The sequence below is a fragment of the Somniosus microcephalus genome, chromosome 4 (assembly GCF_052327205.1).
Source record: "Somniosus microcephalus isolate GS21.2 chromosome 4, FLI_Smic_1.0, whole genome shotgun sequence".
Lineage (NCBI taxonomy): Eukaryota > Metazoa > Chordata > Chondrichthyes > Squaliformes > Somniosidae > Somniosus > Somniosus microcephalus.
Genome location: NC_140990.1, coordinates 97,769,470 through 98,015,165, shown reverse-complemented (window position 1 = coordinate 98,015,165; position 245,696 = coordinate 97,769,470). Strand labels below are relative to the sequence as shown.

General features: G+C 54.2%; 2 protein-coding genes across 2 annotated transcripts; both read left to right on the top strand.

The window, feature by feature from the left end:
• Positions 1-5,239: 5,239 nt before the first annotated feature.
• LOC147119553 (meiotic recombination protein REC8 homolog) lies at positions 5,240-184,877 on the top strand. Its single transcript, XM_085983756.1, has 17 exons — positions 5,240-5,376; positions 5,560-5,635; positions 17,361-17,481; positions 30,739-30,802; positions 133,750-133,829; positions 136,984-137,110; positions 151,449-151,521; positions 155,304-155,386; positions 156,525-156,628; positions 160,133-160,279; positions 162,199-162,265; positions 164,071-164,174; positions 168,017-168,065; positions 170,111-170,174; positions 176,970-177,095; positions 180,507-180,613; positions 183,715-184,877. The coding sequence occupies exons 3-17, from the start codon at positions 17,377-17,379 to the stop codon at positions 183,807-183,809; spliced, it is 1,395 nt and encodes a 464-aa protein (XP_085839882.1). The 5' UTR covers positions 5,240-5,376; positions 5,560-5,635; positions 17,361-17,376; the 3' UTR covers positions 183,810-184,877.
• Positions 184,878-199,900: 15,023 nt separating this feature from the next.
• On the top strand, positions 199,901-207,514 carry LOC147119552 (uncharacterized). The gene is made up of 3 exons (XM_085983754.1): positions 199,901-200,355; positions 201,617-201,813; positions 206,622-207,514. The coding sequence occupies exons 1-3, from the start codon at positions 200,183-200,185 to the stop codon at positions 206,729-206,731; spliced, it is 480 nt and encodes a 159-aa protein (XP_085839880.1). The 5' UTR covers positions 199,901-200,182; the 3' UTR covers positions 206,732-207,514.
• The last annotated feature ends 38,182 nt before the right edge of the window (positions 207,515-245,696 follow it).

The window sequence follows — 245,696 nt, the reverse complement described above, 5'->3', positions numbered from 1 at the left end:
CCGCACCAGCCTTTACCAAGATGGCGGCGGGTAGCGGTGCTTGGCTGAGGCCCGCCCCTCCAGCCTTCACAAAGATGGCGGCGATCGGGGGCCGCTTGTTGACTGGGGCCGGGAGGTGCCTAGCTCGGGCGTGGGTGCGGAGGAGAGGCCGAGGCTTCGAGGCCTACCTGGAAAAACGGGGATAGGTAGGAAAATTAATGAGATTAGATAAAAGATTTAGAAAGTAATTAACTTTTTTAAAAAACAATATGTGTTTTAAAAGCAACGTTTTTTTGAAAGATGCAGAAAGTGGGAAAAAGAAAGGAAAAGTTTGGAATCAAGATGGCGGCGACTCACCTCGGTTCAGAACGATAAGGCCCGCCCACACACGCACTGATTGGTCGACCGTCAGGTCACCAAAGCGTAGGATTGGTCAATCGTCCCGTCACTCGACCGTAGGAGGGCCCGGCCGCACGCGCCAAGAACCCGGCGTACGATTGGTCGACCTCGAGGTCACTCTGTCGCTAATGAGCAGATAATGAGATGCTAATGAGCGGAATTTTGAACGTTTTTCGGATACCGGCGGGCGCGATTTTTTGTCCGGCTGAAACGTAAATACGCTTACCACCGTTTCGGAAAGGTAAGCTTTCTTTCGACGTAACGCACGCGTAGGTATGCTCTATAACTTTCGAGCGCATAGCCAGACAGATAGACAGACAGACAGACAGACAGATAGACAGACAGATAGACAGACAGAAAGAAGTATCCGTTTATATATATAGATACACACATATAATATGCATATAATCTTTTCTTAGATTTACTGGTCACTGGTTGTCCCGCTGCTTATGGCAAGCTGTGACATAGTTTGCCGCTAACGTTACGCATTTTCTCTGTTCCCCTAATAGATATGGGAGTTTTTGGTGGTCATTCAAATTTTTGAATTCAGGGCATATTTTTATGAATTTTGGGTAGAAATTCCCCCTTATGTCCTGATAGTCTGTCTCTCTCTGTCTCTCTCTCTGTCTCTCTCTGCCTCTCTCTTTGTCTCTCTGTCTCTCTCTCTGTCTCTCTCTCTGCCTCTCTCTCTGTCTCTCTCTCTGCCTCTCTCTCTGTCAATTCAATTCAATTCAATTCAAATTGCTTTATTGGCATGACAAGGTACATCTTATGTTGCCAAAGCATCGAAAAACATTCATGGTTGAACACATAAATACAGATCTATCCATACAGTGTATAAACAGATATATCCCTGAGTGTATAAATATACATTCATATAATTTGTATATACTCTTTTCTTATATTTAGTGGTTGTCCCTCTGTTTATGGCAAGCTGTAACATAGTGTGCCGCTAAGGTTACACAATTTCTCTCTTCCCCTAGTAGGTATGGAGTTTTTGGTCATCATTCAAATTTCTGAATTCCGGCATATTTTTGTGAATTTTGGGTAGAAATTCTCCCTTATGCCCTGATATTTTCTACAAGCTGTGAGGAAGTGCATCTCTGTCTCCACCACTCCCTGGCTGCAGTGAGAGCATATCCTGTCCTCTCTTGGTAGCCGGGTCTGCCTGTGTCTACCTTTTTCGTTTCCGGTTACTTCCCTGATATCTGGAACAAAGGACGCATAACGCCCATATACAAAAGTGGGGACAAAGTTGACCCAAATAACTATCGAGGCATCTGTGTAAACAGTAACCTGGGAAGGTTTTCTGTAGTATCATAAACAAAAGACTTATAAACTTCCTTGAGGAGCACAATGTCTTGAGTAAAAGCCAATTGGATTCCTACCAAACTATAGAACATCAGATCATATCTTCACCCTACAGACCCTAATTGACAAACATGTTCATCAAAACAAAAGCAAAATTTTTGCCTGCTTTATAGATTTCCAGAAGGCTTTCGATTCCATCTGGCACGACGGTCTATTCTTGAAACTTATTGAAAGTGGTGTAGGGGGAAAAACATATGATGTAATTAAATAAATGTATACAAACAATAAATGTGCAGTTAAAATTGGAGACAAACAAACAAAATACTTCCCACAGGGGCGTGGTGTGACGCAGGGCTCGCCCATCTCACCGACACTCTTTAATATTTACATAAATGAATTGGCAAAACTACTTGAACAATCTACAGCACCCGGCCTCACCCTATATGAATCCAAGGTTAAATTCCTCCTCTATGCAGATGACCTGGTTCTGCTGTCACCAACTAAGGAGGGTCTACAGCAGAACCTGGATCTGCTGGAGTCATTCTGTCAGACCTGGGCCCTGACAATAAACCCCCAAAAAACCAAAGTCCTTGTGTTCCAGCAAAGATCCAGACATCAGGGACCCAGAATAAATTTCACACTAGGAACAACTAAAATTGAACAAACCACTAACTACACATACTTGGGCTTAAAAATCAGCTCTACGGGAAATTTTCATCTGGCTGTGAATGAACTGAAAGAGAAAGCTAGAAGGGCTTTCTATGCCATTAAAAGATCAATCCAAATAGAAATCCCAATTAGCATTTGGCTCAAAATGTTTAAATCAGTAATTGAACCAATGCACTCTATGGCAGTGAGGTGTGGGGACCGCTAACACAACAAGGAATTTGCAAAATGGGTCAAACACCCAATTGAGATCCTACATGCAGAATTCTGTAAAAGTATCCTCCGGACTCAAAGGAAAACCGTAAACAATGCATGCAGGGCAGAACTAGGCCAATATCCATTAATAATTACTATCCAAAAAAGAGCCACCAAATTTTGGAAACACCTAAAAATGAGCAACCACCCACTGCTATCATTACGAAGCCCTGAATGCCAAGAGAGGACCATAAAGAAGAATACCCTCAGTCAACTAGTCCTGGGGACTCAGTGAAGCAACCACTAACACTACTAACAATAACCAGCCCCAGGACAGTGACATCGTAGCACAGAGAATTCGACCCAACACAATTGTCACTAAGCAAAAGGAAAAATACCTGTCATATTGGGCAGAAACAACAAAAACCCAAAACAAATTCAATTGCTACTTGGCCCTAAACAGACAATACAACATGGCTGAATACCTGACCATGGTAAAGGATAGCAAACTGAGAAAAACCTTGACAAGGTACAGACTTAGTGAACATAGCCTGGCCATCGAAAAAGACAGACACAGACAGACCCGGCTGCCAAGAGAAGACAGGATATGCTCTCACTGCAGTCAGGAGTGGTGAGACAGAGATACACTTCCTCACAGCTTGTGGAAATATCAGGGCATCAGGGAGAATTTCTACCAAAATTCACACAAATATGCCCTGAATTCAGAAATTTGAATGACGACCAAAAACTCCCATACCTACTAGGGGAACAGAGAAACTGTGTAACCCTAGCGGCAAACTATGTTACAGCTTGCCATAAACAGAGGGACAACCAGTAAACCTAAGAAAAGAGTATATACAAATTATACGAATGTATATTTATACACTCAGGGATATATCTGTTTATACACTGTATGAATAGATCTGCGTTTATGTGTTCAACCATAAATGTTTTTCGATGCTTGGCAACATAAGATGTACCTTAATATGCCAATAAAGCAATTGAATTGAATTGAATTGAAAGTATAGACAGATATATCCCTGTATATATAAATATACACACACATAATATGCATATAATCTTTTCTTAGAATTAATGGTTGTCCCGCTGCTTATGGCAAGCTGTAACATAGTTTGCCGCTAAAGTTACGCAATTTCTCTGTTCCCCTAATAGATATGGGAGTTTTTGTGGTGGTCATTCAAATTTTTGAATTCAGGGCATATTTTTATGAATTTTGGGTAGAAATTCCCCTTATATCCTGATAGTTTCCACAAGTTGTGAGCAAGTGCATCTCTGTCTCCATCACTCCCTGACTGCAGTGAGAGCATATCCTGTCCTCTCTTGGCAGCCAGGTCTGCCTGTGTCTGCCTTTTTCGATGGTCAGGCTATGCTCACTAAGTCTGTACATTGTCAAGGTTTTTCTCATTTGCTATCTTTTACCATGGTCAGGTATTCAGCCGTGGTGTATTGTCTGTTTAGGGCCAAATAGCAATCGAGTTTGTTTTGGGTTTTTGTTGTGTTTCTGTCCAATAGGTCAAGTATTTTTCCTTTTGTTTAGTGACAATTGTGTTGGGTCGAATTCTCTGTGCTAGGATGTCACTGTCCTGGAGCTGATTATTATTATTATTAGTAGTGTTAGTAGTTACTTCACTGAGTCCCAGGACTAGTTGACTGAGGGGACTCTTCTCTATGATCATCTCTTGGCATTTCAGGGCTCTCTCTCTCTCTCTCTTCTCTCTCTCTCTCTGTCTCTGTCTCTGGCTATCTCTCTCTGTCTCTCTCTCTCTCTCTGCCTCTCTCTCCGTCTCTCTCTCTGTCTCTCTCTCTCGTGTCTCTCTTTCTCTGCCTCTCTGTCTCTCTCTCTGTCTCTCTCTCTGACTCTCGCTCTCTCTCTGCCCCTCTCTCCAATTCCAATTCGAATTCCAATTCAAATGCTTTATTGGCATGAAAGTTTACAGAGAACCATATTGCCAAAGCTTACATAGCAAAAAGGTACATTTTCAAACATCTGTAGGTGTCAATCGATTTGACATTTGTTGGGTACATACAATATTACTTTTAAACAATATTAATTTTAAACAGTCTTTGTACTTCATTTGGTACGTTCAATATTAATTTTAAACAGTCTTAATTTTAAACAGTCCTCAGGTTGTGACATGTTGTTACATATTTGGCCCCAAGGTATGTCTGTCTCCTTCTCCTAGGACTAATCTCAATTTTGACAGGTCACCAATTCCTTGAAATCTGGGTTGTTTGGCTTAGCTTGTTGAATAATATGTTTCTTGATGTGTTGAATTTTTCGCATTTTAGGAGGAAATGCATTTCTGTTTCAACCTCGCCGGCCAGACATTGATCGCATATTCTATTCCCTCTAGGCTGCCAGGATTTCTTGTACTCTCTCTGTCTCTCTCTATCTTTTTCTCTGCCTGTCTCTCTGCCTCTCTCTCTGCCTCTCGCTGTGTCTCTCGCTGTGTCTCTCTCTCTGTCTCTCTCTGTGTCTCTCTCTTTCTCTGACTCTGTCTGTCTGATTATCTCTGCCACTGTCTCTGTGTGTGTCTCTGTCTGTCTGTCTGTGTCTCTATCTCTCTCTGTGTCTCTGTCTCTCTCTCTCTCTTTTTTTGTCTCTCACTCTCTTTCTTTCCCAGTACCCATGATTTTTCTCTTTGTCCCTTCTTCCCTCCAGTGAAGAGATCATTCGGTACATTTTGGTACAGGTGCGCCCACCCTACCCTGGCACTTCCAGACCACGATTCTCCCTGTACCTCTCAGCCCAGTTGGAAATCGGAGTCGTGCGAGTCTTTCACAGGCAATGCAGTTACCTGATTGGTGAGTGTGCAATGGGCAGGTGTGATGAGAGGCGACCGGAATGCCTGTAGCTGTGTCTGCAGCCCTGCTCGGAAGACGTGGGTGGGACGCCTGTAGCCGTGCTCGGGGGGGGGAATGCCTGTAGCCTGTTACCTTGTTGTTCTCTCCCGCTGCTTCCATCCTTCTCTTCCCATCTCTCTGCAGGAGAGATCCAGCACATTCTGGACCGGCTGTACCGTGTGCAATCTCAGACCCGGATCAACCTGGTGGAGGTGGAGCAGTGAGTATCTGTGCATTCCCATAGCAGCAGGCAAGGCAGCACGGTCTCTGCAACAAGGCCCAGGGGAGGGGAGAGCGAGGACGTGGGGCTGGATAGGAGCTATCTGTGGATGGGGGAGGGGGAGAGACAGGGAGAGGAAGAAGTGGGGTATGGGGAAAGGGAGAGTGAGGGGGTGGGGTATGGGGAGAGTGAGGGGGTGGGGTATGGGGGGAGAGGGAGGAGGGTGGGGTGTAGAAACATAGAAACATAGAAGATAGGAGCAGGAGTAGGCCATTCTGCCCCTTGAGCCCGCTCCGCCATTTAATGAGATCATGGCTGATCATCCAAATTCAGTACCCTGTTCCTGCTTTCTCCCCATATCCCTTGATCCCTTGAGATCCCTCAAGAAATATATCCAACTCATTCTTGAATATCTTTAATGAATTGGCCTCAACTGCCCTGTCTGGCAGAGAATTCCACAGGTTCACCACTTTCTGGGTAAAGAAATTCCTTCTCATCTCTGTCCTAAATGGCCTACCCCTTATCCTTAGACTGTGACCCCTGGTTCTGGATTCCCCGACCATCTGGAACATCCTTCCTGCATCTAGTCTGTCTAGTCCTGTTAGAATTTTATAAGTTTCAATGAGATCCCCTCTCATTCTTCTAAACTCGAGCGAATATAAGTCTAATCGACCCAATCTCTCCTCATACGTCATTCCTGCTATCCCAGGTATCAGTCTGGTGAATCTTCGCTGCACTCTCTCCATGGCAAGAGCATCCTTCCTCAGATAAGGCGACCAAAACTGCACACAATCCTCAAGGTGTGGTCTCACCAAGGCCCTGTACAACTGCAGCAAGACATCCTTGTTCCTGTACTCGAATTCTCTCGCTACGAAGGCCAACATACCATTTGCCTTCTTAACCACCTGCTGCACCTGCATGCTTACCTTCAGCGACTGGTGCACAAGGACACCCAGGTCTCGTTGTACTTCCCCTTTTTTCCCAACCTATTGCCTTTCAGATTTTGCCACCGAAGTGGATAACCTCGCATTTATCCACATTATACTGCATTTGCCATGCATCTGCCCAATCACCCAACCTGTCCAAATCGTACTGGAGTTTCTCTGCATCCTCCTCACAACACACACGCCCACCCAGCTTTGTGTCGTCTGCAAACTTGGAGATATCACATCTAGTTCCCTCGTCTAGATCATTAATATATATTGTGAACAGCTGGGGTCCTAGCACCGATCCCTGCGGTACCCCACTAGTCACTGCCTTCCACAAGGAAAAAGAGCCGTTTATTCCAACTCTTTGCTTCCTGTCTGCCAACCAGTTCTCTATCCAAGTCAGTACCTTGCCCCCAATCCCATGTGCTTTAACTTTGCACGCTAATCTCTTATGCGGGACCTTATCGAAAGCCTTCTGAAAGTCCAAATACACCACATCCACTGGTTCTCCCTTATCTATTCTACCAGTTACATCCTCAAAAAAGTCCAGTAGATTAGTCAAGCACGATTTACCTTTTGTAAATCCATGTTGACTTTGTCTGATCCTGTCACTGTTTTCCAAGTGCTCTGCTATTACATCTTTTATAATAGACTCTAGCATTTTCCCCACTACCGATGTCAGGCTTACCGGTCTATAATTCCCCGTTTTCTCTCTACCACCCTTCTTAAATAGTGGGTTTACATTAGCTATCCTCCAATCCAAGGGAACTGTTCCAGAGTCTATAGAATTTTGGAAGATGACCAGCAATGCATCTACTATTTCTAGGGCCACTTCCTTAAGTACCCTAGGATGTAGATTATCAGGCCCTGGGGATTTATCGGCCTTCAATCCCGTCAATTTCCCAAACACCATTTCCCTACAAATACTGATTTCATCAATTCCTCCCTCTCATTAGACCCTATGGCCTAGAAATTCAGTTAGGGTCGCCCAGCTCGCCTGGTCGCCGGAATTACCGCTGCGCGCGGAGCCACTTGCGCCAGCGGGATATTCAGTTTCAGTGCCCCAAGTGGAAGCCGGCCGCTAAACAAGGGTTTCGGCGCCCCGCTTGGGGCGCTGAAACTGAATATCGGCGTGCAAAGTGCCGCAGCGCCACCCGCTGTGGCATGGCAGCCTGCGGTACTGCAGGCCTTCCTCTCACTCTTAAGGGGGAGGTGCCTGCAACAGCGCGATCCCCGCTCGCGAGTGCCGGCAAATGAGCCCGGCACCAAGGAGAAGTGCCGGGCTCTCTGGAAACAGCCGGCAATGCCGCGGGGGGGGGGGGGGTGTAGGAGGCCGGGGACGGAGGTGCGGGCAGGCGGCTGCCGAAAAAGCAGCCGGCCGCACCTCCACCTTAACTCGCCCCACTACCGGCACAGGTAGGTCCCGTGTACCGGTCGCTGTTTGCGGCCGGCGCGGGGGAGGCGGCAGCAACCAAATATGGCCAGCGGGGCGATAGCGGGGCGCTGCGCACACCGATGATGTCATCGGTGGCGGCGCAGCGCTACTGGCTAACGCCGCCATTAGCGCCCCGCTAAATATCGCGGTAGGTTTGCACAGTGGCGCAAAAGCCCTCTTTGGGTGCAAACTGGTGGCGCAGGCCACTGAATTTCTAGGCCTATGTTCCCTGACATCTCTGGGAGGTTATTTGTGTCCTCCTTTGTGAAGACAGAACCAAAGCATGTAGTTAATTGGTTTGCCATTTCTTTGTTCCCCATTATAAATTCACCTGATTCTGACTGCAAGGGACCTATGCTTGACTTCACCAATCTTTTTCTCTTCACATATCTATAGAAGCTTTTACAGTCAATTTTTATGTTCCCTGCAAGCTTACTCTCATACGCTATTTCCCCCCTCTTAATTAATCCTTTTGTCCTCCTTTGCTGAATCCTAAACTGCTCCCAATCCTCAGGTTTGCTGCTTTATCTGGCCAAATTATATGTCCTCGCCTTGGATCTTATGCTATCCCTAATTTCCCTTGTTAGCCATGGTTGAGTCACCTTTTTTGTTTTATTTTTATGCCAAACAGGGATGAATAAATTCTGCAGTTCATCCATGAGATCTTTAAATGTTTGCCATTGCCTATCCACTGTCAACCCTTTAAGTAATGTTCCCCAATCCATCCTAGCCAACTCGCGCCTCATACCATCGTAGTTTCCATTATTTAAATTCAGTAACCTAGCCTCTGAGTCAACTACTTCACTCTCCATTTTAATGAAGAATTCCATCATATTATGATCGCTCCTCCCCAAGGGGCCTCGCACAACAAGATTGCTAATTAATCCTTTCTCATTACATAATACCCAGTCTAAGATGGCCTGATATCTAGTTCGTTCCTCGACATATTGGTCCAGGAAACCATCCCGTACACACTCTAGGAATTCCTCCTCCACAGTATTGTTACTAATTTGGTTCGACCAATCTATATGTAGATTAAAGTCACCCATGATAACTGCTGTGCCCTTATTGCACGCATCTCTAATTTCCCATTTAATGCCATCCCCAACCTCAGCATTACTGTTTGGGGGTCTGTATACAACTCCCACTAATGTTTTCTGCCCCTCGGTATTTCTCAGCTCTGCCCATACAGATTCCACATCATCAGAGCTAATATCCTTCCTTATTGTTGTGTTAATCTCCTCTTTAACCAGCAATGCTACCCCACCTCCTTTTCCTTTTTTCCTGTCCTTCCTGAACATTGAATACCCCTGGATGTTGAATTCCCAGTCTTGGTCACCCTGGAGTTATGTCTCCATAATCCCAATTATATCATATCCGTTTACATCTATTTGCACAGCTAATTCATCCACCTTATTACGAATGCTCCTCGCATTAAGACACAAAGGGGGAGAAATTCGGTATTGCCCGGCGCAAATTATCGCCACCTACTGGTAAATTGGCCTCCTTCGCCCCAGGAGGTGCTTGGAGCGCTACAACAGGTGCTGCACGACTGTCTTAAGGCACTAAGCTGGAGGAGTGAGGCGCTACCTCCGAGGGCGGGCGCAGCGCAGGTGCGGCCAGTTAGCGATTGCACACAGATACGCTGGCACCGGTCAGCTCTTAAAGGGGAGGGTCGATCTTGAATTGCAGCCACACCCTGCGCATCGGAGCCCAGAATCTCGGCCTGGACAGACCTGTTGCCACATTCTTAAGCCTAGGACCATGGAGAGGGCCAGGGAGCGAGCGCAGCGGTTCAGCGAGGGGGCCTTGGAGGTTCTGGTTGGCGCGGTGGAGCGCAGGCGATCTCTCCTGTACCCGGACAGTGGCAGGAGGCCGCTGCCCAGCGACTATCGCAAAGCTTGGAGGGAGGTGGCTCACAGAGTGACCTCCAGCAGCATGGTGCCTAGGACCCCTGTGCAATGCAGGAAGAAGTTCAACGACCTCACTCGGGTCGTCAGGGTGAGTGCCCTTTTCAGAATCCTCTTCATCCCTGCATGTCGACCTCACTTTATGGCCAAAGGGTCCTGAAAGCCCCAATGCCCAGCACTCATCCAACACCTATGGCTCTTTCAGGAAACTCACACGCACATTCAGCACTTTACACACTGTAAGGGCTCTTCGCCCATGGGAGGCAGTGCAGCCAAGATCAGGGCTTCACACTGTAAGGGCTATTTGACCATGGGAGGCAGTGCAGCCAAGATCAGGGCTTCACACTGTAAGGGCTATTTGACCACGGGAGGCAGTGCAGCCAAGATCAGGGCTTCACACTGTACTCAGAGCCCGTCCTTTCTCTTGCAGGGCAAGCTGGCCCATAACAGGAGGCAGCAGCAACGGACCGGGGGAGGCCGGCCTCACCTTCAAGACCTCAGCGATCTGGAGCAGCGAGTCCAGCGGATTATGGCAGGCCGGATGATTGGCCCCGTCGCCACTGGAGATGCCGACCCCGTTATGGACAGCAATGGTAAGGTCATCACCTTTTTGACCTCTCTCCTTCCACTTGTTCCTCACACCATCATCCTTTGCCACTTTCGAGCCAAATCAGTACATTGCAGCACTCATGTCTCCCTCGCTGCCACCCTGTCCTCACGCTAAAGCCACTCTTGTACCTCCCTGCTTTCAGATGCTGATTCGCCAGGTGAGGAGGCGGGCCCTCAAGCTGCCACTGTGAGTGATTCTGAAGGCGATGACGAGGAGGAAGCCGGACCATCAGTGCCACCCTCAGCCGAGGCAGCCCATGGCCATGATGGGGACACGTCTTCCCTGGAGGGGAGCAGGGGGGGGAATGGTCTGAGGAGGGTGAAGCTCTGGGGCCCAGCGGGCTGCAGCAACGCGAGGGGGGTAGGGAAGCTCGGCAGCAAGCTTCTCCCCGGAGGGAGAGCCTGGCCTCGAGTCCTGTTACAGTGAGCGCAGAAGAGGTACGGCTCCTCGCTGAAATGAGCGCCCAGGTGGAACACAGGCATGGCTGCAGTGGCAAGGATGCCAGATTCCATTGAGTCACTGGCAAGGAGTGTCCAGGACTTCGGCGCAGCATAGGCAAGGAGTCTCCAGGACTTCGGCGCAGCACAGGCAAGGATTGTCCAGGACGTCGGCGCAGCACAGGCGGCTGCCACGCAATTGCTTAGTGCTGCAATGCAGTCAGTGGCTGGTCTCATGCAGACGCAGATTGAGGCCACACGAGCACTGACTGCTGCCACCCTCGCTGGATCGGGCAGGATTCGCCGGGGCCCTCACCGCGCTGCAGCAGGCCAGCAATCTGTGCTTCAGCAGATTGCTCTGCATGCTGCAGTGCTGCCCCATGGGAGTGCCAATGTGTCGGCCGAACAGGGAGTTGCTGTCCTCTCTCAGGATGACAGCATTCCTGCTGCCAGCACTGTCACTTCTCCACTGCACCTGCCACCACCTGTAGGACAGACTGGTGCCGCCCATGCAGAGTTGGAGCAGTCAGCAGCCGGGCCCTCCAGTCCCAGAGCTGGTCCAGGCCGTCCCTCAAGGGCATCTGCAGTCTCAGTTTCTGACACTCAGCAGCCTTCCCCCAGCCTTGCTGCAGCCACTGGGGTCCCATTGCGGAGGAGCTGCAGGGTGGGAAGGAGCAAATCTCGCAAGCGAAGCAGTTCACCCTCCAAGGGGAAAAAGTAGGAGGTGTGGCAAAATGTTGTTAATTGTTTTATTGAAGGCCGAGGATCGTGGTCATATTTTTGTTACTGTTTTGGTCATTGGCCTAGAAATTCAGTATAGCCACGTTTGGGGCACTACAGCCGGGCGGCCGCTAAAGTTTGCACCCGGCGCAACTTTGTGCCACCTTCGCCGATATTCAGTGGCATCGCCCCAAGAGGTTGCTGCTGCGCTAAAACAGGCGATGCACGACTATCATTAGGCGCTAAGCCGGCGGCCCGGGGCGAAACCCCCGAGGGCGGGCGCAGCGCAGGTGCGGCGAGCTGCTGATTGACGGCAGACACTCTGGCGCCGGTGAGCTCTTAAAGGGGGAGGGTGGATTTGTTTTTTTGAAAGGCCGAGACTGGTCGATTTGTGTTTTTTGAAAGGCCGAGACTGGTCGATTTGTGTTTTTTGAAAGGCCGAGACTGGTCGATTTGTGTTTTTTGAAAGGCCGAGACTGGTCGATTTGTGTTTTTTGAAAGGCCGAGACTGGTCGATTTGTGTTTTTTGAAAGGCCGAGACTGGTCGATTTGTGTTTTTTGAAAGGCCGAGACTGGTCGATTTGTGTTTTTTGAAAGGCCGAGACTGGTCGATTTGTGTTTTTTGCGGGGGCTTCTCTCCATTAGTTTGTAATGTGGGAAAGGCAGAGGTTTCAAAGAAATAAATGTTCTTAAATCGCACTGTCCATGCTTTCTTTTGGAAGTCCTGGTTGCCCTGCTCGGCTGAGGGCTTGTGGAGCGGCTACATTCATCTTCTGCCATTGGCACAAGCCATTCCCTGAGAGGGGGCCTAGAACCGACGTTCAATAAGCCGCCGACGGGCGGCCCTTGCACTTTCTGCCTCCCTCCTGTGCTGGTCCTCCTCCTCCTCCTCCTCCTCTGGTGGTCCTCCAATGTCTGGTGGCAGTGGCTGAGTCCTGCGGATAGCCAGGTTGTGCAGCATGCAGCACACGACCACGAAATGGGAGACTCGCTCAGGCGAATACTGTAGGGCTCCTCCGGAACGATCCAGACAGCGGAACCGTTGCTTCAGGACGCCGATTGTTTGCTCATTGATGTTCCTGGTTGCTTGATGGCTGTCATTGTATCCCTCTTCAGCAGGGGTGCTGGGCGCACGGAGCGGGGTCATCAGCCATGTGCACAAAGGATAGCCTTTGTCCCCGAGAAGCCATCCTCGTGGGTGAGGCTGGGCCTGGAACATGTCTGCCACAGAAGTCTGGCGCAGGATGAAGGCATCGTGGCTGCTGCCTGGAAAGCGGGCATTGACAGCTAGGATGAGCTGCCTGTGGTCACACACCAACTGCACGTTGAGCGAATGGTAGCCCTTCCGGTTGCGGTAATCCTCGGCATTCTCCAGAGGTGCCCGCAAAGCCACATGCGTGCAGTCAATGGCGCCCTGCACCATGGGGAAGCCCGCTAATGCTGCAAAGCCCATTGCACGCTGTTGCTGCTTGACAAGGGCCATGGAGAAGGAGATGAACTGACGTCTCCTTCTGAAAAGGGCATTGGTCACCTGGCGGATGCAGCAATGCACGGCAAACTGGGAGATGTTGGAAATGTCCCCAGTAGCGGATTGGAAGGAGCCGGTGGCATAGAAGTTGAGAGACACCGTCACCTTCACTTCCACCGACAGAGACGTCCTGCTCCTCAGATGTGGCTGCAGATCTCCGCGAAGCAGGTGGCAGATCTCAGTGACCACCGCCCTTCGGAATCGCAGCCTCCGAACACACTGCTCGTCAGACATGTTCAGATATGAGAACTGCTGGCGGTATACCCTGGGTGGGTAAGGCCACCTTTGCCGACGCCTGTTGCCCCCTCTCCATCTGGCCATGACTGGCACTCTCTCACGGCGTCTGTGAGCCCTTTGAATGCAATGGAGAAGGCCAACGTTTGCACCCATTGCAGCCCCCATTATATGTTTCCAATCAATGATATGGCTCTGAAGTTAAAGACAAGTGGAAAGCTGTGGCCTGAAGCCACAAGTACCTGTGCGAGTGTTGAGCCAAACCAGAAAGCTCTCTACCTTTGTCTCTCTGCAAAGATCCATCTCTCACAAAGAAGGAGTGTTGCAAAATGGCTGCCTTTTCTACTGCAGGAGGAGTGCCCTTTAATTTGCGCCCCCCGCGCCCCGCAGCGACTGAGAACCATTCCCCTCTACCAGTCGCTAGGGGCGCCAGGCGCACAATAGGCCAGCGCCACTGAATTTCCGGTTTGGGGCGAACAAAGGGCGTTGCACGATGAAATGACGTCAGGATCTGCGCGCGCAGCTGAGCGCGCGCAAAGGCTTTGTGCCGCCGCTAAATCTTTACTGAAGTTGGGGAGAGGCGCAGATCGCACTGCGCCCGGCCGCTAGCCGCCTAGCGCCCCACATCTCCTCCTCCTAAGGCGCTAGCGGCTGGCGCAAACAACTGAATTTCTAGGCCATTGTCTCCAGGTTGTGAGAGCCAGTTATGTGACTGACTGCTTTTTTGGGGGTTTCTCTCTATTACTTTGCCATGCGGGAAGGGCACACAGTTTGTTAAATAAAGAAGTGTCTTTATTCAGAATGTGCATGTTTGCTCTTTGAACTAATTGTTGCCTTGACCGGCTTAGGGGTTGCGGCACGGTTCCATTCATGTTCTTTGAATGGCAGAAGCCATTCCCTCAGAGGGGGCCTAGAAGCGACTTGCTATAAGCCGCTGATGGACGGCCCTTGCACTTTGTGCCTCCCTCCCGTCCTGGTGCTGCTGCTCCTCCTCCTCCTCCGCCTCCTCCTCTGCTGGTGCTCCAATGTCTGGTGGCATTGGCTGGGTCCTGAGGATTGCCAGGTTATGCAGCATGCAGCGCACAACAACGAAGTGGGAGACTCGCTCAGGTGAGTACTGAAGGGCTCCTCCAGAATGGTCCAGACAGTGGAACCGTTGCTTGAGCACGCCGATTGTGTGCTCAACGATGTTCTTGGTAGCTTGATGGCTCTCATTGTATCGTTCTTCAGCAGGGGTGCTGGGCGAACGGAGCGGGGTCATCAGCCAGGTGCACAGAGGATAGCCCTTGTCCCCGAGAAGCCAGCCTCCTGGGTGAGCCGGGGCCTCGAAAAGGTCTGCAACAGAAGTCTGGCGGAGGATGAAGGCGCCGTGGCTGCTGCCTGGAAAGTGGGCATTGACAGCGACTATCAGCTGTCTGTGGTCACAGACCAACTGGACGTTCAACGAATGGAACCCCTTTCGGTTGCGGAAATCCTCGGCATTCTCTTGCGGCGCCCACAAAGCCACATGCGTGCAGTCAGTGGCACCCTGGACCATGGGGAAGCCCGCTATTCTTGCAAATCCCATTGCGCGCTCTTGCTGCTTGTCCGGGGTCATGGGGAAGGAGATGTACTCTCGTCTCCTTTTAAAGAGGGCATTCGTGACTTGGCGGATGCAGCAATGCACCGCCAACTGGGAGATATTGGCAATGTCCCCAGTAGCGGATTGAAAGGAGCCGGTGGCATAGAAGTTGAGAGCCACTGTCACCTTCACTGCCACCGACAGAGACGTCCTGCTCCTCAGTTGAGGCTGCAGATCTGGCTGAAGCAGGTGGCAGAGCTCAGTGACCACCTTCCTGCTGAATCGCAGCCTCCGAAAACACTGCTCCTCAGACATGTTGAGGTATGAGAACTGTTGGCGGAATGCCCTGGGAGGGTAAGGCCTCCTGTGCCGACGCCTGTTGGCCCTCCTCCATCTGGCCATGATTGGCACTCTCTCTCGGCGTCTCTGAGCCCTCTCAATGTAATGGAGAAGCCCAACGTTTCCACCCATTGCAGCCCCCATAGTATGTGGCCATTCAAGGTTATGCCGGTGAAAAAGCAAACCAACTACAAAGATCTGGGCCGAAGCCAGAAGTACCTCAGCGAGCGCTGACTCAATGCAGAAAGCTCTCTCCCTTTGTCTCTCTGCAAATCTCTCTCTCTCACAGAAGGAGTGGTCCAAAAATGGCTACCACAAAGAAGCCAGGAAGAGCCCCCTTTAAATATCGCCCCCCCCCCCCCCCACAGCGACTGGGAACCATTCCAGTCAACCAGTCGCTGGGAGCGACAGGCGGAAAGGAGGGGGGCGCCACTGAAGTTCCGGTTCGGGGCGCCCCAAGGGCGTTGCACCATGAAATGATGTCAGGATCTGCGCGCGCAGCTGAGCGGGTGTTGCGGTTTTGCGCCGCCGCTAAATGTCCGCTCAATTTCGCGAGAGGTGCAGGTCTCGCCGCGCCCGGGCGCTAGCCACATCGCGCCCCACTTATCGCCCTCTTAAGGCACTAACGGGTGGGGCAACCAACTGAATTTCTCCCCCAAAGCCTTCAGGCTTGATTTTTTTAACACTCAGTCCCTTTAGAATTATTATTTACTGTGGCACTGTTTGATTTACACATGGGGGGAGAGGGAGGACGGTGGGGTATGGGGAGAGGGAGGAGGGTGGGGTATGTGGGAGAGGGAGGAGGGTGGGGTATGGGGGGAGAGGGAGGACGGTGGGGTATGGGGAGAGGGAGGAGGGTGGGGTATGTGGGAGAGGGAGGAGGGTGGGGTATGGGGGGAGGGGGAGGAGGGTGGGGTATGGGGGGGAGGGGGAGGAGGGTGGGGTATGGGGGGAGGGGGAGGAGGGTGGGGTATGGGGGAGAGGGAGGAGGGTGGGGTATGGGGGGAGGGGGAGGAGGGTGGGGTGTGGGGTATGGGGGGAGGGGAGGAGGGTGGGGTATGGGGAGGGGGAGGAGGGTGGGGTATGGGGGAGGGGGAGGAGGGTGGGGTATGGGGGGAGGGGGAGGAGGGTGGGGTATGGGGGGAGAGGGAGGAGGGTGGGGTATGGGGGGAGGGGGAGGAGAGTGGGGTATGGGGGGAGTGGGAGGAGGGTGGGGTATGGGGGGAGAGGGAGGAGGGTGGGGTATAGGGGGGGGGAGGAGGGTGGGGTATGGGGGGAGAGGAAGGAGGGTGGGGTATAGGGGGAGGGGGAGGAGGGTGGGGTATGGGGGTAGGGGGAGGAGGGTGGGGTATGGGGGGAGAGGGAGGCGGGTGGGGTATGGGCGGAGGGGGAGGAGGGTGGGGTATGGGGGGAGGAGGGTGGGGTATGGGGGGAGGAGGAGGAGGGTGGGGTATGGGGGGAGAGGGAGGAGGGTGGGGTATGGGGGGAGAGGGAGGAGGGTGGGGTATGGGGGAGGGAGGAGGGTGGGGTATGGGGGAGAGGGAGGAGGGTGGGGTATGGGGGGAGAGGGAGGAGGGTGGGGTATGGGGGGAGAGGGAGGAGGGTGGGGTATGGGGGAGAGGGAGGAGGGTGGGGTATGGGGGGAGGGAGGAGGGTGGGGTGTGGGGGGAGGGAGGAGGGTGGGGTATGGGGGGAGAGGGAGGAGGGTGGGGTATGGGTGGAGAGGGAGGAGGGTGGGGTATGGGGGGAGGGAGGAGGGTGGGGTATGGGGGGGAGGGAGGAGAGTGGGGTATGGGGGGAGGGGGAGGAGGGTGGGGTATGGGGGAGAGGGAGGAGAGTGGGGTATGGGGGGAGAGGGAGGAGGGTGGGGTATGGGGGGAGGGGGAGGAGGGTGGGGTATGGGGGGAGGAGGGTGGGGTATGGGGAAGAGAGAGAGGTCGATTCCCAGGTGGAGGGAGAGTCAATTTCCGGGAGGGAGAGCGATTCACGTCCCCTGCTGACACTGTTGACGCTCTATTACAGACCGAATCTGCTGCTAATGCCGGACATGGCGGCCCTGATGGACACCTACGAAGGGGCCTTTGATCCGTTCTTCGGAGTGATGGCCAGTCCCGCGCTGCCCATTCCCAGCCTCATCCCGTGGGTAAGTGTGGGATGTGAATACTGCCTCCCCCTCGACTCCACCCACCCCCATCTTCCCATGCCTCCCCTCCCCCCGCCTCCTCCGTTTCCTTCCGTTCCTCCCCCTGCTCCCTCCTGTGTCCCCATATATCCCCATCTCCACCCCCAATCTCCCCCTGTCATCCCTGCGAGTGTTTGATGGGGCAGTGTAGAGGGAGCTTTACTCTGTATCTAACCCGTGCTGTACCTGCTCTGGGAGTGTTTGATGGGACAGTGTAGAGGGTCCTTTACTCTGTATCTAACCCATGCTGTACCTGCCCTGGGAGTGTTTGATGGGGCAGTGTAGAGGGACCTTTACTCGGTATCTAACCTGTGCTGTACCTGCCCTGGGAGTGTTTGATGGGACAGTGTAGAGGGACCTTTACTCGGTACCTAACCCATGCTGTACCAGCTCTGGGAGTGTTTGATGGGACAGTGTAGAGGGAGCTTTACTTTGTATCTAACCCATGCTGTACCTGTCCTGGGAGTGTTCGATGGGACAGTGTAGAGGGAGCTTTACTCTGTATCTAACCCGTGCTGCACCTGCCCTGGGAGTGTTTGATGGGACAGTGTAGAGGGAGCTTTACTCTGTATCTAACCCGTGCTGTAGCTGCCCTGGGAATGTTTGATGGGAAAGTGTGGAGGGAGCTTTACTCTGTATCTAACCCGTGCTGTACCTGCCCTGGGAGTGTTTGATAGGAAAGTGTAGAGGGAGCTTTACTCTGTATCTAACCCATGCTGTACCTGCCCTAAGAGTGTTTGATGGGGCATTGTAGAGGGAGCTTTTGTAACATTTGCATATTGAACTATCATTGGCCCGCAGGCATCTGTAAGGACTACCTATTATATTCACATATGATCACATGCTGAGTTGTCATTGGCCTGTAGGCATCTGTAAGGGGTCCTAACTCCATCTTGTCCCCAGTGTGCTGATGTGAGTAAGATCAGACCTAATCTTCTATATATATAAAAGAGTTTGTGTGGTGTATGTGCCTTTAAGAGCCCCCTGTGTACTGTAATGCCGGTAATGGCCACTCGGGCTATATAAGCCTGTATAGTGTCTTGTATCTGTTAGTTCACCTCCAGACTTTGTTCAGCAAACACCTGTGAAACCAACTCCTGCATTCCGTGTCTCCATTAACACACGGACACAACAGTGGCGACGAATTGGAAACGGACTTACCTGCAATTCGGCAGCACCTCAAGGAGATCGATTCCTCAGACGAAAGTCGAAGAAAAACAAGAAAGGAAAAAAAAGCTGTGGTTTCACCAGCTAGCCGAGCTGGTGGCAGGTACTGCAATAATCCTTCCTGGGCGGCGGGCTGGGGCTCCATTGGCTGGCTCTGCAGCGGGGCTGAGCAGCGAAGGCGGAGGCAAACAGAGACAGAGGGTGGAGCACTCGGGAGACGGCCGGCGCTGCAAAGCGGGTCGGCGTTCGGACCAAGCAGAGGGAGGGAAAAGTCCCAGAGAGTCCGGCGGGAACGAGTCTCCACCTATTAAAAAAAAAAAAAAACCTGTGTAAATAAAATCCGCGGAGAACAGCGTTGGCGGCAGCGGCGGGAAAGCGCGGGAGGTGCCATTTTTTTTCTGCGGGGAAGAAAGGAAAGTGCGGGAGGCGCCATTTTTTTTTCAGGATGCCTAAGACTGGCAATATTACTGATTTCGATAGCGATATAGAGGATTGGACCACCTATGTGGAAAGAGTGGAGGTATATTGCACAGCAAATGAAACAGAGGATGATAAAAAGGCATCAGTACTTCTAAATCTAATGGGCGCAAGGACATACAGGCTGTTACGAAACTTAATCACTCCAGCCAAACCGAGGGACAAGAATTTTAAGGAGATTGTTGATACCCTACAGGAGCACTTAAACCCAACACCGCTGCTGATAGCGGAACGATTCAAATTCTTCAGGAGGAATCAGCACAAGAATGAAAGTAACGCTGATTACCTCACCGAATTAAGGAAGCTGTCAAAGCACTGCCAATTCGGGGCAGGACTGGCAGATTCTCTTCGAGACAAATTCGTCTGCGGTCTCCTAAGTGAAGGAACACAGAAAAGGCTACTTTCTGAGAAAGATTTGACACTGGACAAGGCTTTCAGTGTGGCTGTATCATACGAAGCAGCCGCAAGAGGAGCTGCAGAGATACAGCAAAAGCCACAGGACTTCGGCACCCATGAAATGACACGGGGTTTCGAGAGATGTTATCGCTGCGGCAGATCCACCCATGACCAGAGGGACTGCTGGTTCAAGGACAAAGCATGCAGGCAATGCGGAAAGATTGGACACATTGCACATGTATGCCGATCTGGAAACAAAAAATCCACGGACAGGAAAAAAATCAATAAGGAAAAGTACAGAAAGGTATAAATGATGACGGACAGTAGCTCCGAAGACCAGAAGAGCGATAGCAACTCCGGAAACAAGAGACTAAGCTGTCTCAAATTACATAATGTAATTGCCAAAGAAGATTACCAGACGATTTGGGTTACCCTCACAATAGCGGGGTCCCCAGTTAAAATGGAGCTAGATACAGGATCAGCTCTGACCGTCATAAGTCGACGGGATTACGAGCGGCTATTTCCGCATATACCTTTGAAAGACACATCCATTATCTTGAAAACATATACAGGGCAGAAAGTATACCCCAAAGGGAAAATAAGGGTGCCTGTTGTATACAACGGCAAGGAAATACAGAAGTTGTATTTATACATTCTGCAAGATGGTGGTCCACCGCTGTTGGGACGTGAATGGATCAGGAAGATACGTTTAGACTGGCACTCCATTCAGGCACTGACGGTGACCAGTAAGAAAAAAAATGATGATGACGTCATACCTGAACGATTAAAAGACATCTTGGCCAACGCCAAGGAAGTGTTTCAACAGGAACTAGGAACCCTGAAAGGCGTCACCGCCTCAATAAAAGTGGAAGATGCGGCAATTCCCAAGATTTTTAAGGCAAGGCCGGTGCCATACGCAATTGATCCAGCAGTCGAGGCAGAGCTGGAGAATTTGGAAAAGGCAGGCGTATTATCCAAGATAGATTGGAGCGAGTGGGCAACACCCATCGTCCCGGTCATGAAGAAAATGTTGAATAATGATAAATCTGAAGAACAGAGAAAAATTCGCATCTGTGGGGACTTCAAGGTGACTGTAAACCCGGTCCTTCACATGGTACAGTATCCTCTTCCGAGGATAGAAGATATTTTCGCCTCACTATCCGGAGGGAAACGTTTCACCAAAATTGACTTGGCACAAGCATATCTACAGATGGAGGTTGAAGAGGCCTCTAAAAAGTATCTCACGATTAATACACACAAAGGCCTGTACCAGTACAATCGACTGGTTTTCGGAGTAGCATCAGCTCCAGCTATCTGGCAAAGAGCTATGGAGCAAGTCCTCCAAGGGATTCCGGGGACTCAATGCTACCTAGATGACATCCTTGTAACAGGAGAAAACGACAACGAGCACCTTGCCAATTTGGAGCAGGTGCTCACGAGGCTGAGAGAACGGGGCCTACGAGCAAATCGCCCCAATTGCGAATTTTTCCAGAAACAAATACCATATTGTGGCCACATAATTAACGAGGAAGGGTTGCATAAGTCACCTGAAAAAATTGAAGCGGTCATAAAAGCCCCAGCACCTGAAAATGTCTCACAATTAAGGTCGTTCCTGGGATTGATAAATTACTATCATAAATTTTTACCGAACTTGTCAACTGTTCTGCACCCTCTTAATGAACTGCTACAAACGGGAGTAAATTGGAAATGGAGCGAAGACTGTAAACGTGCCTTCCATAAATGCAAAGGCTTGATCACGTCCAAGGAAGTTTTGGCTCATTACAACCCATCACTGCCAATCAGACTGGCGTGCGATGCATCCCCTTACGGCGTAGGAGCGGTATTATCGCATAGATTCCCTGATGGCTCGGAGCGGCCGATAGCTTTTGCGTCACGCTCATTGAACTCAGCTGAGCGTAACTATGCCCAGATCGACAGGGAAGCACTCAGCCTGGTATGGGGAGTGAAGAAATTCAACCATTACCTACACGGACAAACATTTACCTTGTTGACTGACCATCAACCCCTCGTCTCCATATTTAACCCTAAAAAGGGTGTTCCCATTATGACAGCGCAAAGGCTACAGAGGTGGTCCCTTTTCCTAGGGGCACACCAATATAACATAGAATACAAAGGATCAAAACAGCATGGGAATGCTGACGGTTTATCGCGCCTACCGTTGCCAACGGTAGAAGAGGCACCTACAGTGGACCCAGTGGAGATGTTCCACTCAACCATAGTGGAATGTCTACCAGTAACAAATTCTGCCATTGAAAAGGAAACGAGAAATGACCCGACTCTCTCAGGAGTCTACAATTTAACGGTGAAGGGATGGCCAGCACATGGTGAACCACTGTTGCCAGCATTCTCGCAAAGAAGAGAACAGCTGTCAGTGTGCCGAGGAACCTTGATGTGTGGATCCAGAGTGGTGATTCCACCCAAACTCCAGGATAAAGTACTAAAAGAACTTCACGAGGGGCATCTGGGTGGAGTGAAAATGAAGAACCTAGCCAGAGCGATTGTGTGGTGGCCAGGCATCGATGGAGACATCGAAGAAATGACCAAGAGCTGCCTAGGATGCCAGAAGGTCCAAAACGCCCCACCACAAGCCCCTCTACATCCATGGGAGTGGCCCTCATCTCCATGGCAAAGGGTACACATCGACTTTGCTGGTCCATTTATGGACTCAATGTTCTTAATCGCGGTTGATGCACACTCCAAGTGGCCGGAGGTAATAAGATGTCCTCCACCACCACGGAAAAAACCATCACAGTATTAAGGACCATATTTGCCAGGAATGGGCTGCCTGAACAGATCTGTTCTGATAATGGACCGCAATTTGTGTCCGAAGAATTCAGGAAGTTCTTAAAAAACAATGGGGTTAAGCACTACACGTCCGCCCCATACCATCCTGCCACCAATGGATTAGCTGAAAGGTTTGTCCAGACCTTCAAGAAGGCCATAAAGGCCATGGGTAATGAAGATATAAATCTACAGCATAAGGTAGATAACTTCTTGTTTGCATACAGGAATGCAACACATGTGGTTACAAACCAAACTCCCGCCATGATGTTTTTCAATAGAAGACTAAGATGCCGGCTGGATTTGATCAAGCCAAACATCAGAAGGGACGTAGAGAACCGGCAATTTCAAGGCATGAATGAAAGGCCAACTAGAACCTTCCAGATAGGTCAACAAGTTTTGGCCCGGGACTACCGTACCGAGAAATGGCAGCCTGGAACTATTTGCACACGACTAGGACCGCTGATGTATACCGTGGACATTGGAGAAAGCATAATAAGGCGCCATGCTGACCAGATCATAGAGTCATCCGAAAAGGGACAACCTACACCACAACTCTATACGCCTAATGATGAAGCAGAGATACCCATAGTATCTACCTCCGATCCGGTGATACTGGAACCAGATGGACCCGACACTGGCATTCAAGCCGAATCGACCTTGCCAAAAGAACCTACTGCACCACCAGAAACTACTACACCACCGAGGCGTTATCCGGACCGAGTCAGGAAGCCACCAGGGAGACTGACTTATAATTGATTAACTGCAGCAAATGTGTAGATTATTGTTCTTGTAACATGTTAATTAATGATTACTTAAAATGTTATGTACTGGTTGTCTAAAAGGGGAGGAATTGTGGTGTATGTGCCTTTAAGAGCCCCCTGTGTACTGTAATGTCGGTTACTCGGGCTATATAAGCCTGTATAGTGTCTTGTATCTGTTAGTTCACCTCCAGACTTTGTTCAGTAAACACCTGTGAAACCAACTCCTGCATTCCGTGTCTCCATTAACACACGGACACAACAGTTTGTCTGTCTGTCTGTCTGTCTGTCTGTCTGTCCGGCTATACAATCAAAAGTTATAGAGCGTACCTACACATATGTTATATCAAAAGAAAGCTTATCATTAGGGGAGTCTAATGGGCATATTTACTTTTTGGTTCAGACAGTATACAAAAAAGGTTCAAAAAACGGCAACATTCCGCTCATTAGCGTTGAGTGACGTGATGGTTGACCAATCGTACAGGGGATTAACCTGATGGTTGACCAATCAGTGCGTCACGGGGGGCGTTTCATTGCGTGTGTGGGCGGGCCTAATCCTTCTGAGCTGAGGTGAGTGGCCGCCATCTTGATTCCTAACTATTGATTTATTTTTACCATTTTCTGTGTGTTTATTTTTCCCACTTTCTGTGTGTACCCCGTTAGGTTCTTTTGTGCAGTTGTCTTCCTAGCTATGGGGTGCTTAAAAACCTGAACTTTAACATTTAGGAATCTCTCTTTATTGTAGTGGATGCGCGGAGCCGCGGCCTAGCAGCGCGGGAAGCCTGGGCCTTGAGTTCAGCAGATTGCCGGCGCGCCCAGAACTGGTCGAACCTGCTGAAGGCCGTTCATTTCCGCGATCACGTCACCGTCTTCGCCTCGGCCAATGGCATCGGGGTGACGGCCGAGGCCGCCAAAAGCGTCCAGGGGAACGCGTTCATCCAGGTACCGAGGCCCGGGCCCCGGGGCGGAAAGCCGACCAGGTCACCGTCTTCACCTCGGCCAACGGCATCAGGGTGATGCCCGAGCCCACCAAAAACGTCCAGGGGAACGCGTTCATCCAGGTGTCGAGGTTCGGGCCCTGGGGTGGAAAGCCAACCAGGTCACCGTCTTCGCCTCGGCCAACGGCATCAGGGTGACGGTCGAGGCCGCCAAAAACGTCCAGGGGAACGCGTTCATCCAGGTGCTGAGGCCCGGGCCCCGGGGCGGAAAGAGGGATTGGAGTGGGCGATGAGGGCTTGGGAAGGGGAGAGGGGGGGGTGGGGAGAGGGTAAGAGGGGGGGGGAGTGGGGGAAGAGGGAGGAGGGGGAGGGGGGAAGAGGGAGGAGGGGGAGGGGGAGGAGTGGGAAGGGGAGGGGGAAGGGGAGGGGGGAAGAGGGAGGAGGGGGAGGAGGGGGAGGGGGAAGAGGGAGGAGGGGGAGGGGGAAGAGGGGAGAGGAGAGGAGAGGGGGAGGGGGAGGAGGGGAGAGGAGAGGAGAAGGGGGAAGGGGGAGGAGGGGAGAGGGGGAGGGAGGGAGAGGAGAGGGGGAGGAGAGGGGCAGGGAGGGAGAGGAGAGGGGAGGGAGGGACAGAGAGTTAAGCAGGGAGAGACAGGGGGAAGGAGAGAGAGGGTGAGGGAGGGAAAGAGTGAGGGGGTGGGAGAGGGAGGGAGAGCTCGCCTTCTTCCTTCCTTCCTTTGCAGGGGTCCATTGGGCCAGGCCTGAGGCGCTCCTTCCCCCCCTCTCTCTCCAGGCTAATCCCGAACTAAATCCAGCAGTCTCTCTCTCTCTCTTCCCCCCCGTCTCTCTCTTCTCCCCCCAGTCTCTCTCTCTCTCTCTCCCCCCCAGTCTCTCTCTCTCCCCCCCCATCTCTCTCTACTCCCCCCAGTCTCTCTCTCTCTCTTCCAACAACAACATCCCCTCAAAAAACCCTCGGCACCGCCGGGCACTCCAGCTAGTGCTTCATAAAAGAGTTTAAACTGTAATACTCCGTTGTCCTGCAATTTATTATTTTTGTACAAGGTGTGCAAAATAAGACATGGTGTCAGAACAGGGATTGAAAATGGACATCGTTGGAGCTCCCTTGCCTCGAATGAATTGGGAATCTTTGAACTTACCTACAGAATGGCGCAAGTTCAAGCAACATGTGCAGTTGATGTTTTCGGGTCCTTTGAGAAGCAAAGGGGAGGAAGAAAGATGCAGCTACCTGCTCCTGTGGATCGGAGAAAAAGGGAGAGACATTTTTAACACATGGTCTCTCACCGCAGATGAAGCAAAGGTACTGAAAATTTATTTTGACCGTTTTGAAGTATATGTGATGCCCAAGATAAATACGATATTCGCTAGGTACAAGTTTCAGAAGAAAGTACAAGGAGCTGGTGAGTCGTTTGAACAGTTCGTGACTGAGTTAAAACTGCTGGTAAAAGACTGTGAATATGCAGAAGATAAAGATGAGATGGTCAGAGACCGCATCGTGTTTGGAATACATTCAGCTAAAGTGAGAGAGAAACTTTTGAATGTTGAGTCCGGGCTAACGCTGGACAAAGCTATGGACATAGCTAGATCGCACGAGATAGCCCAAGCAGAGTTGAAAACCATAACCGGCACCACGAGCAGCTCGTGTGAACAGACAGTGCACGCAGTTAATAGACACACACCAAAGAACACCGCCCAGAGAGCGTGTTTCAGAACAGAAAGAATAGAGAGAGTTCTAAAAATGGGCGACACAGACATAAAACGCTTCAAAAACTGTGGATATTGTGGAAACAACTGGCATGGAGAAAAAGAGCAATGCCCTGCCAAAGGAAGGCAATGTGCTAAATGTGGTAAACGGAACCACTTTGCTAAAGTTTGCAGGACTGTTTTCGGAAGAGCAGTACACACAGTGAGTGACAGCCAAATGCCAGATAGAGAGCCAAATGCAGAGGAACTGTTTATTGATTCTGTGTCACAGAAAAAACAGATTTCAGAGACTGAGCAAGCCTTTGCCGATATTGAGATAGGAAAACAGGGCAAAGAGCTTAAGTTTAAACTAGACACTGGATCTCAGGTTAATGTAATTCCTTTGAGTGAGTATCACAGCTTGAAGGATGAGTGTGAGCTACAGCCCACCTCATGCAGACTGACCAGCTATGGGGGTGAGCAGCTCATTGTAAAAGGCACATGCGTGATGAAATGCAAGTACAAAGAAAGCGACATGATGTTGGACTTTTACATTATTGACACTCGAGCACCTCCAGTGCTAGGTCTAAAGGCATGTTTAGACATGGACCTCGTCAAGCTAGTGCTAGCATTGACAGCACCAGTTGATAAGCAGACAGTCATGGAGGAGTTTGCTGACGTTTTCAAAGGAATCGGACTATTCCCAGGTGAATGCACTATTCACCTTGACCCAGCAGCGACCCCTGTGGTTTGCCCACCGAGAAGGATACCCCTTGCTCTACGTAGTCGCCTGAAGGAGGAGCTGCAGAGCATGGAGAATACAGAAATCATCGTCCGGGAAACAGAACCGACAGAGTGGGTCAACGCGTTAGTAGTGGTTGAGAAACCACATACAGGCAAGCTCAGAGTCTGTCTCGACCCCAGAGATTTGAACAAGGCTATCAAACGCCCTCACTACCCTCTACCAATGCTAGATGACATCACACCCAAGCTAGTGGGAGAACGTTACTTCAGTGTAATGGACGCACGATCAGGATACTGGACTATCAAGCTCACGGAAGAGTCATCTAAGCTAACAACGTTCAACACACCATTTGGACGCTACCGATTTCTGCATTTACCATTTGGTCTTATCTGAGGTCAGGATGAATTCCAGCGGAAGATCGACGAAACCTATGAAGGCCTCGACGGAGTAGTCGCAATCGTAGACGACATCCTCATCTATGGCAGGAATAGAGAGGAACATGACAGGAACCTTCGTGCGATGCTACAAAGATCACGGGAGAAAGGTATCCGGCTCAACTCCGAGAAAAGCATAATCGGATCCACCGAGATCAGTTATTTCGGGCATCGCCTCTCAACTGATGGCATTAAGCCAGATCCAGAGAAAATCTCCGCCATCAAGAAGATGGAGCTGCTGAAGAACCGCGCAGAACTAGACACAGTACTAGGTGTGGTTAACTACTTAGCCAAGTTTGCCCCGAGCCTTTCCGAAATCAACGCACCCATGCGTCAGTTGCTCAAACAATCCAATGAGTTCCTGTGGGACAAACAACATGACACAGCATTTCAGAAAATGAAAGACCTAATCACCAGAGAACCAGGACCAGTTCTTGCCTACTTCGACCCCAACAAAGAGCTCAGACTACAAGTGGACGCGTCAAAGTATGGACTAGGCGCAGTATTACTGCAAGAAGGAAAGCCCATCGGCTACGCTTCCAGATCTCTCTCAGACAGTGAAATCAACTATGCTCAAATCGAGAAAGAGCTATATGCAATTCTGTTTGGATGTAAGCATTTCCACCGACAAGCCATTGTGGAATCCGACCACAAGCCCCTCGAGTCAATCCTGAGGAAACCGCTAGCCGCAGCCCCACCAAGGCTACAGAGAATGATCCTTCAGCTACAGAAGTACGACTTCACAATCATTCACCGTCCAGGCAAAGACATTCCTGTCACTGACACACTCTCCAGAAAGTTGCCTTGCTACCAGGACAGCAGCCTCAGTGAAGGCATGGATGTGCAGGTGCACATGGTGTACAACAGCTTACCTGTGAGTGACTCAAAACTGAAGGAGATCCGAGCAGGAACAGAGAAAGATGCACAACTCACACTGCTGAGCAAAGTCATACATGAAGGATGGCCTGAGGAAAGGAGGAAATGCCCTCAGAGCATATCTGAATTCTGGAACCACAGAGACAAACTGTCACAAATCAACGGAATCGTCTTCAAAGGGGAGAAAATCATCATTCCTACCAGTCTCAGAGAAGAGATGTTGACAAAAATTCATGCTGGAAATATGGGCATGGAAAAATGCAAACAAAGAGCAGGTGACATTATGTTTTGGCCCGGAATGTGCAAACACATTGAGGACATTGTTGGAAAATGTTCCATTTGTCTAGAACGCCGCCCATCAAATGTCAAAGAGCCCATGATACCTCACCGTATCCCAGACAGGCCCTGGCAGGTCGCGGCAACGGATCTGTTCACATGGAACGAGGACTACATAGTGACTGTTGATTACTACAGCAGATTTTTTGAATTGGACAAGCTTCACAGCACCACATCTACAGCTGTGATCCACAAGCTAAAGGCAGCCTTTGCCAGGCATGGCATTGTAGAGACTTTAGTCTCAGACAATGGCCCCCAATACAAATCAAAAGAGTTCGAGTCATTTGCCAAGGCATGGGATTTCACACATGTCACATCAAGCCCACATTACCCTCAAAGTAATGGCCTTGCTGAAAAAACTGTCCAGATTGCAAAAACACTCATGGACAAAGCCAAAGCGGACAAAAGAGACCCCTACATCAGTCTCCTTGAGTACCGCAACACTCCGGTTGACAACTTCAAGTCACCAGCACAGCTGTTGATGAGCCACAGACTTCGCTCAATCCTTCCAAGCACCAGTCAGCAGCTGCAGCCAGAGGTCGTCAGCTGCAAGCAAGTGCATGCAAAACGTGTACAGAGACAGCAACACCAAAAGAGATACTATGACAGGTCAGCTAGACTACTGCCGCTGCTGCACAATGGAGAATCCGTCAGAATCCAGGAGCATGACGACTGGAAGCCAGCAGTCGTCATCCAGCCAGCTGACACTGAGCGATCGTATCACGTCCGCACCCAAGAAGGACAGGTGTACCGCCGCAATCGCAGGCACCTTCTGAACACCAAGGTACAACACCGTCATTCCGACGAGAGGATCAGTTGAACAGAGTGTGATGAACAGAGCAATACACAAAACACATCATACTTACCTGAAGCTAAACCTGAACCTGATTTGTTGACCGATTCAGGAGCATGCTCAGTTCCATACCACACAAGGTCGGGACAAGAGGTCAAGTCTAGAGTTATCCTTGACTTGTGAACTGTCAAAGGGTGTAGGCGGATCGCTGCAATAAAAAAAAACTGTACATCGTTATTGAAACGTTGATATGTTTTCAGCGCTAGGTAAATGCTGAGTTTACTTATATGTTTATGCTACCGAGAACATTATGTAGAAGAAAGGTTTAAAAGTAATGCATAACATTTTTCTTTTAAAAGAAAGGGGATGTAACATTTGCATATTGAATTATCATTGGCCCGCAGGGATCTGTAAGGAATACCTATTATATTCACATGTGATCACATGCTGAGTTGTCATTGGCCTGTAGGCATCTGTAAGGGGTCCTAACGCCATCTTGTCTCCACTGTGCTGTATGATTGAGATCACAAACCTGATGCTTCATAAAAGAGTTTAAACTGTAATACTCCGTTGTCCTGCAAGTTATTATTTTTGGACAAAGTGGGCAAAACAAGACAGCTTTACTCTGTATCTAACCCGTGTTGTACCTGCCCTGAAAGTGTTTGATGGGACAGTGCAGAGGGAGCTTTACTCTGTATCTAACCTGTGCTGTACCTGCCCTGGGAGTGTTTGATGGGACAGTGTAGAGGGAGCTTTACTCTGTATCTAACCCGTGCTGTACCTGCCCTGGGTGTGTTTGATGGGACAGTGTAGAGGGAGCTTTTGTCTGTATCTAACCAGTGATGTACCTGCCCTGGGAGTGTTTGATGGGACAGTGTAGAGGGAGCTTTACTCTGTATCTAACCCGTGCTGTACCTGCCCTGGGAGTGTTTGATGGGACAGTGTAGAGGGAGCTTTACTCTGTATCTAACCCGTGCTGTACCTGCTCTGGGAGTGTTTGATGGGACAGTGTAGAGGGAGCTTTACTCTGTATCTAACCCGTGCTGTACCTGCCCTGGGAGTGTTTGATGGGACAGTGTAGAGGGAGCTTTACTCTGTATCTAACCCGTGCTGTACCTGCCCTGGGAGTGTTTGATGGGACAGTGTAGAAGGAGCTTTACTCTGTATCTAACCCGTGCTGTACCTGCCCTGGGAGTGTTTGATGGGACAGTGTTGAGGGAGCTTTACTCTGTATCTAACCCGTGCTGTACCTGCCCTGGGAGTGTTTGATGGGACAGTGTAGAGGGAGCTTTACTCTGTATCTAACCCGTGCTGTACCTGCCCTGGGAGTGTTTGATGGGACAGTGTAGAGGGAGCTTTACTCTGTATCTAACCCGTGCTGTACCTGCCCTGGGAGTGTTTGATGGCACAGTGCAGAGAGAGCTTTACTCTGTATCTAACCCGTGCTGTACCTGCCCTGGGAGTGATTGATGGGACAGTGTAGAGGGAGCTTTACTCTGTATCTAACCCGTGCTATACCTGCCCTGGGAGTGTTTGATGGGACAGTGTAGAGGGAGCTTTACTCTGTATCTAACCCGTGCTGTACCTGCCCTGGGAGTGTTTGATGGGACAGTGTAGAGGGAGCTTTACTCTGTATCTGACCCATGCTGTACCTGCCCTGGGAGTGTTTGATGGGACAGTATCGAGAGAGCTTTATTCTGTATCTAACCCGTGCTGTACCTGCCCTGGGAGTGTTTGATGGGACAGTGTCGAGGGAGTTCTGCATTAAACGGTGCATTTTTGCGTCTGGTTGCAGGTGCTGCCTCTTCTGAGATCTCCGGAACCAGAGGGTCGACCCAAAGTCTCACCCAGAATCGAGGGTTAGTGCCGGCTGTGTCTCGCGAGACTGTTTGGTCGGTGGAAAAGACACAGCGTTTGGTTGGGTTAAAGCAGAACATTCCCCGCTGCCCCAAATCCGTACCAGTGGACTATCCCGCTCCGACTATCTCCCTCCGACTATCTCCCTCCGACTATCTCCCTCCGACTACCTCCCTCCGACTATCCCCCTCCGACTATCCCCCTCCGACTATCTCCCTCCGACTATCTCCCTCCGACTATCTCCCTCCGACTATCTCCCTCCGACTATCTCCCACCGACTATCTCCCTCCGACTATCCCCCTCTGACTATCTCCCTCCGACTATCTCCCTCCGACTACCCCCTCCGACTATCCCCCTCTGACTATCCCTCTCCGACTATCTCCCTCCGACTACATCCCTCCGACTAGCTCCCTCCGACTATCTAACTCCGACAATCCCCCCCCGAGTACCTACCTCCGACTATCTCCCTCCGACTATCTCCCTCCGACTATCTCCCTCCGACTATCCCCCTCCGACTATCTCCCTCCGACTATCTCCCTCCGACTATCTCCCTCCGTCTACCCCCTCCGACTATCCCCCTCTGACTATCCCTCTCCGACTATCTCCCTCCGACTACCTCCCTCCGACTAGCTCCCTCCGACTATCTAACTCCGACAATCTCCCTCCGACTATCCCCCTCCGACTATCTCCCTCTGACTATTCCCCTCCGACTATCTCTCTCCGACTATCTCCGTCCGACTATCCCCCTCCGACTATCTCCCTCCGACTCTCTCCCTCCGACTACCTCCCTCCGACTATCCCCCTCCGACTATCCCCCTACGACTAACCCCCTCCGACTATATCCCTCCGACTATCTCCCTCCGACTACCCCCTCCGACTATCCCCCTCTGACTATCCCTCTCCGACTATCTCCCTCCGACTACCTCCCTCCGACTACCTCCCTCCGACTACCTCCCTCCGACTATCTAACTCCGACAATCTCCCTCCGACTATCCCCCTCCGACTATCTCCCTCTGACTATCTCCCTCCGACTATCTCCCTCCGACTACCCCCTCCGACTATCCCCCTCCGACTATCTCCCTCTGACTATCCCTCTCCGACTATCTCCCTCCGACTACATCCCTCTGACTAGCTCCCTCTGACTAGCTCCCTCCGACTATCTAACTCCGACAATCCCCCTCCGAGCATCTACCTCCGACTATCTCCCTCCGACTATCTCCCTCCGACTATCCTCCTCCGACTATCCCCCTCTGACTATCCCTCTCCGACTATCTCCCTCCGACTACCTCCCTCCGACTATCTAACTCCGACAATCTCCCTCCGACTATCCCCCTCCGACTATCTCCCTCTGACTATTCCCCTCCGACTACCTCCCTCCGACTATCTCCGTCCGACTATCCCCCTCCGACTATCTCCCTCCGACTCTCTCCCTCCGACTACCTCCCTCCGACTATCCCCCTCCGACTATCCCCCTATGACTAACCCCCTCCGACGCTCTCCCTCCGACTATCTCCCTCCGACTACCCCCTCCGACTATCCCCCTCTGACTATCCCTCTCCGACTATCTCCCTCCGACTATCTAACTCCGACAATCTCCCTCCGAATATCCCCCTCCGACTATCTCCCTCTGACTATTCCCCTCCGACTATCTCCCTCCGACTATCTCCCACCGACTATCTCCCTCCGACTATCCCCCTCCGACTATCTCCCTCCGACTACCCCCTCCGACTATCCCCCTCTGACTATCCCTCTCCGACTATCTCCCTCCGACTACATCCCTCCGACTAGCTCCCTCCGACTATCTCACTCCGACAATTCCCCTCCGAGTATCTCCCTCCTACTATCTCCCTCCGACTATCTCCCTCCGACTATCCTCCTCCGACTATCTCCCTCCGACTATCTCCCTCCGACTATCTCCCTCCGACTACCCCCTCCGACTATCCCCCTCTGACTATCCCTCTCCGACCATCTCCCTCCGACTACCTCCCTCCGACTAGCTCCCTCCGACTATCTAACTCCGACAATCTACCTCCGACTATCCCCCTCCGACTATCTCCCTCTGACTATTCCACTCCGACTATCTCCGTCCGACTATCCCCCTCCGACTATCTCCCTCCGACTCTCTCCCTCCGACTACCTCCCTCCGACTATCCCCCTCCGACTATCCCCCTACGACTAACCCCCTCCGACTATCTCCCTCCGACTATCTCCCTCCGACTATCCCACTCCGACTATCTCCCTCCGACGATCTCCCTCCGACTATCCCCCTCCGACTATCTCCCTCCGACTATCGCCCGCCGACTATCGCCCTCCGACTATCTCCCTCCGACTATCTCCCTCCGACTATCCCCCTCCGACTATCCCCCTCCGACTATCCCCCTCCGACTATCCCCCTCCGACTATCCCCCTCCGACTATCCCCCTCCGACTAAGACCCTCCGACTATCTCCCTCCGACTCTCCCCCTCCGACTACCTCCCTCCGACTACTTCCCTCCGACTACCTCCCTCCGAGTATCACCCTCCGACTATCCCCCTCCGACTATCCCCCTCCGACTATCCCCCTCCGACTATCCCCCTCCGACTATCTCCCTCCGACTATCCCCCTCCGACTATCCCCCTCCGACTATCCCCCTCCGACTATCCCCCACCGACTATCCCCCACCGACTATCCCCCTCCGACTATCTCCCTCCGACTATCCCCCTCCGACTATCCCCCTCCGACTATCCCCCTCCGACTATCCCCCTCCGACTATCCCCCACCGACTATCCCCCACCGATTATCTCCCTCCGATTATCTCCCTCCGACTATCCCCCTCCGACTATCCCGCTCCGACTATCCCCCTCCGACTATCCCGCTCCGACTATCTCCCTCCGACTATCTCCCTCCGACTATCCCCCTCCGACTATCCCCCTCCGACTATCCCCCTCCGACTATCCCCCTCCGACTATCCCCCTCCGACTATCTCCCTCCGACTATCCCCCTCCGACTATCCCCCTCCGACTATCCCCCTCCGACTATCCCCCACCGACTATCCCCCTCCGACTATCTCCCTCCGACTATCCCCCTCCGACTATCCCCCTCCGACTATCTCCCTCCGATTATCTCCCTCCGATTATCTCCCTCCGACTATCCCCCTCCGACTATCCCGCTCCGACTATCCCCCTCCGACTATCCCGCTCCGACTATCCCCCTCCGACTATCCCCCTCCGACTATCTCCCTCCGACTATCCCCCTCCGACTATCTCTCTCCGACTATCCCGCTCCGACTATCCCGCTCTGACTATCCCCCTCCGACTATCTCCCTCCGACTATCCCCCTCCGACTATCTCCCTCCGACTATCCCCCTCCGACTATCTCTCTCCGACTATCCCGCTCCGACTATCCCGCTCCGACTATCCCCCTCCGACTATCCCCCTCCGACTATCTCCCTCCGACTATCCCCCTCCGACTATCTCTCTCCGACTATCCCGCTCCGACTATCCCGCTCCGACTTTCCCCCTCCGACTATCCCCCTCCGACTATCCCCCTCCGACTATCCCGCTCCGACTCTCCCCCTCCGACTATCTCTCTCCGACTATCCCGCTCCGACTATCCCGCTCCGACTATCCCCCTCCGACTATCCCCCTCCGACTATCTCCCTCCGACTATCCCCCTCCGACTATCTCTCTCCGACTATCCCGCTCCGACTTTCCCCCTCCGACTATCCCCCTCCGACTATCCCCCTCCGACTATCCCGCTCCGACTATCTCCCTCCGACTATCCCCCTCCGACTATCCCCCTCCGACTATCTCCCTCCGACTATCCCCCTCTGACTATCCCCCTCCGACTATCCCCCTCCGACTATCTCTCTCCGACTATCCCGCTCCGACTATCCCCCTCCGACTATCCCCCTCCGACTATCTCCCTCCGACTATCCCCCTCCGACTTTCCCCCTCCGACTATCTCCCTCCGACTATCCCCCTCCGACTTTCCCCCTCCGACTATCCCCCTACGACTATCTCTCTCCGACTATCCCGCTCCGACTATCCCCCTCCGACTATCCCCCTCCGACTATCTCCCTCCGACTATCCCCCTCCGACTATCCCCCTCCGACTATCCCCCTCCGACTATCCCCCTCCGACTATCCCCCTCCGACTATCCCCCTCCGACTATCCCCCTCCGACTATCCCCCTCCGACGATCTCCCTCCGAATATCCCCCTCCGACTATCTCCCTCCGAATATCCCCCTCCGACTCTCCCCATCCGACTCTCCCCATCCGACTATCCCCCTCCGACTATCTCCCTCCGACTATCTCCCTCCGAATATCCCCCTCCGACTATCTCCCTCCGACTCTCCCCATCCGACTATCCCCCTCCGACTATCTCCCTCCGACTATCTCCCTCCGACTATCTCCCTCCGACTATCCCCCTCCGACTATCACCCTCTGACAATCTCCCTCCGACAATCTCCCTCCGACTATCTCCCTCCGACTATCCCGCTCCGACTATCCCCCTCCGACTACCTCCCTCCAACTATCCCCCTCAGACTATCTCCCTCCGACTGTCCCCCTCCGACTATCTCCCTCCGACTATCTCCCTCCGACTATCTCCCTCCGACTATCCCCCTCCGACTATCCCCCTCCGACTATCTCCCTCCGACTATCCCCCTCCGACTATCCCCCTCCGACTATACCCCTCCGACTATCCCACTCCGACTATCTCCCTCCGACTATCCCCCTCCGACTATCCCCCTCCGACTATCTCCCTCCGACTATCCCCCTCCAACAATCCCCCTCTGACTATCTCCCTCCGACTAACTCGCTCCGACTATCCACCTCCGACTATCCCCCTCCGACTATCTCCCTCCGACTATCCTCTCCGACTATCTCCCTCCGACTATCTGCCTCCGACTATCTCCCTCCGACTATCTCCCTCGGACTATCTCCCTCGGACTATCTCCCCCCGACTATCCCCCTCCGACTATCCCCCACCGACTATCCCCCTCCGACTATCTCCCGCCGACTCTCTCCCTCCGACTATCTCCCTCCGACCACATCCCTCCGACTAGCTCCATCCGACTATCTAACTCCGACAATCCCCCCCCCCGAGTATCTACCTCCGACTATCTCCCTCCGACTATCTCCCTCCGACTATCTCCCTCCGACTATCCCCCTCCGACTATCTCCCTCCGACTATCTCCCTCCGACTACCCCCTCCGACTATCCCCCTCTGACTATCCCTCTCCGACTATCTCCCTCCGACTACCTCCCTCCGACTAGCTCCCTCCGACTATCTAACTCCGACAATCTCCCTCCGACTATCCCCCTCCGACTATCTCCCTCTGACTATTCCCCTCCGACTATCTCCCTCCGACTATCTCCGTCCGACTATCCCCCTCCGACTATCTCCCTCCGACTCTCTCCCTCCGACTACCTCCCTCCGACTATCCCCCTCCGACTATCCCCCTACGACTAACCCCCTCCGACTATCTCCCTCCGACTATCTCCCTCCGACTACCCCCTCCGACTATCCCCCTCTGACTATCCCTCTCCGACTATCTCCCTCCGACTACCTCCCTCCGACTAGCTCCCTCCGACTATCTAACTCCGACAATCTCCCTCCGACTATCCCCCTCCGACTATCTCCCTCTGACTATCCCTCTCCGACTATCTCCCTCCGACTACATCCCTCCGAATAGCTCCCTCCGACTATCTAACTCCGACAATCCCCCTCCGAGTATCTACCTCCGACTATCTCCCTCCGACTATCTCCCTCCGACTATCTACCTCCGACTATCCTCCTCCGACTATCTCCCTCCGTCTATCTCCCTCCGACTATCTCCCTCCGACTACCCCCTCCGACTATCCCCCTCTGACTATCCCTCTCCGACTGTCTCCCTCCGACTACCTCCCTCCGACTATCTAACTCCGACAATCTCCCTCCGACTATCCCCCTCCGACTATCTCCCTCTGACTATTCCCCTCCGACTATCTCCTTCCGACTATCTCCGTCCGACTATCCCCCTCCGACTCTCTCCCTCCGACTCTCTCCGTCCGACTACCTCCCTCCGACTATCCCCCTCCGACTCTCTCCCTCCGACTATCTCCCTCCGACTACCCCCTCCGACTATCCCCCTCTGACTATCCCTCTCCGACTATCTCCCTCCGACTACCTCCCTCCGACTAGCTCCCTCCGACTATCTAACTCCGACAATCTCCCTCCGAATATCCCCCTCCGACTATCTCCCTCTGACTATTCCCCTCCGACTATCTCCCTCCGACTATCTCCCTCCGACTATCTCCCACCGACTATCTCCCTCCGACTATACCCCTCCGACTATCTCCCTCCGACTATCTCCCTCCGACTATCTCCCTCCGACTACCCCATCCGACTATCCCCCTCTGACTATCCCTCTCCGACTATCTCCCTCCGACTACATCCCTCCGACTAGCTCCCTCCGACTATCTAACTCCGACAATCCCCCTCCGAGTATCTACCTCCGACTATCTCCCTCCGACTATCTCCCTCCGACTATCTCCCTCCGACTATCCTCCTCCGACTATCTCCCTCCGACTATCTCCCTCCGACTATCTCCCGCCGACTACCCCCTCCGACTATCCCCCTCTGACTATCCCTCTCCGACCATCTCCCTCCGACTACCTCCCTCCGACTAGCTCCCTCCGACTATCTAACTCCGACAATCTACCTCCGACTATCCCCCTCCGACTATCTCCCTCTGACTATTCCCCTCCGACTATCTCCCTCCGACTATCTGCGTCCGACTATCCCCCTCCGACTATCTCCCTCCGACTCTCTCCCTCCTACTACCTCCCTCCGACTATCCCCCTCCGACTATCCCCCTACGACTAACCCCCTCCGACTATCTCCCTCCGACTATCTCCCTCTGACTATCCCCCTCCGACTATCTCCCTCCGACTATCTCCCTCCGACGATCTCCCTCCGACGATCTCCCTCCGACTATCCCCCTCCGACTATCTCCCTCCGACTATCGCCCGCCGACTATCGCCCTCCGACTATCTCCCTCCGACTATCTCCCTCCGACTATCTCCCTCCGACTATCCCCCTCCGACTATCCCACTCCGACTATCCCCCTCCGACTATCCCCCTCCGACTATCCCCCTCCGACTATCCCCCTCCGACTATCCCCCTCCGACTAAGACCCTCCGACTATCTCCCTCCGACTCTCCCCCTCCGACTACCTCCCTCCGACTACCACCCTCCGACTACCTCCCTCCGAGTATCACCCTCCAACTATCCCCCCGACTATCTCCCTCCGACTATCTCCCTCCGACTATCTCCCTCCGACTATCGCCCTCCGACTATCCCCCTCCGACTATCCCCCTCCGACTATCCCCCTCCGACTATCCCCCTCCGACTATCTCCCTCCGACTATCTCCCTCCGACTATCTCCCTCCGACTACCCCCTCCGACTATCCCCCTCTGACTATCTCTCTCCGACTATCTCCCTCCGACTACATCCCTCCGACTAGCTCCCTCCGACTATCTAACTCCGACAATCCCCCTCCGAGTATCTACCTCCGACTATCTCCCTCCGACTATCTCCCTCCGACTATCTCCCTCCGACTATCCTCCTCCGACTATCTCCCTCCGACTATCTCCCTCCGACTATCTCCCTCCGACTATCTCCCTCCGACTACCCCCTCCGACTATCCCCCTCTGACTATCCCTCTCCGACCATCTCCCTCCGACTACCTCCCTCCGACTAGCTCCCTCCGACTATCTAACTCCGACAATCTACCTCCGACTATCCCCCTCCGACTATCTCCCTCTGAATATTCCCCTCCGACTATCTCCCTCCGACTATCTCCGTCTGACTATCCCCCTCCGACTATCTCCCTCCGACTCTCTCCCTCCGACTACCTCCCTCCGACTATCCCCCTCCGACTATCCCCCTACGACTAACCCCCTCCGACTCTCTCCCTCCGACTACCTCCCTCCGACTATCCCCCTCCGACTATCCCCCTACGACTAACTCCCTCCGACTATCCCCCTCCGACTATCTCCCTCCGACTATCCCCCTCCGACTATCTCCCTCCGACTATCGCCCGCCGACTATCGCCCTCCGACTATCTCCCTCCGACTATCTCCCTCCGACTATCCCCCTCCGACTATCCCCCTCCGACTATCCCACTCCGACTATCCCCCTCCGACTATCCCACTCCGACTATCCACCTCCGACTACCCCCCACCGACTATCCCCCTCCGACGATCTCCCTCCGACTATCCCCCTCCGACTATCCCCCTCCGACTATCCCCCTCCGACTATCCCCCTCCGACTATCCCCCTCCCACTATCCCCCTCCCACTATCCCCCTCCGACTATCCACCTCCGACTATCCCCCTCCGACTATCTCCCTCTGACTATCCCCCTCCGACTATCCCCCTCCGACTATCTCCCTCCGACTATCTCCCTCCGACTATCTCTCTCCAACTATCCCGCTCCGACTATCCCCCTCCGACTATCCCCCTCCGACTATCTCCCTCCGACTATCCCCCTCCGACTATCCCCCTCCGACTATCCCCCTCCGACTATCCCCCTCCGACTAAGACCCTCCGACTATCTCCCTCCGACTCTCCCCCTCCGACTACCTCCCTCCGACTACTTCCCTCCGACTACCTCCCTCCGAGTATCACCCTCCGACTATCCCCCTCCGACTATCCCCCTCCGACTATCCCCCTCCGACTATCCCCCTCCGACTATCTCCCTCCGACTATCCCCCTCCGACTATCCCCCTCCGACTATCCCCCTCCGACTATCCCCCACCGACTATCCCCCACCGACTATCCCCCTCCGACTATCTCCCTCCGACTATCCCCCTCCGACTATCCCCCTCCGACTATCCCCCTCCGACTATCCCCCTCCGACTATCCCCCACCGACTATCCCCCACCGATTATCTCCCTCCGATTATCTCCCTCCGACTATCCCCCTCCGACTATCCCGCTCCGACTATCCCCCTCCGACTATCCCGCTCCGACTATCTCCCTCCGACTATCTCCCTCCGACTATCCCCCTCCGACTATCCCCCTCCGACTATCCCCCTCCGACTATCCCCCTCCGACTATCCCCCTCCGACTATCTCCCTCCGACTATCCCCCTCCGACTATCCCCCTCCGACTATCCCCCTCCGACTATCCCCCACCGACTATCCCCCTCCGACTATCTCCCTCCGACTATCCCCCTCCGACTATCCCCCTCCGACTATCTCCCTCCGATTATCTCCCTCCGATTATCTCCCTCCGACTATCCCCCTCCGACTATCCCGCTCCGACTATCCCCCTCCGACTATCCCGCTCCGACTATCCCCCTCCGACTATCCCCCTCCGACTATCTCCCTCCGACTATCCCCCTCCGACTATCTCCCTCCGACTATCCCCCTCCGACTATCCCGCTCCGACTATCTCCCTCCGACTATCCCGCTCCGACTATCTCCCTCCGACTATCCCCCTCCGACTATCCCCCTCCGACTATCTCCCTCCGACTATCCCCCTCTGACTATCCCCCTCCGACTATCCCCCTCCGACTATCTCTCTCCGACTATCCCGCTCCGACTATCCCCCTCCGACTATCCCCCTCCGACTATCTCCCTCCGACTATCCCCCTCCGACTTTCCCCCTCCGACTATCTCCCTCCGACTATCCCCCTCCGACTTTCCCCCTCCGACTATCCCCCTACGACTATCTCTCTCCGACTATCCCGCTCCGACTATCCCCCTCCGACTATCCCCCTCCGACTATCTCCCTCCGACTATCCCCCTCCGACTATCCCCCTCCGACTATCCCCCTCCGACTATCCCCCTCCGACTATCCCCCTCCGACTATCCCCCTCCGACTATCCCCCTCCGACTATCCCCCTCCGACTATCTCCCTCCGAATATCCCCCTCCGACTCTCCCCATCCGACTCTCCCCATCCGACTATCCCCCTCCGACTATCTCCCTCCGACTATCTCCCTCCGAATATCCCCCTCCGACTATCTCCCTCCGACTCTCCCCATCCGACTATCCCCCTCCGACTATCTCCCTCCGACTATCTCCCTCCGACTACCCCATCCGACTATCCCCCTCTGACTATCCCTCTCCGACTATCTCCCTCCGACTACATCCCTCCGACTAGCTCCCTCCGACTATCTAACTCCGACAATCCCCCTCCGAGTATCTACCTCCGACTATCTCCCTCCGACTATCTCCCTCCGACTATCTCCCTCCGACTATCCTCCTCCGACTATCTCCCTCCGACTATCTCCCTCCGACTATCTCCCGCCGACTACCCCCTCCGACTATCCCCCTCTGACTATCCCTCTCCGACCATCTCCCTCCGACTACCTCCCTCCGACTAGCTCCCTCCGACTATCTAACTCCGACAATCTACCTCCGACTATCCCCCTCCGACTATCTCCCTCTGACTATTCCCCTCCGACTATCTCCCTCCGACTATCTGCGTCCGACTATCCCCCTCCGACTATCTCCCTCCGACTCTCTCCCTCCTACTACCTCCCTCCGACTATCCCCCTCCGACTATCCCCCTACGACTAACCCCCTCCGACTATCTCCCTCCGACTATCTCCCTCTGACTATCCCCCTCCGACTATCTCCCTCCGACTATCTCCCTCCGACGATCTCCCTCCGACGATCTCCCTCCGACTATCCCCCTCCGACTATCTCCCTCCGACTATCGCCCGCCGACTATCGCCCTCCGACTATCTCCCTCCGACTATCTCCCTCCGACTATCTCCCTCCGACTATCCCCCTCCGACTATCCCACTCCGACTATCCCCCTCCGACTATCCCCCTCCGACTATCCCCCTCCGACTATCCCCCTCCGACTATCCCCCTCCGACTAAGACCCTCCGACTATCTCCCTCCGACTCTCCCCCTCCGACTACCTCCCTCCGACTACCACCCTCCGACTACCTCCCTCCGAGTATCACCCTCCAACTATCCCCCCGACTATCTCCCTCCGACTATCTCCCTCCGACTATCTCCCTCCGACTATCGCCCTCCGACTATCCCCCTCCGACTATCCCCCTCCGACTATCCCCCTCCGACTATCCCCCTCCGACTATCTCCCTCCGACTATCTCCCTCCGACTATCTCCCTCCGACTACCCCCTCCGACTATCCCCCTCTGACTATCTCTCTCCGACTATCTCCCTCCGACTACATCCCTCCGACTAGCTCCCTCCGACTATCTAACTCCGACAATCCCCCTCCGAGTATCTACCTCCGACTATCTCCCTCCGACTATCTCCCTCCGACTATCTCCCTCCGACTATCCTCCTCCGACTATCTCCCTCCGACTATCTCCCTCCGACTATCTCCCTCCGACTATCTCCCTCCGACTACCCCCTCCGACTATCCCCCTCTGACTATCCCTCTCCGACCATCTCCCTCCGACTACCTCCCTCCGACTAGCTCCCTCCGACTATCTAACTCCGACAATCTACCTCCGACTATCCCCCTCCGACTATCTCCCTCTGAATATTCCCCTCCGACTATCTCCCTCCGACTATCTCCGTCTGACTATCCCCCTCCGACTATCTCCCTCCGACTCTCTCCCTCCGACTACCTCCCTCCGACTATCCCCCTCCGACTATCCCCCTACGACTAACCCCCTCCGACTCTCTCCCTCCGACTACCTCCCTCCGACTATCCCCCTCCGACTATCCCCCTACGACTAACTCCCTCCGACTATCTCCCTCCGACGATCTCCCTCCGACGATCTCCCTCCGACTATCCCCCTCCGACTATCTCCCTCCGACTATCGCCCGCCGACTATCGCCCTCCGACTATCTCCCTCCGACTATCTCCCTCCGACTATCCCCCTCCGACTATCCCCCTCCGACTATCCCACTCCGACTATCCCCCTCCGACTATCCCACTCCGACTATCCACCTCCGACTACCCCCCACCGACTATCCCCCTCCGACGATCTCCCTCCGACTATCCCCCTCCGACTATCCCCCTCCGACTATCCCCCTCCGACTATCCCCCTCCGACTATCCCCCTCCCACTATCCCCCTCCCACTATCCCCCTCCGACTATCCACCTCCGACTATCCCCCTCCGACTATCTCCCTCTGACTATCCCCCTCCGACTATCCCCCTCCGACTATCTCCCTCCGACTATCTCCCTCCGACTATCTCTCTCCAACTATCCCGCTCCGACTATCCCCCTCCGACTATCCCCCTCCGACTATCTCCCTCCGACTATCCCCCTCCGACTATCCCCCTCCGACTATCCCCCTCCGACTATCCCCCTCCGACTTTCCCCCTCCGACTTTCCCCCTCCGACTATCCCCCTCCGACTATCCCCCTCCGACGATCCCCCTCCGAGTATCTCCCTCCGACTGTCCCCCTCCGACTTTCCCCCTCCGACTATCCCCCTCCGACTGTCTCCCTCCGACTGTCCCCCTCCGACTTTCCCCCTCCGACTATCCCCCTCCGACTATCTCCCTCCGACTATCCCCCTCCGACTATCCCCCTCCGACTATCTCCCTCCGACTATCTCCCTCCGACTATCCCCCTCCGACTATCCCCCTCCGACTATCTCCCTCCGACTATCCCCCTACGACTATCCCCCTCCGACTATCTCCCTCCGATTATTCCCATCCGACTATCCCCCTCCGACTATCCCCCTCCGACTATCCCCCTCCGACTATCTCCCTCCTACTATCTCCCTCCGACTATCTCCCTCCGACTATCCCCCTCCGACTATCCCCCTCCGACTATCTCCCTCCTACTATCTCCCTCCGACTATCTCCCTCCGATTATTCCCATCCGACTATCCCCCTCCGACTATCCCCCTCCGACTATCCCCCTCCGACTATCTCCCTCCTACTATCTCCCTCCGACTATCCCCCTACGACTATCCCCCTCCGACTATCTCCCTCCGATTATTCCCATCCGACTATCCCCCTCCGACTATCCCCCTCCGACTATCCCCCTCCGACTATCTCCCTCCGACTATCTCCCTCCGACTATCTCCCTCCGACTATCCCACTCCGACTATCCCCCTCCGACTATCCCCCCCCGACTATCCCCCTCCGACTATCCCCCTCCTACTATCTCCCTCCGACTATCTCCCTCCGACTATCTCCCTCCGACTATCCCCCTCCGACTATCCCCCTCCGACTATCCCCCCCCGACTATCCCCCCCCGACTATCCCCCTCCGACTGTCTCCCTCCGACTGTCCCCCTCCGACAGTCCCCCTCCGACTATCTCCCTCTGACTATCGCCCTCCGACTATCCCCATCCAACTATCCCCCTCCGACTATCTCCCTCCAACTATCCCACTCCGACGATCCCCCTCCGACTATCTCCCTCCGACTATCTCCCTCCGACTATCTCCCTCCGACTATCTCCCTCCGACTATCTCCCTCCGACTATCTCCCTTCGACAATCTCTCTCCGACTATCTCCCTCCGACTTTCCCCCTCCGACTATCACCCTCCGACTATCTCCCTCCAACTATCCAACTCCGACGATCCCCCTCCGACTATCTCCCTCCGACTATCTCCCTCCGACGATCTCCCTCCGACTATCTCCCTCCGACTATCTCCCTCCGAATATCCCCCTCCGAATATCTCCCTCCGACTATCTCCCTCCGACTCTCCCCATCCGACTATCCCCCTCCGACTATCTCCCTCCGACTATCCCCCTCCGACTATCTCCCTCCGACTATCTCCCTCCGACTCTCCCCATCCGACTATCACCCTCTGACAATCTCCCTCCGACAATCTCCCTCCGACTATCTCCCTCCGACTATCTCACTCCGACTGTCCCCCTCCGACTATCTCCCTCCGACTATCTCCCTCCGACTATCTCCCTCCGACTATCCCCCTCCGACTATCCCCCTCCGACTATCTCCCTCCGACTATCCCCCTCCGACTATCCCCCTCCGACTATACCCCTCCGACTATCCCACTCCGACTATCTCCCTCCGACTATCCCCCTCCGACTATCCCCCTCCGACTATCCCCCTCCGACTATCTCCCTCCGACTATCTCCCTCCAACAATCCCCCTCTGACTATCTCCCTCCGACTATCTCGCTCCGACTATCCACCTCCAACTATCCCCCTCCGACTATCTCCCTCCGACTATCCTCTCCGACTATCTCCCTCCGACTGTCTCCCTCCGACTATCTCCCTCCGACTATCTCCCTCCGACTATCTCCCCCCGACTATCCCCCTCCGACTATCCCCCACCGACTATCCCCCTCCGACTATCTCCCTCCGACTCTCTCCCTTCGACTATCTCCCTCCGACTACATCCCTCCGACTAGCTCCCTCCGACTATCTCCGTCCGACTATCCCCCTCCGACTATCTCCCTCCGACTCTCTCCCTCCGACTACCTCCCTCCGACTATCCCCCTCCGACTATCCCCCTCCGTCTATCCCCCTCTGACTATCCCTCTCCGACTATCTCCCTCCGACTACCTCCCTCCGACTAGCTCCCTCCGACTATCTAACTCCGACAATCTCCCTCCGACTATCCCCCTCCGACTATCTCCCTCTGACTATCTCCCTCCGACTATCTCCCTCCGACTACCCCCTCCGACTATCCCCCTCTGACTATCCCTCTCCGACTATCTCCCTCCGACTACATCCCTCCGACTAGCTCCCTCCGACTATCTAACTCCGACAATCCCCCTCCGAGTATCTCCCTCCGACTATCTCCCTCCGACTATCTTCCTCCGACTATCTACCTCGGACTATCTTCCTCCGACTATCTTCCTCCGACTATCTCCCTCCGACTATCTCCCTCCGACTATCTCCCTCCGACTACCCCCTCCGACTATCCCCCTCTGACTATCCCTCTCCGACTATCTCCCTCCGACTACCTCCCTCCGACTATCTAACTCCGACAATCTCCCTCCGACTATCCCCCTCCGACTATCTCCCTCTGACTATTCCCCTCAGACTATCTCCCTCCGACTATCTCCGTCCGACTATCCCCCTCCGACTATCTCCCTCCGACTCTCTCCCTCCGACTACCTCCCTCCGACTATCCCCCTCCGACTAACCCCCTCCGACAATCTCCCTCCGACTATCCCCCTCCGACTATCTCCCTCTGACTATTCCCCTCAGACTATCTCCCTCCGACTATCTCCGTCCGACTATCCCCCTCCGACTATCTCCCTCCGACTCTCTCCCTCCGACTACCTCCCTCCGACTATCCCCCTCCGACTATCCCCCTCCGACTATCCCCCTCCGACTATCCCCCTCCGACTATCCCCCTCCGACTATCCCCCTCCGACTAAGACCCTCCGACTATCTCCCTCCGACTCTCCCCCTCCGACTACCTCCCTCCGACTACCACCCTCCGACTACCTCCCTCCGAGTATCACCCTCCAACTATCCCCCCGACTATCTCCCTCCGACTATCTCCCTCCGACTATCTCCCTCCGACTATCTCCCTCCGACTATCCCCCTCCGACTATCCCCCTCCGACTATCCCCCTCCGACTATCCCCCTCCGACTATCCCCCTCCGACTATCCCCCTCCGACTATCTCCCTCCGACTATCTCCCTCCGACTATCTCCCTCCGACTACCCCCTCCGACTATCCCCCTCTGACTATCTCTCTCCGACTATCTCCCTCCGACTACATCCCTCCGACTAGCTCCCTCCGACTATCTAACTCCGACAATCCCCCTCCGAGTATCTACCTCCGACTATCTCCCTCCGACTATCTCCCTCCGACTATCTCCCTCCGACTATCCTCCTCCGACTATCTCCCTCCGACTATCTCCCTCCGACTATCTCCCTCCGACTATCTCCCTCCGACTACCCCCTCCGACTATCCCCCTCTGACTATCCCTCTCCGACCATCTCCCTCCGACTACCTCCCTCCGACTAGCTCCCTCCGACTATCTAACTCCGACAATCTACCTCCGACTATCCCCCTCCGACTATCTCCCTCTGAATATTCCCCTCCGACTATCTCCCTCCGACTATCTCCGTCTGACTATCCCCCTCCGACTATCTCCCTCCGACTCTCTCCCTCCGACTACCTCCCTCCGACTATCCCCCTCCGACTATCCCCCTACGACTAACCCCCTCCGACTCTCTCCCTCCGACTACCTCCCTCCGACTATCCCCCTCCGACTATCCCCCTACGACTAACTCCCTCCGACTATCTCCCTCCGACGATCTCCCTCCGACGATCTCCCTCCGACTATCCCCCTCCGACTATCTCCCTCCGACTATCGCCCGCCGACTATCGCCCTCCGACTATCTCCCTCCGACTATCTCCCTCCGACTATCCCCCTCCGACTATCCCACTCCGACTATCCCACTCCGACTATCCCCCTCCGACTATCCCACTCCGACTATCCACCTCCGACTACCCCCCACCGACTATCCCCCTCCGACGATCTCCCTCCGACTATCCCCCTCCGACTATCCCCCTCCGACTATCCCCCTCCGACTATCCCCCTCCGACTATCCCCCTCCCACTATCCCCCTCCCACTATCCCCCTCCGACTATCCACCTCCGACTATCCCCCTCCGACTATCTCCCTCTGACTATCCCCCTCCGACTATCCCCCTCCGACTATCTCCCTCCGACTATCTCCCTCCGACTATCTCTCTCCGACTATCCCGCTCCGACTATCCCCCTCCGACTATCCCCCTCCGACTATCTCCCTCCGACTATCCCCCTCCGACTATCCCCCTCCGACTATCCCCCTCCGACTATCCCCCTCCGACTTTCCCCCTCCGACTTTCCCCCTCCGACTATCCCCCTCCGACTATCCCCCTCCGACGATCCCCCTCCGAGTATCTCCCTCCGACTGTCCCCCTCCGACTTTCCCCCTCCGACTATCCCCCTCCGACTGTCTCCCTCCGACTGTCCCCCTCCGACTTTCCCCCTCCGACTATCCCCCTCCGACTATCTCCCTCCGACTATCCCCCTCCGACTATCCCCCTCCGACTATCTCCCTCCGACTATCCCCCTCCGACTATCCCCCTCCGACTATCTCCCTCCGACTATCCCCCTACGACTATCCCCCTCCGACTATCTCCCTCCGATTATTCCCATCCGACTATCCCCCTCCGACTATCCCCCTCCGACTATCCCCCTCCGACTATCTCCCTCCTACTATCTCCCTCCGACTATCTCCCTCCGACTATCCCCCTCCGACTATCCCCCTCCGACTATCTCCCTCCTACTATCTCCCTCCGACTATCTCCCTCCGATTATTCCCATCCGACTATCCCCCTCCGACTATCCCCCTCCGACTATCCCCCTCCGACTATCTCCCTCCTACTATCTCCCTCCGACTATCCCCCTACGACTATCCCCCTCCGACTATCTCCCTCCGATTATTCCCATCCGACTATCCCCCTCCGACTATCCCCCTCCGACTATCCCCCTCCGACTATCTCCCTCCGACTATCTCCCTCCGACTATCTCCCTCCGACTATCCCCCTCCGACTATCCCCCTCCGACTATCCCCCCCCGACTATCCCCCTCCGACTATCCCCCTCCTACTATCTCCCTCCGACTATCTCCCTCCGACTATCTCCCTCCGACTATCCCCCTCCGACTATCCCCCTCCGACTATCCCCCCCCGACTATCCCCCTCCGACTGTCTCCCTCCGACTGTCCCCCTCCGACAGTCCCCCTCCGACTATCTCCCTCTGACTATCGCCCTCCGACTATCCCCATCCAACTATCCCCCTCCGACTATCCCCCTCCGACTATCTCCCTCCAACTATCCCACTCCGACGATCCCCCTCCGACTATCTCCCTCCGACTATCTCCCTCCGACTATCTCCCTCCGACTATCTCCCTTCGACAATCTCTCTCCGACTATCTCCCTCCGACTTTCCCCCTCCGACTATCACCCTCCGACTACCTCCCTCCAACTATCCAACTCCGACGATCCCCCTCCGACTATCTCCCTCCGACTATCTCCCTCCGACGATCTCCCTCCGACTATCTCCCTCCGACTATCTCCCTCCGAATATCCCCCTCCGAATATCTCCCTCCGACTATCTCCCTCCGACTCTCCCCATCCGACTATCCCCCTCCGACTATCTCCCTCCGACTATCCCCCTCCGACTATCTCCCTCCGACTATCCCCCTGCGACTATCACCCTCTGACAATCTCCCTCCGACAATCTCCCTCCGACTATCTCCCTCCGACTATCTCACTCCGACTGTCCCCCTCCGACTATCTCCCTCCGACTATCTCCCTCCGACTATCCCCCTCCGACTATCCCCCTCCGACTATCTCCCTCCGACTATCTCCCTCCGACGATCTCCCTCCGACGATCTCCCTCCGACTATCCCCCTCCGACTATCTCCCTCCGACTATCGCCCGCCGACTATCGCCCTCCGACTATCTCCCTCCGACTATCTCCCTCCGACTATCCCCCTCCGACTATCCCCCTCCGACTATCCCACTCCGACTATCCCCCTCCGACTATCCCACTCCGACTATCCACCTCCGACTACCCCCCACCGACTATCCCCCTCCGACGATCTCCCTCCGACTATCCCCCTCCGACTATCCCCCTCCGACTATCCCCCTCCGACTATCCCCCTCCGACTATCCCCCTCCCACTATCCCCCTCCCACTATCCCCCTCCGACTATCCACCTCCGACTATCCCCCTCCGACTATCTCCCTCTGACTATCCCCCTCCGACTATCCCCCTCCGACTATCTCCCTCCGACTATCTCCCTCCGACTATCTCTCTCCGACTATCCCGCTCCGACTATCCCCCTCCGACTATCCCCCTCCGACTATCTCCCTCCGACTATCCCCCTCCGACTATCCCCCTCCGACTATCCCCCTCCGACTATCCCCCTCCGACTTTCCCCCTCCGACTTTCCCCCTCCGACTATCCCCCTCCGACTATCCCCCTCCGACGATCCCCCTCCGACTATCTCCCTCCGACTGTCCCCCTCCGACTTTCCCCCTCCGACTATCCCCCTCCGACTGTCTCCCTCCGACTGTCCCCCTCCGACTTTCCCCCTCCGACTATCCCCCTCCGACTATCTCCCTCCGACTATCCCCCTCCGACTATCCCCCTCCGACTATCTCCCTCCGACTATCTCCCTCCGACTATCCCCCTCCGACTATCCCCCTCCGACTATCTCCCTCCGACTATCCCCCTACGACTATCCCCCTCCGACTATCTCCCTCCGATTATTCCCATCCGACTATCCCCCTCCGACTATCCCCCTCCGACTATCCCCCTCCGACTATCTCCCTCCTACTATCTCCCTCCGACTATCTCCCTCCGACTATCCCCCTCCGACTATCCCCCTCCGACTATCTCCCTCCTACTATCTCCCTCCGACTATCTCCCTCCGATTATTCCCATCCGACTATCCCCCTCCGACTATCCCCCTCCGACTATCCCCCTCCGACTATCTCCCTCCTACTATCTCCCTCCGACTATCCCCCTACGACTATCCCCCTCCGACTATCTCCCTCCGATTATTCCCATCCGACTATCCCCCTCCGACTATCCCCCTCCGACTATCCCCCTCCGACTATCTCCCTCCGACTATCTCCCTCCGACTATCTCCCTCCGACTATCCCACTCCGACTATCCCCCTCCGACTATCCCCCCCCGACTATCCCCCTCCGACTATCCCCCTCCTACTATCTCCCTCCGACTATCTCCCTCCGACTATCTCCCTCCGACTATCCCCCTCCGACTATCCCCCTCCGACTATCTCCCTCCGACTATCTCCCTCCGACTGTCTCCCTCCGACTGTCCCCCTCCGACAGTCCCCCTCCGACTATCTCCCTCTGACTATCGCCCTCCGACTATCCCCATCCAACTATCCCCCTCCGACTATCCCCCTCCGACTATCTCCCTCCAACTATCCCACTCCGACGATCCCCCTCCGACTATCTCCCTCCGACTATCTCCCTCCGACTATCTCCCTCCGACTATCTCCCTTCGACAATCTCTCTCCGACTATCTCCCTCCAACTATCCAACTCCGACGATCCCCCTCCGACTATCTCCCTCCGACTATCTCCCTCCGACGATCTCCCTCCGACTATCTCCCTCCGACTATCTCCCTCCGACGATCTCCCTCCGACTATCTCCCTCCGACTATCTCCCTCCGACTATCTCCCTCCGACGATCTCCCTCCGACTATCTCCCTCCGACTATCTCCCTCCGAATATCCCCCTCCGACTATCTCCCTCCGACTCTCCCCATCCGACTATCCCCCTCCGACTATCTCCCTCCGACTTTCCCCCTCCGACTATCTCCCTCCGACTATCCCCCTGCGACTATCACCCTCTGACAATCTCCCTCCGACAATCTCCCTCCGACTATCTCCCTCCGACTATCTCCCTCCGACTGTCCCCCTCCGACTATCTCCCTCCGACTATCTCCCTCCGACTATCTCCCTCCGACTATCCCCCTCCGACTTTCCCCCTCCGACTATAACCCTCCGACTATCCCACTCCGACTATCTCCCTCCGACTATCCCCCTCCGACTATCCCCCTCCGACTATCTCCCTCCGACTATCTCCCTCCAACAATCCCCCTCTGACTATCTCCCTCCGACTATCTCGCTCCGACTATCCACCTCCAACTATCCCCCTCCGACTATCTCCCTCCGACTATCCTCTCCGACTATCTCCCTCCGACTGTCTCCCTCCGACTATCTCCCTCCGACTATCTCCCGCCGACTATCTCCCCCCGACTATCCCCCTCCGACTATCCCCCACCGACTATCCCCCTCCGACTATCTCCCTCCGACTCTCTCCCTTCGACTATCTCCCTCCGACTACATCCCTCCGACTAGCTCCCTCCGACTATCTCCGTCCGACTATCCCCCTCCGACTATCTCCCTCCGACTCTCTCCCTCCGACTACCTCCCTCCGACTATCCCCCTCCGACTATCCCCCTCCGTCTATCCCCCTCTGACTATCCCTCTCCGACTATCTCCCTCCGACTACCTCCCTCCGACTAGCTCCCTCCGACTATCTAACTCCGACAATCTCCCTCCGACTATCCCCCTCCGACTATCTCCCTCTGACTATCTCCCTCCGACTATCTCCCTCCGACTACCCCCTCCGACTATCCCCCTCTGACTATCCCTCTCCGACTATCTCCCTCCGACTACATCCCTCCGACTAGCTCCCTCCGACTATCTAACTCCGACAATCCCCCTCCGAGTATCTCCCTCCGACTATCTCCCTCCGACTATCTTCCTCCGACTATCTACCTCCGACTATCTTCCTCCGACTATCTCCCTCCGACTATCTCCCTCCGACTATCTCCCTCCGACTACCCCCTCCGACTATCCCCCTCTGACTATCCCTCTCCGACTATCTCCCTCCGACTACCTCCCTCCGACTATCTAACTCCGACAATCTCCCTCCGACTATCCCCCTCCGACTATCTCCCTCTGACTATTCCCCTCAGACTATCTCCCTCCGACTATCTCCGTCCGACTATCCCCCTCCGACTATCTCCCTCCGACTCTCTCCCTCCGACTACCTCCCTCCGACTATCCCCCTCCGACTAACCCCCTCCGACTATCTCCCTCCGACTCTCTCCCTCCGACTACCTCCCTCCGACTATCCCCCTCCGACTATCTCCCTCCGACCACCCCCTCCGACTATCCCCCTCTGACTATCCCTCTCCGACTATCCCCCTCTGACTATCCCTCTCCGACTACATCCCTCCGACTAGCTCCCTCCGACTATCTAACTCCGACAATCTCCCTCCGACTATCCCCCTCCGACTATCTCCCTCTGACTATCTCCCTCCGACTCTCTCCCTCCGACTACCTCCCTCCGACTATCCCCCTCCGACTATCTCCCTCCGACTACCCCCTCCGACTATCCCCCTCTGACTATCCCTCTCCGACTATCCCCCTCTGACTATCCCTCTCCGACTACATCCCTCCGACTAGCTCCCTCCGACTATCTAACTCCGACAATCTCCCTCCGACTATCCCCCTCCGACTATCTCCCTCTGACTATCTCCCTCCGACTTTCTACCTCCGACTATCTCCCTCCGACTATCCCCCTCCGACTATCCCCCTCCGACAATCTCCCTCCGACTATCCCCCTCCGACTATCTCCCTCCGACTATCTCCCACCGACTATCTCCCTCCGACTATCTCCCTCCGACTATCTCCCACCGACTATCCCCCTCCGACTATCCCCCTCCGACTATCTCCCTCCGACTATCTCCCTCCGACTATCCCCCTCCGACAATCTCCCTCCGACTATCTCCCTCCGACTATCTCCCTCCGACTATCCCCCTCTGACTATCTCCCTCCGACTATCCCCCTCTGACTATCCCTCTCCGACTATCCCCCTCTGACTATCCCTCTCCGACTATCTCCCTCCGACTACATCCCTCCGACTAGCTCCCTCCGACTATCTAACTCCGACAATCCCCCTCCGAGTATCTACCTCCGACTATCTCCCTGCGACTATCTCCCTCCGACTATCTCCCTCCGACTATCCTCCTCCGACTATCTCCATCCGACCATCTCCCTCCGACTATCTCCCTCCGACTACCCCCTCCGACTATCCCCCTCTGACTATCCCTCTCCGACCATCTCCCTCCGACTACCTCCCTCCGACTAGCTCCCTCCGACTATCTAACTCCGACAATCTCCCTCCGACTGTCCCCCTCCGACTATCTCCCTCTGACTATTCCCCTCCGACTATCTCCCTCCGACTATCTGCGTCCGACTATCCCCCTCCGACTATCCCCCTACGACTAACCCCCTCCGACTATCTCCCTCCGACTATCTCCCTCTGACTATCCCCCTCCGACTATCTCCCTCCGACTATCTCCCTCCGACGATCTCCCTCCGACGATCTCCCTCCGACTATCCCCCTCCGACTATCTCCCTCCGACTATCGCCCGCCGGCTATCGCCCTCCGACTATCTGCCTCCGACTATCTCCCTCCGACTATCCCCCTCCGACTATCCACCTCCGACTATCCCCCTCCGACTATCCCCCTCCGACTATCCCCCTCCGACTAAGACCCTCCGACTATCTCCCTCCGACTCTCCCCCTCCGACTACCACCCTCCGACTACCTCCCTCCGACTACCTCCCTCCGAGTATCACCCTCCAATTATCCCCCCGACTATCTCCCTCCGACTATCTCCCTCCGACTATCTCCCTCCGACTATCTCCCTCCGACTATCTCCCTCCGACTATCCCCCTCCGACTATCACCCTCCGACTATCCCCCTCCGACTATCCCCCTCCGACTATCTCCCTCTGACTATCCCCCTCCGACTATCCCCCTCCGACTATCCCCCTCCGACTATCCCCCACCGACTATCCCCCACCGACTATCTCCCTCTGACTATCCCCCTCCGAACATCCCCCTCCGACTATCCCCCTCCGACTATCCCCCTCCGACTATCACCCTCCCACTATCCCCCTCCGACTATCCACCTCCGACTATCCCCCTCCGACTATCTCCCTCCGACTATCTCCCTCCGACTATCCCCCTCCGACTATCCCCCTCCGACTATCTCCCTCCGACTATCCCCCTCCGACTATCTCCCTCCGACTATCCCCCTCCGACTATCCCCCTCCGACTATCCCCCTCCGACTATCTCCCTCCGATTATCTCCCTCCGATTATCTCCCTCCGACTATCCCCCTCCGACTATCCCCCTCCGACTATCCCCCTCCGACTATCCCGCTCCGACTATCCCGCTCCGACTCTCCCCCTCCGACTATCCCCCTCCGACTATCCCGCTCCGACTATCCCCCTCCGACTATCCCCCTCCGACTATCCCCCTCCGACTATCCCCCTCCGACTATCCCCCTCCGACTATCTCCCTCCGACTATCTCACACCGACTATCTCCCTCCGACTATCCCCATCTGACTATCTCCCTCCGACTACCCCCTCCGACTATCCCCCTCTGACTATCCCTCTCCGACTATCTCCCTCCGACTACATCCCTCCGACTAGCTCCCTCCGACTATCTAACTCCGACAATCCCCCTCCGAGTATCTACCTCCGACTATCTCCCTCCGACTATCTCCCTCCGACTATCTCCCTCCGACTATCCTCCTCCGACTATCTCCCTCCGACCATCTACCTCTGACTATCTCCCTCCGACTATCTCCCTCCGACTATCTCCCTCCGACTACCCCCTCCGACTATCCCCCTCCGACTATCTCCCTCCGACTATCTCCCTCCGACTATCCCCCTCCGACTATCTCTCTCCGACTATCCCGCTCCGACTATCCCCCTCCGACTATCCCCCTCCGACTATTCCCCTCCGACTTTCCCCCTCCGACTTTCCCCCTCCGACTATCCCCCTCCGACTATCCCCCTCCGACTATCCCCCTCCGACTTTCCCCCTCCGACTATCCCCCTCCGACTATCTCCCTCCGACTATCTCCCTCTGACTTTCCCCCTCCGACTATCCCCCTCCGACTATCCCCCTCCGACTATCTCCCTCCGACTATCTCCCTCCGACTTTCCCCCTCCGACTTTCCCCCTCCGACTATCCCCCTCCGACTATCCCCCTCCGACTATCTCCCTCCGACTATCTCCCTCCGACTATCTCCCTCCGACTATCTCCCTTCGACAATCTCTCTCCGACTATCTCCCTCCGACTATCTCCCTCCGACGATCCCCCTCCGACTATCCCCCTCCGACTATCTCCCTCCGACCTTCCCTCTCCGACTATCCCCCTACGACTATCCCCCTCCGACTATCTCCCTCCGATTATTCCCATCCGACTATCCCCCTCCGACTATCTCCCTCCGACTTTCCCCCTCCGACTATCCCCCTACGACTATCCCCCTCCGACTATCTCCCTCCGATTATTCCCATCCGACTATCCCCCTCCGACTATCTCCCTCCGACTTTCCCCCTCCGACTTTCCCCCTCCGACTTTCCCCCTCCGACTATCCCCCTCCGACTATCCCCCTCCGACTATCCCCCTCCGACTATCCCCCTCCGACTATCCCCCTCCGACTATCTCTCTCCGACTATCCCGCTCCGACTATCCCCCTCCGACTTTCCCCCTCCGACTTTCCCCCTCCGACTATCTCCCTCCGACTATCTCCCTCCGACTATCCCCCTCCGACTATCTCCCTCCGACTATCCCCCTACGACTATCCCCCTCCGACTATCTCCCTCCGATTATTCCCATCCGACTATCCCCCTCCGACTATCCCCCTCCGACTATCCCCCTCCGACTATCTCCCTCCTACTATCTCCCTCCGACTATCTCCCTCCGACTATCTCCCTCCGACTATCCCCCTCCGACTATCCCCCTCCGACTATCCCCCTCCGACTATCCCCCTCCGACTATCTCCCTCCGACTATCTCCCTCCGACTATCCCCCCCGACTATCCCCCTCCGACTATCCCCCTCCGACTATCCCCCTCCGACTATCTCCCTCTGACTATCGCCCTCCGACTATCCCCATCCAACTATCCCCCTCCGACTATCCCCCTCCGACTATCCCCCTCCGACTATCTCCCTCCAACTATCCCACTCCGACGATCCCCCGCCGACTATCTCCCTCCGACTATCTCCCTCCGACTATCTCCCTCCGACTATCTCCCTTCGACAATCTCTCTCCGACTATCCCCCTCCGACTATCCCCCTCCGACTATCCCCCTCCGACTGTCTCCCTCCGACTGTCCCCCTCCGACAGTCCCCCTCCGACTATCTCCCTCTGACTATCGCCCTCCGACTATCCCCATCCAACTATCTCCCTCCAACTATCCCACTCCGACGATCCCCCTCCGACTATCTCCCTCCGACTATCTCCCTCCGACTATCTCCCTCCGACTATCTCCCTTCGACAATCTCTCTCCGACTATCTCCCTCCGACTATCTCCCTCCGACGATCCCCCTCCGACTATCCCCCTCCGACTATCTCCCTCCGACCTTCCCTCTCCGACTATCCCCCTACGACTATCCCCCTCCGACTATCTCCCTCCGATTATTCCCATCCGACTATCCCCCTCCGACTATCTCCCTCCGACTTTCCCCCTCCGACTATCCCCCTACGACTATCCCCCTCCGACTATCTCCCTCCGATTATTCCCATCCGACTATCCCCCTCCGACTATCCCCCTCCGACTATCCCCCTCCGACTATCTCCCTCCAACTATCCAACTCCGACTATCTCCCTCCGACTATCTCCCTCCGGCTATCTCCCTCCGACTATCTCCCTCCGACTATCTCCCTCCGAATATCCCCCTCCGACTATCTCCCTCCGACTCTCCCCATCCGACTATCCCCCTCCGACTATCTCCCTCCGACTATCCCCCTCCGACTATCTCCCTCCGACTATCCCCCTCCGACTATCACCCTCTGACAATCTCCCTCCGACAATCTCCCTCCGACTATCTCCCTCCGACTATCCCGCTCCGACTATCCCCCTCCGACTACCTCCCTCCAACTATCCCCCTCAGACTATCTACCTCCGACTGTCCCCCTCCGACTATCTCCCTCCGATTATCTCCCTCCGACTATCTCCCTCCGACTATCCCCCTCCGACTATCCCCCTCCGACTATCTCCCTCCGACTATCCCCCTCCGACTATCCCCCTCCGACTATCCCACTCCGACTATCTCCCTCCGACTATCCCCCTCCGACTATCCTCTCCGACTATCTCCCTCCGACTATCTCCCTCCGACTATCTCCCTCCGAATATCCCCCTCCGACTATCTCCCTCCGACTCTCCCCATCCGACCATCCCCCTCCGACCATCTCCCTCCGAATATCTCCCTCCGACTATCCCCCTCCGATTATCCCCCTCCTACTATCCCCCTCCGACTTTCCCCCTCCGACTATCCCCCTCCGACTATCCCCCTCCGACCATCTCCCTCCCACCATCCCCCTCCGACCATCTCCCTCCGAATATCTCCCTCCGACTATCTCCCTCCGACTATCTACCTCCGACTATTCCCCTCCGACTATTCTCCTCCGACTATTCCCCTCCGACTACCTCCCTCCGACTATCCCCTTCCGACTATCTCCCTCTGACTATCCCCCTCCGACTATCCCCCTCACACTATCTCCCTCCGACTATCTCGCTCCGACTATCTCCCTCCGACTATCCCTCTCTGACTATCTCCCTCCGACTATCTCTTATTGACTATCCCCCTCCGACTATCCCTCTCCGACTATCTCCCTCCGACTTTTCCGCTCCGACTATCTCCCTCCGACTATCCCCCTCCCACTATCCCCCTCCGACTTTCCCCCTCCGACTATCCCCCTCCGACTATCTCCCTCCGACTATCCCCCTCCGACTATCCCTCTCCGACTATCTCCCTCCGACTATCCCCCTCCGCCTGTCTCCCTCCGACTATCTACCTCCAACTATTCCCCTCCGAATATTCCCCTCCGACTACCTCCCTCCGACTATCCCCTTCCGACTATCTCCCTCTGACTATCCTCCTCCGACTATCCCCCTCACACTATCTCCCTCCGACTATCTCGCTCCGACTATCTCCCTCCGACTATCCCTCTCTGACTATCTCCCTCCGACTATCTCTTGTTGACTATCCCCCTCCGACTATCCCTCTCCGACGATCCCCCTCCGACTATTCCCCTCCGACTATCTCCCTCCGACTATCCCCCTCCGACTATCTCCCTCTGACTATTCCCCTCCGACTATCCCCCACCGACTATCCCCCACCGACTATCCCCCTCCGACTATCTCCCTCCGACTATCTCTTATTGACTATCCCCCTCCGACTATCCCTCTCCGACTATCTCCCTCCGACTATTCCCCTCCGACTGTCTCCCTCTGACTATTCCCCTCCGCCTATCTCCCTCCGACTATCCCCCTCCGACTATCTCCCTCTGACTATTCCCCTCCGACTAACCCCCACCGACTATCCCCCTCCGACTATCCCCCTCCGACTATCCCCCTCCGACTATCCCCCTCCGACTATCTCCCTCCGAATATCCCCCTCCGACTATCCCGCTCCGACTATCTCCGTCCGACTATCCCCCTCCGACTATCCCTCTCCGACTATCCCCCTCCGACTATCCCCCTCCGACTATCCCCCTCCGACTATCCCCCTCCGACTATCCCCCTCCGACTATCCCCCTCTGACTAGCTCCCTCCGACTAGCTCCCTCCGACTAGCTCCCTCCGACTATCCCCCTCCGACTATCCCCCTCCGTCTATCCCCCTCCGACTATCCCCCTCCGACTATGCCCCTCCGACTATCCCCCTCCGACTTTCCCCCTCCGACTATCCCCCTCCGACTATCGCCCTCCGAATATCTCACTCCGACTCTCCCCCTCCGAGTATCCCCCTCCGACTACCTCCCTCCGAGTACCTCCCTCTGACTACCTCCCTCCGAATATCTCCCTCCGACTATCCCTCTCCGATTATCCCCCTCCGACAACCCCCTCCGACTATCGCCCTCCGACTATCTCCTCCCGACTATCGCCCTCCGACCATCTCCCTCCGACTATCCCCCTCCGACCATCTCCCTCCGAATATCTCCCTCCGGCTATCCCCCTCCGACTATCTCCCTCCGACTATCTCCTTCCGACTATCGCCCTCCGACCATCTCCCTCCGACTATCCCCCTCCGACTATCTCCGTCCGAGTATCCCCCTCCGACTATCCCCCTCCGACTATCTCCCTCCGACTATCTCCCTCCGACTATCCCCCTCCGACTACCTCCCTCCGACTATCCCCCTCCGACTGTCTCCCTCCGACTATCCCGCTCCGACTATCCCGCTCCGACTATCCCCCTCCGACTATCTCCGTCCGAGTATCCCCCTCCGACTATCCCCCTCCGACTACTTCCCTCCGACTACCTCCCTCCGACTACCTCCCTCCGACCATCTCCCTCCGAATATCTCCCTCCGACTATCCCCCTCCGATTCTCCCCCTCCTACTATTCCCCTCCGACTTTCCCCCTCCGACTATCCCCCTCCGACTATCCCCCTCCGACTATCGCCCTCCGACCATCTCCCTCCGACTATCCCCCTCCGACTATCTCCTTCCGACTATCTCCCTCCGACCATCCCCCTCCGACCATCTCCCTCCGAATATCTCCCTCCGACTATCCCCCTCTGACTATCTCCCTCCGACTATCTCCTTCCGACTATCGCCCTCCGACCATCTCCCTCCGACTATCCCCCTCCGACTATCTCCCTCCGAATATCCCCCTCCGACTATCGCCCTCCGACCATCTCCCTCCGACTATCCCCCTCCGACTATCTCCTTCCGACTATCGCCCTCCGACCATCTCCCTCCGACTATCCCCCTCCGACTATCTCCTTCCGACTATCGCCCTCCGACCATCTCCCTCCGACTATCCCCCTCCGACTATCTCCCTCCGACTATCTCCCTCCGACTATCCCCCTCCAACTACCTCCCTCCGACCATCTCCCTCCGACTATCCCCCTCCGACTATCCCCCTCCGACTATCTCCCTCCGACTATTCCCCTCCGACAATTCCTCTCCGACTATCTCCCTCCGACTATCTCCCTCCGACTATCTCCCTCCGACTATCTCCCTCCGACTACCCCCCTCCGACTATCCCTCTCTGACTATCTCACTCCGACTATCTCACTCCGACTATCTCCCTCCGACTACCCCCCTCCGACTATCCCTCTCCGACTATATCACTCAGACTACCCCCCTCCGAATATCCCCCTCCGACTATCTCCCTCCGACTATTCCTCTCCGACTATCTCCCTCCGACTATTCTGCTCCGACTATCTCCCTCCGACTATTCCCCTCCGACTATCTCCCTCCGACTATCCCCCTCCGACTATATCCCTCTGACTATTCCCCTCCGACTATCCCCCACCGACTATCCCCCTCCGACAATCCCCCTCCGACTATCCCCCTCCGACTATCTCTTATTGACTATCCCCCTCCGACTATCCCTCTCCGACTATCTCCCTCCGACTTTTCCCCTCCGACTGTCTCCCTCTGACTATTCCCCTCCGAATATCCCCCTCCGTCTATCCCCCTCCGACCATCTCCCTCCGAATATCTCCCTCCGACTATTCCCCTCCGATTATCCCCCTCCGACTATCCCCCTCCGACTATCCCCCTCCGACTATCTCCCTCCGACTATCTCCCTCCGACTATCTCCCTCCGACTATCTCCCACCGACTATCCCCCTCCGACTATCCCCCTCCGACTATCCCCCTCCGACTATCCCCCTCCGACTATCCCCCTCCGACTATCTCCCTCCGACTATCCCCCTCCGACTATCCCTCTCCGACTATCTCCCTCCGACTATCCCCCTCCGACTATCTCCCTCCGACTATCTACCTCCGACTATTCCCCTCTGACTATTCCCCTCCGACTACCTCCCTCCGACTATCCCCTTCCGACTATCTCCCTCTGACTATCCCCCTCCGACTATCCCCCTCACACTATCTCCCTCCGACTATCTCGCTCCGACTATCTCCCTCCGACTATCCCTCTCTGACTATCTCCCTCCGACTATCTCTTATTGACTATCCCCCTCCGACTATCCCTCTCCGACTATCTCCCTCCGACTATTCCGCTGCGACTATCTCCCGCCGACTATTCCCCTTCGACTATCTCCCTCCGACTATCCCCCTCCGACTATCTCCCTCTGACTATTCCCCTCCGACTATCCCCCACCGACTACCCCCCTCCGACAATCCCCCTCCGACTATCCCCCTCCGACTATCTCCCTCCGACTATCTCTTATTGACTATCCCCCTCCGACTATCCCTCTCCGACTATCTCCCTCCGACTATTCCCCTCCGACTGTCTCCCTCTGACTATTCCCCTCCGCCTATCTCCCTCGGACTATCCCCCTCCGACTATCTCCCTCTGACTATTCCCCTCCGACTTACCCCCACCGACTATCCCCCACCGACTATCCCCCTCCGACTATCCCCCTCCGACTATCCCCCTCCGACTATTTCCCTCCGACTATCCCCCTCCGACTATCTCCCTCCGAATATCCCCCTCCGACTATCCCGCTCCTACTATCTCCCTCCGACTATCCCCCTCCGACTATCCCCCTCCGACTATCCCCCTCCGACTATCCCCCTCCGACCATCCCCCTCCGACTATCCCCCTCCGACTATCCCCCTCCGACTATCCCCCTCCGACTATCTCCCTCCGACTAGCTCCCTCCGACTATCCCCCTCCGACTATCCCCCTCCGTCTATCCCCCTCCGACTATCCCCCTCCGACTTTCCTCCTCCGACTATGCCCCTCCGACTATCCCCCTCCGACTTTCCTCCTCCGACTATCCCCCTCCGACTACCTCCCTCCGACTACCTCCCTCCGACTACCTCCCTCCGACTATCCCCCTCCGACTAACCCCCTCCAACTGTCTCCCTCCGACTGTCTCCCTCCGACTATCCCCCACCGACCATCTCCCTTCGAATATCTCCCTCCGACTATCCCCCTCCGACTATCGCCCTCCGACTATCTCCTCCCGACTATCGCCCTCCGACCATCTCCCTCCGACTATCCCCCTCCGACTATCTCCCTCCGACTATCCCCCTCCGACTATCCCCCTCCGACTATCTCCCTCCGACCATCTCCTTCCGACTATCGCCCTCCGACCATCTCCCTCCGACTATCTCTGTCCGAGTATCCCCCTCCGACTATCCCCCTCCGACTATCTCCCTCCGACTATCTCCCTCCGACTATCCCCCTCCGACTACCTCCCTCCGACTATCCCCCTCCGACTGTGTCCCTCCGACTATCCCCCTCCGACTACCTCCCTCCGACTATCCCTCTCCGACTACCTCCCTCCGACTATCCCCCTCCGACTACCTCCCTCCGACTATCCCCCTCCGACTATCCCCCTCCGACTATCCCCCTCCGTCTACCCCCTCCGACTATCCCCCTCTGACTATCCCCCTCCGACGATCTCCCTCCGACTATCCCCCTCCGACTATCCCCCTCCGACTATCCCCCTCCGACAATTCCTCTCCGACTATCGCCCTCCGAATATCTCACTCCGACTATCCCCCTCCGACTACCCCCCTCCGACTACCTCCCTCCGACTACCTCCCTCCGACTACCTCCCTCCGACTATCCCCCTCCGACTATCTCCCTCCGACTAACCCCCTCCGAATATCTCCATCCGACTATCCCCCTCCGATTATCCCCCTCCTACTATCCCCCTCCGACTGTCCCCCTCCGACTATCGCCCTCCAACTATCTCCTCCCGACTATCGCCCTCCGACCATCTCCCTCCGACTATCCCCCTCCGACTATCCCCCTCCGACCATCTCCCTCCGACTATCCCCCTCCGACTATCCCCCTCCGACTATCCCCCTCCGACTATCCCCCTCCGACTATCCCCCTCCGACTATCCCCCTCCGACTATCCCCCTCCGACCATCTCCCTCCGACTATCCCCCTCCGACCATCTCCCTCCGACTATCTCCCTCCGACTATCCCCCTCCGACTATCCCCCTCCGACTATCCCCCTCCGACTATCTCCCTCCGACTATCCCCCTCCGACTATCCCCCTCCGACTATCTCCCTCCGACTATCTCCCTCCGACTATCCCCCTCCGACTATCTCCCTCCGACTACCCCCTCCGACTATCTCCCTCCGACTATCTCCCTCCGACTATCTCCCTCCGACTATCTCCCTCCGACTATCCCCCTCCGACTATCTCCCTCCGACTATCTCCCTCCGACTATCCCCCTCCGACTATCTCCCTCCGACTACCCCCTCCGACTATCTCCCTCCGACTATCTCCCTCCGACTATCTCCCTCCGACTATCTCCCTCCGACTACCCCCTCCGACTATCTCCCTCCGACTATCTCCCTCCGACTATCTCCCTCCGACTATCCCCCTCCGACTATCTCCCTCCGACTACCCCCTCCGACTATCTCCCTCCGACTATCTCCCTCCGACTATCTCCCTCCGACTATCCCCCTCCGACTATCTCCCTCCGACTACCCCCTCCGACTATCTCCCTCCGACTATCTCCCTCCGACTACCCCCTCCGACTATCTCCCTCCGACTATCTCCCTCCGACTATCTCCCTCCGACTATCTCCCTCCGACTATCCCCCTCCGACTATCTCCCTCCGACTATCTCCCTCCGACTATCCCCCTCCGACTATCCCCCTCCGACTATCTCCCTCCGACTATCTCCCTCCGACCATCTCCCTCCGACCATCTCCCTCCGACCATCCCCCTCCGACTATCTCCCTCCGACTATCTCCCTCCGACTATCTCCCTCCGACTATCTCCCTCCGACTATCTCCCTCCGACTATCTCCCTCCGACCATCTCCCTCCGACCATCTCCCTCCGACTATCCCCCTCCGACTATCTCCCTCCGACTATCTCCCTCCGACTATCCCCCTCCGACTACCTCCCTCCGACTGTCCCCCTCCGACTGTCTCCCTCCGACTATCTCCCTCCGACTATCTCCCTCCGACCATCTCCCTCCGACCATCTCCCTCCGACTATCCCCCTCCGACTATCTCCCTCCGACTATCTCCCTCCGACTATCTCCCTCCGACTATCTCCCTCCGACTATCTCCCTCCGACTATCTCCCTCCGACTATCTCCCTCCGACCATCTCCCTCCGACCATCTCCCTCCGACTATCCCCCTCCGACTATCTCCCTCCGACTATCTCCCTCCGACTATCTCCCTCCGACTATCCCCCTCCGACTATCTCCCTCCGACTATCTCCCTCCGACTACCCCCCTCCGACTATCCCTCTCTGACTATCTCACTCCGACTATCTCACTCCGACTATCTCCCTCCGACTATCTCCCTCCGACTACCCCCTCCGACTATCCCTCTCCGACTATCTCACTCAGACTACCCCCCTCCGAATATCCCCCTCCGACTATCTCCCTCCGACTATCCCCCTCCGACTCTCCCCCTCCGACTCTCCCCCTCCGACTATCCTCCTCCGACTGTCGCCCTCCGACTATCCCCCTCCGACTATCCCCCTCCGACTATCGCCCTCCGACTATCGCCCTCCGACTATCTCCCTCCGATTATCCCCTCCGACTATCTGTCTCCGACTATCCCCCTCCGACTATCTCCGACTATCGCCCCCCGACTATCGCCCTCCGACTATCCCCCTCCGACTATCTCTCTCCGACAATCTCCCTCCGACTATCCCCCTCCGACTATCGCCCTCCGACTATCCCCCTCCGACTATCTCCGACAATCTCCCTCCGACTATCCCCCTCCGACTATCCCCCTCCGACTATCCCCCTCCAACTATCTCCCTCCGACTATCTCCCTCCGACTATCCCCCTCCGACTATCCCCCTCCGACTATCCCCCTCCGACTATCCCCCTCCGACTATCTCCCTCCGACTATCTCCCTCCGAATATCCCCCTCCGACTATCCCCCTCCGCCTAACCCACTCCGACTATCTCCCTCCGACTATCCCCCTCCGACTATCCCTCTCAGACTATCTCCCTCCGAGTATCCCCCTCCGACTATCTCCCTCTGACTATCTACCTCCGACTACTCCCCTCCGACTATTCCCCTCCGACAACCTCCCTCCGACTATCCCACTCCGACTATCTCGCTCCGAGTAGCTCCCTCCGACTATCCCTCTCTGACTATCTCCCTCCGACTATCTCTTATTGACTATCCCCCTCCGACAATCCCTCTCTGACTATCTCCCTCCGACTATTCCCCTCGGACTATCTCCCTGGACTATTCCCGTCCGACTATCTCCCTCCGACTATCTCCCTCTGACTATTCCCCTCCGACTATCCCCCACCGACTATCCCCCTCCGACTATCCCTCTCCGACTATCTCCCTCCGACTATTCCCCTCCGACTGTCTCCCTCCGACTATCTCCCTCTGACTATTCCCCTCCGACTATCCCCCACCGACTATCCCCCTCCGACTATCCCTCTCCGACTATCCCCCTCCGACTATCCCTCTCCGACTATCTCCCTCCGACTATCCCCCTCTGAGAATCCCCATCCGACTATCTCCCTCCGACTATCCCCCTCTGACAATTCCTCTCCGACTATCCCACTCCGACTGTCTCCCTCCGACTATCTCCCTCCGACTATCTCCCTCCGACTATCTCCCTCCGACTACCCCCCTCCGACTATCCCTCTCCGACTATCCCCCTCCGACTATCTCCCTCCGACTATCCCCTTCCGACTCGCCCCTCCCGACTCTCCCCCTCCGACTCTCCCCCTCCGACTCTCCCCCTCCGACTATCCCGCTCCGACTATCCCCCTCCGACTATTCCCCTCCGACTATATTCCTTCGAATATCCCCCTCCGACTATCTCTCTCCGACGATCCCCCTCCGACTATCTCCCTCAGACTATCTCCCTCCGGCTATCGCCCTCCGACTATCGCCCTCCGACTATCCCCCTCCGACTATCTCTCTCCGACAATATCCCTCCGACTATCCCCCTCCGACTATCCCCCTCCGACTATCCCCCTCCGACTATCCCCCTCCGACTATCACCCTCCGACTATCCCCCTCCGACTATCCCCCTCCGACAATTCCTCTCCGACTATCTCCCTCCGACTATATCCCTCCGACTATCTCCCTCCGACTATCTCCCTCCGACTATCTCCCTCCGACTACCCCCCTCCGACTATCCCTCTCCGACTATCTCACTCCGACTATCTCACTCCGACTATCTCCCTCCGACTATCTCCCTCCGAATATCCCCCTCCGACTATCTCCCTCCGACTCTCGCCCACCGACTCTCCCCATCCGACTCTACCCCTCCGACTATCCTCCTCCGACTATCCCCCTCCGACTATCCCGCTCCGACTATCCCCCTCCGTCTATCCCCCTCCGACTATTCCCCTCCGACTATCCCCCTCCGACTATCTCTCTCCGACGATCCCCCTCCGACTATCCCCCTCCGACTATCCCCCTCCGACTATCCCCCTCCGACTATCGCCCTCCGACTATCCCGCTCCGACTATCCCCCTCCGACTATCCCCCTCCGACTATCCCCCTCCGACTATCCCCCTCCGACTATCGCCCTCCGACTATCGCCCTCCGACTATCCCCCTCCGACTATCTCCCTCCGACTATCGCCCTCCGACTATGGCCCTCCGACTATCCCCCTCCGACTATCTCTCTCCGACAATCTCCCACCGACTATCCCCCTCCGACTATCTCCCTCTGACCATTCCCCTCCGACTATCCCCCACCGACTATCCCCCTCCGACTATCCCTCTCCGACTACCTCCCTCCGACTATTCCCCTCCGACTATTCCCCTCCGACTGTCTCCCTCCGACTATTCCCCTCCGCCTATCTCCCTCCGACTATCCCCCTACGACTATCTCCCTCCAACTATTCCCCTCCGACTAACCCCCACCGACTATCCCCCTCCGACAATCCCCCTGCGACTATCCCCCTCCGACTATCTCCCTCCGACTATCTCCCTCCGACTATCCCCCTCCGACTATCCCCCTCCGACTATCCCCCTCCGACTATCTCCCTCCGACTATCTCCCTCCGACTACCCCCCTCCGACTATCCCTCTCTGACTATCTCACTCCGACTATCTCACTCCGACTATCTCCCTCCGACTACCCCCTCCGACTATCCCTCTCCGACTATCTCACTCAGACTACCCCCCTCCGAATATCCCCCTCCGACTATCTCCCTCCGACTATCCCCCTCCGACTCTCCCCCTCCGACTCTCCCCCTCCGACTATCCTCCTCCGACTGTCGCCCTCCGACTATCCCCCTCCGACTATCCCCCTCCGACTATCGCCCTCCGACTATCGCCCTCCGACTATCTCCCTCCGATTATCCCCTCCGACTATCTGTCTCCGACTATCCCCCTCCGACTATCTCCGACTATCGCCCCCCGACTATCGCCCTCCGACTATCCCCCTCCGACTATCTCTCTCCGACAATCTCCCTCCGACTATCCCCCTCCGACTATCGCCCTCCGACTATCCCCCTCCGACTATCTCCGACAATCTCCCTCCGACTATCCCCCTCCGACTATCCCCCTCCGACTATCCCCCTCCAACTATCTCCCTCCGACTATCTCCCTCCGACTATCCCCCTCCGACTATCCCCCTCCGACTATCCCCCTCCGACTATCCCCCTCCGACTATCTCCCTCCGACTATCTCCCTCCGAATATCCCCCTCCGACTATCCCCCTCCGCCTAACCCACTCCGACTATCTCCCTCCGACTATCCCCCTCCGACTATCCCTCTCAGACTATCTCCCTCCGAGTATCCCCCTCCGACTATCTCCCTCTGACTATCTACCTCCGACTACTCCCCTCCGACTATTCCCCTCCGACAACCTCCCTCCGACTATCCCACTCCGACTATCTCGCTCTGAGTAGCTCCCTCCGACTATCCCTCTCTGACTATCTCCCTCCGACTATCTCTTATTGACTATCCCCCTCCGACAATCCCTCTCTGACTATCTCCCTCCGACTATTCCCCTCGGACTATCTCCCTGGACTATTCCCGTCCGACTATCTCCCTCCGACTATCTCCCTCTGACTATTCCCCTCCGACTATCCCCCACCGACTATCCCCCTCCGACTATCCCTCTCCGACTATCTCCCTCCGACTATTCCCCTCCGACTGTCTCCCTCCGACTATCTCCCTCTGACTATTCCCCTCCGACTATCCCCCACCGACTATCCCCCTCCGACTATCCCTCTCCGACTATCCCCCTCCGACTATCCCTCTCCGACTATCTCCCTCCGACTATCCCCCTCTGAGAATCCCCATCCGACTATCTCCCTCCGACTATCCCCCTCTGACAATTCCTCTCCGACTATCCCACTCCGACTGTCTCCCTCCGACTATCTCCCTCCGACTATCTCCCTCCGACTATCTCCCTCCGACTACCCCCCTCCGACTATCCCTCTCCGACTATCCCCCTCCGACTATCTCCCTCCGACTATCCCCTTCCGACTCGCCCCTCCCGACTCTCCCCCTCCGACTCTCCCCCTCCGACTCTCCCCCTCCGACTATCCCGCTCCGACTATCCCCCTCCGACTATTCCCCTCCGACTATATTCCTTCGAATATCCCCCTCCGACTATCTCTCTCCGACGATCCCCCTCCGACTATCTCCCTCAGACTATCTCCCTCCGGCTATCGCCCTCCGACTATCGCCCTCCGACTATCCCCCTCCGACTATCTCTCTCCGACAATATCCCTCCGACTATCCCCCTCCGACTATCCCCCTCCGACTATCCCCCTCCGACTATCCCCCTCCGACTATCACCCTCCGACTATCCCCCTCCGACTATCCCCCTCCGACAATTCCTCTCCGACTATCTCCCTCCGACTATATCCCTCCGACTATCTCCCTCCGACTATCTCCCTCCGACTATCTCCCTCCGACTACCCCCCTCCGACTATCCCTCTCCGACTATCTCACTCCGACTATCTCACTCCGACTATCTCCCTCCGACTATCTCCCTCCGAATATCCCCCTCCGACTATCTCCCTCCGACTCTCGCCCACCGACTCTCCCCATCCGACTCTACCCCTCCGACTATCCTCCTCCGACTATCCCCCTCCGACTATCCCGCTCCGACTATCCCCCTCCGTCTATCCCCCTCCGACTATTCCCCTCCGACTATCCCCCTCCGACTATCTCTCTCCGACGATCCCCCTCCGACTATCCCCCTCCGACTATCCCCCTCCGACTATCCCCCTCCGACTATCGCCCTCCGACTATCCCGCTCCGACTATCCCCCTCCGACTATCCCCCTCCGACTATCCCCCTCCGACTATCCCCCTCCGACTATCGCCCTCCGACTATCGCCCTCCGACTATCCCCCTCCGACTATCTCCCTCCGACTATCGCCCTCCGACTATGGCCCTCCGACTATCCCCCTCCGACTATCTCTCTCCGACAATCTCCCACCGACTATCCCCCTCCGACTATCTCCCTCTGACCATTCCCCTCCGACTATCCCCCACCGACTATCCCCCTCCGACTATCCCTCTCCGACTACCTCCCTCCGACTATTCCCCTCCGACTATTCCCCTCCGACTGTCTCCCTCCGACTATTCCCCTCCGCCTATCTCCCTCCGACTATCCCCCTACGACTATCTCCCTCCAACTATTCCCCTCCGACTAACCCCCACCGACTATCCCCCTCCGACAATCCCCCTGCGACTATCCCCCTCCGACTATCTCCCTCCGACTATCTCCCTCCGACTATCCCCCTCCGACTATCCCCCTCCGACTATCCCCCTCCGACTATCCCCCTCCGAGTATCTCCCTCCGACTATCTCCCTCCGACTATCCCCCTCCGACTATCCCCCTCCGACTAGCCCCCTCCGACTATCCCCCTCCGACTATCCCCCTCCGACTATCTCCCTCCGACTATCTCCCTCCGACTATCCCCCTCCGACTATCCCCCTCCGACTAGCCCCCTCCGACTATCCCCCTCTGACTATCCCTCTCCGACTATCTCCCTCCGACTATTCCCCTCCGACTATCTCCCTCCGACTATCCCCCTCTGACTATCCCTCTCCGACTATCCCGCTCCGACTATCTCCCTCCGACTATTCCCCTCCGACGATCACCCTCCGACTATTCCCCGCCGCCTATCTCCCTCCGACTATCCCGCTCCGACTATCCCCCTCCGACTATCCCCCTCCGGCTTTCTCCCTCCGACTATCCTCCTCCTCCGACTATCCTCCTCCGACTATCCCCCTCCGACTATCTCCCTCCGACTATCTCCCTCCGACTATCCCCCTCCGACAATTCCTTTCCAACTGTCCCACTCCAACTATCCCCCTCCGACTATCTCTCTCCGACGATCCCCCTCCGACTATCTCCCTCCGACTATCTCCCTCCGACTATCGCCCTCCGACTATCGCCCTCCGACTATCGCCCTCCGACTATCGCCCTCCGACTATCCCCCTCCGACTATCTCTCTCCGACAATCTCCCTCCGACTATCGCCCTCCGACTATCCCCCTCCGACTATCTCCCTCCGACTATCTCCCTCCGACTATCACCCTCCGACTATCCCCCTCCGACTATCCCCCTCCGATTATCTCCCTCCGACTATCTCCCTCCGACTATCTCCCTCCGACTATCTCCCTCCGACTATCCCCCTCCGACTATCCCCCTCCGACTATCCCCCTCCGACTATCTCCCTCCGACTGTCCCCCTCCGACTATCCCTCTCAGACTATCTCCCTCCGACTATCCCCCTCTGACTATCTCCCTCTGACTATCTGCCTCCGACTATTCCCCTCCGACTATTCCGCTCCGACTACCTCCCTCCGACTATCCCCTTCCGACTATCTCCCTCTGACTATTCCCCTCCGACTATCTCGCTCCGACTATCTCCCTCCGACTATCTCTTATTGACTATCCCCCTCCGACTATCCCCCTCCGACTATCCCCCTCCGACTATCGCCCTCCGACTATCCCGCTCCGACTATCCCCCTCCGACTATCCCCCTCCGACTATCCCCCTCCGACTATCGCCCTCCGACTATCGCCCTCCGACTATCCCCCTCCGACTATCTCCCTCCGACTATCGCCCTCCGACTATGGCCCTCCGACTATCCCCCTCCGACTATCTCTCTCCGACAATCTCCCACCGACTATCCCCCTCCGACTATCTCCCTCTGACCATTCCCCTCCGACTATCCCCCACCGACTATCCCCCTCCGACTATCCCTCTCCGACTATCTCCCTCCGACTATTCCCCTCCGACTATTCCCCTCCGACTGTCTCCCTCCGACTATTCCCCTCCGCCTATCTCCCTCCGACTATCCCCCTACGACTATCTCCCTCCAACTATTCCCCTCCGACTAACCCCCACCGACTATCCCCCTCTGACTATCCCCCTCCGACAATCCCCCTGCGACTATCCCCCTCCGACTATCTCCCTCCGACTATCTCCCTCCGACTATCCCCCTCCGACTATCCCCCTCCGACTATCCCCCTCCGACTATCCCCCTCCGAGTATCTCCCTCCGACTATCTCCCTCCGACTATCCCCCTCCGACTATCCCCCTCCGACTATCCCCCTCCGACTATCCCCCTCCGACTATCCCCCTCCGACTATCCCCCTCCGACTATCCCCCTCTGACTATCCCTCTCCGACTATCTCCCTCCGACTATTCCCCTCCGACTATCTCCCTCCGACTATCCCCCTCTGACTATCCCTCTCCGACTATCCCGCTCCGACTATCTCCCTCCGACTATTCCCCTGCGACGATCACCCTCCGACTATTCCCCGCCGCCTATCTCCCTCCGACTATCCCGCTCCGACTATCCCCCTCCGACTATCCCCCTCCGGCTTTCTCCCTCCGACTATCCTCCTCCTCCGACTATCCTCCTCCGACTATCCCCCTCCGACTATCTCCCTCCGACTATCTCCCTCCGACTATCCCCCTCCGACAATTCCTTTCCAACTATCCCACTCCAACTATCCCCCTCCGACTATCTCTCTCCGACGATCCCCCTCCGACTATCTCCCTCCGACTATCTCCCTCCGACTATCTCCCTCCGACTATCGCCCTCCGACTATCGCCCTCCGACTATCGCCCTCCGACTATCGCCCTCCGACTATCCCCCTCCGACTATCTCTCTCCGACAATCTCCCTCCGACTATCGCCCTCCGACTATCCCCCTCCGACTATCTCCCTCCGACTATCTCCCTCCGACTATCACCCTCCGACTATCCCCCTCCGACTATCCCCCTCCGATTATCTCCCTCCGACTATCTCCCTCCGACTATCTCCCTCCGACTATCTCCCTCCGACTATCCCCCTCCGACTATCCCCCTCCGACTATCTCCCTCCGACTGTCCCCCTCCGACTATCCCTCTCAGACTATCTCCCTCCGACTATCCCCCTCTGACTATCTCCCTCTGACTATCTGCCTCCGACTATTCCCCTCCGACTATTCCGCTCCGACTACCTCCCTCCGACTATCCCCTTCCGACTATCTCCCTCTGACTATTCCCCTCCGACTATCTCGCTCCGACTATCTCCCTCCGACTATCTCTTATTGACTATCCCCCTCTGACTATCCCTCTCCGACTATCTCCCTCCGACTATTCCCCTCCGACTATCGCCCTCCGACTATTCCCTCCGACTATCCCCCTCCGACTATCTCCCTCCGACTATCTCCCTCCGACTATCACCCTCCGACTATCCCCCTCCGACTATCCCCCTCCGACTATCTCCCTCCGACTATCTCCCTCCGACTGTCTCCCTCCGACTATCCCCCTCCGACTATCCCCCTCCGACTATCCCCCTCCGACTATCTCCCTCCGACTATCCCTCTCTGTCTATCTCCCTCCGACTATCTCTTATTGACTATCCCCCTCTGACTATCCCTCTCCGACTATCTCCCTCCGACTATTCCCCTCCGACTATCTCCCTCCGACTATTCCCTTCGGACTATCCCTCTCTGACTATCTCCCTCCGACTATCTCTTATTGACTATCCCCCTCCGACTATCCCCCTCCGACTATCCCCCTCCGACTATCTCCCTCCGACTATCCCCCTCCGACTATCCCCCTCCGACTATCCCCCTCCGACTATCCCCCTCCGACTATCTCCCTCCGACTATCCCCCTCCGACTATCCCTCTCCGACTATCTCCCTCCGACTATCCCCCTCCGCCTATCTCCCTCCGACTATCTACCTCCGACTATTCCCCTCCGACTATTCCCCTCCGACTACCTCCCTCCGACTATCCCCTTCCGACTATCTCCCTCTGACTATCCCCCTCCGACTATCCCCCTCACACTATCTCCCTCCGACTATCTCGCTCCGACTATCTCCCTCCGACTATCCCTCTCTGACTATCTCCCTCCGACTATCTCTTATTGACTATCCCCCTCCGACTATCCCTCTCCGACTATCTCCCTCCGACTATTCCGCTCCGACTATCTCCAGCCGACTATTCCCCTCCGACTATCTCCCTCCGACTATCCCCCTCCGACTATCTCCCTCTGACTATTCCCCTCCGACTATCTCCCTCCGACTATCCCTCTCTGACTATCTCCCTCCGACTATCTCTTATTGACTATCCCCCTCCGACTATCCCTCTCCGACTATCTCCCTCCAACTACCTCCCTCCGACTACCTCCCTCCGACTATCCCCCTCCGACTATCCCCCTCCGACTATCCCCCTCCGACTGTCCCCCTCCGACTATCGCCCTCCAACTATCTCCTCCCGACTATCGCCCTCCGACCATCTCCCTCCGACTATCCCCCTCCGACTATCTCCCTCCGACTATCCCCCTCCGACTATCCCCCTCCGACTATCTCCCTCCGACCATCTCCCTCCGACTATCCCCCTCCGACTATCCCCCTCCGACTATCTCCCTCCGACCATCTCCCTCTGACTATCTCCCTCCGACTATCCCCCTCCGACTATCTCCCTCCGACCATCTCCCTCCGACTATCCCCCTCCGACTATCTCCCTCTGACTATCTCCCTCCGACTATCTCCCTCCGACCATCTCCCTCCGACTATCCCCCTCCGACTATCCCCCTCCGACTATCTCCATCCGAGTATCCCCCTCCGACTACCCCCTCCGACTATCCCCCTCCGACTACCCCCTCCGACTATCTCCCTCCGACTATCTCCCTCCGACTATCCCCCTCCGACTATCTCCATCCGAGTATCCCCCTCCGACTACCCCCTCCGACTATCCCCCTCCGACTATCTCCCTCCGACTATCTCCCTCCGACTATCCCCCTCCGACTATCTCCATCCGACTATCTCCCTCCGACTATCCCCCTCCGACTATCTCCATCCGACTATCTCCCTCCGACTATCTCCATCCGACTATCTCCCTCCGACTATCCCCCTCCGACTATCCCCCTCCGACTATCTCCATCCGACTATCTCCCTCCGACTATCCCCCTCCGACTATCTCCATCCGACTATCTCCCTCCGACTATCCCCCTCCGACTATCTCCATCCGACTATCTCCCTCCGACTATCCCCCTCCGACTATCTCCCTCCGACTACCCCCTCCGACTATCTCTCTCCGACTATCTCCCTCCGACTTTCTCCCTCCGACTATCCCCCTCCGACTACCTCCCTCCGACTATCCCTCTCCGACTATTCCCCTCCGACAATTCCTCTCCGACTATCTCACTCCGACCATCTCCCTCCGACCATCTCCCTCCGACTATCTCCCTCCGACTATCTCCCTCCGACTATCTCCCTCCGACTATCCCTCTCCGACTATCTCACTCAGACTACCCCCCTCCGAATATCCCCCTCCGACTATCTCCCTCCGACTATCCCCCTCCGACTCTCCCCCTCCGACTCTCCCCCTCCGACTATCCTCCTCCGACTATCGCCCTCCGACTATCCCCCTCCGACTATCCCCCTCCGACTATCGCCCTCCGACTATCGCCCTCCGACTATCTCCCTCCGACTATCCCCTCCGACTATCTGTCTCCGACTATCCCCCTCCGACTATCTCCGACTATCGCCCCCCGACTATCGCCCTCCGACTATCCCCCTCCGACTATCGCCCTCCGACTATCCCCCTCCGACAATCTCCCTCCGACTATCCCCCTCCGACTATCGCCCTCCGACTATCCCCCTCCGACTATCTCTCTCCGACAATCTCCCTCCGACTATCCCCCTCCGACTATCCCCCTCCGACTATCCCCCTCCGACTATCTCCCTCCGACTATCTCCCTCCGACTATCCCCCTCCGACTATCCCCCTCCGACTATCCCCCTCCGACTATCTCCCTCCAACTATCTCCCTCCGAATATCCCCCTCCGACTATCCCCCTCCGCCTAACCCACTCCGACTATCTCCCTCCGACTATCCCCCTCCGACTATCCCTCTCAGACTATCTCCCTCCGAGTATCCCCCTCCGACTATCTCCCTCTGACTATCTACCTCCGACTACTCCCCTCCGACTATTCCCCTCCGACTACCTCCCTCCGACTATCCCACTCCGACTATCTCGCTCCGAGTATCTCCCTCCGACTATCCCTCTCTGACTATCTCCCTCCGACTATCTCTTATTGACTATCCCCCTCCGACTATCCCTCTCTGACTATCTCCCTCCGACTATTCCCCTCGGACTATCTCCCTGGACTATTCCCGTCCGACTATCTCCCTCCGACTATCTCCCTCTGACTATTCCCCTCCGACTATCCCCCACCGACTATCCCCCTCCGACTATCCCTCTCCGACTATCTCCCTCCGACTATTCCCCTCCGACTGTCTCCCTCCGACTATTCCCCTCCGCCTATCTCCCTCCGACTATCCCCCTCCGACTATCTCCCTCCGACTATCTCCCTCCGACTACCCCCCTCCGACTATCCCTCTCCGACTATCCCCCTCCGACTATCTCCCTCCGACTATCCCCTTCCGACTCGTCCCTCCCGACTCTCCCCCTCCGACTCACCCCCTCCGACTCTCCCCCTCCGACTATCCCGCTCCGACTATCCCCCTCCGACTATTCCACTCCGACTATCCCCCTTCGAATATCCCCCTCCGACTATCTCTCTCCGACGATCCCCCTCCGACTATCTCCCTCAGACTATCTCCCTCTGGCTATCGCCCTCTGACTATCGCCCTCCGACTATCCCCCTCCGACTATCTCTCTCCGACAATATCCCTCCGACTATCCCCCTCCGACTATCCCCCTCCGACTATCCCCCTCCGACTATCACCCTCCGACTATCCCCCTCCGACTATCCCCCTCCGACTATCCCCCTCCGACAATTCCTCTCCGACTATCTCCCTCCGACTATATCCCTCCGACTACCTCCCTCCGACTATCTCCCTCCGACTACCCCCCTCCGACTATCCCTCTCCGACTATCTCACTCCGACTATCTCACTCCGACTATCTCCCTCCGACTATCTCCCTCCGAATATCCCCCTCCGACTATCTCCCTCCGACTCTCCCCCACCGACTCTCCCCCTCCGACTCTACCCCTCCGACTATCCTCCTCCGACTATCCCCCTCCGACTATCCCGCTCCGACTATCCCCCTCCGACTATCCCCCTCCGACTATCCCCCTCCGACTATCCCCCTCCGACTATCTCTCTCCGACGATCCCCCTCCGACTATCCCCCTCCGACTATCCCCCTCCGACTATCCCCCTCCGACTATCGCCCTCCGACTATCCCGCTCCGACTATCCCCCTCCGACTATCCCCCTCCGACTATCCCCCTCCGACTATCGCCCTCCGACTATCGCCCTCCGACTATCCCCCTCCGACTATCTCCCTCCGACTATCGCCCTCCGACTATGGCCCTCCGACTATCCCCCTCCGACTATCTCTCTCCGACAAACTCCCACCGACTATCCCCCTCCGACTATCCCCCTCCGACTATCCCCCTCCGACTATCCCCCTCCGACTATCTCCCTCCGACAATCTCCCTCCGACTATCTCCCTCCGACTATCTCCCTCCGACTATCTCCCTCCGACAATCTCCCTCCGACTATCCCCCTCCGACTATCCCCCTCCGACTATCCCCCTCCGACTATCTCCCTCCGACTGTCCCCCTCCGACTATCCCTCTCAGACTATCTCCCTCCGACTATCCCCCTCCGACTATCTCCCTCTGACCATTCCCCTCCGACTATCCCCCACCGACTATCCCCCTCCGACTATCCCTCTCCGACTATCTCCCTCCGACTATTCCCCTCCGACTATTCCCCTCCGACTGTCTCCCTCCGACTATTCCCCTCCGCCTATCTCCCTCCGACTATCCCCCTACGACTATCTCCCTCCAACTATTCCCCTCCGACTAACCCACACCGACTATCCCCCTCCGACAATCCCCCTGCGACTATCCCCCTCCGACTATCTCCCTCCGACTATCCCCCTCCGACTATCCCCCTCCGACTATCCCCCTCCGACTATCCCCCTCCGACTATCCCCCTCCGAGTATCCCCCTCCGACTATCTCCCTCCGACTATCTCCCTCCGACTATCCCCCTCCGACTATCTCCCTCCGACTATCCCCCTCCGACTATCCCCCTCCGACTATCCCCCTCCGACTAGCCCCCTCCGACTATCCCCCTCCGACTATCCCCCTCCGACTCTCCCCCTCCGACTATCCCCCTCCGACTATCCCCCTCCGACTATCCCCCTCCGACTAGCCCCCTCCGACTATCCCCCTCCGACTATCCCCCTCCGACTATCTCCCTCCGACTATCTCCCTCCGACTATCCCCCTCCGACTATCCCCCTCCGACTAGCCCCCTCCGACTATCCCCCTCCGACTATCCCGCTCCGACTATCTCCCTCCGACTATTCCCCTCCGACGATCACCCTCCGACTATTCCCCGCCGCCTATCTCCCTCCGACTATCCCGCTCCGACTATCCCCCTCCGACTATCCCCCTCCGGCTTTCTCCCTCCGACTATCCTCCTCCTCCGACTATCCTCCTCCGACTATCCCCCTCCGACTATCTCCCTCCGACTATCTCCCTCCGACTATCCCCCTCCGACAATTCCTTTCCAACTATCCCACTCCAACTATCCCCCTCCGACTATCTCTCTCCGACGATCCCCCTCCGACTATCTCCCTCCGACTATTTCCCTCCGACTATCGCCCTCCGACTATCGCCCTCCGACTATCGCCCTCCGACTATCCCCCTCCGACTATCTCTCTCCGACAATCTCCCTCCGACTATCGCCCTCCGACTATCCCCCTCCGACTATCTCCCTCCGACTATCTCCCTCCGACTATCACCCTCCGACTATCCCCCTCCGACTATCCCCCTCCGATTATCTCCCTCCGACTATCTCCCTCCGACTATCTCCCTCCGACTATCTCCCTCCGACTATCCCCCTCCGACTATCCCCCTCCGACTATCCCCCTCCGACTATCTCCCTCCGACTGTCCCCCTCCGACTATCCCTCTCAGACTATCTCCCTCCGACTATCCCCCTCTGACTATCTCCCTCTGACTATCTGCCTCCGACTATTCCCCTCCGACTATTCCGCTCCGACTCCCTCCCTCCGACTATCCCCTTCCGACTATCTCCCTCTGACTATTCCCCTCCGACTATCTCCCTCCGACTGTCCCCCTCCGACTATCCCCCTCTGACTTTCCCTCTCCGACTATCTCCCTCCGACTATTCCCCTCCGACTATCTCCCTCCGACTATCTCCCTCCGACTATCCCCCTCCGACTATCCCCCTCCGACTATCCCCCTCCGACTATCCCCCTCCGAGTATCTCCCTCCGACTATCCCCCTCCGACTAGCCCCCTCCGACTATCCCCCTCCGACTAGCCCCCTCCGACTATCCCCCTCCGACTATCCCCCTCCGACTATCTCCCTCCGACTAGCCCCCTCCGACTATCCCCCTCCGACTATCCCCCTCCGACTAGCCCCCTCCGACTATCCCCCTCCGACTATCCCCCTCCGACTATCTCCCTCCGACTATCTCCCTCCGACTATCCCCCTCCGACTATCCCCCTCCGACTAGCCCCCTCCGACTATCCCCCTCCGACTATCCCGCTCCGACTATCTCCCTCCGACTATTCCCCTCCGACGATCACCCTCCGACTATACCCCGCCGCCTATCTCCCTCCGACTATCCCGCTCCGACTATCCCCCTCCGACTATCCCCCTCCGGCTTTCTCCCTCCGACTATCCTCCTCCTCCGACTATCCTCCTCCGACTATCCCCCTCCGACTATCCCCCTCCGACAATTCCTTTCCAACTATCCCACTCCAACTATCCCCCTCCGACTATCTCTCTCCGACGATCCCCCTCCGACTATCTCCCTCCGACTATTTCCCTCCGACTATCGCCCTCCGACTATCGCCCTCCGACTATCGCCCTCCGACTATCCCCCTCCGACTATCTCCCTCCGACTATTTCCCTCCGACTATCGCCCTCCGACTATCGCCCTCCGACTATCCCCCTCCGACTATCTCCCTCCGACTATCTCCCTCCGACTATCACCCTCCGACTATCTCCCTCCGACTATCTCCCTCCGACTATCTCCCTCCGACTATCCCCCTCCGACTATCCCCCTCCGACTGTCCCCCTCCGACTATCCCTCTCAGACTATCTCCCTCCGACTATCCCCCTCTGACTATCTCCCTCTGACTATCTGCCTCCGACTATTCCCCTCCGACTATTCCGCTCCGACTCCCTCCCTCCGACTATCCCCTTCCGACTATCTCCCTCTGACTATTCCCCTCCGACTATCTCGCTCCGACTATCTCCCTCCGAGTATCTCTTATTGACTATCCCCCTCTGGCTATCCCTCTCCGACTATTCCCCTCCGACTATCGCCCTCCGACTATTCCCTCCGACTATCTCCCTCCGACTATCTCCCTCCGACTGTCTCCCTCCGACTATCCCCCTCTGACTTTCCCTCTCCGACTATCTCCCTCCGACTATTCCCCTCCGACTATCGCCCTCCGACTATTCCCTCCGACTATCTCCCTCCGACTATCTCCCTCCGACTGTCTCCCTCCGACTATCCCCCTCCGACTATCCCCCTCCGACTATCCCCCTCCGACTATCTCCCTCCGACTATCCCTCTCTGTCTATCTCCCTCCGACTATCTCTTATTGACTAGCCCCCTCTGACTATCCCTCTCCGACTATCTCCCTCCGACTATTCCCCTCCGACTATCTCCCTCCGACTATTCCCTTCCGACTATCCCTCTCTGACTATCTCCCTCCGACTATCTCTTATTGACTATCCCCCTCCGACTATCCCCCTCCGACTATCCGCCTCCGACTATCTCCCTCCGACTATCCCCCTCCGACTATCCCCCTCCGACTATCCCCCTCCGATTATCCCCCTCCGACTATCTCCCTCCGACTATCCCCCTCCGACTATCCCTCTCCGACTATCTCCCTCCGACTATCCCCCTCCGCCTATCTCCCTCCGACTATCTACCTCCGACTATTCCCCTCCGACTATTCCCCTCCGACTATCCCTCTCCGACTATCTCCCTCCGACTATCCCCCTCCGCCTATCTCCCTCCGACTATCTACCTCCGACTATTCCCCTCCGACTATTCCCCTCCGACTACCTCCCTCCGACTATCCCCTTCCGACTATCTCCCTCTGACTATCCCCCTCCGACTATCCCCCTCACACTATCTCCCTCCGACTATCTCGCTCCGACTATCTCCCTCCGACTATCCCTCTCTGACTATCTCCCTCTGACTATTCCCCTCCGACTATCCCCCACCGACTATCCCCCTCCGACAATCCCCCTCCGCCTATCCCCCTCCGACTATCTCCCTCCGACTATCTCTTATTGACTATCCCCCTCCGACTATCCCTCTCCGACTATCTCCCTCCGACTATTCCCCTCCGACTGTCTCCCTCTGACTATTCCCCTCCGACTATCTCCCTCCGACTATCCCCCTCCGACTATCTCCCTCCGAATATCCCACTCCGACTATCCCGCTCCAACTATCTCCCTCCGACTATCCTCCTCCGACTATCCCCCTCCGACTATCCCCCTCCGACTATCCCCCTCCGACTATCCCCCTCCGACTATCCCCCTCCGACTATCCCCCTCCGACTATCCCCCTCCAACTATCTCCCTCCGACAATCTCCCTCCGACTATCCCCCTCCGACTATCCCCCTCCAACTATCCCCCTCCGACTATCTCCCTCCAACTGTCCCCCTCCGACTATCCCTCTCAGACTATCTCCCTCCGACTATCCCCCTCCGACTATCTCCCTCTGACCATTCCCCTCCGACTATCCCCCACCGACTATCCCCCTCCGACTATCCCTCTCCGACTATCTCCCTCCGACTATTCCCCTCCGACTGTCTCCCTCCGACTATTCCCCTCCGCCTATCTCCCTCCGACTATCCCCCTACGACTATTTCCCTCCAACTATTCCCCTCCGACTATCCCCCTCCGACAATCCCCCTGCGACTATCCCCCTCCGACTATCTCCCTCCGACTATCTCCCTCCGACTATCCCCCTCCGACTATCCCCCTCCGACTATCCCCCTCCGACTATCCCCCTCCGAGTATCTCCCTCCGACTATCTCCCTCCGACTATCTCCCTCCGACTATCCCCCTACGACTATCTCCCTCCAACTATTCCCCTCCGACTAACCCACACCGACTATCCCCCTCCGACAATCCCCCTGCGACTATCCCCCTCCGACTATCTCCCTCCGACTATCCCCCTCCGACTATCCCCCTCCGACTATCCCCCTCCGACTATCCCCCTCCGACTATCCCCCTCCGAGTATCTCCCTCCGACTATCTCCCTCCGACTATCTCCCTCCGACTATCCCCCTCCGACTATCTCCCTCCGACTATCCCCCTCCGACTATCCCCCTCCGACTATCCCCCTCCGACTAGCCCCCTCCGACTATCCCCCTCCGACTATCCCCCTCCGACTCTCCCCCTCCGACTATCCCCCTCCGACTATCCCCCTCCGACTATCCCCCTCCGACTAGCCCCCTCCGACTATCCCCCTCCGACTATCCCCCTCCGACTATCTCCCTCCGACTATCTCCCTCCGACTATCCCCCTCCGACTATCCCCCTCCGACTAGCCCCCTCCGACTATCCCCCTCCGACTATCCCGCTCCGACTATCTCCCTCCGACTATTCCCCTCCGACGATCACCCTCCGACTATTCCCCGCCGCCTATCTCCCTCCGACTATCCCGCTCCGACTATTCCCCTCCGACTATCCCCCTCCGGCTTTCTCCCTCCGACTATCCTCCTCCTCCGACTATCCTCCTCCGACTATCCCCCTCCGACTATCTCCCTCCGACTATCCCACTCCAACTATCCCCCTCCGACTATCTCTCTCCGACGATCCCCCTCCGACTATCTCCCTCCGACTATTTCCCTCCGACTATCGCCCTCCGACTATCGCCCTCCGACTATCGCCCTCCGACTATCCCCCTCCGACTATCTCTCTCCGACAATCTCCCTCCGACTATCGCCCTCCGACTATCCCCCTCCGACTATCTCCCTCCGACTATCTCCCTCCGACTATCACCCTCCGACTATCCCCCTCCGACTATCCCCCTCCGACTATCCCCCTCCGATTATCTCCCTCCGACTATCTCCCTCCGACTATCTCCCTCCGACTATCTCCCTCCGACTATCCCCCTCCGACTATCCCCCTCCGACTATCCCCCTCCGACTATCTCCCTCCGACTGTCCCCCTCCGACTATCCCTCTCAGACTATCTCCCTCCGACTATCCCCCTCTGACTATCTCCCTCTGACTATCTGCCTCCGACTATTCCCCTCCGACTATTCCGCTCCGACTCCCTCCCTCCGACTATCCCCTTCCGACTATCTCCCTCTGACTATTCCCCTCCGACTATCTCCCTCCGACTGTCCCCCTCCGACTATCCCCCTCTGACTTTCCCTCTCCGACTATCTCCCTCCGACTATTCCCCTCCGACTATCTCCCTCCGACTATCTCCCTCCGACTATCCCCCTCCGACTATCCCCCTCCGACTATCCCCCTCCGACTATCCCCCTCCGAGTATCTCCCTCCGACTATCCCCCTCCGACTAGCCCCCTCCGACTATCCCCCTCCGACTAGCCCCCTCCGACTATCCCCCTCCGACTATCCCCCTCCGACTATCTCCCTCCGACTAGCCCCCTCCGACTATCCCCCTCCGACTATCCCCCTCCGACTAGCCCCCTCCGACTATCCCCCTCCGACTATCCCCCTCCGACTATCTCCCTCCGACTATCTCCCTCCGACTATCCCCCTCCGACTATCCCCCTCCGACTAGCCCCCTCCGACTATCCCCCTCCGACTATCCCGCTCCGACTATCTCCCTCCGACTATTCCCCTCCGACGATCACCCTCCGACTATACCCCGCCGCCTATCTCCCTCCGACTATCCCGCTCCGACTATCCCCCTCCGACTATCCCCCTCCGGCTTTCTCCCTCCGACTATCCTCCTCCTCCGACTATCCTCCTCCGACTATCCCCCTCCGACTATCCCCCTCCGACAATTCCTTTCCAACTATCCCACTCCAACTATCCCCCTCCGACTATCTCTCTCCGACGATCCCCCTCCGACTATCTCCCTCCGACTATTTCCCTCCGACTATCGCCCTCCGACTATCGCCCTCCGACTATCGCCCTCCGACTATCCCCCTCCGACTATCTCTCTCCGACAATCTCCCTCCGACTATCGCCCTCCGACTATCCCCCTCCGACTATCTCCCTCCGACTATCTCCCTCCGACTATCACCCTCCGACTATCTCCCTCCGACTATCTCCCTCCGACTATCTCCCTCCGACTATCCCCCTCCGACTATCCCCCTCCGACTGTCCCCCTCCGACTATCCCTCTCAGACTATCTCCCTCCGACTATCCCCCTCTGACTATCTCCCTCTGACTATCTGCCTCCGACTATTCCCCTCCGACTATTCCGCTCCGACTCCCTCCCTCCGACTATCCCCTTCCGACTATCTCCCTCTGACTATTCCCCTCCGACTATCTCGCTCCGACTATCTCCCTCCGAGTATCTCTTATTGACTATCCCCCTCTGGCTATCCCTCTCCGACTATCTCCCTCCGACTATTCCCCTCCGACTATCGCCCTCCGACTATTCCCTCCGACTATCTCCCTCCGACTATCTCCCTCCGACTGTCTCCCTCCGACTATCCCCCTCCGACTATCCCCCTCCGACTATCCCCCTCCGACTATCTCCCTCCGACTATCCCTCTCTGTCTATCTCCCTCCGACTATCTCTTATTGACTAGCCCCCTCTGACTATCCCTCTCCGACTATCTCCCTCCGACTATTCCCCTCCGACTATCTCCCTCCGACTATTCCCTTCCGACTATCCCTCTCTGACTATCTCCCTCCGACTATCTCTTATTGACTATCCCCCTCCGACTATCCCCCTCCGACTATCCGCCTCCGACTATCTCCCTCCGACTATCCCCCTCCGACTATCCCCCTCCGACTATCCCCCTCCGATTATCCCCCTCCGACTATCTCCCTCCGACTATCCCCCTCCGACTATCCCTCTCCGACTATCTCCCTCCGACTATCCCCCTCCGCCTATCTCCCTCCGACTATCTACCTCCGACTATTCCCCTCCGACTATTCCCCTCCGACTATCCCTCTCCGACTATCTCCCTCCGACTATCCCCCTCCGCCTATCTCCCTCCGACTATCTACCTCCGACTATTCCCCTCCGACTATTCCCCTCCGACTACCTCCCTCCGACTATCCCCTTCCGACTATCTCCCTCTGACTATCCCCCTCCGACTATCCCCCTCACACTATCTCCCTCCGACTATCTCGCTCCGACTATCTCCCTCCGACTATCCCTCTCTGACTATCTCCCTCTGACTATTCCCCTCCGACTATCCCCCACCGACTATCCCCCTCCGACAATCCCCCTCCGCCTATCCCCCTCCGACTATCTCCCTCCGACTATCTCTTATTGACTATCCCCCTCCGACTATCCCTCTCCGACTATCTCCCTCCGACTATTCCCCTCCGACTGTCTCCCTCTGACTATTCCCCTCCGACTATCTCCCTCCGACTATCCCCCTCCGACTATCTCCCTCCGAATATCCCACTCCGACTATCCCGCTCCAACTATCTCCCTCCGACTATCCTCCTCCGACTATCCCCCTCCGACTATCCCCCTCCGACTATCCCCCTCCGACTATCCCCCTCCGACTATCCCCCTCCGACTATCCCCCTCCGACTATCCCCCTCCGACTATCCCCCTCCAACTATCTCCCTCCGACAATCTCCCTCCGACTATCCCCCTCCGACTATCCCCCTCCAACTATCCCCCTCCGACTATCTCCCTCCAACTGTCCCCCTCCGACTATCCCTCTCAGACTATCTCCCTCCGACTATCCCCCTCCGACTATCTCCCTCTGACCATTCCCCTCCGACTATCCCCCACCGACTATCCCCCTCCGACTATCCCTCTCCGACTATCTCCCTCCGACTATTCCCCTCCGACTGTCTCCCTCCGACTATTCCCCTCCGCCTATCTCCCTCCGACTATCCCCCTACGACTATTTCCCTCCAACTATTCCCCTCCGACTATCCCCCTCCGACAATCCCCCTGCGACTATCCCCCTCCGACTATCTCCCTCCGACTATCTCCCTCCGACTATCCCCCTCCGACTATCCCCCTCCGACTATCCCCCTCCGACTATCCCCCTCCGAGTATCTCCCTCCGACTATCTCCCTCCGACTATCCCCCTCCGACTATCCCCCTCCGACTATCCCCCTCCGACTAGCCCCCTCCGACTATCCCCCTCCGACTATCCCCCTCCGACTATCTCCCTCCGACTATCTCCCTCCGACTATCCCCCTCCGACTATCCCCCTCCGACTAGCCCCCTCCGACTATCCCCCTCTGACTATCCCTCTCCGACTATCTCCCTCCGACTATTCCCCTCCGACTATCTCCCTCCGACTATCCCCCTCTGACTATCCCTCTCCGACTATCCCGCTCCGACTATCTCCCTCCGACTATTCCCCTCCGACGATCACCCTCCGACTATTCCCCGCCGCCTATCTCCCTCCGACTATCCCGCTCCGACTATCCCCCTCCGACTATCCCCCTCCGGCTTTCTCCCTCCGACTATCCTCCTCCTCCGACTATCCTCCTCCGACTATCCCCCTCCGACTATCTCCCTCCGACTATCTCCCTCCGACTATCCCCCTCCGACAATTCCTTTCCAACTATCCCACTCCAACTATCCCCCTCCGACTATCTCTCTCCGACGATCCCCCTCCGACTATCTCCCTCCGACTATCGCTCTCCGACTATCGCCCTCCGACTATCGCCCTCCGACTATCGCCCTCCGACTATCCCCCTCTGACTATCTCTCTCCGACAATCTCCCTCCGACTATCGCCCTCCGACTATCCCCCTCCGACTATCTCCCTCCGACTATCTCCCTCCGACTATCCCGCTCCGACTATCCCCCTCCGACTATCTCCCTCCGACTGTCCCCCTCCGACTATCCCTCTCAGACTATCTCCCTCCGACTATCCCCCTCCGACTATCTCCCTCTGACTATCTGCCTCCGACTATTCCCCTCCGACTATTCCGCTCCGACTACCTCCCTCCGACTATCCCCTTCCGACTATCTCCCTCTGACTATTCCCCTCCGACTATCTCGCTCCGACTATCTCCCTCCGACTATCTCTTATTGACTATCCCCCTCTGACTATCCCTCTCCGACTATCTCCCTCCGACTATTCCCCTCCGACTATCGCCCTCCGACTATTCCCTCTGACTATCCCCCTCCGACTATCTCCCTCCGACTATCTCCCTCCGACTATCACCCTCCGACTATCCCCCTCCGACTATCCCCCTCCGACTATCTCCCTCCGACTATCTCCCTCCGACTGTCTCCCTCCGACTATCCCCCTCCGACTATCCCCCTCCGACTATCCCCCTCCGACTATCTCCCTCCGACTATCCCTCTCTGTCTATCTCCCTCCGACTATCTCTTATTGACTATCCCCCTCTGACTATCCCTCTCCGACTATCTCCCTCCGACTATTCCCCTCCGACTATCTCCCTCCGACTATTCCCTTCCGACTATCCCTCTCTGACTATCTCCCTCCGACTATCTCTTATTGACTATCCCCCTCCGACTATCCCCCTCCGACTATCCCCCTCCGACTATCTCCCTCCGACTATCCCCCTCCGACTATCCCCCTCCGACTATCCCCCTCCGACTATCCCCCTCCGATTATCCCCCTCCGACTATCCCCCTCCGACTATCCCTCTCCGACTATCTCCCTCCGACTATCCCCCTCCGCCTATCTCCCTCCGACTATCTACCTCCGACTATTCCCCTCCGACTATTCCCCTCCGACTACCTCCCTCCGACTATCCCCTTCCGACTATCTCCCTCTGACTGTCCCCCTCCGACTATCCCCCTCACACTATCTCCCTCCGACTATCTCGCTCCGACTATCTCCCTCCGACTATCCCTCTCTGACTATCTCCCTCCGACTATCTCTTATTGACTATCCCCCTCCGACTATCCCTCTCCGACTATCTCCCTCCGACTATTCCGCTCCGACTATCTCCCGCCGACTATTCCCCTCCGACTATCTCCCTCCGACTATCCCCCTCCGACTATCTCCCTCTGACTATTCCCCTCCGACTATCCCCCACCGACAATCCCCCTCCGACAATCCCCCTCCGCCTATCCCCCTCCGACTATCTCCCTCCGACTATCTCTTATTGACTATCCCCCTCCGACTATCCCTCTCCGACTATCTCCCTCCGACTATTCCCCTCCGACTGTCTCCCTCTGACTATTCCCCTCCGCCTATCCCCCTCCGACTATCCCCCTCCGACTATCTCCCTCCGACTATCCCCCTCCGACTATCTCCCTCCGAATGTCCCACTCCGACTATCCCGCTCCAACTATCTCCCTCCGACTATCCTCCTCCCACTATCCCCCTCCGACTATCTCCCTCCGACTATCCCCCTCCGACTATCCCCCTCCGACTATCCCCCTCCGACTATCCCCCTCCGACTATCTCCCTCCGACTAGCTCCCTCCGACTATCCCCCTCCGGTTATCCCCCTCCGTCTATCCCCCTCCGACTATCCCCCTCCGACGATCGCCCTCCGAATATCTCACTCCGAGTATCCCCCTCCGACTATCCCCCTCCGACTATCCCCCTCCGACTACCTCCCTCCGACTACCTCCCTCCGACTACCTCCCTCCGACTACCTCCCTCCGACTATCCCCCTCCGACTATCTCCCTCCGACTGACCCCCTCCAACTGTCTCCCTCCAACTATCCCCCTCCGACCATCCCCCTCCGACCATCTCCCTTCGAATATCTCCCTCCGACCATCCCCCTCCGACTTTCCCCCTCCGACTATCCCCCTCCGACTATCCCCCTCCGACTATCGCCCTCCGAGTATCTGCTCCCGACTATCGCCCTCCGACCATCTCCCTCCGACTATCCCCCTCCAACTATCTCCCTCCGACTATCCCCCTCCGACTATCTCCCTCCGACCATCTCCCTCCGACCATCCCCCTCCGACCATCTCCCTCCGAATATCTCCCTCCGACTATCCCCCTCCGACTATCTCCCTCCGTCTATCCCCCTCCGACTATCTCCCTCCGACTATCTCCGTCCGAGTATCCCCCTCCGACTATCCCCCTCCGACTATCTCCCTCCGACTATCTCCCTCCGACTATCCCCCTCCGACTACCTCCCTCCGACTATCCCCCTCCGACTGTCTCCCTCCGACTATCCCGCTCCGACTATCCCCCTTCGACTATCCCCCTCCGACAATTCCTCTCCGACTATCGCCCTCTGAATATCTCACTCCGACTATCCCCCTCCGACTACCCCCCTCCGACTACCTCCCTCCGACTACCTCCCTCCGACTACCTCCCTCCGACTATCCCCCTCCGACTATCTCCCTCCGACTAACCCCCTCCAACTGTCTCCCTCCGACTATCCCCCTCCGACCATCCCCCTCCGACCATCTCCCTCCGAATATCTCCCTCCGACTATCCCCCTCCGACTTTCCCCCTCCGACTATCCCCCTCCGACTATCCCCCTCCGACTATCGCCCTCCGACTATCTCCTCCGACTATCGCCCTCCAACCATCTCCCTCCGACTATCCCCCTCCGACTATCCCCCTCCGACTATCTCCCTCCGACTATCCCCCTCCGACTATCCCCCTCCGACTATCTCCCTCCGACCATCTCCCTCCGACCATCCCCCTCCGACCATCTCCCTCCGAATATCTCCCTCCGATTATCCCCCTCCGACTATCTCCCTCCGAATATCTCCCTCCGACTATCCCCCTCCGACTATCTCCCTCCGAATATCTCCCTCCGACCATCCCCCTCCGACCATCTCCCTCCAAATATCTCCCTCCGACCATCCCCCTCCGACCATCTCCCTCCGAATATCTCCCTCCGACTATCTCCGTCCGAGTATCCCCCTCCGACTATCCCCCTACGACTATCTCCCTCCGACTATCTCCCTCCGACTATCCCCCTCCGACTACCTCCCTCCGACTATCCCCCTCCGACTGTCTCCCTCCGACTATCCCGCTCCGACTATCCCCCTCCGACTATCCCCCTCCGACTATCCCCCTCCGACTATCGCCCTCCGACTATCTCCTCCCGACTATCGCCCTCCGACCATCTCCCTCCGACTATCCCCCTCCGACTATCCCCCTCCGACTATCTCCCTCCGTCTATCCCCCTCCGACTATCCCCCTCCAACTATCTCCCTCCGACCATCCCCCTCCGACCATCCCCCTCCGACCATCTCCCTCCGAATATCTCCCGCCAACTATCCCCCTCCGACTATCCCCCTCCGACTATCTCCCTCCGACTATCCCCCTCCGACTGTCTCCCTCTGACTATCTCCCTCTGACTATCTCCCTCCGACTATCTCCCTCCGACTATCTCCCTCCGACTATCTGCCTCCGACTATCCCCCTCCGACTATCCCCCTCCAACTATCTCCCTCCGACCATCTCCCTCCGACTGTCTCCCTCCGATATCCCCCTCCGACTATCTCGCTCCGACTATCTCCGCTCCGACTATCCCCCTCCGACTATCTCGCTCCGACTATCTCCCTCCGACTATCCCCCTCCGACTATCCCCCTCCGACTATCCCCCTCCGACTATCCCCCTCCGACTATCCCCCTCCGACTATCCCCCTCCGACTATCCCCCTCCGACCATCTCCCTCCGACTATCTCCCTCCGACTATCTCCTTCCGACTATCGCCCTCCGACCATCTCCCTCCGACTATCCCCCTCCGACTATCTCCGTCCGAGTATCCCCCTCCGACTATCCCCCTCCGACTATCTCCCTCCGACTATCCCCCTCCGACTATCTCCCTCCGACTATCCCCCTCCGACTATCCCCCTCCGACTATCCCCCTCCGACTATCCCCCTCCGACCATCTCCCTCCGACTATCCCCCTCCGACTATCTCCGTCCGAGTATCCCCCTCCGACTATGCCCCTCCGACTATGCCCCTCCGACTTTCTCCCTCCGACTATCTCCCTCCGACTACCCCCCTCCGACTATCCCTCTCCGACTATCTCACTCAGACTACCCCCCTCCGAATATCCCCCTCCGACTATCTCCCTCCGACTATCCCCCTCCGACTCACCCCCTCCGACTCTCCACCTCCGACTATCCTCCTCCGACTATCGCCCTCCGACTATCCCCCTCCGACTATCCCCCTCCGACTATCACCCTCCGACTATCGCCCTCCGACTATCTCCCTCCGACTATCCCCTCCGACTATCTGTCTCCGACTATCCCCCTCCGACTATCTCCCTCCGACTATCGCCCTCCGACTATCGCCCTCCGACTATCCCCCTCCGACTATCTCTCTCCGACAATCTCCCTCCGACTATCCCCCTCCGACTATCCCCCTCCGACTATCCCCCTCCGACTATCCCCCTCCAACTATCTCCCTCCGATTATCTCCCTCCGACTATCCCCCTCCGACTATCCCCCTCCGACTATCCCCCTCTGACTAGCTCCCTCCGACTATCTCGCTCCGACTATCTCCCTCCGAATATCCCCCTCCGACTATCCCCCTCCGCCTATCCCACTCCGACTATCTCCCTCCGACTATCCCCCTCCGACTATCCCTCTCAGACTATCTCCCTCCGAGTATCCCCCTCCGACTATCTCCCTCTGACTATCTACCTCCGACTATTCCCCTCAGACTATTCCCCTCCGACTACCTCCCTCCGACTATCCCACTCCGACTATCTCGCTCCGAGTATCTCCCTCCGACTATCCCTCTCTGACTATCTCCCTCCGACTATCTCTTATTGACTATGCCCCTCCGACTATCCCTCTCTGACGATCTCCCTCCTACTATTCCCCTCGCACTATCTCCCTCCGACTATTCCCCTCCGACTATCTCCCTCCGACTATCTCCCTCTGACTATTCCCCTCCGACTATCCCCCACCGACTATCCCCCTGCGACTATCCCCCTCCGACTATCCCCCTCCGACTATCCCCCTCCAACTATTTCCCTCCGACTATCTCCCTCCGACTATCCCCCTCCGACTATCCCCCTCCGACTATCCCCCTCTGACTATCTCCCTCCGACTATCTCGCTCCGACTATCTCCCTCCGAATATCCCCCTCCGACTATCCCCCTCCGCCTATCCCACTCCGACTATCTCCCTCCGACTATCCCCCTCCGACTATCCCTCTCTGACTATCTCCCTCCGACTATCTCTTATTGACTATCCCCCTCCGACTATCCCTCTCTGACGATCTCCCTCCGACTATTCCCCTCGGACTATCTCCCTCCGACTATTCCCCTCCGACTATCTCCCTCCGACTATCTCCCTCTGACTATTCCCCTCCGACTATCCCCCACCGACTATCCCCCTCCGACTATCCCCCTCCGACTATCTCCCTCCGACTATTCCCCTCCGACTGTCTCCCTCCGACTATTCCCATCCGCCTATCTCCCTCCGACTATCCCCCTCCGACTATCCCCATCCGACTATCTCCCTCCGACTATCCCCCTCTGACAATTCCTCTCCGACTATCCCACTCCGACTGTCTCCCTCCGACTATCTCCCTCCGACTATCTCCCTCCGACTATCTCCCTCCGACTACCCCCCTCCGACTATCCCTCTCCGACTATCCCCCTCCGACTATCTCCCTCCGACTATCCCCTTCCGACTCGCCCCTCCCGACTCTCCCCCTCCGACTCTCCCCCTCCGACTCTCCCCCTCCGACTATCCCGCTCCGACTATCCCCCTCCGACTATTCCCCTCCGACTATCCCCCTTCGACTATCCCCCTCCGACTATCGCCCTCCGACTATCCCCCTCCGACTATCTCTCTCCGATGATCCCCCTCCGACTATCTCCCTCAGACTATCTCCCTCCGGCTATCGCCCTCCGACCATCGCCCTCCGACTATCCCCCTCCGACTATCTCTCTCCGACAATATCCCTCCGACTGTCCCCCTCCGACTATCCCCCTCCGACTATCCCCCTCCGACTATCCCCCTCCGACAATTCCTCTCCGACTATCTCCCTCCGACTATATCCCTCCGACTATCTCCCTCCGACTATCTCCCTCCGACTACCCCCCTCCGACTATCCCTCTCCGACTATCTCACTCCGACTATCTCACTCCGACTATCTCCCTCCGACTATCTCCCTCCGAATATACCCCACCGACTATCCCCCTCCGACTATCCCCCTCCGACTCTCCCCCTCCGACTCTACCCCTCCGACTCTACCCCTCCGACTATCCTCCTCCGACTATCCCCCTCCGACTATCCCGCTCCGACTATCCCCCTCCGACTATCCCCCTCCGTCTATCCCCCTCTGACTATCGCCCTCCGACTATCGCCCTCCGACTATCCCCCTCCGACTATCCCCCTCCGACTATCTCTCTCCGACAATCTCCCTCCGACTATCCCCCTCCGACTATCCCCCTCCGGCTATCCCCCTCCGACAATCTCCCTCCGACTATCTCCCTCCGACTATGTCCCTCCGACAATCTCCCTCCGACTATCCCCCTCCGACTATCCCCCTCCGACTATTCCCCTCCGACTATCTCCCTCCGACTGTCCCCCTCCGACTATCCCTCTCAGACTATCTCCCTCCGACTATCCCCCTCCGACTATCTCCCTCTGACTATTCCCCTCCGACTATCCCCCACCGACTATCCCCCTCCGACTATCCCTCTCCGACTATCTCCCTCCGACTATTCCCCTCCGACTGTCTCCCTCCGACTATTCCCCTCCGCCTATCTCCCTCCGACTATCCCCCTCCGACTATCTCCCTCCGACTATTCCCCTCCGACTATCCCCCACCGACTATCCCCCTCCGACTATCCCTCTCCGACTATCTCCCTCCGACTATTCCCCTCCGACTGTCTCCCTCCGACTATCCCCCTCCGACTATCCCCCTCCGACTATCCCCCTCCGACAATCCCCCTGCGACTATCCCCCTCCGACTATCTCCCTCCGACTATCTCCCTCCGACTATCCCCCTCCGACTATCCCCCTCCGACTATCCCCCTCCGACTAGCCCCCTCCGACTATCCCCCTCCGACTATCCCCCTCCGACTATCTCCCTCCGACTATCCCCCTCCGACTATCCCCCTCCGACTATCCCCCTCCGACTATCCCCCTCCGACTATCCCCCTCCGACTAGCCCCCTCCGACTATCCCCCTCCGACTATCCCCCTCCGACTATCTACCTCCGACTATCTCCCTCCGACTATCCCCCTCCGACTATCCCCCTCCGACTAGCCCCCTCCGACTATCCCCCTCCGACTATCCCCCTCCGACTATCTACCTCCGACTATCTCCCTCCGACTATCCCCCTCCGACTATCCCCCTCCGACTAGCCCCCTCCGACTATCCCCCTCTGACTATCCCTCTCCGACTATCTCCCTCCGACTATCCCCCTCTGACTATCCCTCTCCGACTATCCCGCTCCGACTATCTCCCTCCGACTATTCCCCTCCGACTATCTCCCTCCGACTATTCCCCGCCGCCTATCTCCCTCCGACTATCCCGCTCCGACTATCCCCCTCCGACTATCCCCCTCCGACTTTCTCCCTTCGACTATCCTCCTACTCCGACTATCCTCCTCCGTCTATCCCCCTCCGACTATCTCCCTCCGACTATCTCCCTCCGACTATCCCCCTCCGACAATTCCTTTCCAACTATCCCACTCCAACTATCCCCCTCCGACTATCTCTCTCCGACGATCCCCCTCCGACTACCTCCCTCCGACTATCTCCCTCCGACTGTCGCCCTCCGACTATCGCCCTCCGACTATCCCCCTCCGACTATCTCTCTCCGACAATCTCCCTCCGACTATCGCCCTCCGACTATCCCCCTCCGACTATCTCCCTCCGACTATCTCCCTCCGACTATCACCCTCCGACTATCCCCCTCCGACTATCCCCCTCCGATTATCTCCCTCAGACTATCTCCCTCCGACTATCTCCCTCCGACTATCCCCCTCCGACTATCCCCCTCCGACTATCCCCCTCCGACTATCTCCCTCCAACTGTCCCCCTCCGACTATCCCTCTCAGACTATCCCCCTCCGACTATCCCCCTCCGACTATCCCCCTCCGACTATCTCCCTCCAACTGTCCCCCTCCGACTATCCCTCTCAGACTATCTCCCTCCGACTATCCCCCTCTGACTATCTCCCTCTGACAATCTACCTCCGACTATTCCCCTCTGACTATTCCGCTCCGACTACCTCCCTCCGACTATCCCCTTCCGACTATCTCCCTCTGACTATTCCCCTCCGACTATCTCGCTCCGACTATCTCCCTCCGACTATCTCTTATTGACTATCCCCCTCTGACTATCCCTCTCCGACTATCTCCCTCCGACTATTCCCCTCCGACTATCGCCCTCCGACTATCTCCCTCCGACTATCTCTTATTGACTATCCCCCTCTGACTATCCCTCTCCGACTATCCCCCTCCGACTATCTCCCTCCGACTATCCCCCTCCGACTATCCCCCTTCGACTATCTCACTCCGACTATCTCCCTCCGACTATCACCCTCCGACTATCTCCCTCCGACTATCTCCCTCCGACTATCCCCCTCCGACTATCCCCCTACGACTATCCCCCACCGACTATCACCCTCCGAATATCCCCCTCCGACTATCCCCCACCGACTATCCCCCACCGACTATACCCCTCCGACTATCCCCCTCCGACTATCTCCCTCCGACTATTCCACTCCGACTATCCCCCTCCGACTATCCCCCTCCGACTATCTCCCTCCGACTATCTCCCTCCGACTATCCCCCTCCGACTATTCCCCTCCGACTATCCCCCTCCGACTAGCCCCCTCCGACTATCCCCCTCCGACTATCCCCCTCCGACTATCCCCCTCCGACTATCTCCCTCCGACTATCTCCCTCCGACTGTCTCCCTCCGACTATCCCCCTCCGACTATCCCCCTCCGACTATCCCCCTCCGACTATCTCCCTCCGACTATCCCTCTCTGTCTATCTCCCTCCGACTATCTCTTATTGACTATCCCCCTCTGACTATCCCTCTCCGACTATCTCCCTCCGACTATTCCCCTCCGACTATCTCCCTCCGACTATTCCCTTCCGACTATCCCTCTCTGACTATCTCCCTCCGACTATCTCTTATTGACTATCCCCCTCCGACTATCCCCCTCCGACTATCCCCCTCCGACTATCTCCCTCCGACTATCCCCCTCCGACTATCCCCCTCTGACTATCCCCCTCCGACTATCCCCCTCCGATTATCCCACTCCGACTATCTCCCTCCGACTATCCCCCTCCGACTATCCCTCTCCGACTATCTCCCTCCGACTATCCCCCTCCGCCTATCTCCCTCCGACTATCTACCTCCGACTATTCCCCTCCGACTATTCCCCTCCGACTACCTCCCTCCGACTATCCCCTTCCGACTATCTCCCTCTGACTGTCTCCCTCCGACTATCCCCCTCCGACTATCCCCCTCCGACTATCCCCCTCCGACTATCTCCCTCCGACTATCCCTCTCTGTCTATCTCCCTCCGACTATCTCTTATTGACTATCCCCCTCTGACTATCCCTCTCCGACTATCTCCCTCCGACTATTCCCCTCCGACTATCTCCCTCCGACTATTCCCTTCCGACTATCCCTCTCTGACTATCTCCCTCCGACTATCTCTTATTGACTATCCCCCTCCGCCTATCTCCCTCCGACTATCTACCTCCGACTATTCCCCTCCGACTATTCCCCTCCGACTACCTCCCTCCGACTATCCCCTTCCGACTATCTCCCTCTGACTATCCCCCTCCAACTATCCCCCTCACACTATCTCCCTCCGACTATCTCGCTCTGACTATCTCCCTCCGACTATCCCTCTCTGACTATCTCCCTCCGACTATCTCTTATTGACTATCCCCCTCCGACTATTCCTCTCCGACTATCTCCCTCCGACTATTCCGCTACGACTATCTCCCGCCGACTATTCCCCTCCGACTATCCCCCTCCGACTATCTCCCTCTGACTATTCCCCTCCGACTATCCCCCACCGACTATCCCCCTCCGACAATCCCCCTCCGCCTATCCCCCTCCGACTATCTCCCTCCGACTATCTCTTATTGACTATCCCCCTCCGACTATCCCCCTCCGACTATCTCCCTCCGACTATCCCCCTCCGACTATCTCCCTCCGAATATCCCACTCCGACTATCCCGCTCCGACTATCTCCCTCCGACTATCCCCCTCCGACTATCCCCCTCCAACTATCTCCCTCCGACTATCTCCCTCCGACTATCCCCCTCCGACTATCTCCCTCCGACTATCCCCCTACGACTATCTCCCTCCGACTCTCTCCTTCCGACTATCTCCCTCCGACCATCTCCCTCCGACCAGCTCCCTCCGAATATCTCCCTCCGACTATCCCCCTCCGACTATCTCCCTCCGACTATCTCCCTCCGAATATTTCCCTCCGACTATCCCTCTCCGACTATCTCCCTCCGAATATTTCCCTCCGACTATCCCCCTCCGACTATCTCCCTCCGACTATCTCCCTCCGACCATCTCCCTCCGAATATCTCCCTCCGACTATCCCCCTACGAATATCTCCCTCCGACCATCTCCCTCCGACTATCCCCCTCCGACTTTCTCCCTCCGACTTTCTCCCTCCGACTATCTCCCTCCGACTATCTCCCTCCGACTATCTCCCTCCGACTACCCCCCTCCGACTATCCCTCTCTGACTATCTCACTCCGACTATCTCACTCCGACTATCTCCCTCCGACTTTCTCCCTCAGACTACCCCCCTCCGAATATCCCCCTCCGACTATCTCCCTCCGACTATCCCCCTCCGACTCTCCCCCTCCGACTCTCCCCCTCCGACTATCCTCCTCCGACTATCGCCCTCCGACTATCCACCTCCGACTATCCCCCTCCGACTATCGCCCTCCGACTATCGCCCTCCGACTATCTCCCTCCGACTATCCCCTCCGACTATCTGTCTCCGACTATCCCCCTCCGACTATCTCCCTCCGACTATCGCCCTCCGACTATCCCCCTCCGACTATCTCTCTCCGACAATTTCCCTCCGACTATCCCCCTCCGACTATCCCCCTCCGACTATCCCCCTCCGACTATCCCCCTCCAACTATCTCCCTCCGATTATCTCCCTCCGACTATCCCCCTCCGACTATCCCCCTCTGACTAGCTCCCTCCGACTATCTCGCTCCGACTATCTCCCTCCGAATATCCCCCTCCGACTATCCCCCTCCGCCTATCCCACTCCGACTATCTCCCTCTGACTATCCCCCTCCGACTATCCCTCTCAGACTATCTCCCTCCGACTATCCCCCTCCGACTATCTCCCTCTGACTATCTACCTCCGACTATTCCCCTCCGACTATTCCCCTCCGACTACCTCCCTCCGACTATCCCACTCCGACTATCTCGCTCCGAGTATCCCCCTCCGACTATCCCTCTCTGACGATCTCCCTCCGACTATTCCCCTCGCACTATCTCCCTCCGACTATTCCCCTCCGACTATCTCCCTCCGACTATCTCCCTCTGACTATTCCCCTCCGACTATCCCCCACCGACTATCCCCCTGCGACTATCCCCCTCCGACTATCCCCCTCCGACTATCCCCCTCCGACTATCTCCCTCCGACTATCTCCCTCCGACTATCCCCCTCCGACTATCCCCCTCCGACTATCCCCCTCTGACTATCTCCCTCCGACTATCTCGCTCCGACTATCTCCCTCCGAATATCCCCCTCCGACTATCCCCCTCCGCCTATCCCACTCCGACTATCTCCCTCCGACTATCCCCCTCCGACTATCCCTCTCTGACGATCTCCCTCCGACTATTCCCCTCGGACTATCTCCCTCCGACTATTCCCCTCCGACTATCTCCCTCCGACTATCTCCCTCTGACTATTCCCCTCCGACTATCCCCCACCGACTATCCCCCTCCGACTATCCCTCTCCGACTATCTCCCTCCGACTATTCCCCTCCGACTGTCTCCCTCCGACTATTCCCATCCGCCTATCTCCCTCCGACTATCCCCCTCCGACTATCCCCATCCGACTATCTCCCTCCGACTATCCCCCTCTGACAATTCCTCTCCGACTATCCCACTCCGACTGTCTCCCTCCGACTATCTCCCTCCGACTATCTCCCTCCGACTATCCCCCTCCGACTCTCCCCCTCCGACTCTCCCCCACCGACTCTCCCCCTCCGACTCTACCCCTCCGACTATCCTCCTCCGACTATCCCCCTCCGACTATCCCGCTCCGACTATCTCTCTCCGACAATCTCCCTCCGACTATCCCCCTCCGACTATCCCCCTCCGACTATCCCCCTCCGACTATCTCCCTCCGACTATCTCCCTCCGACTATCCCCCTCCGACTATCCCCCTCCGACTATCCCCCTCTGACTATCTCCCTCCGACTATCTCGCTCCGACTATCTCCCACCGAATATCCCCCTCCGACTATCCCCCTCCGCCTATCCCACTCCGACTATCTCCCTCCGACTATCCCCCTCCGACTATCCCTCTCAGACTATCTCCCTCCGAGTATCCCCCTCCGACTATTTCCCTCTGACTATCTACCTCCGACTATTCCCCTCCGACTATTCCCCTCCGACTCCCTCCCTCCGACTATCCCACTCCGACTATCTCGCTCCGAGTATCTCCCTCCGACTATCCCTCTCTGACTATCTCCCTCCGACTATCTCTTATTGACTATCCCCCTCCGACTATCCCTCTCTGCCGATCTCCCTCCGACTATTCCCCTCGCACTACCTCCCTCCGACTATTCCCGTCCGACTATCTCCCTCCGACTATCTCCCTCTGACTATTCCCCTCCGACTATCCCCCACCGACTATCCCCCTCCGACTATCCCCCTCCGACTATCCCCCTCCGAGTATCCCCCTCCGACTATCTCCCTCCGACTATCTCCCTCCGACTATCCCCCTCCGACTATCCCCCTCCGACTATCCCCCTCTGACTATCTCCCTCCGACTATCTCGCTCCGACTATCTCCCTCCGAATATCCCCCTCCGACTATCCCCCTCCGCCTATCCCACTCCGACTATCTCCCTCCGACTATCCCCCTCCGACTATCCCTCTCAGACTATCTCCCTCCGAGTATCCCCCTCCGACTATCTCCCTCTGACTATCTACCTCCGACTATTCCCCTCCGACTATTCCCCTCCGGCTATCTCCCTCCGACTATCCCACTCCGACTATCTCGCTCCGAGTATCTCCCTCCGACTATCCCTCTCTGACTATCTCCCGCCGACTATCTCTTATTGACTATCCCCCTTCGACTATCCCTCTCTGACGATCTCCCTCCGACTATTCCCCTCGGACTATCTCCCTCCGACTCCTACCCTCCGACTATCTCCATCCGACTATCTCCCTCGGAATATTCCCCTCCGACTTTCCCCCACCGACTATCCCCCTCCGACTATCCCTCTCCGACTATCTCCCACCGACTATTCCCCTCCGACTGTCTCCCTCCGACTATTCCCATCCGCCTATCTCCCTCCGACTATCCCCCTCCGACTATCCCCATCCGACTATCTCCCTCCGACTATCCCCCTCTGACAATTCCTCTCCGACTATCCCACTCCGACTGTCTCCCTCCGACTATCTCCCTCCGACTATCTCCCTCCGACTATCTCCCTCCGACTACCCCCCTCCGACTATCCCTCTCCGACTATCCCCCTCCGACTATCTCCCTCCGACTATCCCCTTCCGACTCGCCCCTCCCGACTCTCCCCCTCCGACTCTCCCCCTCCGACTCTCCCCCTCCGACTATCCCGCTCCGACTATCCCCCTCCGACTATTCCCCTCCGACTATCCCCCTTCGACTATCCCCCTCCGACTATCGCCCTCCGACTATCCCCCTCCGACTATCTCCCTCCGGCTATCGCCCTCCGACTATCGCCCTCCGACTATCCCCCTCCAACTATCTCTCTCCGACAATATCCCTCCGACTATCCCCCTCCGACTATCCCCCTCCGACTATCACCCTCCGACTATCCCCCTCCGACTATCCCCCTCCGACTATCCCCCTCCGACAATTCCTCTCCGACTATCTCCCTCCGACTATATCCCTCCGACTATCTCCCTCCGACTATCTCCCTCCGACTACCCCCCTCCGACTATCCCTCTCCGACTATCTCACTCCGACTATCTCACTCCGACTATCTCCCTCCGACTATCTCCCTCCGAACATACCCCTCCGACTATCCCCCTCCGACTATCCCCCTCCGACTCTCCCCCACCGACTCTCCCCCACCGACTCTCCCCCTCCGACTATCCTCCTCCGACTATCCCCCTCCGACTATCCCGCTCCGACTATCCCCCTCCGACTATCCCCCTCCGTCTATCCCCCTCTGACTATCGCCCTCCGACTATCGCCCTCCGACTATCCCCCTCCGACTATCTCTCTCCGACGATCCCCCTCCGACTATACCCCTCCGACTATCCCCCTCCGACTATCCCCCTCCGACTATCCCCCTCCGACTATCGCCCTCCGACTATCCCGCTCCGACTATCCCCCTCCGACTATCCCCCTCCGACTATCCCCCTCCGACTATCGCCCTCCGACTATCGCCCTCCGACTATCCCCCTCCGACTATCTCCCTCCGACTATCGCCCTCCGACTATCGCCCTCCGACTATCCCCCTCCGACTACAATACAATAATACAATACAAATCGCTTTATTGGCATGATAAGGTACATCTTATGTTGCCAAAGCATCAAAATACATTTATGGTTGAACACATAAACGCGGTTCCATTCATACATTGTATAAACAGGTATATCCCTGAGTTTATAAATATATTTTCGCCTTGTTTATATATACTCTTGTCTTAGTTTACTGGTTGTCCCTCTGTTCATGGCAAGCTGTAACATAGTGTGCCGCCAGTGTTACACAGCTTCTCTCCTCCCCCAGTAGGAATGGGAGTTTTTGGTTGTCAGTCAGATTTCTGAATTCAGGGCATATTTGTGAGAATTTTTGATAGAAATTCTCTCTGATGCCCTGATATTTTCCACAGGCTGTGAGGAAGTGCATCTCTGTCTCAACTACTCCCTGACTGCAGTGAGAGCATATCCTGTCTTCTCTTGGCAGCCTGGTCTGCCTGTGTCTGCCTTTTTCGATCGCTAGGCTATGTTCGCTAAGTCTGTACCTTGTCAAGGTTCTTCTCAGTTTGTTATCCTTTACCATGGTCAGGTAATCAGCTATGTTGTATTGTCTGTTTAGGGCCAAGTAGCAATTGAGTTTGCTTTGGGTTTTTGTTGTTTCTGCCCAATATGACAGATATTTTTCCTTTTGCTTAGCGACGATTGTGTTGGGTCGAATTCTTTGTGTTACCCTGTCACTGTCCTGGGACTGGTTATTGTTAGTATTGTTATTAGTTACTTTATTGAGTCCCAGGACTAGTTGACTGAGGGTATTCTTCTTTATGGTCAGCTCTTGGCATTTCAGGGCGTCGTAGTGATAGCATTGGGGGTTGCTCATTTGTAGGTGATTCCAAAATTTGGTGGCTCTTTTTTGGATAGTGATTATTAATGGGTATTGGCCTAGTTCCGCCCTGCATGCGTTGTTTACTGTTTTCCTTTGAGTCCGGAGGATACTTTTACAGAATTCCGCATGTAGGATCTCAATTGGGTGTTTGTCCCATTTTGCAAAATCTTGTTGTGTTAGTGGTCCCCAGACCTCACTGCCATAGAGTGCAATTGGTTCAATTACTGATTTGAAAATTTTGAGCCAAATGCTAATTGGGATTTCTATTTGGATTGATTTTTTGATGGCATAGAAAGCCCTTCTTGCTTTCTCTTTCAGTTCATTCACAGCCAGTTTGAAGTTTCCCGTAGAACTGATTTTTAAGCCCAAGTATGTGTAGTGAGTGGTTTGTTCAATTTTGGTTGTTCCTACTGTGAAATTTATTGTGGGTCCATGTTGTTTGGATCTTTGCTGGAACACAAGGACTTTGGTTTTTTGGGGATTTATTGTCAGGGCCCAAGTCTGGCAGTACGACTCCAGCAGGTCCAGGTTCTGCTGTAGACCCTCCTTAGTTGGTGACAGCAGAACCAGGTCGTCGGCATAGAGGAGGAATTTAACCTTGGATTCATATAGGGTGAGGCCGGGTGCTGTAGATTGTTCAAGTAGTTTTGCCAATCCATTAATGTAAATATTAAAGAGTGTCGGTGAGATTGGCGAGCCCTGCGTCACCCCCCGCCCCTGTGGGAAGTATTTTGTTTGTTTGTCTCCAATTTTAACTGCACATTTATTGTTTGTATACATTGATTTAATTACATCATATGTTTTACCTCCTACCCCGCTTTCGATAAGTTTCAGGAATAAACCGTCATGCCAGATGGAGTCGAAAGCCTTCTGGAAATCTACAAAGCATGCGTAGATTTTGCTTTTGTTATGGTGAACGTGTTTGTCAATTAGGGTCTGTAGGGTGAAGATATGATCGGATGTTCTATAGTTTGGCAGGAATCCAATTTGGCTTTTACTCAAGACATTGTGCTCTTCAAGGAAGTTTATAAGTCTTTTGTTTATGATGCTACAGAATACCTTCCCCAGGTTACTGTTTACACAGATGCCTCGATAGTTGTTTGGGTCGATTTTGTCCCCACTTTTGTATATGGGTGTTATGAGTCCTTTGTTCCAGATGTCAGGGAAATAACCGACACTCAGAACCAAGTTGAAGAGTTTTAGGATAGCCAGTTTCAGTTTGTCGTCTGCGTGTTTAATCATCTCGTTTAGTATGCCGTCTGTCCCGCAAGCTTTTCCTGGTCGCAGGTCCTTGAGTTTTTCAAGAAGTTCTTTTTCTGTTATTATGGCGTCTAGCGGGTTTTGGTTATCTTTTATGGCCATTTCAAGCTTTTCCAGTTTTTTGCGTATTTGGTGTTGCTCTGGTCTTAGTGTGTTTTTCTGGTATAATTTTTCAAAGTGGTTTACCCATGTGTCCCCATTTTGAATGGACAAATCGTCGTGTTGTTTTTTGTGTAGTGTTTTCAAGTTGTCCCAGAAACAATTCGACTCAATGGATTCCTCCATGGAGCTGAGTGTATTCTTAATAAATTGCTCTTTTTTGGTCCTGAGTGTGTTTCTGTATTGTGTTAGCGTCTGACAATAAGTAAGGCGTAATTCCTCGTTTTCTGGATGTCTGTGTTTTTGGTTTGATAGTTTTCTAAGTTTTTTCCTCATGTTATGGCAATCATGGTCAAACCATTTTTCATAGTTTTTTGTTTTGGGTTTGTTCTTGCGAGCTTTCAAGTTTGCATTTGTTGCCAAATTATCAAAAATATTGTTTAGTTTACTAACTGCCCGGTTTACGCCTTCTTTATTGTGAGTGTATATGTTATCCAGAAAGGTGTCTAAGAGAGCTTGAGTTGATGCATTGCTAATTGTTTTCTGGTATTTTTCCGTGTCATTTTTGGCCCATCTGTACGATTTTTTGGTGTTGTACAGTTTACTGGGTTGTGTTTCTATGTTGTTTGTTTCTGTCTTTTTGAGAAACATAGTAATTTGGCTGTGATCTGACAGTGTTGTTTGTGGTTTGACTGTGAATGCTCTGAAAGAGGATGGGTCCAAGTCTGTAATCATATAGTCTACTGTGCTGCAGCCAAGAGGTGAGCAGTAGGTCGATCTTCCTAGGAGGTCTCCTATGAACCTACCATTGACAATGTACAGACCCAGGTTTCGACAGAGCTGTAGTAGCTGTTTACCGTTGGTATTTGACTGCTTGTCGCAGTTATGCCTGTATGGAAGGGAAGGGATGTCAAAGTGGTTATTCCCGAATACGTAATTGTTTCCCTGATTATTGGTGAAGTCTGGTTCTTCGCCCGTTCTTGAATTGAGGTCCCCACAGATCAACACGTTCCCCTGGGCCTGGTATTGGATAATTTCCCCCTCCATGTTGGAGAAGGTGTCCTCTTTGTAGTACGGGGAATCGATTGGAGGGATATAAAGTGCGCAAATGTAAACATCTTGGGTGTTTGAGATAATCTCCCTCTCAAGTTTGAGCCACATATGGTTTTCGCCCTTTTTTATAAATTTGATGTAATTCTTAAGTTCTGTTTTAAACCAGATCAGTATGCCTCCGGAGTCTCTGCCTTGGGTTACACTTGGTAATTTATTGGAGGGGACCACTAGCTCAGTGTACCCTTGGGGACAGCCGGTGTGTCCTTTTCCTTTATACCAAGTTTCCTGTAAAATGATAATATCTAGATCTTTAGTTTCCTCTATGAACTCTGGGGTCGTACTCTTCACTTCTCGCACTGAAGAGCGTAGACCTTGGATATTCCAGGTCGAAATATATAAGGATTTCATGTTAAGTTTTATCTTTTTCTATGATAGGTTAAAGAGTGGTACGTGTTTGTCGTGTCTAAGTGTGGGGAAAAAAAAGATCACCCCAGTTGTCTACAAAAGTTAATACAATTTGGTTACAGTTCTTTCTATTAATTAGTCCTTGATCCATAAGGCGGAAGTAGATGCTGCTGCACATCTGCTCTCTCCGACAATCTCCCTCCGACTATCCCCCTCCGACTATCCCCCTCTGGCTATCCCCCTCCGACTATCCCCCTCCGACTATCTCCCTCCGACAATCTCCCTCCGACTATCTCCCTCCGACTATGTCCCTCCGACAATCTCCCTCCGACTATTCCCCTCCGACTATCTCCCTCCGACTATCGCCCTCCGACCATCTCCCTCCGACTATCCCCCTCCGACTATCCCCCTCCGACCATCTCCCTCCGACTATCCCCCTCCGACTATCCCCCTCCGACTATCTCCCTCCGACCATCTCCCTCCGACCATCCCCCTCCGACCATCCCCCTCCGAATATCTCCCTCCGACTATCCCCCTCCGACTATCTCCCTCCGACTATCTCCTTCCGACTATCCCCCTCCGACCATCTCCCTCCGACTCTCCCCCTCCGACTACCTCCCTCCGACTATCCTCCTCCTCCGAGTATCTCCCTCCGACTATCTCCCTCCGACTGTCTCCCTCCGACTATCCTCCTCCTCCGAGTATCTCCCTCCGACTATCCCCCTCCAACTTTCTCCCTCCGACTATCCTCCTCCTCCGACTATTCCCCTCCGACAATTCCTCTCCGACTATCTCCCTCCGACTATCTCCCTCCGACTACCCCCCTCCGACTATCCCTCTCTGACTATCTCACTCCGACTATCTCACTCCGACTATCTCCCTCCGACTATCCCTCTCCGACTATCTCACTCAGACTACCCCCCTCCGAATATCCCCCTCCGACTATCTCCCTCCGACTCTCCCCCTCCGACTCTCCCCCTCCGACTCTCCCCCTCCGACTATCCTCCTCCGACTATTCCCCTCCGACAATTCCTCTCCGACTATCTCCCTCCGACTATCTCCCTCCGACTACCCCCCTCCGACTATCCCTCTCTGACTATCTCACTCCGACTATCTCCCTCCGACTATCCCTCTCCGACTATCTCACTCAGACTACCCCCCTCCGAATATCCCCCTCCGACTATCTCCCTCCGACTCTCCCCCTCCGACTCTCCCCCTCCGACTCTCCCCCTCCGACTATCCTCCTCCGACTATCTGTCTCCGACTATCCCCCTCCGACTATCTCCCTCCGACTATCGCCCTCCGACTATCGCCCTCCGACTATCCCCCTCCGACTATCTCTCTCCGACAATCTCCCTCCGACTATCCCCCTCCGACTATCCCCCTCCGACTATCCCCCTCCGACTATCCCCCTCCGACTATCCCCCTCCAACTATCTCCCTCCGATTATCTCCCTCCGACTATCCCCCTCCGACTATCCCCCTCCGACTATCCCCCTCTGACTAGCTCCCTCCGACTATCTCGCTCCGACTATCTCCCTCCGAATATCCCCCTCCGACTATCCCCCTCCGCCTATCCCACTCCGACTATCTCCCTCCGACTATCCCCCTCCGACTATCCCTCTCAGACTATCTCCCTCCGAGTATCCCCCTCCGACTATCTCCCTCTGACTATCTACCTCCGACTATTCCCCTCCGACTATTCCCCTCCGACTACCTCCCTCCGACTATCCCACTCCGACTATCTCGCTCCGAGTATCTCCCTCCGACTATCCCTCTCTGACTATCTCCCTCCGACTATCTCTTCTTGACTATCCCCCTCCGACTATCCCTCTCTGACGATCTCCCTCCGACTATTCCCCTCGCGCTATCTCCCTCCGACTGTTCCCCTCCGACTATCTCCCTCCGACTATCTCCCTCTGACTATTCCCCACCGACTATCCCCCTGCGACTATCCCCCTCCGACTATCCCCCTCCGACTATCCCCCTCCGACTATCCCCCTCCGACTATCCCCCTCCGACTATCCCCCTCTGACGATCTCCCTCCGACTATCTCGCTCCGACTATCTCCCTCCGAATATCCCCCTCCGACTATCCCCCTCCGCCTATCCCACTCCGACTATCTCCCTCCGACTATCCCCCTCCGACTATCCCTCTCTGACTATCTCCCTCCGACTATCTCTTATTGACTATCCCCCTCCGACTATCCCTCTCTGACGATCTCCCTCCGACTATTCCCCTCGGACTATCTCCCTCCGACTATTCCCCTCTGACTATCTCCCTCCGACTATCTCCCTCTGACTATTCCCCTCCGACTATCCCCCACCGACTATCCCCCTCCGACTATCCCCCTCCGACTATCCCCCACCGACTATCCCCCTCCGACTATCCCCCTCCGACTATCTCCCTCTGACTATCCCCCTCCGACTATCCCTCTCCGACTATCTCCCTCCAACTATTCCCCTCCGACTGTCTCCCTCCGACTATTCCCATCCGCCTATCTCCCTCCGACTATCCCCCTCCGACTATCCCCATCCGACTATCTCCCTCCGACTATCCCCCTCTGACAATTCCTCTCCGACTATCCCACTCCGACTGTCTCCCTCCGACTATCTCCCTCCGACTATCTCCCTCCGACTATCCCACTCCGACTCTCCCCCTCCGACTCTCCCCCACCGACTCTCCCCCTCCGACTCTACCCCTCCGACTATCCTCCTCCGACTATCCCCCTCCGACTATCCCGCTCCGACTATCTCTCTCCGACAATCTCCCTCCGACTATCCCCCTCCGACTATCTCCCTCCGACTAGCCCCCTCCGACTATCCCCCTCCGACTATCCCCCTCCGACTAGCCCCCTCCGACTATCCCCCTCCGACTATCCCCCTCCGACTATCTCCCTCCGACTATCTCCCTCCGACTATCCCCCTCCGACTATCCCCCTCCGACTAGCCCCCTCCGACTATCCCCCTCCGACTATCCCGCTCCGACTATCTCCCTCCGACTATCCCCCTCTGACAATTCCTCTCCGACTATCCCACTCCGACTGTCTCCCTCCGACTATCTCCCTCCGACTATCTCCCTCCGACTATCTCCCTCCGACTACCCCCCTCCGACTATCCCTCTCCGACTATCCCCCTCCGACTATCTCCCTCCGACTATCCCCTTCCGACTCGCCCCTCCCGACTCTCCCCCTCCGACTCTCCCCCTCCGACTCTCCCCCTCCGACTATCCCGCTCCGACTATCCCCCTCCGACTATTCCCCTCCGACTATCCCCCTTCGACTATCCCCCTCCGACTATCGCCCTCCGACTATCCCCCTCCGACTATCTCCCTCCGGCTATCGCCCTCCGACTATCGCCCTCCGACTATCCCCCTCCAACTATCTCTCTCCGACAATATCCCTCCGACTATCCCCCTCCGACTATCCCCCTCCGACTATCACCCTCCGACTATCCCCCTCCGACTATCCCCCTCCGACTATCCCCCTCCGACAATTCCTCTCCGACTATCTCCCTCCGACTATATCCCTCCGACTATCTCCCTCCGACTATCTCCCTCCGACTACCCCCCTCCGACTATCCCTCTCCGACTATCTCACTCCGACTATCTCACTCCGACTATCTCCCTCCGACTATCTCCCTCCGAACATACCCCTCCGACTATCCCCCTCCGACTATCCCCCTCCGACTCTCCCCCACCGACTCTCCCCCACCGACTCTCCCCCTCCGACTATCCTCCTCCGACTATCCCCCTCCGACTATCCCGCTCCGACTATCCCCCTCCGACTATCCCCCTCCGTCTATCCCCCTCTGACTATCGCCCTCCGACTATCGCCCTCCGACTATCCCCCTCCGACTATCTCTCTCCGACGATCCCCCTCCGACTATACCCCTCCGACTATCCCCCTCCGACTATCCCCCTCCGACTATCCCCCTCCGACTATCGCCCTCCGACTATCCCGCTCCGACTATCCCCCTCCGACTATCCCCCTCCGACTATCCCCCTCCGACTATCGCCCTCCGACTATCGCCCTCCGACTATCCCCCTCCGACTATCTCCCTCCGACTATCGCCCTCCGACTATCGCCCTCCGACTATCCCCCTCCGACTACAATACAATAATACAATACAAATCGCTTTATTGGCATGATAAGGTACATCTTATGTTGCCAAAGCATCAAAATACATTTATGGTTGAACACATAAACGCGGTTCCATTCATACATTGTATAAACAGGTATATCCCTGAGTTTATAAATATATTTTCGCCTTGTTTATATATACTCTTGTCTTAGTTTACTGGTTGTCCCTCTGTTCATGGCAAGCTGTAACATAGTGTGCCGCCAGTGTTACACAGCTTCTCTCCTCCCCCAGTAGGAATGGGAGTTTTTGGTTGTCAGTCAGATTTCTGAATTCAGGGCATATTTGTGAGAATTTTTGATAGAAATTCTCTCTGATGCCCTGATATTTTCCACAGGCTGTGAGGAAGTGCATCTCTGTCTCAACTACTCCCTGACTGCAGTGAGAGCATATCCTGTCTTCTCTTGGCAGCCTGGTCTGCCTGTGTCTGCCTTTTTCGATCGCTAGGCTATGTTCGCTAAGTCTGTACCTTGTCAAGGTTCTTCTCAGTTTGTTATCCTTTACCATGGTCAGGTAATCAGCTATGTTGTATTGTCTGTTTAGGGCCAAGTAGCAATTGAGTTTGCTTTGGGTTTTTGTTGTTTCTGCCCAATATGACAGATATTTTTCCTTTTGCTTAGCGACGATTGTGTTGGGTCGAATTCTTTGTGTTACCCTGTCACTGTCCTGGGACTGGTTATTGTTAGTATTGTTATTAGTTACTTTATTGAGTCCCAGGACTAGTTGACTGAGGGTATTCTTCTTTATGGTCAGCTCTTGGCATTTCAGGGCGTCGTAGTGATAGCATTGGGGGTTGCTCATTTGTAGGTGATTCCAAAATTTGGTGGCTCTTTTTTGGATAGTGATTATTAATGGGTATTGGCCTAGTTCCGCCCTGCATGCGTTGTTTACTGTTTTCCTTTGAGTCCGGAGGATACTTTTACAGAATTCCGCATGTAGGATCTCAATTGGGTGTTTGTCCCATTTTGCAAAATCTTGTTGTGTTAGTGGTCCCCAGACCTCACTGCCATAGAGTGCAATTGGTTCAATTACTGATTTGAAAATTTTGAGCCAAATGCTAATTGGGATTTCTATTTGGATTGATTTTTTGATGGCATAGAAAGCCCTTCTTGCTTTCTCTTTCAGTTCATTCACAGCCAGTTTGAAGTTTCCCGTAGAACTGATTTTTAAGCCCAAGTATGTGTAGTGAGTGGTTTGTTCAATTTTGGTTGTTCCTACTGTGAAATTTATTGTGGGTCCATGTTGTTTGGATCTTTGCTGGAACACAAGGACTTTGGTTTTTTGGGGATTTATTGTCAGGGCCCAAGTCTGGCAGTACGACTCCAGCAGGTCCAGGTTCTGCTGTAGACCCTCCTTAGTTGGTGACAGCAGAACCAGGTCGTCGGCATAGAGGAGGAATTTAACCTTGGATTCATATAGGGTGAGGCCGGGTGCTGTAGATTGTTCAAGTAGTTTTGCCAATCCATTAATGTAAATATTAAAGAGTGTCGGTGAGATTGGCGAGCCCTGCGTCACCCCCCGCCCCTGTGGGAAGTATTTTGTTTGTTTGTCTCCAATTTTAACTGCACATTTATTGTTTGTATACATTGATTTAATTACATCATATGTTTTACCTCCTACCCCGCTTTCGATAAGTTTCAGGAATAAACCGTCATGCCAGATGGAGTCGAAAGCCTTCTGGAAATCTACAAAGCATGCGTAGATTTTGCTTTTGTTATGGTGAACGTGTTTGTCAATTAGGGTCTGTAGGGTGAAGATATGATCGGATGTTCTATAGTTTGGCAGGAATCCAATTTGGCTTTTACTCAAGACATTGTGCTCTTCAAGGAAGTTTATAAGTCTTTTGTTTATGATGCTACAGAATACCTTCCCCAGGTTACTGTTTACACAGATGCCTCGATAGTTGTTTGGGTCGATTTTGTCCCCACTTTTGTATATGGGTGTTATGAGTCCTTTGTTCCAGATGTCAGGGAAATAACCGACACTCAGAACCAAGTTGAAGAGTTTTAGGATAGCCAGTTTCAGTTTGTCGTCTGCGTGTTTAATCATCTCGTTTAGTATGCCGTCTGTCCCGCAAGCTTTTCCTGGTCGCAGGTCCTTGAGTTTTTCAAGAAGTTCTTTTTCTGTTATTATGGCGTCTAGCGGGTTTTGGTTATCTTTTATGGCCATTTCAAGCTTTTCCAGTTTTTTGCGTATTTGGTGTTGCTCTGGTCTTAGTGTGTTTTTCTGGTATAATTTTTCAAAGTGGTTTACCCATGTGTCCCCATTTTGAATGGACAAATCGTCGTGTTGTTTTTTGTGTAGTGTTTTCAAGTTGTCCCAGAAACAATTCGACTCAATGGATTCCTCCATGGAGCTGAGTGTATTCTTAATAAATTGCTCTTTTTTGGTCCTGAGTGTGTTTCTGTATTGTGTTAGCGTCTGACAATAAGTAAGGCGTAATTCCTCGTTTTCTGGATGTCTGTGTTTTTGGTTTGATAGTTTTCTAAGTTTTTTCCTCATGTTATGGCAATCATGGTCAAACCATTTTTCATAGTTTTTTGTTTTGGGTTTGTTCTTGCGAGCTTTCAAGTTTGCATTTGTTGCCAAATTATCAAAAATATTGTTTAGTTTACTAACTGCCCGGTTTACGCCTTCTTTATTGTGAGTGTATATGTTATCCAGAAAGGTGTCTAAGAGAGCTTGAGTTGATGCATTGCTAATTGTTTTCTGGTATTTTTCCGTGTCATTTTTGGCCCATCTGTACGATTTTTTGGTGTTGTACAGTTTACTGGGTTGTGTTTCTATGTTGTTTGTTTCTGTCTTTTTGAGAAACATAGTAATTTGGCTGTGATCTGACAGTGTTGTTTGTGGTTTGACTGTGAATGCTCTGAAAGAGGATGGGTCCAAGTCTGTAATCATATAGTCTACTGTGCTGCAGCCAAGAGGTGAGCAGTAGGTCGATCTTCCTAGGAGGTCTCCTATGAACCTACCATTGACAATGTACAGACCCAGGTTTCGACAGAGCTGTAGTAGCTGTTTACCGTTGGTATTTGACTGCTTGTCGCAGTTATGCCTGTATGGAAGGGAAGGGATGTCAAAGTGGTTATTCCCGAATACGTAATTGTTTCCCTGATTATTGGTGAAGTCTGGTTCTTCGCCCGTTCTTGAATTGAGGTCCCCACAGATCAACACGTTCCCCTGGGCCTGGTATTGGATAATTTCCCCCTCCATGTTGGAGAAGGTGTCCTCTTTGTAGTACGGGGAATCGATTGGAGGGATATAAAGTGCGCAAATGTAAACATCTTGGGTGTTTGAGATAATCTCCCTCTCAAGTTTGAGCCACATATGGTTTTCGCCCTTTTTTATAAATTTGATGTAATTCTTAAGTTCTGTTTTAAACCAGATCAGTATGCCTCCGGAGTCTCTGCCTTGGGTTACACTTGGTAATTTATTGGAGGGGACCACTAGCTCAGTGTACCCTTGGGGACAGCCGGTGTGTCCTTTTCCTTTATACCAAGTTTCCTGTAAAATGATAATATCTAGATCTTTAGTTTCCTCTATGAACTCTGGGGTCGTACTCTTCACTTCTCGCACTGAAGAGCGTAGACCTTGGATATTCCAGGTCGAAATATATAAGGATTTCATGTTAAGTTTTATCTTTTTCTATGATAGGTTAAAGAGTGGTACGTGTTTGTCGTGTCTAAGTGTGGGGAAAAAAAAGATCACCCCAGTTGTCTACAAAAGTTAATACAATTTGGTTACAGTTCTTTCTATTAATTAGTCCTTGATCCATAAGGCGGAAGTAGATGCTGCTGCACATCTGCTCTCTCCGACAATCTCCCTCCGACTATCCCCCTCCGACTATCCCCCTCTGGCTATCCCCCTCCGACTATCCCCCTCCGACTATCTCCCTCCGACAATCTCCCTCCGACTATCTCCCTCCGACTATGTCCCTCCGACAATCTCCCTCCGACTATTCCCCTCCGACTATCTCCCTCCGACTATCGCCCTCCGACCATCTCCCTCCGACTATCCCCCTCCGACTATCCCCCTCCGACCATCTCCCTCCGACTATCCCCCTCCGACTATCCCCCTCCGACTATCTCCCTCCGACCATCTCCCTCCGACCATCCCCCTCCGACCATCCCCCTCCGAATATCTCCCTCCGACTATCCCCCTCCGACTATCTCCCTCCGACTATCTCCTTCCGACTATCCCCCTCCGACCATCTCCCTCCGACTCTCCCCCTCCGACTACCTCCCTCCGACTATCCTCCTCCTCCGAGTATCTCCCTCCGACTATCTCCCTCCGACTGTCTCCCTCCGACTATCCTCCTCCTCCGAGTATCTCCCTCCGACTATCCCCCTCCAACTTTCTCCCTCCGACTATCCTCCTCCTCCGACTATTCCCCTCCGACAATTCCTCTCCGACTATCTCCCTCCGACTATCTCCCTCCGACTACCCCCCTCCGACTATCCCTCTCTGACTATCTCACTCCGACTATCTCACTCCGACTATCTCCCTCCGACTATCCCTCTCCGACTATCTCACTCAGACTACCCCCCTCCGAATATCCCCCTCCGACTATCTCCCTCCGACTCTCCCCCTCCGACTCTCCCCCTCCGACTCTCCCCCTCCGACTATCCTCCTCCGACTATTCCCCTCCGACAATTCCTCTCCGACTATCTCCCTCCGACTATCTCCCTCCGACTACCCCCCTCCGACTATCCCTCTCTGACTATCTCACTCCGACTATCTCCCTCCGACTATCCCTCTCCGACTATCTCACTCAGACTACCCCCCTCCGAATATCCCCCTCCGACTATCTCCCTCCGACTCTCCCCCTCCGACTCTCCCCCTCCGACTCTCCCCCTCCGACTATCCTCCTCCGACTATCTGTCTCCGACTATCCCCCTCCGACTATCTCCCTCCGACTATCGCCCTCCGACTATCGCCCTCCGACTATCCCCCTCCGACTATCTCTCTCCGACAATCTCCCTCCGACTATCCCCCTCCGACTATCCCCCTCCGACTATCCCCCTCCGACTATCCCCCTCCGACTATCCCCCTCCAACTATCTCCCTCCGATTATCTCCCTCCGACTATCCCCCTCCGACTATCCCCCTCCGACTATCCCCCTCTGACTAGCTCCCTCCGACTATCTCGCTCCGACTATCTCCCTCCGAATATCCCCCTCCGACTATCCCCCTCCGCCTATCCCACTCCGACTATCTCCCTCCGACTATCCCCCTCCGACTATCCCTCTCAGACTATCTCCCTCCGAGTATCCCCCTCCGACTATCTCCCTCTGACTATCTACCTCCGACTATTCCCCTCCGACTATTCCCCTCCGACTACCTCCCTCCGACTATCCCACTCCGACTATCTCGCTCCGAGTATCTCCCTCCGACTATCCCTCTCTGACTATCTCCCTCCGACTATCTCTTCTTGACTATCCCCCTCCGACTATCCCTCTCTGACGATCTCCCTCCGACTATTCCCCTCGCGCTATCTCCCTCCGACTGTTCCCCTCCGACTATCTCCCTCCGACTATCTCCCTCTGACTATTCCCCACCGACTATCCCCCTGCGACTATCCCCCTCCGACTATCCCCCTCCGACTATCCCCCTCCGACTATCCCCCTCCGACTATCCCCCTCCGACTATCCCCCTCTGACGATCTCCCTCCGACTATCTCGCTCCGACTATCTCCCTCCGAATATCCCCCTCCGACTATCCCCCTCCGCCTATCCCACTCCGACTATCTCCCTCCGACTATCCCCCTCCGACTATCCCTCTCTGACTATCTCCCTCCGACTATCTCTTATTGACTATCCCCCTCCGACTATCCCTCTCTGACGATCTCCCTCCGACTATTCCCCTCGGACTATCTCCCTCCGACTATTCCCCTCTGACTATCTCCCTCCGACTATCTCCCTCTGACTATTCCCCTCCGACTATCCCCCACCGACTATCCCCCTCCGACTATCCCCCTCCGACTATCCCCCACCGACTATCCCCCTCCGACTATCCCCCTCCGACTATCTCCCTCTGACTATCCCCCTCCGACTATCCCTCTCCGACTATCTCCCTCCAACTATTCCCCTCCGACTGTCTCCCTCCGACTATTCCCATCCGCCTATCTCCCTCCGACTATCCCCCTCCGACTATCCCCATCCGACTATCTCCCTCCGACTATCCCCCTCTGACAATTCCTCTCCGACTATCCCACTCCGACTGTCTCCCTCCGACTATCTCCCTCCGACTATCTCCCTCCGACTATCCCACTCCGACTCTCCCCCTCCGACTCTCCCCCACCGACTCTCCCCCTCCGACTCTACCCCTCCGACTATCCTCCTCCGACTATCCCCCTCCGACTATCCCGCTCCGACTATCTCTCTCCGACAATCTCCCTCCGACTATCCCCCTCCGACTATCCCCCTCCGACTATCCCCCTCCAACTATCTCCCTCCGACTATCCCCCTCCGACTATCCCCCTCTGACTATCTCCCTCCGACTATCTCGCTCCGAATATCTCCCTCCGAATATCCCCCTCCGACTATCCCCCTCCGCCTATCCCTCTCCGACTATCTCCCTCCGACTATCCCCCTCCGCCTATCCCTCTCAGACTATCTCCCTCCGAGTATCCCACTCCGACTATCTCCCTCTGACTATCTACCTCCGACTATTCCCCTCCGACTATTCCCCTCAGACTCCCTCCCTCCGACTATCCCACTCCGACTATCTCGCTCCGAGTATCTCCCTCCGACTATCCCTCTCTGACTATCTCCCTCCGACTATCTCTTATTGACTATCCCCCTCCGACTATCCCTCTCTGCCGATCTCCCTCCGACTATTCCCCTCGCACTATCTCCCTCCGACTATTCCCGTCCGACTATCTCCCTCCGACTATCTCCCTCTGACTATTCCCCTCCGACTATCCCCCACCGACTATCCCCCTCTGACTATCCCCCTCCGACTATCCCCCTCCGACTATCCCCCTCCGACTATCTCCCTCCGACTATCTCCCTTCGACTATCCCCCTCCGACTATCCCCCTCCGACTATCCCCCTCTGACTATCTCCCTCCGACTATCTCGCTCCGACTATCTCCCTCCGAATATCCCCCTCCGACTATCCCCCTCCGCCTATCCCACTCCGACTATCTCCCTCCGACTATCCCCCTCCGACTATCCCTCTCAGACTATCTCCCTCCGAGTATCCCCCTCCGACTATCTCCCTCTGACTATCTACCTCCGACTATTCCCCTCCGACTATTCCCCTCCGACTACCTCCCTCCGACTATCCCACTCCGACTATCTCGCTCCGAGTATCTCCCTCCGACTATCCCTCTCTGACTATCTCCCTCCGACTATCTCTTATTGACTATCCCCCTCCGACTATCCCTCTCTGACGATCTCCCTCCGACTATTCCCCTCGGACTATCTCCCTCCGACTCCTACCCTCCGACTATCTCCATCCGACTATCTCCCTCGGAATATTCCCCTCCGACTATCCCCCACCGACTATCCCCCTCCGACTATCCCTCTCCGACTATCTCCCTCCGACTATTCCCCTCCGACTGTCTCCCCCCGACTATTCCCATCCGCCTATCTCCCTCCGACTATCCCCCTCCGACTATCCCCCTCCGACTATCCCCATCCGACTATCTCCCTCCGACTATCCCCCTCTGACAATTCCTCTCCGACTATCCCACTCCGACTGTCTCCCTCCGACTATCTCCCTCCGACTATCTCCCTCCGACTACCCCCCTCCGACTATCCCTCTCCGACTATCCCCCTCCGACTATCTCCCTCCGACTATCCCCTTCCGACTCGCCCCTCCCGACTCTCCCCCTCCGACTCTCCCCCTCCGACTCTCCCCCTCCGACTATCCCGCTCCGACTATCCCCCTCCGACTATCCCCCTCCGACTATCGCCCTCCGACTATCCCCCTCCGACTATCTCTCTCCGACGATCCCCCTCCGACGATCTCCCTCAGACTATCTCCCTCCGGCTATCGCCCTCCGACTATCGCCCTCCGACTATCCCCCTCCGACTATCTCTCTCCGACGATCCCCCTCCGACGATCTCCCTCAGACTATCTCCCTCCGGCTATCGCCCTCCGACTATCGCCCTCCGACTATCCCCCTCCGACTATCTCTCTCCGACAATATCCCTCCGACTATCCCCCTCCGACTATCCCCCTCCGACTATCCCCCTCCGACTATCACCCTCCGACTATCCCCCTCCGACTATCACCCTCCGACTATCCCCCTCCGACTATCCCCCTCCGACAATTCCTCTCCGACTATCTCCCTCCGACTATATCCCTCCGACTATCTCCCTCCGACTATCCCCCTCCGACTATCCCCCTCCAACTATCCCCCTCCGACTCTCCCCCTCCGACTCTCCCCCACCGACTCTCCCCCTCCGACTCTACCCCTCCAACTATCCTCCTCCGACTATCCCCCTCCGACTATCCCGCTCCGACTATCCCCCTCCGACTATCCCCCTCCGTCTATCCCCCTCTGACTATCGCCCTCCGACTATCGCCCTCCGACTATCCCCCTCCGACTATCTCTCTCCGACGATCCCCCTCCGACTATACCCCTCCGACTATCCCCCTCCGACTATCCCCCTCCGACTATCCCCCTCCGACTATCGCCCTCCGAATATCCCGCTCCGACTATCCCCCTCCGACTATCCCCCTCCGACTATCCCCCTCCGACTATCGCCCTCCGACTATCGCCCTCCGACTATCCCCCTCCGACTATCTCCCTCCGACTATCTCCCTCCGACTATCGCCCTCCGACTATCGCCCTCCGACTATCCCCCTCCGACTATCTCCCTCCGACTATCTCCCTCCGACTATCGCCCTCCGACTATCGCCCTCCGACTATCCCCCTCCGACTATCTCTCTCCGACAATCTCCCTCCGACTATCCCCCTCCGACTATCCCCCTCCGGCTATCCCCCTCCGACTATCCCCCTCCGACTATCTCCCTCCGACAATCTCCCTCCGACTATCCCCCTCCGACTATCTCCCTCCGACTATCTCCCTCCGACTATCCCCCTCCGACTGTCTCCCTCCGACTGTCCCCCTCCGACTATCCCTCTCAGACTATCTCCCTCCGACTATCCCCCTCCGACTATCTCCCTCTGACTATTCCCCTCCGACTATCCCCCACCGACTATCCCCCTCCGACTATCCATCTCCGACTATCTCCCTCCGACTATTCCCCTCCGACTGTCTCCCTCCGACTATTCCCCTCCGCCTATCTCCCTCCGACTATCCCCCTCCGACTATCTCCCTCCGACTATTCCCCTCCGACTAACCCCCACCGACTATCCCCCTCCGACTATCCCCCTCCGACAATCCCCCTGCGACTATCCCCCTCCGACTATCTCCCTCCGACTATCTCCCTCCGACTATCCCCCTCCGACTATCCCCCTCCGACTATCTCCCTCCGACTATCCCCCTCCAACTATCTCCCTCCGACTATCCCCCTCCGACTATCCCCCTCCGACTATCTCCCTCCGACCATCTCCCTCCGACCATCCCCCTCCGACCATCTCCCTCCGAATATCTCCCTCCGACTATCACCCTCCGACTATCTCCCTCCGACTATCTCCTTCCGACTATCGCCCTCCGACCATCTCCATCCGACTATCCCCCTCCGACTATCTCCGTCCGAGTATCCCCCTCCGACTATCCCCCTCCGACTATCTCCCTCCGACCATCTCCCTCCGAATATCTCCCTCCGACTATCCCCCTCCGATTATCCCCCTCCTATTATCCCCCTCCGACTTTCCCCCTCCGACTATCCCCCTCCGACTATCCCCCTCCGACTATCGCCCTCCGACTATCTCCTCCCGACTATCGCCCTCCGACCATCTCCCTCCGACTATCCCCCTCCGACTATCTCCCTCCGACTATCCCCCTCCGACTATCCCCCTCCGACTATCTCCCTCCGACCATCTCCCTCCGACCATCCCCCTCCGACCATCTCCCTCCGAATATCTCCCTCCGACTATCCCCCTCCGACTATCTCCCTCCGACCATCTCCCTCCGACTATCGCCCTCCGAACATCTCCCTCCGACTATCCCCCTCCGACTATGCCCCTCCGACTACCTCCCTCCGACTATCCCCCTCCGACTATCTCCCTCCGACTATCTCCCTCCGACTATCCCCCTCCGACTACCTCCCTCCGACTATCCCCCTTCGACTATCCCCCTCCGACTACCTCCCTCCGACTATCCCCCTTCGACTATCCCCCTCCGACTACCTCCCTCCGACTATCCCCCTTCGACTATCCCCCTCCGACTACCTCCCTCCGACTATCTCCCTCCGACTATCCCCCTCTGACTATCTCCCTCCGACTATCCCCCTCCGACTACCTCCCTCCGACTATCCCCCTTCGACTATCCCCCTCCGACTACCTCCCTCCGACTATCCCCCTCCGACTACCTCCCTCCGACTATCCCCCTCCGACTACCCCCCTCCGACTACCTCCCTCCGACTACCTCCCTCCGACTACCTCCCTCCGACTATCCCCCTCCGACTATCTCCCTCCGACTAACCCCCTCCAACTGTCTCCCTCCGACTATCCCCCTCCGACCATCCCCCTCCGACCATCTCCCTCCGAATATCTCCCTCCGACTTTCCCCCTCCGACTATCCCCCTCCGACTATCCCCCTCCGACTATCGCCCTCCGACTATCTCCTCCCGACGATCGCCCTCCGACCATCTCCCTCCGACTATCCCCCTCCGACTATCCCCCTCCGACTATCTCCCTCCGTCTATCCCCCTCCGACTATCCCCCTCCGACTATCTCCCTCCGACCATCTCCCTCCGACCATCCCCCTCCGACCATCTCCCTCCGAATATCTCCCTCCGACTATCCCCCTCCGACTATCTCCCTCCGACTATCTCCCTCCGACTATCTCCCTCCGACTATCCCCCTCCGACTATCCCCCTCCGACTATCCCCCTCTGACTATCTCCCTCCGACAATCTCGCTCCGACTATCTCCCTCCGAATATCCCCCTCCGACTATCCCCCTCCGCCTATCCCACTCCGACTATCTCCCTCCGACTATCCCCCTCCGACTATCCCTCTCAGACTATCTCCCTCCGAGTATCCCCCTCCGACTATCTCCCTCTGACTATCTACCTCCGACTATTCCCCTCCGACTATTCCCCTCCGACTACCTCCCTCCGACTATCCCACTCCGACTATCTCGCTCCGAGTATCTCCCTCCGACTATCCCTCTCTGACTATCTCCCTCCGACTATCTCTTATTGACTATCCCCCTCCGACTATCCCTCTCTGACGATCTCCCTCCGACTATTCCCCTCGGACTATCTCCCTCCGACTCTTCCCCTCCGACTATCTCCATCCGACTATCTCCCTCGGAATATTCCCCTCCGACTATCCCCCACCGACTATCCCCCTCCGACTATCCCTCTCCGACTATCTCCCTCCGACTATTCCCCTCCGACTGTCTCCCTCCGACTATTCCCATCCGCCTATCTCCCTCCGACTATCCCCCTCCGACTATCCCCATCCGACTATCTCCCTCCGACTATCCCCCTCTGACAATTCCTCTCCGACTATCCCACTCCGACTGTCTCCCTCCGACTATCTCCCTCCGACTATCTCCCTCCGACTATCTCCCTCCGACTACCCCCCTCCGACTATCCCTCTCCGACTATCCCCCTCCGACTATCTCCCTCCGACTATCCCCTTCCGACTCGCCCCTCCCGACTCTCCCCCTCCGACTCTCCCCCTCCGACTCTCCCCCTCCGACTATCCCGCTCCGACTATCCCCCTTCGACTATCCCCCTCCGACTATCGCCCTCCGACTATCCCCCTCCGACTATCTCTCTCCGACGATCCCCCTCCGACTATCTCCCTCAGACTATCTCCCTCCGGCTATCGCCCTCCGACTATCGCCCTCCGACTATCCCCCTCCGACTATCTCTCTCCGACAATATCCCTCCGACTATCCCCCTCCGACTATCCCCCTCCGACTATCCCCCTCCGACTATCCCCCTCCGACTATCCCCCTCCGACTATCCCCCTCCGACAATTCCTCTCCGACTATCTCCCTCCGACTATATCCCTCCGACTATCTCCCTCCGACTATCTCCCTCCGACTACCCCCCTCCGACTATCCCTCTCCGACTATCTCACTCCGACTATCTCACGCCGACTATCTCCCACCGACTATCTCCCTCCGAACATACCCCTCCGACTATCCCCCTCCGACTATCCCCCTCCGACTCTCCCCCTCCGACTCTCCCCCACCGACTCTCCCCCTCCGACTCTACCCCTCCGACTATCCTCCTCCGACTCTCCCCCTCCGACTATCCCGCTCCGACTATCCCCCTCCGACTATCCCCCTCCGTCTATCCCCCTCTGACTATCCCCCTCCGACTATCTCCCTCCGACTATCTCCCTCCGACTATCCCCCTCCGACTATCCCCCTCCGACTATCCCCCTCCGACTAGCCCCCTCCGACTAGCCCCCTCCGACTAGCCCCCTCCGACTATCTCCCTCCGACTATCCCCCTCTGACTATCCCCCTCCGACTATCCCCCTCCGACTATCCCCCTCCGACTAGCCCCCTCCGACTATCCCCCTCCGACTATCCCCCTCCGACTATCTCCCTCCGACTATCTCCCTCCGACTATCTCCCTCCGACTATCTCCCTCCGACTATCCCCCTCTGACTATCCCTCTCCGACTATCCCGCTCCGACTATCTCCCTCCGACTATTCCCCTCCGACTATCTCCCTCCGACTATTCCCCGCCGCCTATCTCCCTCCGACTATCCCGCTCCGACTATCCCCCTCCGACTATCCCCCTCCGACTTTCTCCCTTCGACTATCCTCCTCCTCCGACTATCCTCCTCCGTCTATCCCCCTCCGACTATCTCCCTCCGACTATCTCCCTCCGACTATCCCCCTCCGACAATTCCTTTCCAACTATCCCACTCCAACTATCCCCCTCCGACTATCTCTCTCCGACGATCCCCCTCCGACTACCTCCCTCCGACTATCTCCCTCCGACTATCGCCCTCCGACTATCGCCCTCCGACTATCCCCCTCCGACTATCTCTCTCCGACAATCTCCCTCCGACTATCGCCCTCCGACTATCCCCCTCCGACTATCTCCCTCCGACTATCTCCCTCCGACTATCTCCCTCCGACTATCCCCCTCCGACTATCCCCCTCCGACTATCCCCCTCCGACTATCTCCCTCCGACTGTCCCCCTCCGACTATCCCTCTCAGACTATCTCCCTCCGACTATCCCCCTCTGACTATCTCCCTCTGACTATCTACCTCCGACTATTCCCCTCTGACTATTCCGCTCCGACTACCTCCCTCCGACTATCCCCTTCCGACTATCTCCCTCTGACTATTCCCCTCCGACTATCTCCCTCCGACTATCTCTTATTGACTATCCCCCTCTGACTATCCCTCTCCGACTATCTCCCTCCGACTATTCCCCTCCGACTATCGCCCTCCGACTAGCTCCCTCCGACTATCTCTTATTGACTATCCCCCTCTGACTATCCCTCTCCGACTATCCCCCTCCGACTATCTCCCTCCGACTATCCCCCTCCGACTATCCCCCTCCGACTATCTCCCTCCGACTATCTCCCTCCGACTATCACCCTCCGACTATCCCCCTCCGACTATCCCCCTCCGACTATCCCCCTCCGACTGTCCCCCTCCGACTATCCCCCTACGACTATCCCCCACCGACTATCACCCTCCGAATATCCCCCTCCGACTATCCCCCACCGACTATCCCTCACCAACTATACCCCCCCGACTATCCCTCTCCGACTATCTCGCACCGACAATTCCCCTCCGACTGTCTCCCTCCGATTATTCCCCTCCGCCTATCTCCCTCCGACTATCCCCCTCCGACTATCTCCCTCCGACTATTCCACTCCGACTATCCCCCTCCGACTATCCCCCTCCGAATATCTCCCTCCGACTATCCCCCTCCGACTCTCCCCCTCCGACTATCCCCCTCCGACTAGCCCCCTCCGACTATCCCCCTCCGACTATCTCCCTCCGACTATCCCCCTCCGACTATCTCCCTCCGACTATCTCCCTCCGACTATTCCCCTCCGACTATCCCCCTCCGACTATCCCCCTCCGACCATCTCCCTCCGACCATCCCCCTCCGAATATCCCCCTCCGACTATCACCCTCCGAATATCTCCCTCCGACTATCTCCCTCCGACTATCTCCCTGCGACTATCTCCCTCCGACTATCCCCCTCCGACTATCCCCCTCCGACTATCCCCCTCCGACTATCCCCCTCCGACTATCCTCCTCCGACTATCCCCCTCCGACTATCTCCCTCCGTCTATCCCCCTCCGACTATCGCCCTCCGACTATCCCTCTCCGACTATGTCCCTCCGACTATCCCTCTCCGACAATCTCCCTCCGACTATCCCCCTCCGACTATCCCCCTCCGACTATCCCCCTCCGACTATCCCCCTCCGACTATCCCCCTCCGACTATCCCACTCCCACTATCCCTCTCCGACTATCTCCCTCCGACTATCTCCCTCCGACTATCTCCCTCCGACTATCTCCCTCCGACTATCCCCCTCCGACTATCTCCCTCCGACTATCTCCCTCCGACTATCACCCTCCGACTATCCCCCTCCGACTATCCCCCTCCGACTATCCCCCTCCGACTATCCCCCTCCAACTATCTCCCTCCGACTATCGCCCTCCGACTATCGCCCTCCGACTATCCCCCTCCGACTATCTCTCTCCGACGATCCCCCTCCGACTACCTCCCTCCGACTATCTCCCTCCGACTATCGCCCTCCGACTATCGCCCTCCGACTATCTCCCTCCGACTATCGCCCTCCGACTATCCCCCTCCGACTATCTCTCTCCGACAATCTCCCTCCGACTATCTCCCTCCGACTATCGCCCTCCGACTATCGCCCTCCGACTATCTCCCTCCGACTATCGCCCTCCGACTATCGCCCTCCGACTATCCCCCTCCGACTATCTCTCTCCGACTACCTCCCTCCGACTATCGCCCTCCGACTATCTCCCTCCGACTATCTCCCTCCGACTTTCTCCCTCCGACTATCCCCCTCCGACTATCGCCCTCCGACTATCCCCCTCCGACTATCCCCCTCCGACTATCCCCCTCCGACTATCTCCCTCCGACTGTCCCCCTCCGACTATCCCTCTCAGACTATCTGCCTCCGACTATTCCGCTCCGACTACCTCCCTCCGACTATCTCTTATTGACTATCCCCCTCTGACTATCCCTCTCCGACTATCTCCCTCCGACTATGCCCCTCCGACTATCGCCCTCCGACTAGCTCCCTCCGACTATCTCTTATTGACTATCCCCCTCTGACTATCCCTCTCCGACTATCCCCCTCCGACTATCTCCCTCCGACTATCCCCCTCCGACTATCCCCCTCCAACTATCTCCCTCCGACTATCTCCCTCCGACTATCACCCTCCGGCTATCCCCCTCCGACTATCCCCCTCCGACTATCCCCCTCCGACTATCCCGCTACGACTATCCCCCACCGACTATCACCCTCCGAATATCCCCCTCCGACTATCCCCCACCGACTATACCCCCCCGACTATCCCTCTCCGACTATCTCGCTCCAACAATTCCCCTCCGACTGTCTCCCTCCGACTATTCCCCTCCGCCTATCTCCCTCCGACTATCCCCCTCCGACTATCTCCCTCCGACTATTCCACTCCGACTATCCCCCTCCGACTATCCCCCTCCGACTATCTCCCTCCGACTATCCCCCTCCGACTATCCCCCTCCGACTAGCCCCCTCCGACTATCCCCCTCCGACTATCTCCCTCCGACTATCCCCCTCCGACTATCTCCCTCCGACTATCTCCCTCCGACTATTCCCCTCCGACTATCCCCCTCCGACTATCCCCCTCCGACCATCTCCCTCCGACCATCCCCCTCCGAATATCCCCCTCCGACTATCACCCTCCGAATATCTCCCTCCGACTATCTCCCTCCGACTATCTCCCTGCGACTATCCCCCTCCGACTATCCCCCTCCGACTATCCCCCTCCGACTATCCCCCTCCGACTATCCCCCTCCGACCATCCCCCTCCGACTATCTCCCTCCGTCTATCCCCCTCCGACTATCGCCCTCCGACTATCCCTCTCCGACTATCTCCCTCCGACTATCCCTCTCCGACAATCTCCCTCCGACTATCCCCCTCCGACTATCCCCCTCTGACTATCCCCCTCCGACTATCCCCCTCCGACTATCCCCCTCCCACTATCCCTCTCCGACTATCTCCCTCCGACTATCTCCCTCCGACTATCTCCCTCCGACTATACCCCTCCGACTATTCCCCTCCGACTATCTCCCTCCGACTATCCCCCTCCGACTATCTCCCTCCGACTATCCCCCTCCGACCATCCCCCTCCGACTATCCCCCACCGACTATCACCCTCCAAATATCCCCCTCCGACTACAATTTACAATTTACAATTTAAATCGCTTTATTGGCATGATAAGTTACATCTTATGTTGCCAAAGCATCAAAATACATTTATGGTTCAGCACATAAACGCAGTTCTATTCATACAGTGTATAAACAGGTATATCCCTGAGTGTATAAATATACATTCGCATTGTTTATATATATTTTTTTCTTAGCTTACTGGTTGTCCCTCTGTTCATGGCAAGCTGCAACATAGTGCGCCGCCAGCGTTACACAGCTTCTCTCCTCTCCCAGTAGGAATGGGAGTTTTTGGTTGTCATTCAGATTTCTGAAATCAGGGCATATTTGTGAGAATTTTTGGTAGAAATTCTCCCTGATGCCCTGATATTTTCCACAAGCTGTGAGGAAGTGCATCTCTGTCTCCACCACTCCCTGACTGCAGTGAGAGCATATCCTGTCCTCTCTTGGCAGCCTGGTCTGCCTGTGTCTGCCTTTTTCGATCGCTAGGCTATGTTCGCTAAGTCTGTACCTTGTCAAGGTTCTTCTCAGTTTGTTATCCTTTACCATGGTCAGGTAATCAGCTATGTTGTATTGTCTGTTTAGGGCCAAGTAGCAATTGAGTTTGCTTTGGGTTTTTGTTGTTTCTGCCCAATATGTCAGATATTTTTCCTTTTGCTTAGCGACGATTGTGTTGGGTCGAATTCTTTGTGTTACCCTGTCACTGTCCTGGGGCTGGTTATTGTTAGTATTGTTAGTAGTTACTTCACTGAGTCCCAGGACTAGTTGACTGAGGGTATTCTTCTTTATGGTCAGCTCTTGGCATTTCAGGGCGTCGTAGTGATAGCATTGGGGATTGCTCATTTGTAGGTGATTCCAAAATTTGGTGGCTCTTTTTTGGATAGTGATTATTAATGGATATTGGCCTAGTTCCGCCCTGCATGCATTGTTTACTGTTTTCCTTTGAGTCCGGAGGATACTTTTACAGAATTCTGCATGTAGGATCTCAATTGGGTGTTTGTCCCATTTTGCAAATTCTTGTTGAGTTAGCGGTCCCCATACCTCACTGCCATAGAGTGCAATTGGTTCAATTACTGATTTGAAAATTTTGAGCCAAATGCTAATTGGGATTTCTATTTGGATTGATTTTTTGATGGCATAGAAAGCCCTTCTTGCTTTCTCTTTCAGTTCATTCACAGCCAGTTTGAAGTTTCCCGTAGAACTGATTTTTAAGCCCAAGTATGTGTAGTTAGTGGTTTGTTCAATTTTGGTTGTTCCTACTGTGAAATTTATTTTGGGTCCCTGATGTTTGGATCTTTGCTGGAACACAAGGACTTTGGTTTTTTGGGGATTTATTGTCAGGGCCCAAGTCTGGCAGTACGACTCCAGCAGGTCCAGGTTTTGCTGTAGCCCCTCTTTAGTAGGTGACAGCAGAACCAGGTCGTCTGCATAGAGGAGGAATTTAACCTTGGATTCATATAGGGTGAGGCCGGGTGCTGTAGATTGTTCAAGTAGTTTTGCCAATCCATTTATGTAAATATTAAAGAGTGTCGGTGAGATTGGCGAGCCCTGCGTCACCCCCCGCCCCTGTGGGAAGTATTTTGTTTGTTTGTCTCCAATTTTAACTGCACATTTGTTGTTTGTATACATTGATTTAATTACATCATATGTTTTCCCTCCTACCCCACTTTCGATAAGTTTCAGGAATAAACCGTCATGCCAGATGGAGTCGAAAGCCTTCTGGAAATCTACAAAGCATGCGTAGATTTTGCTTTTGTTATTGTGAACGTGTTTGTCAATTAGGGTCTGTAGGGTGAAGATATGATCGGATGTTCTATAGTTTGGCAGGAATCCAATTTGGCTTTTACTCAAGACATTGTGCTCCTCAAGGAAGTTTATAAGTCTTTTGTTTATGATGCTACAGAATACCTTCCCCAGGTTACTGTTTACACAGATGCCTCGATAGTTGTTTGGGTCGATTTTGTCCCCACTTTTGTATATGGGCGTTATGAGTCCTTTGTTCCAGATATCAGGGAAATAACCGACACTCAGAACCAAGTTGAAGAGTTTTAGGATAGCCAGTTTCATTTTGTTGTCTGTGTGTTTAATCATCTCGTTTAGTATGCCGTCTGTCCCGCAGGCTTTTCCTGGTCGCAGGTCCTTGAGTTTTTCAAGAAGTTCTTTTTCTGTTATTATGGCGTCCAGCGGGTTTTGGTTATCTTTTATGGCCATTTCTAGCTATCTCCCTCCGACTATTCCCCTCCGACTATCTCCCTCCGACTATCCTCCTCCTCTGACTATCCTCCTCCGACTATCCCCCTCCGCCTATCTCCCTCCGACTATCTCCCTCCGACTATCCCCCTCCAACAATTCCTCTCCGACTATCCCACTCCGACTATCTCCCTCCGACTACCCCCCTCCGACTATCCCTCTCCGACTCTCCCCCTCCGACTCTCCCCCTCCGACTATCCCCCTCCGACTATCCCCCTCCGACTATCGCCCTCCGACTATCCACCTCCGACTATCTCTCTCCGACGATCCCCCTCCGACTATCTCCCTCCGACTACCTCCCTCCGACTATCCCCCTCCGACTATCTCCCTCCGACTACCTCCCTCCGACTATCCCCCTCCGACTATCCCCCTCCGACTATCACCCTCCGACTAGCCCCCTCCGACTATCCCCCTCCGACTATCCCCCTCCGACAATCTCCCTCCGACTATCCCCCTCCGACTATCCCCCTCCGACTATCCCCCTCCGACTATCACCCTCCGACTATCCCCCTCCGACTATCCCCCTCCGACTATCCGCCTCCGACTATCACCCTCCGACTATCCCCCTCCGACTATCCCTCTCCGACTATCCCCATCCGACTATCTCCCTCCGACTATCTCCCTCCGATTATCTCCCTCGGACTATCTCCCTCGGACTATCTCCCTCCGACTATCCTCCTCCGACTGTCCCCCCCCGACTATCCCCCTCCGACTATCCCCCTCCGACTATCCCCCTCCGACTATCCCCCTCCGACTATCCCCCTCCGACTATCTCCCTCTGACTATTCATCTCCGTCTATCTCCCTCCGACTATTCCCCTCCGACTACCTCCCTCCGACTATCCCCCTCCGACTATCCCCATCCGACTATCCCCCTCCGACTATCCCTCTCCGACTATCTGCCTCCGACTATCTCCCCCCGACTATCTCCCTCCGACTATTGCCCTCCGACTATTCCCCTCTGACTATCTCCCTCCGACTATCCCTCTCTGACTATCTCCCTCCGACTATCTCCCACCGACTATTCCCCTCCGACTATCTCCCTCCGACTATTCCCCTCCGCCTATCTCCCTCCGACTATCCCCCTCCGACTATCTCCCTCTGACTATTCCCCTCCGACTAACCCCCACCGACTATCCCCCTCCGACTATCCCCCTCCGACTATCCCCCTCCGACTATCTCCCTCCGACTATCTCCCTCCGACTATCCCCCTCCGACTATCCCCCTCCGACTATCTCCCTCTGACTATTCCCCTCCGACTAACCCCCACCGACTATCCCCCTCCGACTATCCCCCTCCGACTATCCCCCTCCGACTATCTCCCTCCGACTATCTCCCTCCGACTATCTCCCTCCGACTATCCCCCACCGACTATCCCCCTCCGACTATCTCCCTCCGACTATCCCCCTCCGACTATCCCCCTCCGACTATCTCCCTCCGACTATCTCCCTCCGACTATCCCCCTCCGACAATTCCTCTCCGACTATCCCCCTCCGACTATCTCCCTCCGACTATCCCCCTCCGACTTTCACCCTCCGACTATCCCCCTCCGACTATCTCCCTCCGACTATCCCCCTCCGACTCTCCCCCTCCGACTATCCTCCTCCGACTATCCCCCTCCGACTATCCCCCTCCGACTATCCCCCTCCGACTATCACCCTCCGACTATCTCTCTCCGACTATCTCCCTCCGACTATCCCCCTCCGACTATCTCCCTCCGACTATCCCCCTCCGACTATCCCCCTCCGACTATCCCTGTCCGACTATCCCCCTCCGACTATCCCCCTCCGACTATCCCCCTCCGACTATCTCCCTCCGACTATCCCCCTCCGACTATCCTCCTCCGACTATCCCCCTCCGACTATCCCCCTCCGACTATCCCCCTCCGACTATCCCCCTCCGACTATCCCCCTCCGACTATCCCCATCCGACTATCTCCCTCCGACTATCTCCCTCCGACTATCCCCCTCCGACTATCTCCCTCCGACTACCTCCCTCCGACTATCCCCCTCCGACTATCCCCCTCCGACTATCTCCCTCCGACTATCTCCCTCCGACTATCCCCCTCCGACTATCCCCCTCCGTCTATCCCCCTCCGACTATCCCCCTCCGACTATCTCCATCCGACTATCTCCCTCCGAGTATCTCCCTCCGACTATCTCCCTCCGACTATCCCCCTCCGACTATCCCCCTCCGACTATCCCCCTCCGACTATCTCCCTCCGACTATCCCCCTCCGACTATCCCCCTCCGACTATCCCCCTCCGACTATCTCCCTCCGACTATCCCCCTCCGACAATTCCTCTCCGACTATCCCCCTCCGACTATCTCCCTCCGACTATCCCCCTCCGACTTTCACCCTCCGACTATCCCCCTCCGACTATCTCCCTCCGACTATCCCCCTCCGACTCTCCCCCTCCGACTATCCTCCTCCGACTATCCCCCTCCGACTATCCCCCTCCGACTATCCCCCTCCGACTATCACCCTCCGACTATCTCCCTCCGACTATCTCCCTCCGACTATCCCCCTCCGACTATCTCCCTCCGACTATCCCCCTCCGACTATCCCCCTCCGACTATCCCTGTCCGACTATCCCCCTCCGACTATCCCCCTCCGACTATCCCCCTCCGACTATCTCCCTCCGACTATCCCCCTCCGACTATCCTCCTCCGACTATCCCCCTCCGACTATCCCCCTCCGACTATCCCCCTCCGACTATCCCCCTCCGACTATCCCCATCCGACTATCTCCCTCCGACTATCTCCCTCCGACTATCCCCCTCCGACTATCTCCCTCCGACTACCTCCCTCCGACTATCCCCCTCCGACTATCCCCCTCCGACTATCTCCCTCCGACTATCTCCCTCCGACTATCCCCCTCCGACTATCCCCCTCCGTCTATCCCCCTCCGACTATCTCCATCCGACTATCTCCCTCCGAGTATCTCCCTCCGACTATCTCCCTCCGACTATCCCCCTCCGACTATCCCCCTCCGACTATCCCCCTCCGACTATCTCCCTCCGACTATCCCCCTCCGACTATCCCCCTCCGACTATCCCCCTCCGACTATCTCCCTCCGACTATCCCCCTCCGACTATCCCCCTCCGACTATCCCCCTCCGACTATCTCCCTCCGACTATCTCCCTCCGACTATCTCCCTCCGACTATCCCCCTCCGACAATCTCCCTCCGACTATCCCCCTCCGACTATCCCCCTCCGACTATCCCCCTCCGACTATCCCCCTCCGACTATCTCACTCCGACTATCCCCCTCCGACTATCTCACTCCGACTATCCCCCTCCGACTATCTCCCTCCGACTATCTCCCTCCGACTATCCCCCTCCGACAATCCCCCTCCGACAATCTCCCTCCGACTATCTCCCTCCGACTATCCCCCTCCGACAATCTCCCTCCGACAATCTCCCTCCGACTATCCCCCTCCGACTATCTCCCTCCGACTATCCCCCTCCGACTATCACCCTCCGACTATCTCACTCCGACTATCCCCCTCCGACTATCCCCCTCCGACTATCTCCCTCCGACTATCCCCCTCCGACTATCTCACTCCGACTATTCCCCTCCGACTATCTCACTCCGACTATCTCACTCCGACTATCTCGCTCCGACTATCCCCCTCCGACTATCTCCCTCCGACTATCCCCCTCCGACTATCTCACTCCGACCATTCCCCTCCGACTATCCCCCTCCGACTATCTCACTTCGACCATTCCCCTCCGACTATCTCACTCCGACCATTCCCCTCCGACTATCCCCCTCCGACTATCTCACTCCGACCATTCCCCTCCGACTATCTCACTCCGACTATCCCCCTCCAACTATCTCCCTCCGACTATCCCCCTCCGACTATCTCACTCCGACCATTCCCCTCCGACTATCCCCCTCCGACTATCTCACTCCGACCATTCCCCTCTGACTATCTCACTCCGACTATCCCCCTCCGACAATCTCCCTCCGACTATCCCCCTCCGACTATCTCCCTCCGACTATCCCCCTCCGACTATCACCCTCCGACTATCTCACTCCGACTATTCCCCTCCGACTATCTCACTCCGACTATCTCACTCCGACTATCTCGCTCCGACTATCCCCCTCCGACTATCTCACTCCGACTATCCCCCTCCGACTATCTCCCTCCGACTATCCCCCTCCGACTATCTCACTCCGACCATTCCCCTCCGACTATCCCCCTCCGACTATCTCACTTCGACCATTCCCCTCCGACTATCTCACTCCGACCATTCCCCTCCGACTATCCCCCTCCGACTATCTCACTCCGACCATTCCCCTCCGACTATCTCACTCCGACTATCCCCCTCCAACTATCTCCCTCCGACTATCCCCCTCCGACTCTCCCCCTCCGACTATCTCACTCCGACTATTCCCCTCCGACTATCTCACTCCGACTATCTCACTCCGACTATCTCGCTCCGACTATCCCCCTCCGACTATCTCACTCCGACTATCCCCCTCCGACTATCTCCCTCCGACTATCCCCCTCCGACTATCTCACTCCGACCATTCCCCTCCGACGATCCCCCTCCGACTATCCCCCTCCGACTCTCCCCCTCCGACTATCCCCCTCCGACTATCCCCCTCCGACTCTCCCCCTCCGACTCTCCCCCTCCGACTATCCCGCTCCGACTATCCCCCTCCGACTATTCCCCTCCGACTATCTCACTCCGACCATTCCCCTCCGACTATCTCACTCCGACTATCTCCCCTCCGACTATCTCCCTCCGACGATCTCCCTCCGACTATCTCCCTCCGACGATCCCCCTCCGACTATCCCCCTCTGACTATCTCACTCCGACTATCTCCCCTCCGACTATCTCCCTCCGACGATCTCCCTCCGACGATCCCCCTCCGACTATCTCCCTCCGACTATCCCCCTCCGACTATCTCACTCCGACCATTCCCCTCCGACTACCTCACTCCGACTACCTCACTCCGACTATCCCCCTCCGACTATCTCACTCCGACCATTCCCCTCCGACTACCTCACTCCGACTATCCCCCTCCGACTATCTCCCTCCGACTATCTCCCTCCGATTATCTCCCCCCGATTATCTCCCTCCCATTATCCCAAATCCCCCAGCTGGTCCTCGGCAGGGCGAACGTCCTCCCCAATGACATCTTGCATTGCTGGTTGGCCGGGGCTGAGAGGCATTACAGCGCGTCCCTCGGAGGAATTCAGAACAACAGGCCTTCACTTCTAGACACAGACAATCCTGGGAGCACTTGGCAGCTTTTGCGGAGGGAAGAGGCGAGTTCATGTTTCAAGTGTGGGTCTTCTGTCAGAACTCTGGAGGAAAATTACGGATCAGCAGCATTTAAAAAGGAACAGAATGAAGGGGTGAATGAGGCACACACACACACACACACACACAGACATACAGGTACACACAGACATACCTACAGACAGATTTAAACACACACACAGACATGCAGGCACAGACACACAGCCAGATACATATACACAGACAGACATACACACACAGACGCACAGACAGAAGACAGACATACACGCATACACACAGACATACAGGTACACACACACGTACAGACACACATATACAAACACACATACACAGACATACACAAAGACACACACACAGACAGACACACAGAACGAAACACACGCTTACACACACGCAACAACTAGGGATGGGCAATAAATGCTGGCGTTGCCAGTGAAGCCCGCGTCCCAGGAACGAATAAAAATTCCCAGAAACATACAGACAGAGACACACACACACACTCGCTCTGTCCGAGTTTCTCTCTCTCTGACGATGCCTTTCTTCCCACAGAGCCTGCTCCTGGACTCACGGCCTCCCCCGAGCTGATCACACTCCGGGAAGTGGAGCCCATTCTGATGCCAGAAATGGAGGTTTGTACATGATTCCCATCAGCCGATGTTTCAGCAGCAACTCCTGCTCTTCAGTCCAATTTCGCATCAGAACGTCACCCACTTTCCCACTGCTCCCACCCGTCCCGGGCCCATCAGAGAGCTGAGACCCTCACCCCCGCTGTGTCTGGGACAGCATTTGACCCCATGATGGGTGAAACTAGAACTAGGGGGCATAGTCTTAGAATAAGGGGCTGCTCTTTCAAAACTGAGATGAGGAGGAGCTACTTCACTCAGAGGGTGGTAGGTCCATGGAATATGCTGCCCCAAAAAGCTGTAGAAGCTACATCATTACATAAATTTAAAACAGAAATAGACAGTTTCCTAGAAGTAAAGGGAATTAAGGGTTACGGGGAGCGGGCAGGAATTTGGACATGGCCCTGTGCGTAGCGGAGCGGGCCCAGGGGCCGTGTAGCCTGATCCTGCTCCTATTTCATGTGTCTAATTCTGTTAGATTCAGGAGATGGTTCTGTGATAGTGGATTGGCAGTTAGGATCAGATCAGCCATGATCTTATTGAATGGCGGAGCAGGCTCGAGGGGCCGATTGGCCTACTCCTGCTCCTATTTCTTATGTTCTTATGTTCTTATGAAAGGTCAGAGTCTGACCCGCTGATCACTCCCAGTCCCCAGGGGGAAGTGATGGGGTGAGGGTCGGAGTTCAAAGAGGTGTGTGTGTGTGTGACCCCAGGTACAGGGTGTGTGTGTGTGTGACCCCAGGGTACAGGGTGTGTGTGTGTGTGACCCCAGGGTACAGGGTGTGTGTGTGTGTGACCCCAGGTACAGGGTGTGTGTGTGTGTGACCCCAGGTACAGGGTGTGTGTGTGTGTGACCCCAGGGTACAGGGTGTGTGTGTGTGTGACCCCAGGGTACAGGGTGTGTGTGTGTGTGACCCCAGGGTACAGGGTGTGTGTGTGTGTGACCCCAGGGTACAGGGTGTGTGTGTGTGTGACCCCAGGTACAGGGTGTGTGTGTGTGTGTGTGACCCCAGGGTACAGGGTGTGTGTGTGTGTGACCCCAGGGTACAGGGTGTGTGTGTGTGTGACCCCAGGGTACAGGGTGTGTGTGTGTGTGACCCCAGGTACAGGGTGTGTGTGTGTGTGACCCCAGGGTACAGGGTGTGTGTGTGTGTGACCCCATGGTACAGGGTGTGTGTGTGTGTGACCCTAGGGTACAGGGTGTGTGTGTGTGTGACCCCAGGGTACAGGGTGTGTGTGTGTGTGACCCCAGGGTACAGGGTGTGTGTGTGTGACCCCAGGTACAGGGTGTGGGTGTGTGTGACCCCAGGGTACAGGGTGTGTGTGTGTGACCCCAGGTACAGGGTGTGTGTGTGTGTGACCCCAGGGTACAGGGTGTGTGTGTGTGTGACCCCAGGTACAGGGTGTGTGTGTGTGTGACCCCAGGGTACAGGGTGTGTGTGTGTGTGACCCCAGGGTACAGGGTGTGTGTGTGTGTGACCTCAGGTACAGGGTGTGTGTGTGTGTGACCCCAGGGTACAGGGTGTGTGTGTGTGTGACCCCAGGGTACAGGGTGTGTGTGTGTGTGACCCCAGGTACAGGGTGTGTGTGTGTGTGACCCCAGGGTACAGGGTGTGTGTGTGTGTGACCCCAGGTACAGGGTGTGTGTGTGTGTGACCCCATGGTACAGGGTGTGTGTGTGTGTGACCCTAGGGTACAGGGTGTGTGTGTGTGTGACCCCAGGGTACAGGGTGTGTGTGTGTGTGACCCCAGGGTACAGGGTGTGTGTGTGTGTGTGTGACCCCAGGTACAGGGTGTGGGTGTGTGTGACCCCAGGGTACAGGGTGTGTGTGTGTGACCCCAGGTACAGGGTGTGTGTGTGTGACCCCAGGGTACAGGGTGTGTGTGTGTGTGACCCCAGGGTACAGGGTGTGTGTGTGTGTGACCCCAGGGTACAGGGTGTGTGTGTGTGTGACCCCAGGGTACAGGGTGTGTGTGTGTGACCCCAGGGTACAGGGTGTGTGTGTGTGTGACCCCAGGGTACAGGGTGTGTGTGTGTGTGACCCCAGGTACAGGGTGTGTGTGTGTGTGACCCCAGGGTACAGGGTGTGTGTGTGTGTGACCCCAGGTACAGGGTGTGTGTGTGTGTGAGCCCAGGTACAGGGTGTGTGTGTGTGTGAGCCCAGGTACAGGGTGTGTGTGTGTGTGACCCCAGGGTACAGGGTGTGTGTGTGTGTGACCCCAGGTACAGGGTGTGTGTGTGTGACCCCAGGTACAGGGTGTGTGTGTGTGTGACCCCAGGTACAGGGTGTGTGTGTGTGTGACCCCAGGGTACAGGGTGTGTGTGTGTGTGACCCCAGGTACAGGGTGTGTGTGTGTGTGAGCCCAGGTACAGGGTGTGTGTGTGTGTGACCCCAGGGTACAGGGTGTGTGTGTGTGTGACCCCAGGTACAGGGTGTGTGTGTGTGTGACCCCAGGGTACAGGGTGTGTGTGTGTGTGACCCCAGGGTACAGGGTGTGTGTGTGTGTGACCCCAGGGTACAGGGTGTGGGTGTGTGTGACCCTAGGGTACAGGGTGTGTGTGTGTGTGACCCCAGGGTACAGGGTGTGTGTGTGTGTGACCCCAGGTACAGGGTGTGTGTGTGTGTGACCCTAGGGTACAGGGTGTGTGTGTGTGTGACCCCAGGGTACAGGGTGTGTGTGTGTGACCCCAGGTACAGGGTGTGTGTGTGTGTGACCCCAGGGTACAGGGTGTGTGTGTGTGTGACCCCAGGGTACAGGATGTGTGTGTGTGTGACCCCAGGTACAGGGTGTGTGTGTGTGTGACCCCAGGTACAGGGTGTGTGTGTGTGCGATCCCAGGGTACAGGGTGTGTGTGTGTGTGACCCCAGGTACAGGGTGTGTGTGTGTGTGACCCCAGGGTACAGGGTGTGTGTGTGTGCGATCCCAGGGTACAGGGTGTGTGTGTGTGTGACCCCAGGTACAGGGTGTGTGTGTGTGTGACCCTAGGGTACAGGGTGTGTGTGTGTGTGACCCCGGGGTACAGGGTGTGTGTGTGTGTGACCCCAGGTACAGGGTGTGTGTGTGTGTGACCCTAGGGTACAGGGTGTGTGTGTGTGTGACCCCAGGTACAGGTGTGTGTAGACCGGGCCCTGTCACTCCTCTTCTGTTCCTCCTTCAGGTGGAAAAAGACCTGCCGGAACTTACCATGCGTGAGCTCGAGGACTTCATGGCCGAGGATTTCAAGTTTCCCGAAGAGCCCGGCCGGTTGGTGCGGAAGATTCCGGGGAAGAGACAGCCCAGAGAAGGTAGACGAGTGTGTAAGGGATCGCTGTGTAGACCCCCCTATGTGAGAGTGTGTAAGGGATCGCTCTGTAGACCCCCATGTGAGAGTGTGTAAGGGATCGCTGTGTAGACCCCCCTATGTGAGAGTGTGTAAGGGATCGCTCTGTAGACCCCAATGTGAGAGTGTGTAAGGGATCGCTGTGTAGACCCCACTATGTGAGAGTGTGTAAGGGATCGCTGTGTAGACCCCCCATTGTGAGAGTGTGTAAGGGATCGCTGTGTAGACCCCCCTATGTGAGAGTGTGTAAGGGATCGCTGTGTAGACCCCCCTATGTGAGAGTGTGTAAGGGATCGCTCTGTAGACCCCCATGTGAGAGTGTGTAAGGGATCGCTGTGTAGACCCCCCTATGTGAGAGTGTGTAAGGGATCGCTCTGTAGACCCCAATGTGAGAGTGTGTAAGGGATCGCTGTGTAGACCCCACTATGTGAGAGTGTGTAAGGGATCGCTGTGTAGACCCCCCATTGTGAGAGTGTGTAAGGGATCGCTGTGTAGACCCCCCTATGTGAGAGTGTGTAAGGGATCGCTGTGTAGACCGCCCTATGTGAGAGTGTGTAAGGGATCGCTCTGTAGACCCCGCTATGTGAGAGTGTGTAAGGGATCGCTGTGTAGACCCTCCTATGTGAGTGTGTGTAAGGGATCGCTGTGTAGACCCCCCTATGTGAGAGTGTGTAAAGGATCGCTGTGTAGACCCCCCTATGTGAGAGTGTGTAAGGGATCGCTGTGTAGGCCCCCCTATGTGAGAGTGTGTAAGGGATCGCTGTGTAGACCCCCCTATGTGAGAGTGTGTAAGGGATCGCTGTGTAGACCCCCCTATGTGAGAGTGTGTAAGGGATCGCTGTGTAGACCCCCCTATGTGAGAGTGTGTAAGGGATCGCTGTGTAGACCCCCCTATGTGAGAGTGTGTAAGGGATCACTGTGTAGACCCCCCTATGTGAGAGTGTGTAAGGGATCGCTGTGTAGACCCCCCTATGTGAGAGTGTGTAAGGGATCGCTGTGTAGACCCTCCTATGTGAGAGTGTGTAAGGAATCGCTCTGTAGACCCCCCATGTGAGAGTGTGTAAGGGATCGCTGTGTAGACCCCACTATGTGAGAGTGTGTAAGGGATCGCTGTGTAGACCCCCCAATGTGAGAGTGTGTAAGGGATCGCTGTGTAGACCCCCCTATGTGAGAGTGTGTAAGGGATCGCTGTGTAGACCCCCCTATGTGAGAGTGTGTAAGGGATCGCTGTGTAGACCCTCCTATGTGAGAGTGTGTAAGGGATCGCTGTGTAGACCCTCCTATGTGAGAGTGTGTAAGGGATCGCTCTGTAGACCCTCCTATGTGAGACTGTGTAAGGGATCTCTGTGTAGACCCTCCTATGTGAGAGTGTGTAAGGGATCGCTGTGTAGACCCCCCTATGTGAGAGTGTGTAAGGGATCGCTGTGTAGACACCCCTATGTGAGAGTGTGTAAGGGATCGCTATGTAGATCCCCCTATGTGAGAGTGTGTAAGGGATCGCTGTGTAGACCCCACTATGTGAGAGTGTGTAAGGGATCGCTGTGTAGACCCTCCTATGTGAGAGTGTGTAAGGGATCGCTCTGTAGACCCCCCATGTGAGAGTGTGTAAGGGATCGCTGTGTAGACCCCACTATGTGAGAGTGTGTAAGGGATCGCTGTGTTGACCCCCCTATGTGAGAGTGTGTAAGGGATCGCTGTGTAGACCCCCCTATGTGAGAGTGTGGAAGGGATTGCTGTGTAGACCCCCCTATGTGAGAGTGTGTAAGGGATCGCTGTGTAGACCCCCCATGTGAGAGTGTGTAAGGGATCGCTGTGTAGACCCCCCTATGTGAGAGTGTGTAACGGATCGCTGTGTAGACCCCCCTATGTGAGAGTGTGTAAGGGATCGCTGTGTAGACCCCCCTATGTGAGAGTGTGTAAGGGATCGCTGTGTAGACCCCCTATGTGAGAGTGTGTAAGGGATCGCTGTGTAGACCCCCCTATGTGAGAGTGTGTAAGGGATTGCTGTGTAGACCCCCCTATGGGAGAGTGTGTAAGGGATTGCTGTGTAGACCCTCCAATGTGAGAGTGTGTAAGGGATCGCTGTGTAGACCCCCCATGTGAGAGTGTGTAAGGGATCGCTGTGTAGACCCCCCGATGTGAGAGTGTGTAAGGGATCGCTGTGTAGACCCTCCTATGTGAGAGTGTGTAAGGGATCGCTGTGTAAACCCTCCTATGTGAGAGTGTGTAAGGGAACGCTGCATAGACCCCCCTATGTGAGAGTGTGTAAGGGATCGCTGTGTAGACCCCACTATGTGAGAGTGTGTAAGGGATCGCTGTGTAGACCCCCCTATGTGAGAGTGTGTAAGGGATCGCTGTGTAGACCATCCTATGTGAGAGTGTGTAAGGGATTGCTGTGTAGACCCCGCTATGTGAGAGTGTGTAAGGGATCGCTGTGTAGACCCCCCTATGTGAGAGTGTGTAAGGGATCGCTGTGTAGACCCTCCTATGTGAGAGTGTGTTAGGGACCGCTGTGTAGACCCCCTATGTGAGAGTGTGTAAGGGATCGCTGTGTAGACTGCCCTATGTGAGAGTGTATAAGGGATCGCTGTGTAGACCCCCCTATGTGATAGTGTGTAAGGGATCGCTGTGTAGACCCCCCTATGTGAGAGTGTGTAAGGGATCGCTGTGTAGACCCCCCATTGTGAGAGTGTGTAAGGGATCGCTGTGTCGACCCCCCTATGTGAGAGTGTGTAAGGGATCACTGTGTGGACCCTCCTATGTGAGAGTGTGTAAGGGATCGCTGTGTAGACCCCCCTATGTGAGAGTGTGTAAGGGATCGCTGTGTACACCCCCCTATGTGAGAGTGTGTAAGGGATCGCTGTGTAGACCCCCCTATGTGAGAGTGTGTAAGGGATCGCTCTATAGACCCCGCTATGTGAGAGTGTGTAAGGGATCGCCATGTAGACCCCCCTATGTGAGAGTGTGTAAGGGATCGCTGTGTAGACCTCCGTATGTGAGAGTGTGTAAGGGATCGCTGTGTACACCCCCCTATGTGAGAGTGTGTAAGGGATCGCTGTGTAGACCCCCCTATGTGAGAGTGTGCAAGGGATCGCTGTGTAGACCCCCCTATGTGAGAGTGTGTAAGGGATCGCTGTGTAGACCCTCCTATGTGAGAGTGTGTAAGGGATCGCTGTGTCGACCCTCCTATGTGAGAGTGTGTAAGGGATCGCTCTGTAGACCCTCCTATGTGAGACTGTGTAAGGGATCTCTGTGTAGACCCTCCTATGTGAGAGTGTGTAAGGGATCGCTGTGTAGACCCCCCTATGTGAGAGTGTGTAAGGGATCGCTGTGTAGACCCCCCTATGTGAGAGTGTGTAAGGGATCGCTGTGTAGACCCCCCTATGTGAGAGTGTGTAAGGGATCGCTGTGTAGACCCCCCTATGTGAGAGTGTGTAAGGGATCGCTGTGTAGACCCTCCTATGTGAGAGTGTGTAAGGGATCGCTCTGTAGACCCCCCATGTGAGAGTGTGTAAGGGATCGCTGTGTAGACCCCACTATGTGAGAGTGTGTAAGGGATCGCTGTGTAGACCCCCCTATGTGAGAGTGTGTAAGGGATCGCTGTGTAGACCCCCCTATGTGAGAGTGTGTAAGGGATCGCTGTGTAGACCCCCCTATGTGAGAGTGTGTAAGGGATCGCTGTGTAGACCCCCCATGTGAGAGTGTGTAAGGGATCGCTGTGTAGACCCCCCTATGTGAGAGTGTGTAAGGGATTGCTGTGTAGACCCCCCTATGTGAGAGTGTGTAAGGGATCGCTGTGTAGACCCCCCATGTGAGAGTGTGTAAGGGATCGCTGTGTAGACCCCCCTATGTGAGAGTGTGTAAGGGATCGCTGTGTAGACCCCCCTATGTGAAAGTGTGTAAGGGATCGCTGTGTAGACCCTCTATGTGAGAGTGTGTAAGGGATCGCTGTGTAGACCCCCCTATGTGAGAGTGTGTAAGGGATTGCTGTGTAGACCCCCCTATGGGAGAGGGTGTAAGGGATTGCTGTGTAGACCCTCCTATGTGAGAGTGTGTAAGGGATCGCTGTGTAGACCCCCCATGTGAGAGTGTGTAAGGGATCGCTGTGTAGACCCCCCTATGTGAGAGTGTGTAAGGGATCGCTGTGGTAACCCTCCTATGTGAGAGTGTGTAAGGGATCGCTGTGTAGACCCTCCTATGTGAGAGTGTGTAAGGGAACGCTGCATAGACCCCCCTATGTGAGAGTGTGTAAGGGATCGCTGTGTAGACCCCACTATGTGAGAGTGTGTAAGGGATCGCTGTGTAGACCCCCCTATGTGAGAGTGTGTAAGGGATCGCTGTGTAGACCATCCTATGTGAGAGTGTGTGAGGGATTGCTGTGTAGACCCCGCTATGTGAGAGTGTGTAAGGGATCGCTGTGTAGACCCCCCATGTGAGAGTGTGTAAGGGATCGCTGTGTAGACCCCCCTATGTGAGAGTGTGTAAGGGATCGCTGTGTAGACCCCCCATTGTGAGAGTGTGTAAGGGATTGCTGTGCAGACCCTCCTATGTGAGAGTGTGTAAGGGAATGCTGCATAGACCCCCCTCTGTGAGAGTGTGTAAGGGATCGCTCTGTAGACCCTCCTATGTGAGAGTGTGTAAGGGATCGCTGTGTAGACCCCCCTATGTGAGAGTGTGTAAGAGATCGCTGTGTAGACCCTCCTATGTGAGAGTGTGTAAGGGATCGTTGTGTAGACCCTCCTATGTGAGAGTGTGCAAGGGATCGCTGTGTAGACCCTCCTATGTGAGAGTGTGTAAGGGATCGCTGTGTAGACCCCCCTATGTGAGAGTGTGTAAGGGATCGCTGTGTAGACCCCCCTATGTGAGAGTGTGTAAGGGATCGCTGTGTAGACCATCCTATGTGAGAGTGTGTAAGGGATTGCTGTGTAGACCCCGCTATGTGAGAGTGTGTAAGGGATCGCTGTGTAGACCCCCCATGTGAGAATGTGTAAGGGATCGCTGTGTAGACCCCCCTATGTGAGAGTGTGTAAGGGATCGCTGTGTAGACCCCCCATTGTGAGAGTGTGTAAGGGATCGCTGTGTAGACCCTCCTATGTGAGAGTGTGTAAGGGATCACTGTGTAGACCCTCCTATGTGAGAGTGTGTAAGGGATCGCTGTGTAGACCCCCCTATGTGAGAGTGTGTAAGGGATCGCTGTGTAGACCCCCCATGTGAGAGTGTTTAAGGGATTGCTGTGTAGACCCTCCTATGTGAGAGTGTGTAAGGGATCGCTGTGTGGACCCTCCTATGTGAGAGTGTGTAAGGGATCGCTGTGTAGACCCTCCTATGTGAGAGTGTGTAAGGGATCGCTGTGTAGACCCCCATGTGAGAGTGTGTAAGGGATCGCTGTGTAGACCCCCCTATGTGAGAGTGTGTAAGGGATCGCTGTGTAGACCATCCTATGTGAGAATGTGTAAGGGATTGCTGTGTAGACCCCGCTATGTGAGAGTGTGTAAGGGATCGCTGTGTAGACCCCCCTATGTGAGAGTGTGTAAGGGATCGCTGTGTAGACCCTCCTATGTGAGAGTGTGTTAGGGATCGCTGTGTAGACCCCCTATGTGAGAGTGTGTAAGGGATCGCTGTGCAGACCGCCCTATGTGAGAGTGTATAAGGGATCGCTGTGTAGACCCCCCTATGTGAGAGTGTGTAAGGGATCGCTGTGTAGACCCCCCATGTGAGAGTGTGTAAGGGATCGCTGTGCAGACCCCCCATTGTGAGAGTGTGTAAGGGATCGCTGTGTCGACCCCCCTATGTGAGAGTGTGTAAGGGATCGCTGTGTGGACCCTCCTATGTGAGAGTGTGTAAGGGATCGCTGTGTAGACCCCCCTATGTGAGTGTCAGGGATTGCTGTGTAGACCCCCCTATGTGAGAGTGTGTAAGGGATCGCTGTGTAGACCCCCCTATGTGAGAGTGTGTAAGGGATCGCTGTGTAGACCCCCCTATGTGAGAGTGTGTTAGGGATCGCTCTATAGACCCCGCTATGTGAGAGTGTGTAAGGGATCGCCGTGTAGACCCCCCTATGTGAGAGTGTGTAAGGGATCGCTGTGTAGACCTCCGTATGTGAGAGTGTGTAAGGGATCGCTGTGTAGACCCCCCTATGTGAGAGTGTGTAAGGGATCGCTGTGTAGACCCCCTGTAGTGTATGTGCCTTTAAGAGCCCCCTGTGTACTGTAATGCCGGTAATGGTCACTCGGGCTATATGAGCCTGTATATTGTGTTGTATCAGTTAGTTCCCCTCCAGACTTTATTCAGTGAACACCTGTGAAACCAACTCTTGCCTTCAGTGTCTCTATTAACACACGGACACAACAGTGGCGACGAATTGGAAACGGACTTACCTGCAATTCGGCAGCACCTCAAGGACAACGATTCCTCAGACGTCCAAAGTTGAAGAAAAGCAAGAAAAAGAAAAAAGCTGTGGTTTCACCAGCTAGCCGAGCTGGTGCCAGGTACTGCAATAATCCTTCCTGGGCATCGGGCTGGGGCTCCAGCGGCTGGCTCTGCAGCGAGGCCAAGCAGCGAAGGCGGAGGCAAGCAGTAACAGACGGGGAGGGAGCACTCGGGAGACGGCCGGCGCTGCAAGCAGGTCGGCGTTCAGACCTCGCAGAGAGAGTCCGGCGGGAACGAGTCTCCACCTGTAAATAAATGAAAAATTTAAATTAAAAAAAAACGCGGAAAGCAGCGTTGTCATCGGCAGCAGCGGCGGGGAAGCGCGGGAAGCGCCATATCTTTTCTGCAGGAAAGAAAGAAAAGCGCGGGAAGCGCTATTTTTTTTTCCAGGATGCCTAAGGCTGGCAATATTGATGCTTTTGATAACGATATAGAGGATTGGACCACATATGTGGAAAGAGTGGAGGTATATTGCACCGCAAATGGAATAGAAAATGATAAAAAAGCGTCAGTACTGCTAAATCTAATGGGCACAAAGACATACGGGCTGTTACGAAACTTAATCACTCCAGCCAAACCAAAGGACAAGAATTTTAAGGAAATTGTTGATACCCTACAGGAGCACTTAAACCCAACACCGCTGCTGATAGTGGAACGATTCAAATTCTTCAAGAGGAATCAACACAAGAATGAAAGTAACACTGATTACCTCACCGAATTAAGAAAGCTATCAAAGCACTGCCAATTCGGGGCAGGACTAGCAGATTATCTTTGAGACAAATTCGTCTGCGGTCTCCTAAGTGAAGGAACACAGAAAAGGCTGCTTTCTGAGAAAGATTTGACACTGGACAAGGCTTTCAGTATGGCTGTATCATACGAAGCAGCCGCAAAAGGAGCTGCAGAGATACAACAAAAGACACAGGACTTCAGCACCCATGAAATGACACAGGGTTTCGAGAGATGTTATCGCTGCGGCATATCCACCCATGACCAGAGGGACTGCTGGTTCAAGGACAAAGCATGCAGGCAATGCGGAAAGATTGGACACATTGCACGGGTATGCCGATCTGGAAAAAAAAAATCCACGGACGGGAAAAAAAAAATCAACAAACAAATGTACAGAAAGGTACAAATGATGACGGACAGTAGCTCCGAAGACCAGAAGAGCGATAGCGACTCCGAAAACAAGAGACTAAGCTGTCTCAAATTACATAATGTAATTGCCAAAGAAGATTACCAGACCATTTGGGTTACCCTCACGATAGCAGGGTCCCCAGTTAAAATGGAGCTAGATACAGGATCAGCTCTGACCGTCATAAATCGACGGGATTACGAGCGGCTATTTCCGCATATACCTTTAAAAGACACATCCATTATCTTGAAAACATATACGGGGCAGAAAGTATACCCCAAAGGAAAAATAAGGGTGCCTGTTGTATACAACGGCAAGGAAATACAGAAGTTGTATTTATACGTTCTACAAGATGGTGGTCCACCGCTGTTGGGACGTGAATGGATCAGGAAAATACGTTTAGACTGGCACTCCATTCAGGCACTGACGGTGACCAGTAAGGAAAAAAATGATGATGACGTCATACCTGAACGATTAAAAGACATCTTGGCCAACGCCAAGGAAGTGTTTCATGAGAAACTAGGAACCTTGAAAGGCATCACCGCCTCAATAAAAGTGGAAGATGCGGCAATTCCCAAGTTTTTTAAGGCAAGACCGGTGCCATACACAATTCGTCCAGCAGTCGAGGCAGAGCTGGAGAATTTGGAAAAGGCAGGCGTATTATCCAAAATAGATTGGAGCGAGTGGGCAACACCCATTGTCCCGGTCATGAAGAAAACGTTGAATAATGATAAATCTGAAGAACAGAGAAAAATTTGCATCTGTGGAGACTTCAAGGTGACTGTAAACCCGGTCCTTCACACAGTACAGTATCCCCTTCCGAGGACAGAAGATATTTTCACCTCACTATCCGGAGGGAAACGTTTCACCAAAATTGACTTGGCACAGGCATATCTACAGATGGAGGTTGAAGAGGCCTCTAAAAAGTATCTCACGATAAATACACACAAAGGCCTGTACCAGTACAATCGACTGGTTTTCGGAGTAGCATCCGCTCCAGCTATCTGGCAAAGAGCTATGGAGCAAGTCGTCCAAGGGATTCCGGGGACTCAATGCTACCCAGACGACATCCTTGTAACAGGAGAAAACGACAACGAGCACCTTGCCAATTTGGAGCAGGTGCTCACTAGGCTGAGAGAACGGGGCCTACGAGCAAATCGCCCCAAGTGCGAATTTTTCCAGAATCAAATATCATATTGTGGCCACATAATTAATAAGGAAGGGTTGCATAAGTCACCTGAAAAAATTGAAGCGGTCATAAAAGCCCCAGCACCTGAAAATGTTTCACAATTAATGTCGTTCCTGGGATTAATAAATTACTATCATAAATTTTTACCGAACTTATCAACTCTTCTGCACCCTCTTAATGAACTGCTACAAACAGGAGTAATTTGGAAATGGAGCGAAGACTGTAAACATGCCTTCCATAAATGCAAAGACTTAATCACGTCCAAAGAAGTTTCGGCTCATTACAACCCATCACTGCCAATCAGACCGGCGTGCGATGCATCCCCTTACGGCGTAGGAGCGGTATTATCGCATAGATTCCCTGATGGCTCGGAGCGGCCAATAGCTTTTGCATCACGCTCATTGAACTCAGCTGAGCGTAACTATGCCCAAATCCACAGGGAAGCACTCAGCCTGGTATGGGGAGTGAAGAAATTCAACCATTACCTACACGGACAAAAATTTACCTTGTTGACTGACCATCAACCCCTCATCTCCATATTCAACCCTAAAAAGGGTGTTCCCATTATGACAGCGCAAAGGCTACAAAGGTGGTCCCTTTTTCTAGGGGCACACCAATATAACATAGAATACAAAGGATCAAAACAGCATGGGAATGCTGACGGTTTATCGCGCCTACCGTTGCCAACGGTAGAAGAGGCACCTACCGTAGACCCAGTGGAGATTTTCCACTCTACCCTAGTCGAATGTCTACCAGTAACAAATTCTGCCATTGAAAGGGAAACTAGAAATGACCCGACTCTCTCACGAGTCTACGATTTAACAGTGAAGGGATGGCCAGCACATGGCGAACCACTGTTGCCAGCATTCTCGCAAAGAAGAGAACAGCTGTCAGTGTGCCGAGGAACCTTGATGTGTGGATCCAGAGTGGTGATTCCACCCAAACTCCAGGATAAAGTTCTAAAGGAGCTTCACGAGGGGCATCTGGGTGGAGTGAAAATGAAGAACCTAGCCAGGGCGTTTGTATGGTGGCCAGGAGATTGATGGAGACATCGAAGAAATGACCAAGAGCTGCCTAGGATGCCAGAAGGTCCAAAACGCTCCACCACAAGCCCCTCTACATCCATGGGAGTGGCCCTCATCTCCATGGCAAAGGGTACACATTGACTTTGCTGGTCCATTTATGGACTCAATGTTCTTAATCGCGGTTGATGCACACTCCAAGTGGCCGGAGGTAATAAAGATGTCCTCCACCACCACGGAAAAATCCATCACAGTATTAAGGACCATATTTGCCAGGAATGGGCTGCCTGAACGGATCTGTTCTGATAATGGACCGCAATTTGTGTCCGAAGAATTCAGGAAGTTCTTAAAAAACAATGGGGTTAAGCACTACACGTCCGCCCCATACCATCCCGCCACCAATAGATTGGCTGAAAGGTTTGTCCAGACCTTCAAGAAGGCCATAAAGGCCATGGGTAATGAAGACATAAATCTACAACATAAGGTAGATAACTTCTTGTTTGCATACAGGAATGCAACACATATGGTTACAAACCAAACTCCCGCCATGATGTTCTTCAATAGAAGCCTAAGATGCCGGCTGGATTTGATCAAGCCAAACATCAGAAGGGACGTGGAGAACCGGCAATTTCAAGGCATGAATGAAAGGCCAACTAGAACCTTCCAGATAGGTCAACAAGTTTTGGCCCGGGACTACCGTACCGAGAAATGGCAGCCTTGAACTATCTGCACACGACTAGGACCGCTGATGTATACCGTGGACATTGGAGAAAGCATAATAAGGCGCCATGCTGACCAAATCATGGAGTCATCCGAAAAGGGACAACCCACACCACAACTCTATACGCCTAATGATGAAGTAGAGATACCCATAGTATCTACCTCCGATCCGGTGATACTGGAACCCGATGAACCCGACACTGGCATTCAAGCCGAATCAGCCTTGCCAAAAGAACCTACTACACCACCAGAAACTACTACACCACTGAGGCGTTATCCGGACCGAGTCAGGAAGCCTCCAGAGAGACTGACTTATAATTGATTAACTGCAGCAATGTGTAGATTATTGTTCTTGTAACATGTAATTAATGATTACTTAAAATATTATGTACTGGTTGGCTAAAAGGGGAGGAATTGTAGTGTATGTGCCTTTAAGAGCCCCCTGTGTACTGTAATGCCAGTAATGGCCACTCGGGCTATATAAGCCTGTATATTGTGTTGTATCAGTTAGTTCACCTCCAGACTTTGTTCAGTAAACACCTGTGAAACCAACTCCTGCCTTCAGTGTCTCTATTAACACATGGACACGATCAATAACATGTCATTCTATAGTGGACACTAGGTGGAGCCGTAGAGCTGTATATAGCTGTATGTATAAGACTACACTACCCAGCTGTATGATATTAAGACTACATTACCCATGAGGCACTAGGCTACCCACAAGGCAGCAGTCAAGATGGAAGCCTCTACAGATACAGTACCTAGTCCACATTTGCTCAATAAAAGGTCTAGCAAAAGGTAGCTGTGTTCATAATAAGAATGTCTAGTTATTAATGAACATAAGATGGTACCAGGGTGGTGAAGATCTGCTGAAAATTGTGAAAAGCGACATGGAGAATTTGAAGCCACCAGAGCGTTTGAATCTCGAGGGAAAAATCGACTACAACTGGCAGACTTTTAAACAGCAATTCGAACTCTACATTGCAGCCATCGGATTCGGTACGAAGCCAGACGCAAGGAAGATAGCGTTGCTGCTTACGGTTGCAGGCCCACAGGCGATAGAGGTATTTAATACATTTGTATTTAATCCAGTGGAGAACAGAAAAAAATTACAAGATGTGCTAAAAAAATTTGATGCACATTGCTCTCCCAAAAAGAATGAGAGCTATGAAAAATACATCTTCCGTTTCTCGGACACAGCAACAAAATGAGACTTTTGATAGCTTTATAACTGATCTGAAACTGAAAGCACAGACATGTAATTTCTCTGAGCTCAAAGCATCCATGATTCGTGACCAGATTGTGTTTGGTATTCATGATAAAAAAGTCAGGGAACGTCTGTTGAGAGAAACCGAACTAAATTTGGAAAATGCGGTGAAAATATGCCAAGCCAGCGAGCTAGCTCGAAAGCACGCGAAGACTTTCAGTGAAATCAATAATGATGCGAATGTAATGAGTGATAATGCTGCTGTCGGTGCTGAGTCCTACAAGGGGAAGAAACGTGGGCAGAACAGAAATGAAAAGCAATCGGAGGATGAAATTTTAAATTGTAAACGCTGTGGTTACAAACACCAGTTAAGACAATGCCCAGCGTTTGGAAAAATGTGCACAAAGAGTAATGGAAAGAATCACTTTGCCAAACAATGCTTTTCAAAAGTAAAAACGATGAAAGGGCAACGAGTTAATGTGATTGAGGACACTGATTTAAGTGAGACATTTCTTGTAGGAATGGTGTCATGTGACGATATCAAAAAAGATACAGAAAATGTGCAGCCCTCAGAAATGGACAATGCTGAACATAAAGTCAATGCAGTAAAAGAGGACAAATGGATGATCCCACTGCAGATAAATGGAGCATTAGTTACATTGAAACTGGACACTGGGGCAAAAGCAAACTTAATCAGTATGAGTGACATTAACAATATGAAAGAAAAGCCCAAAATACAGAAAAAGTCAGTACTACTGAAGGACTATAATGGACAGAAAATAGATAGCTTAGGTGTATGCAGACTTAAAGTGACAGTCAAAGACAAAGTGCATCATCTCATGTTTTCTGTTGTGGCTGAAAGGCTTGATTCGATACTAGGTGACAAAGCTTGTGAAGACTTAGAACTGGTCAAGAGAGTCTACCGTATAAACTGTGCCATAAGCAGACCAGATGACTCAGGTGATGAAGCAGAGAGCCCATCAAGGATGAAAAGGCCAAAGGGTATCCATGTCTTCAAAAAGCCTAGTTTCTCCAAGAAGAAAGAAAAAGACTTCAAGGTCAAAGAGAAGCCAAAGGAAGAAAAGCACAAAGAGGAAAAACACAAGGAGAAAAAGTCCAAAGATATAACCGCAGCAGATGTTGTTAAGCAGTGGAAAGAGAAAAAGAAAATGAAGAAGCCTGCACCAGAGCAGGAAGCAGTTCCGGTGGATACTCCTTCTTCCCTCAGGCCAATCTTTGGTGTTCTATTAGCCGAGGCTAATAGACCCACTATGTGAGAGTGTGTAAGGAATCGCTGTGTAGACCCCCCTATGTGAGAGTGTGTAAGGGATCGCTGTGTAGACCCTCCTATGTGAGAGTGTGTAAGGGATCGCTGTGTAGACCCCCCTATGTGAGAGTGTGTAAGGGATCGCTGTGTAGACCTCCATATGTGTGGGGGGGGGTGTGGGCAGGGGTTGTGTCTGGGCAGTGGGTGTGTGGGTTTTGTGGGCGAGGGTGTTTATGTGGTGTGTGTATGGGCAGGGGGGTTTGTGGGTGGGTGTGTGTGACTATGTTGGGCGTGGGTTGTGTATGTGTGTTGGGTGTGTCTGGGGGGGCAGTGTATGTGCAACCCCCAATGCTATCACTACGACGCCCTGAAATGCCAAGAGCTGACCATAAAGAAGAATACCCTCAGTCAACTAGTCCTGGGACTCAATAAAGTAACTAATAACAATACTAACAATAACCAGTCCCAGGACAGTGACAGGGTAACACAAAGAATTCGACCCAACACAATCGTCGCTAAGCAAAAGGAAAAATATCTGTCATATTGGGCAGAAACAACAAAAACCCAAAGCAAACTCAATTGCTACTTGGCCCTAAACAGACAATACAACATAGCTGATTACCTGACCATGGTAAAGGATAACAAACTGAGAAGAACCTTGACAAGGTACAGACTTAGCGAACATAGCCTAGCGATCGAAAAAGGCAGACACAGGCAGACCAGGCTGCCAAGAGAAGACAGGATATGCTCTCACTGCAGTCAGGGAGTAGTTGAGACAGAGATGCACTTCCTCACAGCCTGTGGAAAATATCAGGGCATCAGAGAGAATTTCTATCAAAAATTCTCACCAATATGCCCTGAATTCAGAAATCTGACTGACAACCAAAAACTCCCATTCCTACTGGGGGAGGAGAGAAGCTGTGTAACACTGGCGGCACACTATGTTACAGCTTGCCATGAACAGAGGGACAACCAGTAAACTAAGACAAGAGTATATATAAACAAGGCGAAAATATATTTATAAACTCAGGGATATACCTGTTTATACACTGTATGAATGGAACCGCGTTTATGTGTTCAACCATAAATGTATTTTGATGCTTTGGCAACATAAGATGTACCTTATCATGCCAATAAAGCGATTTGTATTGTATTGTATTGTATTGTATGTGTGTGGGTGTAGATATGGATGTGTGCGTGGCGGGGGGAGTGTGGGGTGTGTGTATGGGTGTGGATATGTGTGTGTGTGGGGGTGGTGTGAGTGTGGGGGGTGGGGGGAAGAGATGGGGAAGCCTAAATATTCTTGCCCCTCAATGATATCACGTCGCCTTTCACAGATGCCAAAGAGATCGAACAAGTCCGAGGTGTCCCAGCCGAACCGGCAGAAAGACCGGTGACTTCGCCTGTACGGTGAGTGCCCTCTATGTGCTGTCTCCCAGCCGGGGGCGGACGGTTGGAGGGCTACAATTGGTACTGAGCCCCACACAGAGCAGGAAGAGCCCAGGCCAGGGATACCTCCACCGCCCTGGTCTGTGCTGAGTGAGCTGCTCCCAGCCGGGGGCGGGCGATAGCGGGGCTACAATAAGCCTGTGGATTGTGGAGGCATCAGTCAGTGTCCAAGTTTGCAGGCGACACAAAGCTGGGTGGGCGTGTGTGTTGTGAGGAGGGTGCCAAGAAACTCCAGGATGATTTGGACAGGTTGGGTGATTGGGCAGAAGCATGGCAGATGCAATATAACGTGGATAAATGCGAGGTTATCCACTTTGGTGTCAAAAACAGGAAGGCAGATTATTATCTGAATGGCAATAGATTGGGAGAAGGGGAAGTGCAACGAGACCTGGGTGTCCTTGTGCACCAGTCGCTGAAGGTAAGCATGCAGGTGCAGCAGGCGGTTAAGAAGGCAAATGGTATGTTGGCCTTCGTGGCGAGAGGGTTTGAATACAGGAACAAGGATGTCTTGCTGCAGTTGTACAGGGCCTTGGTGAGACCACATCTTGAGTATTGTGTGCAGTTTTGGTCGCCTTATCTGAGGAAGGATGTTCTTGCCATGGAGGGAATGCAGCGAAGATTCACCAGGCTGATACCTGGGATGGCAGGAATGACGTATGAGGAGAGATTGGGTCGATTGGGCTTGTACTTGCTGGAGTTTAGAAGAATGAGAGGGGATCTCATTGAAACTTATAAAATTCTAACAGGACTAGACAGACTAGATGCAGGAAGGATGTTCCCGATGGTCGGGGAGTCCAGAACCAGGGGTCACAGTCTAAGGATAAGGGGTAAGCCATTTAGGACAGAGATGAGGAGGAATTTCTTCACCCAGAGTGTGGTGAACCTGTGGAACTCTCTACCACAGAAGGCAGCGGAGGCCAATTCATTAAATATATTCAAGAAGGAGTTGGATATATTTCTTAAGGCTAAAGGGATCAAGGGATATGGGGAGAAGGCAGGGACAGGGTACTGAATTTGGATGATCAGCCATGATCATATTGAATGGCGGAGCAGGCTCGAAGGGCCGAATGGCCTACTCCTGCTCCTATCTTCTATGTTTCTATGTCCTTCTCCCGATCACTGTCCGGTCGGTGCCCATCTACTGGGTGTGTATGTGCTGGCTCAGGACAAGATAGAGCCCTCTATTGAGTAGATTGGGTCTATATACTCTCTGGAGTTTAGAAGAATGAGAGGTGATCTCATTGAAACATATAAAATTCTGAAGGGGATTGACAGGGTAGATGCTGAGAGGTTGTTTCCCCTAGCTGGAGAGTCTAAAACTAGGGGGCATAGTCTCAGGATAAGGGGTCGGCCATTTACGACTGAGATTGAAGGGATAATTACTAGTCCTAGCCCCTTTAGGGCTACCCCAGATCAGGCATATTTCTCAGACGTCCACTTTCAAATAAAGTTTGAGGTAGCCAAATCCTAAAGATGCTTAATTGGGTCTAAAGATCCGGACTATCTCTCCCTAAAGGAAAGGAACAACCTGAAAATGTTACCATCCTCCAGATAGCACTTTTAATAAGTTTAGCGAGACTGTAATGTTCCGGATATTATGAGGGTCCGGAAAACTCCCCCACCAAAGAGTGTACAGAGATTGAGTTTGCGAGTTTTTGATACAGAAGTATACATGAGACAATTCTAAAAATATATAGATTTATTAAAGAACCGACATGTAATTTACAGTTGGTGAGTCAATTGCAACATTAACAGTTCCAAAAAGAGAAAGCTTACAATCTTATTATCAGAGAACATTACTTTCAAATCTTAACTTCGCTACAGTTTTACAGTTCTTAGTGTTCTACAGGATATCCACCAAAATCAAATACCTTTGATCCCCGAGATACAAAGAATTGGAGACTTACAGAGCCGCCTCTGAAGCTGAGAATCGCTTTGCCTGATTAAAGCGAGTCTACTATCCCATTTGAGAGTTCAATATTTATACCCTTTTCCAGTGGTATTTTCTTTAATGTTTTCTGCGGATGTAAGCTAATTATCTCTAGTCATTTTTCTGCTGACCTCTGCCAGAATCATGTCTCATCTCGAGGTGTTCTAAGTTTACCATATAAAAAACGGTGTGACAGCAGGTGTCTCTTACTTTATGTCATCTTTACGAGGGCAGATGTTCCTTACTTTATCTGCTTCTTTACGAAGTGTAAATCAGAACACCCTGTCCAGGGTGAACCATTGTTTCGTTCCCAAAGGTCAGCCTGTCGGGAGCCTTTAACCTTCTGTTTCAATAAGGTTATTTATTCAGGGTCAGCAACTATCTTATCAATAGCCGGAATGCTTTCATAGCTATTTCATCGTTAGGTTTCTAGATTTCCAAACCCAGTTTGTCATGTTTTAACAAGGCTAGAATTATTTCATAAGATAGTGTATTTTTCTGAATAGGTTATATGGTTTATTCCTTCACAAGATGAGGAGGAATTTCTTCACTCAGAGGGTGGTGAATCTTTGGAATTCTCTGCTCCAGAGGGCTGTGGATGCTCAGTCGTTGAGTATATTCAGGACTGAGATTGCTCGATTTTTGGACTCGAGGGATCGGGCGGGAAAGTGGAGTTGAGGTCAAAGATCAGTCATGCTCTTATTGAATGACGGAGCAGGCTCAAGGGGCCGATTGGCCTACTCCTGCTCCTGTTTCTTATGTTCTCGTGGTCGAATACCCCCTTGCCGACGCATGAAGAACGGTCAGCTGGAGTGAGCGCTCGTGAAACAATGGCGGCATTGTAGGCAGTGTAGCTGGAAGCATAAAATTGCAAAGGGCTATCGACAGATTAAGTGAATGGGCAAAACTGTGGCAAATGGATTTCAATGTGAGGTCATCCACTTTGGACCTAATAAGGATAGAACAGGGTACTTTCTAAATGGTGAAAGGCTAAAAACAGTGGAGGTCCAAAGAGACTTGGGGGTCCAGGTACACAGATCATTAAAATGTCATGGACAGGTGCAGAAAATGATCAAAAAGGCTAATGGGATGCTGGCCTTTATATCTCGAGGACTAGAATACAAGGGGGTAGAAGTTATCCTGCAGCTGTACAAAACCCTGGTTAGACCACACCTGGAGTACTGTGAGCAGTTCTGGGCACCACACCTTAGGAAGGGTTAAGTTACGAGGAGAGACTACACAAACTAGGGTTGTATTCCCTGGAATTTAGAAGGTTAAGAGGTGATTTGATTGAAGTTTTCAAGATATTAAGGGGAACAGACAGGGTAGAGAGAGAAACTATTTCTGCTGGTTGGGGAGTCTCGGACTAGGGGGCGTTGCCTAAAAATTAGAGCCAGACCTTTCAGGAGTGAAATTAGGAAACACTTCTACACACGAAGGGTGGTAGAGGTTTGGAACTCTCTTCCGCAAATGGTAATTAATGCGAGATCAATTGTTAATTTTAAATCTGAGATTGATAGATTTCTGTTAACCAAAGGTATTAAGGGATATGGGGCAAAGGCGGGTAGATGGGGTTAGATCGCAGATCAGCCCTGATCTGATTGAATGGCGGAACAGGCTGGAGGGGCTGAATGGCCTCCTCCTGTTCCTATTTTTCTCTGTCCTATGTTCCATCCTTTCCACCCCCCCCACCACCACCCCCCTCCAACCATCGAGGGGTCAGAGGCTGCAGAGGAGAAAGAGAGAGAGAGAGAGAGAGACGGAAACGGTGGAGAGTTCTAAGCGGTGCCTCGTTCTGTTTCTGTTCCCCCAGGGTTCCCGGACCGGAGTACGACGCGCTGATCACACTGGATGAGGTGACGGGGCTGCCGCCGGAGTTCCCCGCGATACCACCAGGTAAATTGCAGCGCCGTTAGCCCGGGCTCGTACATCTCTGGCCCGTTGTGCGCGCGGGCGTGTGCAGCAAGAGAAGGCTGAAGGCCGCAGCTTCCCTTCTCCCCGCCGAGGCGGCCCTGCAATTGGTCCTGAGCCCCACACAGAGCAGGAAGAGCCCAAGTTCCATTCCCCCGTCCCCGGTCTGTGCTGAGTTAAGTGATCCCAGCCGGACGTGGGCGGGCGATAGGCGGCCTACAATTGGTCCTGAGCCCCACACAGAGCAGGAAACAAAGAATTGCATTTCCAAAGCGACTTTCACCACCTCAGGACGTCCTAAACAACAACAATAACCTGTATTTATATAGCGCCTTTAACATAGTAAAACGTCCCAAGGTGCTTCACAGGAGAGTTATAAAGACAAAAATTTGACACCGAGCCACATTGGCAATTAGGGCAGGTGACCAAAGGCTTGGGCAAAGAGGTAGGTTTTAAGGAGCGTCTTAAAGGAGAAAAGAGAGGTGGAGAGGGTTAGGGAGGGAATTCCAGAGCTTCGGGCCCAGGCAGCTGAAGGTACTTTGCAGCCAATGAAGTACTTTATTTTTTGAAGTGCACTCGCTGTTGCAATGTAGGAAACATGGCAGCCAATTTGCGCACAGCAAGCTCCCACAAACAGCAATGTGATACTGACCAGATCATCTGTTTTAGTGATGTTGATTAAGGGATAAAAAAATTAGCCCCGGGGAGAACTCCCCTCTGCTCTTCTGTCAGTAGTGGCCGCGGGAATCTTTTACATCCACCTGAGAGGGCAGACAGGGGTTTAACGTCTCATCCGAAAGACAGCACCTCCCGACAGTGCGGCGCTCCCTCAGTACCGGCACCGGGAGTGTCGGCCCTGGATTATGGGGCTGCAGTGGGGACTCGAACCCGCGACCTTCTGACTCCCGAGGCGGCAGTGAGACCCCACTGAGCAACGGTTGGCATAATCTGTCAGAGCCCAGGTTTCATCCCCGCCCTCGTCTGCGCTTGGTTAGTTGATCCCAGTCGGGGGTGGGGGGGGGTGCTACAATTGGCCCTGAGGCCCACACATAGCAGGGAAGGGGCCGCACTTGACTTTGTGTCACCGCTCTCTTCTCATCTCTCTCTCTCTCTTGGCCCACAGCTGAAGCCGTGCCGGAGAAAGAGGTGGAGATTCCAGCCGTGCCCTCGCTGCCAATCTCACCGGAGGAGGTGCCTGAGCGTCGACCGGCCTCGCCCAGCCTGGAGGTAGGTGGGGGCGGGGGGGTGTCGGGGTGGGGGGGTGGGGGTGAGGGGGTGGAGGAAACGCATGCCGGCCCCCAGGGCCAAAGATTGAAGGAGCGATCGGGATCAAAAAAACTGGATCGTCTTGACGTTTCAGCCCGTCGATCATTCTTCCCCCACCTTCACTCCACTCCCAGGGGTACCACCCCACCCACCTTTCAGTACCTCACCCAACTGGGCCCATTCATCATTGGGGTGAGCCCTGGCAGCGAATGATATTCCACCGCGGTGGTGGGGGGGTGGGGGCTTCACCACCCGTCTCCGTCCTCTCTTCACCAGTGGTTCGTGCCCAACCCCAGAAACACCCGCAAAACCTGTGTGCACGTACACACACTAGAGGTTACTGGATGGTGGTCAGGAGCAGGAACCCTGGCTGAGTTTCTCCCCCCACCCGCTTCCCAATCCACAGGCTCTGAGGTCAATAGCAGCGGACCCTATCGCGAGCCCCCAGTTCATCGGCTAAATTCACAGGAAAGGAAGACAGAACTTGCATTTCTATATCAATGATTTGGATGAGGGAACCAAACGTAATATTTCCGAGTTTGCTGACGACACGAAACTAGGTGGGATTGTGAGTTGTGAGGAGGATGCAAAGAGGCTTCAAGGCGATTTAAACAAGTTGAGTGAGTGGGCAAATACATGGCAGATGCAGTATAACGTGGATAAATGTGAAGTTATCCACTTCAATAGGAAAAACAGAAAGGCAGAGTATTATTTAAATGGGGCTAGATTGGGAAATGTTGATGTACAAAGGGACCTGGGTGTCCTTGTACACCAGTCACTGAAAGCAAACATGCTGGTGCAGCAAGCAGTTAGGAAGGCAAATGGTATGTTGGCCTTCATTGCAAGAGGATTTAAGTACAGGAGCAAGGATGTCTTACTAGAGTTGTACAGGGCCTCGGTGAGACCACAACTAGAGTAGTGTGTACAGTTTTGGCCTCCTTACCTAAGGAAGGATATACTTGCCATAGAGGGAGTGCAGCGAAGGTTCACCAGACTGATTCCTGGGATGGCAGGACTGTCGTATGAGGAGAGATTGGGTCGACTAGGCCTGTATTCACTAGAGTTTAGAAAAATGAGAGAGGATCTCATTGAAATGTATAAAATTCTGACAGGGCTAGACAGACTGGACACAGGGAGGATGTTTCCCCTGGCTGGAGGGGTCTAGAACAAGGGGTCACAGTCTCAGGATACAGGGTAGGACATTTAGGACTGAGATGAGGAGAAATTTCTTTATTCAGCGGGTGGTGAACCTGTGGAATTCTCTACCACAGGAGGCTAAGTCACTGAATATATTTAAGAAGGAGATAGATAGATTTCTAGACACAAAAGGCATCAAGGGGTATGGGGAGAGAGCGGGAATATGGTATTGAGATAGAGGATCAGCCATGATCATATTGAATGGCGGAGCAGGCTCGAAGGGCCGAATGGCTACTCCTGCTCCTATTTTTCTGTGTTTCAATGTTTCACCACCTCAGGATGTCCCAATGCACTACACAGCCGATGAAGTAATTGCGTAGTGTAGTCACTGTTGTAATGTAGGAAACGCGGCAGCCGCTTTGCGCACAGCAAGCTTCCACAAACAGCAATGTGTTAATGACCAGATCATCTGCTTTAGTGATGTTGGTTGAGGGATAAATATTGGCCCCGGGACACCGGGGATAACTCCCCCCTGCTCTTCTTCCAATAGCGGCCGTGGGATCTTTAACGTCCACCTGAGAGGGAAGACGGGGCCCTCGGTTTAACATCTCATTCAAGTTGTTACTGTTACCTGTGGAGCCCTCCCCCCAACCCCACCCAAGGCTCTATCCTTGGCCCCCTCCTTTGTCTCATCTACAGGCTGCCCCCTGGTGACATCGTCCGAGAACACAGCGTCGAACACGCTGACGACACCCAGCTCCACCTCACCACCACCTCTCTCGACCCCTCCACTGTCTCTAAATTTGTCACCCTGCTTGTCCGACATCCAGTACCGGATGAGCAGAAATTTCCTCCCAGCTAAATATTGGGAAGACCGAGGCCGTTGTCTTCGGTCCCCGTCTCAAACTCCGTTCCCGAGCCACCGACTCCATCCCTCTCTCTGGCAACTGTCTGAGGCTGAGCCAGACTGTTCGCAACCTTGGTGTCGTATTCGACCCTGAGATGAGCTTCCGACCACATATTCGCTTCATCACCAAGACCGCTTACATCCACCTTGGTAACATCGCCCGTCTCTGCCCCTACCTCAGCTCATCTGCTGCTGAATCCCTTATCCATTCCAAGGCTCTCCTGGCCAGCCTCTCATCTTCCACCCTACATTAACTTCAGCTCCACCATAACGTTACTGTCCCTGTCCTAACTCGCACCAAGTCCCGTTCACCCATCACCCCCTGTGTTCGCTGACCTACATTGGTTCCCGGTCTGGCAAAGACTCAATTTTAAAATTCTTGATGTAATAAAAAGCCTCACACATCAAGGAACTTATAATTAAACTATATACAAGAGCGGTCTTCACCACGCCTCTAGGTGAAGCCCTTTTACAATACTGAGCAGTTCAGTATTTATACTAGTCCAAACACAGGAAGTGACGTATGCACAGGAAGTGATGTATGCACTGAGTTCACAGTTCACAGGAAGTGATGTGCACATAACTTCCCGGAAGTTATTATTATTATCACAATTCTCATCCTCGTTTTCAAATCCCTCCCTATCTCTGTAAACTCTTCCAGCCCCACAACCCTCCGAGATCTCTGCACTCCTTCAATCCTGACCTCTTACGCACCCCTGATTTTAATCATTCCACCATTGGTGGTCGTGCCTTCAGCTGCCTTGACCCTAAGCTCTAGAATTCCCTCCCTAAACCTCTCCGCCTCGCTACCTCTCTCTCCTCCTTTAAGACGTTCCTTAAAACCTACCTCTTTGACCAAGCTTTTGGTCACCTGCCCTAATATCTCCTTATGTGGATCAGTGTCAAAATTTGTCTGATAATCGCTCCTGTGAAGCGCCCTGGGACGTTTTACTACGTTAAAGGCGCTGTATAAATGCAAGTTGTTGTTGAAAGATGGAACCCACCGACGGTGCAGCGCCCCCTTAGTCCTGGCACCGGGGGTGTCGGCCCTGGATTATGGGGCTCGAGTCGCTGGAGTGCGGCTTGAACCCACGATCTGCTGACTTGGAGACGAGCGGGCTGCCCGCTAATGACTCTTCAGTGTTGAAGGCAACGTTCCCTCTAAGCTGCTCCGCCAGTCCCATGCAGCCCGGGACTGTCTTTTCCCACGTTAAATTTCACACTGTGAATGGTGCCGCACAAAAAAAGGTCAGGGGGGGAACATTGATTGCAAGCCAGCACTTTCCTGGCCTGGTGCCTCAGTGCCACAGCAGGCAGGGATTTACTTCCCCCGGCCTTAGTCGTCAAGAGAAGAGGCAAACAAAAGCTTTCAGACAGGTGATATGATCCCAGCGGCCTTTTCTTCTTGTTTTCCGCTCTAGCTGGTGCTGCCCGAGATCTACGAACTCCCGCCGGTGACTCCCAAACGCCGACGGCGCAGGCTGCAGTTTATCGATCAGACCGTCCAGATATCACGAAAGGAGATACAGGAAGCCATTCAGCAGGCCGATATTCACTGTGCGCCAACCGTGAGTGTTCTAGAACATTCCCCGTGCATCGACCGCCAACTGATCTAAGATCATTCACTGTAAACCAACCGTGAGTGATCTAGAACATTCCCCGTGCATCGATCGCCAACTGATCTAAGATAATTTACTGTAAACCAGCCGTGAGTGTTCTAGAACATTCCCCAATGCATTGATCGCCAACTGATCTAAGATATTCACTGTAAACCAACCGTGAGTGTACTAGAACATTCCCCGTGCATCGACCGCCAACTGATCTAAGATATTCACTGTGCACCAACCGTGAGTGTTCTGCAACATTCCCTGTGCATCGACCATGAGCTGATCTAGGATACCCACAGTGTATCAGTCGTGAGTGATTTAGGACATTCCCTGTGCACCAACCAGGACTGATAGAGAACATTCACTGTTCACCATCTGACACTCATCTAGAACGTCTACTGTACATTGCCCGTGACTGATCTAGAACAAACACTGTGCGCCAAACGGGACTGAATCAAGAACACCCATGATGCGCCAGTCGTTACTGGTCTAGAACATTCACTGTTTGTTGACATTAATTGATCTACACCATCAACTGTACATTGTGACGTAAGAAAACTACTAGGCACTTGGTCTAAGCGTTAAACAAAGCTTTAATCAACTGTTTTGCAACATGAGGTCTAGTTGTGTCCTTCACTAGTTCCTGTTAAGAATGTCCTGCGCAAGCTGGGCCTGTGCCCGAGTATTTATACTCTCCCTGGACAGCGCCACCCGTAGGCTGCTCAGTTGATTCATGTCACATTGCCCACTGCTGATCTAGAAAATTCACTGCGTGTCACCGGTGACTGATCGAGGACGTTCACAGTGCATCAATCTTGAAATAATCTAGAACATCAATTGCGAACTGATGTAGAAAATTATCTGTACACCGATCGTGACTGATCCAGGATATTCAGAGAGGGAGATTCACAGTATGTAACCCGTGCTATACCTGCCCGGGGAGTGTTTGATGGAACAGTGTGGAGGGAGCTTTACTCTGTATCCAACCTATGCTGTACCTGCCCTGGGAGTGTTTGATGGGACACTGTAGAGGGAGCTTTACTCTGTATCTAACCCATGCTGTACCTGCCCTGGGAGTGTTTGATGGGACACTGTAGAGGGAGCTTTACTCTGTATCTAACCCGTGCTGTACCTGCCCTGCGAGTGTTTGATGGGACAGTGTAGAGGGAGCTTTACTCTGTATCTAACCCGTGCTGTTCCTGCCCTGGGAGTGTTTGATGGGACAGTGTAGAGGGAGCTTTACTCTGTATCTAACCCGTGCTGTACCTGCTCTGCGAGTGTTTGATGGGACAGTGTAGAGGGAGCTTTACTCTGTATCTAACCCGTGCTGTACCTGCCCTGGGAGTGTTTGATGGGACACTGTAGAGGGAGCTTTACTCTGTATCTAACCCGTGCTGTTCCTGCCCTGGGAGTGTTTGATGGGACAGTGTAGAGGGAGCTTTAGTCTGTATCTAACCCGTGCTGTACCTGCCCTGCGAGTGTTTGATGGGACAGTGTAGAGGGAGCTTTACTCTGTATCTAACTCATGCTGTACCTGCCCTGCGAGTGTTTGATGGGACAGTGTAGAGGGAGCTTTACTCTGTATCTAACCCGTGCTGTTCCTGCCCTGGGAGCGTTTGAATGGACAGTGTAGAGGGAGCTTTTCTCTGTATCTAACACATGCTGTTCCTGCCCTGGGAGCGTTTGAATGGACAGTGTAGAGGGAGCTATACTCTGTATCTACCCTGTAGGTTCGTTACTGAAAATCTTTCCTTTCGCACTGCGGAGCAGAAGCTGCTGCATACTACCTTGATTGATAAATGAAACATGAAGCCTCAGTTGCCGTGGGCTGGAATACATGTTGATTCTCATCGTTGCTGTAAATCTCTCTTCATTTTCAGCGGCCCATCGAGCTCCCTCGCTTACGGAGAAAGAACCCAGTGACACTCTTCCGGATCCCTACCTACGGTCAGTAATTTTCAAATGCAGGAGACAATCCTTTCCTACGTTTAAGTATAATGTCCCTCTTCGCAAGTCTGTCCCGCTAGCATTCCCTTGTGATGGTGCTGACCCCACACTGGGGAAGGGATCCACAGTCCCAGTCTGCCCTCGGCCAGCTCGCCCACGTGCCAGCATCATCAGAAATCTGCTACCCCGTGTCCTAACTCGCACCAAGTCCCGTTCACCCATCACCCCCTGTGCTCGCTGACCCACACTGTCTCCTGGCCCGGAAACGTCTCGATTTCAAAATTCTCATCCTTGTTTTCAAATCCCTCCATGGCCTCGCCCCTCCCTATCTCTGTAATCTCCTCCGGCCATAGAAACCCCCGAGATCTCTGCACTCCTCCGATTCTGGCCTCTTGCGCATCCGCCGATTTTAATCGCTTCACTATTGGCGGGCGTGCCTTCAGCTGCCTGGGCCCCAAGCTTGGGAATTCTCTCCCTAAACCTCTCCGCCTCTCTCTCCTCCTTTAAGACGCTCCTTAAAACCTGCCTCTTTGACCAAGCTTTTGGTCACCTGTCCCAATATCTCCTGATGTGGCTCGGTGTCAAATTGTGTTGGATAACTTTCCTGTGAAGTGCCTTGGGATGTTTCGCGATGTTAAAGGCGCTATATAAATACAAGTTGTAGTTGTGTGAGCCCGGAAGACGTCAGCAGGACAATGCACCGTGGGGGGAGCCTCGCAGCTCAGTCCGACTGATCGAACGAGCGGGACAGCACCAGTCATCGACACTGCCCCCAACATTTTAAATCCCAATTCTCCTGTCTCCACATACCTTAATATCCGTGCCTCTGCAGTCAGTTTATCCCTTTCAAACACCTCAGTTACTTCTTTCTCTTCGTCCTTCTGAGGCAGGATGTTCTACATTCTCACCAACCTTTATCTGACGTTTCCTGACTAATTCTAAGATTCGCTCCGAGCCCAGTACATCACTGATGTGCCTCAATAATTCCGAGACTCGATGTTAGCGAAACAAAACAAGGCTTTTATTAACTTAGAAGGTAACACGCAGTGGAGAGAGGTATCTTCCATCTGGAGGTCTGCAGTACTGGATATGAGGCCAGACTGAGCTTGCTTACATAGGGGCCAGGTATGGGCGGAGCCCTACACACAATACATTACAATATACAATACAATGGTGAGGAGACGGAACTGAGGTAAGGGAACTGAAACCTGAAACCAACCACAGTCACAGGCAGTGATGAATGGAATATTTCATCACAATCACCATTCAGATCACCCTCAGTACATCACCATTCAGATCACCCTCAGTACATCACCATTCAGATCACCCTCAGTACATCACCATTCAGATCACCCTCAGTACATCACCATTCAGATCACCCTCAGTACATCACCGTTCAGATCACCCTCAGTACATCACCATTCAGATCACCCTCAGTACATCACCATTCAGATCACCCTCAGTACATCACCATTCAGACCACACTCAGTACATCACCATTCAGATCACCCTCAGTACATCACCATTCAGATCACCCTCAGTACATCACCATTCAGACCACACTCAGTACATCACCATTCAGATCACCCTCAGTACATCACCCTCAGTACATCACCATTCAGATCACACTCCCATGGTGCGGAGACTGAGGAAAGGGGCAGTGCGGCGAGATGAAGTAGTGGTAGCAGTAGGCTTGTGTGGAGCAGACTGGTTGGGCCAAATGGCCTCTTTCTGTGCGGCAAGTTGCTGTGTAATTCTATTTGACGTCTGGTTGATCTCGATCTGATTCTGGAACCTTTCTGCAGAAGGTTGGATGGCCCCCGAGCTGCAAAATTTGTGGAATAAATGCGCCAAGACCGAGCCAGTCGATTACAGCGCCAAACGCAAGATTGAGGCCGCGGAGATGGAGGTAAACTTATTTGATTTAACGCGAAACGGAGTAAAGCGGATATGCGGTATCTTATCGGTTGATATTGTTAATGGTTCCCTTTCCTCGGGTACTGTCCCCCTTCCTTTTCTATACTCCCATCCATAGGACAATTGAGTATAAGACGGGGCAGACTATTTTGTCCTTGTAGAGGGCCTAGGTCAGGCCTCACTTGGAATACGGTGTCCAGTTTTGGTCTCCGCACGCATTGGGTGATATTCAGGCTTTGGACAAGGTACAGAGGAGGGACACTAGACTAATTCCCAGTCTAAAGCATCTTGCGTGTCAAGATAGGCTAAAAGAGTTGGGGGACTCTTCCATTTGGAGAAGCATAGACTTCGGAAATGATCTGACTGAGGTTTATCAGATGATGAAGGGAATCAACTGTGTTCCAATTGACAGTCTGTTCCAATTAAACAGGTTTAGGGAGGCCCAGGGGGTCACAGTTTGAAGTTGTGTGAGGCCAGATCGAGGTTAGAGGTCAGGAGGTGGTTCTTTTCCCGGAGAATAGCAGACCTCTGGAACAGGATGCCATCTCGTGTGGTGGACTCCCATTCGCTGAATTCCTATCACGCGAGGGCTGGACCTGTTTCTGGCTGGGGCGGAGATCACCTCGTACAAAAGCTAGGGAATTCAGGGCCAGAGTGACCTCCTGGTCTATTTTCGATCGCCTAGATGAGTCGGAGAAGAATTTCCCAGATTCCCACTCCCCCCCAGCCCAAATTAGCCTGTTTTTTTTCCTCTCTTTTTTCACCTCTCCCAGGAGATCATTGGTTTCGGGTGGGATGGGGAGTGTATACATTGTGATATCGCAATTGTGTGGGACACAGGCTGGATGGGCCAGAGGGTCTTAATCTGTCGGTCATTGTTCGCCATCGAAGGCCATCATCACTCCCTTCAAAAAACCCAGGTTCGACCCCTCTTGCCCTTGCAAACTACCGCCCCACCTCCAAACCTCCCTTTGCTTTCCAAAGTCCTTGACCTTGAACGTGTTGTCGCCTCCCAATTCCGTGCCCATCTTTCCCACAACTCTATGTTTGAATCCCTCCAATCAGGTTTCCACCTCTGCCACAGCACATGATCAGCCATGATCTCATTGAATGGCGGAGCAGGCTCGAGGGGCCGTGTGGCCTACTCCTGCTCCTGATTCTTGTGTTCTTATGAAACGGCCCTTATCAAAGTCACAAATTACATCTTTTGTGACCGTGGTAAACTATCTCTCCTCGTCCTTCTCGACCTGTCTGCAGCCTTTGACACGGTCGACCACTCCATCCTCCTCCCAACACTTCTCCGGCGTCCAGCTGCACTCGCCTGGTTCCATTCTTATCTATCTAATCGCAGCCAGAGAATCACCTGCAACGGCTTCTCTTCCCGCTCCCGCGCCATTGCCTCTGGTGTTCCCCAAGGATCTATCCTTGGCTCCCTCCTATTTCTCATCTACAGGCTGTCCCTCGGCTAAATCATCTGAAAACACAATGTCAGTTTCCACATGTACGCTGACGACACCCAGCACGGTGGCATAGTGGTTAGCACTGTTGCCTCACAGCGCCAGGGACCTGGGTTCGAATCCGGCCTCGGGCGACTGTCTGTGTGGAGTTTGCACATTCTCCCCGTGTTTGCGTGGGTTTCCTCCGGGTGCTCCGGTTTCCTCCCACAGTCCAAAGATGTGCGGGTTAGGTTGATTGGCTATGATAAATTGACCCTTAGTGTTAGGGGGGAATAAATACGTGGGGTTACGGGGATCAGGTGGGATATGTGTCGGTGCAGGCTCGATGGGCCGAAATGGCCTCTATCTGCACTGTGGGGTTTCTGTGATTCTGTGATACCTCACCACCACCTCTCTCAACCCCTCCACCGTCTCTGATTTGTCACATTGCTTATCTGGATTGGATGAGCAGAAACTTCCTCCACTTAAATATTGGGAAGACCGAAGCCGTTGTCTTCGAACCCCGCCACAAACTCCGTTCCCTAGTGTGGTAAACCACTGTTTGTATTCCACTGTGTACATGCCTGGACATGCCTCGGCTGACTCCTCCCACAAGTCCTAGTATAAAGGTGACTGCTCCCCAGCCCTTTGTATTTCTGGACCGGTCGACCACTCGAGGCAGACCTTCATTCTTTTGTTAATAAAAGCCTTTAGTTACTCTCTTAACTCTCAGTCTTTTATGAGTAATTGATAGCGCATCACCTAGTCAGCGACTCCATCCCGCTCCCTGGCAACTGTCTGAGGCTGATCCAGACTGTTCGCAACCTGGGCATCCTATTCGACCCCTGACATAAGAAAACTACTAGGTACTTGGTCTAAGCGTTAAACAAAGCTTTAATCAACTGTTTTACAACATGGAGGTCTAGTTGTGTCCTTCACTAGTTCCTGTTAAGAATGTCCTGCGCAAGCTGGGCCCGTGCCCGAGTATTTATACTCTCCCTGAACAGCGCCACCCATAGGCCGCTCAGTATTATTTCATAAGCCTTTCTTTCATGAATGACTGATTCATGTCAACCCCGACTTGAGCTTCCGACCGCACATCCGCGCGCCATCACCAAGACCGCCTACTTCCACCTCCATAACATTGCCCGACTCCAACCCTGATGTTCATCATAGAATCATAGAAATTTACAGCACAGAAGGAGGCCATTTGGCCCATCTTGTCTGCGCCGGCCGACAAAGAGTTATCCACCCTAATCCCACTTTCCAGCTCTTGGTCCGTAGCCCTGTAGGTTACGGCACTTCAAGTGCATATCCAAGTACTTTTTAAATGTGGTGAGGGTTCCTGCCTCCACCACCCTTTCAGGCAGTGAGTTCCAGACCCCCCACCACCCTCTGGGTGAAAACATTTCTCCTCAAATTCCCTCTAAACCTCCGACCAATTACTTTAAATCTGTGCCCCCTGGTTCTTGACCCCTCTGCTAAGGGAAATAGGTCCTTCCTATCCACTCTATCTAGGCCTCTCATAATTTTATACACCTCAATTAGGTCTCCCCTCAGCCTCCTCTGTTCCAAAGAAAACAACCCCAGACTATCCAATCTTGATGATAGTCATATTTGACCCTGAGATGAGCTTCCGGCCACATATCCGCAGCATAACAAAGACCGCCTACTTCCACCTCCGTAACATCGCCCGTCTCCGCCCCTGCCTCAGCTCATCTGCTGCTGAAACCCTCATCCATGCCTTTGTTACCTCTAGACTTGACTATTCCAACGCTCTCCTGGCTGGCCTCCCACATTCCACCCTACGTAAACCTGAGGTCGTCCAAAACTCGGCTGCCCGTGTCCTAACTCGCGCCAAGTCCCTTTCGCCCATCCCCCCTGTGCTCGCTGACCTACATTGGCTCCCGGTTAAGCAGCGCCTCGATTTCAAAATTCTCATCCTTGTTTTCAAATCCTTCCGTGGCCTCGCCCCCTCCCTATCTCTGTAATCTCCTCCAACCCCACAACCCCCCCCAAGATATCTGTGCTCCTCTAATTCTGCCCTCTTGAGGATCCCTGATTATAATCGCTCAACCTTTGGTGGCCGTGGCTTCTGTTGCCTAGGCCCTAAGCTCTGGAATTCCCTCCCTAAACCTCTCCGCCTCGCTACCTCTCTTTCCTCCTTTAAGACGCTCCTTAAAACTTACCTCTTTGACCAAGCTTTTGGTCACCTGCCCTTATTTATCCTTATGTGGATCGGTGTCAAATTTTTTTTTGTCTTAAAATACTCCTGTGCAGCACCTTGGGACGTTTTATTATGTTAAAGGCGCTATATAAATACAAGTTGTTGTGAGTGAATGTACAGAGCGATTCCATTGCTCCGATCACCATCCTCACCACATTTCCTCCTTTCCAGGTTCTGCGGGAGACTCTGGAGCCCAGCATTCCCCAGCTGACATTGACTGGTGAGTGATGTCATGTGGAGCCCAGAATCCCGTGCAGCGTACAAGGCCGAGCTCGCGGGTTAAATACGGAAGACGCAACCCCCCTCTTCCCACTCCCCCCGCCACTATTTGAAGGCCCCGACCTCCGGCCGGGTAACGGGTCACACAGGGACCACCCGTCCTCTGGTGCCTCTGCCGTGCGGCCCACTCTGCAGCAGTTGGGCCAGTGTCGGAGTGATATTCCAGCATCGGGGGGGGGCATCACAGCTGCGCCCGGTACCTCCCCTCCCTCACCTCTCGTCCGCTCACATGCCCCAGCCAGAGCTGCTGGATATTAATCAGGAGCAGGAACCCTGTCTGAGTTTGTGTTGGCTCCCCTCTTTCCCTGTACCGGGATTCTCCGAGACCAATTGTCCGTGCCCCCCCCCCCCCGTTTGGGATCAGCTTACTCAGCACAAACCGGGGTGGATGGAACATGGGCTCGTCCTGCTCTGGGTGGGGCTCAGTACCACAATAACCGGGGTATTTACACGCTGAATCCTTGGTGACTCTCTGATATTTTTAAGATCCTTTCTCCTATTCCCTTTTATTTTGTTTCTACCCCCTGCAAAAGTAGCACCACTGGGGAATTGTGGGCCGCACACGAGCTGTCCCAAAACTCCCCTCCAGCACACAGTACTGAGACAAGTTTTCCTCTCACTGGGTCAAATGGGACAGTGTAGAAGGAGCTTTACTCTGTATCTAACCCGTGCTGTACCTGCCCTGGGAGTGTTTGATGGGACAGTGTAGAGGGCGTTTTACTCTGTATCTAACCCGTGCTCTACCTGCCCTGGGAGTGTTTGATGGGACAGTGTAGAGGAAGCTTTACTCTGTATCTAACCCGTGCTGTACCTGTCCTGGGAGTGTTTGATGGGACAGTGTAGAGGGCGCTTTACTCTGTATCTAACCCGTGCTCTACCTGCCCTGGGAGTGTTTGATGGGACAGTGTAGAGGGAGCTTTACTCTGTATCTAACCCGTGCTGTACCTGCCCTGGGGGTGTTTGATGGGACAGTGTAGAGGGAGCTTTACTCTGTATCTAACCCGTGCTGTACCTGTCCTGGGAGTGTTTGATGGGACAGTGTAGAGGGCGCTTTACTCTGTATCTAACCCGTGCTCTACCTGCCCTGGGAGTGTTTGATGGGACAGTGTAGAGGGCGTTTTACTCTGTATCTAACCCGTGCTGTACCTGCCCTGGGAGTGTTTGATGGGACAGTGTAGAGGGAGCTTTACTCTGTATCTAACCCGTGCTGTACCTGCCCTGGGAGTGTTTGATGGGACAGTGTAGAGGGAACTTTACTCTGTATCTAACCCATGCTGTACCTGCCCTGGGAGTGTTTGATGGGACAGTGTAGAGGGAGCTTTACTCTGTATCTAACCTGTGCTGTACCTGCCCTGGGGGTGTTTGATGGGACAGTGTAGAGGGAGCTTTACTCTGTATCTAACCCATGCTGTACCTGCCTGGGAGTGTTTGATGGGACGGTGTGAGGGAGCTTTACTCTGTATCTAACCCGTGCTGTACCTGCCCTGTGAGTGTTTGATGGGACGGTGTGAGGGAGCTTTACTCTGTATCTAACCCGTGCTGTACCTGCCCTGGGAGTGTTTGATGGGACAGTGTAGAGGGAGATTTACTCTGTATCTAACCCATGCTGTACCTGCCCTGGGAGTGTTTGATGGGACAGTGTAGAGGGAGCTTTACTCTGTATCTAACCCGTGCTGTACCTGCCCTGGGGGTGTTTGATGGGACAGTGTAGAGGGAGATTTACTCTGTATCTAGCCCGTGCTATACCTGCCCTGGGAGTGTTTGATGGGACAGTGTAGAGGGAGCTTTACTCTGTATCTAACCTGTGCTGTACCTGCCCTGGGGGTGTTTGATGGGACAGTGTAGAGGGAGCTTTACTCTGTATCTAACCCGTGCTGTACCTGCCCCGGGAGTGTTTGATGGGACAGTGTAGAGTGATCGTCACTCTGCGTTTAACAGCAGCGTAGACTGACCGAGATAATACAGCCTCACTCTGTTTTGCCACAGGCTCACTGGAGGAGTTGGAGTCAGACGTATCTCGGTCGCTCATCAAGACACCGGAGGAAATTGGGTAAATGCGGAGACGCGGGAAAGACTCCCGCTGGCTGGGGGAAGGACTCCATATTACAAAAAGGCATATAGAGGCACTGGAGAAAGTGCAAAAATGATGATACCAGAACTGAGAGGTTATAACTATCAGGACAGGTCGAACAGGTTCGGGCTGCTTTCTCTAGAAAAAGAGAAGGCTGAGGGGTGACCCGATAGAGGTCTTTAAAATTATGAAGGGGTTTCATAGGGTTAACGTAGAGAAGATGTTTCCATTCGAGAGCGAGACCAGCACTAGAGGCCATCAATATAAGATGGTCACTAATAAATCCAATAGGGAATTCAGGAGAAACATCTTTACCCAGAGAGTGGTGAGAATGTGGAACTCGCTGCCACAGGGAGTGGTTGAGGCGAATAGTATCGATGCATTTAAGGGGAAGCTGGATAAGTACATGAGGGAGAAAGGGATAGAAGGATATGTTGATTGGGTGAGATGAAGAGTGGGAGGAGGATAAACACCAGCATGAACCTGTTGGGCCGAATGGCCTGTTTCTGTGCTCCACATTCTATGTAAGTTCTGTTCAAACCCGACAACATCCCGGCTGTCGTGCTGAAGACGTGTGCTCCAGAACTAGCCACACCTCTAGCCAAGCTGCTCCAGTACAGCTACAACACTGGCATCTATCCGACATGTGGAAAACTGCCCAGGTATATCCTGTCCACAAAAAACAGGACAAATCCAACCCAGCCAATTACCGCCCCATCAGTCTACTCTCAATCATCAGCAAAGTGATGGAAGGTGTCATCGACAGTGCTATCAAGCGGCACTTACTTACCAATAACCTGCGCACTGATGCCCTGTTTGGTTCCACCAAGCCCACTCAACTCCCGACCTCATTACAGCCTTGGTCCAAACATGGACAAAGGAGCTGAATTCCAGAGGTGAGGTGAGAGTGACTGCCCTTGACATCAAGGCAGCATTTGACTGAGTGTGGCCTCAAGGAGCCCTAGTAAAACTGAAGTCAATGGGAATCAGGGGGAAAACTCTCCACTGGCTGGAGTCATACCTAGCACAAAGGAAGATGGTTGTGGTGATTGAAGGTTAATCATCACAGCCCCAGGACATCGCTGCAGGAGTTCCTCAGGGCAGTGTCCTAGGCCCAACCATCTTCAGCTGCTTCATCAATGACCTTCCCTCCAACATCAGGTCAGAAATGGGGATGTTCGCTGATGACTGCACAGTGTTCAGTGCCATTCACAGCTCCACAGATAATGAGATAAGAACTGGACGACGTTCAGGCTTGGGCTGATAAGTGGCAAGTAACATTCGTGCCACACAAGTACAAAGCAGTGACTATCTCCAACAAGTGAGATTCTAACCACCACCCCTTGACATTCAATGGCATTACCATCGCCGAATCCCCCACCATCAACATCCTGGGGGTCACCATTGACCAGAAACTTAACTGGACCAGCATCATAAATACTGTGGCAACAAGAGCAGGCCAGAGGCTGGATATTCTGCGGCGAGTGTCTCACCTCCGGACTCCCCAAAGCCTTTCCACCATCTACAAGGCACAAGTAAGGAGTGTGATGGAATACTCTCCACTTGCCTGGATGAGTGCAGCTGCAACAACACTCAAGAAGCTCGACACCATCCAGGACAAAGCAGCCCATTGATTGGCACCCCATCCACCACCTTCAACATTCACTCCCTCCACCACCAGCGTACAGTGGCTGCAGTGTGTACCATCTACAAGAGGCACTGCAGCAACTCGCCAAGGCGTCGGCAGCACCTCCCAAACCCACGACCTCTTCCACCTAGAAGGACAAGGGCAGCAGGCACATGGGAACACCACCGCCTCCAAGTTCCCCTCCAAGTCAGACACCATCCTGACTTAGAAGTATATCGCCGATCCTTCATTGTCGGTGGATCAAAATCCTGGAACTCCCTCCCTAACAGCACTGTGGGAGCACCTTCACCACACAGACTGCAGCGGTTCAAGAAGGCGGCTCGCCACCACCTTCTCAAGAGGCAACATTAGATCCAAAATTGGCTTAGTGGCAGGAAGCAGAGGGTGATGGTCGAAGGTTGCTTTTGTGACTAGAAGCCTGTGTCCAGTGGTGTACTGCAGGGATCGGTGCTGGGTCCTTTGCTGTTTGTCGTGTACATTAATGATTTAGATATGAATGTAGGAGGTATGATCAGTAAGTTCGCAGATGACACGAAAATTGGTGGAGTGGTAAATAGCGAGGAGGGAAGCCTCAGGCTACAGGACGATATAGATGGGTTGGTCAGATGGGCAGAACAGTGGCAAATGGAATTTAACCCTGAAAAGTGTGAGGCGATGCATTTTGGGAAGACTAACAAGGCAAGGGAATACACAATGAATGGTAGGACGCTAGGAAGGACAGAGGATCAGAGGGACCTTGGTGTGCATGTACATAGATCCCTGAAGGCAGCAGGACAGGTAGATAAGGTGGTTAAAAAGGCATATAGGATACTTGCCTTCATTAGCCGAGGCATAGAATATAAGAGCAGGGAGGTTATGATGGAAATAACAACAGAAAATGCTGGAAAAACTCAGCAGGTCAGGCAACATCCGTGGAGAGAAATTTGAGTTGACGTTTCGGGTTTGACCCTTCTTCAAAACTGGAGAGAAAAGGAACTAGATCGAAGGCAGGGCTGCTATCGGACAAAAGAATAAAAGAACCAAAAGAAGTAAAAGAGATTAGAAACTAGACGAGATGGTAATATGCTGGGATTAGGTGTAAAGTGTACTGGCAGGGCAAAAGATAGCTGCCAGGTGTGAGAGAGAAACAAAAGGAAAGGGGGGGGGAGGAAAGGAGTGGAAAAATATAAGTAAAAATGAAATAGGGGCCGAGGTTATGATCTGAAATTGTTGAACTCGATATTGAGACCGGAAGGCTGCAGAGTGCCTAATCGGAAGATGAGGTGCTGTTCCTCGAGTTTACGTTGAGCTTCCGTGGAACAATACAAGAGCCCGAGGACGGTGAGGTCTGAGTGGGAATGGGACGGTGAATTGAAATGACAGGCGACCGGAAGCTCGGGGTCACCCTTACGGACTGAACGGAGGTGTTCCGCAAAGCGGCCACCCAATCTGCGTTTGGTCTCCCCAATGTAGAGGAGACCGCATCGTGAGCATTATGATGGAGCTGTACAAAACGCTAGTTAGGCCACAGCTGGAATACTGTGTGCAGTTCTGGTCGCCACACTATAGGAAGGATGTGATTGCTTTGGAGAGGGTGCAGAGGAGATTCACCAGGATGTTACCTGGGCTGGAGCGCTTCAGCTATGAAGAGAGACTGGACAGGCTGGGGTTGTTTTCCTTAGAGCAGAGAAGGCTGAGGGGGGACCTGATTGAGGTGTACAAAATTATGAGGGGCATAGATAGGGTAGATAGAAAGGAACTTTTCCCCTTAGTAGAGGGGTCAATAACCAGGGGGCATAGTTTCAAGGTAAGGGGCAGGAGGTTTAGAGGGGATTTGAGGAAGAACTTTTTCACCCAGAGGGTGGTTGGAATCTGGAACTCACTGCCTGAAAGGGTGGTAGAGGCAGGAACCCTCACAACATTCAAGAAGCATTTAGATGAGCACTTGAAACGCCACAGCATACAAGGCTACGGACCAAGTGCTGGAAAATGGGATTAAAATAGACAGGGCTTGATGGCCGGCGCAGACACGATGGGCCGAAGGGCCTCTTTCTGTGCTGTATAACTCTATGACTCTAGGGATGGGCAATAAATGCTGGCCTTGTCAGCGACGCCCAGATCCCATAAGCGAATTTAAAAAAACAACCCTGCAGCTCAGGGGAAGAGGAAGATTCCAGACTCTCGCCTTCAACACCCACCCCCACCCTTTGTGTCCCGAGGCTGGTGTCCCACATCGGAAGAGGGCGGGCTGGAGACCTTGCTTCACCGCTCCACCGGCTTCAGACTGAACCCGCATGCCGTTGCTGTAATGTTCCACGTGATGCTGAGGAAAGAAATATAAAGCTTGCATTGCTACAGCGCCTTTCACCCCCCCTCCGGACATCCCAAAGCGCTTTACAGACAATTAACTACTTTTTTTTGAAGTGGAGTCACTGTTGTAATGTAGGAAACCCGGCAGCCAATGTGCGCACAGCAAGCTCCCACAAACAGCAATGCGATAATGACCGGATCATCTGATTTTAGTCGGCTAAGGGATTAAATATTGGCCCTAGGACACCGGGGTGAACTCCCCCCCTGCTCTTCTTCCAGTAGTGACCGTGGGATCTCTTGCACCCACCCGAGAGGGCAGACGGGGCCTCGGTTTAACGCCTCATCGAAACATAGAAGACAGGAGCAGGAGTAGGCCATTCAGCCCCTCGAGCCTGTTCCGCCATTTAATGAGATCATGGCTGATCATCCAAACTCAGTACCCTGTCCCTGCTTTCTCCCCATATCCCTTGATCCCTTTAGCCTTAAGAAATATATCTAACTCCTTCTTGAATATATTTAATGAATTGGCCTCAACTGCCTTCTGTGGTAGAGAATTCCACAGGTTCACCACTCTCTGGGTGAAGAAATTCCTCCTCATCTCAGTCCTAAATGGCTTGCCTCCTCCGAAAGACATGCACCTCCGGCAGTGCATCCTGGGGGTCACCATTGACGCTCAACTGGACCAGCCACATAAAAGCCGTGGCTACGAGAGCTGGTCAGAGGCTGTGTATTTTGCAGTGAGAGACTCACCTCCTGACTCCTCCAAAGCCTTTCCACCATCTACAAGGCACAAGTAAGGAGTGTGATGGAATACTCTCCACTTGCCTGGATGAGTGCAGCTCCAGCAACACTCAAGAAGCTCGACACCATCCAGGACAAAGCAGCCCGCTTGATTGGCACCCCATCCACCACCTTAAACATTCACTCCCTCCACCACCGGCGCACCGTGGCTGCAGTGTGTACCATCTACAAGATGCACCTGCAGCAACTCGCCAAGGCTTCTTCGGCAGCACCTCCCAAACCCGCGACCTCTTCCACCTAGAAGGACGAGGGCAGCAGGCGCACGGGAACACCGCCACCTCCAAGTTCCCCTCCAAGTCACACACCATCCTGACTTGGAAATATATCGCCGATCCTTCATCGTGGCTGGGTCAAAATCATGGAACTCTCTACCGAATAGCACTGTGTGAGTACCTTCACCACGCGGACTGCATCGGTTCAAGAAGGTGGCTCACCACCACCTTCGCGAGGGCAACTAGGGACGGGCAATAAATGCTGGCCTTCCCAGCGACGCTCATATTCCAAGAATGAATCCAAAAATATATAGGTTCATACACCAGAGATTAAATCAATTTATTGGTTGATGAATATCGACAGAAAGTACATCCTATACTTAACAGTAGGATACCCACCGGAGACCGCCTTTAATTCTAATTAACCCAGGAGAGTTCTCAACACAGAATACCACAGAATTAGAACATAGCAGCAGGAGTGGGCCATTCGGCCCCTCGAGCCTACTCCGCCATTCAGTAAGATCATGGCTGATCTTCTGCCTCATCTCCACTTTCCCGCACTATCCCCACATCCCTTGATTCCCTTAATATCCAAAAATCTATGGATCTCTGCCTTGAATAGACTCAACGACTGAGCCTCCACAGCCCTCTGGGGCAGAGAATTCCAAAGATTCACCACCCTCTGTGTGAAGACATTTCTCCTCATCTCAGTCCTAAATGGCCGACCCCTTATCCTGAGACTATGCCCCCTAGTTCTAGACCCTCCAGCCAGGGGAAACAGCCTTGTATACGTTTCAATGAGATCGCCTCTCATTCTTCTAAACTCCAGAGTGTATAGGCGCAATCTACTCAATCTCTCCTCATCCCAGGAATCAATCTAGTGAACCTTTGATGCACCCCGTTTAAGGCAAGTCTATCCTTCCTTAGATAAGGAGACCAGAACTCTGCACCGTACTCCAGGTGTGGTCTCACCAAGGCCCTGTACAATTGTAGCAAGACTTCTTTACTCTTATACTCCAACCTCCTTGCAATAAAGGCTAACGTATAATTTGCCTTCCTCATTGCTTGCTGTACAGTCATGCTAACTTTCTGAAAGTGAGCCCATTTATACACACAGATGGACAATGTCAGATGACTTGCTCTGAACCTATCAATTCTGAATTTATTGTCATGTGATTGCTAGGTTGTCATGTGCTACTACACCTGTAGATGGCAATGTGGCACCACATACATGCTATTCTCACTGGGATGTGGGTGGAGTTTATGCAGAATATAAGACAATTTTCCATGGCTATAAACTACACAAACCCTTTGATGCTTCTGAATTTGCATTAACTTCCTGTTTACTGAGCATTGCCCTGGGCGAGTCCGTGTGTTGGCCGCTACTACACAAAATACATCCTCATAATACAAAGGTATGAACACTGACTGCTGTTTTGCTGAGCTGTTTTTCCTATTATATTCTGCACGGTCCGACTGAGGTGCTACAGTGCCACCATTGGTGGAAGGGTGTAATTACAGCGTGACATGTTTACATAGGCAATTCCCATTGTAAACTCGGACCTAGGAATTTAGAATGGAAGAATAAAATTGTGATGACAGGAAGTAAGGTTCGGTAGACAGGAAGTACGGTTTGGTAGACGGGAAGTAAGGTTCAGTAGACAGGAAGTGTGGTTCGGTAGATAAGAAGTGCAGTTTGGTAGACAGGAAGTACAGTTCAGTAGACAGGAAATGCGCACTGGAGTAAGACTTTCAGTCCATCAGAGACTGGCAGATGATGCCCATTTGCCATTTTAACGCCTCTGGCATTTCCTCTCCATGCAGACCTCCCACCGCAGAACTGGAAGAGAAGCTCCCAACTGTGATGGAAGTGAGCGAGACCCTGGAGGGGTCGCCGGAGCGTGGGCTGGCTCCCATGGACATGGGGGTCACGTACGGCTACGTGTTGGAGTGAGTAATGGCCTCACGAGACCGAGGGTAGGGGTCGGCAGGTCAATCTGTTCAGTCACCACTTCACGTTGAATATGTTGTCCAATTCCACCACTCCCCCCTTTCAGGTGCTGACCCCCGACCTCCTGCCTCGCTTGGGGACAAGTACCACGGGCACCCTTCCCCAAGAGTGAGCTCAGTTAGAGCTGTTTGACTGTGGGAGGCACATTCCAGCTGGAGTCACTGGAGAGCGATCAGCTGCAGAAACCCTGGCTGATTTTTTTTCTCCCCTCCTGAACCCAGGGGGCACTGAGGCCAATTGTAGCTCCCCTACCGTTGTCCCCGCTGGGATCAGCTCACTCAGCACAGACCGGGCAGGCGGGGGGCCCACGGAAGGTGCTAACTTATACCGAACTAAACTCGGACTCTCTTCGTCAGATCTGATTTTTCACTTTCTCTATCCTGGTGTCGCGGTATCGCTCTCTTTTTCACTCCACCTTTCTGCCACAGTATTAAAGTCATCCTATGTGACTGTGGTAAACTATCCCTCCTCGTCCTTCTCGACCGGTCTGCAGCCTTTGACACGGTCGACCACTCCATCCTTCTCCCAGCGCCCTCTCCACCGTCATCCAGCTGGGTGGAACTGCACTCACCTGGTTCCATTCTTATCTGTCTAATCGTAGCCAGAGAATCACCGGCAATGGCTTCTCTTCCCGCTCCCGCATCATTACCTCCGCTGTCCCCCAAGGATCTATCCTTGGCCCCCTCCTATTTCTCATCTACCTCAACGATATCATCAGAAAACACAGTGTCAGTTTTTACATGTACGCTGATGACACCCAGCTCCACCTCACCAACGCCTCTCTCAACCCCTCCACTGTCTCTGATTTGTCACGCTGCTCGTCTGACATCCAGTACTGGATGGGCAGAAATTTCATAGAAACATAGAAGATAGGAGCAGGAGTCGGCCATTCGGCCCCTCGAGTCTGTTCCACCATTTAATGAGATCATGGCTGATCATCCAAATTCAGTACCATGTCCCTGCCTTCTCCCCATATCCCTTGATCCCTTTAGCCTTAAGAAATATATCTAACTCCTTCTTGAATATATTTAATGAATTGGCCTCAACTGCCCTGTGTGGCAGAGAATTCCACAGGTTCACCACACTCTGGGTGAAGAAATTCCTCCTCATCTCAGTCCTAAATGGCTTACCCCTTATCCTTAGACTGTGGCCCCTGGTTCTGGACTCCCCCTGCATCCTTCCTGCATCTAGTCTGTCCAGTCCCGTTAGAATTTTACAAGTTTCAATGAGATCCCCTCTCATTCTTCTAAACTCTAGCGAATATAAGCCTAATCGACCCAACCTCTCCTCATACGTCATTCCTGCCATTCCTCCAACTAAATATTGGGAAGATCGAAGCCATTGTCTTCGGTCCCCACCACAAACTCCGTTCCCGAGCCACCGACTCCACCCCTCTCCCTGGCAACTGTCTGAGGCTGAGCCACACTGTCCGCAACCTTGGCGTTATATTTGACCCTGAAATGAGCTTCCAACCACATATTCGCGCTATCAGTAAGACTGCCTATTTCCACCTCTGTAACATCGCCCGTCTCCACCTCTGCCACATCGCCCGTCTCCACCTCTGCCTCAGTTCATCCGCTGCTGAAGCCCTCATCCATGCCTTTGTCACCTCTAGACTTGACTATTCCAATGCCCCCCTGGCTGGCCTTCCATCTTTCACCTTACATAAACTTGAGGTCATCCAAAACTGGGCTGCCCATGTCCTAACTCGCACCAAGTCCCGTTCGCCCATCACCCCTGTGCTCGCTGACCTACATCGGCTCCCGGTTAAGCAACACCTCGATTTTAAAATTCTCATCCTTGCGTTCAAATCCCTCCATGGCCTTGCCCCCCTCCCTATCTCTGTAACCCTCCTCCAGCCCAACAACCCTCAAAAGATCTCTGCGCTCCTCCAATTCTGGCCTCTTGCACATCCCCGATTTTAATCGCTCCACCATTGGCGGTCGTGACTTCAGTTGCCTGGGCCCTAAGCTCTGGAATTCCCTCCATAAACCTCTCTGCCTCGCCACCTCTCTTTCCTCCTTTAAGATGCTCCTTAAAACCTACCTCTTTGACCAAACTTGTGGTCACCTGGCCTAATATCTCCTTATGTGGCTCGGTGTCGAGTTTTGATTCTGTGAATTGCCTTGGGATGTTAAAGGCACTATATATCAACACAAAATAAAAACAGACAATGCTGGAAACACTCAACAGGTGAGGCAGCATCTGTGGGGAGAGAAACAGAGTTAACGTTTCGGGTCGATGACCCTTCGTCAGAACTGGAGAAAAGCTGGAGATGGAACAGGTTTTTAAGCAAGTGTGGGGGTTGGGAGAGGGGGGAGGGGAGGAAAGAACAAAAGGGAAGGTCTGTGATAGGATGGAAGGCAGGAGAGGTTAAGAGACAAAAGGGAGGATGGTGCAAGGCAAAAGGAGATGGTAATGGGTCAAGTTAAGAAACAAAAGATGACTCTAGATGAAGTGTAAATGATGATGGCAGAATGATCGACAGCTGCCATGTAGGAGAGAGAAAAAAATGGAATAAAAAGGATAGGGGCCGAGGTTATGGTCTGAAATTGTGGAACTCGATGTTGAGTCCAGAAGGCTGTAAAGTGCCTAATCGAAAGATGAGGTGCTGTTCCTTGAGCTTACCGACCTCAACCTAGCGAAGGCTGAACACCAACTCTCCGACACCTCCTCCTACCTCTGCCTGGACCATGACCCCACTACCTAACATCAAGCCACCGTTTCCAAGACTGTCACTGACCTCATCTCCCCTGGAGACCTTCCCCCCGCGGCCGCCAACCTCACAGTCCCCCAACCCCGCACAGCCCGCTTCTACCTCCTTCCCAAGATCCATAAACAGGACTGCCTGGTAGACCCATCGTTTCAGCCTGTTCTTGCCCCACAGAACTTATCTCTTCCTATCTCGACTCTATTTTTTTCTCCCCTTGTCCATCTCTTCCCACCTACATCCGCGACTCTTCCGACTCCCTCCGCCACTTTAACCATTTCCTGGCACCAACCGTCTCCGTTTCACTATGGACGTCCAATCCCTCTACACTTCCATCCCCCACCAGGATGGCTGCCTGACCTCCTGAGTATTTCCAGCATTTTCCAGTTTTTATTTTAGATTTCCAGCATCTGCAGTATTTTGCTTATATATCAATGCAAGTTGTTTCACTTTCTCTTTTTCTCTCTCTTTATTCCCCCTCTCTGTCTTTCTCTCTATCTGTCTCTCTCCCTGTGTCTCATTCTCTCTCTCTCTGCCCCATTTACTCTCTCTTCTTTAACCCTTGCTCTCTCCCCCTTTCTCTCCACCCTCTCTTTCGGTCTGGCCGTATCTCACCCTCCTTCTCTCTCTGTCCCTGCAGCTTGGTGGCAGGTGGGTTGGACGACCGCAACGAGACTGAGCTTCACGCGATTCTCCCCGCCATCATCTCCCGCATCGACATCTGTCGCATCTTCTACATCTGCTTAGGTAAGAGACGTCCCCCCCCGCTGGAGGCCTCGGCGATCACTGAGCCCCCAGCTACGAGAGAGAGTTTCCCAAAACCGCACCGTCCGACCTCTGGAACCCCACACGGGGCAACTCTCTCCTTCGTTCTGATTAGCTGTGTCAGCCGTGGCTCAGTGGGTAGCACACTCGCCTCTGAGTCAGAAGGTTGTGGGTTCAAGTCCCACTCCAGGGACTGGAGCACATAAAGCTAGGCTGACACGCCCAGTGCAGTGCTGAGGGAGGTGCTGCACTGCCGGAGGTACCGTCTTTCGGATGAGATGTTAAACTGAGGCCCCGTCTGCTCTCTCAGGTGGATGTAAAAGATCCCATGGCACTATTTCGAAGAAGAGCAGAGGAGTTATCCCCGGTGTCCTGGCCAATATTTATCCCTCAATCAGCATAACAAAAACAGATTATCACAGAAATCACAGAAACCCCACACTGCAGATAGAGGCCATTTCAGCCCATCGAGCCTGCACCGACACATATCCCACCCTATCCCCGTAACCCCACGTATTTAATCCCCCTAGCACTAAGGGTCAATTTATCATAGCCAATCAACCTAACCCGCACATCTTTGGACTGTGGGAGGAAACCGGAGCACCCGGAGGAAACCCACGCAAACACGGGGAGAATGTGCAAACTCCACACAGACAGTCGCCCGAGGCCGGATTCGAACCCGGGTCCCTGGCGCTGTGAGGCAACAGTGCTAACCACTGGTCATTATCACATGGGATCTTGCTGTGTGCAAATTGGCTGCCGCGTTTCCCACATTACAACAGTGACTCCACTTCAAAAAGTACCTCATTGGCTGTAAAGCGCTTTGAGACGCCTGGTGGTCGTGAAAGGCGCTATATAAATGCAAGTCTTTCTTTCTTTCTCTCTCTCTCTCTCAGCCACTCTGTCTCTCTCGCTCTTTCTCAGTCCCTGTTCACTCTCTGTCTCGCTCTCTATTTCTCACTCTCTGTCTCTCTCTCTTTCCCTGTGTGTGTCTCTCTCTCAGCCCCTGTTCACTCGCTCTCTCTGTCGCTCTCTCTCAGTCCCAGTACACTGACAACACCCAGCTCTACCTCACTACCTCTTCTCTCGACCCTTCCACGGTGTCTAAATTGTCAGACTGCTTGTCCGACATACAGTTTCTGGCTGAGCAAAAATTTTCTCCAAATATTGGGAAGACCGAAGCCATTGTTTTCGGTCCCCACCACAAACTCCATTCCCTAGCCAGTGACTCCATCTCTCTCCCTAACATCTGCCTGAGGCTGAACCACACTGTTCGCAACTTTGGTGTCATATTTGACCCGGAAATGAGCTTCCGACCACATATCCGCAGCATAACAAAGACCGCCTACTTCCACCTCCGTTACATCGCCCGTCTCCGTCCTTGCCTCAGCTCATCCGCTGCTGAAACCCTCATCCAGGCCTTTGTTACCTCTAGAAACATAGAAGATAGGAGCAGGAGTAGGCCATTCAGCCCTTCGAGCCTGCTCCGCCATTCAATGAGATCATGGCTGATCATCCAAATTCAGTACCCTGTCCCTGCTTTCTCCCCATATCCCTTGATCCCTTTAGCCTTAAGAAATATATCCAACTCTTTTTTGAATATATTTAATGAACTGGCCTCCACCGCCCTCTGTGGCAGAGAATTCCACAGGTTCACCACTCTCTGGGTGAAGAAATTCCTCCTCATTTCAGTCCTAAATGGCTTACCCCTTATCCTTAGACTATGACCCCTGGTTCTGGACTCCCCCGCCATCAGAACATCCTTCCTGCATCTAGTCTGTCCAGGCCTGACAGAATTTTATAAGTTTCGATGAGATCCCCTCTCAATCTTCTAAACTCCAGTGAGTATAAGCCCAATCGACACAATCTCTCCTCATACGTCATTCCTGCCATCCCAGGTATCAGCCTGGTGAATCTTCGCTGCACTCCTTCCATGGCAAGAACGTCCTTCCTCAGGTAAGGCGACCAAAACTGCACACAATACTCAAGGTGCGGTCTCACCAAGGCCCTGTACAACTGTAGCAAGACATCCTTGTTCCTGTACTCGAACCCTCTTGCTACGAAGGCCAACATACCATTTGCCTTCTTAACCGCCTGCTGCACCTGCATGCTTACCTTCAGCGACTGGTGCACAAGAACACCCAGGTCTCTTTGCACTTCCCCTTCTCCCAATCTATTGCCATTCAAATAGACTTGACTATTCCAACGCACTCCTGACCGACCTCCCACATTCCACCCTACGTAAACTTGAGGTCATCCAAAACTCGGCTGCCTGTGTCCGAACTCGCACCAAGCCCCGTTCGCCCATCTCCCCTGTGCTCGCTGACCTACATTGGCTCCCGGTTAAGCAGCGCCTCGATTTCAAAATTCTCATCCTGGTTTTCAAATCCCTCCATGGCCTCACCCCTCCCTATCTCTGTAATCTCCTCCAGCCCCACAACCCTCCGAGATATCTGCGCTCCTCTAATTCTGCCCTCTTGAGGATCCCTGATTATAATCACTCAACCTTTGGTGGCCGTGCCTTCTGTTGCCTAGGCCCTAAGCTCTGGAATTCCCTCCCTAAACCTCTCCGCCTCGCTACCTCTCTTTCTTCCTTTAAGACGCTTCTTAAAACCTACCTCTTTGACCAAGCTTTTGGTCACCTGCCCTAATTTATCCTTATGTGGATCGGTGTCAAAATTTTTGTCTTAAAATACACCTGTGCAGCACCTTGGGACGTTTTACTACATTAAAGGCGCTATATAAATACAAGTTGTTGTTGTTTTTCCTCTTTCACTTTCTCTCTCTTTCTCTCTCACTCTCTCTCTCTCTCTCTCTCTGTCCGTTCACTCTCTCTCTCTCTCTCAGTCCCTGTTCACTCTCTCTCTCTTTCTCTCTCTCTCTTAGTCCCTGTTCACTCTCTCTCTCTTTCTCTCTCTCTCTCTCTGTCCCTGTTCACACTTTCTCTCGCTCAGTCCCTGTTCACTCTCTCTCTCTGTCCCTGTTCACTCTCTCTCTCTCTCTCAGTCCCTGTTCACTCTCTCTCTCTCTCTCTCTCTCTCTCTCAGTCCCTGTTCACACTCTCTCTCTCTGTTTTTGTGCAGTATTTGCAGCGAGGCAGGTCCTCAGCCTGGAGCAGACCGAGCCATACGGGAGGATCACCATCCGGCCCGGCCCGAGGTTCGAGGCCGGCTTGTGAGCCTGTCAGGATCGCGGGTGACACGGTAACCGGGGACCTGGAGACAGACCAGCGCCTTCGACGGGGAGCCTGGACACTTTGGACTGTTCATCTCTTGACTGCTTTAAGACAGCAGAGCCCCAGAATTGGCGGCCAGTGACAGCAGCAGACAGCTGCTGACCCGCTGCTGAGTTAACTGAGGTCAATAGCCGGCCTGCGGAGCGTGAGAACGCCTGTAAGGGTTTAACCCGCTGATGTCGCCAGCTGTGACCTGCGCCCTCCCATTCTCCTTAACTCTCCGAGGCTGCTGACCCCTCGCTGTCCCGTGGAGATCCTTGGAGGGCCATGGGGGCAGACCGCAAGCGACAGCCTTTTGTTAATTGCATCGAGCTTACAGCACAGAAAGAGGCCATTCGGCCCAACTGGTCCGTGCCGGCATTCATGCTCCACACCAGCCTCCTCCCACCCTACTTCATCTCACCCTATCAGCATATATCCTTCTATTCCTATCTCCCTCATGCGCTTAATCTAGCTTCCCCTTAAACGCTTTTCATAGAATCATAGAATATTACCACACAGAAGGAGGCCATTCAGCCCATCGAGTCTGCGCCGTCTCTTTTGAAGAGCAATCCAGTTAGTCCCACTCCTCCGCTCTTTCCCCATATCCCTGCAAGTTTTTCTCCTCTCAAGTATTTATTCGCCTCAACTACCCTCCTGCGATAGCGAGTTCCACATTCTCAGAAACTTCTTTACCCAATTTCATTTCTTGGTGACTATCTTATATTGATGGCCTCCAATTTTGCTCTTCCCCACAAGTGGAAACACTCTCTCTGTATCCACTCTATAAAAACCTGTAATAATTTTAAAGACCTCTATTAGGTCACCCCTCAGCCTTTTTTCAAGAGAAAGGAGACCCAGCCTGTCCATCCTTTCCTGACAGGTATACCCTCGCATTTCTGCTATCCTCCTAACTTGTGGTAGCGAGTTCCTCGTTCTCACCATTCTCTGGGTAAAGAAGTTTCTCCTGAATTCCCTGTTGGATTTATTAGTGACTATCTTATATTTACGGCCTAAATAACAACAGAAAACGCTGGAAAAACTCAGCAGGCCAGGCAACATCCGTGGCGAGAGAAACAGAGTTAACGTTTCAGGTCGAAACCCTTCATCAGAACTGAGAAAAAACAGGCAGGAAATGAAACAGATTAAAAGGCAGTTTGGGGGCTGGGAAATGGGGGAGCGGATGAAAGAAGAGACATTAAGAGATATTCAAGGCGAGACGCGATGGTAAAAGGACAGGTAAAGAGACAAAGGATGGCTCCAGATGAAGTGTGAAATGCGCTGGCAGAGTGAAAGACAGCTGCCGTGTGGGAGAGAGGAAAAAAAAGGGAAAAGGCACAAACAAAAAGTGTGGATAAAAAATATAAAAATATTATAGGGGCCGAGGTTATGATCTGAAATTGTTGAACTCGATATTGAGTCCAGAAGGCTGTAAAGTGCCTAATCGGAAGATGAGGTGCTTTTCCTCGAGTTTACGCTGAACTTCCGTGGAACAATGCAAGAGGCCGAGGACAGTGAGGTCTGAGTGGGAGTGGGGCCGTGAATTAAAGTGACAGGCCACCGGGAGCTCGGGGTCCCCCTTACAGACTTTTCCCTTTTTTTTCTCTCTCCCACATGGCAGCTGTCTTTCACTCTGCCAGCGCATTTCACACTTCATCTAGAGCCATCCTTTGTCTCTTTACCTGTCCCTTTACCATCTCGTCTCACCTTGAATATCTCTTAATGTCTCTTCACCTCTCACAGACCTTCCCTTTTGTTCTTTCATCCCCTCCCCCATTTCCCAGCCCCCAAACTGCCTTTTGTTTCATTACCTGCCTTTTTTTCTCAGTTCTGACGAAGGGTCCTCGACCTGAAACGTTAACTCTGTTTCTCTCTCCACGGGTGTTACCTGGCCTGTTGAGTTTTTCCAGCGTTTTCTGTTGTTATTTTGGATTTCCAGCATCCGCAGTATTTTGCTATCGTTATATTTACGGCCTCTAGTTTTGCTTTAATCAACCAGTTAGGAACCGGGACAGACCATTTTCAAAGATCGACACTCCACCTCCCCTAGAGTCCCACAACCCCCCTCCACCTCCCCCAGAGTCCCACAACCCCCCTCCACCTCCCCCAGAGTCCCACAACCCCCCTCCACCTCCCCCAGAGTCCCACAACCCCCCTCCACCTCCCCTAGAGTCCCACAACCTCCCCTTCACCTCCCCCAGAGTCCCACAACCCCCCCTCCACCTCCCCCAGAGTCCCACAACCCCCCTCCACCTCCCCTAGAGTCCCACAACCCCCCTCCGCCTCCCCTAGAGTCCCACAACCCTCCTCCACCCCCCCTAGAGTCCCACAACCCCCCTCCACCTCCCCTAGAGTCCCACAACCCTCCTCCACCCCCCCCTAGAGTCCCACAACCCTCCTCCACCCCCCCCTAGAGTCCCACAACCCCCCTCCACCTCCCCTAGAGTCCCTCCACCCCCCCCCCCCAACCATCGATTGTTCCTGGGACAGGATCATTGCCACAGACACTCTGAAGGGACTAAGTGAATGACGGGTGTGGGGAGACGCTGTTTAATGTTATTACTGTAAAGGCCCACATCTCTAAACTTGCTTGTTAAGAGTTGGTCAGTCAGACTCCGATTGGTACCTGGTCAATGCTCCTGTGCCTCTCCCATCCTTCACTGGCCAGTTGAGCGTTCGTCAATTTTTATTTTTTAAAGATTTGTACGTATAAGTGAAATGGAACGATTGGCTGGTGTTTGAGGATTTGCGGCGAGATTCACAGATAACCCTGACCTTTGCACTGATGGTCCGTTGTGTCGTCTGAATCGCGAGATGAAATGACTCCCACATGAGCAATTGTTTCACCCCCTTCCCCTGCCCCCCCAACCCCCCTCAGTCTGTTCTGAGTGAGCTGATCCCAGCCGGGAGCAGGCGGTGGGGGGTGCTACGATTGGCTCTCAATGAGTTAGGGAGCGGGGGGAATAGTCAACCAGGCTTCCTGCTCCTGATCACTGTCCAGTGACTCCCGGTAGAAAGAGTGAGAGTGAGTGTGCGTGCATGTGTATGTGAGAGTGTGCACATGAGTGGTGGTGGGGGTGTACGTGTGAGTGTGTGCACCCGTGTGTACATGAGTTTGTGGGTGTGCGTGCAAGTGTGTGCTCGTGTGTGCGTGCTTGTGCATACATGTGAGTGTGCATGTGTACATGTGACTGCACATGCATGTGTACAGGTGAGTGTGCGCTGAGTTGGGTGAGGGTACGATTGGTCTGGTCTGCCGTATCCGTCCCCCTCTATCGAATATCCTGCTCACACTCGCTGTCCAGACTCTCAGATGGTGAACAGCCATGGTGTCTGCAGTCCACCCCCCAGCGGGGAGCCAGCACCGACAGACGGGGGGAATAGAGAATATTTTCAATGATTGGTTTACAATAACTCAGGGGGGGGGGGTCTCTGACCCTCAGTACAGTGAGCTCAGAAATCTTACAGGTTTGTTGTGACACCATTTGCTGTTTGTATTAATGACGTTCCAGTGTTTGTACACCGATTAATTTAATTCGTTTTAATATATTTAGTGTTTCCAGGATTTATCTGTATTCTTATTTAAACAAATAAATTATTTATTTATGATGAGTTTCTGATGCTGCTCTTTGTATTCTCTTTAGTTTAGGAGAAATATGATTCCCTCTCCATCTCTCTCTGTCTCTCTCTCTCCATCTCTCCCTCTCCACCTCTCTCTCTCTCTCCTTCTCTCCCTCTGTCTCTCTCTCTCTGGCTCTCTCTTGCTATCTCTGTCTTTCTCACTGTGTTTCTCCTTTCTCTCTGTCGGTGTCTCTTTCTCTGCCCGTCTCTGTCTCTCTGTCTCTCTCTCTCTCTCTCTCTGTCTCTCTCTGTCCCTCTATCTCCGTCTTTCTTTCTATCTCTTTCTCTGTTTGTGTGTGTGTGTCTCTCTCTCTCTCTCTGTCTCTCTCTCTGTCTCTCTCTCTCTGTCTCTCTTTCTCTCTCTCTCTCTCTGTCTCTCTCTCTCTGTCTCTCTCTCTGTCTCTCTCTCTCTCTCTGTCTCTCTCTCTCTCTTTCTCTCTCTCTCTGTCTCTCTCTCTCTCTCTCTCTCTCTCTCTCTCTATCTCAGTCTTTCTTTCTATCTCTTTCTCTGTTTGTGTGTGTGTGTGTCTCTCTCTGTCCAATTCCAATTTCCAATTCCAATTCAAATGCTTTATTGGCATGAAAGTTTACAGAGAACCATATTGCCAAAGCTTACATAGCAAAAAGGTACAGTTTTCCAACATTCTGTAGGTGTCAATCGATTTGACATTTGTTGGTTACATACAATATTACTTTTAAACAATATTAATTTTAAACAGTCTTTGTACTTCATTTGGTACGTTCAATATTAATTTTAAACAGTCTTAATTTTAAACAGTCCTCAGGTTGTGACATGTTGTTACATATTTGGCCCCAAGGTATGGTCTGTCTCCTTCTCCTAGGACTAATCTCAATTTTGACAGGTCATCCAATTCCTTGAAATCTGGGGTTGTTTGGCTTAGCTTGTTGAATAATATGTTTCTTGATGTGTTGAATTTTTCGCATTTTAGGAGGAAATGCATCTCTGTTTCAACCTCGCCGGCCAGACATTGATCGCATATTCTATTCTCTCTAGGCTGCCAGGATTTCTTGTATCTGCCTTTTTCAATTTCCAGTTGGTGGTCGCTTAGTCTGTACCTGGTGAGGGTCTGTCTCTGTTTTGTGTCTCTGATGGTCGTGAGGTAGTCTGCCAGTTTATATTCTCTTTTTAGGGCCCGGTAACATTCTAATCTGCTTTGGCTTTCAGTTATTTTGTTCCAATGTTCCAGGTAGGTTTCTTTGCATTTTTTAATGATTTGGTTCACTCGGATTGGTGTTTGGACGGCTGTGTTGGTCTGGGGCTGGTCAGGGTCCGGCTGAGTACTTAGTTTCAGTAGCAGCTGACTCAGGGGACTCTTTTCTGGGTTTAGCTCTTGGGTCTGAAAGGCTTTGAAATGAAGGGTGTCTGGGGAGCTAGATTTGAGGTGATTTAGGAAGTTTAGTGCTCGTTTTTGGATGTTTATTATCAGTGGGTATCTGCCTAGTTCGGCTCTGCATGCATTTGTTGGCGTTTTTCTTTGGGTGCGAAGGATGCTTCGGCAGAATTCTGCATGTAGGGCTTCTATTGTGTGTTTTTCCCATTTAGTGTAGCTTTGGTGATTTAGCGGGCCCCATACTTCACTACCGTACAGTGCAATGGGCAGGATTATGCTGTCAAATATTTTGAGCCAGATTTTGATTGGGATTTGGATGTTGTAGAATTTTCTTTTTATTGCATATAGGGCTCTTCGGGCTTTTTCTTTTAGTGCATTCACTGCTATGCTGAAGCTCCCTGATGCTGTAATAGTTAGACCAAGGTAGGTGTAGCTCATAGTGTGTCCTATAGTGGTATCACTGAGGGTAAACTGGTATTTGTTTTCCTGACATCTGGGCCTTTTTTGAAAAATCATGATGTTGGTTTTCTTTAGATTTACTGTTAGAGCCCAATTTTGGCAGTATTTGTCGAGTAGGTCTAGTTGTTGCTGTAATCCCTGTTCTGTGGGAGACAGCAGAACCAGGTCGTCCGCATAGAACAGGGATTTCACTTCTCCATCCAGGAGACGGAGACCTGGTGACTCGCTTTGCTCCAGCATGTCTGCTAATTCATTTATGTATATGTTGAACAGGGTCGGGCTCAAATTGCAGCCCTGCCGGACGCCTCTTCTCTGGGTGAAGAAATCGGTGCGTTTGTCTCCAATTTTGACCCCGCATTTGTTTTTCAGATACATTGATTTAATAAGGTCATAGACTTTGCCCCCTATTCCACACTGAAGAAGTTTATAATAGAGCCCTTCGTGCCATATAGAGTCAAAGGCTTTCTTGAAGTCGATGAAACAGGCGAATATTTTCCCATTTTTTGTTTGGTGTATATGTTTTTCAATGAGGGTGTGAAGGGTATAGATATGGTCGGCGGTGCGGTGTTTTGGAAGAAAGCCTATTTGGTTTTTTCTGAGGATATTATGTTTGTTAAGAAAATCAAGTAATCTACTATTTAGAATACTGCAGAATAACTTCCCTAGACAACTGTTGACACAGATGCCGCGGTAGTTATTTGGGTCTGATTTGTTTCCACTTTTATATATGGGGGAGATTAGTCCTTGGCACCAGATATCGGGAAAACAGCCTGAACGTAATATGATGTTGAATAATTTGAGTACCGCACCCTGCATCTCCATATTGCTGAACTTGAGCATTTCATTTTTGATGTTGTCTGGGCCACAGGCTTTCTTTAGGTGGAGAGATTTTGTTTTTGTGGCCAGTTCTTTCCATGTGATTGGGGAGTCTAGAGGGTTTTGGTTGTCTTTAATTGTTGCTTCTAATGTGTGGAGTTTTTCTGTGACCTGATGTTGACTTGGGTTTGTTTCGTTTATTAGGATGTCTTTGTAGAGGTTTTCAAAATGTGTTCTCCAGATGTCGCCATCTTGGATTGGTAATGCTTGCAATTGTGTTGTACTCAGGTTATTCCACATTTCCCAGAATTGTTTTGGATTGGTGGAGTTTTCAATTTCTTCGAGTATTTTGTGGGTATAGTTTTGTGTTTTGTTCCTAATGGTGTGTTTATATCTTTTGAGGGTTTCATTGTATCTAGTACGTAGGTCCGGATTGTTTGGTTGGCGATGCTTTTGGTTTGATATTTTTCTCAGGTCTTTTCTGGCATTTTTGCATTCGTGGTCAAACCATTTCTTATTTTTATTTTGTCTTTTGTGACGCTTCCTCTTCTGTTTCACAAGGTCGGCTTTTACAGCTGCCTCATGGAAGATCATATTTATATCCTCTATGGCCATGTTTACACCATCTCTGGTGATCTCGTATGGGTTTTCTTTAAATTTTGATATTTTACTTGTGAGATCAGGTGACTTTAGTGCTGTGATGAATTTATCTCCACTGTCTGGGGCCCATCTGTATGTCTGGTTTATTTTATGTAGCTTACTGGGTTCCTTTTTTGTGTCTGTAGTTTGGGCAGAAAGTTTAAGGTACACATTTATTTGGTTATGGTCTGAGAGGGGGGATTGCTGCCTGACAGTGAATGCGTTGATATCGCAGGGGTCCAGGTCAGTGATTGTATAGTCCACCACACTAGACCCAAGAGTTGAGGAGTATGTGAGTCTCCCTAGGGAGTCCCCTCTGAACCTACCGTTAACTATGTACAGGCCTAAGGCTCGGCAGAGTTGCACTACCTCCCTACCGCTTTTATTTATTTCACGATCAAGGTTGTTCCGATTTGCGATGGCTGGTGTGACATCTAAAGGGGTCTGGCCAAACACATGGTTGTTTCCCTGTGGGTCTATGAAGTCAGGTTCACAACCGGTCCTTGCATTTAGGTCCCCACATATTATCACCTTTCCTTGGGCCTGGAAATGGCTGATTTCCATGTGGAGAGTATCAAATAACTCCTCTTCGAAATATGGCGATTCTATTGGAGGTATGTAGATCGCACATAAGTAAACATCTTTTTTTGCTATTCCTATATTTTTATCTAGTTTTAGCCATACGTGTGATTTTCCCTGTTTTACCGGTGAGATGTGTTTGTCCAGTTCTCCCTTATACCACACCAATATTCCCCCGGAGGTTCTGCCCTTGCGTGTTTTAGTGTTCTTTACTGAGGGCACAATGATTTCATGGTACATTGGAGGACAGTGGGTCGGCACGTCCTTTTGGCACCATGTTTCTGTTAACACAATTATATCAATGTCTTTTATAGCTTTTAGGAATTCAGGGTCTGTACTCTTCATCCCAAAAGTTGAGGAGCGGAGGCCCTGGATATTCCAGCAGCTTATGTGGAAAGAACGCATTTATATAGTTCAATAAAACGAAATAAAATGGACCTATTTTGTGGGATGAGTGTGGAAACACTATTTTCTATAATGCTAAATGATGATTTAGTATAAATTTCATGAGGCATGCACATATATCTATCTAATAATAGTAATAATACTGATAAGATAACAATAATGATAATGATAAATAACAATATTAATAATTTCTCCGGCTTTCTATCAGGCTGTTCAGCATCGTCATGATCTTTCTCAGTTCTTGGTCTACAGTCTGTGGTCTAGAGGGGGGTCTTGGGTCAGGTATAAAAGCACGGTTCTGTTGTTGGTTTTGTAAAGGGGGTTGGGGGACATTGGTGGTCCTGTTTGGGCTCCCAATGGTAGAGGGGGTGGGAGGGCTGCGTCTTTTGGCAGTGTTTATGAGGTTTCTTGCGAAGACCCACATCCGCTGTTTGAGTAGATGTATTTCGTCATAGAGGTCCCTTGTGTTGATGTTTGGATGATGGGCCAGGGAGACGTTGGGGAGGACAGAACATCTCGTGTCGATCTCCCTGTTGGTGTTGTGGATTATATAGGCTGGGGTGTCCTTTCTGGGCAGTAGTGTGGAGATCACGATCCGCGCCTCGGGGAATTCCCTGCTGGCCTTTTCCGCCATCCTGCTCACCGCCCTAGCAGTGCCTTCCTGTAGGGTGCGTAGGTCGTTCGTGCCTGTGTGGATCACAATCCATTTGGGGCTTCCAAGGGATTCTTTGTTCAGGATCTTCATTGCTTGGTCTGTGTTGCTGCACCATTTTTTCAGGACTTGATGGTCTGGGAACAGCCTCTGGGGGTCCAGAAACTTTCCGTTGGAGTCGGTCAGCAGGACCGCCTGAGGGGCTGGTTTTTCAGACTGGGTAACAGTAGTCTGGGTAGGACTCGCCTGGTGACTGGTTGTTGGCTGGGTTTCTGGGATATGTTGTGTGGCAGGAGCGGGGTTTGGGGCTTTCGGTGTGTCATCGTTTGGGGGGGTATCTGTCGGTTTTTGTGTTCCTGTGTGTGAGGACTGGGTAGCAGTAGTCTGGGCATGACTCGACTGAGGGCTGGTTGGAGCGGGGTTTGTGGCTTTCGGTGTGTCTTCGTGTGGGGTGGCATCCGGCGGGTTCTGTGTCCTTGTGTGTGTTTTTGTGTCCTCAGGTTTTTGGACCTTAAGAGGTTTGTGTTGCCTGCTGAGCCTTTCTACGGTCTCCTTCGTTTTGTTTTGTTGAGTACGGAGTTCTTTGATCTCATTTCTTTGCTCCTCTATGGTCTTTCTCAGTTTGTGGATGGTGGACTCGTGTTCCGTTTTTAGCTGTTTGAATTCCTCCTTCAAATTCTTGGCCAGTGTTTCTCTGTATTCGTTGAAATCAAGTTCTAGTTTGGCCAGATTCTCTTTCATCATTTTGTTTTCGTTGAGAGGTGTGGGGGGGGTGGAGATGGACAGGGAGGTGTTTTCCTCTGCTGGTCTCTCTTCTTCTTCCTCCACTTGGCTCTCATCATCCTCTGTTCGACTCTCTTTTGTTTCCTGTCCATTGGTCCTCTTTGTGTCTGCCTTAGTTTTCAACTGGGGGAATTCCTTTTCGAAGGAGTCCAGATTTTCCACATTCCCCTGTATCATGATCTTTCTATTTTTGTTGTAGTAGCTTATGGTTAGCAGGGGGTCATCTTTATCTAGGTTTCCATCTTTACATATTTTCAGTCTGCCTCCACTGCCAATACCTTCACTGGAGACGTATGTGTAGTGTTTTTGTAAAGTCTCCTTCCAGGAGGTGACGTATTCGGTGTAGAATATGAGGTTGTTCTTCAGCTTAGTCCCTTTGTGTGTGGTATAGTCAACGTAGAGGATCTCTGGGTTATTTTTTAGTGTTGTGTACTTGTATTTTTCCTTTGCTTTATTTTTTGTGCATTGCTCAGGATATATCATTTCCCTGCTCATTGTAGTCGTTTGTTTTTTGTCTCAGATAGATAACTTTTTTTTCTCTTTTTTGTGTCGTGTTCCACCTTAGCCCACTTTTAGGTCCAAAATTGGGAGTTTTTCAGGGGTTCATCTTTGATATAGCTGCTCTTAAAGGTTTATCTTTCTCTTTCTCTCACAGGCTCTTGGTTCGGGTAGTTTATCGTTTCTCTCGGGTTTCTATTCCTTTTCCTCGCGGGTTTGTTCTTTTTTCAGGTTTTTTTCGAACTAAATTTAAATAAAATTAAACTTTTTCCGAACTAACTTTAACTAAAATGAAACTTAGGTAGAATTAGGTAAAACTTATTTCTCCGGCTTTATTTATTTTTTTATTTTTTTTCCTCTTCCGACTCTCTCACTCGCTCTCCGGGTCTCGGACTCGCTCTCTCTCTCCGTGTTCCAAACTCGTCCACTCTCCGTGCCCCGGACTCATTCGCTTTCCGCGCTCTGGGCGGATCTCTTCGCGTCGTCGTGTCGGTCTCAGGCCCCCGGGTTTTTTGACTCACCAGGCTGTTTTCTGCCCTGGTCTCCCGGTCTCCGTTCCCGCGGTCTCTGGGCCTCGCGGTCTCGGGTTCACCCTCCCCAGGTCTCTTACTCGTTTTCCCGGTTCGGGCCGCTCCTCCCGTTCTCCGACCTTGCGGTCTCGGGTTCACCCTCCCCAGGCCTCTTACTCGTTTTCCCGGTTCGGGCCGCTCCTCCCGGTCTCCGATCCCGCGGTCTCTGGGCCTCGCGTTCTCGGGTTCACCCTCCCCAGGCCTCTTATTTACTGTCCTGGTTCGGGCTGCTCCTCCCGGTCTCCGGTCTCGCGGTTCAGGCCTCTGTCTCAGTGTGTATCTGTGATTCTCTCAGCGCTCTCTCTCGCTGTTTCTCTCTCGCTATTTCTCGCTGTTTCTCTCTCTCGCTGTTTCTCTCTCCCGAGTTACTCTGTCTCTCTCTCTCTCTCTCTCTCTGTCTCTCTGTCTCTCTCTCTTTCTCTCTGTCTCTCTCTCTCTTTCTCTCTGTCTCTCTCTCTCTCTTTCTCTCTGTCTCTCTCTCTCTCTCTCTCTCTCTCTCTCTCTGTCTCTCTCTCTCTCTTTCTCTCTCTCTTTCTCTCTGTCTCTCTCTCTGTCTCTCTCTCTGTCTCTCTCTGTCTCTCTCTCTGTCTCTCTCTGTCTCTCTATCTCAGTCTTTCTTTCTATCTCTTTCTCTGTTTGTGTGTGTGTCTCTCTCTCTCTCTCTTTCTCTCTTTCTCTCTGTCTCTCTCTCTCTCTCTCTTTCTCTCTGTCTCTCTCTCTGTCTCTCTCTGTCTCTCTCTCTGTCTCTCTCTGTCTCTCTATCTCAGTCTTTCTTTCTATCTCTTTCTCTGTTTGTGTGTGTGTCTCTCTCTCTCTCTCTTTCTCTCTTTCTCTCTGTCTCTCTCTCTCTCTCTCTCTTTCTCTCTGTCTCTCTCTCTGTCTCTCTCTCTCTCTCTCTCTCTGTCTCTCTCTCCCTCTATCTCAGTCTTTCTTTCTATCTCTTTCTCTATGTTTGTGTGTGTGTCTCTCTGTCTATTTCTCAGTCTCTGTCTATCGGTCTCTGTCTCTCTCTCCCTCTCTCTCTCTCTGTCATAATCTCTCTCTGTCTCTCTCTCTTTCTGTCTCTCTCTGTCTGTCTGTCTCCCTCTGCCTCTCTTTTCTCTTTCTGTCTCCCTCTTTCTGTTTTGCTCTCTCTCTCTCTCTGTCTCTGTGTGTCTCTCTCTGTCTCGGTCTCTCTTTCTCTCTCCCTCTATCTGTTTCAATTTCTCTGTCAGTCTTTCTCTCTGTATCTGTCTCTCTCAGTCTGTCTGTCTGTCTCTCTCTCTCAGTCTTACTCTCGCTGTCTCGCTTTTTCTGTCCCTCAGTCTCAGTGAGATAATGAAAAGCTGTTTGAAGAGCGTGACACAACAATTAAACTCTAATTGACCTGTTAACAACATTTAGTCCATGAGGCCTTCCAGGGACACCAATCTATCTTAGCAGCAGTATAATACACCGTGAGTTACATGATGTACACTTCTGACCGTACAAAGCAATGTAACCTGCCGCTGAACCTCAGCAACACTACAGGAGGCCCCCAAGTCTCTAGGGGACAGTGAAATCAGCACATACACAAACATTGGTAGACACACACACAGAGACACGCTCACACATATATACACGGAGAGACATACAGGTAAGCAAACCGTAGAAAGACTTCCTTACAGGCCTCACTGTCTCACACACACACACACACACACACACACTCCCATGTATAGAAGGGAGAACAACCTGCATTTAAACAGCGCCTATAACGTTGTAAAACATCCCAAGGCGCTTCACAGGTGCGATAATCAAATAAAATTTGACACGAGTCACATAAGGAGATATTACACAGGATTACACAGGATATACAGCACAGAAACAGGCCGTTCGGCCCAACCAGTCCATGCCGGCGTTTATGCTCCACTCGAGCCTCCTCCCGTCTTTCCTCATCTAACTCTATCAGCGTAACCCTCTATTCCCTTCTCCCTCATAGGCTTGTCCAGCCTCCCCTTAAATGCATCGATACTATTCGCTTCACCCACTCCCTGTGGTAGCGAGTTCCACATTCTCCCCACTCTCCGGGTAAAGAAGTTTCTCCTGAATTCCCTATTGGATTTCTTGGTGACTATCTTATATTGATGGCCTCTAGTTATGCTCTTCCCTACAAGTGGAAACACTCTCTCTGTATCTACTCTATCAAAGCCTTTCATAATTTTAAAGACCTCTATTAGGTCACCACTCAGCCTTTTTTCAAGAGAAAAGAGACCCAGCCTGTCCATCCTTTCCTGACAGGTATACCCTCTCATTTCTGGTATATTAGGGCAGGTGACCAAAAGCTTGGTCAAAGAGGTAGGTTTTAAGGAGCGTCTTTAAGGAGGAAAGAGGGAGGAGAGAGAGGTGGAGAGGTTTAGGGAGGGAATTCCAGAGCTTAGGGCCTCGGCAGCTGAAGGCACGGCCGCCAATGGTGGAGCGATTAAAATCAGGGGATGCTCAAGAGGCCAGAATTGGAGGAGCGCCGAGATCTCAGAGGGTTGTGGGGGCTGGAGGAGGTTACAGAGATGGGGAGGGGTGGACCGGGAGCCAACGTAGGTTCAGCGAGCACAGGGGGGGGTGATGGGCGAACGGGATGGTGCGAGTTAGGACACGGGCGGACGAGGTTTTGGATGAGCTGAAGTTTTATGGAGGCCAGAACACGTGGGAGGCCGGGTCAGGAGTGCATTGGAATTGTCCTGTCCGGAGTTACCAGTTTCTGTGGCTCCCGACTGCAGCTGGTTGCAAGGCTGAAAATATTTCACATTGAAATAACAGGGGCCGCGGAGAAGTGCTGAGTCCAAGGGAGCACTCGGGAATCTGCCTGAGCTGGGACTCGGCACCTCAGCCAAGGATTTAGCACCCAGCCGACACGTGCCTGCAATAGCAGCACGTTTATTAAACTGTCGCCGTCTTCCTGCAGCCCCCTGCCCTTCTCCCCCACCCACCCCCCCCTCGTCAAGGGGCCGCCCGACACGCCGCAAATATTTCTCGCTCCGTCATGACAATTCAGTGAAAGGCAAGAAAATAATTGCATTTCTACCTCGCCTCTCACCACCTCCCCCGCAGGACGTCCCAAAACGCTTCACGGCCAATGAAGTACTTTTTTCTTTGAAGTGTAGTCACCGTTGTAGTGTGGGGAAATGTGCCAATGCGCGCACAGCAAGATCCCACAGTGTGATCGTGACCAAATCATCCGTTTTTTTCAGTGATGTTGGTTGAGGGATATATATATACCCGGGAGAACTCCTACCGCCCCCCCCCCCCCCCCCGCTCTTCTGCCAATAGTGGGCATGGGATCTTTTACGTCCACCCAATGGGTCAGACAGGGGTTTAACGTCTCATCCGAAAGACGGCACCTGCAACAGTGCAGCGCTTCCCTCAGTACTGGCACCGCGGGGGAGGGGGTCGGCCCTGGATTATGGGGGCTTGAGTCTCTGGAGTGGGGACTCGAACCCACAAACTTCTGACTCAGAAGTTCATTAGGGTGCGACAATGAGCGGCAGGATAACAGCTGGCGAATGGTTACTTCCCGCTCGCTACCCCCGGTGACGGGACTGCCCGAGCGCGGTGTCCGAGCGGGGTGACTGAGTTCCCGGCAGTCTGCGGTCGGAGGACCTGACCTTCCCACCCACGTCCTACCTCAGTATCGTGATCTCCACACTTCCCCCGGGACTGCATCCAGAAACTCCTATGTTGGATCAGATGTGCGACAGGCTAGCCCCCCCCTTCACATCTGTATCGCACTGGAGAGAGATGCACACCAGGATAACCCCCCCCCCTTCACATCTGTATCTCACATTGAGGGGAGATGAGGGGAGACCTTCATGCCCCTCTGTCTGGGACTGTATTTGACCCCAGGTCCCAGAGGGTGAAAGGTCAGTGTCTGACCCACTGACCGCCACCCCCCACCCCCCCCAGTCCTAGTCCTCCATCTGAGAGAGTGAGAAAACATGAAGGCCCCGATAATTACGGGGCCTCGACTTTGGAGTTGGGGGGGGGGGTGCAGCGAGGAGTTCTGGACGGGAAACCCTTAACTGCAAGACGGCGCATAAATTTTGTTTTTTGCATGTTTCCCGGCCGACAGCCTGCCTGATTGACAGGTCGCCTGTCGGGCGGGAAAGCCTGCGGCACAAGGCTGCAGCCAGGAACCAGAGAGCAGGGAGGGAGAGATCAGGGACGGGTTCAAGTGGAGGGGGAGGGGGGAGACCGCGGTGGGGGGGGGAGGGGGTCAGCCGATCGTGGGATCTGTGAAGGGATAGGCTTGTTGGGGCTGGAAGAAATACCCCTATTCCTGTCCCACTAGCAGCGCTGTAAAGGCACTTACCTCATGGATCTGGTCCTTATCGCCTCCTTTCATCTGCCGGGTTTCCCGAGGCTTGGGAAACCCGGCCCGACATTGGTTAAAAATATAAAGCCTGTATAAATGGAGGCTCACAGCTTCCTTAAAAGCTGTGGCTCAGTGGGTAGCACCCTCGCCTCCGAGCCAGAAGGTTGTGGGTTCAAGTCCCCACTCCAGAGACTGGAGCACCAATCGCTAGGCTGGCACTCCAGTGCGGTGCTGAGGGAGCGCTGTACTGTCACAGGTGCTGTCTTTCAGATGAGACGTTAATCCAAGGCCCCGTCTGCTCTCTCAGGTGGACGTAAAAGATCCCACGGCCGCTGTTGGAAGAACAGGAGAGTTATCCCCGGTGTCCTGGGGCCAATAGTTATCCCTCAATCAACATCATGAAAAAAAATCAGGTGATCTGGTCATTATCACACTGCTGATTGTGGGAGCTTGCTGTGCGCTAATTGGCTGCCGCGTTTCCTATGGTACAACAGTGGCTACACCTCAAAAAAGTACTTCATCGGCTGTAAAGCACTTTGGGACGTCACAAAAGGCGCTTTGTAAATGCAATTCTTTCTTTTCCTTTTTAATTTACCGAGCGACCCGCCTCCTGCGAGCGGATTGCTCACCTGCCCGACGCCCGTCCTGTCCCGCCTCCGTTAAAACCGCAAGTGGGTGGGCTGGAGGTTGGGTTCGAGGCCGGTTTGGAATTTTTTAAGATTTTAACATCTCACCCGAGCCCAAACATTACCTGCCTTTGGAGGTTAAAATCACCCCTGGAGTGTCAGTCAGTCAGCCAGTGAGTCAGTCAGTCATAGAAACATAGAAGATAGGAGCAGGAGTAGGCCATTCGGCCCCTCGAGCCTGCTCCGCCATTCAATGCGATCATGGCTGATCATCCAAATTCAGTACCCTGTCCCTGCTTTCTCCCCATATCCCTTGATCCCTTTAGCCTTAAGAAATATATCTAACTCCTTCTTGAATATATTTAATGAATTGGCCTCCACTGCCTTCTGTGGTGGAGAATTCCACAGGTTCACCTCTCTCTGGGTGAAGAAATTCCTCCTCATCCCTGTCCTAAATGGCTTACCCCTTATCCTTAGACTGTGACCCCTGGTTCTGGACTCCCCGACCATCAGGAACATCCTCCCTGCATCTAGTCTGTCTAGTCCTGTTAGAGTTTTATAAGTTTCAATGAGATCCCCTCTCATTCTTCTAAGCTCCAGCGAATATAAGCCTAATCGACCCAATCTCTCCTCATACGTCATTCCTGCCATCCCAGGTATCAGTCAGGCTCCAGGTTCCATGTCGCAGTGGCCCAGCGCTGAGGGAGTTAACAAAAGTCAAGGGCTCGGAGCGAGAAAGTCTGATTAGCACAGCCCGTTGCAGGGAGGTAGCGGAGAGCTATAAAGGTAACACCTAGGTGTCTCAGCCACGTCCGGTGCCAATCCCCTCCAACCTCTGCCGACATCGATCCATCACCCTCCCCCCGGCAGGCTAATGAGCCTCGGAGTGGTGCGAAATGCCTCCCAGGGGTGAGGAGTGGGAAGCAGAGAGAGAGAGAGAGAGAGCTCCTTATTTAAAGGGCTGGACCTCCGTGCAGGAGAGGAGACCGCTCGGAGACAACCGCCCCGGCGACCATGCACCGGGCCGAGCTCCAGCTCCCCGTCCCCTACATCGTGGGCCTCCCCATCCAGGTATGGGAGGCCGGCGACTTCCCCCACCTGGACCTGACACTGGAGGAGCTGGGCATCCGGCCGGAACAAGTCCGGGAGAAGGTGGTCCGGCTGGACAGCCAGCGCACCCGCGTCAGGTATGTTGGCCTTCATAGCGAGAGGATTCGAGTACAGGAGCAAGGATGTCTTGCTGCAGTTGTACCTCTCTTCTTCCTTCTTAGGCAGTCCCTCGGAACCGAGGATGACTTGCTTCCACACTAAAAATGAGTTCTCAGGTGACTGATGAGTCCAATGCGGGACCTACAGTCTCTGTCACAGGTGGGGCAGACGGTGGTTGAAGGGGCGGGTGGGTGGGGTGCTTGGGTTGACGTGCGCTCCTTCCGCTGTTTGCGCTTGGCTTCCGCTTGCTCCTGGTGAAGAGACTCAAGGTGTTCGGCGCCTTCCCGGATGCTCCTCCTCCACTTTGTGCGGTCTTGGGCCAGGGATTCCCAGGTGTCGGTGGGGATGTTGCACTTTTTCAAGGAGGCTTTGAGGATGTCCTTGAAGCGTTTCCTCTGCCCACCTGGGGCTCTCTTGCCGTGCCGGAGCTCCGAGTAGAGCGCTTGTTTTGGGAGTCTCGTATCGGGCATGCGGACAATGTGACCCGTCCATTGGAGCTGATTGAGCGTGGTCAAAGCTTCGATGCTGGGGATGTTGGCCTGAGTGAGAACACTGACGTTGGTGCGCCTATCCTGCCAATGGATTTTCAGGATCTTGCGGTGGCAGCGATGGTGGTACCTCTCCAGTGCTTTGAGGTGCCTGAGAGAGACACCTCAAAGCAAATGCATTTGTACAGCACCTTGGTGAGACCACACCTTGAGTATCTGAGGAAGGATGTTCTTGCCATGGAGGGAGTGCAGCGAAGGTTCACCAGACTGATACCTGGGATGGCAAGAATGACGTATGAAGAGAGATTGGGCCGATTAGGCTTATATTCGCTAGAGTTTAGAAGAATGAGAGGGGATCTCATTGAAACTTATAAAATTGTAACAGGACTAGACAGACTAGATGCAGGAAGGATGTCCCCGATGGCGGGGGAGTCCAGAACCAGGGGTCACAGTCTTAAGGATAAGGGGTAAGCCATTTCGGACAGAGATAAGGAGGAATTTCTTCACCCAGAGAGTGGTGAACCTGTGGAATTCTCTACCACAGAAGGCAGTTGAGGCCAATTCATTAAATATATTCAAGAAGGAGTTGGATATACTTCTTAAGGCTAAAGGGATCAAGGGATATGGGGAGAAAGCAGGGACAGGGTACTGAATTTGGATGATCAGCCATGATCTCATTGAATGGCGGAGCAGGCTCGAGGGGTCGAATGGCCTACTCCTGCTCCTATCTTCTATGTTTCTATGTTTCTAGAACCCCCAAGGGCCGGCTGAAGGAGAGGGAGCTGTCGGCGGTGGAGGTCTGCCTGAGCATCCGGGACCCGGCCACCAAGACCACCCAGGAGATCCGCTACGGCACCGAGAGCCAGACCCACAGGAGGTTCTACCGCACCCGGATCGAACTCCAGCCCTGGCTCAGCCGGGCCGAGGTGGACCGGTTAATGGAAGCAGGTAAAATCCAAAACCAAAACCAAACCGTTGGTACCGTTTAGTTCATATTCTTCCTACCCAAATAAATCGCTTCACACTTCCCTGCGTTAAAACTGATCCACCACGTTTCACCCCGTCTGTCTATGTCCTCCTGAAGTCTGTTAGGAGAACGGAACAGAAGGATATTGACATGAATCAGTCATTCATGAAAGAAAGACTTATGAAATAATACTGAGCAGCCTACGGGTGGCGCTGTCCAGGGAGAGTATAAATACTCGGGCACGGGCCCAGCTTGCGCAGGACATTCTTAACAGGAACTAGTGAAGGACACAGCTAGACCTCCATGTTGTAAAACAGTTGATTAAAGCTTTGTTTAACGCTTAGACCAAGTGCCTAGTAGTTTTCTTACATCAGATATGTTGATGGGGTGAGATGAAGAGGGGCGGGGAGGAGGCTCGTGTGGAGCAGAAACACCATCACGGACCAATTGGGCCGAATGGCCTGTTTCTGCGCTGTAAACTTGATGTTAGCCTGGCGCCTACAAATCACTAAAAGTAGCGACGCAGGTGAATGAAAAGAAAAAAAAAAACAGGTACTGGGGTTCATTTCTAGAGGGGCAGAATTGAAAAGCAGAGAAGTCATGTTAAACTTGTACCGAACCAGTTCGGGCCTCCGTATTATCAAAAGGATATAGAGGTACTGGCGAGGCTGCAAAAAAGACTGACTAGAATGATACCGGAACTGAGCGGATCCAACTATCAGGACAGGTGGAACAGGCTGGGGCTCTTTTCTTTAGAAAAGAGAAGGCTGAGGGGGTGACCTTTAAGATTATGAAAGGGTTCGATACGGTAGACGCAGAGAAGATGTTTCCACTTGCGAGGGAGACCAGAACTAGGGGCCATCAATATAAGACGATCACTAATAAATCCAATGGGGAATTCAGGAGAAACTTCTTTACCCAGGAAGTGGTGAGAATGTGGAATTCGTTACCACAAGAGATAGTTGCAAATAGCGTAGCTGCATTTAAGTTAAGGGGAAGCTAGATAAACACACGAGGGAGAAAGGAATAGAAGGATATGTTGATGGGGTGAGATGACGAGGGGTGGGAGGAGGCTGGTGTGGAGCATAAACACCGGCACAGACCTGTTGGGCCGAATGGCCTGTTTCTGTGCTGTAAATACTGTGTACTTAATGTCTCATTTGTGTTTGCAGAAGGAGCTCAGGTTCCATCCCCCCCCCCCCAAGGGTCTGTGTTGATCCCAGCTGCAGGGGTGGGGGGGCGGTGCCACAGGATTGGGGTTGGGGGGAGGGGAGGGGGAAGCAGCCAGTGTTTCTGCTCCTGATCACAATCCAGTGACTACGTGTGTGTGTGTGTGTCAGTACGTGTCTGTGTGTGCATGTCTGTGACGATGTGCGTGTCTATGTCTGTGTCTGTGAGTGCCTGTGTACGTGTCTATGTCTGTGTGTGTGTGCATCTTTTGTATCTGTGTGTGTGCATGTGTATCTGTGTGTTTATGTGTGTGCATCAGTGTGAGTGTGTGTGAGTGTCTGTGTGTGTGAGTGTCTGTGAGTGTCTGTGTCTGTCAGTGTGAGTGTGCGTGTCAGTGTATGTCTGTGTGTGTGTGTCAGTGTGTGTCTGTATGTGTGTGTGTCTGTGTGTGTCAGTGTATGTGTGTGTCAGTGTATGTGTGTGTCAGTGTGTGTGTGTCAGTGTGTGTGTGTCAGTGTGTGTGTGTCAGTGTGTGTCTGTATGTGTGTGTCTGTATGTGTGTGTCTGTATGTGTGTGTCTGTATGTGTGTGTCTGTATGTGTGTGTCAGTGTGTGTGTGTCAGTGTGTGCATCAGTATATGTCTGTGTGTGTCTGTCAGTGTATGTCTGTGTGTGTGTCAGTGTATGTCTGTGTGTGTCAGTGTGTGTCTGTGTATATGTGTTTGTGTGTGCATGTGTGTGAGTGCCAATGTGTGTGTGTGTGTATGTATGCCAGTGTGTGTGTGTGTCAGTGTGTGTGTGCCAGTGTGTGTGTGTTTGTGTGTGTGTCAGTGTGTGTTTGTGTGTGTGTGTGAGTGTCAGTGTGTGTATGTGTGTGAGTGTCAGCGTGTGTTTGTGTCAGTGTGTTTGTGTGCAAGTGTGTGTGAGTGTCAGCGTGTGTTTGTGTCAGTGTGTTTGTGTGTATGTGTGTGTGAGTGTCAGCGTGTGTTTGTGTCAGTGTGTTTGTGTGTGTGTGAGTGTCAGTGTGTATTTGTGTGTGTCAGTGTGTGTTTGTGTGTTTGTGTGTGTGTGTGTGTTTGTGTCAGTGTGTGTTTGTGTCAGTGTGTGTGTGTGAGCGTGTTTGTGAGCATGTGTCAGTGTGTGTGAGTGTGTGTGTGTGAGCGTGTTTGTGAGCATGTGTGCATGTATCAGTGTGTCAGCGTGTGTGTCAGTGTGAGTGTGTCTGTGTGTGTGTGTCAGTCTGTATGTGAGCGTGTTTGTGAGCGTGTGTCAGTGTGTGTGTGTCAATGTCAGTGTGTGTGAGCGTGTTTGTGAGCATGTCAGTGTGTGTGTGTGAGCGTCAGTGTGTTTGTGTGTGTGTGAGTGTCAGTGTGTGTTTGTGTCAGTGTGTGTTTGTGTGTGTGTGTGAGTGTCAGTGTGTGTTTGTGTGTGTGTGTGAGTGTCAGTGTGTGTTTGTGTGTGTGTGTGAGTGTCAGTGTGTGTTTGTGTGTGTGTGTGAGTGTCAGTGTGTGAATGTGTGTGTGTGTGAGTGTCAGTGTGTGTTTGTGTGTGTGTGTGAGTGTCAGTGTATGTGTGTGTGTCAGTGTGTGTCTGTATGTGTGTCTGTATGTGTGTCAGTGTGTGTGTGTCAGTGTGCGTGTGTCAGTATATGTCTGTGTGTCAGTGCCTGTGTCAGTGTATGTCTGTGTGTGTGTCAGTGTATGTCTGTGTGTGTCAGTGTGTGTCTGTATGTGTATATTTGTTTGTGTGTGCATGTGTGTGAGTGCCAATGTGTGTGTGTGTGTGTGTGTCAGTGTGTGTGTGTGTGTGCCAGTGTGTGTGTGTTTGTGTGTATGTGTGAGTGTCAGTTTGTGTGTGTGTGAGTGTCAGTGTGTGTATGTGTGTGTGTCAGTGTGTGTGTGCGTGTCAGTGTGTGTGTGTGTGTCAGTGTGTGTGTGTGTGTCAGTGTGTGTCTGTATGTGTGTGTCTGTATGTGTGTGTCAGTGTGCGTGCGTGTGTGTCAGTGTGTGTGTCAGTGTATGTCTGTGTGTGTGTGTCAGTGTATGTCTGTGTGTGTCAGTGTGTGTCTGTATGTGTATATTTGTTTGTGTGTGCATGTGTGTGAGTGCCAATGTGTGTGTCAGTGTGTGTGTGCCAGTGTGTGTGTATGTATGCCAGTGTGTGTGTGTGTGTGCCAGTGTGTGTGTGTTTGTGTGTATGTGTCAGTGTGTGTATGTGTGTGAGTGTCAGCGTGTGTTTGTGTCAGTGTGTTTGTGTGTATGTGTGAGTGTCAGCGTGTGTTTGTGTCAGTGTGTTTGTGTGTGTGTGAGTGTGTCAGTGTGTGTGTGTGAGCGTGTTTGTGAGCATGTGTCTGTGTGTGTGTGTGTGTGTGAGCGTGTTTGTGAGCATATGTGCATGTATCAGTGTGTCAGCGTGTGTGTGTCAGTGTGAGTGTCAGTGTTTGTGTCAGTCTGTGTGTGAGCGTGTTTGTGAGCGTGTCAGTGTGTGTTTGTGTCAGTGTGTGTTTGTGTCAGTGTGTGTTTGTGTGTGTGTGTCAGTGTGGGTGTTTGTGTCAGTGTGTGTTTGTGTCAGTGTGTGTTTGTGTGTGTGTGTGTGAGTGTCAGTGTGTGAATGTGTGTGTGTGTGAGTGTCAGTGTGTGTTTGTGTGTGTGTGAGTGTCAGTGTATGTGTGTGTGTCAGTGTGTGTCTGTATGTGTGTGTCTGTATGTGTGTCAGTGTGTGTGTGTCAGTGTGCGTGTGTCAGTATATGTCTGTGTGTCAGTGCCTGTGTCAGTGTATGTCTGTGTGTGTCAGTGTATGTCTGTGTGTGTCTGTATGTGTATATTTGTTTGTGTGTGCATGTGTGTGAGTGCCAATGTGTGTGTGTGTGTGTGTCAGTGTGTGTGTGTGTTTGTGTGTATTTGTGAGTGTCAGTTTGTGTGTGTGTGAGTGTCAGTGTGTGTATGTGTGTGTGTCAGTGTGTGTGTGTGTGTCAGTGTGTGTCTGTATGTGTGTGTCTGTATGTGTGTGTCTGTATGTGTGTGTCAGTGTGCGTGTGTGTGTGTCAGTGTATGTCTGTGTGTGTGTGTCAGTGTATGTCTGTGTGTCAGTGTGTGTCTGTATGTGTATATTTGTTTGTGTGTGCATATGTGTGAGTGCCAATGTGTGTGTCAGTGTGTGTGTGCCAGTGTGTGTGTATGTATGCCAGTGTGTGTGTGTGTGTGCCAGTGTGTGTGTGTTTGTGTGTATGTGTGAGTGTCAGTGTGTGTATGTGTGTGAGTGTCAGCGTGTGTTTGTGTCAGTGTGTTTGTGTGTATGTGTGTGTTTGTGTCAGTGTGTGTTTGTGTGTGTGTGTCAGTGTGGGTGTTTGTGTCAGTGTGTGTTTGTGTCAGTGTGTGTTTGTGTGTGTGTGTGTGTGTGTCTGTGTGTGTGTGTCTGTGTGAGTGTCAGTGTGTGTTTGTGTGTGTGTGAGCATGTTTGTGAGCATGTGCCTGTGTGTGTGTGCGTGTGTCAGTGTGTGTTTGTGTGTGTGTGTTTGTGTGTGTGTGTGTGTACTGAGCATTCCCGGTACTGAGCCTGTGTAAAGGGTCGTGAACCCAGAAGTCTCCCTTTGACCCGTATGTCCCTCCCACTCTTTCAGATGAAGCTGTGGTGGAGGAGCTACAGCCACGGGACGTGGACCTCGTCATTCTCACTGAGTCCGAATCCCACCCAAAGTGGCAGAAAACCGAGGAGAAGCGGAGTGTCTGAAACCCCCGCCTTCCGCAAGTTTCCACAGACCCCCTCCGCCCTGAGAGAGAAAAAAACCAATGCCAACCACCAATCTGCGGACCAGTCAACCTGCTGATCGGAGCCTGCTGAAACCCTCATCCATGTCTTTGTTACCTCCGGACTCAAATATTCCAACGCACTCCTGGCTGGCCTCCCATGTTCTACCCTTCGTAAACTTGAGGTCATCCAAAACTCGGCTGCCCGTGTCCAACTCGCACCAAGTCCCATTCGCCCATCACCCCTGTGCTCACTGACCTACATTGACTCCCCGGTCCAGCAACACCTCAATTTAAAAATTCTCATCCTTGGTTTCAAATCTCTCCGTGGCCTCGCCCCCTCCCTATCTCTGTAACCTCCTCCAGTCCCGCCACCCCCCGAGATCTCTGCGCTTCTCCAATCCTGGCCTCTTGCTCATCCCCCATTTTAATTGCTCCACCATTGGTGCTGGAGTGCTTCAGCTATGAAGAGAGACTGGACAGGCTGGGGTTGTTTTCCTTAGAGCAGAGAAGGCTGAGGGGGGGCCTGATTGAGGTGTACAAAATTATGAGGGGCATAGATAGGGGAGATAGAAAGGAACTTTTCCCCTTAGTAGAGGGGTCGATAACCAGGGGGCATAGTTTCAAGGTAAGGGGCAGGAGGTTTAGAGGGGATTTGAGGAAAAACTTTTTCACCCAGAAGGTGGTTGGAATCTGGAACTCACTGCCTGAAAGGGTGGTAGAGGCTGGAACCCTCACAACATTCAAGAAGCATTTAGATGAGCACTTGAAACACCACAGCATACAAGGCTATGGACCAAGTGCTGGAAAATGGGATTAGAATAGACAGGGCTTGATGGCCGGTGCGGACAAGATGGGCCGAAGGGCCTCTTTCTGTGCTGTATAACTCTATGACTATGACTAAGATTAGGATCACAGGTCACACACAGATTACCCAAAGGGACTCAGGAGTTGCAAGGCTTTTTATTAAAGATCTACAGTTATAAAGCATAATCAGATATTACATGCGGTTTAAGCTAATAATAGACATACAACCCATGACAGTAGAGAGCAATCTACGACTCCTGAATCGGATTTTGATATTGAGTAAAACAGTTTGGTTGATAGGACAGGTCCTGTTAGACCCGTAAAGCATGGTAGTTGCGGTAGTAGTGACACAGGAGGCACCACCAAAACCTCATATTGGATTCGTACTGGTTTTTCCCACGCTCTGTTACCTACAAAACACAATTATTACAGTCACAGTTAAATTCAGTCTCACAAGCATTTCAAGCGACACTACAGTTTAACATCTAATCAACAAATCATGGACTTAAAAGATTCTCCAGCTCTCTCTTTTACTCGTATCCATCTTGTGGATAATTCTTACTCAACATGATTTCTCCTTGGCCTTCAATTGTCCCAATCCAAATTCCATGTAACTCTCCACTTCAACTTCAATCCCCCTAACAGGTACCAGTGTGTTTAACTCTATTCTGATTGTTTCATCAATTAGATAGTTTCTCGATGGAGTATGTGTCAATGCTTTAAAAGTTGTCTCGCTCTCCTGAGCCACATTAACCATTTCATGTCTTGCTGTTGTCAAGTAACTGAGCATGTCTGAGACCCATTCTTCAGTGCAGATTCACCACACATTTGCGGATGGTAATTGCTTCATACGTAACAAATCACATTTGCACACTGATAGCGGTATCTCCATATTATGCCACACGTGCCATCCGATACAAGCTTTTCTCGGGCTTTCAGGTGATCTTATCAAAAGATTGTCTGGAGGTCTTTGTTCATCTTCCACCACACGGTTCTGATGTCTTGGATAGTGGCCAGATTATCAAATTCAGTTTTCTTAAAAAGTTCATTATAGGCAGGGACACAAATGTCTCCAAGAGAACGCTATTAATTTACTATTCTTTACTACACTTTTCTGACTTTCACTAGAAAGTTTGGAAAATTACCAATTAGTGGTGTAATTCTCCTGTTTCTATCTCGCACCATCAATCACTCCCCTTTAATTACCATTCATATCTCTTTCATGAGCCCTGGAGAAACTTTACTGTCCAGTACAATAGTGTAATACTCCTGTTTCTATCAATTTATCTTCCATTTCCAATTTCAGAAACAAGTGATTCCCAGGCTAGATGGCTTACACAGTGTTTTAACATTTGAGACAGAAGTGCTGTAATTAGTTTACAAGGTAACTTCCATATAACAAAAGAAAGAGAATCCATTGTGACTCTGCTTAAGAGCCCAAGGGGTTAATTTATCAAATCATAATTTTCCTTCTGTCACTGTGGGGGAATATTAACTTAAAATTAAGAAACTTACATTTAATAATGTCCAATATCTTTAAATTTCAAACTAATGTTGTTGCTTGGTGAACTTAAACAGCTGTCAGTGGAAAGGGTTAACTCCTTTGCAGGTTTTTAAGAAGGTGGAGCGAAACATTGTCAGGTGCACACAATTGCGTCACTTCACGTAAATTAAAAAAACTTACCCGATCAAAAAAGACAGTTGTGTTTTCACAAGAAGGTTAGTTACCCTTAATAATTCCAATTTAATTCAGACCAATACTTTATTAACTAAACACAAACAGAACAGATAAAACAAAACAAAATAGCACATGCTTGCAGAAAACAGTAAATTACGTCATATTTCTTATTGTCCTTTCTTCAGATGCCTTTCCAAAATACTGTAAAAACATTGAATACAACTGGAGAAACATTCGTTTTTCACATTTAAACAAATCAAATCAAACTGCTTTGGAAGATTGTACCATAGCAACCATAACTCCAAGGTTAAATCTTAGACTGAAACTTAATCTTTTGTTAAACAAACTTTTTGTTGTTCTTCTCAGTTTTTACACACCAGCTTAATTTAAATTGTAGTTCAAAGTTTTTTTTTCCAATTCTGGGGGCACAATCTTATTCGCACATTCTTAAAACTTCCAAAATCCAAGACAAGACAAAAGTTTTAAACGCTTTTAACACAGAGAAGTGGGTGGAGCTAAAACAAACATAACAGAATCTTTCTTTCAAAGGCAGACTTTCAGACAAAAGAAATACTGTAACTTCTTAAACATTCATAGTCAGGAAAACTTTCACACTTTAACACACACTTTCACACAAACTGAAATTCCAGCATTCCTTAACGTTCCTTTCACTCAGCAAATCTTGTTTTATTTGTCTCAGCACAGACATTAATAACTTCCATGTCGGTAAAACTTTTATTTTCTCTTTTACTTTTCCTCTTTTTAAATTGGCGTCTCAGCAGCTTTTCCTGGCTTTCCAAAAGACTGGTTTTTTTCCTTTCTTTGCTGAGTTTTCAGATTGGTTAGCCTGCAATTTAGATTTTTTTCCCTCTCTGTCTCCCCCCTCGCTCTCCTGCACTTTATGCTTCACCTCCTTCAGGCTATCTATCAACTGTTCCCGGTGATATGCCAACGCCATTGTATTTCTGGTTTTACCTTTCAACACGCTCTTTCCCGCTCCCTTCTTTCAGAGAGAAAAAACCACAACACCCTCCAGTCCCCCCCAACCGGAACCTTACAACTCCCAACTCTGTGATCCCACTTCTGACACCACTATCAGATTAGGATCACAGGCTCACATACAGATTACCCAAAGGGTCTTAGGAGTTGCAAGGCTTTTTATTAAAGCACTACAGTTTTAAAGCATAATCAGATATTACATGTGGGTTAAGCTAATAATAGACATACAACCCGGGACAGTAGAGAGCGATCTACGACTCCCGAATCGGAATGCCACGACCGGACGGACGGACGGTTGGTTAGATGCCCGACGAGACAGCATGGAGGTCTCGGGTCAGCGGGTCTCTGCAGTCAGTAACAGCAGTCACTTCTGTTGATTCATCCCCCAAGCTGTTGGAGGTGTTAGGCGTTTGCCAGCATTGATTTCCACCTCGAACAAGCCTTTGCCCCTCGCTGTCTGATCCACCCTCTCAGCCATCTATGTTTATAGTTATTTCGGTGGGCTGTGATCTATCTAGTGTCAAGCATCTATAACCCAAGTGTGGTGCGGGAAGACATTTCTCACTGCCCCTTTCTGCATGGCTGACGAGGCCTTTCTCTTATCTTTCTGAGGAATGTTTTGTTATTTTTTTTAAGGACATTTTATGACTTCATGGCTCCTTATTGTCTAGCTATGATGTTATCCTGTGTTTTCTTGCATTTTACGATCCTCTTATCATTTCCATTTGTCTTTTGGCGTTTGTTATTTGACCTTGCTGACACTTCAACCATTTGTTCCTGACTGCATTTTAATTTCTGTTCTAAGAGTCAAACTTCATCTATGAATCTAAGAGCTATTTCTTACAGGGGCCAGCTCAGTGACCTGTCACTCCACCCAGTACCTGGTCCAAGTTCATGAGCGGGTGCAGTCTGTGAGTGTCGGCAGCATATTCGACCGAGGGGGGGTGGGGGGGTTGCACAGCTGATCTCGATACTTTTCTCGACTAATCCCATCTCGCGCACACTCACAGTCACAGTCACAGTCATCCACTCACTCACACACAGTCACACACACACAGTCACACTCGCACTCTCAGTCACCCACTCACACTTGCACACTCATTCTCGCACACAGACACACACAGTCACACTCATTCTCGCACACTCACACACACACTCAAACGAAGACATGCACACATTCACTCACACACAGTCACACTCACACTCGCACACTCACATACAGACACACACAGACAGTCACACTCATTCCCGCATACTCACTCACACTCGCACACACTCACATACAGACACACACAGACAGTCACACTCATTCCCGCACACTCACTCACACACTCAAATACAGACACGTACACACTCACACACACACTCACTCACACACACTGTCACACTCGCACTCACATACAGACACACACAGTCACACTAACACACACCAAATAATTCTGGTAAAATGGCAGTTGATGTGGGAGAGGGGCAGCATTGAGCTCCCTGTGCATTCTGGGAAGCAGGGACGCCATGTTGGAAAGGCGGGCCGTGGCGGAGAGCGTTGTGACTGCGACTGAGAACGGCGAGCGATGGGACTGCTTCCCTTCCCTGTAAACATCGGCACCTGTCAATAAAGTTCATTTGAGCCTCGGTTCCGTCCATTGGCTGAGTTTCTCAATGCACCGACATAAAGAGGCAGAGTGGTGACTGGGTGGGGGTGAGGGTTCCAGTGAGGGAGGGGCTCCAGTGAGGGAGGGGCTCCAGTGAGGGAGGGGTTCCACTGAGGGAGGGGCTCCAGTGGGGGAGGGGTTCCAGTGGGGGAGGAGCTCCAGTGGGGGAGGGGCTCCAGTGAGGGAGGGGCTCCAGTGAGGGAGGGGCTCCAGTGGGGGAGGGGTTCCAGTGGGGGACGAGCTCCAGGGAGGGAGGGACTCCAGTGGGGGAGGAGCTCCAGTGAGGGAGGGGCTCCAGTGAGGGAGGGGTTCCACTGAGGGAGGGGCTCCAGTGGGGGAGGGGTTCCAGTGGGGGAGGAGCTCCAGTGAGGGAGGGGTACCAGTGGGGGAGGGGCTCCAGTGAAGGAGGGGTACCAGTGGGGGAGGGGCTCCAGTAAAGGAGGGGTACCAGTGGGGGAGGGGCTCCAGTGAAGGAGGGGTTCCAGTGGGGGAGGGGCTCCAGTGAGGGAGGGGCTCCAGTGAAGGAGGGGTTCCAGTGAAGGAGGGGCTCCAGTGGTGGTGGGGCTCCAGTGGGGGAGGGGCTCCAGTGGTGGTGGGGCTCCAGTGGGGGAGGAGCTCCAGTGGGGGAGGGGCTCCAGTGGGGAAGAAGCTCCAGTGAGGGAGGGGCTCCAGTGAGGGAGGGGTTCCAGTGGGGGTGGGGCTCCAGTGGGGAAGGAGCTCCAGTGAGGGAGGGGCTCCAGTGAGGGAGGGGCTGCAGTGGGGGAGGGGCTCCAGTGAAGGAGGGGTTCCAGTGGGGGAGGGGCTCCAGTGGGGGAGGGGCTCCAGTAGGGGTGGGGCTCCAGTGAGGGAGGGGCTCCAGTGGGGGAGGGGCTCCAGTGGGGGGCAGGAGAAGGACTACTAAAGAGACCCCACTAAGTGCCTCCACCTCCCAGCACAGGCTGGGGACCGAACCAGGGGCCTACCTGCCAAGGCGATGGACCACGATGATGATGATGATGATGCAGGGAACAGTGACGGTGACAGGGCCCCTCGGGGTTTGCTGAGTAATGGGCCCTTGTTCCTGACCGGGATCCTGACTGTCAGGGGTAGAAATTAATCCTGTAAAATGGAGGGGGCAAAGATGGCCAATTCTGCAGGGCTCTGACCACCACCCCCCACCTCACACTGAAAAGTGCCCGACGGCCATTTTAGGCCCCGGATGATGTTCAGGCATTTGCGGTGGCCCCCTAAAGCAGATGTTAGGCCACCTTCGCAGGTGCGAATGAGAGGCCCAATGCCTGCTCCAGGGCCCCTCGGGGAAATTGAGCCCAGACCTGGGAGGAGGAGGAGGAGGCTTCGGGCATACTCTGCTCAGGCATTCCGGGCTCAGGAAACGGCCGTTGGAATGCGGCCCCTCCGGCTGCACGGCGCTCCTGAGGGCAGCTGTCGGTCACAATCAACCTCCCTCCTCCACTCCCCGGCTCCTGACCCCAAGGGCTGCGCTGCCAGTGAGAAATTCAGGGCACCACACCTCAGGAAGCACATATTGGTCTTGGAGGGGCTGCAGTGTAGATTTACCAGAATGGTGATAACATCAGAATCAAGAGCAGGAGTAGGCCCGCTCCTGTTCCTATGTAACAGGCTCGATGGGCTGAATGGCCTCCTCCTGTTCCCATGTAACAGGCTCGATGGGCTGAATGGCCTCCTCCTGTTCCTATGTAACAGGCACAAGGGGCTGAATGGCCTCCTCCTGTTCCTATGTAACAGGCACAAGGGGCTGAATGGCCTCCTCCTGTTCCTATGTAACAGGCACAAGGGGTTGAATGGCCTCCTCCTGTTCCTATGTAACAGGCCCGAGGGGCTGAATGGCCTCCTCCTGTTCCTATGTAACAGGCACAAGGGGCTGAATGGCCTCCTCCTGTTCCTATGTAACAGGCTGGAGGGGCTGAATGGCCTCCTCCTGTTCCTATGTAACAAGCTCGAGGGGCTGAATGGCCTCCTGTTCCTATGTAAAAGGCTGGAGGGGCTGAATGGCCTCCTACTGTTCCCATGTAACAGGCTCGATGGGCTGAACGGCCTCCTCCTGTTCCTATGTAACAGGCTCGAGGTGCTGAATGACCTCATCCTGTTCCTGTGTAACAGGCTCGAGGGGTTGAATGGCCTCCTCCTGTTCCTGTGTAAAAGGCTCGAGGGGTTGAATGGCCTCCTTCTGTTCCCATGTAACAGGCTCGAGGGACTGAATGGACTCCTCCTGTTCCCATGTAACAGACTCGAGGTGCTGAATGGCCTCCTCCTGTTCCTATGTAACAGGCTCGAGGTGCTGAATGACCTCATCCTGTTCCTATGTAACAGGCTCAAGGGGCTGAATGGCCTGCTCCTGTTCCGATGTAACAGGCTCGAGGGGCTGAATGGCCTCCTTCTGTTCCCATGTAACAGGCTTGAGGGGCTGAATGGACTCCTCCTGTTCCCATGTAACAGACTCGAGGTGCTGAATGGCCTCCTCCTGTTCCCATGTAACAGGCTCGAGGGGCTGAATGGCCTCCTCCTGTTCCTATGTAACAGGCTCAAGGGGCTGAATGACCTCATCCTGTTCCTGTGTAACAGGCTCATGGGGTTGAATGGCCTCCTCCTGTTCCCATGTAACAGGCTCGAGGGGCTGAATGGCCTCCTCGTGCTCCCATGTAACAGGCTCGAGGGGCTGAATGGCCTCCTCCTGTTCCCATGTAACAGGCTCGAGGGGCTGAATGGCCTCCTCCTGTTCCTTTGTAACAGGCTCGAGGGGCTGAATGACCTCATCCTGTTCCTGTGTAACAGGCTCGAGCGGTTGAATGGCCTCATCCTGTTCCTGTGTAACAGGCTCGAGGGGTTGAATGGTCTGCTCCTGTTCCTATGTAACAGGCTCAAGGGGCTGAATGGCCTGCTCCTGTTCCTATGTAACAGGCTCGAGGGGCTGAATGACCTCATCCTGTTCCTGTGTAACAGGCTCGAGCGGTTGAATGGCCTCGTCCTGTTCCTGTGTAACAGGCTCGAGGGGTTGAATGGTCTGCTCCTGTTCCTATGTAACAGGCTCAAGGGGCTGAATGGCCTGCTCCTGTACCCATGTAACAGGCTCGAGGGGCTGACTGTCCTCCTGTTCCCATGTAACAGGCTCGAGAGGCTGAATGGCCTCCTCCTGTTCCCATGTAACAGGCTCGAGGGGCTGAATGGCCTCCTTCTGTTCCCATGTAACAGGCTCGAGGAGCTGAATGGCCTCCTCCTGTTCCCATGTAACAGACTCGAGGTGCTGAATGGCCTCCTCCTGTTCCCATGTAACAGGCTCGAGGGGCTGAATGGCCTCCTCCTGTTCCCATGTAACAGACTCGAGGGGCTGAATGGCCTCCTCCTGTTCCTATGTAACAGGCTCGAGCGGTTGAATGGCCTGCTCCTGTTCCTATGTAACAGGCTGGAGGGGCTGTATGGCCTCCTCCTGGTCCTATGTAACAGGCTCAGTGGGCTGAATGGCCTCCTCCTGTTCCCATGTAACAGGCACAAGGGGCTGAATGGCCTCCTCCTGTTCCTAGGTAACAGGCACAAGGGGCTGAATGGCCTCCTCCTGTTCCTATGTAACAGGCTCGAGGGGCTGAATGGCCTCCTTCTGTTCCCATGTAACAGGCTCGAGGGGCTGAATGGCCTCCTCCTGTTCCCATGTAACAGACTCGAGGTGCTGAATGGCCTCCTCCTGTTCCCATGGACCAGGCTCGAGGGGCTGAATGGCCTCCTCCTGTTCCCATGTAACAGACTCGAGGGGCTGAATGGCCTCCTCCTGTTCCTATGTAACAGGCTCGAGGGGCTGAATGGCCTGCTCCTGTTCCTATGTAACAGGCTGGAGGGGCTGTATGGCCTCCTCCTGTTCCTATGTAACAAGCTCGATGGGCTGAATGGCCTCCTCCTGTTCCCATGTAACAGGCTCGATGGGCTGAATGGCCTCCTCCTGTTCCTATGTAACAGGCACAAGGGGCTGAATGGCCTCCTCCTGTTCCTATGTAACAGCCACAAGGGGCTGAATGGCCTCCTCCTGTTCCTATGTAACAGGCCCGAGGGGCTGAATGGCCTCCTCCTGTCCCTATGTAACAGGCTCGAGGGGCTGAATGGCCTCCTCCTGTTCCGATGTAACAGGCACAAGGGGCTGAATGGCTCCTCCTGTTCCTATGGAATAAGTTCGAGGGGCTGAATGGCCTCCTCCTGTTCCTATGTAACAGGCCCGAGGGGCTGAATGGCCTCCTCCTGTTCCGATGTTAGAGGCTGTGACCACCTGGTGGATCCTGTGAGCTTTGCAAACGGTCAGAATCGAACCGTGGGGGTTGGGGTTTCACCAGTTTGGCCCGGCAGCGTTGTCACGGCGACTGTAATCGAGCTGGGCCTTGTCCGTAGGCCCGTTGGTCAACAGGCAGGCTGCTGCAGAGGGAGCGGAGGTTCGGGCAGGTCAGAGGTCACCGTTCGGCGATCGAATCAGCTACGAGGAGTGGGGGGTGGTCTTGGGAGGGTCTCGCAGTGGCGGGGGGAGCCCGGAAGTTTCCTAGTGGGAACCCAGAGGCCTCACCATCCTCATCAGCCGACAGAAAACCTGCAGGTTAAAGTCGGCAATGCGGGGAAAGGGGCGCGGTACAAACGGGTAAGGAACCTGCTGGCTTTGAACGGCCTCTGCACTTGGAGAGGAACGAGAGCTTTGGAGACGGTCCCTCAGACGCCAAACTCTCTACGCTTGGAGAGAAGGGAGGGCTTCAAGGACAGTCCCTCAGATGGAAACTCTCAAAACAAACCAGAGGGAGGTCCAGGGAGCAGGCGGATGGGGAACCATGTGATTTCCAGGAAACCATAACCTCGCCGGCTTTATCCCAGTGACGCCCCAGTGACGCGGGACACAAGAGAAAAATATAAACAGGTCGCGGAGAAACCAGACTGAGAGCCACCCTGACCCTCGCCCGCCCTGGGCCCTCACCCACCCCGTCCCCTCCCCCACCCCATCCCCTCACCCACCCTGTCCCCTCCCCCACCCCGTCCCCTCACCCACCCTGTCCCCTCCCCCACCCCGTCCCCTCCCCCACCCCGTCTCCTCACCCACCCCGTCCCCTCGCCCAGCCCGTCCCCTCCCCCACCCCGTCCCCTCACCCACCCTGTCCCCTCACCCACCCTGTCCCCTCACCCACCCCGTCCCCTCACCCACCCTGTCCCCTCCCCCACCCCGTCCCCTCACCCACCCCGTCCCCTCACCCACCCCGTCCCCTCGCCCAGCCCGTCCCCTCGCCCGCCCCGTCCCCTCGCCCGCCCCGTCCCCTCGCCCGCCCCGTCCCCTCCCCCACCCCGTCTCCTCACCCACCCCGTCCCCTCGCCCACCCCGTCCCCTCGCCCACCCCGTCCCCTCGCCCACCCCGTCCCCTCGCCCACCCCGTCCCCTCGCCCACCCCGTCCCCTCGCCCACCCCGTCACCACACCCACCCCGTCCGCTCGCCCACCCTGGGCCCTCACCCACCCCATCCCCTCCCCCACCCCGTCCCCTCACCCACCCTGTCCCCTCCCCCACCCCGTCTCCTCACCCACCCCGTCCCCTCCCCCACACCGTCCCCTCACCCACCTCGTCTCCTCACCCACCCCGTCCCCTCCCCCACCCTGTCCCCTCCCCCACCCCGTCCCCTCGCCCACCCCGTCCCCTCGCCCACCCCGTCCCCTCGCCCACCCCGTCCCCTCGCCCACCCCGTCCCCTCGCCCACCCCGTCCGCTCGCCCACCCTGGGCCCTCACCCACCCCATCCCCTCCCCCACCCCGTCCCCTCACCCACCCCGTCCCCTCCCCCACCCCGTCCCCTCACCCACCCCGTCCCCTCACCCACCCTGTCCCCTCCCCCACCCCGTCCCCTCACCCACCCCGTCCCCTCGCCCACCCCGTCCCCTCGCCCACCCTGTCCGCTCCCCCACCCCGTCCCCTCCCCCACCCTGGACCCTCGCCCACCCTGGACCCTCGCCCAACCCGTCCCCTTGCCCACCCTGGACCCTCGCCCACCCTGGACCCTCGCCCACTCCGTCCCCTCGCCCACCCCGCCCCCTCGCCCAGCCTGTTCCCCTCACCCACCTCATCCCCTCACCCACCCTCTGTGAGAACTCGAAGTTATAAAGCACCCTTCACCTCCTCAGCATGTCCCAAACACATCACAGCCAACGGATCACCATTGTGAAGCGGAGTCACTGTTGGTCTGTATGCACACCAGGCCTCCATTTTAGTGCACAGCAAGATTCCACAAACAGCAACGAGGTGAATGACCCGGTTTTTGGTTGAGGGAGGAATGTTCGCAGAGATGTCCCCTGCTCTTCCCCTACATTTGAAGTGCACTCACTGTTGTTATGTAGGTGCACGTGGCAGCCATTTTGTACAGAGCAAGATCCCACAAACAGGAGTGAGCTGAATGACCCAGTTAAATTTGAGGGAGGAATGCTGTCTCAGGAAGATGGGAGAACTCTGCCCTTCCCCCATGTTTGAAGTGCACTCACTGTTCTGTCGGCAGTACTGGCAGCCATTTTGTGCACATTGAGATCCCACAAACAGCAATGAGGTGAATGACCCAGGTTTTGGTGAGAATGAGGAAGGGAGGAGAGGGCTAGACACAGCTCCTTCTCGGGCCTGTGGTTCAGGCTCACTGACCCCAGACTGGACACAGCTCCGTCTCGGGCCTGTGGTTCAGGCTCACTGTCCCCAGACTGGACACAGCTCCCTCTCGGGCCTGTGGTTCAGGCTCACTGTCCCCACCTGGACACAGCTCCTTCTCGGGCCTGTGGTTCAGGCTCACTGACCCCAGACTGGACACAGCTCCGTCTCGGGCCTGTGGTTCAGGCTCACTGTCCCCAGACTGGACACAGCTTCCTCTCGGGCCTGTGGTCCAGGCTCACTGTCCCCAGACTATACACAGCTCCCTCTCGGGCCTGTGGTTCAGTCTCACTGTCCGCACCTGGACACAGCTCCCTCTCCGGCCTGTGGTTCAGACTCACTGTCCCCAGACTGGACACAGCTCCCTCTCGGGCCTGTGGTCCAGACTCACTGTCCCCAGACTGGACACAGCTCCCTCTCGGGCCTGTGGTCCAGGCTCACTGTCCCCAGACTGGACACAGCTCCCTCTCGGGCCTGTGGTTCAGGCTCTCTGTCCCCAGACTGGACACAGCTCCCTCTCGGGCCTGTGGTCCAGGCTCACTGTCCCCAGACTGGACACAGCTCCCTCTCGGGCCTGTGGTTCAGGCTCTCTGTCCCCAGACTGGACACATCTCCCTCTTCGGCCTGTGGCTCAGGCTCACTGTCCCCAGACCGGACACAGCTCACTCTCGGGCCTGTGGTTCAGGCTCAATGTCCCCAGGAGGAAACATAGCTCCCTCTCGGGCCTGTGGTTCAGGCTCACTGTCCCCAGACTGGACACAGCTCCCTCTCCGGCCTGTGGTTCAGGCTCACTGTCCCCAGACTGGACACAGCTCCCTCTCGGGCCTGTGGTTCAGGCTCTCTGTCCCAAGAATGGACACAGCTCCCTCTCGGGCCTGTGGTTCAGGCTCACTGTCCCCAGACTGGACACAACTCCCTCTCGGGCCTGTGATTCAGGCTCACTGTCCCCACCTGGACACAGCTCTCTCTCTCGGGACTGTGGTTCAGGCTCACTGTCCCCAGACCGGACACAGCTCCCTCTCGGGTCTGTGGTTCAGGCTCACTGTCCTCAGACTGGACACAGCTCCCTCTCGGGCCTGTGGCTCAGGCTCACTGACCCCAGACTGGACAAAGCTCCCTCTCGGGCCTGTGGCTCAGGCTCACTGTCACCAGACCGGACACAGCTCCCTCTCGGGCCTGTGGATCAGGCTCACTGTCCTCAGACTGGACACAGTTCCCTCTCGGGCCTGTAGTTCAGGCTCACTGTCCCCAGACTGGACACAACTCCCTCTCAGGCCTGTGGTTCAGACTCACTGTCCCCAGACTGGACACAGCTCCCTCTCGGGCCTCTGGTTCAGGCTCACTGTCCCCAGACTGGACACAGTTCCGTCTCGGGCCTGTGGTTCAGGCTCTCTGTCCCCAGACTGGACACAACTCCCTCTCGGGCCTGTGATTCAGGCTCACTGTCCCCAGACTGGACACAGCACCCTCTCGGGCCTGTGCTTCAGGCTCACTGACCCCAGACTGGACACAGCTCCCTCTCAGGCCTGTGGTTCAGGCTCACTGTCCCCAGACTGGACACAGCTCCCTCTCGGGCCTGTGGTCCAGGCTCACTGACCCCAGACTGGACACAGCTCCCTCTCAGGCCTGTGGTTCAGGCTCACTGTCCCCAGACTGGACACAGCTCCGTCTCGGGCCTGTGGTTCAGGCTCACTGTCCCCAGACTGGACACAGCTCCGTCTCGGGCCTGTGGTTCAGGCTCACTGTCCCCAGACTGGACACAGCTCCCTCTCAGGCCTGTGGTTCAGGCTCACTGTCCCCAGACTGGACACAGCTCCGTCTCGGGCCTGTGGCTCAGGCTCCGTGACCCCAGACTGGACAAAGCTCGCTCTCGGGCCTGTGGTTCAGGCTCTCTGTCCCCAGACTGGACACAGCTCCCTCTCGGGCCTGTGGTCTAGGCTCACTGTCCCCAGGTTGGACACAGCTCCCTCTCGGGCCTGTGGTTCAGGCTCACTGTCCCCAGACTGGACACAGCTCCCTCTCGGGTCTGTGGTTCAGTCTCACTGTCCCCAGACTGGACACAGCTCCCTCTCGGGCCTGTGGTTCAGTCTCACTGTCCCCAGACTGGACACAGCTCCCTCTCGGGCCTGTGGTTCAGGCTCACTGTCCCCAGACTGGACACAGCTCCCTCTCGGGCCTGTGGTTCAGGCTCACTGTCCCCAGATTGGACAAAGCTCCTTCTCGGGCCTGTGGTTCAGGTTCACTGACCCCAGACTGGACAAATCTCCCTCTCGGGCCTGTGGTTCAGGCTCACTGTCCCCACCTGGACACAGCTCCCTCTCGGGCCTGTGGTTCAGGCTCTCTTTCCCCACTGGACACAGCTCCCTCTCGGGCCTGTGGTTCAGGCTCTCTGTCCCCAGACTGGACACAGCTCCCTCTCGGGCCTGTGGTTCAGGCTCACTGTCCCCAGACTGGACACAACTCCCTCTCGGGCCTGTGGTTCAGGCTCACTGTCCCCATCTGGACACAGCTCTCTCTCGGGACTGTGGTTCAGGCTCACTGTCCCCAGACTGGACACAGCTCCCTCTCGGGCCTGTGGTTCAGTCTCACTGTCCCCAGACTGGACACAGCTCCCTCTCGGGCCTGTGGTTCAGGCTCACTGTCCTCAGATTGCACACAGCTCACTCTCCGGCTTGTGGTTCAGGCTCACTGTCCCCAGACTGGACACAGCTCCCTCTCGGGCCTGTGGTTCAGGCTCACTGACCCCAGACTGGACACAGCTCCCACTCGGGCCTGCGTTCAGGCTCACTGTCCCCACCTGGACACAGCTCCCTTTCGGGCCCGTGGTTCAGGCTCACTGTCCCCAGACCGGACACAGCTCCCTCTCGGGCCTTTGGTTCAGTCTCACTGTCCCCAGACAGGACACAGCTCCCTCTCGGGCCTGCGTTCAGTCTCACTGTCCCCAGATTGGACAAAGCTCCCTCTCGGGCCTGTGGTTCAGGCTCACTGTCCCCACCTGGACACAGCTCCCTCTCGGGCCTGTGGTTCAGGCTCTCTTTCCCCACTGGACACAGCTCCCTCTCGGACCTGTGGGTCAGGCTCACTGTCCCCAGACTGGACACAGCTCCCTCTCAGGCCTGTGGTTCAGGCTCTCTTTCCCCACTGGACACAGCTCCCTCTCGGGCCTGTGGTTCAGGCTCACTGTCCCCAGACTGGACACAGCTCCCTCTCGGGCCTGTGGTTCAGGCTCACTGTCCCCATCTGGACACAGCTCTCTCTCGGGACTGTGGTTCAGGCTCAATGTCCCCAGACTGGGCACAGCTCCCTCTCGGGCCTGTGGTTCAGGGTCACTGTCCCCAGGCTGGACACAGCTCCCTCTCGGGCCTGTGGCACTGACTCACTGACCCCACACTGGACACAACTCTCTCTCGGGCCTGTGGTTCAGGCTCACTGTCCCCATCTGGACAAAGCTCCCTCTCGGGCCTGTGGTTCAGGCTCACTGTCCCCAGACTGGACACAGCTCCCTCTCGGGCCTGTGGTTCAGGCTCTCTGTCCCCAGACTGGACACAACTCCCTCTCGGGCCTGTGGTTCAGGCTCACTGTCCCCAGACTGGACACAGCTCCCTCTCGGGCCTGTGGTTCAGGCTCTCTGTCCCCAGACTGGACACAACTCCCTCTCGGGCCTGTGGTTCAGGCTCACTGTCCCCATCTGTACACAGCTCCCTCTCGGGCCTGTGGTTCAGGCTCTCTTTCCCCACTGGACACAGCTCCCTCTCGGGCCTGTGGTTCAGGCTCACTGTCCCCAGACTGGACACAACTCCCTCTCGGGCCTGTGGTTCAGGCACACTGTCCCCATCTGGACACAGCTCCCTCTCGGGCCTGTGGTTCAGGCTCTCTGTCCCCAGACTGGACACAGCTCCCTCTCGGGCCTGTGGTTCAGGCTCACTGACCCCAGACTGGACATAGCTCCTTCTCAGGCCTGTGGTTCAGGCTCACTGTCCCCAGACTGGACAAAGCTCCCTCTCGGGACTGTGGTTCAGGCTCACTGTCCCCAGATTGGACAACGCTCCCTCTCGGGCCTGTGGTTCAGGCTCACTGTCTGCAGACTGGACACAGCTCCCTCTCGGGCCTGTGGTTCAGGCTCACTGTCCGCAGACCGGACACAGCTCCCTCTCAGGCCTGTGGTTCTGGCTCACTGTCCCCAGATTGGACACAGCTCCCTCTCGGGCCTGTGGTTCAGGCTCACTGTCCCCATCAGGACACAGCTCTCTCTCGGGACTGTGGTTCAGGCTCACTGTCCCCAGACTGGACACAGCTCCCTCTCGGGCCTGTGGTTCAGGCCCTCTGTCCCCAGATGGGACACAGCTCCCTCTCGGGCCTGTGGCTCAGGCTCACTGACCGCAGACTGGACACAGCTCCTTCTCGGGCCTGTAGCTCAGGCTCACTGTCCCCAGACTGGCCACATCCCCCTCTTGGGCCTGTGGCACAGACTCACTGACCACACACTGGACACAGCTCCCTCTCGGGCCTGTGGTTCAGGCTCACTGTCCCCAGAGTGGACACAGCTCCCTCTCAGGCCTGTGGTTCAGGCTCACTGTCCCCAGACTGGACACAGCTCCCTCTCGGGCCTGTGGTTCAGGCTCTCTGTCCCCAGACTGGACACAACTCCCTCTCGGGCCTGTGGTTCAGGCTCACTGTCCCCAGGCTGGACACAGCTCCCTCTCGGGCCTGTGGTTCAGGCTCACTGTCCCCAGGCTGGACACAGCTCCCTCTCGGGCCTGTGGTTCAGGCTCTCTGTCCCCAGACTGGACACAGCTCCCTCTCGGGCCTGTGGTTCAGGCTCAATGTCCCCAGGCGGAAACATAGCTCCCTCTCGGGCCTGTGGTTCAGGCTCACTGTCCCCAGACTGGACACAGCTCCCTCTCGGGCCTGTGGTTCAGGCTCACTGTCCTCAGACTGGACACAGCTCCCTCTCAGGCCTGTGGCTCAGGCTCACTGACCCCAGACTGGACACAGCTCCCTCTCGGGCCTGTGGTTCAGGCTCACTGTCCCCAGACTGGACACAGCTCCGTCTCGGGCCTGTGGTTCAGGTTCACTGTCCCCAGACTGGACACAGCTCACTCTCGGGCCTGTGGTCCAGGCTCACTGTCCCCAGACTGGACACAGCTCCTTCTCGGGCCTGTGGTTCAGGCTCACTGTCCCCAGACTGGACACAGCTCACTCTCGGGCCTGTGGTTCAGGCTCACTGTCCCCAGGCGGAAACATAGCTCCCTCTCGGGCCTGTGGTTCAGGCTCACTGTCCCCAGACTGGACACAACTCCCTCTCGGGCCTGTGGTTCAGGCTCACTGTCCCCAGACTGGACACAGCTCCCACTCAGGCCTGTGGTTCAGGCTCACTGTCCCCAGACTGGACACAGCTCCCTCTCGGGCCTGTGGCTCAGGCTCACTGTCCCCAGACTGGACACAGCTCCCTCTCGGGCCTGTGGTTCAGGCTCACTGTCCCCAGACTGGACACAGCTCCCTCTCGGGCTTGTGGTTCAGTCTCACTGTCCCCAGACCAGACACAGCTCCCTCTCAGGCCTGTGGTTCAGGCTCACTGTCCCCAGACTGGACACAGCTCCCTCTCGGGCCTGTGGTCCAGGCTCACTGTCCCCAGACTGGACACACCTCCCTCTCGGGCTTGTGGTTCAGGCTCAGTGACCCCAGACTGGACACAGCTCCCCCTCTTGGGCCTGTGGTTCAGGCTCACTGACCCCACACTGGACACAGCTCCCTCTCGGGCCTGTGGTTCAGGCTCACTGTCCCCAGGCTGGACACAGCTCCCTCTCGGGCCTGTGGTCCAGGCTCACTGTCCCCAGACTGGACACAGCACCCTCTCGGGCCTGTGCTGCAGGCTCACTGTCCCCAGACTGGACACAGCACCCTCTCGGGCCTGTGGCTCAGGCTCACTATCCCCAGACTGGACACAGCTCCCTCTCAGGCCTGTGGTTCAGGCTCTCTGTCCCCAGACTGGACACATCTCCCTCTCGGGCCTGTGGTCCAGGCTCACTGTCCCCAGACTGGACACAGCTCCGTCTCGGGCCTGTGGTTCAGGCTCACTCTCCCCAGACTGGAAACAGCTCCCTCTCGGGCCTGTGGTTCAGGCTCTCTGTCCCCAGACTGGACACATCTCCCTCTCGGGCCTGTGGTCCAGGCTCACTGTCCCCAGACTGGACACAGCTCCGTCTCGGGCCTGTGGCTCAGGTTCAGTGACCCCAGACTGGACAAAGCTCGCTCTCGGGCCTGTGGTTCAGGCTCACTGTCCCCAGACTGGACACAGCACACTCTCGGGCCTGTGGTCTAGGCTCACTGTCCCCAGACTGGACACAGCACACTCTCGGGCCTGTGGTTCAGGCTCACTGTCCCCAGGTTGGACACAGCTCCCTCTCGGGCTTGTGGTTCAGGCTCACTGTCCGCAGACTGGACACAGCTCCCTCTCGGGCCTGTGGTTCAGGCACACTGTCCCCAGACTGGACACAGCTCCCTCTCGGGCCTGTGGTTCAGGCTCACTGTCCACAGACTGGACACAGCTCCCTCTCGGGCCTGTGGTTCAGGCTCACTGTCCCCAGACTGGACACAGCTCCCTCTCGGGCCTGTGGTTCAGGCTCACTGTCCCCAGACTGGACACAGCTCCCTCTCGGGCCTGTGGTTCAGGTTCTCTGTCCCCAGACTGGACACAGCTCCCTCTCGGGCCTGTAGTTCAGGCTCACTGTCCCCAGATTGGACAAAGCTCCTTCTCGGGCCTGTGGTTCAGGTTCAGTGACCCCAGACTGGACAAAACTCCCTCTCGGGCCTGTGGTTCAGGCTCATTGCCCCCAGGTTGGACAAAGCTCGTTCTCGGGCCTGTGGTTCAGGCTCACTGTCCCCAGACTGGACACAGCTCCCTCTCGGGCCTGTGGCTCAGGCTCACTGTCCCCAGACTGGACACAGCTCCCTCTCGGGCCTGTGGTCCAGGCTCACTGTCCCCAGACTGGAAACAGCACCCTCTCGGGCCTGTGCTTCAGGCTCACTTTCCCCAGACTGGACACAGCTCCCTCTCGGGCCTGTGGCTCAGGCTCACTGTCCCCAGGCTGGACACAGCTCCCTCTCGGGACTGTGGTCCAGGCTCACTGTCCCCAGACTGGACACCGCACCCTCTCGGGCCTGTGCTTCAGGCTCACTGTCCCCAGACTGGAAACAGCTCTCTCTCAGGCCTGTAGCTCAGGCTCACTGTCCCCAGACTGGACACAGCTCCCTCTCGGGCCTGTGGTTCAGGCTCACTGTCCCCAGACTGGACACAGCTCCCTCTCGGGCCTGTGGTCCAGGCTCACTGTCCCCAGACTGGACACATCTCCCTCTCAGGCCTGTGGTCCAGGCTCACTGTCCCCAGACTGGACACAGCTCCCTCTCAGGCCTGTGGTCCAGGCTCACTGTCCCCAGACTGGACATAGCTCCCTCTCAGGCCTGTGGTTCACGCTCACTGTCCCCAGACTGGACACAACTCCCTCTCAGGCCTGTGGTTCAGGCTCACTGTCCCCAGACTGGACAGAGCTCCCTCTCGGGCCTGTGGTTCAATCTCACTGTCACCAGACTGGACACAGCTCCCTCTCGGGCGTCTGGTTCAGGCTCACTAACCCCAGACTGGACACAGCTCCCTCTCAGGCCTGTGGTTCAGGCTCACTGTCCCCAGACTGGACACAGCTCCCTCTCGGGCCTCTGGTTCAGGCTCACTGTCCCCAGACTGGACACAGCTCCCTCTCGGGCCTGTGGTCTAGGCTCACTGTCCCCAGACTGGACACAACACACTCTCGGACCTGTGGTCCAGGCTCACTGTCCCCAAAGTGGACACAGCTCCACCTCGGGTCAATGGTTCAGGCTCACTGTCCCCAGACCGGACACAGCTGCCTCTCGGGCCTGTGGTTCAGGCTCACTGTCCCCAGACCGGACACAGCTCCCTCTCGGGCCTGTGGTCCAGGCTCACTGTCCCCAGGCTGGACACAGACCCCTCTCGGGCCTGTGGTTCAGGCTCACTGTCCCCAGACTGGACACAGCACCCTCTCGGGCCTGTGGTTCAGGCGCACTGTCCCCAGACTGGACACAGCTCCCTCTCAGGCCTGTGGCTCAGGCTCACTGTCCCCAGACTGGACACAGCTCACTCTCGGGCCTGTGGTTCAGGCTCACTGACCCCAGACTGGACACAGCTCCCTCTCAGGCCTGTGGCTCAGGCTCACTGTCCCCAGACTGGACACAGCTCCCTCTCGGGCCTGTGGTTCAGGCTCACTGTCCCCGGGCTGGACACAGCTCTCTCTTGGGCCTGTGGTTCAGGCTCTCTGTCCCCAGAATGGACACAGCTCCCTCTCGGGCCTGTGGTCCAGGCTCACTGTCCCCAGACTGGACACAGCTCCCTCTCAGGCCTGTGGTTCAGGCTCACTGTCCCCAGACTGGACACAGCTCCCTCTCGGGCCTGTGGTTCAGGCTCACTGTCCCCAGACTGGACACATCTCCCTCTCGGGCCTGTGGTTCAGGCTCACTGTCCCCAGACTGGACACAGCTCCCTCTCGGGCCTGTGGTTCAGGCTCACTGTCCCCAGACTGGACACAACTCCCTCTCGGGCCTGTGGTCCAGGCTCACTGTCCCCAGACTGGACACAGCTCCCTCTCGGGCCTGTGGTTCAGGCTCTCTGTCCCCAGACTAGACACAACTCCCTCTCGGGCCTGTGATTCAGGCTCACTGTCCCCAGACTGGACACAGCTCCCTCTCGGGCCTGTGGCTCAGGCTCACTGTCCCCAGACCGGACACAGCTCCCTCTCGGGCCTGTGGTTCAGGCTCAATGTCCCCAGGCGGAAACATAGCTCCCTCTCGGGCCTGTGGTTCAGGCTCACTGTCCCCAACTGGACACAGCTCCCTCTCGGGCCTGTGGCTCAGGCTCACTGTCCCCAGCCGGACACAGCTCCCTCTCGGGCCTGTGGTTCAGGCTCTCTGTCCCCAGACTGGACACAGCTCCCTCTCGGGCCTGTGGTTCAGACTCACTGTCCTCAGACTGGACACAGCTCCCTCTCGGGCCTGTGGCTCAGGCTCACTGTCCCCAGACTGGACACAGCTCCCTCTCGGGCCTGTGGTTCAGGCTCACTGTCCCCATCTGGACACAGCTCTGTCTCGGGACTGTGGTTCAGGCTCACTGTCCCCAGACTGGACACAGCTCCCTCTCGGGCCTGTGGTTCAGGCTCTCTGTCCCCAGACTGGACACAGCTCCCTCTCAGGCCTGTGGTTCAGGCTCACTGACCCCAGACTGGACACATCTCCCTCTCGGGACTGTGGTTCAGGCTCACTGACCCCAGACTGGACACAGCTCCCTCTCGGGCCTGTGGTTCAGTCTCACTGTCCCCAGACTGGACACAGCTCCCTCTCGGGCCTGTGGTTCAGGCTCACTGTCCCCAGACTGGACACACCTCCCTCTCGGGCCTGTGGTTCAGGCTCAGTGACCCCAGACTGGACACGGCTCCTTCTCGGGCCTGTGGTTCAGGCTCACTGACCCCAGACTGGACACAGCTCCCTCTCGGGCCTGTGGTTCAGGCTCACTGTCCCCAGACTGGACGCAGCTCCCTCTCGGGCCTGTGCTTCAGGCTCACTGTCCCCAGACTGGACACAGCTCCCTCTCGGGCCTGTGGTTCAGGCTCACTGTCCCCAGACTGGACGCAGCTCCCTCTCGGGACTGTGGTTCAGGCTCACTGTCCCCAGACTGGACGCAGCTCCCTCTCGGGCCTGTGGTTCAGGCTCACTGTCCCCAGACTGGACACATCTCCCTCTCGGGCCTGTGGTTCAGGCTCACTGTCCCCAGACTGGACACAGCTCCCTCTCGGGCCTGTGGTTCAGGCTCACTGTCCCCAGACTGGACACAGCTCCTTCTCGGGCCTGTGGTTCAGGCTCACTGTCCCCACCTGGACACAGCTCCCTCTCGGGCCTGTGGTTCAGGCTCACTGTCCCCAGACTGGAAACAGCTAACTCTCGGGCCTGTGGTTCAGGCTCACTGTCCCCAGGTTGGACACAGCTCCCTCTCGGGCCTGTGGTCCAGGCTCACTGTCCCCAGACTGGACACAGCTCCCTCTCGGGCCTGTGGTTCACGCTCACTGTCCCCAACTGGACACAGCTCCCTCTCGGGCTTGTGGTTCAGGCTCACTGTCCCCAGACTGGACACAACTCCCTCTCAGGCCTGTGGTTCAGGCTCACTGTCCCCAGACTGGACACAACTCCCTCTCAGGCCTGTGGTTCAGGCTCACTGTCCCCAGACTGGACACAACTCCCTCTCAGGCCTGTGGTTCAGGCTCACTGTCCCCAGACTGGACACAACTCCCTCTCAGGCCTGTGGTTCAGGCTCACTGTCCCCAGACTGGACAGAGCTCCCTCTCGGGCCTGTGGTTCAGTCTCACTGTCCCCAGACTGGACACAACTCCCTCTCAGGCCTGTGGTTCAGGCTCACTGTCCCCAGACTGGACACAGCTCCCTCTCGGGCCTGTGGTTCAGGCTCACTGTCCCCAGACGCGACACAGCTCCCTCTCGGGCCTGTGGTCTAGGCTCACTGTCCCCAGACTGGACACAGCACACTCTCGGACCTGTGGTCCAGGCTCACTGTCCCCAGAGTGGACACAGCTCCACCTCGGGTCAATGGTTCAGGCTCACTGTCCCCAGACCGGACACAACTCCCTCTCGGGCCTGTGGTTCAGGCTCAGTGACCCCACACTGGACACAGCTCCCTCTCGGGCCTGTGGTTCAGGCTCACTGTCCCCAGACCGGACACAACTCCCTCTCGGGCCTGTGGTTCAGGCTCAGTGTCCCCAGGTTGGACACAGCTCCCTCTCGGGCCTATGGTTCAGGCTCACTGTCCGCAGACTGGACACAACTCACTCTCGGGCCTGTGGTTCAGGCTCACTGTCCCCAGACTGGACACAGCTCCCTCTCGGGCCTGTGGTTCAGGCTCACTGTCCCCAGACTGGGCACAGCTCCCTCTCGGGTCTGTGGTTCAGGTTCACTGTCCCCAGACTGGACACAGCTCCCTCTCGGGCCTGCGTTCAGGCTCACTGTCCCCAGACTGGACACAGCTCCCTCTCGGGCCTGTGGCTCAGGCTCACTGTCCCCAGGCTGGACACAGCTCCCTCTCGGGCCTGTGGTCCAGGCTCACTGTCCCCAGACTGGACACAGCACCCTCTCGGGCCTGTGCTTCAGGCTCACTGTCCCCAGACTGGACACAGCTCCCTCTCGGGCCTGTGGTTCAGGCTCACTCTCCCCAGACTGGAAACAGCTCACTCTCAGGCCTGTGGTCCAGGCTCACTGTCCCCAGACTGGACACAGCTCCCTCTCAGGCCTGTGGTTCAGGCTCACTGTCCCCAGACTGGACACAGCTCCCTCTCGGGCCTGTGGTTCAGGGTCACTGTCCCCAGGTTGGACACAGCTCCCTCTCGGGCCTGTGGTTCAGGCTCACTGTCCCAAGATTGGACAAAGCTCCCTTTCGGGCCTGTGGTTCAGGCTCACTGTCCCCAGACTGGACACAGCTCCCTCTCGGGCCTGCGTTCAGGCTCACTGTCCCCAGACTGGACACAGCTCCCTCTCGGGCCTGTGGTTCAGGCTCACTGTCCCCAGGTTGGACAAAGCTCGTTCTCGGGCCTGTGGTTCAGGCTCATTGTCCCCAGGTTGGACAAAGCTCATTCTCGGGCCTGTGGTTCAGGCTCTCTGTCCCCAGACTGGACACAGCTCCCTCTCGGGCCTGTGGTTCAGGCTCACTGTCCCCAGACTGGACAAAGCTCCTTCTCGGGCCTGTGGTTCAGTCTCACTGTCCCCAGACTGGACAAAGCTCCTTCTCGGGCCTGTGGTTCAGGATCACTGTCCCCACCTAGACACAGCTCCCTCTCGGGCCTGTGGTTCAGGCTCTCTTTCCCCACTGGACACAGCTCCCTCTCGGGCCTGTGGTTCAGGCTCACTGTCCGCAGACTGGACACAGCTCCCTCTCGGGCCTGTGGTTCAGGCTCACTGACCCCAGACTGGACACAGCTCCCTCTCGGGCCTGTGGTTCAGGCTCTCTGTCCCCAGACTGGACACAGCTCCCTCTCGGGCCTGTGGTCCAGGCTCACTGTCCCCAGACTGGACACAGCTCCCTCTCGGGCCTGTGGTTCAGGCTCACTGACCCCAGACTGGACACAGCTCCTTCTCGGGCCTGTAGCTCAGGCTCACTGTCCCCAGACTGGAAACAGCTCACTCTCGGGCCTGTGGTTCAGGCTCACTGTCCCCAGACTGGGCACAGCTCCCTCTCGGGCCTGTGGCTCAGGCTCACTGTCCCCAGACTGGACAACGCTCCCTCTCGGGCCTGTGGTTCAGGCTCACTGTCCCCACCTGGACACAGCTCCCTCTCGGGCCTGTGGTACAGGCTCACTGACCCCAGACTGGACACAGCTCTCTCTCAGGCCTGTGGTTCAGGCTCACTGTCCCCAGACTGGAAACAGCTCTCTCTCAGGCCTGTGGCTCAGGCTCACTGTCCCCAGACTGGACAAAGCTCCTTCTCGGGCCTGTGGTTCAGGCTCACTGTCCCCAGACTGGACACAGCTCCCTCTCGGGCCTGTGGCTCAGGCTCACTGTCCCCAGACTGGACACAACTCCCTCTCGGGCCTGTGGTTCAGGCTCTCTGTCCCCAGACTGGACACAGCTCCCTCTCGGGCCTGTGCTTCAGGCTCACTGTCCCCAGACTGGACACAGCTCCCTCTCGGGACTGTGGTTCAGGCTCTCTGTCCCCAGACTGGACACAGCTCCCTCTCGGGCCTGTGCTTCAGGCTCACTGTCCGCAGACTGGACACAGCTCCCTCTCGGGCCTGTGCTTCAGGCTCACTGTCCCCAGACTGGACAAAGCTCCCTCTCGGGCCTGTGGTCCAGGCTCACTGTCCGCAGACTGGACACAGCTCCGTCTCGGGCCTGTGGTTCAGGCTCACTGTCCGCAGACTGGACACCACTCCCTCTCGGGCCTGTGCTTCAGGCTCACTGTCCGCAGACTGGACACAGCTCCCTCTCGGGCCTGTGCTTCAGGCTCACTGTCCCCAGACTGGACAAAGCTCCCTCTCGGGCCTGTGGTCCAGGCTCACTGTCCGCAGACTGGACACAGCTACCTCTCGGGCCTGTGGTTCAGGCTCACTGTCCGCAGACTGGACACAACTCCCTCTCGGGCCTGTGGTTCAGGCTCACTGTCCCCAGGTTGGACAAAGCTCGTTCTCGGGCCTGTGGTTCAGGCTCATTGTCCCCAGGTTGGACAAAGCTCATTCTCGGGCCTGTGGTTCAGGCTCTCTGTCCCCAGACTGGACACAGCTCCCTCTCGGGCCTGTGGTTCAGGCTCACTGTCCCCAGACTGGACAAAGCTCCTTCTCGGGCCTGTGGTTCAGTCTCACTGTCCCCAGACTGGACAAAGCTCCTTCTCGGGCCTGTGGTTCAGGATCACTGTCCCCACCTAGACACAGCTCCCTCTCGGGCCTGTGGTTCAGGCTCTCTTTCCCCACTGGACACAGCTCCCTGTCGGGCCTGTGGTTCAGGCTCACTGTCCGCAGACTGGACACAGCTCCCTCTCGGGCCTGTGGTTCAGGCTCACTGACCCCAGACTGGACACAGCTCCCTCTCGGGCCTGTGGTTCAGGCTCTCTGTCCCCAGACTGGACACAGCTCCCTCTCGGGCCTGTGGTCCAGGCTCACTGTCCCCAGACTGGACACAGCTCCCTCTCGGGCCTGTGGTTCAGGCTCACTGACCCCAGACTGGACACAGCTCCTTCTCGGGCCTGTAGCTCAGGCTCACTGTCCCCAGACTGGAAACAGCTCACTCTCGGGCCTGTGGTTCAGGCTCACTGTCCCCAGACTGGGCACAGCTCCCTCTCGGGCCTGTGGCTCAGGCTCACTGTCCCCAGACTGGACAACGCTCCCTCTCGGGCCTGTGGTTCAGGCTCACTGTCCCCACCTGGACACAGCTCCCTCTCGGGCCTGTGGTACAGGCTCACTGACCCCAGACTGGACACAGCTCTCTCTCAGGCCTGTGGTTCAGGCTCACTGTCCCCAGACTGGAAACAGCTCTCTCTCAGGCCTGTGGCTCAGGCTCACTGTCCCCAGACTGGACAAAGCTCCTTCTCGGGCCTGTGGTTCAGGCTCACTGTCCCCAGACTGGACACAGCTCCCTCTCGGGCCTGTGGCTCAGGCTCACTGTCCCCAGACTGGACACAACTCCCTCTCGGGCCTGTGGTTCAGGCTCTCTGTCCCCAGACTGGACACAGCTCCCTCTCGGGCCTGTGCTTCAGGCTCACTGTCCCCAGACTGGACACAGCTCCCTCTCGGGACTGTGGTTCAGGCTCTCTGTCCCCAGACTGGACACAGCTCCCTCTCGGGCCTGTGCTTCAGGCTCACTGTCCGCAGACTGGACACAGCTCCCTCTCGGGCCTGTGCTTCAGGCTCACTGTCCCCAGACTGGACAAAGCTCCCTCTCCGGCCTGTGGTCCAGGCTTACTGTCCGCAGACTGGACACAGCTCCGTCTCGGGCCTGTGGTTCAGGCTCACTGTCCGCAGACTGGACACCACTCCCTCTCGGGCCTGTGCTTCAGGCTCACTGTCCGCAGACTGGACACAGCTCCCTCTCGGGCCTGTGCTTCAGGCTCACTGTCCCCAGACTGGACAAAGCTCCCTCTCGGGCCTGTGGTCCAGGCTCACTGTCCGCAGACTGGACACAGCTACCTCTCGGGCCTGTGGTTCAGGCTCACTGTCCGCAGACTGGACACAACTCCCTCTCGGGCCTGTGGTTCAGGCTCACTGTCCCCAGACTGGACACAGCTCCCTCTCGGGCCTGTGGTTCAGGCTCACTGTCCCCAGACTGGACACAGCTCCCTCTCGGGCCTGTGGTTCACGCTCACTGTCCCCACCTGGACATAGCTCCCTCTCAGGCCTGTGGTTCAGGCTCACTGTCCCCAGACTGGACAGAGCTCCCTCTCGGGCCTGTGGTTCAGTCTCACTGTCCCCAGACTGGACACAGCTCCCTCTCGGGCGTCTGGTTCAGGCTCACTGTCCCGAGACTGTACACAGCTCCGTCTCGGGCCTGTGGCTCAGGCTCAGTCACCCCAGATTGGACAAAGCTCGCTCTCAGGCCTGTGGTTCAGGCTCACTGTCCCCAGACTGGACACAGCTCCCTCTCGGGCCTGTGGTTCAGGCTCACTGTCCCCAGACTGGACACAGCTCCCTCTCGGGCCTGTGGTCCAGGCTCACTGTCCCCAGACTGGACACAGCTCCCTCTCGGGCCTGTGGTTCACGCTCACTGTCCCCAGACTGGACACAGCTCCCTCTCGGGCCTGTGGTTCAGGCTCACTGTCCCCAGACTGGACACAGCTCCCTCTCGGGCCTGTGGTTCAGGCTCACTGTCCACAGACAGGACACAGCTCCCTCTCGGGCCTGTGGTCTAGGCTCACTGTCCCCAGACTGGACACAGCACACTCTCGGACCTGTGGTCCAGGCTCACTGTCCCCAGAGTGGACACAGCTCCACCTCGGGTCAATGGTTCAGGCTCACTGTCCCCAGACCGGACACAACTCCCTCTCGGGCCTGTGGTTCAGGCTCACTGTCCCCAGACTGGACACAGCTCCCTCTCAGGCCTGTGGTTCAGGCTCACTGTCCCCAGGTTGGACAAAGCTCGTTCTCGGGCCTGTGGTTCAGGCTCATTGTCCCCAGGTTGGACAAAGCTCGTTCTCGGGCCTGTGCTTCAGGCTCACTGTCCCCAGACTGGACACAGCTCCCTCTCAGGCCTGTGGCTCAGGCTCACTATCCCCAGACTGGACACAGCTCCCTCTCGGGCCTGTGGTTCACGCTCACTGTCCCCACCTGGACATAGCTCCCTCTCGGGCCTGTGGTTCAGGCTCACTGTCCCCAGACTGGACACAGCTCCCTCTCGGGACTGTGGTTCACGCTCACTGTCCCCACCTGGACACAGCTCCCTCTCAGGCCTGTGGTTCAGGCTCACTATCCCCAGACTGGACACAGCTCCCTCTCGGGCCTGTGGTTCACGCTCACTGTCCCCACCTGGACACAGCTCCCTCTCAGGCCTGTGGTTCAGGCTCACTGTCCCCAGACTGGACAAAACTCCCTCTCAGGCCTGTGGTTCAGGCTCACTATCCCCAGACTGGACACAACTCCCTCTCGGGCCTGTGGCTCAGACTCACTGTCCCCAGACTGGACACAGCTCCCTCTCGGGCCTGTGGTTCAGGCTCACTGTCCCCAGACCGGACACAGCTCCCTCTCGGGCCTCTGGTTCAGGCTCACTGTCCCCAGGTTGGACACAGCTCCCTCTCGGGCCTGTGGTTCAGGCTCACTGTCCGCAGAGTGGACACAGCCCCCTCTCGGGCCTGTGGTTCAGGCTCACTGTCCCCAGACTGGACACAGCTCCCTCTCGGGCCTGTGGTTCAGGATCACTGTCCCCACCTGGACACAGCTCCCTCTCGGGCCGGTGGTTCAGACTCACTGTCCCCAGACTGGACACAGCTCCCTCTCGGGCCTGTGGCTCAGGCTCACTGTCCCCAGACCAGACACAGCTCCCTCTCGGGCCTGTGGTTCAGTCTCACTGTCCCCAGACCAGATACAGCTCCCTCTCGGGCCTGTGGTTCAGGCTCACTGTCCCCAGACTGGACACAGCTCCCTCTCGGGCCTGTGGTTCAGGCTCACTGTCCCCAGACTGGACACAGCTCCCTCTCAGGCCTGTGGTTCAGGCTCACTGTCCCCAGGTTGGACAAAGCTCGTTCTCGGGCCTGTGGTTCAGGCTCATTGTCCCCAGGTTGGACAAAGCTCGTTCTCGGGCCTGTGCTTCAGGCTCACTGTCCCCAGACTGGACACAGCTCCCTCTCAGGCCTGTGGCTCAGGCTCACTATCCCCAGACTGGACACAGCTCCCTCTCGGGCCTGTGGTTCACGCTCACTGTCCCCACCTGGACATAGCTCCCTCTCGGGCCTGTGGTTCAGGCTCACTGTCCCCAGACTGGACACAGCTCCCTCTCGGGACTGTGGTTCACGCTCACTGTCCCCACCTGGACACAGCTCCCTCTCAGGCCTGTGGTTCAGGCTCACTATCCCCAGACTGGACACAGCTCCCTCTCGGGCCTGTGGTTCACGCTCACTGTCCCCACCTGGACACAGCTCCCTCTCAGGCCTGTGGTTCAGGCTCACTGTCCCCAGACTGGACAAAACTCCCTCTCAGGCCTGTGGTTCAGGCTCACTATCCCCAGACTGGACACAACTCCCTCTCGGGCCTGTGGCTCAGGCTCACTGTCCCCAGACTGGACACAGCTCCCTCTCGGGCCTGTGGTTCAGGCTCACTGTCCCCAGACCGGACACAGCTCCCTCTCGGGCCTCTGGTTCATGCTCACTGTCCCCAGGTTGGACACAGCTCCCTCTCGGGCCTGTGGTTCAGGCTCACTGTCCGCAGAGTGGACAGAGCCCCCTCTCGGGCCTGTGGTTCAGGCTCACTGTCCCCAGACTGGACACAGCTCCCTCTCGGGCCTGTGGTTCAGGATCACTGTCCCCACCTGGACACAGCTCCCTCTCGGGCCGGTGGTTCAGACTCACTGTCCCCAGACTGGACACAGCTCCCTCTCGGGCCTGTGGCTCAGGCTCACTGTCCCCAGACCAGACACAGCTCCCTCTCGGGCCTGTGGTTCAGTCTCACTGTCCCCAGACCAGATACAGCTCCCTCTCGGGCCTGTGGTTCAGGCTCACTGTCCCCAGACTGGACACAGCTCCCTCTCGGGCCTGTGGTTCAGGCTCACTGTCCCCAGACTGGACACAGCTCCCTCTCGGGCCTGTGGTTCAGGCTCACTGACCCCAGACTGGACACAGCTCCCTCTCGGGCCTGTGGTCCAGGCTCACTGTCCCCAGACTGGACACAGCTCCCTCTCGGGCCTGTGGTCCAGGCTCACTGTCCCCAGACTGGACACAGCTCCCTCTCGGGCCTGTGGTCCAGGCTCACTGTCCCCAGACTGGACGCAGCTCCTTCTCGGGCCTGTGGTTCAGGCTCACTGTCCCCAGACTGGACACAGCTCCTTCTCGGGCCTGTGGTTCAGGCTCACTGTCCCCAGACTGGACACAGCTCCCTCTCGGGCCTGTGGTTCAGGCTCACAGTCCCCAGACTGGACACAGCTCCCTCTCGGGCCTGTGGTTCAGGCTCACTGTCCCCAGACTGGACATGGCTCCCTTTCGGGCCTGTGGTTCAGGATCACTGTCCCCAGACTGGACACAGCTCTCTCTCGGGCCTGTGGTTCAGGCTCAGTGACCCCACGCTTTACACAGCTCTCTCTCGGGCCTGTGGTTCAGGCTCTCTGTCCCCAGACTGGGCACAGCTCCGCCTCAGGCCTGTGGTTCAGGCTCTCTGTCCCCAGACTGGACACAGCTCCCTCTTGGGCCTGTGGCTCAGGCTCTCTGTCCCCAGACTGGGCACAGCTCCGCCTCAGGCCTGTGGTTCAGGCTCTCTGTCCCCAGACTGGACACAGCTCCCTCTCGGGCCTGTAGTTCAGGCTTTCTGTCCCCAGAGTGGACACAGCTCCCTCTCGGGCCTGTGGTTCAGGCTCACTGACCCCAGGCTGGACACAGCTCACTCTCGGGCCTGTGGTTCAGGCTCTCCGTCCCCAGGTTGGACACAGCTCCCTCTCTTTTGCCTGCTCTGGGCTTGTGATTTGCAGGAAGCAGTGATTGAACCAGCAGCCGAGATTGTCCAAGGAATCGAAAGCAAATAGAGAAAGGAAAGTGAGTTGGTGCCGAGCTCCCAGCTTGCTATTTATAATAGTATCACTTTCCCCCTCACACCCAACATTCGCAGGAAATGGGCAAGGGTGTGTTCATCGTCAGAGCCCTTCCATTAGAACAGGCTGAGATCTGCATCTGTCAGCACTGGCCCAGCGTGAGAGGGCCACTCACAGGCACACTCACATTCACACACTGTCACACCGACACACACAAACTGACACTCAGACACACACACACTGACTCGCACACAAACTGACACTGACTCAGACACACACAAACACGAACACTCACAAATACACTCTCACAGACACAAACCGACACACACTCACTGACACACACAGATGCTCACACACACACACACACACTCAATACACATTGACAGTCAGATAGACACATACACACTCAATACACATTGAAAGTCAGATATACACACACACGCAATACACATTGAAAGTCAGATATACACACACACGCAATACACATTGAAAGTCAGATATACACACACACTCAATACACATTGAAAGTCAGATATACACACACACTCAATACACATTGACAGTCAGATATACACACACACTCAATACACATTGAAAGTCAGATACACACACACACACTCAATACACATTGAAAGTCAGATATACACACACACTCGATACACATTGAAAGTCAGATACACACACACACTCAATACACATTGAAAGTCAGATACACACACACACTCAATACACATTGACAGTCAGATATACACACACACTCAATACACATTGAAAGTCAGATACACACACACACACTCAATACACATTGAAAGTCAGATACACACACACACTCAATACACATTGAAAGTCAGATACACACACACACTCAATACACATTGAAAGTCAGATATACACACACACACTCACTGACACACACAGACGCTCACACACACACACACACACTCAATACACATTGACAGTCAGATATACACACACACACTCAATACACATTGAAAGTCAGATACACACACACACGCAATACACACACATTGAAAGTCAGATATACACACACACATCATACACATTGACCAGTCAAGTTATACACACACACGCAATACACATTGAAAGTCTGATATACACACACACGCAATACACATTGAAAGTCAGATATACACACACACTCAATACACATTGACAGTCAGATATACACACACACGCAATACACATTGAAAGTCAGATATACACACACACTCAATACACATTGAAAGTCAGATATACACACACACTCAATACACATTGAAAGTCAGATATACACACACACTCAATACACATTGAAAGTCAGATATACACACACACTCAATACACATTGAAAGTCAGATATACACACACACTCAATACACATTGAAAGTCAGATATACACACACACTCAATACACATTGAAAGTCAGATATACACACACACTCAATACACATTGACAGTCAGATATACACACACACTCAATACACATTGAAAGTCAGATATACACACACACTCAATACACATTGACAGTCAGATATACACACACACTCAATACACATTGAAAGTCAGATATACACACACACTCAATACACATTGACAGTCAGATATACACACACACTCCAATACACATTGACAGTCAGATATACACACACACTCAATACACATTGACAGTCAGATATACACACACACTCAATACACATTGAAAGTCAGATATACACACACACTCATACACATTGACAGTCAGATATACACACACACACGCAATACACATTGACAGTCAGATATACACACACACGCAATACACATTGACAGATATACACACACACGCAATACACATTGACAGTCAGATATACACACACACTCAATACACATTGAAAGTCAGATATACACACACACGCAATACACATTGAAAGTCAGATATACACACACACGCAATACACATTGACAGTCAGATATACACACGCACACGCAATACACATTGACAGATATACACACACACGCAATACACATTGACAGTCAGATATACACACACACTCAATACACATTGAAAGTCAGATATACACACACACTCAATACACATTGACAGTCAGATATACACACACACTCAATACACATTGACAGTCAGATATACACACACACACGCAATACACATTGACAGTCAGATATACACACACACGCAATACACATTGACAGTCAGATATACACACACATACACGCAATACACATTGACAGTCAGATATACACACACACTCAATACACATTGACAGTCAGATATACACACACACACGCAATACACATTGACAGTCAGATATACACACACACACGCAATACACATTGACAGTCAGATATACACACACACATGCAATACACATTGACAGTCAGATATACACACACACTCAATACACATTGAAAGTCAGATATACACACACACGCAATACACATTGAAAGTCAGATATACACACACACTCAATACACATTGACAGTCAGATATACACACACACACGCAATACACATTGACAGTCAGATATACACACACACGCAATACACATTGACAGTCAGATATACACACACACTCAATACACATTGAAAGTCAGATATACACACACACGCAATACACATTGAAAGTCAGATATACACACACACGCAATACACATTGACAGTCAGATATACACACGCACACGCAATACACATTGACAGATATACACACACACGCAATACACATTGACAGTCAGATATACACACACACTCAATACACATTGAAAGTCAGATATACACACACACTCAATACACATTGACAGTCAGATATACACACACACTCAATACACATTGACAGTCAGATATACACACACACACGCAATACACATTGACAGTCAGATATACACACACACCCAATACACATTGAAAGTCAGATATACACACACACTCAATACACATTGACAGTCAGACACACACACACACACACACACTGTGTGTTACATAGTATTTACAGCACAGAAACAGGCTATTCTGCCCAACAGGTCTATGCCAGTAATAACAACAGAAAGTGCTGGAAACACCCAGCAGGTCAGGCAGCATTGAGGGGAGAGAAACAGAGCTAACGTTTCGGGTCGATGTCCCTTCATCAGAACTGGAAAAGGTTAGAGAAGAAAGGTCTTTAAACAAGGGCAGGGAGGAGGGGAGTAAAGAACAAAAGGGGAAGGTCTGTGATGGGATGGAAGGCAGGAGAGATTAAGAGACATTAAGAGATGGTGCAAGGCAAAAGGAGATGGTAATGGGACAAGTTAAGAAACAGAAGATGACTCTAGATGAAGTGTAAATGGCACTGGCAGAATGATCGACAGCTGCCATGTGAGAGAGAGAAGGAAAAAACAATGATAGGGGCCGAGGTTATGGTCTGAAATTGTTGAACTCGATGTTGAGTCCAGAAGGCTGTAAAGTGCCTAATTGAAAGATGAGGTGCTGTTCCTCGAGCTTACGCTGAGCTTCCGTGGAACAATGTAAGAGCCCGAGGATGGAGAGGTCAGAGTGGGAGTGGAGCGGAGAATGCCGGTGTTTATGCTCCACACGAGCCTCCTCACACCCCTCTTCATCTAAACCCGTCAACATATCCTTCCATTCCTTTCTCCCTCGTGTGTTTATCGAGCTTCCCCTTAAATGTATCTGTGCTATTTGCCTCAACCACTCCCCGTGGTGGCGAGTTCCACATTCTCACCACTCTCTGGGTAAAGAAGTTTCTCCTGAATCCCCCATTGGATTTATTCGTGACCAGCCTATATTTATGGCCCTTAGTTCTGGTCTCGCCCACAAGTGGAAACAGTTTCTCTACATCTAGCCTATCGAACCCCTTCATAATCTTAAAGACCGCTATCGGGTCCCCCCCCTCCCCCATCCCCCTCAGCCTTTTCTATTCTAGAGAAAAGAGCCCCAGCCTGCTCCACCTTTCTATTTTTCCTGATAAATATAACCTGCCAGCTCTGGGTAGTGGTGTCCCACAGGGTTTCGCTCTGGGGCCACTTCTGCTCACTACATGCGTCAGTGATTTGGATATCGGGATAGAGGGAGTGGTGTCGGTTCTTGCAGATGATACTAAAATAGACAGAATCGTTCATGCTTTAGAAAACCATAGGAAACTGCAAAGGGGTGTTGATAAGAGTTGGGAAATGGGCTAAAAAGCGAAAGAAAAGAAAGCCTTGCATTTGTATAGCACCTTTCACAACCTCAGGACATCCCAAAGCGCTTTACAGCCAATGAGGTACTTTTGAAGTGTGGTCACTGTTGTAATGTAAGAAACGCGGTAGCCAGTTTGCGCACAACAAGATCCCACAAGCAACAAGGTGATAATGACCAGATCATCTGTTTTAGTGATGTTGATTGAGGTATAAATATTGGCCAGGACACCGGGGATAACTGCCCTGCTCTTCTTCGAAATAGTGCCATGGGATCTTTTATGTCCACCTGAGAGAGCAGACGGGGCCTCGGTTTAACATCTCATCCAAAAGACGGCACCTCCGACAGTACAGCGCTCCCTCAGTACTGGCCCTCCAACAGTGCAACGCTCCCTCAGTACGGCCCCTCTGACAGTACAGCGCTCCCTCAGTACCGCCCCTCCGACAGTGCAGCGCTCCCTCAGTACTGCCACTCCGACAGTACAGCGCTCCCTCAGTACAGCGCTCCCTCAGTACTGCCCCTCCGACAGTACAGCGCTCCCTCAGTACTGCCACTCCGACAGTGCAGCACTCCCCCAGTACTGACCCAGTGACAGTTGTCGAAGTCTCGACTCCGAGTAAGACTCTGAAACAAACTGTACTGTCAGATAAGCAAAGCTTTATTTTACTTGCATACAAGTGTATACAAGGAGAGAGCTGCCTGGACAAAGGCTAGGCCAACATCTCTAAAGGACATCAGCAAATGCAGCATATTTATACACTCAAACAAGCAAGCGTTCCATAGATCACGTGTAATGGTATTGTATCATCTTAAACACATTAAGAGTTTAAACAAGGACAATCAAAAGGTCAGCAGGACAGAAATGTCTTCAGACAAAGTTAGTTAATTATATTCTGTCAGGAGGTTTTGTTTGAATCTTGTTACCAAAAAATGATTTGCTCACTCATGTCTGATTATCATATTTATACAGTGAAGAACACAAGTTCAATATGATCATGTATAAAGAGAAACGAGATTGACCTTTAACAGAATTGTTTTCATTCTTTGGCCCGATGTCATTAGCAGTGCGGTTACCCAATAGTTCTGCAATGTATTGTTCTGGCAGGTTGTGATTAACTTAATTGCAATAGGTCAGAAGATTACGTTAGTTGCTGCTGACTTGGTTTTAGTCCACAGGCAATGGTACAAAAATACATTAGATGTCAAGTATCCCATCATGCACTAGTAAGGGTAAAATCATATTTCCACACAGTACAGTGCTCCCTCAGTACTGCCCCTCCTGTAGTGTATGTACCTTTAAGAGAGAACTACTTTTACAGCTCCTGTATACTGTAGTACCGGCAGTGACCACACCTGTATATAAGCCTTGAGCATGCCTCTGTACTGCCAGTCTTGAGACTACCCTACTCCAGTAAACACCTGTTGATTGTTAAGTTACAGTCTCCGTGTAGTTATTGGAAAACATCATACTCTAAGAATCACGGATCCAACAGTGGCGACGAGGTCGATTCGAATCTACCTGCAACTCTGCATTTCCCTTCAAGGATTCGCTCCGGGGGGCGGTGGAAGAAAGTCGAGGCCAGAAGCACGGGCGTCGACCACGAGCAACCGCCCAGTCGTCCGGCAGAGAGTGAACATCGCAGGGGAGGCTGTTGAGAGCCGGGCTTGGTTCCCCAGCCACGACGATCCAGCAACAGACTGGTAACAGGTACAGCGCAGACCCTTCCTGGACAGCGGCGGCTGGAGCCGACCGATGGCAGAGAAAAAGCCGAGCAGCGTCGACGGGGTAAGAGAGAGGGTGAAGCGCACAGGGCGCAGCCGGGGGTTGAAAACCGAACGGCGTCGAGGAAAAACAAAAACAGAGAGAGAGAGGGTAAAGCAGCAGCCGGGTTCAGGACCGAGCGGCGGAAACGGGAAAGGCGCATAAGGGAAGGCGCAGAGCACAGCCAGGGCTCAAGGGCTGAACAGCTTCTGCGGGGAGAAGAAGGGAGAGCGCGGGAGACGCCATTGAACCGCGGAGAAGAAGGGAGAGCGCGGGAGACGCCATTTTTAGAAGCCGCAGCGGAGAAGAAGGGCGAGTGCGGGAAGAAAGGAAAGCGTGGGAGATGCCATTTTGTACCAGCGGAGAATAAGGGAGAGCGCGGGAGACACCATTTTTGACAGTTAAATCACACCCAGGGATGCCGAAGAGTGGCAGTATCTCTGCGTTCGACAATGAAGTCGAAGATTGGGCGGCATACGTGGAACACATTGAGGTGTACTGCAGGGCGAATGAAGTGCCAGATGCTAGGAAAGCACTGGTTTTGTTAAATTCCATGGGTGCAAAAACTTATGGCTTACTGCGAAACCTAATAACCCCAGAGAAGCCCGTGGATAAGAATTTCAGAAGCATAGTAGAAATCCTACAGGACCACTTAAACCCCACACCGCTGCTGATAGCAGAAAGATTTAAGTTCCACAAAAGGAACCAGCATAAAGACGAAAGTAATGCTGAGTACTTAACGGAACTGCGCAAGCTATCGAAACGCTGCCAGTTTGGAGTGGGACTAGCAGATACATTAAGGGACAAGTTTGTGTGTGGGCTTCAAAGTGAAGGAACCCAGAAACGGCTTCTATCAGAAAAGGATCTTACGCTGGACAAGGCTTTCAGCATGGCAGTATCACACGAAGCAGCCGCAAGGGGCGCTGCAGAGATACAACGGAGACCGCAAGAATATGGCACCAATGAAATGTCATATGGAGCAGGGAAGTGTTATCGCTGCGGCAGAACAACACACGACCAGAAGGATTGTTGGTTCAAGGACCAAGTGTGCAGACAGTGTGGAAAAACAGGACACATAGCAAGAGTCTGCAGGTCAGGGGAGAAAACCAACAGCAAGAAATCTCCACAGGAGAAGTACAAAAAGGTACATAAGGTGATGGACAGTAGTTCAGACGAACAGAAAAGTGATACAGACTCCGGAAGCAAGGAGCTGGGTTGTCTGAAACTACATAAGGTAACCAAAATGGAGGATCACCAGACTATCTAGGTCACACTCAAGATAGACGGAGTCCAAGTGAAAATGGAATTGGACACAGGATCAGCCCTAACAGTCATAAACCAAAGGGACTACAAGCGGCTATTTTCACATATACCCTTGAAAGCTACAGAGATTGTCTTGAAGACGTACACGGGGCAAAAAGTCTACCCCAAAGGAAAAATAAGGGTGAAAGTGATATACAAAGGCCAGGAAATACCTAAAATGGACCTATATGTATTGCCAGATGGAGGACCACCACTACTAGGATGTGAATGGATCCGGAAGATACAATTGGATTGGCATTCCATACAGGCATTGAAGGTTGAGGCCAAAAAGGATGACGACGTCACACCTGGACGACTGTCAAAAATGCTAACTGACACAAAAGAAGTGTTCCAGGAGGGACTCGGAACACTAAAAGGCATAACAGCAACAATTAAAATAGAGGAAAATGCAAGCCCAAAGTTTCTTAAGGCCAGACCAGTGCCTTATGCGATCCGACCAGCCGTCGAAGCAGAGCTGGAAGGGTTGGAACGTTCAGGAGTACTGTCCAAAGTAGACTGGAGCGAGTGGGCTACACCCATCGTTCCTGTAATGAAGAGGTCATTGAGTAATACGCCTGGGGAACCAAAGAAGGGCCGCATCTGTGGGGATTTTAAGGTGACAGTGAACCCAATCCTTCACACGGTACAATATCCGCTTCCACGGATTGAGGATATTTTCGCCTCGCTATCTGGAGGTAAACGCTTCACCAAAATTGATCTAGCCCAGGCGTACTTGCAAATGGAGGTAGAAGAAGCCTCGAAACAATACCTCACGATCAACACTCATAAAGGTCTCTACCAATACAACCAGCTGGTGTTCGGGGTAGCATCGGCTCCGGCTATTTGGCAAAGGGCGATGGATCAAGTCCTGCAAGGGATTCCAGGGACCCAGTGTTATTTGGACGACATCCTGGTCACGGGCGAAAATGACAGTGATCACCTCGCCAACCTGGAGAAGGTGCTCACTAGATTAAAGGAATATGGGCTACGAGCTAATCGCCACAAGTGCGAGTTTTTCCAGAAGCAGATCTCGTATTGTGGCCACGTTATTGATGAAGAGGGGTTACATAAGTCCCCTGAAAAGATTGAGGCAGTAGTCAAGGCTCCAGCACCGGAAAATGTGTCACAACTGAGGTCGTTCTTCGGGCTGGTGAAC

Bases quoted from the DNA above. Each gene is read 5' to 3' on its own strand.
- LOC147119553 (XM_085983756.1), top strand. From the start codon at position 17,377: ATGCCGGACATGGCGGCCCTGATGGACACCTACGAAGGGGCCTTTGAT. The intron at 156,629-160,132 runs GTAGGTGGGGGC...TTTCCGCTCTAG, and splicing joins CGGCCTCGCCCAGCCTGGAG to CTGGTGCTGCCCGAGATCTA. The intron at 162,266-164,070 runs GTCAGTAATTTT...ACCTTTCTGCAG, and splicing joins CTTCCGGATCCCTACCTACG to AAGGTTGGATGGCCCCCGAG.
- LOC147119552 (XM_085983754.1), top strand. From the start codon at position 200,183: ATGCACCGGGCCGAGCTCCAGCTCCCCGTCCCCTACATCGTGGGCCTC. The intron at 200,356-201,616 runs GTATGTTGGCCT...CTATGTTTCTAG, and splicing joins AGCCAGCGCACCCGCGTCAG to AACCCCCAAGGGCCGGCTGA. The intron at 201,814-206,621 runs GTAAAATCCAAA...CCACTCTTTCAG, and splicing joins GGACCGGTTAATGGAAGCAG to ATGAAGCTGTGGTGGAGGAG.